The following is a 268,725-nucleotide window of genomic DNA, read 5'->3' on the forward strand; positions in this document are numbered from 1 at the left end:
ACAACACAAAAACTCAGGGAGGATATTGGCTTTATTTTATAAATCTTCCATTTTGAGTCTGCATAATTATTCATGGCTTAATTATAAATGGCCTGGTATAAATCGCAATGTCACAAAAGTCACAAAACCATGAAATTCTATGTCTGCCATGAAAATAGTGCATTTGATAACTTTTGTGGGCTGCTTTATTGAATGCAGGGCATCAATGGCTAGCCATTGGCTCTCCCGCACCACCAAAGAGATGCATAAAAGCACCATTTGCCTTTAGGAAAAAGAGTGTTAGGGGCTGGAATCATTGTTATTTTATCTGGCTGCTTCATTTTAATACAGATTTTAAATCCTGCTCCCAGACCAGCATTCAGCTGCAGGATAAATATTCATAGAAAAAAAATCTATAAATATTTGTAAACATATATGACAGTATTAGCGCTTTTGTAACATAGGAGAATTTTTCATTTTCACCCGTTGGCTCCCCTATGAAATTTGCCATCATTTGAACAGTTTCATAGCTTGATGCACAGATAGTTTTCCATGTAAATGTATGTGCTGTGAGATGAAACCCATTCCCCTTACCTTTACTGTTTGATTGTGGCTTTGACTGTATTTTTTTAAATGGGTAGCAAATAAAAAGGGAAGATTTTAAATGAAAAATCTAATGATTAATGTAAAATTCTGGCTTGTTTATCTCAAACTAACTACTGCGGGATGACGCTAATTCCTCTTTGCTTAACAAAAAACATGACTCACTGAATAACATGATGCACTGAAGATCTGAATTACAGGTGCTGAACCCCCACAAATTCCAGGCAGTAGGGTTTGTGAATGCTCCACGGCACCTCTGAAAATCAGGCCTCACTTGCCTCAAATCAGCACCCAAAGCTCAGGCTTCCAAAGAAAGTGTTAGGCAAAGTGACTTGTCCAAATGCTTAAAATGAATCAATAGCAGAGGTGGGAAAAGAACCCAAAAGTCCTGATTCTCAAGTGCCTGCTCTGTCGAATAGATCACACGCATTCATTTTATACAACTAGGCCAGGACTTTCACCAACTGGAGACTAATAGGCTCCTAAATCGTTATTGAGGCACCCAAATAAAGATCCATTCTAGCTCCCAGAGATGTCAATGTAAGTCTTTCCATTGACCTATCTCGGAGCTGGATTCCCCATTAATTAACCTGATTTTCAGAAGTGTTTCATGTCAGAGACTGGGATGTGGATGGTCATACCTAGTGGTTGGACCAGGAGTCAGGCCTTGCAGCTGGAGCCGGAGTCAGTAGCAAGAATTAGGACCCCAGGGTAAGTGCCAGAGTCAGAGGCCAAAGCCAGAAATCAGGAATCAGAGCTGAGGATCAGAACCAGCAGTCAGGAATTGGAGCCAAGGGTCAGAGCTGGGTAACCTGGAGTGAGTTAAGGCGGGATCCAAGGCAAGGGCAAGGCTGGGAACAACCATGGACATGGTCTGCTGACTCTTCCAATCAATCAGACAATGTAGCCAATCAGGCAGCTTCCCGCAGGCCAGCTGTGCTCGTTAGGTAGCCTGGAGACTGACTCTGTTGCAGGCCCTGATTCCTGACACTAAGGGCAGGGCAGCTCTACACTAGAGAGTTACGTCAGCCTAAGTTACGCAACTCCAGCTACATGAAGACGGGCTTACGGCTGGATTGTTAATACTAGAAATGGAAAATCTGGGTCAAGCAAAAGAAACCCTGACCTGGAGTATATGGTAGTTTTGCTCTAGAACTTGAGGCCAATATTACCGAGCAAGTGCAGGCAGTGCCCTATTTGATTGTCATTCCTTGGACATAGCTCCTTAAAAGCGTCTCTTGAAAGAATTGCTTTGCAGTGCCAGAACTACTGATGGTTTGGAAACGTGATGTCATTCCCAAAAGGGTAATTGATGTCTGTGAAGTGATTCACTGTATGGCGCCTACGTACACATGCTTTAGACAGAGATACTATGCTCAGATATGACAGTGAAGGGGGCCATATAAGTAGATGAATGGACAGACTGATCAAGCAGTGAAGTAGGATTACTTCTTAACCTGTGACTCTCCAGCAGCAAGTATTTCATTAGAGGTAATTCAGCACCTGTATATTATTATTATTGTGTTATTTTATTTGTGTTACTGTAGCACCTACAGGCACCAGCCAAGATCACAACTCCATTGTGCTAGGGGCCGAACGAACACAGAGTGAGAGACAGACACTGGCACAAAGTTCCTAACAGCTAATTAGCAGAGTTGGTTAGAAAAATAAACTAGTTTCGAGAAAGATTTCAAATTTGTAAAGTTTTTTTTTTCTTTCAAAGGGTTTGAAACACCCATTTTTCTTTCTTTTTTAAAAAAATGTTCCTGGAATTTTTCAATAAATTTTTTCCAATGTTTTTATTGAAACTTAGTCAATATGGCTATCAACATTTTTGTGTCAATCAAAAATCTGTCTTTCAGTATATAAAAAACGATGACACCCATTTTGATAATGGTTTGGATTAAAATGTTGATTAAAAACATCAAGAAATCTTTCACAACAAATAAAAAATTCTACAATGGTATCTTGGTTTTTAAATTATTTTTTTTAAAAGCCATTTTCCAGCAAATAAAAAAACTTCATGCAAAAAATTTTGACCAGCCCCGCCAAATAGATAAGACAATCAAAGGAGGAGAGAGGAAACAAAGGCATAGACAGGTAAAGCGGCTTGCCCACTGTCTTGCAAACACATTCGTGGCAGAGCTGGGAACAGAACTCGGGGGAAATCCTGGCCCCACTCAAATCAATGGAAGTTTTGCTATTGACTTCAGCGGGGTCAGGATTTTACCCCGGGTTCCTGAGTCCCAGTCTTGTGCCCTATCCAGTAGACCATGCTGCATCTCTATTGGCTATCAATTTCTTGGATTTGCTTTATTAGCTATGGACGCTGAGCAAAACATTCGCTTGGGAGTGGCTCCAAATCCCCACTCGTGCATCCATCCCTGGTTAGCCATGGCATGATATCGTTCCTCCTGGGAATGTGCAGTCTTACAGACCAGTTGCTGGAAAAATCCCAAACTCATGTTGATTTTTTTTATACTGCACAACACCTTACCAGGATCTATTCTTTATATGCAATAATACAAGTTAAGTTTGAAATATCGCATTCACATGTCTGGAGTGCAGATCCGTAGCCAGCCAAGCAAAAGTGGGGGAGTGCAGATCCGTAGCCAGCCAAGCAAAAGCGGGGAAGCAAAAGAAAAGAAAGAAAATGGATCAGGGCACTTCCCCAAGAAAATTTTTTTATTACAAACATTATTATTGTTAATGCTATGACAGCCATATGCTCAGCACCCATCAACATGGTATCTGGGCACTTTCCAAGACTTAAGCTGATGAGACATGCTTGATTTTAATATGAGCTTAATCACCATGCTCCCCTGCTATCCTGCCACTGCTCCTCACCTTCACCAAGCAACTAGGAAACCAGCAGAACCTGGAGCACTGAACTGCTTGCCGCAAAACACACCTTCCTAAGTGGCTTAGTTCTTGCTTATCTGTATTTCTGCAGGAAGCAGATTCCCAGGGAGGAGGGGTATTTTTTAAATACCAAATAAAATATCCTGCATGTTAGAAGATTTTAAATACTTTTTTTTGGTGCAAAATAGTTCCACCTTGGGTCCTCAGTTGGTGTCCTCGTCGCCAGGGCCCTCTTCCACTTCACCTCTCTGTCTCTCCTCAGATGTCACCACACTCCCAGCTGTGGCTCAGGGGTGGCCGCTGTTCAGGGGAGCAGGGTATATTTTTAGCCCTTACAGCCCATCAGCATCAATTTTATTAACATCCTTTATTTTTCCAGCATAGGTTACCTGCTGAGGGAAGGCTGTGGAGATTATAGCTCCCTTCAGGGACAGGGATAGGTGCCAGCTTCTCTCTCCTACAACAAGGATAACCTTCATGGGGATGAGGTAGGATCTTCAGGAATGGGACAGGTTCAGGGTCCTCTCTACTTAGCCAGGATACACAGCGAAGATGTCACGTCTCTCCCCTCTTCTCCATGACGTTTCTTTCAAATAACCTGTACCCTAAAAATTGTGTAGTTAAAAACTCCCAATCACATGGGCCCCAATTCAGCAAGTTACCTAAGCCCAGACCTAACCTTAAGCACCTGAGTCGGCCCCTGGATTTCAGGCTTGTGCTCAAGGTACTTTGCTGGACAGAGGCCTTAATTCACAGTAAACAGTGTTCTAAACCAATGGTTCTCAACCGGGGGTCTGGGGCCTTCTAGGGAGCCACAAGCAGGTTTCAGGGGGTCCACGAAGCAGGGCTGGCGTTAGACTCGCTGGGTCCCAAGGCAGAAAGCTGCCGTCACGCGGTGCGGTGCTGAAGCCTGGGGCCCCCAGCCCTGCCACCTGGGGCTGAAGCCAAAGCCTGAGCAACTTAGCTTTGCGGGGCCCCCTGTGGCCTTACCTGCTATCCCCTAATGCCGGCCCTGGCTTTTATATACAGAAAAGCAGTTGTTGTGGCACAGGTGGGCCGTGGAATTTTTATAGCATGTTGGGAGGGGCCTCAGGAAAAAAACGTTGAGAACCCCTGATCTAAACCACTTTATTGGATAAAGTTACCTTTTAAATATTCGTCTATCCCATCCTATTCATGAAATCTATTTAGATTGAAAGCATTTTAGGGCAGGGAACCTAACTTCTTACCTGTCTGTAAAGTGACTGGCTGTACAAAAATTAAATTATGATACATACATACATAGAGTTTGTTTTTCTTCTTGTAACACGTGATATATACATGTATAAAATTAAATTAATGTTAGAGGATAATAGCATTTTATTACTATTATAGGAAATGCATCCTGAGTATAAGACGACTACAGTAAAAATAAACTCACTAGGAAACAGATAGCTAATAAAAATATTTATATTTAGATTAGAGAATATGGGGCCCTGAAAATATTTTCTCTTAACCAGATGTTTTCAGTCTTTTCTTACTGAAGCATTCATAGATTATTCAATGAATTATTTCATGTTTGAAAATGGTGTCCTGTTAAAAGAGAGGAGAGAGAGAGTAGCACAAACTGCCATTATTATGCAAATAGGCCCAGAGGAAAAAGGACAGTGAAAATGATAGCACTGATCTAATTATCTGCAGGCCAATATAGCCAAGTCACTGAAAGGGGCCCACAGAAAAGGCTGCCACAGAAACACAAAAAACAGCCAGAAAACAATACGGAACTTAGCAACAGTATAAAAACCGACTTCTTCCTGTGCACAAAGAGCAGTTTTATGAGCATTTTTCTTGCTTTCAGTTTGCAGAAAAGGTTAGACCACACTTTAAATACTATTCCATGTGCTCCTCCCCCCCAAGCGCAAATGATTCTCTGGCAAGCTATCATATCTTTGACCATACATCAGTGGGAATGCTGAAAGATGCAGCCTCTGGCTTAACATGTTCAAATTGCCATCCATGTGGTTTCCTTTGGGCCGACACTACAAATTGCAGAAAGTGCTCAAACAGCTTGTGGTCCATTAAAAGACACCGCTGGTCAGTTTAGACTGTGGAAGTGCCCTTGGTGCTGAGTGAGAACTGCTGGCTTTCAAGGAAAGAAATAGTCGAAGGCATCACTTTTTCCACTTTAGCGCTGCCTTTTTTCCTTTAAAGATTGTCTGGGGAATGTTAGTGCTCATGAAAGGCTCCAGCCCAGAACACTGAAGTCTTGTGTTTATCTACAGAACAGCGATGCAATCTTCCCTGTGCTGCCGCGGAGGAAGGTCCCACCGCCGAAGGCACCGGCAGCCGATTGAGCTGCCGCCGAAGTCCCAGCACTGTCGGCGGCAGCAGTTCAACAGTTGGTTTATTAGTACATGGATCCGAGTGATTGGATCCATTCACAATGGACTGGTGACCATACAGTGGGGTATTGGGCCGAGATATAACACTCAGTTGCCAAGTGCTCCATTGTAAAAAGGTGTCGGTGCAGGGGGCAGTATACAAGCAAGGGCTTGAGGCTGTGTTACTGTGAGAAGAGAAGCCATCAGCTTATGCATCTCACTTGTAAATGTTTGTTCCTCTGCTTTAGTCACTGACTCATGTCACAAGTGCAGCTGCTGCAAAACATTATGTGGTGAACCTTGTGGGGCTACGGGCTTCCATCAGATTTTTCACCTTTCTGCAAGACTGTGTGGCTTTGAATTTTAAGAAGTGTTTGCCCCTCATTGTGACATCAGCAATCTCCACAATAACGGAGTGGCTAGGCACAAAGCTATAAAATAGACTTTTCCTTCTATTGTACTTCCTGTGGCCTAAATCCTGCAAACGTTTATAAGCAAAGTTACACTAGATGTGTGAGGAATCTTGATAATATTCCTTTTATATTCATTCCAATCATGATTTTATGTTGCAAATATGCCAAGACTTTCAAAACTGGGTGCCTAAAGTTAGTTCTGTAGGACTATATTCAGGCACCCAAGTCAGCAGCCCAAGTTTCAAAAGTACTGAGCACCCACTAGCTCCATTGAATGGGATTTGAGGGTGCTGAGCACTTTTAAAAATCAGGCCCTTGAGCTGGGACCTACGAGACTAAATTTTGGGCCCCTTTTTTAAAAATCTTGGCCATTGTTTTAATTGTGAACAGCCTGGAGTCATGAAAAAGCAGTGCTTCAGAAGGTCCTTATGAACCTATATAGAATAAAATAGAATCGAAAATATGCTAAATTATAATAATTACATCACAGAGCCACTATTTATTAACCTACACTTTTTATGTAGTGTTAATAAACCTAATTTAGGGCCTGATCCTGCAGTAGTACATAGTCACATTATGATAGCGCCCATCCTCATGGGAGCACGGGCTGCTGGGTTGGGCGTTTGGCTGTTTTTCCAGGTGCAATGAACAAACAAGACATTTCAGTCAGTGGCAAAGTTTGCGGCTGATACAAAATTACTCCCGATCGTTAAGTCCAAAACAGACTGCGGAGAATTACAAAGGGATCTCACAAAACTGGGTGACTTGCAACAAAATGGCAGATGAAGTTCAATGTTGATAAATGCACATTGGAAAACAAGTTCCCAGGTATACATACAAAATATGGGTCTAAATTAGCTTTTACCATTCAAGAAAGAGATCTTGGTGTCACTGTGGATAGTTCTCTGAAAACATCTACTCAATGTGCAGTGGCAGGCAAAAAAACCTAACAGAAATTTAGGAACCACTAGGACAGGGATAGATAATAAAACAGTAAATATCATAATACCACTATATAAATCCATGATATGCCCATGTCTTGAATACTCGGTGCAGTTCTGGTCATCCCATCTCCAAAAGGTTATATTAGAAATGGAAAAAGTACAGAAAAGGGCAACAAAAATTATTAGGGGGTATGGAACAGCTTCCATATGAGGAGAGATTAAAAGGACTGGATCTGTTCAGCTTGGAAACGAGACAACTAAGGGGGGGATCTGGGTGACCAGACATCCCGATATTATCATCCAATCACTGGGATTGTTACCATCCCAATATTAGAGGGTTTGTCTTATGTAGGCAACTAATACCTCCCCCTTCCCCAAAAAAGTGTCCCAATTTTTCACACTTACTATCTGGTCACCCTAGATACGATAGAGGTCTAAAAATCATGACTGGTGTGGAGAAAGTGAATAAGGAAGTGTTATTTGCCCCTTCGCATGACACAAGAAGTAGGGGTCACCCAATGAAATGATATAGACAGCAGGTTTAAAAAAAACAAAAGGAAGTATTTCTTCACACAATGCACAATCAACCTGTGGAACAACAGGAAAGTTGCCAGGAGATGCGGTGAAGGCCAAAACGATAACTGGGTTCAAAAAAGAATTAGAGTTCATGGAGGATAGGTCCATCTATGGCTATTAGCCAAGATGGTCAGGAATGCAATCCTATGCTCTGGGTATCCCTAAGCAACAGACTCTGTGACTAGACAATAGGGGATGGATCACTTGATAATTGCCCTGTTTTGTTCATTCCCTTTGAAGCACCTGGCTCTGGCCACTGTTGGAAGACACGATACTCGGCTAGATGGACCACTGGTCTGATCCAACATGGCTGTTCTTATGTTCAGAATGACATTTATTTTAATCTAAGAAAACAAGAAAGAACGAAAGTAAAGTCACCATGAGGGAGCACAATGTGTGCCTCTTCTCTGACTATCTGTGCTGAATTGAATACAAAGTGGTTGTCTGTCTCTTTACAAAGCAGAGTCCTTAGATATTTACCATGCAATAAACAGTGAACAAAGGAGATCAGTTCCATAACTAAATACCACATATACAGTGATTGGAAAGAAAATTAAGAGAATTATATAAATACATTGACTGTATCACAGAAATAAGAGGAATATAGTTCAGCTCTGCACTGCTGTCTGGAGTGGCTGAATTTTTAGTTTTTACGTTATAAAGTGTCTCCAGAAATCATATTTTCTCTGTTTGTAATAAGGGTTGGGAGATGTTGTAGCATATGATACTCTTTTCATGGTTTTCATTAATAATTTCTGAACACAAATGGTTAAGGTCAGAGAACAGATTTTGGTGGAAAAATTGGCTGTGTCAGATAAACATTAGTCATGGTGATTATCTGCCAGCAAATGTAAACAGGCTACAAAGCGATAAGAGAAGCTGCTGGCATGAACAAGCCTGTTTACATTTTTGGCATGTACAGAGAATTTAATTTATTCAGGCTTTGAAAACAACATCTGATCACCATGTCGGATGGTCCATCAACAAATCAGCAACTTCCAACCTTCCACCCATTTACTGCAGTGGGTCGAAATGGAAGGGACTTGACCCTCACTCCCTAAAGATTATAATTTGGCTTTTCTGTGCACTTCTTAGATATGCGGAGCAGCACATATCATCTTATCTGCTTCTCTTTGGTAACAGTATCTACCACATGCAACTCATCGATCTTCCCTTCCAGTTTCTATTTGCTGCTTCCCATCAGCAAGGCCACTTGGTTGGGAAAATGACATCAGCAGAGAAATATCCAACATTTTAGCTGATCTAAATTCAAAGTACACTCAGCATTGAATAGCACGGCGAGGCACACAAAGACAACTGACAGTCATGGGACACAGAGGTATGCTTCAGAGAGGAACTAGATTGATTGCTACTTCGCTTAACAAGGACCCATGAAAAGTAGACTTAATTGTACATATCTAAACCAAACCTGGATCATTTTCTTTACCCATCACCTACATTGTTCAACGTCCTTCTGGACTGCCCAGCTTCAAAATACATCCCAGTAAAACTAAAAGGCTGTGTCTGACCCTGCACGGTTTCAAGAGTCTGGGAGGAAAGGGCAGTTTCCTTCCCTCCTCCATGCGTACAGAGGACAGGCACAATCTTGGTCCTTAAACTCTCATCAGACCAGGGCTAACAGCAGTGGGACAGGGAAGTTAGGAGTTCCTTCATCAGGACTCAGTTAGGTCATAGGGAAAAGTGAATTCCAGCACCAGGGCTTTCCACTGAGAATGCATTCACCCCAGCTTCTGGATCACTAACCGGTTAAAAGATAGAAAACAAATGGTAGCAATAAATGGTCAGTTTTCAGAATGGAGAGAGATAAAGAGTTGTGTTCCTCAGGAATCTGTCTAAGACTGGGACTAGGGCTGTTCAATATATTCATAAATTATCTGGAAAAAGGAGTAAACAATGAGGTGCAAAATTTGCAGATGATATAAAATTACTCAAGATAGTTAAGTCCCAGGCAGACTGCAAAGAGTTACAAAGAGACCTCACAAACCTGGGTGACTGGGCAACAAAATGGCAGATGAAATTCAATCTTGATAAATGCAAAGTAATGCACATTGGAAAACATAATCCCAACTATACATATAAAATGATTAGGTCTAAATTAGCTGTTACCACTCAAGAACGAGATCTTGGAGTCATTGTGACTAGTTCTCTGAAAACATCCATTCAATGTGCAGCACCAGTCAAAAAAGCAAACAGAATGTTGGGAATAATTAAGAAAGGGATAGATAATAAAAAAGAAAATATCATATTGCTTCTATATAAATCCATGGTATGCCGACATCTTGAATACCGTGTGCAGATGTGGTTGCCCCATCTCAAAAAAGATATATTGGAATTGGAAAAGGTACAGAAAAGGGCAACAAAAATGATTGGGGTATGGAACAGCTTCCATATGAGGAGAGATTAATATGACTGGGACTTTTCAGCTTGGAAAAGAGATGCCTATTGGGGGATATGACAGAGGTCTATAAAATCATGACTGGTGTGGAAAAAGTAAATAAAGAAGCGTTATTTACTCCTTTTCAGGACTCAAGAACTAGGGGTCATCAAATGAAGTTAATAGGCAGCAGGTTTAAAACAAACAAACAAAAGAAAGTATTTCTTCACACTATTCACAGTCAACCTGTGGAACTCCTTGCCAGAGGATGTTGTAAATGCCAACACTATAACAGGGTTCAAAAAAGAACTAGATAAATTAATGGAGCATAGGTCCATCAATGGCTATTAAGCCAGATGGGCAGGGATGGTGTCCCTAGCCTCTGTTTGCCAGAATCTGGGAATGGGCGACGGGATGGATCACTTGATGATTACCTGTTCTGCTCATTCCCTTTGGGGCACCTGCCATTGGCCACTGTCAGAAGACAGGATATTGGGTTAGATGAACCTTTGGTCTGACCCAGTATTGCCATTCTTGTTTCTATGTTGGATGTCCAAATCTGAGGATCGTCTGTTTGAGTGTTTGCAGTTCATTTCACTTGCTAGTTTGAAGCATGAAGACAGATGTACCTTTTAAGATGCACCAGACCCAAAGACGCACATAAACAACAGGGACCACTCACTGGGGAAAACAGTGCAACTGGCTTCCCACAAAAATGCTGATCCAACACCTAATGAAGTCAGTGGGAGTCTTTCCACTACCTTCAGTGGACTTTGGATCAGGCCCAAAGTGCTGCCAAAGTAAAGACATTGTCAGAGTAGGATGGTTTCTATTGTTCTGGTCAGTCAAGTTTTAAATGGCCCAGGTATTATGGCTGAAGGTCCAGACATTTGGAGGTTTTAGGCAAATGACTTAATGCATTAATTTGGATACATTAATCCTCGTCAAAGACCAGTAATGTCCTGATTACCAGAATGCGGCCGCATGGAATGACCTTTAGGAATGTGAGCATCCCCCTACCCCTACCTGGCTCTAGCATTTCCCTGGGTTGGTCTCCAGGTAGCTCTGCTGGCTCCTGTTTCATTAGCAAAGTGTGAAGCTGAATGCAGGTTAAGTTGAAGGCATGACACTTTATTCAAACTCAGTGGGCTACTCTATTCCTGTGGCTGGATTGCGTCCAACGTAACTCCCCATGTTCGCTGTCCCGTAACAATAACATTCCCTCCAGCGAACATGGGCCCTATGACTCCGATTCCACTAGTCAGGGGACAGCTCCTTAAGGCTCTGCCCCAGCTGCTCTTTGTCCTGGGTTGGGCGGATACTGGAGTTGAGTTACTAGCCCCACGGGCCCGCTGCTTCCTGCCATCAGCGGGGGATGCTTTGGCTGGGCTGCTGACCCCCTAGCTCCGGCTGCTTGGCTAATCAGCCTGCCCCTCCCCCATTCATGGGCCAGCGAGAGATGGCAGGAGCACTGCCTGGCATCACTCTAGCGGTAGCTCTGAGTCTAAGACCATGGCTGAGTTGGGAGACTACACTGTAGGCTCTGTTTCTGCACCTGGAGTGCTCCCATCTAGTGTCTATGGTTAGAGACTCTAACTATAAGAGACAGCACCTAAAGCAACTGCAACCATGGAGACATTCTTGAGTGTCTCCCCAAATCAGGAAATCAAAGACCCCAAGATGGGGGGTGAGGAAGAACCAGCTGAAAGTGGGGTCCCGTTGGGCAGATCTGGGGACTGAATAGCCAGGAATGGGGCTGCTACATCCACTGCCCCATTTCACCGTCACTCTCTCATTTCCCCTTCCATTAGCTCTGGTTATATTTCCTTCAGCGCCACAAATAGTATGCCATGCTTCACCCTGCATGCACTTCCTGCATCTGCAGGTCTCTGACTCTGATTCCCCAGCCACTTCACCTCAGTCATTGTTAATATGAGGAGATATTAATAAGACTGGGATTTTTCAGCTTGGAAAAGAGACAACTCAGGGGGGGATATAATGGAGGTCTATAAAATCATGACTGGTGTGGAGAAAGAAAATAAGGAAGTGTTATTTACTCCTTCTCATAACGCAAGAACTAGGGGTCACCCAATGAAATTAATAGGCAGCAGGTTTAAAACAAACAAAAGGAAGTACCATATATATTCTATCATAAGCCAGTTCGTTTATAAGCCGACCCCCCCAAGATGGATAAGTAAAAATGGAAAATTTTTATAACCCGTTCATAAGCCGACCCTATACTTCAGGGGTCAGCAAACTTTGGCTCCCGGGCCATCAGGATAAGCTGCTGGTGGGCCGAGATGGTTTGTTTACCTCGAGCATCCACAGGCACGGAGGTAAACCTAAGTAAACAAAGTGTCCCGGTGCACCAGCTGCTTACCCTGACGGGCCGGGACAGCAACTGGTGGGGAAAGTTTTTTGGGGGGAGAAGCAGGGAGTCACCCCCCACATGACCCCCACACTCTCCCCATCCCATCCCTTCCTACCTTATCTGGGGAGGGCCAGGGGAGGATGTCTCTGACCTGGCTGGAGCTGCTCCGGCAGGCTGAGTGGCGCTGCTGCAGCATGTTCCAGCGGGCTGGGCCGGACGGTGCGGCCGCAGCCTGCCCTGGGGGGCAGGGCCGAGCAGCAGGGCTGCAGCCTGCCAGCCCCGGAGCTGCAGCTGCTTCAGAGGCTGGGGGAGAGCAGTGTGGCCAGAAGTGGAGAGACTCTGGCCCCTTCTCTTCCCTTCTGGCTCTGCGGCCTCTCATTGCTCCCTCTGCTGGGGGGAGGGGCTCTGTCCCACCTCTCCCTCTCTATACCTGTTCATAAGCCGACCCCCTTCTCCAGTGCTTCCCTTCTTTACTAAAAAAATTCGGCTTATGAACGAGTATATACGGTATTTCTTCACACAACGCACAGTCAGCCGGTGGAACTCTTTTCCAGAGGATGTTGTGAAGGCCAAGATTATAACAAGGTTCAAAAAAGAACTGGGTAAGTTCCTGGAGGATAGGTCCATCTATGGCTATTAGCCAGGATGGACCGGGATGGTATCCTAGCCTCTGTTTGCCAGAAGCTGGGAATGGGCAACAGGGGATGGATTGTTTAGGTGCATGGCAGGGACTGTGTCTCCCTGTCTAAAAACACAAGGAGGAAGGGTGGCCTAGTGGTTAGGATGCGAGCCTGGGACTCGGAAGACCTTGCAGGGTCTAATTCCCTCCCTTTCTCCCCCAGACTTCCTGTGTGACCTTGAACAAGTCACTCGGTCTGTCGGTGCCCCAGTTCCTCATCTGTACAACTGGGATGATGGCACTGCCCTGCTACAAAGCATTGTTGTGAAGGTAAATACACTAAACATGCTGAGATGTTAGGCAGGACCTGCTGGAATAAAAACCTTTAATAATTAGAGCTGGTCTGAAAGGAAAACTAAATTGACAAGTTTCAAAGTTTTCAGAAAGAACTGATTTCAGAAAGTTGCACTATGCTTTTACCAACTTTTTCTGGGTTTTTTTCCTTTTCCTCTCCTGCTTTTTTTCCATTTGGCATCTGAAAAATGGTGGAAAAAGAAAAAATGAATGAAAAGGAAAATAGGGGGAGCAGGAAAAACAAAACCTTTTCATTTTTAGTTGGAAAAACCCCCTTCAACATTTCAAAAAAAAAACAACAAAGTTTTCATTTGTAACAAGTCATTTTTGACACCAAATAAAAAATGTTGATCAACTCTAATAAATAATACATACAATATAATATAATAAAATAATAAATAATAAAAATACTTGTTCTTTTAACCCTGCCATAGAGGTCACTCTTCCCATGCCCTCTGATCAAGTTATAGTTTAATGTAGGCAGCATATGGAATTATACCCCCAGTCATTTCCACTAATTTGGTCCAGGAGTCCATGCTATTTTTCCAGCTGATCTGTGCTCACCCCAAGCCACAAACTCAGCCACATACTATGTGTTCATTGTCTTGTTTCTAGCATCACTTAAACCAGACACACACACACACACATATATGTACACAATCTTTCACACTTGATTGGTTCATCTTTAAAATGCACTTCTGCATAACATGTTTCAAATTGTACTTGGGAGCATCTTGTGATCTTTCACTGCTGTATCCCTCCGGCTGCCATAACAAACTCCTTTCCCTGCCTTTTGTTTCGTGCCAAACCTTGCTGTGTGGTATCTTATTTATAGTGTAAGCTCCTGGGGCGAGGAGGGCTCTGTTGACGTTTAACTGTCGGTTAAGCACAATGCACACTTACAGCACTGTCATTATCATTATTCCCTTACATGCTTTACAAGTAAATACCCTTTTAATAAGGCAGATTTGGAAATATTTTATCACTTATGGCTGTAATAATTGAAGAAGTGAAAAACTAAGCAGATTACTATGTCTGTGGTACTTATAACCCATCCCAATGACCCAAAAACTAGGCCCATTTTGGGGGTCTACCAGCATTAATCAATTTTCTGACAAGGAAGTTAACTAGTGGTTAGAGCACAGGACTAAGTGCCAGCATGCCTGAGTTCTCCTCCCACCTTTGCCGCTGACTTCCTGTACAGGCTTGGACTCTTCATGCCTCTCTTTACCCATGTTCAAGCTGCCCGAAAGCCAGCATCTCTGGCCCTGTGAAGATCACCCAAGTCCAAGGAGACTCTTCTTGTGGCACTGTGCCGGCACGTTTTTATTCATAGATTCCAAGGCCAGAAGGGACCATTGTGCTCCTCTAGTCTAATCTCAACGGTGTTCAGTTCCTGGTGCTCAGGACTTCACTGACTCAATCGCTTACATTTCCCATTGCTGCGACTAGAGCAGTTTATATATCTGTAAATCACTAGAAATGTTCTCTAAGCAGCCTCTGTGATGGCTTCTGTACTGGCCTGCTTATTAAAATGCCCCAACCCAAAATAACAACTTGAGTTATCGTCCCCGAGCAAGGAAAACTGTAGAATAATCCTCCCGTTTGGTGTGTGGTCTAATCGTCTGTTTCGTCATGCAGACAGTACAGAGACTGAGGGTCATACAGGTCATCAGAATGCTAATAAGAAATCTGATTGATGAGCCGGTGCCAGAGGAATGAATGGGATACTTAATTAATGACTTCTGCTCTGTTTAAGAGAAAGTTTCCCTTAACTCCCATTCCTCTTTTTCTTTAAAAAAAAAAAAACAAAAAAAAACCCTCCAAAAAAATCCTATAATCCTAAGTTTTCCAAGCAACATAAAGGGACCTTCAAAGACAGACATGGTCACTTTTTTATGTGTTGGGTTGGTTCAGTGATTCTTTCCTTTCTTTGTTTACATGGGCAGCCAGGCTTGATTCCAAGGCTGAAAAATAAAAGGGTGCATTGTTTAATGAGATTCTGGATTTTTACAAGAAATCTCCTCCTCCCCAGTAGGGCAATTAACTGCTTCATTTCTGGGTTTGTTAATACAATTTCATTGTAATGATCTATTATACGTGTTACATCACCTGCATGTTTGTTCTACTGGAGATTTCAAATACAACTAAACATCCTTTATACAAAAAACCAAACACAAACAATGGGAAACTGGCCGTCTAGAGAGTTTGTTTGTAATTTGGGGTGAGTAGGAAAACTTGAAAATTCCAAAAGAAAAAATGTCAAACCTGGCTGCTTAAGTTAGGCACCAACATCTACATGTGGATACTTAAAATAATACAGGTACAGCTGCCACAGTGCCTAGGCACCTACATAAACACTGGCCTAATTTACAATAAAGTGTTGCGCATGCACCCCTATAACTCCCCCTGATCTCAGGGAGAGCTACTGGGGGCTCGGCCCTTTTGAGAAATCAAGCCACATATTTAATTCCCTGAACAGGGATTTAGAAGCCTAATTTTAAGCACCCGAGTCTGATAATTTTGTCCCTGATTCTGCTCTTCTCCTTGTTTTTAACTGGAAAAGCTTTCACATATTTGAAGCAGTAAGTGAGGTCAGCAACAACCTCGTTTCTCAGAACTTGATTCTTTGCGTGGTGACAAGAGCTGTCTTTTTGGCCATGAAGCCTTGTTTGATTCAGCGAAGGAGGAGAGCACGGTAAAGAAGATAGGCAATGAGCCAGTAATATCAAACGCAAATGGGTCTTGTTTGGAATTCTGTTAGTCTTTTAAAGAATTCCAAGCTAGCTCAAAATACCCTGCACAGGGGGAAAACCTTGTAAAGGGTTAATAAACAAACAACCTTAAGCAAATGCATTGACCAATGGGAGAAAAAAAAGTTTGGAAAGGGAGAACATTTCAGAACCTTGGAGGGAGCTCACTTGAAACACATTGGTTAAAGGAAATGGAGAGAAAAAAGAGAAGTGAGAAAAGATCAGCCAGTTAACGCTGGGCAGCCAATAAAAAACCAAAACAACATTTACCGCCCAGAGCTGATTTGCATTTGTATTGGACACTTGGGGAATACTGATAAAACACTCTTTATTTTTCAGTGGAATTCAGGAAATATCATCTGCAACATCTGTGCATAAACACAAAAGGGAGAATAAAAGTATTTCAGCAATCCTGGGCTTCGGCAGTTACAGTGATAATGTCAGGATTATGCAGCTCTCTCCCTTTCTCTCCAGATCCCACAGGGAAGAAAAACAACAGACAAAATTACAGTTGCTTTCAGTTGTTTGGCGGGGGGAGGAATAGGGAATGGATGTCACCAGAGATTAAGTTCTAAGCTGTGAATCGGGGGAAGGACCCACTGCCTGTGCACCTCCAAGTCACTGGTGTCTGAGGAAGTAGCTGTACTATATGTGGTCTGACTGTCTGCCTGCTGAGCCTGTTAAAAATGTACTGTCCATTGGCAGCATTCAAAAAAAAACAAAAAACCACCATCCCTGCGATTGTGCCATCAGCAGCTCAGTGAGTCACCACAGCCCAGGCCAAGTATTAATGAGGCGAAGGAGCCTTTCAATGTCCCCAAGCTCCTGGTGAAGGTCTGGAAAATAAAAGCAGGAGGATAGGTGGTGTGAGGAGAGCTGTCATTGAAATCCTCTCTCTCTTCCTCCCTATTTACACAGGCACCAGGCTCCACCATAGCCTCCATGTCTATGATCAGGCCAAGATGGAGGTGGGGGATGGCGGAATTGCAGAACAAAGGGCTGGTTTCTGCGGAAACTTGGCACTTAAGAAACTGTTGGCCAAAAATTTAAGAGGCCAGCACAAGAAGGTGGAGAATTTTCATCCACCGCAACACTTTGTGGAGTCAAGCTGCTCTGTTTACTCCCTTCCACCTGATGTAATCATATCCTACAGTCACTTAGGAGATGCCCTCAGATCCCTGTCACTGAGCATCATTTCTGCCCTGCTTCAGTCTCCTCTGAGAGGCAGCAATCTTTCTGGTATTCTCCAGCTCACATCTCCCAAACGTTAGTTCCCCAGGTACCAGCCCTGTGCTTCAGCCACAAGAGCATCCTTCTATAAGCCCCTACCACAATCCTAGACCCCCTATCAGGGGGCATAAGATGGTGCCCTGTCACATCCCAGTGTCATTCACGTGCACCAAAAGGGTTTCCTGGCATGGCCCAAATGAAAAGTAGTGCATGGACCCCGTGTGGTAGCCAAGAACACTGGAAAACTAGAGCAGCCCTGTGTAATTTGTTTCCTGAGCAGCAAGAATGTATAGCTTTTTCGGCAGGACTGGAGACTTTCAGACCGTGCTTAGTCGGGCCCTATCCAGCAAAGCACTTAAGTGTATGCTTAACATTGAAGCCAACAGGACTATTCACATACTTAAGTGATGTGCTGGATTGGGGGCATAGCTAGTTGTGTAGAAATGCTTCTGCACTAAAAGGATCCGCTTTCTGATTTCTACTTGAAGTGACCCAGAGCTTTATCTCCTAGTTCCCATCACCATTACAATGGCACATTCTTCCTGGTGTGTGAGAATCCAGCCAAAGAGAGACAAGGTGGGTGCAGAAATACCTTTTATTGGACCAACTTCTGTGGGTGAGAGAGACAAGCTTTCGAGTTTACACAGAGCTCTGGCTCTCTGACCAACAGAAGTGGGTCCAATAAAGGATATTGCCTCATCCACCTTGTCTCTCTAATATCCTGGACCAACATGGCTACAACAACATGGCATAGAATCCAGCAAAGGCAGTACTCATTATGTTGGTGGCTATTTTGTTTCAACTATTTTCTCCAGATCAGGGACATCTGGCATCAGTCCATTTGTTCTTGATCCCATCTCTTATTACAATGGCTTGCCACGATAAGCTAGTTGGCAAATATTGTGAGGACATCATGGCATACAAATAACAGGTTTTAGCAAGCCTAGGTACCCTCACTGTGTACCATGCACGTACCAAATGCCCTTAGAAGGGAAACAAAATATAAATGTGTTGGTCACTAGCACTGCACGCCACATCACCACCCAGTGGCTCAACCTGGTCAACTCCCACCTGCTGCACAATTTTACAGAAAAGATTTCCAGTTTCATAGACTTTAAGGCCATAAGGGACCAATTACATCATCTAGTCTGACCTTCTGTGTTTCACAGGCCATAGAATTTCACACAGTTACCCCTCTCTTGAGCCCAATAACTTGTGTTTGGCTAAAGCCTGTCTTCCAGTAAGACATCCAGTCTTGACTTGAAGTCAGCAAGAGATGGAGAATCCACCACTTCCCTTGGTAGTATGTTCCAGTGGTTAATCACCCTCTCTGTTAAAAAAACATGTGTGCCTTGTTTCTCATTTTAATTTGTCTGGCTTCAGCTTCCAGCCATCGGTTCTTGTTTTGCCTTTCTCCACAGGACTAAGCCTTCTAGTAGCTTGGATTTTCTCCCCATGAAGGTATTTGTACATTGTAAATCAAGTCACCTCTCAAATGTCAAAATCTAATTGGAGAGAAAAATTACCCAATAAAATATAAATACAGGGATAAACACACTTAGTTGGATCCTATGGGAAGCATTGCTAGTGAAAGCCCCAGGCTAGCTGGATCCTCTGGAAAGCACCACTAGACTGGCATTAAACTTAAATTACATAATAGAGATTAAGTAACCAAAAGTCAAATATGGTAGAAAGTTCTTTGTCTGATCCCCAACTCCTAAACATCTTGTTTTTCTGAAGGCAGAAAGCTGCATCTATGTTACCAGCTGCTTTTCTTATTGCTTGGTTCAGCGTGGTAGCACAGCCTCAAATAGCATTTGAGGCTACATCCCCCTTGAGTCAATATCACTTATCTGTTCTCTATTCACTTGGTGGCAATCTGAGTTATAATACTTCAGAAGTTGGTAACTAGGTAGGAGCCCTCCAAGAACATCTCATAGTTTGATATCCTCCATCTCTCTCCCCCCCAATACTCAGTGCATGATGGTTAGGCATATGTTGGTCAATCCTCAAACAATGTCCTCTCAAGACATGTCAATTAAAAAAGCCGGGCAGCTGATCTCCCAAGACCAGCAGTCTAACGTTTTCAGATGGGAATTACTTAGGTAAGAAAAAAAGAAATAGGCCTGTTGAATGAATGCAAAATGCTAAACCGTATGTTCCCACTGCAAATAGTGTATTGAAAAGTGGGGGGAGGAGTAGTGCATTTATATAATTTTAGTTCTGAATGTATAAAATAAAAAAATCAGAACAAATTTCAAAAAGTAGGAAAGCAGCACTCATCCCTCATCTCCTAACTCAGAGACAACTTTGGCCAATTAACCCCAGACTTTGTCTAAAACACCCCGGGGCAGAGGGCACATAACAAATTTCAGGCCGAGAGTTTTGCTAGGAGAGACAGGTCGAAATCAGTCTTATAATGGAACAAGGTTTAAAATGTTAACTATAGGGTCACTACTATGACATTTATACACACACATGTATATATGAATATACATATATAAGCATACATATATATGTGTGTGTATATATATATATATATATATATATATATATACATAGTACAGTTGATATAGGCAAGGGTCATTCGCTGTGCACACACACACTGGTTACATACATTAGTCATCCAACAAGTGTCAGTTTATAAAGAAAGATTTCCATCACCATTTTCTAAATTTTTTTTTGATGGGGTGGGCAGGAGAGAGCATGAAGAGAGAAGAGAAATTTAACAAGTGATTGAGATAGCAGAAGTCGGGACCTTGGCATACTCTGGTCAAATCCCAAGGTTTTGGCATTACCTTCCATTTCAGCTGACCCAGTTATAGTGTTGTGACTGCCTATTCCCACGCCACGTCAAAGAAAAGGTTTACATTGTTCATTGGATATTAATTTAAATTATTCTGGGGGTGCCTAGAAACCATTCTTCCTCCCCCCTCCCCAGCATCTCCATGGAGACTATCGCAGAGCGCGTTTGATATAAATGCACAGATACTGACATGCCAGTTTCTTGCCCCCTGACCCCCCCTTCCCCTGCAAAGGGTGGTGAGTGATTTTCGCTGTTGACAGAAGGGAGAGTTGGCGATACTTGCTGAATGACTTGTCAGGAAAGGGTTTGGTGTTCTCTTTACTCCTTTGGTGCTGGTACAAACAACCCGTTAATATCGGTCTCCATTTGTTCCTTAGCTCAGATGCTTGTGTCGTGTTTCTGTTCTTCACACCAACATCCTGCTGTTTGTTGATGGTATTAATAATATAATCAGCAGGAGACTAGGCACCCTGGGGCCTGGGCTGTCTGAATAATTATTGAATGACATTAGGGCTGCTCTGTAAATTACTTTGTGACCTAGGAATTCAGCAGGTTACCACTATAACTCAGGCTCTCTCACTTTATTGCACTCACCTCCTGCTGCCCCAACATTATTAGTCTAGTTTACACAGAGAATGCTGACTTTATCTCTGAGGAGAAAAGGTAAGAGCACCCCTCTCATCAAAGTTGGTTCACAAGAGCCTAGGCTTTTTAAAGGCCCCGACCGTGGAAATCAAAAACCTCAGACTTTCGTCGGTAGGGAAAGGTCGTCATTGGATTTGTACCGTCCAAGCCACGTTTCCCCTAAGATGTGTGTTTCAATCTTGGAGGGCAAGTTTGAGCAGACCAGTTTTCAAAGCTGCACACCCAAAGAGACATACAGATCTATGAGCGGAAGGATGGCTACAGCACTGAACTAGGCCTCGGGAGATCTGAGTTCAGTTCACAGCTCTGCTACAGTGCTCCTGTGGGACTGTGGGCAAATCATTTGTTCTCTCTACGCTTCAGTCGTCTGCCTATAAAATGGGGCTAATTCTTTCTTCCACCCTGCGTCTGGGCGTGTAGAGAGGAAACCTCACAGCAACAACTAGGTACTGAAGGAAGTGATGTCTATCATTCAACAGGTAGAGAGCGCCTCACTTTCAATCACTGTTGAACTAATGCCCCAATCCCACTTTTGCATTGGTGGCACTGTGTTAAGGTATTAATATTATTTCACACTGACTCCCTCTGGCCTAGATTGTGCCCAGAGGCACAATTTTAGCAGGGAGTGGTGCCCTTGGTCGGGGGGAGGGGAGGAGGTGCAGTAATTTGCTGTTGGCTTGGCAACCAATCATGATATTCCCTACATCTGCTCAGCTGTGCTTGTCAGCTCTTGGAGGGACAGACCAGGGGCTCAGCCCACCTGCTCCAGGGGGAAGGATAGCTCAGTGGTTTGAGCATTAGCCTGCTAAATGCAGAGTTGTGAGTTCAATCCTTGAGGTGGCCATTTAGGGATCTAGGGCAAAAGTCTGTCTGGGGATTAGTCCTGCTTTGAGCAGGGGGTTGGACTAGATGACCTCCTGAGGTCCCTTCCAACCCTGATATTCTATGAAATGGGGGGGGGGGAAATCCAAGAGGCAGAAATGCAGCATCCTGTTACTCCTCCACCTCTAGCTCCAATGTCTGGGCAGCCCCCCCAGGACATAAGGAAGCTTCTTGCTCCTTCCTACTCAGCTAGAAGGGGCACATAATCCAGGTCTTCAGCTGTTTCAGTTGCTCCATAAATAAAATGGCAGCAATAGTACATACTCACCTATCTCAAAGGGTCATTGGGACCCTTAACTGTTCAGGTGAGTGAAGCTCTATATGCTAACATTTGTCAGAACATACACACTGCTGGGTGGGAGAATGTGACCCAGCCCCCTGCCCTCCCAGGGTTGGTTCTTACAGAACTTTTCTAAATGTTGGAAGCTGTGCCTGGACTCCAGCACATGCACATAGGCAACCCTTCTCCTGCAGCAGGAGATTAGTGGTTACCTAACACTAACACACACTTACAATCAGTGCACCCCAAAGAATATTACCCACTAACCCCTCCCCCGCCACACACACACCTAGTTGTCCCCAAAATCTATCCTATATACAATGTCACCTGAAAGCAAATTGGCATAAAACATTAATCAGCAGCTCTGGCTGTTGGTGAGATGTCCGCTGCAGAAAATGTGTAAGAACTGAAGTTTGGAGTAAGATAGCAAGAAGGTCCTCAGAATGATGACACTTTTAATGCCCAATATCTAGCATCCTGACAAGGCCAGGAACATGTTATAAGGGAGGACTAGAAAAGTGCTTGCAGGACCAGTAATCTTTTCCCAGCAGAGCTTCTAGAACAGTGTTCAAAAAGAAAACATTTCATTCCCAGATTATGAGTTCTTTTTGGCTTTTTTCAGCTTTGTTACTGACTGTGCAAGTATCCTATGGGGGAGAGTCTGAATATTTCTGGTGCTCCTGAGGCTGTCTAATACTTTTATTTTGCACCCCTCAAAGAAAGTCATACTTTGATGCCATTCAGGCTTTGTCATAGGTCTTTGAATATTGTCCTATTTACACAAATTAATCCATGCGCACTCCCTGCATGTAACCTCAGCAGCTCATAGAGCTCACTGACTCTCTAGGAGGACCTAAGGGCTGGGAGTAACTCCCCTCTCTCTCTGTTTCTGCTGTGGGGGTGGGAGAGAGAAGACAACTCACTGACCCTCCAATGCAGCAGCCAAACTGGAGGAGCAAGAAACCCATTGTCAGGCAAACTAGGGCCCAAGGGACCCAGCTAGGGTGACCAGATGTCCCGATTTTATAGGGACAGTCCTGATTTTGGGGTCTTTTTCTTTTATAGGCTCCGTTACCCCCGTCCCGATTTTTCAGATTTGCTGTCTGGTCATCCTAGACCCAGCCTAGGTTCCATCAAGGAACACAACAGAATCAAGACCAGCAGATTTAAGAGTATCCACTTCGGGTGCCCAGCTTGAGTCCTCTGGAGCCTTAGTTCCAAAGGTTCTCTAACAATATAGCAACTTGCACTGTATTATTCAGCTCTAGGTGTCTCCATGTGTTGCCCAGAGTTCTAGACAGGATGTGGTCACTCAAATAAGGGAGGCAAAGCTGAAACGCAAAACTATTTGTTTACATCTGTTATTAAAGCAAACAACTGCAAATTAATGCATCCTGGTTAAGACAGACTACAGTTCCATATCTTGTGACAACCACTGAGCACCCATAGCTCCCAAAAACATCAGCTGGATTTGTGGCTGCTCAGCACCTCTCAAGATGGGCACCCAAAACTCAAAGCACTGAAAAATCAGTGGTCATTTTGGAAAATGTGGGCCGTGGAGAATTCCATTTCCCAGCATTCCTGTTCCCAGACCGTGCAATGCTGCGATTATTCTGGACAGGAGATGCTGCTGTACTGAGGACCCAGACAAAGTCAAACTCCCATGCATGGAGGCAATTTTGTAATACAAAAAATCATCTGTCCATTCAGTTAATCCCGGTCAGATTTCATACACCCGTAAAGATCGTATTCATAGCTTTCTTTTTTGAAAGTGTTAATATATTTACTGCTGCCTGATGTGGGGGAAAAGAACACACCCAGGGTTTCTTAACCCACAGTGGGCCATATCCTGTGAGATGCTGAGCTCCCTCGCTTCTTGATGTAGACAAGGGGAGCTGAGGGTGCTCAACAGCTTGCCGGAATTAGCCCAAGGCAACCTCAGCAACACTTGGCCTCTGAAAACTCTCCCCCTCTCCACGGTGCCTTTGTATTCTCTAGAAGGTGAAGCGTAAGGGTATAAAAAGCTGCAAACAGTTCCTACCTCTGGAGACCAGGCATTTACTCTAAGAAAGAAAGCTCAATTGCTTCCCAGAGCATTGTCCATCCACATTAGAGAAAGGATTAAGCAGATACATTCAGCTATTCTAACAGATTTTCTTTAAGCCTTGAATACCCCTCTCACACTCACTAAGATAATCACATTAGTTTTGTCATTAAAAGATCCCTTTTATAGAAAGTACCTAAACCGCTTAAACCACCCAGAGAGGTCACATACATTAGAAAACAACAAGCCAAACGGAAGGGATTTGCTATTCCCTGTCTCAGCGTTTCACTGCACCTACTTTCTAAACTCAGGAGATTGAACTAAAAGATTTTGCAAATTATCAGCAAAGGGTAAAGCAGCCGAGTCCTGGGCAGCTTTGCCCTCAGCCCCGCCTCTACCCCAGCTCAATGCTGAAGAACCACATCAGAAAGGAGGCTCTGGGAGGTTGCAGAGGACTAAACAGTGGGGTAGAATCTTGTCTGAGGAGCACTTGCTCCCCACTGAGGTGACACTCGGTATAACACAAAGAGGCTTAAAGCCAAGTAAATGGAAACCTAGAGCACTGTCCACACTACACTCCGGACTATGCTGATTTACCCCACATGTTGAGCCAGCATGTTCAAACAAGCTTGTGAAACCTGACTTCAGTTTAACCAACTTATGCATCTGACGAAGTGGGTATTCACCCACGAAAGCTCACGCTCCAATACGTCTGTTAGTCTATAAGGTGCCACAGGACTCTTTGCTGCTTTTACAGATCCAGACTAACACGGCTACCCCTCTGATACTTATGACCTATGTTACTCTTGCCCGTGTGAGCAGAAATACATTACAACCATACTAGGGAACCATGGTTTAGCCCAGGGGTGGCCAATCTGAGCCTGAGAAGGAGCGAGCTGGAATGTACATTGCCAAAGAGCCACAGTAATACGGCAGCAGCCCCCCGCTCCACCCCGTCAGCTCCCCCACCCCGCTCCCAGGACCTCCTGGCCACCGGCAGCCCACTGATCAGCACTTCCCTCTCCTTCGCTCCCAATCAGCTGTTTTGTGATGTGCAGTGTTCAGAGGGGGGAAGACTGAGGGTACAGCAGGCTCAGGGGAGGGGGCGGGAAAGGGTAGAGTGGGGGCAGGGTCTGTGGCAGAGCCAGGGGTTGAGCAGTGAGCACCCCCCCAGTACATTGGAAAGTTGATACCTGTAGCTCCAGCGCAGGAGTTGGTGCCTATAGAAGGAGCTGCATATTAACTTCTGAAGAGCCTCATGTGGCTCCGGAGCCACAGGTTGGCCACCCCTGGCTTCCCTTTTCCTTAATTTTTGTCTTGCAGTAGTGTAGCGCCGAAAGCCCAATCCATTGTAGGAGCCCCATTGCACCCAGCAGGGTACATGCATATCATGAGAAGTCAATCCTTGCCCCCAAAGTGTCTGATGAGCAGCAACAACAACAATAATGTGTGGAGATATACCTCTCTCATAGAACTGGAAGGGATGCTGAAAGATCAAGTCCAGCCCCCTGCCTTCACTAGCAGGACCAAGAACTGATTTTGCCCCAGATGGCCCCCTCAAGGATTGAACTCAGCAACCCTGGGTTTAACAAGCCAATGTTCAAACCACTGAGATATCCCTCCCCCATATATGGAGGTATACCTATACCTATTATAGAACTGGAAGGGACCCTAAGAGATCATAGGTCCTGCTTTCACTAGCAGGACCAACTACTGATTTTTGCCCCAGATTGCTGGGTGGCCCCCCTCAAGAATTAAACTCACAACCCTGGGTTTAGCAGGCCAATGCGCAAACCACTGAGCTACTCCTCCCCCCAGGACAGACTGTAACACAGACACAATACAACACTATTACGATTAGTAGAGCTGGTTGTTGGGAATTTTCCATCTACATTATTTTCATCAAGAAAAATTCACTTTTTGTGGGCGGGGAGGAGGGAAATGGCAGGGGGCGGGGGGGCCAGGTGGGAGGGGAGGCAGAAAATTATTGCCAGCTCTGCAGTTTTCCTGCTCAGTGTCAGCACGGACACCCAGATTTCCAGGCATCTGGGGCAGCCTGCCAAGCAGATTGCTGCAAGACCAGGACTTCCAGGGCCTGGGATTCCCAGCTCTCAAAGTCTCAGGCTCCTCGAGCTGCCTGGCGAGCAGCTGGTTCCTGCCCTCTCTCCTCCCCACCCTTCTCCCGGCAGTGAGCTGCTGGGGTATCTCTGAAATCTTTCAAAAACGTCTAAATGGAGCAGAAAAAGCTAAAGCACTATGACATTTCAGCCGTCCCAGCCCACAGGAAATCTGGATTTTTCTGAACTAATTTTTTTTTTTGATTATTATTTTGGAACAGGAATTCCAATTGCCAGCCGATTAGCGCAACATGCAGCCGTCACAGCACACCCACTACCTTGCTGCCCTTGTCCTCGCTAGACGGATTTTCTCTAAAATCCTCACTCGAGGAGTTGGACCGCGAGGGTACAAAGGGTGAGCACTCTTCTGCAGCCGGAGCATGGACATTTCTACCACTGCATCACGCAGGTCTAGACAACAGGGTGAAAACATCGGGCACCACGTGAGACCTAACTACACTTCACTGTTACTAACATTGCTGGAGGCTGACACTGCACAAACGCACATTGGTCAAAAAGTTTGAAAGTTGCCTCCTAACAAATACCTAGGCCAAAATCTCAAAAGGAATAAAAGCCTAAAGTTAGGCTCCTCAGATTATATTTTGGAATTTACAGGGCTGGATTTTCACAAAGCATCCAAGTATAGAAAACTACTTTAGGTCAATGATGGCTCCTGAGACCTGCACAGTTGGATTACAAAATACATGATTTTACAAAAGGTAGATCGTGCCAAACCAACCTGATCTCCTTCTTTGAGAAAGTAACAGATTTTTTAGATAAAGGAAATGCAGTGGATCTAATTTACCTCAGTTTCAGTAAGGCATTTGATACGGTTCCACATAGAGAATTATTAGCTAAATTGGAAAAGATGGGGATCAATATGAAAATTGAAAGGTGGATAAGGAACTGGTTAAAGGGGAGACTACAATGGGTCATACTGAAAGGTGAACTGTCAGGCTGGAGGGAGGTTACCAGTGGAGTTCCTCAGGGATTGGTTTTGGGACCAATCTTATTTAATCTTTTTATTACTGACCTTGGCACAAAAAGTGGAAATGTGCTAATAAAGTTTGCAGATGACACAAAACTGGGAGATATTGCCAATACAGAGAAGGACTGGGATATCATACAGGAAGATCTGGATGACCTTGTAAACTGGAGTAACAGTAATAGGATGAAATTTAATAGTGAAAAGTGCAAGGTCATGCATTTAGGGTTTAATAACAAGAATTTTGGTTATAAATTGGGGACACATCAGTTGGAAGTAACAGAGGAGGAGAAGGACCCCGGAGTATTGGTTGATCACAGGATGACTATGAGCCACTAACGTGATATGGCCGTGAAAAAAGCTAATGTGGTCTTGGGATACATCAGGCGAGGTATTTCCAGTAGAGATAAGGAGATGTTAGTACTGTTAGACAAGGTACTGGTGAGACCTCATCTGGAATCCTGTGTGCAGTTCTGGTCTCCCATGTTTAAGAAGAATGAATTCAAACTGGAACAGGTACAGAGAAGGGCTACTAGGATGATCCGAGGAATGGAAAACCTGTCTTATGAAAGGGGACTCAAAGAGCTTGGCTTGTTTAGCCTAAGCAAAAGAAGGCTGAGGGGAGAGATGATTGCTCTCTATAAATATATCAGAGGGATAAATACCAGGGAGGGAGAGGAATTATTTAAGCTCAGTACCAATGTGGACACAAGAAAAAATGGATATAAACTGGCTATCAGGAAATTTAGATTTGAAATTAGAGGAAGGTTTCTAACCATCAGAGGAGTGAAGTTCTGGAACAGCCTTCCAAGGGGAATAGTGGGGGCAAAAGACATATCTGGCTTCAAGACTAAGCTTGATAAGTTTATGGAGGGGATGGTATAATGGGATAGACTAATTTTGGCAATTAATTGGTCTTTGCCTATTAGCAGTAAATATGCCCAATGGTCTGTGATGGGATGTTAGATGGGATGGGATCTGAGTTACTACAGAGAATTCTTTCCTGGGTGCTGGCTGGTGAGTCTTGCCCACATGCTCAGGGTTTAGCTGATCGCCATATTTGGGGTTGGGAAGGAATTTTCCTCCAGAGCAAATTGGCAGAAGTCCTGGGGGTTTTTCACCTTCCTCTGCAGCATGGGGCCTGGGTCACTTGCTGGAAGATTCTCTGCACCTTGAAGTCTTTAAACCACGATTTGAGGACTTCAATGGCTCAGACACAGGTTTGATACAGGAGTGGGTGGGTCAGATTCTGTGGCCTGCGTTGTGCAGGAGGTCAGACTAGATGAGCATAATGGTCCCTTCTGACCTTACAGTCTATGATTCTATGTGTAGCACCCCTCTCCACTTGGTTACCTCCTTTAATGCCAATCCGCTTACGGGTTTTGATGGACAGGTCTGGGTTCTTTTGGATCCCGCCACCCACTCAGCCGGCTGTATCTTCTTTCTTTTTTTTCTATGAAATTATTTGGCGGTACCTCCACCCCCCTCGCTCCTTCCTGGCAGGGTCACCAGGGCAGCTTGGGCGGAAAATTCTAACTACAGAGGAATCCCCACTTACTTGCCAGATAGTTGGAGACTTCCAAGAAATAACACAACACATAATTATATTAAACAGGAGACAAATACAACATAACAGGGTGAAACACTATTTTTGGGTCACCGGTGCCCACACTGAAAACACCCGTGACTTGATGTAGCAAATGTAAAATTGGTGTCCTGTTGGTACGTACTTTGCTGGGGCCCTTGATGACCTATAACCACAAAATTCTTCTCTGCGGTGGCTTAGCCATGTGGCTGACTGGGCTCAGTACAGCCCAGAGGACTCACAGGTGGGAGGAGGCGGTAAATCCCTCCATAGGTGTAATATGCAGCAGGTTATAAAATCCCCAAACCCTCACTCCCTGGCTTGAGAACACAGTTCAGGGAGTAGGGGGTCCCCAAAACAAATTCCCTGACTAAAAGCTGGTGCACTCACAAACTCCATGAATGATCCTCAGGTTCAAAGATGATGCTGGACTCTTCAATCACTGCAGAGGGGCTGCTGTCTCCTGGCAGGAGTCAGGCTGCTTCGGTCCCAGGATTTCCCCTCATCAAAGGGGTGCAGGGCTCAAGCTGCAGGCTATACAACTACACTAACATCCAAACTGTAGCCTCCTAGCCCAGCCTCCAGTCACACACTCAGCAGGCAGCTTCCCTGGACTAGCAGCCAGAGCAGAGCTGACCATGTGGTGACTGGTCTCACCTAGGGAGCTGGAGGGCGAACCCAGCCTGGCTGGGGAAATTTCCCAGCAAACGCTACAAACTGGGAATCACCAATGGAGAAGGAAAACCCCAGCTGAGGGATCTGTTGTCAGGTCCTTAGAGGCCAGTTCTCAGGGGGAACCCTGCCTGCAGGCCTGGGACTCACCAGCTCCCCACACAGCCCTTGCCCTGGATAGCTCCAGACTGACTCCAAAATGGCTTCTCCCCTTTCCTGAACTCCCTGGGAAGGGCATCTCACTCCCTATTGGTTGCCAGACAGACTCTGAGTTTGCCTTGGTTCCCCCTATCTGAGCTGCCAGCAGACAGAGCTCCAGGAATCTAGGTAATCTCCTTGGGGGTTATATATGATTAATAGCAACTAAACTACCTTGCATTGGAGGCAGAAGGGTTAAAAAGTCCCTTTTTTTTTTTAAACCCTCTATGACATTTGTAAAATAGTCCATCTGGAACATGCCTGGTGTGTGCCTAACACTGCACATGATTGGCTAGTGTAACACGAAGGGTTTATCAAAAGGCACAGAGAGTGCAAGTAGTAAGAACATGGATGACAAACCCATCAGTAGCCACAGGGAGATGGTCTGTCATTGCAGTGCTGTAAGCTACTCTGAAGCCTAAATGGAAAGGCTCTTGGATCTTAGCAGAGAGCAGTGCACTCATTCCAGCAGCATCTATCATCTTCTCACTTATCTTGCCCAGGAAGGAGAAGCTGGAGACAAGGCAGTAGCTGCCAAGATGCTTAGAGGTAGGAGATCTTACGCCCTTCTTGAGCCTGGACACTGGGGTGGTAACATGCCCCTTCTGACTGCCAGATTCTGATACCCTGACTCGTATTGAAAGCGCCTAACTCCACAAGCGACCAGAGAGACTGCTCGTCACATTGGGCACTAGTCAAGATAAATAGGGGCATTACACTCTGGCCCTTAATGAAGAAATTTACTATGTCAGCCAGCAGTGGGACACGCTATTCCCTACCAACTTTGCCTGGGCAAAGCAGGAGTCCATTTGACGGGGTGTGACAAATTTCACCTAGAGCTTTCAGGGGAGAATGTTGTATTTACAGTACAAGTTGTAATGTTTCACCTTCAGCTCTCCGAGCAAAGCCTCAGGAAGGCACGCCGGCCATTTTTTCCTTGCATTCTTACTTGTTGGAGGACTTGATGTCTGTTATGTTCTAATTAGGGCCTCATTTAGGGTTCCCCCAACCTCCTTCCATGCTTGTGAACTCAATCTTTCTTCATATTGACCTTATTCCCTGCAGGGGTGATATTCAAAGGCATGCATGGGAGTTGGGCACCTCTCACTGGGATTTGGGCCCAAACCATCCTCTGCGTCTTTGGAAATCTCCTCCACTTGAATCTTAAATCCTTAAAACTCTTTCCATAAACCTTGTCTGCTGCATTCTGGTACCCAGTTCTTTACTAAGACAAATTCAGGCCATCAGTTCCAAACTTTCTCTTTATTCTCATTTAGTTTATCTCTGTTGTTAAGTAGGTGAGCCTGTGTGACAGGGTCCCTGGGGTGCAACCTGGACTGTGGGACCACTAAGCCCTCCAAATGCACCAATCTGGGCTGCCTCTCACTGTGATGCTGGTGTGAACCTGCAAGCCCTCTGAGAGGCTCTGCACTTACGGAGCCATCCACAGGCAGGGACACAGCTGAGTTACTTGGTTCATGAGTGGCTGAGAGATCATTCATCAATAGAGAGGCTCCAGCCAATGCCCCCTAACTCCCCAGTCTTACACCCCAGGCTATAGCATCTTGCCCTGGACAGAAGCCTGACCAGTGTAAGTTCATTACTTAGTTCGCCAATTCTTCATAGGAAAGTGGACAGGCGCCAGCCTTTGTAACCTGAGCTGAGAGTCCCCCAGCCACTTCAACTATTGCACACTGTTCTGGGTAAGGTATAAAACAGATTTATTAACTATAGAAAGATCAATTTTAAGCAGGCATAGAGATCACTTAGAAACAAAAATAAATCTGCAGCCTAAATTCTAACTTTAACCAACTAAGCAAGATTTGGATCAAGCAATGTCTCACCATAACAGATGGTAAAAGCAGATTACCGTTCCTCTGTCTACAGACTGCACCACTGTCCACACTGGGACCAAACTTCCCCAGTTCAAAGTCTTTTCCTTGCAGACGTTCTTCCAGGTTTTGAGATGGGGAGGAGAGAGGCCAAATGATGATGTCACTGTCCCTCTTTTATACTTTCTTCCAGCTGCTAGAAAGATCCTTTCTGTGACGTGGGGGTCGGGCTGCCCCCATTGGCCAAGCAGTTTCAACTGCACACATACCTTCTCTAAGGAGTCTCTGGGATAGAGGATTCTTTTCTTGGTGGGCCATCAACGCTGCCTGGCCCTTCTTTGTTGCAACTGAAAGGCTGGCTGTGGGTGTTTCCAACCTCACAACATATTTCAGTAACATACACAGCAATACTTCATAACTTCACATACAATGATAGCACATACAATCCAACAGGATAGTAATGTTCAACAGATCGAGGCTTTTAATATGATACCTCACAAGGCATACTTTGTAGAAATTGCATCATTATATGGCAGTGGTGAATATGGGGGTTCCGGGGTGCTACTTTGAGGTACAGAGTGTCACAGCCAGGATAGCTTCTCCTCGAGATGGAGTTTAGATTTTTTTGGTAGCCTCTTTGACAATGCAGGTTTGACTGTATTAGAGATCTAGGTCAGTGGTTTTCAAACCTTTTTTCATTTGTGGACCCCTAAAAATACTCAAATGGAAATGTAGACGCCTTTGGAAATCTTAGACATAATCTACAGGACACCAAAGGGTGTGCGGACCACAGGTTGAAAACCACTGGTCTAAGTAGTTAATGTGTCCTATGAGCACAGTACACTATAGATAGCAGCTGTTCAAACTTCCACCCAGCAGCCTGCAACCCCAGCCTGTATGGAATGACCCTATGGGTGACATGGTATTTCAGTCTGCTTAGTCCTATCTAATCTTCACCTTTTGGGACTGTCAATTAGTGCCAAGAATACTAGTGGTTTCCATGATGCTTGTCTATCTAGATACTTACATGACCCTCATATCAGTGTAGTATGTGAGCAGACATTTGTCTATTAGGGACTGGATTGAGACTAACAAAAACCAGCAATCAGATTGCAACTTGCAAATAATACTCACCTGGCTAGATTCAAACCAGCATACTAAAGGGGAAAAGGTTATTTACCCATTACCAAGCTCCTGAGCCATCTAATCCCCCAAGCAGTTAAGAATTAAAACAGCTTTCTTATTTGAACCAGTTTGGGGCATCTGAATACCTGACCCCTTGGATATTACAAAGCAGTGATAACCTAATAGCGGCATATTTAGCTTACTTTCCCCATCTGTGGCTCAAGCATAAACTAGAAAACTAACTTACAGAAATGCTGACAGACCCCAATGTCTGTCTAATATCAGCAATCTGCTTACTTTAATAATGAAACAAGCACCTTCCAGAAATTCACATTTATTCATCTTTAATACTTGTTACAGCATATTTTTGTCATACAGATTTCAATTTCAAAACCTTCTAGCTTTAAGATCCATTGTTACTGGTTTTTGATTCACATATCATCAGTGCTACACCTACAAATTTAAATTATTTGCTTTAATTTATGCATTTTTCCCCCAAAAGGCAACATATATTTAAAACAAAAGAATTCACAATACACACTGAGAACAAAAGTGTATCTAGTGTATCTGGGAATATCTTCTTGAAGGGCATGAAATATGGTCCTATCATGATACAGCTGGGCAAAGAAAGTAACAATCCTATCCCATCTCTTGATAGTCTAATGTGCATGACATAAAAGCAGGGAAAGCTACATTTCAAAATGAGGTAGTCAATCTTTGTTGATGGTCATTCCGTAATACACAAACTCTTGGACCAGGTCTGAAAGATCCTTTAAGGGAAATAAGTACATAGATGGACCTACAGTTTCAATGATTAGGATGAAGGCCTGAAGAAAGCCCTGTTAAGCAAAACAGAGAACTGGTCACCTTGTTAAAAATCTAGGAAAAGTGGTAATGGCCTGATCCAAAGCCCACTGAAGTGTATGGAAAGACTTTGATGGGCTTTGAATCAAGCCCTTAGATACTAGAAGAATGGTACAGCATGAGTTCGGCCTACAATAGATGGTTATTGCTTCCATCTTCTAGAAGTCTGAGCAAGGGACTGGAGAGAGCTAATGGAAATATTTTTTTAATGTAAAAATTTGGGGGGCTGAGTCAAAAAAGGGCCTTTTTACAACACTGAAAAAAATATTTGAAATGTTCTTTTAAAAAAAGAAAATAAAAATGCTACAGAAAATAGCAAAAAGGCAGAGATGGAGGGAGAGAAAGAAAAAAAAAGAAGATTTTTTAAAAAGACAGTTGTTTTTGAAAACCAAAGCGTTTTCAAGACATTTTAGTTCTAGATCTGCCAATGTTCCCGCTGCAGTCAATGGAAGTAATTGGATTAGGCCCTTATAACCAAGGAGAGAAAGGATGAGTGGTTTGTGCATTCCCAATGTTTAGATTTACTTGGTCAGTTCCCTTTCTTGCCCTCCAATAAAGCGTGTTAAAAATAAACCTAGATGCTATCTTGATTGTGTCTTCAGGTTTTAACTTTTGTTTGGCAGTGAACATAGGAAATGTGGTTAGTTTTTATTTGATTTAAGTTTTAACACAAAAAAAGTTAAGGCCACTATTTTATTGTGAAGTGCGCGCACGCGCACACACACACACACACGGACACATTTACATCACAATGCTAGAAAATTGACCCATTTGAATGAAGATTACTAATAACTGACAGATTTTAGTCCACTTCTGAAGAGCTCTTCCCCTTGCACGAGGATGCTTCTCTGGTCTCACTCGTTATAGGCTCCAAAGTGATTACCTGCTAAAGACAGAGCGTGAAAGGTCCAGACTGCTGAACCTGAACATAAAGGCCTCCTTGTTCAAATCAACCTTTCCTAGTAGACTGGAGCAGGGCGGGCTCTGGGGCTAGCGGCTGTGCTGCGCCAAGTGTGCGCGTGCGCCTCCCCCTCCCTCTCCTCGGTCCCTCCTCCCCCTCTCCCGAGCTGCTCGCGCAGGCGCAGGCGGCGTCAGGCAACCGGCCCGACCTGCAGGCGTGGCCGGAGGCAGGGCCCGAGAGGGAGGCCGAGCCGCGTCAGCCGAGCCGCGCGGCCTCCGCGGCCGGCGGCGGCAGTCCGCTTGTCTCCGCTCCGTCAACCAGCCGCCCAGCCATGCATGCGGGCCCCCGCCCCCCAGCCTCCGCCCCTCCCGCGGCAGGGGCGCCCTTTTTTTGCCGCCCTAGGCACCAGCTTGTTTTGCTGGTGCCTAGAGCCGCCCCTGACTGGAGCAAAAGCAAGGATTTGCTAAGAGCTCTGTCAGTAAGAGAACCAGACGTACGGAGTGTATCAAAAAAATTAAAGGTTCAGAATAAGATCTATTTTGTTCCTAGAAAATGCTGGATTTTGTGGGAATGTAACAAGCAGCCTGGCATAAGAAGAAATGTTGTATTTTAGGCTGAGAAATACAAACAAACCTGGAATTCTAAGAGACCCTTGGGTCTGTTTGTTGCGTTGAGACTGTCTGAAATGAAATTATCTAGTCCTGTTAGCCTAGAAAGGGGGCCTTTTGGAAGAAGGCTTTCAGTGTGAACAAAGCCAAAGCTGCAAAGTGAGAGGACTCCCTCAGCCATTTATTAATGCCAAATATGCTGTCTGCATGAATTGGGCAGTTTGTCTCTTTTGGAAGCCCTACAGAAAGCCAACTACTGTACCTGCCCTGCTGAGCACTGCCTCACGCTTTGGGTTAATGGTGTCCCAACAGTTTAGCTGCGCTGTGAATAGTTTGCCCTGCAAACAATTTTTAAAAGGCCTTTATTGAACCACCATCAGCAACCAGACCATGCAGAATCTCATCAATACACAGAAAAGAAAACAAGGTCCAGCCCCAATTATTTGTCACTTAATATGATCTAGCTAGCACAAGTACTGTGTCAGGTTTCCTCTCCAGAAGAAGAATTTAAAGAAAGTTTCTCAGTGATGCTCTGGAAAAAAAAAATGTTTATGGGAAAGCAAAAAGAAGGAAGAAAATACCCACCTTTCTTTTTGGCAGCAGCAGATATCCTAGCCCTGGACCTAAGGGAAGCAGTGGGGGAGGGAGAAAAGTGATAAATTGTGCATGGCCAATCAATTAGAGAATTAATCAACAAAAGTGTGTTTAGGGGCCAGTCCTGTTTGTTCTGTGCAGAGGAGAATAGAAACAAACATACAGTATATGACAACTTGGTTAAAACGCTGCTGAAAACAAGAAAAATATTTAGCCGATTCCTACTATTCTGCTTTAAAAAAAAAAGTCTTTCCGCCCATGAAATCACATTCCAATGTGGTGGTTTTGTTCCTACTCTAAAATAACTGCTCCCCTCTCCATCCCTCACCATATCAAAGTGGTTTGTATTCCTATGTAACTCTCCAATACAGAGGCAACAACTGTCTGAAGCCAAGGGATCACGAAAACTCAGCTCCCTATCATGGTTCATTTTTAAACTGGAGTTTGGAAACAATAAAAGTTCTGCTGGAAAGACTGGAGAGACTTGCAGTCACTAAAGACAAGGGTTTGCCTGTAGCAGGCAATACTCAACAACTGAACAGATGTGGTGTCTCACTCTCCGGGTTAGAGTATTAACTAATTAGTCTGTGTCTCATAGAAGACAGCATACGTGCAGTTTGTGTTGATAGGGGCAAGTTCTAGGGCAGATCTCAGCTGGGGCGCTCCTGTCGGAGCTCTGGCAATTTACACCAGCTGAGACGCAGCCCCTGCTTTGAGATCCAGTTGAAATCGGTGAGAGCTTTGCCATGGAGTTTAGTGGTCCCTGCGTCTGGTCAAGCACACACTTCGTTAGTAACTTTGGAAACTGACTTTGTGAGGATATACAGGGCCTTGCAGGAATCAGGCCCCACGCAAGCATGTTGCAAAGAGGCTGTAATGCAGCATTTGACAGTAGCAGAACAGGAAGGCATGCCACCATGGGTGACTCAATCCATGTACTTTATTGATTGAGGTTTGCTATTGGAGCAGACTTCCAACTGACAGCCACCTCCTCTACCCCTCCCGCCCCCCCAGTGAAAGGCACAGTGCTGACAAGCAGCTAGTAAAGGAAGAGAGGAAGCAGGGGTGAACAACGTTTTGAATAGAACTCTGTAATAACGTCCTGATCCTGCTCCCATTGAAGCCAATGGAGATAATGACCACCATTATTACAGTACCACTTTAGTGCTTATGCCTGGACTTTTCAATCCATTGCTTCATGTACTGAACTTCCAAGGCCCGGGCTTGCAGCACAGATTTGGGGTCACCGGGATTGCTGGCACGCAGGTCCAAGTGATGAGCTCCTTCTGGGATCACAATTGCAATGAGAGAGTCTGTGATGTTCCGAGTCACTCCACCTCCAGACCACGGGTCCAATCCGCCATTGCTATAAGGGAAGTCCATATAGCCCATTAGATTACATTTAATATCCTGAGTGACAGTACCTGTGTCTCTCAACAGCCACTGTTACGATCAGAGGCTCAGTATTCAGGCTAGACCCAAATTCTACAACAAAGTCCCCCTGCTCTGTGGTGTTCTGCTTCAGCATTCTGCCACCAGCTAGGGCCCAGACTGTCCCCTCCCACATGAAAAAGCCATGGAAAGGAACATCTCATGAGGACAACTCAGAAAAATTCAGTGCAAAGGTTACCGCAGATTGCCACACAAGGAGTGCAGCCTTACTTGTTGATCCCAGGAGATGACAAGAAGCCCCAGGGAAGGAGAGGATGGCCCTATCTGCCCACTCTCCTAGCAGAAGGGCTCCCTTGGGCCTACCCAAGTGAATGGGGCTACTTGTGGAATAACATACCACTCAGTGGGGAGTATCACATTCTGGCTCAGTATGATTTGTATGAACTCCTTGGGGAGACTTTTCTGCCCCCACTGAAACCCAGCTCCTCATGAGATAGAATGTGGCCGTTTTTTCATAGAGTTCAGCAACAACATGCAACAGCTTAAACATGAACTGAAGTAGCCTACATTCACTTAAACTTACTGAGGGAATTGAGCCATCTTCACTTGCAAATTCACATTCAAATGGGTATACTTTTCAACACAGATTGCCTTTTCCAGACAGAAAAAGAGTGACTGTCACAGAGCGATAGGTCAATATACTTCTATCTTCTCTTTTCCCTTCTGCACTTTCGGTACCAAGATATTCATTTATTTATGCCTTTATTTTAATGCCTTTTCTGCAAAAATAATGGAGCAACTTCCCTGTTTTTACAGATGGGTCAACTGGGAAAGGCCCAAGTTTTTCAAAGTGCCCATGACTTTTAGGTGCCCAGCTGGAGACACCATCTGGTGGACACTTCTGAAAATTACAGGCAACAATCTAAACCCCACTGAAATCAATGGGAGGCTTTCCACTGGCTTTGGATCAGGTCCAATGTGATTTACCCAAGTCTATACAGCAAATCAGTGGCAGAATCAGGATTGGCATTTAAGAGTGTCTAATTCCCAATCCTGGGCTCAGTCCACTAACGTATGCTACTTTTCCTCCCATCCCTTCCATTCAACAACGCTATCTCTAGTGCCATCTCTCCAGATGAAAGGAGGAGACCTTGGACAGCACACCAAATAAACGCATAGTCTCTGGGGGTAATCCTTATTTGTTCACTCCCATTTAAATCAGGGGAACTGTTGCAAGAAGGAGGATTATAGCTCTGGGCCCTTCTTTTTTATTTTATTTAGAATGCAAGTTTTAAGTTAAATCTTTCAGATACTCTTTCTGGAATACAAAAGATGTTTCTATTACATCTGTAGTCACGCAGCTAGAAATAGGTTAGATCTCATGCTGTTGCTTAGACAGCACAGAGGCCACTGAACACTTTGTGCACCTTCATGATGTTCCATCCTGAGCCAAATCTGGTGCATTACGGGATCAGATTTTGACGGGTTGGACCACAGAAACCCCCTTGGGAGCTGCCATCTGATGTGCCTAGACTACTTCTACTCCTGCTTTCCCTGCAAGCTCAGGACCCCAGCACCCTGTCTTGCTGAGCCAGACACTCCTGTCTGCTCCAACACAGACTCGGGGTCTGAATTACTTGCCCCAAAGCTGCAGGTTTACCTGAAAGCGGCTAACAGAAGTGTTCCTGTCTTTAACACTCAGATGCCCAGTTCCCAATGAGGTCTAAACCCAAATAAATCTGTTTTACTCTGTATAAAGCTTATGCAGGGTAAACTCATAAATTGTTCACCCTCTATAACACTAATAGAGAGATATGCATGGCTGTTTGCTTCCCCAGGTATTAATACATACTCTGGGGCAATTAATAAGTGATTTTATTAAATATAGAAAGTAGGATTTAAGTGGTTCCAAGTAGTAACAGACAGAATAAAGTAAGTCACCAAGCAAACTAAAATAAAATGTGCAAATCTATGTCTAATCAAAGTGAATACAGATAAGATCCTCGCCAGTTCCAGAATGCTCCCTTTTACAGACTAATCTCCTTTTAGCCTGGGTCCAGCAATCACTCACACCCCTTGCCCACTGTCCTTTGTTCCAGTTTCTTTCAAGTATCTTGGGGGATAGAGAGGCTCTATCTTTAGTCAGCTGAAGACAAAATGGAGGGGTATCCCAGGGGTTTAAATAGACTCTCTCTTGTGGGTGAAGACCCCCTCCTCACTCCTATGCAAAGTCCAGCTCCAAGATAGAGTTTAGGAGTCACCTGGGTAAGTCACATGCTGCAAAACATCTGTTAGTCTATAAGGTGCCACAGGATTCTTTGCTGCATGTCCATGCATGACTCACAGTTTTTAATGGTAGCGTCCATTGTTTACATGCTACCTTGAACATCCTCAAGTAGACTTATGTGGATTGGAGCATTCCAAGATCCATTGTCCTTTAAGTGTTTCTTGATTAGGTACTTAATTTCAACAGTCCTTTCTCCAGGAACTGACCAAATGTTCTACTAAAGTTATTTAGAAATCAAGCCAGTACACAACCAACATTTATAACATTCATAACTTCAAATACAAAAATGATACATGCATACAAATATGATTAACACATTCAGTAGATCATAATCTTTACGGAGATATGTTATATGGCATATGTAGCATAAAACACATTCTAAGCATATTTCCATAAAGCCTTATGGGAGGTACCGTCACACAGATGCCTAGAGGGACAGGGGTCTGTTAATGTCACACAGCCATAGCGTTTCATAAAAATATCAGTCGATTACACTCAAAACATTTGTCACTATCTCCAACTTTTGACCTTGAAGAACTACAAATAAAAACCGACTGCATTTGAACTATAGCATTTGTTTTTCCTCAGTGGAAAAATACAGGAAATCTTGCATCTCTCTCAGTACCTCTAATTTCAATAAATCTTAACATGGCTCAGGAGGAAAAAAAACATTCTGTATTTGGAAAACAAAAACGCATAGAGCTGCACAATAAGCAAAATGCATTTGATTTAAAAGGTCGCCTGAATCAGCCCAGTGCCTTAGCAACAGTAGCCTGAGTTGCTGGGAGACCCAAAATGTACATGGACTTGGATTTCTTGGTCCCACTCGTGTGGAAATTAAAGCATGCAGCAGGAAAACAACACCATCCCTGGCTTTCATGGGAGAGTCTGGCTGCTCCATCCAAGGTTCTGGCCAACGTGCCAAGTGATGGCATTGGCAGCATTGATGTAGACTGAGAAACAATGCTCAGTAGGGGCTTTATCCTGGAAGGCACTGAGTGCTTGGATCCTGATCCACTAAGGCTGTTAAGCATGAGCTTAACTTTAAGCATATGAATAATCCTATTTACTTCAATGCAGACTTAAAGTTAAGTGCTTTGCTGAGCATCTTGCAAGTAAAGAGTCTGAGAATACAAGAGAATAAATTCAAACAAACACTCATTTTTATCCAAGTAAAATAATATTCAGGAGTCAGCTATTCCTCTCCATTCACTACATGGTTACGAATGCTTCTTGAGGGACAAGTTCCAAAGCAAATCATCATCTACAAGGATCCTGGTGAGGCTTTGAAAAAAATCAAGTTTCCAGTGTACAGTTCCTATTTCCCACCCCCATCATTAGTTCTTTATCCCTGCCATCACTGCCCAGTGCGGACAGTACAAACAGAACTTCCTAAAGGGCCTGGACCCTAAAGAAACATCTCTATGAGAAAGCGCTCAACCCATTTTCTCAGACCAGGCTCATCTGTCTCCCTCACCCCCTGCCCCTCCTAGAGACCAGGAGAAGCAGCTGGGAGGAGCCTTCACAGTCTGATATCATCACTCTGAAACTTGCCACTCGCAACAAAAACTCTACAATCCCATGTGTTAATGGGATTAAAGTATGATGCAAGGTTTCCATGCCATGCCAACTGAAAAACTGAATAGCTTCCAATAAGACTCTCTGGTATGAAAATTGCTGAGAGTGAAAGTCGCTGCAAACACCAAGCTCACAAAACTAAAGTTGTACTAAAGGTGCGCTCTCTCGGACAGCCATACCACATCGGCTGTGGTCTCAGTAGCATTCACAAGCTGAGAGAGTTTGATGGAAGATCTCCAAGGAGATACAGAAGTGGTGCTGGGGATTTCTGAGAGTCAATACTGACTAATGCCTCAGCACAGTGCTCTAGGACACTGCTGCTAAGGGTGTCATCTTTTGGATAACAGGGCAGAAGTCATGACCATTTTTGTTTCTTATGCATCTCAGGGCATTTTTTGTAGGAGTAGAGACATCAGTTCCAGAATCCTGGCCAAATTCCAATCTGGGTAATTACATTTGGCCTGGAGAAAATCCACCCAACAGTTCCATTCCAATATAGTATGCTTCACACACTGTCCTAAAACTGTTGTGTGAGTTGCTTTGCAGTTAAACAGATGTTGCAATTTACTCCACGTGGGGCTGCATCTCCCTGGTGGGTGTAGGGATCCTTTGTGGCCCTTCAGGATAAAAGGTGCTATATATACGTATGGTATTGATAATATGCCTGTCCAAAGGGAAACAGCTCAGCTTGTGGTCCAAAGCATTGTGTGTAAACCACTTCTTTTTCATTCAAAAGCTTTTCTGGTTTCAAATGCTCTGAGCTGGCATAAATGCTTAAACATGCTTTAAATAGGTTTGTTTGCTCATCTGTCAATTTCTAAAGCAGAATCATACTGTACAATTTTGTGGAATCTTATTAAGAACAAGCAGCAATTTGCAGGAACTAAACTAGATGATTTGGGGTTGTTTTTTTCTTTTATCATTTAAAGAAAGTTTTCCATCAAAGCACAGTTTCACACTTTGGAGCAGATACCTGCTGGGGGAAAGGAACAGCAAGAGACCAATAAGAGAGAAAAGCAATAGGCCTTTGGAGCTAAGAGACCAAAGTCACAGGCTGAAATCCTGAGAATAATCCCTGATTCAAGCCAGGATGCCTTACTTTTAAAATACACAGCTATTTACTAGGTCCCAAAGACTAATTCTGACTTTTGTTTAAAGAAGTTTCTTTTCTAAAGGAACTTGAACAATTTGAACGAAAGCACAAGAGGTCTCTCGGGGAGCTGCCAGTGGTAGGCAATCACTGGGTGCTGCATCTCCCTATCAGTGTTCCTAGCTTTCTCTCTTTAAAAATAAAATGGGGGAAGAAATCTAGACAGCTGCTTAAGAAACAATGATTAATAGTCGTTTGCTGAAAGAGTTGTCTCGTGTTAGAAGGGCCGGTTTGTGAGTTTGGGGTCTATACTACAAATTATATTTATACTCCCCTCATTTTCTTATTAAAAGAAGGATCATTCCCCACGTTACAGAGACTAGGAGATGGGCGGTAAAAGATTAGGTTACTGGTTTCTATACTGAGAGGTAGGCTGGCAGGAGGCCCCCAGAATCTCTGCTAAAAGGGCCTGAGAATGAAACTGGTCAAAGGGGGCAAGAAGGAGACCTAGTAGACAGACAGAAGGGCAAGGAACCCTGGGAAGGGGCAAGTTGCTGTGGACTTGGTGACAGAGCTGACAGGCAGAGCCGGGGCTGGCAACAACCAGTATTCCTGGAGTACCCCAACAAGGGGGTGAGAGAGGCTGGGCAGCCAACATCCCAGAAGGAAATTAAGAGACTCAGGCCTTGGCCAAGAGAACAGAGGGCTTGAGACATGACCCAAATTCTGGCTTCCATTTTCAGGGCCCAAAGATACGGCTTTCAAAAGAGGGTGGGTGGCAGCTCCCCTGTATCCAGCTGAGGGAGAGAAGGTTGCTCCAGCCCACAGCAGAGCTGTGACTCAGGATGACAGATGGGGCAAAAGACTCCTGGCGTTTCAGTTTGTGTTTTTTAGACCTCCATTTACCGGGGAAGGGCTGACGCTCTAATTGAGCTAGAGAACTAGATGGCCTTACCGTCCTGGGATGCTATGGCAATGACCACATTTACAGGTGGAGAGACAAGAGCGTTTCCTCACAGAAACAAAGCCACACTCCACAAAGCCATAAGCCAAATTCACCCTTCAGAGGTGCACATGCAACTCCCATCAATTTCAGCTGGGGACTCCTGGCTACAGCTACACATTAGATGACACAAAAAGTGGTAGAGGCTTGTGGTTTTGGTGCTCAAAGCCCCAGATTCTATCCCCACCAGCAACCCATGTTGGTAGAGGGGGATCGTTACAGAAGCTGAAGTAAGCTCACCTGAAGATGATGTTACTGTGTGAACTGATGTTTTTCCCTCCATACACAGAAGGAATCCAGGAAGGGCGGGGTCTCACTTTCCACAGTTTGAAGCATTCTTCAGAGAAGACATGGAAGTTCCATTTCCTAGGCTCAAACATGTCATTGACACCATCTGTGCACATGGGCATCACCATTTCTGTGCAAGCCTGGAAGGCAAAGCAGGAAAATGTAACAGTGGCCTCTGTGGGACACTTTAAATATGTTAGTTGTGGCTATAGCTGTACTGGAAAGGAGGACTTCTTTCAATGCCTTACATAACAATAGATATTTGCTACATATTAAAATGCAGACACTGAGCCACAAACTGCTTGCCTTTCCCACTGACCTCAATACCACTAGCCAGAGGACACATCAGAAGTGGTTCTATTTGAATAAACCAGAATCAATTTACCCTTTTAAATGTACATGGACTCAAATTCAGGTTTTTTTGCTGGAACTTAATGGTTTGCTTCTAATACAAATGTTGGTGTGAATTTTAAACCAATCGTCAAACACCCAGGAGCCCCAGGTTCTGTTCCCCACTCTGCCACTATCTTGCAGTGTGACCTTGTGCAAGTCACTTCCCCTCTATATATCTCACTCTCTCCACCTATAAAATGGGGATAATGGTACTGACCTTCCATTGTCAAGTGCTTTGTGCCCTAAAGATGAAAAGTGCCGTAAACATTCATTATTTTAATTCTTGACGATTTTCCCTACTGCATATCTGCAGGTGACCAAGACATATTACTCATGTCATTAAAAAGGTTCCACCCTATTCACCACCATACATACCAGCTCAAGATAACGTTCAGGTTCTGTTAACTGATTTCACAGATAAAGACTGAAATAATGTTTTAAGATCACAGTCTAATTCAGAGAGATCATCTAACACAAACTCTTTTGTTGGGAAGGCCAGGACTGTTCACAAAAGCTAATGATAATCCCTTGACACATTCCTATTGAGTTCTAGACGAGCTTGATTTTGGAAAAAATGAAGTCTGACACTCAGTTAGTGCAAACGGCACAGCTTGTGTCGATTTCTCAGTGAAGGTATGCCAGTTTACAGCAACCAAGGATCTGCACCCATATATTAATGCAAGTTAAAAGATTCTGACAGAATGAATTGAGAATTCACAGTAGCTTTGGCACTTTGGACATTTTGGAAAAGGTTTGTGTATGTACCTGATAGTACCAGCCCGTCAGCCCAAGATTTCTTGTGGCACTCTGAGACGTGTTAAGGCACGATGCAGCTCCTGAGTAGTTGTAGTAAACATTTACTGCCTGGAAAACATTCTGTAGCAATAATTTGTCTGGCAATTTGGGATTCTTCAAGAACTTGCAAACTACCTATAGCAAGAGAAAGGGGGAAATGTCTCTAATGATGCCCTTGACACACACTGACCAAACCTGAGAACAAGTCGGGTATGGTGCACTGCTTTCTTTTGAAAGTTTTGTCAATCTGAACTACAGCATTTCTTGGACACCATATTTAATTTTATGGTATATATTACAAAGACAATTATATTAAATCAGAAAAACAAATATAAAATATTACGTGTAATGCAGCGGAGTTATTTTGCTGCTAGTACCCAACATTTTGAACTTCCCGATTTTATTTCAACTGTACAATCTTAATATTGCATTAGAGGTTTCTGCATCTGTGATAAATGAAGGGGAGGGGTAGTTCTCTTTTATGGACACCCAGCCAGCCCGTTAGCTATAAAATCCATCTTGGTAGCTGCTCTCTACTTGCTTTACCTGTAAAGGGTTAAAAAAAGTCTCCAGATGAAGGAAAGGGAGTGGGCACCTGACCAAGAGAGCCAATGGGAAGGCCAGAACTTTTTAAAGTGGGGGGGAAAAAACTTCCCTTTGTCGGTCTGTTGTTGTTCTCCAGGGAAGAGGGGAACAGGGGAGCACTTGTGCTGTGAGAGCTGAAGGCCAGATGTGAAAATCATCAGATCATATCTAGAACTACTTATTTGAAAACCCCCAAATATGTAAGTAGATCAGGAATGTTTAGAAAGACGTGAGTAGGGTTATTTCCTTTATTTCTGTAAGGCTTGTGGACTCCTCTGTGCTAACCCTAAATGCTTTTGTGTTGCTTGTAACCTTTAGGCTGGTCCTCAAGAAGGTTATTCTTGATGTTTAATTTTTGTATGTGGGTTTTTTAAATCTAGCAAAAGCCTAAGTTTCAGATGTATTTTCTTTTTGTTTTTAATAAAATTTACCGTTTTTACTAACAGGATTTGGATTTTTGTGTCTGAAGTGGTTTGTGCACATGTTTTTTAGTTAGCTGGTGACAACAGATGATTTCTTTGTTTTCCTTTCTCAACTCTTCCCCAGAGCGGGGTGAAAGGGCTTGAGGGTACCCCAAAGGAAGGAATTCCCAAGTGTGCCTTCCTGAGTTCCAAGGGGTTTTGCATTTGGGTGGTGGCAGCCTCCACCATCCAAGGTCAGAGAAAAGTTGTAACCTTGGGAGTTTAAAATAAGCCTGGAGTGGCCAGTATTAATTAATCGAGTGCACATTCTGCACTCAAAGTGCCAGAGTGGAGACTCAGCCTTGACAGCATCCAATCCCTTGCTTTATAAAAATAGCTTATGCTTTATAATTAGTTAGAAAAGTTAATAAAGTTCCTTTGGGATGAAAAATGTCTCCTAAAAATGTAAGTTCATTGCATTAGCACAATGGGACTCCAATCCATGGCTGGGGTTCTAGATGCTACTGTAATATAAATAATAAATCAGCATAAATTGGGAAGTTTCTCATTTTTAAAGTGATACTGTTTTTAATCTCTCTAGCAGTTTTTTTATTTCTTCAGCTCTGGAAAACATATTGGAAGGAGGCACTATCCTGCTGGAAAATTAGATCAACACTGGGTTTGGTTTGTAGCTCAGGGTTAAATCCTGGCCTACATCACACCATGATCTGCCTCCACACAGATTTTCTCCCTTCCCAAACAGAAGAGGTACATGGCAGCTGACTCCTGAGCTGTGCCAACAGTTCTGGCCACCTGCAAACCTTCTGGGATCTACACGGTTTGGGGGCAGGCTCCCTAGCTCATTGTGGGAATGTGTGTGTGTTGGAGGGAGGGGGCAGTGTGCAAATCCTGTCCCTGTCCCCATGAAAAGATAATCAGGAAGAAACTCTGGGAGGGGATATTTGCATAACTTTCCTCTCCCCTTAGCCTCTTCCCACAGACTTATGGGGGGCAGAGGTGTGCAATCCAGCCCCCTGCAGGGTGCGGAGAGTACCTGTAACTCTCCCTGAAGCTGAAGGGAGTTGCTGGTGCTCAGCAGAATATAGCTCCCTTTGGGCTGGGAATAACGTTCAGTAAGATGTGTTCTTTCCTCCTGTTAGCTAACAGAGTGCCTAATACAACGTAAAATCCTACTGAGGAAGAGGTAGTTACCAGTTTTAGCACAAGTTAGCAGGTTGAAGTAGGGGCCATGGGGGAGCCTAGAGTTGTCTGTGACCTGCGAACTCAGGCAGTTCATAGTTTTAACATGCATGAGTAGGTCACAGGCAACTCCAGGCTGCCCCATAGCAGTGTTAACACAAGTTAACCTCTACCTTGACCTGCTAACTCCCGCTTCGTCACTAGGATTTTACCTTGTGTTAGCTAACAGGAGGCAAGAACTTACACTTAGGCCTTGTCTTTACTAGTAAGTCACCAACTCTTCTGCCTTGGCTAGTTTCAGTGCTTAGTTTGTGCCAGGGCTTGCCAGGGCTGAGCCCTGGCACCGCTAGGCTTGGCAGTTCATAGCCCTGGCACCTCTGGGCTTGTTGCATCAGTTATGAATGTAAAACAATTGCTTGAGACCCAGGCGCCAGCACCTCTTTCATTATAAATGAAGCACTGACTAGTTCACTAACCAGCTCTGCCCCTGAGCAGTGAAAGGGGCTGAAAGCTCTCTCACTAGTGCCCTGCAGAAGGTAAAGATGAGAGTCTAAAGAGCTGCAGACAGCCCTACTTCTGTAGATCAAGCACCGGGATGGAAGCTGAGAGACCAATCACTTCTCAGAGGGCACCATCCGCCCACACTAGAGAAAGGATTATGCAGACGCATTCAGCTATTCTAACAGTTTTCTTCCCCTAAGCTCTCAATACCCTTCTCACTCAGCTAATCACATTAGTTTTGTCATTAGAGCTCACATTTCATAGAAGGTACCTAAACAGCTTAAGCCACCCAGAGAGGCCGCATACATTAGAAGCGCCAAGACAAACAGAAGGAAGGATTTTCTATTTCATATCTTACTGAGCCACTGTGGCTCACTCAAACCTTTGAGCTCCATCTATCAGTAACAGAACAGCAAATTCAGGGATGGGAGTGAGGCAGTAAAGTGCATCCTTCAAGCTGTATTTAGACAGACAAGAGACTGAAATTGAACTGAGGGTATTTATGCTGATGAGAGAGCAGCAAAGGACAGGTGAATTTCCATTCTCCCCCGCTTTCCTTTCTTTTCCCTTCCACCAGTCAAGTCTATGGCTATTTTTGTATGCATGTTTCAGCTTTTGTTAACAAGCCAGAGCAAGTCAAGCCCGCCTATGCACACAACATGACAATACACAGTGCGAGGACATGACAAGAAAACCACACTGAAGCCCAATTCAGCAAATCTCTTACTCATCTCCAGATTCTGCTTTCGTTGCCCACCCAAAGTAGTACCTCATGCTCAAATCCAAGGGACCATTCCTAAGGGACTACTCAGTATGAGCAGAAGTGCTTGGGTCCCATTCAAACAAACCACACTACCCACATTAGCAAGATTTTCCCAGCAGGATCAATCCCTTATGTAGCATATAAACCCAAGTCTGCTGACTAAAGGAGATCAACAGTTCGTCTGTTCAGAATTTAGGTTTCATGGAGGATAACAATGGTATTGACTTTCTTTCTTTTAATTTTACCTCTGTACTTCATTGGTAATTCACAGTAGCTCAAAATGACTCAGAGGAATTCACTGAGGGGTTAACAGAGTAGAGGCAGGCAAGACCAAGAAGTGGCTCAGAGACAAGGAGAACTCCAAATAAAGTAGGTTGGCAAATAAGGGAGAGGATGTGGAGAGCTGCAGCCAGGAGGTCAGAACACAGCTGCAGAAACAGTCTAGTTCCAGCACTTTGGGCTTCTGAAGACCAGAGGGATTTGGAAAGATCATAAGAGGGAAAGGCAACAGCTGAGATCATAGCAGATGAAGGTATGAATAAGGAGGGGAGCTGAGGGGAAGTAAAGACCGACAGCGACTTTCCAACAAAGAGAAAAAAAAATGTTTTGGGGCGGAGGATTGGCTCTACAAAGCCAACATGGAGTAAAAAAAGAATCGAACATATTTTTGACACTAAAAATCAAGCAGATGCGACTCCAATACACACAGGCAGCAGATCTGACAAGCCAGAAAGAGCCATTTTTACATGATCACTTGGCAAAGCAGAGCACGCTGAGGTTTGTGATAAGGTCTAAGGAGAGCAAAGTGGAACAAGGAGCTGATTTTAAAATTCCCTTTCCTGATGTCAAAAGAAAAGGACAGCACTGCCAACCAAAAGCCTGTTATAAATCTATTGTGGGACAGGAGGAGAAAATACAGCAGAAACCTGTTACATGTGTAACCTCGTTGCACCCAAAATTGCATTCCTTTAGACAGGGCTCTCGAGACCTTTCATAAACAACGTATATTCATTGAGCCAACCCATTATTTCACCAGGCCAATGAAGCCATCTTCTGTGTTGCTTTCCTGGAATGAAAAAGTTGTAATCCAAACGAAATTCAATGTATTGGACCCAATCTTGAAAGGTGTGGAGCACCCTCCACTCTCACTCAGTCAGAACTGAGGGTGTTCCAGCTGCAAGATTTGCTCCTAGATCAGGGATAGGCAAACTTTTGGGGAATAGAAATGCTCACAAAATTGGGGTTGGGCTGTGGGGTGGGGGGAGGGCTCAGGTTGGGGGTGCGGGCTCCAAGATAGGGTCAGAAATGAGGAGTTCAGAGTGCGGGTGGGGGCTCCACGCTGGGGAGTGCAGGCTCCAGCTGTGGGTGCGGGCTCTGGAGTGGGGCTGGGGATGAGTTTGGGGTGCAGGAGGGTGCTCTGGACTGGAATTGAGGGATAGGGAGGGGGATCAAGGCTGGGGCAGGGGCATGGGGAGAGGCTCTGGGGTGCAAGCTCATGGTGGTGCTTATCTCAAGCAGCTCTGCACGCTGCCCCATCCACAGGCACCGTTACTGCAGCTCCCACTGGCTGTGGTTCCCGGCCAATTGGAGCTGCAGGGGTGGCGCTTGGGGCGGGTAACAGCATGCAGAGCGGAGGCCACTGGTTGCCCCTACACCTAGGAGCCAGGGTGGGGGCCAGGCTGCTGCTTCCAGGAGCTGCGTGGCACGACCCCTGACCCTGCTCCCCAACTGGAGCACCAGAGGGGGCCATGCGGCTGTTTCCGGGAGCCACGTGGAGCGGCCCCTGCCCCTGCTCGCCAGCTGGAGTTCGAGGGCTGGAATAAAACAGCTTGCAGGCCGGATTCGGCCCGCGGGCCGTAGTTTGCCCACCCCTGTCCTAGATCACGTGGGTTTTCTTTACTTTTTAAAAGCAGCAATTTGCAGTAAATCAGCGTGTCCCAGCCTAAAGCTGAATCAGTTATAGAAGATGTAGACACTCATTTACCTGAATGGGCCAAGCTGGCAGGGGCTGTAAGAAATCAGCTTTATATGGATAGTTCACCATTGCCAAATTTACCCATGTTTCACTTAGCCAAGCTTTCAACACAGCAGCATCTTGCTTGCTTTTTAATGGGCTGCATAAGTGAAATGCGCTGGAAAGCCACTTCAAACCTTCATCTAAGCAAGAAGACACACAAATTAGTGGTTAATGTCCCTGGAGTCAGTCATACATCATAAAGGCTATGGATAGTGAGGACCCGAAACATGCCCGTTAGTGCAGCTTCTCGCTTAACCTTTTCCCTTCCCTCAATGTAATTAATTCACTGAAGTTTCTTCATATGTACACAAGCATTCCTGAGAGCAGAATCTGGTCCAGTGAGTATTTCAGTGAATGGATTACTTGGAGATATGTGGATAGTGCATATCAAGCACATTAGGTTAATGTAAATCTGTCTGGTGTCTGACATATTAATATAGTGAACATGCTGGCTGAACATACAAGAGCTATCACTAGATAACTCACAGGACTCTGCTTGCCCTTCTCTCCTTTGTTTTGACTGGTTAAGAATCCCTCGGACTCAGTTTCCCATTTTTACAGACTAATTTATAATACTGGTTTCTCTAGTGGGGTCCTGAAGCAGAACAGGAAAATAAATTTTAAAATCCCTGTGCTCTAGGTAGGCTGCAATCCCATCTGATCTCTCCACCCTACTGCTAAATGATAAATAGTGCAATGGCCAATTAAGATTTTCCCTTCCTCCTTTCCTGTTTATTTTTGAGCTAGATTAAAAACAAAAACAAAAACAGACTACCTTTAAGGTCTGCTCTCCCATCCTCTTCCCTTCACCTTTTCTTATGAAATGAAGGATGTTGCCTTCCTTCCCAGTTTGTACCGGGCTGGAACGTGATAGAGATTCCTTAAGTTATGATCTGGAGCCTACTCCAGATCTAAAGTTTTCCCAGTGGTCAGGGAGGCTTGAGACCTGGATTTTAAACCACTCTATAAAACTTGTACAAACCATATGCTATGCCATCAGCAAGGTCTATTTTTAAGTTACCTTCCCCTTTTGAAAGGTTGATACCAGCAGACTTCAGAAATAGCATTTCAGTGGTAGCTAACCTCTTTTCTTTTCCCCATTCCAGATAGAGGAAAGGGCTTAACTCTCTAGATCTAGACTAAGATCAGCTATTTTTTTAATCATTTTAAACAACCTAGTTATTTACTAGCTACAGTACTGAGCATGCAGATGTGTCATGGACTGTGTTAGGCCATTGCAAGGTGTGTCCCTGGAAAACAAGGTAGACAAAGCTAGAACTCAAGCAGCGTGGAAATCAGGGTTGTTGGTTTTTTTGTCTGTAGTTGTTTACTTTAACAAATGTCTCCTGTTTCTATGTGGTATGATAGCATCGTCCACCTTCAAAGTCAACTCCAAATGGTCTCATTAAAAAAAAATTATTTTTTTAAATGTAAAAGCTAATCCATAACAGCAGATGAAGGCTTTGTTTAAAAAAAATTAATGATATACATGAGACAATCATTCACACTTTGTGCAATTTCAAATTTACAATGATTCTCTTTAGGCAAATTGCTTGAACTTTGTGATCCTTCAAAAAACATGATTCCTGAAAGGTTTTGCCAACTTCCTACCTGTGGAGGAGATGCGGTTAATGGCCCCCCAGGAATTCAGGATGCTCTCTGAGCAGCACTGCCCGCTCTTTTTGAAATCATTTGTCACTATACTGTAGAAAGTGCCACAGGGTACCAAATCCTCAAACTGCCAGATTGGGGCAGAGGCTGCAAGAGCTCTGTAGATGGAGACAGAAAGACAAGATTGTTTGGTGAAACATGTGCATCTAGCACCTCTAAAAAAATGAATCTCTGTCCTCATGGCAACACTTTCCTCACAGCTGCTGTCTTCTAATTAAAAGCTTCTAAAAATAGGTGCTTATAATTCATCTGTGACATTCTTGACTGAGAATTACATGAACAATACCTACATTTGCAAAAATATTCCACAAGATGGAGTGCAAAGCAAGTGGAAGTTTCAGCCATGTCAGATTATCTTTGGAAAAATCATGGGAGACAGGAGAGATTCCAGAAGACTGAAAAAGGGCAAATATAGTGCCCATCTATAAAAAGGGAAATAAAAACAACCCAGGAAACTACAGACCAGTTAGTTTAACTTCCATGCCAGGGAAGATAATGGAGCAAGTAATTAAGGAAATCATCTGCAAACACTTGGAAGGGGATAAGGTGATAGGGAATAACCAGCATGGATTTGTAAAGAACAAATCATGTCAAACCAATCTGATAGCTTTCTTTGATAGGATAACGAGTCTTGTGGATAAGGGAGAAGCGGCGGATGTGGTATACCTAGACTTTAGTAAGGCATTTGATACGGTCTCACATGATATTCTTATCAATAAACTAGACAAATACAACTTAGATGGGGCTACTATAAGGTGGATGCATAACTGGCTGGATAATCGCACTCAGAGAGTAGTTATTAATGGTTCCCAATCCTGCTGGAAAGGTATAACGAGTGGGGTTCCGCAGGAGTCTGTTTTGGGACCGGCTCAGTTCAATATCTTCATCAACGACTTAGCTATTGGCATAGAAAGTACGCTTATTAAGTTTGCAGATGATACCAAACTGGGAGGGATTGCAACTGCTTTGGAAGATAGGGTCATAATTCCAAATTATCTGGACACATTGGAGAAATGGTCTGAGGTAAACAGGATGAAGTTTAATAAAGACAAATGCACAGTGCTCCACTTCGGAAGGAACAATCAGTTTCACACATACAGAATTGGAGGAGACTGTCTAGGAGGGAGTATGGCAGAAAGGGATCTAGGGGTGGACCACAAGCTAAATATGAGTCAACAGTGTGATGCTGTTGCAAAAAAAGCAAACATGATTCTGGGATGCAGGAACAGGTGTGTTGTGAGCAAGACACGAGAAGTCATTCTTCCGCTCTACTCTGCACTGGTTAGGCCTCAACTGGAGTATTGTGTCCAGTTCTGGGCACCGCATTTCAAGAAAGATGTGGAGAAATTGGAGAGGGTCCAGAGAAGAGCAACACGAATGATTAAAGGTCTAGAGAACACGACCTATGAAGGAAGGCTGAAAGAATTGGGTTTGTTTAGTCTGGAAAAGAGAAGACAGAGGGGACATGATAGCAGTTTTCAGGTATCTAAAAGGGTGTCATAAGGAGGAGGGAGAAAACTTGTTCATCTTAGCCTCTAAGGATAGAACAAGAAGCAATGGGCTTAAACTGCAGCAAGGGAGGTTTAGGTTGGCCATTAGGAAAAAGTTCCTAACTGTCAGGGTGGTTAAACACTGGAATAAATTGCCTAGGGAGGTTGTGGAATCTCCATCTCTGGCGATATTTAAGAGTAGGTTAGATAAATGTCTATCCGGGATGGTCTAGACAGTATTTGGTCCTGCCATGAGGGCAGACGACTGGACTCAGTGACCTCTCGAGGTCCCTTCCAGTCCTTGAATCTATGAATAAAATGCTAGTTCAAACATTTTTACAAATTTTGCAGGCTCTTAGTCCATGTTTATATTTATTTGTACAGTAGTGTCTAGAGACCCCAACTGAGATCAGGCCCAGTGTATTAGGCACTGTGGATGGATGGATGGATAGAGAGATAGACAGACAGACAGACAGACACTAAAGAGACAGTCTGTGCCCCAAGACTTTACCATCTAAATAAACAAGGCAGACAAAGGGTGGCAGAATTATTATCCCTATTTTACAGATGGGACTCTGGGGCAAAGAGAGGCTAAGTGACTTGCGCAAGGTCACATGGAAAGTCTACTGTGGAACTGGGAACTGAACCCAGAGCTCCAAAGTCACAGGCCAGTGCCATAACCACAAGACAATCGTTTCCCAACAGCTATACAGTAATCCTACATAGGATCTGATACAATACAAAATAGCAGTGGCTGCCTAGGTCATAACAGCCCCAGAAGGCTATGGATGCTGGCTCTGTGGCAGGAGAGCCTTAGATGCTGCAAAGCAAAGTCACCAAAAGAACCTTCCCATGATGAACTGTGAAGCTGTCCAAGGAAAGAGAGCATCCAGTAGTCAACTCTTGGGACAGCTGGGCAGTCTGCTTGCTGAGGCAAAGACCATGTAAGTTACAAACAACTCTACTAACTCCCTTGCATGTTTCCTGGAGGGTGGTAAGGTTGGCTCAGGCATTTGGAGGGCATATAGAGGAGCTTCTCTTACTTCTAGACACCAAGAAAAGAGCTTATGTTCACAATGGCATTGTGGGAAACGCTTACCCTCCAACACCATAGTTTATCCTGGAGCCTCTCCCTTTCCTCATGATGAGGAGAGGAGGAATATAAACAGAGGTGCTGAGTTTTCAGTCCAATGCGACTCTTTGCTCTTCTTCCTACCTGACCTTCAGAAAAGAGAGGGCAGCCAAGTGAAGTGTCCTGAAATTGGCCTATCCCATATGAAGTTCTTCCCTAGCCAGACGAGGGAAAGCTTGCCTGCACTTTAAGCCTTCAGGGGTGAGGAGAGTCCCACACTCAACTACATTAGCTGCATCAAGGAACAAAAATAGCCATTGTAAAACATATTGGCACGGGTCAAATATTCACTGAGTAAAAGTTTTGGGTTATGCCAAAAATCCCAATCACTTTTTTCTTTTTGTTAATAAATTTTAAAAGTTACCTCCCCCAGAGAGAGACAAAATCTTATCTGCCATCTGCAACTTTTAAGGACAATGGAGCCTGAAAAAAATCAGGAGACTCAAAATTTTCTTAAAAGGGATCATTTTAAAGTAAAGTAATTAGAACTTAATTAACAGGTTTACTTGAAAATCCTCAGAAAAAAGTCAACACTAGCTGCCAGCTTTCGTATGTATTGCCCTTCCTCAAATCTTTGGAATCTCCTAGAGGGACAGAGTCACCAGCACTGAGGTGCTCAAATGGACCAGCATACCCAGCATGCAAATACTCCTCAAACAGAGACACCTCCACTGGCTTGGGCACGTGCGCCAAATGAATGACGGGTGCATCCCAAAGGACATCCTCTACGGTGAATTGACATCTGGAAAGAGACCCAAAGGGTGCCCAAAATTGCATTTCAAGGATGCGCGCAAGCGAGACTCAAAGAAATGGACCTGGATGTGGATCACTGGGAAGATCACACTCAAGACCACGGTCTTTGGAAATAAGAGCTTAAAGGTCTCCGGGGTTACGAGAGGAAGCAGTCCAGCCTAGTACAGGAGAAAAGAGTGCACAGAAGGCAGAGCCCAAAGGGTCAAAACATCGCCTTTATATATGATAGATGCAGCAGAGATGGGCTCTCTCGAGTGGGTCTCTTCAGCCACAGCCGCAGCTGCCACAAAACCAACTGAGTAAATTCTTTACCACTCAGGGGCGCATTCCCATGGCCTCTTGAGACTGAAGGGTGCCTATTACTACCAACTGCTAGATTCTGTTCTGTAAATTTTGGAAGAGATTGTTATTGGCTGAAGAATAAAATAAGAGGTTGAATCCCCGTTTTAGATGAAAAATTTAACACAATCTTAACTCTGAGCTTTCAAGAGTGCCTCCACAATATTCATAGCTATAAATGCAAACTATAAATGCAAAGAAGGATTAGGTCTTCCTAACAAATCCCTCTATTTCCAGGTCATTTTTTATGTGCCATTTCTGATCTGTGTTTAAGCACAGCAACTGCACTTACCCAACCACCACATGAGGGTATTTCATTCTAAACCAGGCTGAAAGCATCCCTCCATAGGAACCCCCTATGGCAATCACAGGGGCATTTAGGGCTCCTGGAATTGTCTCCTTTACGTGCTGAATTAGTATCGCAAAGTCTGCCAGAGCTTGTTCTGACGTCAGGTAATTCAGGTGTTTGGAATCCTGAAACAAGAACATATTATACAGCATGGGACAGATTTTCAAACACCAATCTTTGTTTTTCCATTTGCAATTTGTGAGCTGCTGAGGATCACGGTGGCTACATTTGAGCAACAGGTGAATTGATCTCTGCAAGTGTAGCTTATAATTCTAGAAATCCCTAGAGGCTTTTGAAAGCTACTGTATAGAATCAATAGTTATAGAAAATGTAACTCTCCTGCCACACATATTAGTAAACGTAGCCAAATCCTGCTCACCTTACTCATGCAAGTAGTTACTATGTAGTCAATAGGGTTACTCACATGAGTCAAGCCAGCAGGATTTACACTAGCATAGAAGAATTTTAAGGAGAAAGGAAGCAGCCAATTCTCAATAGTCTTGAAACCAGTGGGTGATCAGAGTGGGAAAAGGCACTTACGCTGTAAGACTTATTTCCGAAGGGCAAGGATTCTCCATAGTATCTGTGTTCAGCAAATATTAACATGGCATTAAGCTCTTCTGCCACATCCCACATAAAACCCTGGGAGGAAAAGGGATGTTTAAAACAATGAGCAGACACTGAATTAATACATACTTTCATTTAAATATACCCATTAAACTCATATTCTTCAGTAGGGAAGATGCCCCTGACACAGTTACTAGTCACTCAACTATTGTCTAAGGATAGTAAAAGTAAAGAGAACTAGACGGGTACAGAATGTCATGGAGGCTTAGTAAATAACCAAAAATATTCACAGGTCCAAAATTCTGCATGGGGCAAGTGGGTACACAAAAAGAGAAACATATCAGGTGAGGGAAAGTGCTATACACCAATACTGTGCCAGAGCCAGTTCAGGCAATGCTGCCATAACTGCTGTAGCAAAAGGGACGTGGCTCATGGGAAATCTATGAATAAAGATATACACATCTCAGAATTCTGATTAAGTTACAGGTGACATGAATGTCATTTTGTGGCAAACACTATATAAAGAGGGCTTCTGATTTCAGTTTTAACAGATAAAAACCAATAAGACATCCCTGACATAAATAACCCCCTGAAATCAGTGTTCATCCAGGAAACACTAGAACAACACTGGAACTTGTTACTTGTATCTAGGGGCTTGTCTACATGGAGCAGTAATGCATACTATGGGGGTGTGATTTCTAAAGCACAGTCACATGTTGTGCATTAATTGGTCTGTGTAGTCCCTGCTGCTGCATGCTAAAGCATATACTACTGTAATGAGTAATGCATATATTGCAGTATATACAAAGAGAAGGTCCCCAACCTCCCACCCCACCCAATTTTTGGATATCTACGTAAAACTCAAAAATTGCTAAAAATAAATCCTGAAAAACAGAAGCCCTGTCTATAATCTATATAATAAGATTCCAAGAATGTTACTCTGAGGTGTGACAGTCTGATATCTAGATTATCTGTTGAGTCAGTGTGAAGTGATGGAAATAGCTACAAGCATGGTTGAAAGCTCTTTTTGTTCAGAAGATCTCCAAGTTCTATCACCACTGGGACTTGAAATCTGTTACCATCCCATTTTTTAAGTTCTCAGCCATTTTGACTTGAGGAATTATACCCATGCAGCAGCAAGGCATGTATCTATGCCATGGTGACAGTCCTAGATATTGGTTGAGTTACCTCCAATATCACAATCACCAGCCTAATTCTAAAGCTAATTTATAGGCAACAATTTCATTGCTTGTATGGAGTGCACTGATGGAGGATTACTTGGCCCAACTACCACATCTGTGTGACGGCACAGATGTTCAGTTACTAATATTATGTATAATAGAGACTTTCCTATGCTGATCATCAACTTACTATCAGACCACCTCAAAAAGAACAATGAATCTAGACTCAACTCCCCTGCAGGGCAGTGGTGTATTATAAACTCCATTTTACAGATGGGGAATCTAAAGCAACATGATGTGAGGTGACTTACCAAAATCTCCTGATAACCAGTCCAGTGTCTCAACCACAATATCACCCTTCCTCTCAGGACCTGATTGACAAGCCTTTGAAATCAATGGAAGTATTTGCATTTCACTCAATGGGCTTTGAATTAGGCCCTAAACTCCTTTATTTTGTTTATTCTTTTAGCTCACTGTTCCTCAAGGAACACTATTATTTTAATCAAAATTACTGCAGACTTGGATTTTAAAATATGTATTCCGATGCGGTCTCCCACTAATACGCCACACTGTAAAAGGAAGAGGAATATTAGAGAACAAAAATCTATTTTATACACACTGTATTATTGCAAAACCAGGTGATATCGCCTTCATTGCCAGTGTAGAAGAGAATCGATCCATTGTCTTTTCTCCAATGCTGATCTGCTACTAGGTACCGCTGTTGGAATGTAAGATCTTGATCAAATCCAAAATGATCAATCTGTGGGAATGAACAGAAAAAAACAAACAATCAAATAGCTTCAGAAAGGTCTAATAGGGTCAAGGAGTAAAAGTGTTGACATTCAAGATGAGATTCACCAAGACTGAAAAACATAATTACACCCAAGAATCTTTGACTCTAATACACTGAAACTGATTTAAAGTTTTTCCTCTCCAAGAGACAGTTAACCAGGGTTGGATGAAGACTGTATACTCAAGACGGAAGTGAAATTTAATCTCAGTTACAAAAGATATATGCAGTTTTAATAGCATCATATTTAAAGGCGATGCTCTCCAGGAGTTCAGGCCTCCCATACTATTGATATTGCAGTAGCATCTAGAAGACCTGCATCAGAGATCAGAACCCCATTTGCTAGATGCTCTCCAAACGTAGTAAAAATACAGTCTTTGTCTCATATTGATTACAGTCTTGTGTCAAGTTCTGGGGTGCAATCCAAACCAATGAATGGTTGTGTCACAGCCTGCCGTCAACCTAGGTGCCTTAAATGCTCTGCTGCTGTAGCTCACAGCCTGGACAGCAACACCCAGCAGACACGCACGCACTGAGCATCTGTGTATTAAGCAACTCTGGCTCACCACTCTGATTCCAGCCATCTGCTTGTTACACCCCAGCCACACTCTGGTATCTATTAACCAAGTGGCTAATTAGATGGTTACTATTAGCCTAGTGACTCCAACATTCCCAGTCCCAAGATTTCCCAAAACCACATGTTTTCTGTAATGTCTAGCCCTCTCCTGGATAATAAGGTTTGTTCGTTCCTCTAAAGAGACAAAATTCACAGTGTACCACTTTAATTCAAAAACTGGGTTGGTTTAGATTAAAAGTAAAACAAGCTTATTAACAAAAGGAGGTAGGATTTTAAGTGAGTTCAAGTATAAAGAACACAGAAATAGTTACAAGCAAATAAAGGTGAAAAATGCTTTCTAGAGACTAAGGGTACGTCCAGATTACCCGCCGTATCGGTGGGTAGCGATTGATTTATCGGGGATCGATATATCACGTCTTGTCGAGACACGATATATCGATTCCCGAACATGCTCCCCGTTGACTCCGGAACTCCACCGGAGCGAGCGGCGGTAGTGGAGTTGACAGGGGAGCTGCAGCCATCGACCCCACGCTGTGAGGACGGGAGGTAAGTCAGAATAAGATACGTCGACATCAGCTACGGTATTCCCGTAGCTGAAGTTGCGTATCTTACATTGACACCCCACCTAGTGTAGACCAGGCCTAAGACTTAACAAAACTACAGTCTTGATTCAAAGTAAGATTCTTACCACACGCCCAAAGAGCAAGATGGCTGACTCCCCACCCAGTCAAGCTCTGTCCCCGAAGACAGTGAAACTTTGAAATGGATTCTTCTGAAGGTTACTCTCCAAAATAAAGTTAATTCAAGCCGTGAGGAAGGAAACAAGGGATCTGGTGATAAAGGAAGTTCCATGCTAGTTTCTTTCCCCATTATATTTGCTAAAATATATATTGATCTGTTCCTGCCCTCTCCGATGCAAATGAGTGGCCTCCTGATGTGATACTAATTGACTGATGACACCTAGCTGGAGATGCTGGCTTGTCCTTTCTCTGGGAGAAACCAGTTTACCCAGTCCTCAGATTTGTCTGGTAAACATATTTTAGTTCTGTAAAAGCAGCAATGCATCTGACATGCATCCGACAACGTGGGGATTCACCCACGAAAGCTCATGCTCCAATACGTCTGTTAGTCTATAAGGTGCCACAGGATTCTTTGCTGCTTTTACAGATCCAGACTAACACGGCTACCCCTCTGATATTTTAGTTCTGCATTTCCTTCATTATTTGTATGGTCCCTTGGGCATTTACTGTACCTACCACAGGAAAAACTATTAATGATCAGCACCTTATTCATTTTTCAATGATACCTTATGTGACACCTATCAGATACAATTTATGACATTAATGAATTGGGGTACACTGGTCAGGCCAGCAGAAACTCACTACCAGATACCAGTAAACCCCTTGCCCTCTTGCATCAGGATGCTGTTAGGGTTGCATCTCGGTAATGAGGGGAGCTGTATGAAATAAACAAATGGGGCACGGTGGAAGGCAGAAGAGTGAGGGGGTAAATGGCAGCGCTGGTCAAAAGTTTTCTGACAGGTGTTTTTGGAGATGTGTGGCAGGGAAAATACAAAGTTTTTTCAACTAAATGGAAAATTTTCAAGGAATTATGTTTCCTAGAACATATTTGATGGAATACTAAAAACCCAAAACTGAAGTTTTCCTAGCTAAAATATTTTTGGTTTTCAACAGTTTACAGCTGAAAAATGGTGAAGTTTTCATTTCTGATTAAGAGTTGAAGTTTTCCCCTGAATGTTTTCACTAAAACAATTTTCCTCCCATTTTCATCAAAATTTTCCGGGGGGGGTGAGCAGATGTTTTTCTACATAAGACAGCTGTAGTATCAGCTTTATAACTGGGGCCCTACCAAATTCACATCCATGAAAAACGCATCTCAGACCGTGAAATCTGGTCTTGTGTGTGCTTTTACCCTACACAGATTTCACAGGGGAGACCAGCATTTCTGAAATTGGGGGTCCTGACCCAAAACAGAGTTGCAAGGTTATTTTGAGGGGGGGCGGATCACAGTATTGCCACCCTTATTTCTGTGCTGCCTTCAAAGCTGGGCGGCCAAAGAGTCGCGACTGTTGGCTGGGTGCCCAGCTCTGCAGGCAGCAGCGCAAAAGTATGGATGGCAATACCATACCAGGCCATCCTTACTTCTGCGCTGCTGTTGGCAGCAGCTCTGCCTTCAGAGCTGGGCGCCTGCCAGTAGCCACTGCTCTCCAGCTGCCCAGCTCTGAAAGCAGCGCCATCAGCAGCAGTGCAGAAGTAAGGGTAACAGTACCACAACCCCCGCCCCCCCCACACACACACTAACCTTGTGACACCCCTCCCCCCCACACACACACACAACTCCTTTTTGGGTCAGGATCTCTACAATTACAACACCATGAAATTTCAGATTTAAATAGCTGAAATCATGAAATTTACAATTTTTAAAAACCTATGACCATGAAATTGGCCAAAATGGACCCTGAATTTGGTAGAGCCCTATTTATAATGTTGAAAATTTACCCTGGATTACAGAGGTGAAATGTTCAGCCTTCATTTATGCTACTTTACACACACACACACACACACACATCCTTCCCCCACCCTTTGGAGAGCCCATCTACACTGGGAAGCAGGGGCGATGCTCTGAAGGCAGCACCACTGCCAGCAGCAGCAGCGGAGAAGTAAGGGAAACATACTGAGCACAAGGAATGGGTGGGGGCTTGGAAATAACAAATGGGAGGGGAGGGAGCATGCAGGGAGAAAGACGGGGAGGAACATGCATAAGGGAGGAAGGATCACAGAAGGAAGAAGCGGGGCTTGGTTAGGAGAGGGGGTCACAGAACAAGGAAGGGGAACATGCATAGGGGAGGGGGATCACAGAGGGGGAAGGAGGGAGCATACACACAGGAGGGGCTCAGAGGAGGGGAGGATCCATAGGAGAGTGGGACTTGCAGTGAGGGGAGGATGCATAGGGGAGCAGGGATCACCAACAGGGGAGGGAGGCATGGTTAAGGGAATGGGGGGCACAGACAAGGGGCGGAGAGCCCCAAACAGAGAGAGTGTGGGTGAAGAGATGAGTCCCAGATGGGCAGGCACCCTGCAAGGAGGAGACTGGCACATGATGAAGCAGCACATGGTTGGGAGCACAGGGGATGGTGCTGCTGCGAGCAGGGCAGGCAGGGGCCATCAGACATTGTGAGGGGTCTCGTCCCACCTCCATGTTTGTCTGAGGGCTGCCAGGAACTGAGCCGAGCTGTACCTCAGGGCGGCGGGCAACGTGAAGTGTGCGGGGCTGACCTCGAGCCCCAGGTCCAGAGCCCAGGGTGGCTCTGGGGTGAAGGCAGCAAGGGGCCAGAGCCCTTATGCTCTCCCCAGGCCTAGTGGGGGGACAGAGGAGCTTCAGTGCTCCCATGTATGCCCACAAGGTGTATAGTGCAGCCCCTCCTCCAATTTTCGGTCCACCCCATCTCAGCCCCCCACCAAGAAGAGGCTGGCACCACCCCTGCTGGGAAGTTTACCAAAATAGCTATCCTGGAATATCTTCTTATGTGGACATTCTTATTTTGGTATAAGAGTGTCCACATGGGGGCTTATCTCAAGATAACTATTCTGGAGTAGCTGTTTCAGTGAATTTCCAACCATAGCCAAGTCCTAAAGCATCCTCACTTTTGCTTTAGAAACCAGTGCTTGGTGCTTCCGCCCTGGGAGTGAGGGTAGCCTGTAACTGGATCACTCTGAATTATTCTAGGAGAGAGCAGCATCTTTGCTTCATCTCTCTGTGTCAGTCTCCCTGCTGGACCAGTAGAACAAGGACATTGGCAGTAGCTTACGGCGTGCTGCTGGTAGAAGCCTGACATCTGCTGGACTGAACATCTGTGCCTGCTGCCTTCTGTCGTTAACATACAGCCTCTACAGTCCCTCATGTGCCCTATAAAGCCTGGGCTCTTAACATGGCGCTTGTTCTGAAAACATTTGCAAGTGGATTTAGTGCTCACGGAAGCGAGGCATTTGAGTACTAGATCAAGCCATGCGGCGCATGAGCAGCTGCTGTGCAAACTTCCCCATGCAGCTCAAACAATGAGCCTAATTCCGGCCTACCAGAACCCAGATATTCCAGTCAAGATAGCAAACTGCATGGCCTTGTGCGCACGCTGTTTAAAAGGTTGGTACATACGAACAGGGAATGGGATAAGACCCCAGGCTTTGCTTAGGCCCAAGATTAGGAATTGAACTAAAAAAAAAAAAAAAAAAAAAGGACATTTTAAAATGGTTTATTTTCAAAACCTAACAAGTTTGCAAAACGTCTTTTGCTGCACTCACTTTTGGGGGTGCTGTTATTAGAGATGGGCCTTAGCAGCATTGAACGTAGAGGAAGTTTAGATCCAATGTGCCTCAGGCCCTTTCTACTATTTATATATAATGCCATATGTGCGCATTTTACCTTATAGACATGAAAAACAGAGACAAGGTCCTTGCCTGAGAGTTTATGAACTAGATTTAGGGTTTTGACTGGTCCAAAAATAACTGGCCAATTGACTGGTTAACCATTGGTCAAATAAAATCAGAAGCGGTCAAGTATTCAATCCTTTTGCTTTCCTTGATGTATATATTTTTCCCTGAACCCTTTGTGAATAGTTTTAGTTCTGGTACTTAATCTCAATTTGTTTGTTTAGAAGACAAGCAGCTGCCAAAGCCATAGTTTCAGTTTGGGGTCATTATCTCATATGATTAGTCTTGGTGTCTAACAAAGAAGATCAGACAAATTTAGGATAAGTCTGAGCCATTTAGCGTTCATGAATGTAAATAACAGAAAGCTACACCAAGGAAGCTTATCTTTAAGATTCTTGAGAAGATAAGTGTGAATGTCAGATGGTTTAGCAAACTGGCAATGGGAGTCAAATATGACCAGATGAAATATATCCCAGGTTGTGAGGGACCTCTCTGCTCCAGAACCAGTGCTATGAAAATTTGTAACAGTCCGAAAAGAACTTGCATTGATTGACCAAAGTTTTCTAGCTTTGGCAAGTCATGAAGCATGAAACATTTTAACTATGGTATCACTCATTTAACTGCAAGAGGGATATCAGTTTTTCTTGGTATTGTTGCTGCTGTTCATTATCAGTTGTGTAACACTTACATAGTTACACAAAACTTTAACATAAAAAAACAAAGTAAGAATGAAGGACAAGACTCTCTGTTGTTCCAAGTTCTCACTCTGTGAAGATGGAGATGGAAGAACACCGTGGAGCTAGTTACGCTTTTCTTGGCCCATTTGGCAAAAGTCCCCAAGGGACCAGCCACCAGACCTGAGCATAGTCAGAGCAGACCTATTTGTGAGTTATTGCCAACTGATGCTGTTTGGCCCTGGCAAAATGAGTTGTCTATTAACTTAATCAATCCAGTTCCTATTGGCCACCTGTCTACATCACACAAATCTCCATTCAATTATGCTTTAATTGTTGAGGCTTAGTGGAAGGGCCAAGGACTAAACAGATGTAGCAGCTGAACCAGCCTCCCACCTCCTCTGCTGTCACACCTATCAAAAACTTAACAGCAGTTGAGCAGTGCTGTCCTTGTCTGTTGGAACTACCTGTGGTCTCTTGTCGTATACTTAGATTGTGAACTCTGAGGCAGGGATCATCTTTTTTGTTCAACACCTTGCACTACAGGGTCCTGATCCACGGGTAGGAGCCCCGACATAAGTTAGACAACTAATTTGGTCCCTAATCTGGTTAACTATTTATGCATGTGCTTAACTTTAAGTACAAGTTGTCCCATTGCAGTCAATGAGACTACACGAATGCTTGAAGTTAAGCATGCATGTAATGGCTTTGCTGGGTTGCAGCCCTAACAAATGATGACAATAGATTATGTCATGGTATACTGATATTTGACTTGCTACTTTTTGCAGTGCCATTATTTTACATGTAATAAAATGTAGTGCTGTAGTTGGAAAGTGATTCCTATGAATCAAGAACAGACTCAACAGCAGAAGATACTCAGTTTAGAAGTATACAGGTTTTGGGGAGGGAATTTAAGCAGGTTTAGAGGGAACATATTTGATAAGTAGTTTCCAAGAAATATTAGAAAATAGTCTACTAAAGTGAATACTCTGCTGGCAGTAACAGAAAATCCATTTTGAGATCCAGTGAGAAATCAGTTTCCACAAAACTTCTTTCTCTCCTTCCTGACAGAGTGAGATTCTATGGGTGGATGATTAGGACACTGGCCTGGGATGTAGGAAACCAAGGTTCAAGTTCCTGCTCTGCCTGATTTGGAGTGATGTGGAATTGACAATTCTGCTCTCTACCAGGTAGGACAAGGCCTTAAACCTGGCCAGTACCCTAACTACTGCCCTATGGAGTGTGACGTTGACAAATGCATACACATCCCTCCCCTACAACTCCATCTTTTGCAAAAGATGCCTGAAAAGTTTTGTTTTTGTTCCTCATTGGACCAACAAAAAAATTCAAAACCCTGAAAGTTGCTGTGAAACAGAATTGTCAACCTCCAGCCAATTTTAGTATAAATGTTCATTTGTTTTTTATTTATACACATGCACCATAGTTTTTAAAATAGTTCTCTACTAGGAGTTCTATTTTTCCTTGCTAAATAGTGAATTCTCTGCTTCTATTGGTGAACAGCCAAAAAAGAACCTAAATAAAAGAAAGACACCCTCCAAGTGCTCATCCTGTCTGAATAATTTCCTCACTGTGGACAGACACAGGAAGGGCAGAGGATATCCTCCTGCTCTGGGAAGCAGTGTGGTCATTGGCCTGCCTCCGACTCGTGGGACCTGGGTTCTATTCCTAGCTCTGCCATTGACCTGCGGTGTGACCTCAGGCAAGTTACTTTGCTTTTCTGTGCCTGTTTTCCCTACCCGGTTTTTGCTTGTCCTGTCTCTGTAGATCAGAAACCAGTAGTCCCTAAATTTTTCCTCTTGCCCCACCACCTTACCAGTAATAGCATGTGTCCGTGCCCTCCCCTGCCCAGGCCAGGATTGGAGTGGGGGGCGGCAGCAGGAGTGGGGCTGCGGGTGCTCCCTCCCTGTCCCCTTGAGGGAGCTGGCCCAGGCCCAGTGTGGCCTTCCCCCCGATGTTCCTCTGCACCCCTCCAGGGGGTAGGTCCCACAGTTTGGGGACCACTGCCATAAACTCTTCAGGGAAGAGATGTGCATGTAGAGCATCAAGCCCAACTCAGCCCCACTCTTGTTTAGGGCTTCTGGGTACTACCACAATACAAATAATAAATACCATCCCCAAGTCTACGCCAAGACACACCAGTAGTTTAGAAAATAAAATGCAATTTACCTTTTATGAGGGGAGGAAGAGGGAAAGGGAATAAAAGCTAGGTAGAAATCAAGCTTTGATATTACAATAGCTAGGATTTCAGACTGTACTTCCATTTTGAGATTGCTTATACTTTCATTCTTGTTCACCTAAAGGATCAAGCGCCACCTTGTGTCACCCATTGTTTGGTGAAACTCTCTCCCTTCTCAGTGCCAATTTGGTTTTGTTTAAATCTACCCCTAAAACTTCAGTACTGCCAACCTCAAGATCAAAAACCACCATTTAAAAAAATAATCAAATGGTTTTAATCTTTTTTTTTCTTTACTTTTTAATTCCCTTCTATTCCCTTGCCAATGAGTGTGCACATGAGAGAATTTCAGGCTGAAATATCAACCTTTAATGCACACAAACACACCGCGCCCTGGCTGCTCAGTTGGAGCCCCTGTACCCTCTCCTCACCCCGAAGATGGGAACTGCCTCCATTTCCTCAAGCACAGTCTTGATGCAGCAGCAACACTTCTCTACCTCCGGCTGCCCTGGGACGTCTCTATGCAGCAGCACTACTGTCCCGGCTCCCCACCTCCCTTCCTCCTGCTACCCCAGGACCCTCTCTCTGCTACAGGGCCACACATGAAGGCAGGTCAGGTCTGTGTCCTCAGCCCCAAGGCTCTTGCACAGAGTTCTGCCCACGTGCCGAGCCCTGAAAATCATGGGATTGAATCACGGGAGCGTCTTGTGTCATCATGACAGTTCCCACGGTGGGCTCCAAAATCCCGGGACTGGAGATCAATTAATGAGAGTTGGCAACACTGCCCACCCCTAGCTTCTCAGAGGGGTCCCCCACTTACTCACCCACCTACCCCCAGGCAGAGGGAGTTGCCATTCTATCCCCACCATCTCCCACTCTTACATTGTCCCCTGCATACTCCTCAACCTCCCTACTGCCTCCACATTCCCCTGAACCCCTAAATAGACCTCCTGCTCCACTCATTCTTCCCCCATCTACCTTGCACAGAGTCTCTGCTGGCTACTCCTCACAGTCCCTGTGTCCCGCTCAGCCCCCTGAACCAGACGGAAGCCATGCCCGTGGGCAAAGTGGCTGCCAAACTGTGGGACTTTATTGGGGCAGCCTCACTTCCAGATGCAGATAGACGTGGGGTTCTCAAAATTCATTGCACCGCAACCCCCTTCTGACAACAAAAATTACTTCATGACCCCCGGAGGGGGGACCGAAGCCAGAGCCCACCCCCAGGGCCAAGAGTGGGGGGGGGAAGCCAATACAAATTACCGGGGTCCAGTGGTCCGGAAGGGGGCCCAGCTTCCCCGGCCCTGTTTAGCCGGTCCGCCATTGCTGGGAGGCCCGAAATTTTTTTTTCACCAGGGCCTGAACCCGCTCTCGGTGACCCTGCCCACCTGAGACCCTCTGCCCCAGGTTGGGGGGGCCACAGCAGGTGGGGCCAAAGCTGAAGCTCAAGGGGCTTCTGCAGGCAGGGGGCCTGCAACCCGAGCCCTGCCACCCAGGGCCGAAACAACCCAGCCCTGGGCAGTGGAGCTCGGGCTTCAGCCCCAGGCCCCAGCAAGTCTAAGCCAGCCCTGGTGACCCCATTCAAAGGGGGTTGTGACCCACTTTGGGGTCCTGACTCACAGTTTGAGAACTGCTGAGATAGACTTTAGGGAAGAGGTGACATGATCCATTGGTAATAATACGAGGTAGCGGCCACGCTGAATAAGGGAAAATTCATGAGTTGGCCACATGTGAACACATCTTCATGAGACAGGTAATGAAACACCCCAAAATTGCTAGAGTCACGACAGGAAAAAAAACAATCACAAGAGCTGGCAATACTGAAATGCTGCGTTTTTAGTTAATTTTCCATTTTAAGTTAGTGGGCTTCAACTTGTGCACCAATATTTTTTTTCCAATGGGCGTTTGTTGTATTCTTTTCAGAATGCTGATACTTGTAGAAGATGCTATTGATTAAATAATATAGTTAAATCCCAAGTGTGATCTCTTTGAATGAGAAAAGTTGGGTGCCATTTATCAGAAGGGGTGAACTGGGATATATTTCCATCTCTTACTGCACTGGATCATGAACTTTTCTAATAACCTTGAAATACTCAAGGACAATTAGATAATGTTAAAGTGCTAATAAGTGCAAAGTAGTTATGATAAATAACTGCATTTGCCTTTCATTTTTTGGTTTAAAAAAAGTTCGTAAAATCTCAATGGTTTTAGTGTTCAATTTCCTCCTCTCAGCTTCAATTTTTTAAAAACAGTCTAGAAGGCTGGACTCCTATTGTGTTTGTGCCTAGTTCTATCTGCCCTTATGGCAATAAGGATAAGCTAAAGTCTTACTTAAGACCTTAAATTAATTTTCAAAGGTTAGATTCGGAAATTAAATCATTTTATGAAGTGCCAAAAGGAAATCAGTCTATAATAGCATGACATACAGGAGAGCTGTTAAGATATGACTGTACTTCCTGGCCCAGCTCCTTGACCCAAGACAGGGTTAATACCTTGTCATATGGCAGGGACCAGTATTCATTTACCCCAGTGGTTACTCTAACACAGGAGAGGCATGGGAATTTACAACCAAACTTTTTCAGAAAACCCTGAGAACAGGGACTCAGCGAAGAAGCACCTCTTCAACTGTGACTGTACCATTGTAAGCAGACTGCTAGTGTGTCTTCTTTGCGGATAAGAGAAAGTTATTATACTTTCACTTCTTTCACTAGGGCTTGTTTTATTTTGTCGTAGCCTTGATACTTGTTCTGAATAGGCGGTTGTTTAAATGAATCACCCGCTTCTAGCGCCCATTTGTCTCATTTGTGATTAGAAACATTCAAAAGGGAAATCTTGGAGAGGAACTCTGCTATTGTCCTGTGTCACAGCTTAGACAAACTGCCTGGAAAACAACAGGCTGAAAAATACTCAGTACCCAGAGGAAACTGTAGGAAAGCAGCAAACGCTATTCACGTTAGCCTCTGTTAAAAACAAGTCACCCAGTGAGCAGAACATAATGCAGGGCTATTTTTATAGAAAATCAAAATAAACGGTTAAAATGTAAATGGCAACACAGTGAAGGTCTTAGGGAAGTGAAAGACAATCTGGGTTACACGCTTTGACAAACTCCCCGCTCCTTTGAAACAGCCTTGGCTGTCTGATTAAAAGCATAGATATCCATGCCACCTAAGGCAGTGTCAGAATAAAATTGGGTTTTAATTATTTAAGGGAAAAACCCTGTGGAAATCACAGTAAGATCACACTCTGGGTGTGTCTACACTGCAATGAAATACCCTCATGGGGTTTGAGAGTGCAGGTGCCAGTCGGAGCCCAAACACCTCCACTGCAATTTTACAGCCCAGCAGCCCGATCCCCATGAGCCCAAGTCAGCTGACACAAGCTGCAACACAGACATACCCTCTCACTCCCTTCACAGCACTCCCCACCACATCGATCTTCGAGCAATGGACAGGTTTGTGCTGCAGAGAACCAAATGAAAGTGTAAAATTGCTGTAAAGCACTGTCCCAATACATGAGCAGTTTTCATGAGCTAGTGAACAGGAGCAGCTAACAGAGGAGTCTTGCGAGGGAGCTCTTCAGGTGAAGGAGGAGCGATTACGTGACCCTTGGGGTAAGTTTGTTGCCTGTAGTGTGCGTTTGCGTTGTGCTTGCTGCTTGACTGAAATATATGGTGGTATATATAACAGGAGCGGACTACAGGGGAGTTTTGCGAGGGAGTTTACAGAAGGAGTGTGAGGGTGGCTAGATACACTTAACGTTCTTTACACTTAAAGACAAAAACACCCCCTGATAAAAAACAAAACAAAACAAAGGAACAAGCTTTAGAAGTCAAAAGGGAACGCAGGCAGAAGTCCAGCAACAGAGTGGGGGCTATCCAGTTTACTGCACCCAATGCAGCTTGTCTGATTACCTGCCCTATGGGCAGGTGGCATATGTGTGCATTCAGTGCAAAGAGCTCCTGGCCCTCTGAGACTGTGTACAGGCTTTGGGACCAGAGTGGCTGAACTAGAGAAGCTAAGGGAGACAGGTACACAAATGAGACTTTCTGGGACACAGTAGAACGGTCCCACCCCAGGTCTGACAGCCTCTGTGCTGCTGAGGAGGATGAGAGTCTCAGGGAAAGAGAATATCCAACTGGAGCAGATGGAAACGATCCCATAGTTGGAACCCTCCTTTCAGATGATGTTGTGGTATCCTCTCGCACTGAGGATCTCTCTCCAGGGGAGGAAACTACAGTTATCAGGAAGAGACAGGTATTAGTAACGGGCGATTCAATCATTAGAAACAGAAGATAGCTGGATTTGCAGTGACCGGGAGAACCACATGGTGACTTGCCTGCCTAGTGCAAAGGTTGCGGATCTCTCGAGATATCTAGATAGATTTATGTGTAGTGCTGGGGAGGAGCCGGCGGTCATGGTACATGTAGGTACCAACGACATAGGGAAGGATAGGAGAGAGGTTCTGGAGGCCAAATTTAGGCTGTTTAGGTAAGAGATTGAAGTCCAAGACCTCTATGGTAGGAGTCTCTGAAATGCTTCCAGTTCCACACACAGGGCCAGTTAGACAGGCAGAACTGCAGGGTCTCAATGCGTGGATGAGATGATGGTGTAGGGAGAAGGGGTTTAGTATTAGGAACTGGGGAAACTTTGGGGAAAGAGGGAGCCTATACAGGAAGGATGGGCTCCACCTAAGCCAAAATGGAACCAGATGGCTGGCACTTAAAAAGGCCGTTGAGCAGTTTTTAAACTAAGGGCTTGGGGAAGGCCAACAAGTGCGGAGGAGCACATGGTTTGGACAGAGACATCCCTTAGAGAATCTCCTTTAATAGATCCCTATGTCCTTGTAAAAGGAAGAGAGGATGGAAGATGATAAAAGGTAGGATCTGATGAGAAACAGTCAAATGAAAAAAACACCCATTCAATTACATCATATAATCGCAGACAGCTAAAAAGTAACAAGTTTTTAAAGTGCTTATATACCAATGTTAGAAGTCTAAATAATAAAATGGATGAACTAGAGTGCCTCGTATTAAATGAGGATATTGCTATAATAACCATCACAGAACCTTGGTGGAATGAGGATAATCAATGGGACACAGTAATACCAGGGCACAAAATATATTGGAAGGACAGATCAGGTATTGCTGGTGGGGGAGTGGCACTATATGTGAAAGAAAGCGTAGAATCAAATAAAGTAAAAATCTTAAATGAACCAAACTGTATCATAGAATCTCTATGGCTAGTAATTCCATGCTCTAATAAAAAGAATATAGCAGTAGGGATATATTACTGACCACCTGACCAGGATGGTGATAGTGACTGTGAAATGCTGTGAATTAGAGAGGCTATTAAAATAAAAAAAATAAAAACTCAATAATGGGGTATTTCAACTATCCCCATGTTGGCTGGGTAAATGTCACCTCAGGACAGGATGCAGAGATAAAGTTTCTTGACACCTTAAATGACAGCTTCTTGGAGCAGCTAGTCCTGGAACCCACAAGAAGAGAGGCAATTCCTGGTTTAGTCCTAAGAGGAGCATAGGATCTGGTCCAAGAGGTGACTATAGCTGGACTGCTTGGTAATAGTGACCATAATATAATTAAATTTAACATCCCTGTGGTGGGGAAAACACCACAGCAGCCCAACACTGTAGCATTTAATTTCAGAAAGGGGAACTACACAAAAAATGAGGAAGTTAGTTAAACAGAAATTAAAAGGTACAGTGCAAAAAGTGAAATCCCTGGAAGCTGCATGGAAACTTTTTTAAGACACCATAATAGAAGCTCAACTTAAATGTATACCCCAAATTAAAAAACACAGTAAGAGAACCAAAACGGTGCCACTGGGGCTAAACAACAAAGTAAAAGAAGCAGTGAGAGGAAAAAAGGTATCCTTTAAAAAGCGGAAGTTAAATCCTAGTGAGGATAATAGAAAGGAGCATAAACTCTGGCAAGTGAAATGTAAAAATATAATTAGGAAGGCCAAAAAAGAATTTGAAGAACAGCTAGCCAAAGACTCAAAAAGTAATAGCAAAAAAAATGTTAAGTACATCAGAAGCAGGAAGCCTGCTAAACAACCTATGGGATCAACGGACTCAAGCACAAGAAGGCCATTGCGAAGAAACAATGAATTCTTTGCATCAGTCTTCACAGCTGAGGATGTGAGGGAGATTCCCAAACCTGAGCCATTCTTTTTAGGTGACAAATCTGAGGAACTGTCCCAGATTAAGTTGTCAGTAGAGGAAGTTTTGGAACAAATTGATAAAATAAGCCGTAATAAGTTACTAGGACCAGATGGTATTCACCCAAGAGTTCTGAAGGAATTCAAATGTGAAGTTTCAGTACTACTAACTGTGGCCTGTAACCTATCATTTAAATCAGCTTCTGTACCAGATGACTGGAGGTCAGCTAATGTGACACCAATTTTTACAAAGGGCTCCAGAGGTGATCCCAGCAATTACAGGCCGGTAAGCCTGACTTCAGTGCCGGGCAAACTGGTTGAAAGTATAGTAAAGAACAAAACTGTCAGACACACGATTTGTTGGGGAAGAGTCAACATAGTTTTTGTAAAGGGAAATCATGCCTCACTAATCTACTAGAATTCTCCGAGGGGGTAAACAAGCATGAGGACAAGGGGGATCCAGTGGATATAGTGTACTTAGATTTTCAGAAAGCCTTTGACAAGGTCCCTCATCAAAGGCTCTTAAGCAAAGTAAGCTGTCATGGGATAAGAGGGAAGGTCCTCTCATGTATTGGTAACTGGTTAAAAGATAGGAAACAAAGGGTAGGAATAAATGTTAAGTTTTCAGAATGGAGACAGGCAAATAGTGGTGTCCTCCAGGGGTCTGCACTTGGTTCAGTCCTATTCAACATATTCCTAAATCAGGGTTCCTCAAACAGGGGTCACCGCTTGTGTAGGGAAAGCCCCTGGCAGGCCAGGTGGGTGTATTTACCTGCCCCGTCCGCAGGTCTGGCCGATCGCGGCTCCCACTGGCTGCAGATCGCTGCTCTGGACCAATCGGAGCTGCTGGAAGCGGCGCGAGCCGAGGGACTTATTGGCCGCCACTTCAGCAGCCCCTATTGACCCAGAGCAGCGATCCGCAGCCAGTGCGAGCCGCGATCAGCCAGACTTGCAGACGGGGCAGGTAAATACACCCACCTGGCCTGCCAGGGGATTTCCCTACACAAGCAGTGACCCCTGTTTGAGAAACCCTGTCCTAAATGATCTAGAAAAAGTGAGGTGGCCAAATTTGCAGATGATACAAAACTACTCAAGATAGTTAAGTCCCAGGCAGACTGTGAAGACCTACAAAAGGATCTCTCTAAACTGGATGACTGGGCAACAAAATGGCAGATGAAATCCAATGTTGATAAATGCAAAGTAACACACATTGGAAAACATAATCCCAACTATACATATAAAATGATGGGGTCTAAATTAGCTGTTATGATTCTATGCAGGGCCATGAATGTAGGGCTGGGTCAGGGCTTGGGGTGCAGGAGGGGGGATGGGTGCATCAGGGGGCTCAGGGAATTGGGGTTGGGGTGCAGGAGGGGTACAGGGTGAGGCCTCCAGCCCAGTGCCGCTTACCTTGAGTCGCTCTGGAGTGGCAGCAGCATGCAGTAGAGCTAAGGCAGGCTCCCTGCCTGCTCTAGCCCCGCACTGCTCCTGGAAGTGGCCAGCATGTCCGGCAATGGCTCTTGGGGCTGGGGTGGGGAAGGCAGCTCTGCCACGCACTGCCCTTGCCTGTGGGTACCACCCCCAAATCTCCCATTGGCCATGGTTCCCCGTTCCCAGCCAATGGGAGCAGAGGGGGGCAGTGCCTGCAGGTGAGGGCAGTGCATGGAGCCCTCTGCTCCTCCACCACTCCACCCCCCTGCAGGAGCCACAGGAATGTGGTGCCGGCCGCTTTCAGGAGCAGCACGGGCCAGGGCAAGCAGGGAGAATTTCATGTATTTAGTTATGAGGCTGAAAATGTGTCCTCGTGGCTTAAAACAGGCCCAAGCAAAAACTCTCCAAGAGCAGAGGGGCAGTTCACACTTCATCAGGGCATGTATGGGACAAACCCAGCCCAGCCTCACAGGAACAAAGGACGCTGGCCTAGGCAGCAACAAAGGATCTGTTGGACTCAAGTCACCCCCACTTCCTCCCCTTGCTCAGTTTGGGACTGCGATGAGGTAATGCTCACCTGACTCTGAAGGAAAAGGGGCAAAGCCAAGAGGGAAGAAAGAACATGATAAAAGGGAGAGACGTTTGCCATGTTCTTCCTCTCTCTTCCACCTCCATCTACAGACATCACCAACAAGTGACTGAAGCACTGATCAAAAGGGAGAGCCTGCATGAAGGGAAACCAGCCAGCCTGTGGTGAGAAGCATCTAAGTTTGTAAGGGCACTGAAAGTGTTAAGATCATCTTGGAATATGTTTTGCTTTTATTTCATTTGACCAAATCTGACTTGTACTTTGACTTATAATCACTTAAAATCTATCTTTGTAGTTAATAAATTGGTTTGTTAATTCTACCTTAAGCAGTGCATTTGGTTTGAAGTGTGTCAGACTCCCCTTGGGATAACAAGCCTGGTACATATTAATTTCTTTGTTAAATTGATGAACTCTTATAAGCTTGCAGCGTCCAGCAGGCGTAACTGGACACTGCAAGAAGGAGGGTCCTAGGGTTGCGTCTGGGACTGGAGATATTGGCTAGTGTCATTCAGTTGCACAATCCAAGCAGCTTGCATGCCAGAGGCTGTGCATGAACAGCCCAGGGGTGGGGGTTCTCACAACAGAGCAGGGTAAGGCTGGCTCCCAGAGTCGAGGATTGGAGTGACCTAGAAGATCACCGGTCCAGATAACATCAGGGGAATGTCACACCAAGACTATAACAGGGTTCAGAAAAGAACTAGATAAACTCAGGGAGGACAGGTCCATCAATGGCTATTTGCAGGATGGGCAAGGATGGTGTCCCTAGCCTCTGTTCGTCAGAAGCTGGGAATGGGCGACAAGGGATGGATCACTTGATTACCTGCTCTGTTCACTCCCTCTGGGGCATCTGGCATTGGCTACTGTCAGAAGACAGGGTACTGAGCTAGATGGACCTTTGGTCTGACCCAGTATGGCCTTTATGTTCCTTTCTATTCACATCAGTGACACTTTAAATTAGGACACTGTCTGAAATAAAATAAACAACATGGCCCCAGAGAGAAGTGTTTCTACGAGGAGAAAAAAAAAACTATCTGCATCCAAGCTGGATTAATCAAGGTGCATTATTTTGCATTTCTTAGAGCTGCAATAGGCACTGGGCAACAGGTGGGGGAAAAAACCCAATCCCTACCCCAAATAGCTTACAATCTGATATTAGACAGAACAGCCGGGATAACTGATGTGACGATTTAACAATCAAGATGGAGACACGACCAATCACCAGTATTTTTCTAAGTAGCTAATATTAGGGATGATAAGCTCATGTTGTGGGAGTCACAGATGAGAGTCTTAAGGATGGATTTGAATAAGGAAAGTGAACTGGTACCCCTCCCCTCACCCTTGATGTGACGTTTAATAAAAGCTGTAATCTTGGTACAGGGATGTGTTGTTTGTTTTGGGAAGCAGTTGGAGGCATTGTTAAATAACATCATTAGATAGTAATACACACTACATAGTCTCTTTCAAAACAAACCAGGAAAGAGAAATAGTCTCCCCAAATGCATCTTTTTGAATCGGACATGGTGAAAATATGTTATACGATACATTATTACACCCAGGCTTTGCTAGAATTTTACAAGCTAGGATTAACAAACATAGGTCCAAAAACATCAGCATAGGTTTAGGGTAGCAAAACCCTTCCTTTCAGCTGGATTGTTTCGTAAGTGACTGGGCCATACATTATGAACACACAATGCAATGCTGTCACTCCTACAAAACCTGAATCGCCAGAGTTTTAAATGGCAGATTCCCGTATATCCATTAAGTTAATTGCTTTGCATCATGAGGAAGTGTTTATTGTATAATCCCAGAACAGGTACTGTACAATCATAAAAATATAGACCTGGAAGGGAACTCTAAAGGTCATCAGGCCCACCCCTTTGTGCTGAGGCAAGAGTAAGTATACCTAGACCATCTCTGATAGGTATTTGACTAATATGTTCTTAAAGCTCCAGCACTGGGTTTTCCACAACACAACTTTTAGACCCAGAATCCCAGTTTCTTTAGGGAGGATTCTACAAGTAACAGGTACATCAGTTATAAAACAGTTGCTGGTTCTGTCTAGCAACCTAAACTTTCAGAATCATAGAAGAGTAGGAGTAGGAGGGACCTCAAGAGGTCATCTAGTCCAGTCTCCTCCACTCAAGACAAGACTATGTAATAGGTAGACCATACCTGACAGGTGTTTGTCTAATCTGTTCTTAAACTCCAATTATGGAGATTCCACAACCTCCATAGGCAATTTGTTCCTAACTGTCAGGGTAGGTAAACACTGGAAGTGTTTCCTAATGTACCAACCTAAAATTCCCTTGCTGCAATTTAAGCCTATTACTTCTTAACCTCTGAGGACAGGACAACGAGAACACTATTTTCCCCTCCTCCTTGTAACAACCTTGTATGTACTTAAAAACTTACGTCCCAATTCAGTTTTCTCTTCTCCAAACTAAAGAAACCCATTTTTTTCCAATCTTTCCTCATAGGTCATGTTTTCTAGATCTTTAATCATTTTTGTTTCTCTCTCTGGACTTTCTCCAATTTGTCCACATCTTTCCTGAAAGGTGATGCCCAAAACTGGACACAATACTCCAGATGAGGCTTTACTGGCATGGATCAGAGCAGAAAAATTGCTTAAAGTATCTTGCTTACAACACTCCTGCTAATACATCCCAGAATTATGATTCTGTCCGCCCCCTCCAAGAGTTTTCCACTGATGACTCATACTTAGCTTGCAATCCACTATACCCCCCAGATCCCTTTCTGCAGTGCTCTGTCCTAGGCAATCATTTCCGATGTGGTATGTGCACAAATGACTGTTCCTTCCTAAGTGGAGTATTTAGCCTTTGTCCTTATTGAATTTCAACCTATTTACTTCAGACCATTTCTCCAGTTTGTCCAGATCATTTTGAATTCTAATCCTATCCTCCAAAGCACTTGCAACCCCTCCCATCTTGGTATCATCCACAAACTTTATAAGTGTACTCTCTATGGCATAATCTAAATCATTGATGAAGACATTGAACAGAACTGGACCCATGACCAATGCCTGCAGGACCCCTCTCGATATGCCCTTCCAGCTTGACTATGAACCACTGGGCAAGTCAGCTAAAACAGGGGTTTCATAAAATTCAACAAGCAAGCAGCAATTAGTCATACAGGCATACAATATTAAAGATCACCAGCTGCCACTCTGGCAGTGCTGCAGCAGGGCTCTACATTGCTCTGTTAAAGCCATAAAGGAGACAAAGCTCATGCTCCAATACGTCTGTTAGTCTATAAGGTGCCACAGGACTCTTTGCTGCTTTTATTGAAAAGGTTATGATTCACTGAATATGATTATCCTTTCTGTATGTATGTATCATTTTGGTATCTGAAGTTAGGAATATTGTCTATGCATCTATTACAAATGTGTTAACACCTGAGAAATGCCCACTAGACAGGATGCAATCAGTCTAGATGTCTGGTTGGGAAGGGCCATTAGGGAGAACAATAGGTCTTAGAAGAAGCTAATCTCCCATGGGGGAGCCTTCCTGAGGATGCAACAAACAGCCTCTGAGTTATGGCTGCTGTGACCCTACAGGGGTATGTGACCAAGTCACCTGATCCTGGACTCCATCTTGGAATAACAACGTTTTTCCACTGACCGGCCATAGGAACCAAGTTTGGAGATAATGGGTTCCTGCCATGTGCAAAATCTATTTAAGGCAGGGGGTTGACATCATTGTGGTTCTTCACTGACTGCCCACCCAAAGAGACTCCTGGAAACACCTGAGGAACAAGGACTGGACTGGAGAAGAAGGGCTGAACCTAGGCTAGAGGGATTTCTAGCCTATGAAAGGAATACCTGGGGTTTTAAGCTGCAAGCAAGTGCAGTTTGTCCTTTAAGAATCTCTGCAACCTGCTCGATCATCATTTAGGGTGAGAATTTGTTACTCATATCCAATCTCTTTAGTATATTAAGCTTAGATCGCATTTGTTTATTTGCAAGGTAATCTGCTTTGATCTGTTTGGTATCCCTTATAATCATTTAAAATCTATCTTTTGTAGTTAATAAACTTGTTTTTGTTTTGTCTAAAACCAGTGTGTGGAAATCATAACTTGGGGACAGAAAGCTGTGTATATTCCTCTCCACACTGAGGGAAGGAGGCAAATTTTATGAGCTTATGCTGTACAGGTCCCTGTGCAGCTCAAGATGGTATAATTTTGGGTTTAGCCTCCAGAGAGGGTGTGCACCTGAGAAGCTGGTAAGTGCCTAGCTGTATAGCCTTCCCATGCAGGGGCTGGTCAGAAAGCCTGTCTCCATGTTACTACAGCTCGGTGTCTCCCTGCCTGCCAGTGAAAGTAGGAGACTGGGAGCATATCTGCAGCTTGTCAAAGCATTACAAGGTGAGTGGGAGCCAAGGCTGGTGGGTCGAGGGGCTCAGTGGTACCCCTTTCCAGCCAGCACCCCGGAAGGAACCCATCACAATGTCCTAAAAAGCTAACCTACTCTTTTATTTGAAAATCAGCATTAAATTCCAAAGTGGTCCATTTTAATCTTGGGATTAAATTCATGTTGTGATGAGACAAAGATTATTGCACAGCTGAAGTCTGGGAGTGGCGTTAATCAACAGGTGGAGTAGTGTTTGCAGAAAACCAGGTACTAAATTACTGTAAAGGGCAGGTGAGTATGTAAAATGTACAGGTCAAGGTTTCAGAAGCAAGAGTTAGTTTCTGTAAAACTGCAGAAAAGAGCAGACTAAGATAGGTATTTCAAGTGACTGAATTCCTGTATAGCTAAAATAACTTTTGTCCTGACTACTAACAGACTTAGAGTCAAATTTTTATTATTTATATCATGGTATAACCTAAGGGCCACTGGGATCAGGGGCCCAACTCCACTAGGCATTACACAAACAGAATGAGAATCTTTGCCCTGGAGAGTTTACAATTTAAACAGATAAAATAGACAAAAGATTAAGGAGAAAGGGATATAACAAAGAAGGTTTTGCAAACATCCTGTTAGTGCCACCATGTTTTCACCCTTTGTTTGGTTTAATTTTTTGGTTGGGGTTTTCTTGAGAGGGGATCAGCTAAAAAGGGAGACCAAGGGAATGTAGGGGGGGAGAAAAGTTATCAACCAGAACAAACACTGTTTCAATTATATTCCATCTCTCTCTTTTCATTCTGTATTCCTTCAGGTTTTGAAACAGATTCAAAGACAGTCATGTGGTCCCTAACCTCTTCCCAATTTGGGATGTGCTACAAATCATCTACATTTAAGTCAATGATGTCTCATCACAAACATGCTCTCAAGCAGTTATATGGTCTTGATCCTTCTCAGCTGGAGAATGAATTCAACGCAGAACATGTTGACATTAAATACCACTTTGAACTGCTAGCAGACTCTGAACCCCTACCAACAAAGGAATTCACAGTTTTGGTTTGACCATTAAACAGAGGGCCAGATCCTCAAGTGGCATAAATCAGAATAACTTCAATAGAACTATTCTGATTTACATCATCTGAGAATCTAATTTGTGTGTGGAGTTCATGAAAGGCCTCCTTCTACTTCGAAGTTTCATTTGTTTAGCCTTTTAAACTTTCTTTAATCAAGACACTGTCATCCACAATTCTCACCCTCTGCTTATTATAGTTTTAATGATTAAAACGGCTGGTGCATGAAAGAGGAAGTGTTTATTTTCAAAGAGGTAGTGGTGATTATTGCTGCCTTTTGTAGTTACTGTATTAACTGCTCCCTTGAAGGAAGAGGCTGCAAGTTGTGAGGAAATTAAGTGTTTCCTGCTTACTTTGAAAAGTTGATGTCTGCATTGTGACCCACAGATAAACAGTGTATAAAAATAAAAATTCACTGATAAGCTGTAACAAGTACTTCCGCACTTGCCTATCTGCTGAACAAAATCTATTGTTTTTGCTTATAGCTTGTATTCACTTATAGCTCCTGGTTTAAATCCCATTATGAAATCACAGCAGAGCTGTTGCCAAGTACTCCGATACTACTTGATGAATAAAACATATAATCAACATAGTGTTTGTCACAGACATGAATTATCACTTCTTTTTAACCAGTGACACTACTTTTAATTAGCACTAAGTGGGTTTCAAAAACCACTGATTTTTTTCCTTTCATCAAAAAAATTAAAAGGCTATTGTATTATGTTGTCAGTGATGAAGAGATCCAACTTATTTGTTCTCAACATGTTACTATTCTGAGATGCCATCACTAGTACCAATTAAATATTGCACCATAATTACTGGAATTAAAAGGATTAATCTCAAGAGCATGTGATTTAAGGACACCTTACATCAATTCATTGTTTGCCTCTGTGCTTCAGTTTTATCAGTTCAAAAAGGAGGTATTGCCCACACATCTTTCCTTGTAATTGGTTTGAAACCCAAGGATAAAAAGTGCTACATTCATGCCAAGTTATATTATACAGCTCTGTTTAAAAAAAAGCCAGACACTAATCCACACAAAAATATCATGCTGCATTGAGAATTCCAGAGTTGGGGCTAAAGGCATTTTTGTTTTCATAATTATGAACTCCCTTCTTGTGAACACAGTACACAGGCAGGTCAAGAAACTGTTAGACTTAGCGCTCCATAGGAAAGGGGACCGTTTCTCAAGTAGACATGACTCATGCCATATTGGGTTTGATAGATGGAGTCCATACCTTGTACCCAGAAATTATTAGGAAGCCAATGCGGCTCTCAAGGAATTGTGTATTACAGTCTTTGTGGCCAATACAGTATAACATAGCAGGTAGCTATCACATTCTGAACCAGCTGTAACTTCCAATGAGCTTCAAATGCAGCCACACTGACAGCACTGCAATAATCCAATCTGGACAACAGAAAGGCAGGAGTGACTGTGGCAAGGTCCAGATCTGACAGAAGCGTTCAAATTCTCACAGTCAGAAATAGATGACAAAAATGAAGTGAAAGATATGTTTAGCTACCTTCCAAACAAACAGTCTGAAGGATTACTACATACACTACTCTCCATGCCATATACAATTCAACTGTGGAATGTATAGGCAACAGCTATTAAGCATCACACCCTTTTAATGGCTGTTTTCCTGCTTCCCTCCCCACAATGATTTATTTTACAAGGCATTTTAGGGTTAAGCATGTTATAACTTAAAATATATATATACAGAAAATCCATCTTGAGCTGTGCCTAAACTAGAAAAATGTTTAGTTTCCCTCCGCTTCAGCTCCACCAGTGGGAAATTTTAGTAGAAATTTCCTAATGCAGGCACATGCAAAGATAGAAATTTCTAATTTAATAACAAAACCAACTCATATTGTATTCTTTGCGTCAGGGACAGTTTCTTACTAAGTGTACAACGCTTAGCTCAACAGGACCCTGATCTAACACCGGACCTCTAAGCACCATTGTAATGAAAACAAACATGCTTAACCCGGCTCCCCCTCTCTTCCCCAATAAAACCCTAGCAAAACCAAAATTTCTTAGAGCAGACCAGGCTTCAGAGACTTAAACAGCCAGTGACACTTCGACACTGCGTTCTTTATCTAATCATGTGACCATGCTCAGCACCATCATATCCCAGCACCCATGGTGGTGGTCCCAGAATGTATGGGCTTCCCCAGGTGAATGTGAAGGCTTGATAATGAATAATAATCCAAATTGTAGCTAGGTCTTGTGCGTTGCTGGGAAAGCCACACATTCACGCTTAATGTGTGGGAGTTTCTGATACATCTCTTGGAGGCAGGGCAACTTCTGTAACTGACAGGAAGAACTACTTCCAAAGGAATAGTTTGTCTTCTCCTTTCCTCTTTAATTTCTTTCCTCCCTACTTTTGCAATTCTGACCTCAAGGTCTCTCTTTCCCCAGCTCTTCTAGGTTTAGCAGCATTTCTGACTGTAATGTAAGCGATGGTACTGAAGGCATCTGATACAGCTGGGAACTGAGTTAGTTGTATTGCTCCCATTGAAAAAAAGCCAAATTTTCATGTCTCAATGCACTCTCCCCTTTTATGCACATGTAATTTTATGGACACAAACATTTGTGTTTTAGAGCATTACCAATTACACACATACTGGGTGGCTTTGTGTGTCTATTTTATAACGTGTATGAATTAGCACTTGAAGCTGCTTGCATGCAGAAAGAACACATTTTGAAAACTGTCCCACAATTTACATGCATTAGTTTGAAAATATAAACCCCTTGCTAAAGGTAGTAGTCTCACGATCTTGATAGAATTTATAGGACCTGATCTTTCAAACCAATGCTGCAAAAGAGTTTAAGTTTTAAATAACGCATCCAAGGCTTTGGAGCGGAGCCCGGAGCAGCTCCGGAGCAGTGAAGCTGCAGATTTTTGCCTGGAGCTGGAGCGGAGCCGGAGCATAGCTCCAAAGCTCTGATTATATCAGTACAAGCCATTGCACAGAAGCTTAATTCTGTGAAAGATGGAATCAGAAAGAGTGATGAGGGGAAACAGGGCCTATCAGACATATGCATCAGATCCCCCAGAAGCACTATGTATCAAAGAAAACTCTGACATAAATCTTATTAGCTCTTTTGCTGAAAAAACTTTAAAAGTTATTAAATACTATGCAATGAGGCTCATCAGGAAATACCGAAGTTAAAGTTCTCAGAGTAACATCACCTCAGCCAGACTGGCCATAAGTGGCATTCTGGATCATCAGTTCAGCTGTTAAATTTGTACTAAAACTAGATGTTTTATAGGCTCTGATGTTCTTCATGCATATGTATAAGTAGCTCCTCCCATGCCATATCTTAAATTCCTCACCCTCATAATGTTGGAGTGTCCTTATAGGTTAGCATATTAATTAGTTTAAATGTATTAGCATATACATTGATTGGGTTACTAGGATTACATGCAGTGAGACATCTGCAGATGCTCTCTAAAAACACCCTAAACTGATACAAACTGGCTTCTTGCTGTTACCTGTCAGCAGTTTTCCTTAATTTCAGCACTTGTGATTACTACAAAACAAGCAAAACAAAGTCTTTATGCCATCCTGTGGTTTAAGGTCACTAATAGTTTACTTATGCTATCCTGTGATACTGACAGATCAGCCAACTTGGGTATGACCCATAACAACTTAACAGGAGGCACTGAAATGTGATCAAGACAATCTACTTGTATGAGAATTTCAAAAAAATATATTAGACCAGCAATCACTAACCCATTTATTTACACTAATAGAAATCAGCTTGGAGATGCTAATTCCCTTTCATGTCTTAAGTGCTTTGTATTATACATGCGGATGGTTCAGTTAACCTTAAGATCAAAGATGTAAGATACTGCAGGAAACTAAGAACAACATATTTAAAAATTTTATTAAGATGATATTAAGAAAAAGTGGACGATACAGAGTTTAAGCATAGAAGTTTCTGGTTATCAGGGAATGACATACAGATTATCGAGGGTGCAAAATTTGGTTTAAGAGCGGGTGGCATAAGGAATACATAATCTGCAATATCCCCGATTGGAGGTAAAAGGTTGATGGGTCGAAGTACAGACATTGAGATATGAGGGTATGAAGTTCATAAAGTGGCTATGTTCAGGTGTGGAGTATAATGAGTGGATATGAGGAGGATGGATTGACCCTCATTTGGGTGAGATGTAATGTTCAGGGAGTTTACGGTTCCAGTTCATATGATCCAACGGAGAAAGTCTCTTGGTCCCTTTCTTGTAGTCGAAAAACGATGTCACTCTGGCTCACGCCTCCTGATACTGTCAGTGGCTGGTGATGTGCTCGATATTATCTTCAACTTAATTATCTATGCCATAATGAAGTAGTGGCTAATTGCCTTATGTGAATGAATGCAACTAGTTTATCTGTGTATGCTTAGGAAATAGATGATTAACTTCAAAGCAACTATCTGCACTGCCTATTTTTCCTCCCCGGAGGTCCTGCTGTGACAAGAGGCTTGCCAGCTTGCTAGGGAGCTATAAAACAAAGCTCCGGGCCTGATCTTGACATCTCAGGTCTGCTTAAATTTTAACAGGGAAGGTTTAACCATAAGACTGAAGTTACCTTGGATTACCCTGGAATTCTCATGGAAGATTTTGAACAAATTCTACACCTGGACTGCCTATTGGACTATGACCTTCTAAACTGATTCCAGAAAGTCTTTTACAAACCAGCAGCCTCACCATCTCTGCTATGAAATTGACCTAACTACTTTACACACATTTGTATCTATATTGATCCCTAAACCATATATAACTCTCTTTTTTCTTTTATTAATAAATCTTAGATTTAGTTAGTAAGGATTGGCTGTAGCATATATTTGGGTGAAATCTGAAATATTCACTGGCCTGGTGGGCAATGTGTCCGGTCCTTTGGGATAAGTAAAACTTTTATCGTGAATAAGGTTTTTAGTAACCCCTCATTATATCAGGGCTGTCTACACTACCGCGCGGGGTCGATCTAAGATACGCAACTTCAGCTACGTGAATAGCGTAGCTGAAGTCGACGTACTTAGATCTACTTACCGTGGCGTCTTCACTGCGGTAAGTCAACAGCTGATGCTCTCCCATCGACTCTGCTTGTGCTTCACTTTCTGGTGGAGTACCAGAGTCGACAGGAGAGCGCTCAGTGGTCAATTTATCGCGTCTATAGACAAGATAAATTGACCCCGGCTGGATCGATCGCTGCCCGCCAATCCGGTGGGTAGCATAGACAAGCGCTTAGAGTTGGCTGTCTAGATGGAGCCAAAGGCTGGACTGCCTAAAAGGGGACTGCATTTGGTTTCTGGTTAACCAGTGTGGTATTACGGAAGCTGTTTTGTTACTGGATTGGTGAATCTAATTATAGAATAAATCACCAATCTTGGGCATTGTCTGCCCTCTCTCTTGCAGTCTGCCCTGAGTTGGCATTCTCAGCATGACCCATCCAGGCACCATCGGCACAAACCCTTTTAAGCAACTACTCCTACACAGGCTGTTTGGCCTTACACTCATGCTAACTGCTTGAGTTCTTCTCATAGGTCTAGGCCTATGGGCCCCTTGCATTTCTGCGTTATGTTCCTAGTCCTTCACCTTATAACCATTGTGCGGGCTACAAGCGCCTGCAAGGGCTACCGTACTTTAATACACATTCCAGTGTTTCCAGTCTAGGATGTGGGATTCCTGGAGGGGGAAAGGTGCCAGATTAGTTTTAGGAGGCAGTAGAGGATCACTGTGGGTCTGGAAAGCTGCATGATTCCAGATTCTTCACCCTTCAGGCCCCCAACACATGGCAAAGCTGCTGCCAATCTGCAAATAAAAGTGGTAAGTGGCTCCTTGAGAGCTACCCACACCTGCCTCTCGTTGTGACCTCTGACATAGCTGGCTGTATAAAAGTAGATCACACAAATGTGGGTGCAAACTGCAGATTGTCATCTCCAGCTTCCCTTCTCCATTACACTCAGCTCGGCTTCAGACAGCATCAGTGAACACTCCCAATACGTAGCCTTCTCGTGAGTAGGAGAATGGGCTCAAAACTACCAAAGAAAAGAGGATAAGTTCTTGTCTACACACAAAAATTGTACCGTATTAACTATACCATATAGTTAAAGCAGTACATCTCCCCTTGTGGATGCAAGTATACCAGTATAAGAGTGCTTATGCTGATATAGCTTATTATTGTCATGGAAGGGAATTAAGCTATCAAGCACCCTCATATTGGTATAAATGTGTGCACACAGAGGTGTGGGGGTGGTGTACCACTTTAACTATTTCACTAGAAAAGACACATACCTAACCCAAATAGTTAAACTGATACAAAATTCTGTGTGGATCAGACCCAGAAGTCAGAAAGAAATATGTATGAGAGCAAAAGTGAATAAGAAAATAAATAAAAGACAAGATGGGAAAAAGGACAGAAAGGAGAAATAATAAGTAGCAAAAAAAAAAAGAGAGAGAGACCTGTGTCAGGACATGGCCATCATTGCTCCAGTCCATTCCAAGCTTGGTTTTCAACAAATAAGATTGACAGCCACTGATATGCACAGTACTGTACAAGCAAGGTATGCAAGTTAAAGGTCTCATAGCAACATTAACTTCTGCATTACTTGATTTGTTTCTCAACATTCTGGACTTCAGCCTCCATCAACATAAGCTTTTTGCATTTGATCTCACTTTAAGTAAGAAAAAATGGGAAAAGAGGAAGTTAATGTTAAACTTTATAATTCCACTGCGTACTTCCCCAGCTGCACAAAGAGCATATTCAGCTTTAGTTGCATCTCAGCAGTGAAGCTTCTGATACAAGTCCTGCTTCAAACAGTGCAATAAAGTATTTATATGCTTCACAGTCAAACTCAAATTAAACACAGAAATACTGTACTGTACAAAAGTGATTTTCCTCTACAGTCATTTGCAACTATTTAATAGTCTTTCCCACCCCTCCGCAAAAAAAATTTACCCAAGGGATTAGTTAGAACTTACTATATGAAAAGTTGAGACTTTTCAAGGTGGTTCTTCTGAAGTTATCCATTTGCAACATGCCATTAAATATTCTTTAAAGCTTAAAGTATCAAGTTTGTTCTCTGACAATGGAACTTACTCCTTGTGGAACAGATTCTGCTCAAACTTTTTAATGTACCTCTTTGGACAGAGATCTAGTATAGAAAGTTTCAGCCACAAAGGAGAATTTTTGGAAGTGGTGAATATACAAAAATGGGTTAAAAATGAAAGTCTGCTTTGTGATTTACACTATGACGTTTGTTGCCATATTCACAAATTCAGTTTTCTCTTTTTATACAACATTCTAGAAGTCATTATGCTAAACTTGTTTTTCTCCTCTCAATCCTGTGTTAGAGACCATTTGGATCAAAACAGGATCTTTGTTGCTAAGAAGCTAAAATAAGAAAGAGGGAACAGAAACATCATATTTTGATGTCCTTTAGAGTTGTGAAACATTGTTATCCCCATGTCAGGGCTCCTTCCCCACTCCGAACTCTGGGGTACAGATGTGGGGACCCACATGAAAGATCCCCTAAGCTTATTTTTACCAGCTTAGGTTAAAAACTTTCCCAAGGCACAAATTCCACCTTGAACAGTATGCCGCCACCACCAAGTGATTTAAACAAACATTTAGGGAGGGCCACTTGGAGCCCTATCTTCCCCAAATATCCCCCCAAGTCCCTACACCCCCTTTCCTGGGGGAGGCTAGAGAATAATATCGTAACCAATTAGTACAGGTGAACACAGACCCAAACCCTTGGATCTTAAGAACAATGAAAAATCAATCAGGTTCTTAAAAGAAGAATGTTAATTAAAGTAAAAGAATCACCTCTGTAAAATCGGGAAGGTAAGTACTTTACAGAATAACGAAAGACTCAAGAACATAGAGGATCTCCCCTCTAGGCAAAACCTTAAAGTTACAAAACCAGGGATAAATCTCCCTCTTCCTACAAAGGAAATCACAAGCCAAAATAAAAGTAAGCTAACGCATTCCTTCGCTGCTGCTACTACTACTACTAATAATGGAGTTGGATTGCTTGCTTCCTTGATCTGTTTCCAGGATGCATCCGACAAAGTGGGTATTAACCCACAAAAGCTCATGCTCCAATATGTTTGTTAGTCTATAAGATGCCACAGAACTCTTTGCTGCTTCTCCAGGAAAAGGCACATGGAACGGACTGACAAAGCCCCCCACCCCCCAACCAAGATTTGAAAGTATCTTGTCCCCTTATTGGTCCTTTTGGTCAGGTGTCAGCTAGGTTACCTGAGCTTCTTAACCCTCTACAGGTAAAAGAGGAATTAACCCTTTACAGGGTAAAGAGGGATTTTATGCTACCCTTAGCTGTATGTTTATGACACCCCATTTGTATGCAGTATTGTTATAGTCAGGTTGGTCCCAGGATATTAGAGACAAGGTGGGTGAGGTAATACCTTTTACTGGACCAACTTCTATTGGTGATAGAGACAAGCTTTTGAGCTTACACAGAGCTCTTCTTCAGGTCTGGGAAACTCACGCAGGCTATGTCTACACTAGAAGTGCTACAGCTGCACTGCTGTTGCGCTTCAGGTGAGGATGCTGTAAGCCGATGGGAGAGAGCTCTCCTGTCGGCTTAATTACTCCACCTCTCACAAGAGGCGGTAGATATGTCAGCAAGAGAAGCTCTCCCACCAATATAGCGCTATCTACACTGGCGCTTAGGTCGGAGTAACTTATGTTGTTCAGGGATGTGGATTATTTACACCCCTGAGTGACGCAAGGTATATTGAAGTAAGTTCTAGTATAGACAAGGTCTCAGAGTGTCACTGATAAATACAAGATGAAACAGATTGTTTAGATGTGTACTTAACACATATTTAAAGGACCATTCAAGGTGAAGTGGCCCATTAACTCCCCTCCAGTCATAGGGAGGAAAGGAGGGGGGGAGAAACAGCTGAGGGGGGGCTTGTGTGTGGGGAAAGGAGACTAAGGTTATGTTCATGGGCGGCATGTCTAATAGGTAGAGGAAGGCTGTGCCTCCTCAAACAGCCCCGGTGGCCCCACCCACACTCAGTCCAGAGCTCCCCCCTGCAGCTAGTTGGCCCCAGCCCAGGCAGGCTGCAACTCTTCCAGGAAGGGACGCCTGCTGGGGCTGGAACTTGGGGTAGCTGGGACTGCCCAGGGCTGACGGGGCCCTGGCACTGGGGCTGCACTGCCCAATGCTCCAGGGCTTGGGGAGGGAGGGGGGAAGAGAAGGCAGGCCACACGCACATCTGGGGGGGGGGGGGTCACACACACGGTGCTCTGGGGTTGGGAGGAGCACATGCCACCCGGTGCTCTGAGGCTGCAGGGGGGGGGGGCTGGTGGCTGCAGGGGATGGAATTTGGGCTTGGGGGCTGGGCCCTCAAGCGGAAGGGGTGGGCCGAGGCAGGGGCTAGCCTCCCCAAGCCAGTGGTTCACCCACCGAACCATGGTTATGTCTACACTTCAGACCTTACAGCAGCAAAGCTGTACCACTGCATCTGTCTTGCTGTAAGGTCTCCCATATAGCCGCTCTCCTGCCTGCATAATTAACCCACCCCAATGAGTGGCGGTAGTTGTGGCGGCAGGAAAGTGTTTCTCTTTTTTTCACACCCCTGACCAACATGCCAATGTAGACATGAACTTAGGCTATATCTATACTACAGCTTATGTTGCTCAGGAGTGCAAGTAAACCAGCCTCGCTCCCAGAGCAACATAAGTTACTCCAACATAAGCACTGGTGTAGACACAGCCAGAGTCAGTAGCAGAACAGAGAACAGAATCCAGGATTCCTGGCTCCTAGTACTTCCTATTCCAACCATCAGAGCGTATAACACCTAAAGCTTTAATTGCCTGAAGTTTCTAATGAGAAGGTGGGTGAGGTAATATCTTTTATCAGACCTACTTTTGTTGGTGACAAAACAAAAGCTTCCGAGGTTACGGAGTTGCTCTTTAGCATTGGCTAGGAAAGGCATGCTGCCTGGACGTCCTCCCCAATTTATCTTCCTATGGGATCAGGACACTGTTGTAGTACGAGAGGCTTTAAAAAAAGAGGTCTGTGTAAGCATGAAAGCTTTCCTCTCTCACCAGTAGAAGTTGGTCTAGTAAAAGATATTACCTCACTTGTCTCTAATATCCTGGGACCAACACAGCCGCAACAACACTGCGTACAATGAAGTTTCTAATGTTTTTCATTTTAATTAAGTATCAAGACTGGCAACACGATGCTCATGCTCAACACCAGTATCATGAGATTGCTGTGAATTCATCTCAGTTAGTTGGGCACCAGCACTCAACACTAGTATCATGGTAATGAACGATGCACCACATCCCTGTTTGCCCTCATTGCTACACTAGCAAAATAATCGGTCTGACTGTTCCTCCACATGATTAAGCCAATTGGAGGGTTAGCAAAGCTTCCCTGTTGCTAAGGATCAGAGCTGTGGGCCTTTTAATTAGCAGGTAGAAAACTGAAACTCCACTTTCAGATTTAAAAAAAAACATCTGCACATATGTGATTGGAAGAGGCTGTAAGAAGAGTCTTTCTGAAGGGTGGGAAGTGCTCCCTTATGTGGACAGATAGTTGGTTGAGCAGAGTCCCTAGGGACTGTCAGATTATGATCCATAGGAAAACAGTAGTACTACATGGAGTCCTTACTAAACCCATTTCCCTCCTACCTCCTATGTCTCTAATATGAGAGAGAGGACTTCAGTCCAGTGCTAGCATCCCAGTAAGGCCATGTGTTCATACATGAGGTGCAGAGGGCATGCTGTCTGACCATCCTGTTGACTTCCTCCCCAGTTTAACTTCCTACCTCCTAGGGGATTAGGACACTGGTATTGAAAGGGAGGGAGAGAGAGATTCTTTCCCTTCCAGCAGTCTATTTGAGTCAAGTGATTTTAAATGTATCAGATACCTACTACCCAGAGATCAATATGATTGGGTATAGTTCAAGCACAAGAGTTTGGCAAGAATCTCAAGAGCGGAGAAAGGAAGTGGCCTAGACATCTCCACAAAGCATTGACCCTGGACTTCATTGGTGGCCTTATTTTGCATGTTGACCTCCTGTTGCTAATAGGTGTGTAAAGTTTTACAATCCCTAAGCACTGTACTAACATCACTGTACTGGTTCACTTTTGTACAGCAGTCTTGTAGTCATGTAGAGGGGTGACAAAATTATGCAGGACCCCAGGAGACTTTACAAGGAACATGACTAATTCATTGCCAATCGCCATCATCTGAGTGATCAAGAGGAAAAAACAGAGCAATTTATAGCAACCTTGTCTTACCCAGCAAAAGTCCACTGGCTGGGCAACATTACCCTTAACAGAAACATAATATTAAACTATTTATCAGAAAGGAAATAGGTTTTTCCAAATTTTCATTAGTTTTTTATATTAAGCATTCAGAGATAATGCCTTATACATGGAAAGGGAGAGAGCCTGTACTCAAATAGGATTACCATTCAGATGCTTTATGTCCAATTGCACAATGCTAGTAAATTAGAACAAGTTCCACTGAGAATAGCATTATCCAGCATTTTATAAGAGATTATTTCCATTTGCAACAAGACTGCAGGATCCCACAGGCCAGTAGTTTGTGATTGATGACTTCCTGTTTTGAAGTTTAAAGGAAAAAAAAATCCCCTACTACAGCCAGATACAGACCTGCCCCTAAACGCTAAACAGACACCTCCATGTGGGATTTATTTTAAAGCTCTGGTAAAATCTCACACTAGATTATGCACCACTATTATTATTTTATTGTGTGTAATACCTCAGCATTTAGCAGCACTAGTCAGAGACCAGTATCCCACCATGCGAGGAACTTCAGAAACACAGAACAAAAAGATGGTCCCTGCCTCAAGGAGCTTCCACTTTAAGTATAGCTATTTGAGCTGTATTTCAACAGGTCTACACTGCAATTAAAAATCTGTGGCAGGTCCATGCCAGCTGACTGGAGCTCACAGAGCTTGGGCTAAAGGGCTGTTTAATTGCAGTGCAGATGTTCAGGCACAACTACATGGCAATCAAACAGCCCCTGAGCCCGACCCCCGTGAGCCTGAATCAACTGTCATGGTCCAGGTGCGGGTGTCCAATTGTAGTGTAGAGATACTCTCAAAAGGCTCTTTCACAACTGCCTGAGGTCTCCCTTGGTCCAAGTTAGACACAGCCTCTGAAGCATAAGAGAGAAAAAGGCCCTTAACAAACACATCATGAGAAGGAGACAGACGATATCAGACCCTCATGCCAGGGAGTGGGTGCTGATCAACAGAAAGAAGGGCCCTACCCAGACAGCTGTTGGCAGCCCTGCAGACACAGCAGAGAAGCACATATAGGATGCGGGTATCCCAAAGATGTTGGGAAAGGGGGTCTGAGCTGGCCCCACAGACACCCCTCCTGCTCACAGACACTCATGCTGGGGAGGGGCCTGGAGGAGATGGCCGAAGGGGCTGAGCCCAGCGGAGGGAACCCCCCCCCAGACACTCACGCTGGGGTGACCCTGGCCCAGCGGAGGGGACCCCCCCCCAGACACTCACGCTGGGGTGACCCTGGCCCAGCGGAGGGGACCCCCCCCAGACACTCACGCTGGGGTGACCCTGGCCCAGCGGAGGGGACCCCAGACACTCACGCTGAGGTGATCCTGGCCCAGCGGAGGACCCCAGACACTCACGCTGAGGTGACCCTGGCCCAGCGGAGGACCCCAGACACTCACGCTGGAGACACTCACGCTGGGGAGACCCTGGCCCAGCGGAGGACCCCCAGACACTCACGCTGGAGACACTCACGCTGGGAGACCAGACACTCACGCTGGGAGACCCAGGCCCCGCGGAGGGGACGCCCCACTGACCCTCCCGCGGGGGTGACCCGGGCCCAGCGGAGGGGACCCCCCCCAGACACTCACGCTGGGGTGACCCTGGCCCAGCGGAGGGGACCCCCCCCAGACACTCACGCTGGGGTGACCCTGGCCCAGCGGAGGGGACGCCCCCCAGACACTCCCGCTGGGGAGAGCCTGGGCCGGCGGAGGGGACCCCCCCCTGACACTCACGCTGAGGGGACCCTGGCCCAGCGGAGGACCCCAGACACTCACGCTGGGGAGACCCTGGCCCAGCGGAGGGGACCCCCCCCAGACACTCACGCTGGGGTGACCCTGGCCCAGCGGAGGACCCCAGACACTCACGCTGGGGTGACCCTGGCCCAGCGGAGGGGACCCCCGCCCAGACACTCACGCTGGGGTGACCCTGGCCCAGCGGAGGGGACCCCCGCCCAGACACTCACGCTGGGGTGACCCTGGCCCAGCGGCGGGGACCCCCCCCCGACACTCACGCTGGGGTGACCCTGGCCCAGCGGAGGACCCCCGACCCACACGCTGGGGTGACCCGGGCCCAGCGGAGGGGACCCCCCCCCGACACTCACGCTGGGGTGACCCTGGCCCAGCGGAGGACCCCGACACTCACGCTGGGGTGACCCTGGCCCAGCGGAGGACCCCGACACTCACGCTGGGGTGACCCTGGCCCAGCGGAGGGGACTCCCCCCCCAGACACTCACGCTGGGGTGACCCTGGCCCAGCGGAGGGGACTCCCCCCCCCAGACACTCACGCTGGGGTGACCCTGGCCCAGCGGAGGGGACTCCCCGGCAGAGGCCGGGGCTGTCTCCGGCGGGGCGAGCGGAGGCGCTTACCTTCTGGGGGAAGTAGCGGGTCTGGTAGGGGGCGGCGGGGCGGGGCTGAGCTCTCCCCGGGGGGCCCCGCCGGGAGGCCAGGGGCAGGGCGGAGAGCGCCCCCAGAGGGCAGCAGACGCTGCCCAGGCTGAGCAGCAGGAGCAGCCCCGGCAGCCCCAGCATAGCGACTATGAGCAGCGCCGCCTGCGCTCCGCCCGCTTTATACCGGCCGCAGCTCCCCGGGGCGCTGCCCGGCCCGCATGGGAAGCGGGAGAGGCCGCGAGGGGAATCCCGGGGCGGGGGACGTGAGCGGAGGAAGGAGCGAGCGGGGGGAGGAGAGAGGGGGGCCTCAGCGCCCCGCCCCCCTGCCTAGCGGGGGGAAGGGGTTCGCAGCTAGCTGCCTAGGGCCCCGGCCCCCTACCCCAGCATGCTGCTCTGCGGCTCTGATTGGTCCGCGGGCCGGGCATGCCAGGATGCGGTTGGATTTCCGGGGATGGGCAATGAGCGTCTCTCTGGCTTGACTGCAGTGATTGGCTGCAAAGCTGGGGATGGCGGCCCCTGATTGGCTGTTGCGATTGGAAGTGGTGATTGGCTGCCTGATTGGGCTCAGATGATTCTGTGACTGTTACGGATTGGAGCATGAGCACGCGTCTGACGCAGTGGGTATTCACCCAGGAAAGCTCATGCTCCAGAACGTCTGTTAGTCGATAAGGTGCCACAGGCCGCTTTGCTGCTCTTTGACGGGTCTCTGTGCCGAGCCGCGGTTGGCTACCCGGTCTGATATTGGGAGGCGGCGATTGGCTCCTTGAGGCGGCTTCACTCACGTGATCAGTTTCCGTGCTGTTATCCCAGGGGGTGGGGGAGGGGTCTGCCGCTGTGCACGATAATTGGTGTGTGAGAACGAGACTGTGCGTGTCACGTCACTTCCCCTTCGGGCGAAGCGAGCCAGGTGTGTGCGGAGGGGGCTTCCCTGAGCCAGGCCGCGAGTGGGTGAGTCCAGCAACCCCCAACTGTCTGCCTGGTCCTAGGAACCCCCCCGCCCTCAGCGCCCATCCCTGGCGTCCCGCCTCGTGCCCGCCGTTACCCCCCCAACTGCTCCGCCCACCCTGCGAGCTCCCGGGAGCGGCCGCCCCGCCTCAGCCGGGCTCTGCCCACTCTGGCCCCAGCAATGGCCTTGCCGCCGCCGCCGACCCCGTCTTCGGGACATGCGGCCTGTGGCTAGCTCCAGCCTGGGGCTCCCAGCCTCCCCCCCCCCCCTGTTAGTTCACTCACCGTCCCCCCAGGCACGGATTAAGTGCCCCCCCTCCCCCGCAGCTCCTGCGGCCCGGATCCCCTGCAGAGAAGGAGACTGTCCGTGTGGCCACAGCACTCGGGAGGGGGGGGGGGGGTCAGAGCGACGCAGTGCCCGTTGCTACAGAGGTGCCAGATCCTAGCCGTGCGGCTTGCTCACCTGTGTGTTAATTGGGAAGACCACCGTGGAGAAGGGCGTGCGCTGCACGTGCCTTCCTCGCCAGCATTCACTCTAACAACCGGAGAACAGATTGGGCTAAAATGCCCGAAATGTTAACTGCACCGCCAGTGAGCTCCATTGAGGAGTCTCAGGATTAGAATGGCAGGAGTAATGCAGGTTCTGATTCACGTGTATTGCTTTTTTCCTGAGCACTTTAAACTCGTGGCTGAAGCGGGGGGGGGGGGAATAACTGGTCCACTAGAGGGCACCAAACACTGATTGTAGGGGGCGGGGACACCATACCTGGAGAACGGGGATGCTTGCTGAAGCCTGTCTGTGGTAACCAATCAAATTGTTGTGTGACACAGCCGTCTCCAGGGCTGTGCCTTTCGATACACAGCACTCTGAGGGTACGTCTACACTACGGGATTATTCCGAATTTGCATAAACCGGTTTTGTAAAACAGAATTTATAAAATCGGGTGGAGCGCGGCCATACTAAGCACATTAAATCGGTGGTGTGCGTCCATGGTCCGTGGCTAGCGTCGATTTCTGGAGCGTTGCACTGTGGGTAGCTATTCCCTAGCTATCCCATAGTTCTTGGAACTTCGGGTTGAGATCCCAGTGCCTGATGGGGCAAAAATCATTGTCGCGGGTGGTTCTGGGTAAATGTCGTCAGTCACTCCTTCGTCTGGGAAAGCAACGGCAGACAAGCATTTTGTGCCTTTTTCCCCTGGATTGCCCTGGCAGATGCCATAGCATGGCAGTCATGGAGCTTGTTTTGCCGTTTGTGACTCTCACCGTATGTGTACTAGATGCCGCTCACAGAGGCGATTCAGCAGCGCTACACAGAAGCATGCTTTTGCTTTTGCATGACAGCAGAGATGGTTACTAGCCATATTGCACCATCCAAACCCTTCCATAAATTGGAACTGAGGATGATCATGGCTACCAGTCCTTTTGTACCATTTGCTGCTAGTGCCCCTGGCCGATCAGCCAGAAGATTGGTTACTAGCCATATTGCACCTTCCATCGTTTTGTACCATTAGCTGCTGTCATAAGTGCCCTGGCCGATCAGCCAGGTGGGAATGACTCCTGAGTCAATCCCTCCTTTGGTATCTAAAAATAGAATCAGTGCTGCCTAATATAGGCAAGTGTACTAGAGAACCACCGTATCATAGAGCACAGCTGCTCTGTGTCAGAGCCTGCAGAAATTATGATCTGTATGCTATTCACAGGGGTGCTCCTGTAACAACCCCACCTGTTGATTCCGTTCTTCCCCAGCCTTTCTTGGCTACCGTAGCATTGTCCCCACTTGTGTGATGAATTAATAAAGAATGCAGGAATAAGACACACTGACTTGTTAGTGAGAAATGAGTGGAAGGCAGCCTCCAGCTGCTATGATAGTCCAGACAGGACATTAAGCAGTGTGTAGGAGAGAAGCCCAGCATCCCACTGCTAGTCCAGGGCAACTGAATCTTTTCTTTACACATGAAGGGTGGGGCTGATGGAGCTCAGCCCCTGTTGCTATGATGAGGATGGTTACCAGCCATATTGCACCATCCATCCACCAGAAAAATTAGGGCCAATAGGCTGATGATGAGGATGGATTTCCAGCTTTTGTACGATCAGCTTATGCTGATGATGAGGATGGATTTCCATCATATTGTACAAGGATGTTGGTGTTGAGTGCTGCACTATCGCGTCTATCTGCAGCATTCAGTAAAGATAGGGTGACATGTAAAAGAGTCAGAGGATTGTTTTACCTTTCGCTTCTGGGGGTGGGTGGGGGGTGGGTGAGTAGATTGCCAAGCTATGCCCTGACGACACTGTGTTTGACCCTAGAAGCATTTGGAGCTCAGCCAAGAATGCAAATAATTTTCGGAGGCTGCAGGAACTGTGGGATAGCTTCAGTCCTCCAGTCCATGCGCATCCATTTGATTCTTTGGCTGTCACGCTGCAGTGCGCTGAGTCCCTGCTATGGCGTCTGTCTGGAGATTTTTAAAAAGGATTCTGAATTTCATCTTCTGGCGCTGATAGAACGGATTTGCCTGCCCTTACAGCGATCACATCCGCATGGTCCATGCGGGAGCTCTTTTTATTTTGATTTGGACTGCATCGCCACCCGTGCTGATCGGAGCTCCACGCTGGGCAAACAGGAAATATTCAAAAGTTCGCGGGCTTTTCCTGTTTACCTGACCACTGCATCCAAGTTCAGATTGCGGTCCAGAGCGGTCACTGGTGCACTGTGTAATCCGATATGTTAATACTTTAAAGAGCCATTAAAATCGATATAAGGTGCCTCCTAGTGCCAGGCCTGAGACAAAAATGATATTCAGGTAATAGCAACTAAAGCTAACTCTGTCTCTCATGCGTCTGACGAAGTGGGTATTCACCCACAAAAGGTTACGCTCCAGTACGTCTGTTAGTCTGTAAGATGCCACAGGATTCTATGTTGCTTTTTACAGATCCAGACTAACACGGCTGCCCCTCTGATATTGATTGGATGTTTTTTCTATATAAACTGCACTTGAGGAGTTAACAAAACCTGTAAAATACAAATGTTACACCCCACCTCTGATCCTGTCCTGGTTTCAGAATGTGCATTTGTGTTTATTTCCTAGCTGACTGAAAATGCATAGATAACAGGGTGTTTTGACTGCATGGTGCCAATTCTTCCAACTTCTCTGCATGAAACTCCTATTGATTTATATCTGAATTTCATATTTGGAGTAGTTACAAGATCAGACTCATTCTTTGTCAACTTTTGAATTTATTCCATGTCCAAACTTATTTACTTGGTACTGTTGTGTGGTTCTGTAGCTCTCGTGTGTTTGTTCTTGAAATCAAGACTGTTATGCAGTTTTGGTAGCACTTACGGAACATAATGTGTGTACAGTCAAATCTTTCTCCGGTGCATTAATGCTATGGCTAATATCTGTCCTCTCATTTGATATCCCAATGTATTTTGTCTTTCTGTGTCTATTTTCTAAACTTTAAACTCTCTGGGGCTGGGACCATCTTGCTATCTGCACAGCACTGGACATGTTGTCTATGCATACAAAAACTAAGTTAACAAGTCCTGTAACTTGAATATTACAACTGTGCTTGTTCCAAATCTTGATTTACTTTTCCAAAATGGTAAATACGCTCTGCATGATCTGGCCAAGGCCAGAGGAGGTGTCATCAATTAGTTAGATACTTTGCCTTAAATATTTACAAAATAGATATTCTTTTGAAATATTTTAATATAGCTATAACTACAAATGCTGTCCTTGAAGTCATACACACATGCATACCAGAAGGAGCTATAGGCTGATGCTGTGGATAATGTAGGACCTGGGAATTCAGTTCCCATTGAAATTTATTAAAAACAGTATCAGAGGGGTAGCCGTGTTAGTCTGGTTCTGGAGAAGCAGCAAAACGTCTGTTAGTCTATAAGGTGCCACAGGATTCTTTGCTGCTTTTATTAAAAACATTTTCTCAAAGTTGTAAGTTTTTGGGGGGAGGGGTGTGGCTAGTGTATCTTGAAAAGGGCTGTATAGATTTGGATAGTACAATGACAGTGAATCTTGCATAGAGAAGTTTTATGGCCTCTCCTGATGCAGTTGTAAAGCTCTGTGTAGTCCTTTTAAAGAAGCTTAATTTCTACATCCCGCACTGCTCAAAAGTAGCTTGTCTGTGACTTGATTTGAAGGCATAAGATGAGATGGTTCTACCCTTCTGTGGAGCAGAATACCCTTGGATATTCCTTTTGATTTTAATTAGACTATTTAAGGTGTGAAGGATATTGCTCATTGTGAGCAATCGTGCCTAAACATTGCCATTATCAATAGTTTGCTTAAAAATTGCACCTTTGGAGCTCATTGGGGATACCTAAATGGTTGAATGCACAAATGATTGTCAGTTATATGAACACTTCAGTTTCAGAAATTCACGCTCTATTCTTCATTCTAAGAACTTTAACAATCTGAAGAACTATACATCATCTTAAATAAGGCCCTTAAACAAAGCCCTCCACTTCTATTTGACAGCTTTGGAACCACCTCTTTCATATTGATTAGTAGAAGATATTTCTACTCTGTAGTAACCCACAGCTGAGACAAATTGATAATTCAGTGAAGAAAACTAGAAGAACTTGGGTTTTTAATTAAAACTGTAAAGAGTATAAGGTGCTAGCTCTTTTTTTTTATCAAATATATTTTAGAGTAGATAAAAGTTTGTGCCCCCAACTATATTGAAATTTTAATTTGGAATTTTACCGTTGTCTGGGTCAAAAGCAGGTGTTCATGGTGCCATATGATTAAAAGGCTCTTTTTTTCTCTATGCCAGTATACTGAGAAGGTTGCTTTACAAAAGCAACATTAAATTCCAAGTGTTGCCCTGTTGGATTAAAAATGTTTATCATGATGAAACATTTTAAAGAGATGCTTCAAGCTTGTTTTTTGAACTTAATTTGATTTCATGATAAAAGTAGTTTGAGGGACTTCATCTATATGAGTCCTTCTGATAACTCTTTAGTTTTACAATCACATTTTCCTATTCTTAAACAAGCTGTTGCTGTCAAATACATAAGAAATATTTCTGTAAATAGACTGTCTCACAAAAATAATTGAGTGCTCTGCAGTTTCAGAATTGAAGTCTTGTGGTATAGATTCTTATATTTTTAAAAAAACCCGCATAGCAAGAAGCATATATGAATGGCTAAATGACCCTTTGAGAAAACAGCAGCTTTGAGAGTAAAGTGCGCCTGAGCAAAAATGTATATATTCAAACCAGATGACCTGCATTTTTTAATTTTGGTGAAACACAAGACTGAAACTGCACGTGCCAAATGTCTGCTCAAAAGAAGGATATTTGAGTTACAGTCCCTTAAAGATAGATTTATCACAGAGGTGCCTTCTGTGATTTAACTATAGCAGGGGTGGGCAAACTACGGCGCGCAAGCGCGCCGCGCGGCTTGGCCCTGCTCCGGCCAGGGCGCTGTGTTGGTTGCTGGACCACCTGGCTCCCGGAAGCCGTGGCATGGCCCGAACTCCTCAACCCCAGCCCCACCCCAGAGCCTACACCCCCTTCTGCACCCCAACCCCAATTTTGTGCGCATTCATGTCCCGCCATACCATTTCTATTCCCCGATTTGGCCCTCAGGCCAAAAAGTTTGCCCACTCCTGAACTATAGAGTACAGTGGTAATTCTGCAGAGAAAATTAAGACTAGTTAGGAAACTATTTAGCTCCTCATACTACTATCAAATCCACATGGGCAGACCTGTGCCTCATTGAAGTTAGTGGTGCACTTTGCTGGTCTGCACTGTTGGATCAAAATGCAGAATTATGGTCTTCATTCTCAATTGAAAGGACAACCTAGTGATATGCTGAGTGCCTCTTGAGTGCCCAGCATCCACCTGTCCCCTGATCGTTGAAGTTCAACACAATAATGCAACACCATCATGCAGGTGTCTCAGGTTTTTAACCCCATATTGTGACTCCAGCTTAAATACAAAGAGTTGAGAACAATTATGCTTTAAAGCTAGGGTGAAGCATAGTTACAATACCACTTCAAACAGTACAGTATTTTGTAGTACTCATTTGAAAAACTATTAAACGTTTCTCTTTAAAACATCTTCAAATAGCCTTTTGTCTTCTTTTTGACAAGGAGCAGTAAATAATATACTGAGGTTAACCGGGATACAGACTACTCTAGCTTTTTTTAAAAATATATATTTTTTTTAAGAAAAAGAAGTTAAAATTTCATAAATGAGAATCTCATCAGATCATTCTGTGTTTCTCTTTTCAGGTGACGCTGTGAACACATGAATGGCAGGAGAAGACTGTTAGCTGCCTCTGTAATTTCTGTCCAAAACTCCAGCTTTGTGTATCCTTCTTGTCAAAACTGCTTTTCTAAGCTGATACTAAATTCTAATAGGTAGGTCCAGGTTGGGGCATTGCTAATTGTTAATTTGGAAAGCACCTGGCACACTTCAGGTGCTATATACATAAGTGGTTTGTAAAAAGTTGTTTTAAAACTATTATGTTAGTGCCTGGGAACTCTGGTCATGGACCAGGATCTGATTGTTCTTAGCCCCATACAAAAACAGTCCTTGCCCCAAAGAGTTTACAAATGTAATTATAAGATGACACAGCAGGGGAGACAAAAGACAGAAGGGGAGCACAATGAGAAAATTCTCATGATCATCAATGACAGTGGTCTCCGCACACTAGCAGCTTAACTGTTGTCAAGTTTTTTGTATGCATTATGGCAATGGAGAGTTTTGGGGGGGGATTTGAAAGAGGCAGAATATGGTGCACTGAGCACATAATACGTTTACTTTTCCATAGGTTCCTTGGAGTCTAGATTCACTAGTTTCTGCTTTCTTATGCCAGTAGGAACTATGGGTTCAATCATGCATCTATAGACACTTTCTACTGGATGTCTTAACTTCAGTTTAACATGACTAAAACTGAGCTGGTTTCTTGAACTTCATGAACCCTTTTGACTTTCCTCATTCTGTGACTGTAGACAACCCCATCCTTCCTCTCATAACATGAGGTCCTCCTGTGTGATTTCTCCTCCTCACCATATATCCAGACAGTGCCCAAATTTTGCCCTTTCCTACTCCACAGCATTTGGCAATCACACAGTACCATTGTTCTGTAAAATCAAGAAACTCCCACAAATGTGTGGAACATCCAGACTCCTGTGCTGCCAGACTGGGCACTGAGACTCTGAAACACATGAAAACAATGAATTCCGTAAATACTAAATCGACACATCCAGCTTTATGAAGCTCGTTATCTCCATAGTGTCAGATATTGAAGAGAAGATAGATATTGGAGGTTTCTAACGTCTGAGGGGGTTTTGTTATCTTTTTGATTTATCCAAAGCTCTAGATACTAGAGTAAATAAAAAAAAAATCCAAAATACAAAAACTGCTGTGCTAGGAATTTCAGAGTGAAGTCAGTCATCCCGCAACCCCCCCCCCCCCCCAAAAAAAACCACATTAAAGTAACCCCAACACACACACACACCAGTAGCGTATATTAAGCTTATGTTTACTAAATGTGTAAAAGAGCTTCACTGAAGTTCATGGGACTTTGCATGATCACAGGAATCTGCCTTTGTTGAGCTTATTGCAGGATTGGGGCCATAAAGAGCAAAGAATAAGGAAAAAAAAACTCTCAATTTTTGATTTGGTACAAGGTGTATGATGCTGGTAGTATTTATTGATGGATAGAAATTCTTACTACACCATCAATTAACAACATGTGCTCATTTTTCCTATTGTCTTACCAGGTTTAACTGTCTAAAATGTGGCTGCACGGGTGAAGCTAAGGATGCAAACTACAGGTATAAGCTGTCCCTAAAAGTTGCTGGCACTAGTGATTTATTTGACATTACCGTGTTTGGAAGCACCTTAGAGCCATTCTTTGGGGTCACGGCAGGAAGTCTGCAGAGGTAAAGGATGCGGTTTTTTTTTTGTTTTTTTTTTTAAATTATATAGCTGCCTCCCCAACCTCAGCCTAACAGAATCTGGAGAGGGGTGCGTGGGGATAGAGGGAGTATGGCTATATTTGTGGCTTTTAATATTTGTGGCTACGTTTCGTGGTTCTAAATATTTTCTTAGACCTGTTTGCCAACTTGATATCTGAGCAGTATTCCTCAGTAAGCTGATAAAAATTGGATCTGGGTAGATGGTGATTTATTTGTAAGGGAGAACTCAGGAAAATATCCACTTGTTACAAGCATGTATTTGGCACCTATCGCCATATTATCTGGACACTTTAAAACACTTGAGTTGAGATATTAAAGATCTTCCTAAGAGACCAAATCCCATGAATCCTACTGCCTGCAACTTAATCCATCTACTAGGAAACTAGGTATTAACATTTGAGAAGATCTTGTCAAAGAGGTGCATCTCACAGTTTCATTTCACGAACAGTTTATTGGTATGACAGCTGTACAAGTGTTGCCAAAGTGTAGGAGAGAGACCTGAAGGATCTCTATCAAAGGTAGGTATTATCTGCCCTTTGTGAGGTTCACATTGCATTTAGAGTTTTGGTCCCTTATGTCCCTTTGTCATTAGTGATCATTCCTGGTCTGATGGCAAGTTGCTAAATAACAGCTTTCTTCAGGTTTTTAGACACTTCTGCATCATTTAGATGCCTCACTAGGGGCATATCTCTCTTGCACTACCTTGTGTTTTGGACATGGAGGTAAACAATGTCTTGTAGCTCTTCACTGAAGTGGCCAGGTTTGCATTTAGCAAGGAGTGAATTCCCAGGCTTGCTACTGAGAACTCAACCACCAGCCCTACAAGGTTCACCCTTTGGCCATAAAAAATCCTGCCCACAAAAATCTTATAGTGGGATTTGACTTGAATGAGAATTTTATGCATGTGATCAGTAGGAGCAGAGTTGGACCTAAGCCAAGCATTTCTGAAAACACCACCTTAATAGCTCCCTTAGGTAGGGAATACGTTCCCACCCATCTGATTTGTATTATCTTTTGCTAACTTCCTAATAACATACTTACAATTTGTTCGTCAGCTTCAAGACTCATGTGACCTCTTCCTCTCTCAAATTTCACACACAAGTTGTGGTGGCAACCTGCTTTGTCTTACGTTCTGAATGGTTAGGAAAATAGTCTTGCTTTTTATCCCAATCTGGCACCTGTTACTCCTGGGGGAATTGTGGACTACTGTGTGTGCGCATAATTAACAAGCCCCACAGATTTCTAATTTTTTGTGCAGAAAAAAGGTTCTGCTGAAATGTTGCTGCCATTCTGCCTTTTGCCCATGAGAGGGCACTGTGGCGCAAGAACAGCAGCAGCTCCCTGCAGAAAATAAGTTCAGCAATTCCAACTTTTGCCCGCCAGAGTGTGCTGTGGCAATAGAACAAAGCTACAGCTCCTGGCCAGCAAGGGAAGAGAGAGAGCTGCCTTCTTTGCAGAGCTTGTCAGGCCAGGTCAGGAGACAGGGGCTATGGGAAGACAGACAGCATGGGGTATTGGTGGGGAGTCAGACAGGGGCTCATAAGGGCTAGTGGAGTACAGACTGAGGTAGGGGCTGAATGGGAGTGGAGGCACAGAGCCATAGCGGGGAGGGAGGTGTAGACACACATGGGGACAGGGGAGTGGCTGGGTGGGGACAGAGACACACATGGGGACAAGGGAGACTGGGACAGGGGAGTGGCTGGGTGAGGGCACAGAGACACATGGGGGCAGGGGAAGATGTGCCTGACTGAATGGGAGAGGCTAGGGGTCAGCCAGGGTCTGCATGGGGAAGCTCCCTAACAATCCCTTCCCACCCCCAAAAAATCTGTTCCATACTTTTCCCACCCATACCCAACAACCCTCCAAGTTCACACCCAGGCTCCTTCCCAGCAATTTACTTCCCTCTCCCTCAGCTCCTCTGTTACCTCTGACTCCCCCCAAACCTTTGCACTGCTTCTGAGGGGTATAGGGAAAATGGTTCTGTACTGTAGTTTAAATGAATTATTACTCAGAGTTCTGTATTAATATGCCTAGTAAGGAATCTATTTGTCAAAAACAATTTCCTGAATCTTTTTTTGTTGTCTGTATTGTTACAGACATACTTGCTGACGGGTATTTTGAAATAAATGGCCAAAAATAATTGAAATTGGTGTGATTATATTGTGGTGTTTTGAAAAATAAGTCTGTAAAAATTCAGCATCTTTTAAAATATATTGTGTGCAGAATTTTTAAATTTTTGGCACATAATTCCACCAGGAATAACCTGTCCATCAGGCAGGCACCATCATTAGAGTAATATGTGGTACCATCTTTTTACTAACTGACATTCTCATGCTTCAATTCCATGTTTTCTAGTTCCTTTATCAGCAGTAGATTATATGAATAGGGAGTGTATAGTGTCTCAAGGCTTGTCTACACTCTCAGTGCCGCAATGACACTTATTACGCCAACGGGAGACCTTCTCCCATTGGCGTAGGTCAGGGGTTCTCAAACTGGGGGTTGGGACCTCCAGGGGCTCACAGTGTTATTACATGGGGGGGGTCGTGAGCTGTCAGCCTCCACCCAAACCCTGCTTTGCATCCAGTATTTATAATGGCGTTAAATATATAAAAGTGTTCTTAATGTGTAGAGGGGGTCACTCTCAGAGGCTTGCTATGTGAAAGGGGTCACCAGTACAAAAGTTTGAGAACTACTGGCGTAGGTACTCCACCTCCCCAAGAGGCGATGATTATGTTGACAGGAGAAGCGCTCCCGTCAACATAGCACTGTCTATACTAGGGGTTAAGTTGGTATAACTATATCACTTAGGGGTGTGGATTTTACACTGACAAGTTTGTAGCATAGACCAGGGCTCAGTCTGTGTGCACACGTGCTTCTGTACATTTTTATTACTTTGTAGCAGAAGAATGTATCATTAATACTTTGTTTTAAAAAAATCCACCCAGTGTGGTGTGAATTTATTGCTATATTTCAAGCTTGGTGCTAGCTTTAATTTTTGGCCTTGTCTACAATAGAACATTGTACTGCTTTTACTATGTTGTTATACCTGAAATGGCAGAAACCCCCCCCCCTTTAGTGTGGACAAAGTTATATTGGTATAAGTGTGCTTAATACCGGTATAGCTATTCCCATACCAGAAGGGGAACAAGTTACTCTGGTATGTCACCTTTATACCAGTATAACTGCATCCACACTGTGGGTGGTACCAGTCTAACTATCAATAAAAGCACACCCTTAACAGAAATACTTATACTACTATAAAAATTGTGTACAGGCCAGTCCTAAAGCAAATTATGTAGTTGTCTGATTCTGCTTTCTCCATTATTTCCCTACTTGATATTTTTTTTCCGGTTGTATGTTTCCTTCTCTTCTAAATAATCTGGAAATGACAGATAGTTAAGTTGATTCTCTGCAGATCACTGCTAACTTCCTACTCAGATTTCATCTTTTCATTCTGTATGTAGCTCAAAAACCTAACCCAATACCCCATCTTTAGTGTGGGTGCCCTAATCATTACAATTTAAATACTACGTAAAGCTTTCTCTGCCCCATGCCAATACTTAACATTTAGCTTTCTTCATTCAAGGTATATTCAAGATTTTAACCAAGTATCAGGAGAGCTGGACAGAGATGCATCTCCCCGTGTGTTAATTCAAGCAGTCAAAACTTGTTTCATTGGGAGAAGATTTATATTTGGAGTGAAGGTAACTTTCCACATTTGATCCATTAGCTTCCAGTTGAATCATGCAAATTTTACTAAGCAGTCTTGAGAGTCTAATGTATCGTGGTCCCACACTGACAGTAGCAGAGCAGCATGTATGATGTCTTCTGGGGACTGAAATATCCAGCAAAGGTGGCAGTGGGGCTAGGCCATAAGATGAGGAATCAGACCTGTGTGCCACTCTCAGTTCTGCTACTAACTTCCCATGTAATTGAGTAAGGCCCAGATTCGCAAAGGTACTTAGCAGCCTAAACCCTAGATTTAGGCATCTATGTTAGGCACTACTGCCATCCACAAATCCTGCACTCAGCTGCTGTCTGTAGGACCTTAGGCCACTTGGCACCTACATTTTCAGGGTGAAGGTTCCTTTGACACCTACATTTCTGCCTCTGGCCACATGCATTGTTGCCTCCCTCTAGACATTCAGATGTCTATCTCTCGCCTAAGCCCCGGTACAATCCACGAACTGGGAGAACGATCTTGCCTGTGGGGTCTGATGCAATTGGCATGCTCAGAGCAAGCCTACCAAATCAGGCCCCATTCAAAACTTGCTGGGAGGTACCCACCATTGTAACTCTTAGTCTCTTGGCTAGAGCACTCACCCAGGATGTAGGAGACCCAGGTTCAATTCAATTCCTGCCTAATGGGGAGAAAGGATTTGAACAGAGGTCTCCCACACCTCTCAGGAGAGTGCGGTAACCACTTGGCCATGGGATATGTGTCTCTGTCTCTCCTGATGAAGCCAGTCCACTTTGAATAAATATCTTAGTCATGGGAGATGGGAGACCTCAAGTCCAGTCTCCTGGCTCCAAAGTGGGTGCCCTAACCCCTGGATTATAGTGTAACTTTCTCTCTCTCTCCCCAAATGTCTCGTTTGTTTGGGGTTTTTTTTTTGTTTTTTGTTTAACATTCAGATACTGCAAGATAAAAAGTGGTAAACAGATTATTATAATTGCTACAGTTTAGCACCTGCACTCACAGATCTTTATGCATTTGAGTGTTAGAGATCTCCACAGGTCCGAAGACACTACTAGAAATCGATAGCTCAATGGAAACCTCCGAGGTGTTGGTTATATTTTTATTTTGAACTTTCATTTTAAATCTTTGTAATCTCAGGTTTTGTTAATCTAGACTGAAATGTCTGGACTAAATCCTGAGAGATACTGGTTAGCTCCCACTCCCACAGATGTGCTGGGAATTCTATGTGACCTGTGTGTTTCTAGTGCACCTATCTCCCTGGTATCTGAATACTGGAAGTTGGGAGAGCAGCTTTATGTGACAGCAGCTATTCACTAAGGTTCCAGTTATTCTGCCCTTATATATGTGAGTACTCTTTGTGCACCTGAACAGTCCTTTTGATGGGAGTGAGGATTGCAAGGATTACTCAGATGATTAATGAGTGTCTGACTGGGTATAGTTGTGTACACAACTATACACGCTCCCAGCTCAAAACACCAGTATTAAACTCTGCAGCAGGTGTAGGCAACCTATGGCATGCATGCCAAATGCAGCACACAAGCTGATTTTCAGTGGCGCTCACTGCTTTAAATAAAGCTTCTTAAACATTTAAAAAACCTTATTTATTTTACATACAATAGTTTAGTTATATATTAGACTTCTAGAAAAAGACCTTCTAAAAATGTTAAAATGTATTACTGTCACGCGAAACCTTAAATTAGAGTGAATACATGAAGACTCGGCACACCACTTCTGAAAGGTTGCCGACCCCTGCTCTGCAGTGTTAAAACTAAGACTCAAATACAAAGGGATTACCCTAGCCTATAATTATCTACATGGGGAACAAACATTTAATAATGGACTCTTCAGTCTACGAAGCAGCACAAATTCGGCCTGGAAATAGGCATGTATTTTTAACAGTGAGAGTAATGAACCATTGGAACAACTTACCAAGAGTCATGGTGGATTCTCCATCACTGACAATCCAAGATTAGATGTTTTTCTAAAATACCTGCTCTAGGAATTATTTTGAGGAAGTTCTCAGGCCTGTGCTATTGAGGCGGTCAGACTAAATGATCATAATGGTCCCTTCTGGCCTTGGAATCTGTGAATCATTCTGCAGTCTTTACTTTCCACCAATACATACATACATACACATACTACTCTCTTCTAAACCATATCTCCTCCCTCTCAATTGTGGTATTAAACACCACAAGCAGAACTGCAGAGTCTGTGGGTTTTCTGACACAAAGTACTTTCAGGTAGCTATAATTTGGGCAGTTGCTCAGCTGTGGCATTGCATTTCCTCTAGACACTACAGGTGTTTTAATCACTCCATGAGCTACATGCTTTATGCCTTTCTTTTTCCAAGGATGCCTCTAAATTTGAACCTGCAGTTTACATCCAGTGCGTGATAAACGGGGGTGCAAATAGAGCTCCAGGTGAGGTGCCTCTGATAATCTGGCCATTAAGCTCCAGCACTATCTAGACCTAACTGAAGGGGTCAAGGTAATATTCTTCTCCCATCCATGCCCCTGGGTATCAGGGTGCCCAGCTTTGAACATTGCTCAGTATGTCATAGTTCAAAGGAAGGTATCTGCTGTCTGGTGGCCATCTAGTCAGTTATGCAGTACGTCCCTCCTCACAAGATGGCCTTCTCTAGTGAAGTATTTTTTCTTCTACCCGAGTGTTGTCTCTTCCCCTCAGAATTCCTACTGAGTTTTCGCCAAGCACTCTGAAAATTCATTCTATCATTGCCACGAAGGCCTTCTGGGTGGGATGTCCTTTATAGCCTTCAGTAGCGCTCCTTTGCCAGGGTGCGCTGCTGTGAGACAGCAGGGTTTTCTCTCTTTCCCAAAGACCCTGATGAAAAGAGAGAGTCTTTAAAATGAACTGTGGACTGAACTTGTTTGGACCTTTCTTGCTCTCAGACCCCATAAAATTTTCCTCTGTATCCAGACAAATCGTTACACTAATAAACGTAATGAATTCTTTTGCAGAGTTCTGAAAATCATGATGGAGGGCACTCTGTTTCTGACAGCATTTTGCCAAACGGCTCCAGAATTAATAGACTTACAAGAGATCTTACAGCCTGCCAGATCTTCCTGCCAAACACTGCTGCTGCCGGCTTTACTGTTATCAGCTACTTCCATCGGCTCCTGCAATCTGCTAATTTCAGGAGCAGTCACAGTAGCTCACAGCGACCCGATTGTCCTTTCATTGCAGTAGATCAGCCTAGCAGTGAGCTCAGCAGCTTGTGTAGCTCTGGCAGCAACTCATGTTTTGTTCAGTCAAGTGGCCGAGAGAGTTTTTCAGTACCCTGGCAGCAGTCCTTTGGCCTGACTTCTTCATCCGTTGAGTGGGTAACAACAGAAGATTTTTCATCTTTAGAACTGGGCAAGGCTGCCGGTGAACAGTGTGAACTACAGGAGAGGGGTTTCTCTGCAGAACTATGCAGCTTAAGTCCCAGCAACCAAACCATTCAAGATTTGCAGCTCTGTAACTCTATGAATGAGAGAAATGAACAGGAAGATCGTGAATTGAGTTCACTATCCAGTAGGTCAGACACAATCACTGCGACTGAAAAACTAGAGAGCTGCGCTCATTTAAAGAGAGAATGGTCACCTGACAGGAACAGCTCTAGGTTGTTACAAAGCCCGTTGGATTTGGGGGTAAAATACTCTCGCCTAGAGATTATCAGCAGACATGATTACTGTCAAGAGAAATCTTGGAACTCATTGCTTTGCCAGAGAAAAGATGATTCATTTTGCTTCTCAGCAGTATCTCCTAATCATGGAAGTGCAACTGGAACTTCTCAGGATGACCCTATGATTTGGGACGAGCTGCCGTTCTCTGAAAGTCTAAATGATTTCATAGCCAGAATTGAAAACAGGAGCACCATATCCCCAGTAGGTCTCAATGCTCATAAATGTTCCCTTCGTGAAAGAAACGAGTTGGATGAAAATCATAGCAAAACATCTTGTAGGCAAGGCATTGTACATACTGCCTGCAAATCAACCACCACAACAGGGAAGTTCCCACAACGAACAGAGCATGTGAATACTTGCAAAGAGCATATTCTCTCCTGCCATCAATCACACCTCACTCCTGTAAATGGCCAATGTGAGCCTACAAGTACTAAGGGAGGCAGAGAGTCTGACTTTATACCTGACCCATCTCTGCTAGTGCTGTCGCAGTCCTCAGCAGTTAGAGCAACTTGTGTTCTTTCAGCGGGCAGTTTTCTACAATCTGAGAAAGCAAATGTTAATATTTCAAACAATGCCCATTCTTTCACCAACCTTCAGTGTACTATGAAAGATGCAGAAATCTCATATTTACAAAGGAGAGAGAGACCCGCCCGTTTACGTTCTCTGTATGATGGCTGTGTAGCTGATTGGGAAAATAAAGACAATTGTAGTTATCCACCAAACCTAAGAACAGATCTTACAAGCTCTCGGGAACTGGGCTGTGATTCAGCAGCTCCCTACAAAGCTAAAAATACATGTAAGAGAGAATTAGAACCATTAACTAAATTGCAAGAAAATACTGTTAGAGCTATAAACCAGAATGACGTGCTACAGAACAACCCCAATCACTCCAAAAGCAGCTACAATGCTTCTGCTGACCTCTTTGAGGCTAGTGCCAGAGAGATAGAAACCATGGTAGAATTTTCAAACAAGTCTCACAACTCTTCAGCACAGGAAGATGTTTCGACTGAAAAGTACACAGCATCTGAATTAGTGTGTAGTCCATTAGATGTTGGCTGCAGCTATTTGGAGTGCAGATCCTCACTTAGTTTACCACCTCCTTTTGGTAAACACAGTACACCCATAAGTTATTCACTTTATGATTCAGAACTTGATCTGGTAGATACCCAGAACTTTGTTCCTTACTCACAGTCAACTCCTGTTGTAAGATCTCTTCAAAAATTCAGATCCCAGAGGGGGAGAGAATCAGTTCTCCCTAAATTGACATCTAAAAGTCCTACTAAAATCCGCTGCAAATCTAAACAGTCTAGGCCATCTTTTAAAAATACTTTATTAAGACAACTTACCAGCAAGTTCCCGAAACACAAAAGATCAAGTAACACAGCCATCAATAAATCTGTTCCACAGCAGTCGTTTATCAACAGCGAGGTGCCAGAGAATGATTCTAAAGAATGGATCCCTCCATCAGCAACAAAATTGTTACAGCCAGCTGCATTTTCTAATTTAAAAACAGTTGGATTGCAAGCCAGGAGCCCAGCTATCTGCAAACCCATTGACAAAAAGACTATTTCTGAAAACAAAGCCAGCAGTGGAAAGTCAAGAACTGATACATGTTTAAGAAGCAGAAAATTAAAGCCTATGAATAGAGCTGGAATTCCAACAACTCCTATACCTGCAAACGCTGCTAAGGCCTTGCTTCTAAAAGATGCAGTCTCTGGAACTTGTGCCTGCTCAGAAACCCAGAAGAGCCATTCATGTGCAACTTACTTAGTGGGTGGACTGGATGAGGCAGTTAGCTGGTCTCCTGAACTGTTTACAGAAAAATACTATTTCTAAGTATGTGGCTTTTGGAAAACCTCATTTTGTTTAATTTTTGGAAGTGTGCCAGCATTGCCGGAGAAGGAAAAGGGACATTTTAAAAAAGTTTAATTATTCATATGTCTCTCAGCATCTGGCTCGTTTAAGATGAATTATACCTAGCTCCAAAGCCTTTTGTCCTGCACAGAGGTTGGGGAACACAGAACCCTGCTGTCACATTGTTTTATTGTGGATGAAATGACTAAGCTAAAAAAAGTGAAATAAAAGTTTAACATTAATAGGCTATGCAACCTTACTTTTCAAGCCTATTCAAGCAAAGGCTTGTCTAGCCAATAATTGTATCTTCCCCCGAGAGAGAGCCCTAGGAATGCACCGTTCTCCTGCTTTGTTCAAAACACAGGCCCTGGATTCTGCTTTCAGTGAAATCCTTTTGTGGAAGGCTGACTTTGCTGTTTTAGGACCTGTTAGGAAATAAGTCACAGGAGGGAATAAATTCCATTCTAAAACATTAGGTACTGTGACTGGAACTAGGCATCAGATGACCTGTATTCAGTTCCATCTCTGCTACCCATTTAGCTTTGTCTTTTTGAGGGAGGTCATTATGATATTTCTAATGCACCTGTCTTGGCACCAGGAACTGTATCCAGCCCACTCAGAGGAGTCAGTAGGAGACTTCTCATTATTTCAGGGGCTAGTGGAATGGGCTCCAAGCCATCCACTCTCTCTGGGCCTTAGATTTTTCAATCTGCAAAAGAAAACTCAGCCACTGAGAGCTACTTGAAAGCAGTGTGTAAATGCAGATCTTTTCCTGTTCCAAATCTGCCTGAACAGCAGCTTTCCTTTATTTTCAGCATGGAAATTCCACCTGCCCTATGGAGCTCTGAAAATCTCTCCCTCATTTTCTCTACCCCACCTCATGGCTCCCACAGTGTAACCACTCATCTCCTACCCAAAGACTTGGAAGCCTCTCACTGTTTCTCTGTATTTGGCGAGAAGGGTCACTCAGTTAGCAGGAGGTGCTTCCTCCCTCTTAGGAGCTGACCGTATTGGCACTGCAGTGTTTCCAAAAGCCAAAACAGAAAAGTCATTAGTGGACACATACCAAGGCTCCCTAATATCCCCCAAACAAATGCACTTTAAAAAAAACTTTTCAGTTGTGCTCCGTGATGTACAACGTGAGGACCTCACACTCATTCACTGTCTGATCTTCAGCAGCCTATGAGGCAGAGCAGAGTCATTCTCCATCTGTATGTGCAGGTAGTGAGAGACATAGGTTCAGTGACTTGCCAGAAGTCTGTAACAGACAGACATAGAACCCAGACTACCTCAGTCCCAGAGCAGAATCTTAACCACAGACAGACCATCTTTCCTCTCGACCTTCTACTACTCACTGTGGCACTCTGACACTGAACAAGAGTTCTTCCCACTTCTGGGGATCCTACACCACTAGGTGGTGAAGGGAAAGGGCTGGGCCACCTTAAGGGGCCTGCAGGGATGTTCTGCCAGCCCTATCCCATCTGTGGATCCTAGACGGAGGTATGAGAGGAAGAAAACACATAGGCTCAGCTACACCATAAAGCACAAAATAGAATTAAAAAAAATACTTAATTGTTTTTTTCTGTTCACTTAAGTTCTTTACCTACTTGAACAGTGCCACCTAAAAACTGGGGATCTTCATCATCACAGGCTCTGGGCAGCTGTCCCAAGAGTCCAAACAGCTGCCTCATGAGTAAGCATCTAGTGATCCTCCACACTGCATAAGTGTAATCTCTGCCTCTCATGCTGTATGCACGAGACAGAATTATGCAAAACAGCCAGTGAGTGGAACACACCAATAACGTGAGCAGGTACATAGATGAAAAAGCCATAGATGGTGTACCCCTGCAGCAGAGAACAGTGCCTTTCCCTGTGGGACAGATGCAGCAGCCTAGAGGGCTTGCAGCACTTGGGGCAGGGATGGAAGGGGAAGGGACATGCTGCAGTTGAGGTGCCAGAAGGTGGCAGGGTAGTGTGGATGCTTTGTGCTGGTTCAGTCATGCTAGTGCAATTCTCATCTGCAGATGAGGGTGCGATACTGAGTTTTGGCTGTCTGCACTTGTGCCCATGTCTATTCACACTGAGCTGCCTCACAAGTTGTTTGGCATATTTGATTGTCCTATTTGCTAGCTGGCATCTACCCATCATCAGCCACTCAGTGCAGTTGGGTGTGACCATCAGGCTTGGGTGCCTAGAAATACATATTAGCATGGCTATTGTATGTAGAAGATAGACCCACACTTACTGTAAGACAAGTATCCAGCTGGCACAGAAATAAACAGTTCAGCTTCAGAGACCTCTCCATTCCAGTTGTAGTGTTCTTACATGATGTTCATTATGGGAAAACATCTACATAAGGATACAATGTCCATGCTAGTTCAGAACAGTAGCCAAAGACCAGGATCTGCACGAATGGGGAGCTGTGATGCAAATATACATTACAGACCAGACCATCCCATTTCACAGCTACAATGCAATTGATGACAGCAGGTTTTTGCCTTTCTTAATAGATGAAAATTTAGCCCTTATGTCCTGTAAGGTCTTGCTTTGCAGCAGCTGAGCTGTGGAATCCAAAGCCACGGAAGTGTGAGATTTTGCCACCTATTGGCACCAAGTCTTAGGAATGGCTACTTGCAACACATCTGCTGGATGGCAGAACTTGCAAGGTAGGGCCTAATCTTCCATGGTGTTTAGCTAAATGCTAAACAGGTGAGGGTAACAATGCAGAGCCCAACAGCAAAAAGCTTAAATTAATATATTGCACACAAGTGCAAAGCACAGTTAAAGCAAGTACTTGCCCTAAACCCTCCACCCTTTGCACTTGCATGCAAACCATTCATTTATAAAGAAACTCCCTAGCACCTCTTCTGTAGAGATCTCAGAGTGCCTCATGTTAATGAATTAACCTGAGAGCCCTTCAGGGAGCAGAGGGGAGGGGAAAGATTGATTGGTTTTATTCTTATGACCCAATCATGGTGGTTTCTAGTGCCTGCCTCACTTGGTCCCTTTTTCCCCCCCTGTTTGGTGATCCCCAGCACATTAGACCCTGGTCATGCTGGGCTATTTGCGCTTGGCTAAAAGGGATCATCCTGGAGAATAGCTGGGGTGGGGGTGGGCAGTTGTGCTGCACATCCACCCCAAACCCGCAGCCCCTCCTTTTAAACGCCAAACCCAACCAGCATTGGTTGCTATGGGAAAGAAGGGCTCTGCAGTTTGAAACCATTCCCACATGTTATGAACAGGGAAGAAGCCAACCCTGCGTACCCTTTGGCTTACCATGACTGGCTGGAAACCGAATTCTATTGCCAAGGCGTGTGTGATGTGTCACCATACCGACAGGGGCTCAATATAAAAGGCAAAATGTGACCTTGTACCTAAAACACATCTGCTGTGAATTGCTTGATTCACTGTGAAAGAAAGTGTCTCCCTTTTGTTCTCAGAAATGTATCTTAAATTCTACTCTCCCTTTTTCCCCCCCTGCAGCTGCAAATGTTTCTGTGCTCCCTGTATCAATGCCATCCTTGAGGTTATTGCAGATTAGAAGGTGAAAAAAAGGAGCTCATGCAGTCCTCCCACGCTGATAGGGCACAGCTGAATGCATGGAGGCATTCAGTGGCAGAGGGCAGGAAAGCATACAGTGCGCATGATCGGAACATGGAGGAGGAGATGCTGAGGCTAATGGGGGAGCAAATGGACATGATGAGGTGTCTGGTGGAGCTGCAGGAAGGGAAACTAGAGTACAGAACCCCACTGCATCCATCGTGTAACCGCCTGCCCTCCTCACCAAGTTCCATATCCTCCTTACCCAGAAGCCCAAGAATGCATGGGAGGGACCCTCAAGGCACCCAGCTACTCAACTCCAGGGGATAGCCCAAGCACCAGAAAGCTGTCATTCAAACAGCATTGATTTGTAGTATGGCTACAATAAGCAATGTGGCCTTGTCCTTCCCTCCTCCCCCACCCCACCCGGACTACCTTTTACTAGTCAGGATTGTCCCCAGGGGGGAGATTAGCTTACAGGGAAGTACATTTGCCAAAGTGGGAGCTTTGCATCAAGGACAAACACACACAACTGTCACACCATAGCCTGGTAAGTCATGAAACTTTTTCAAAGCCTCTCTGATGTGCAGTGCACCGCACTGTGCTCTTTTAATTGCCCTGGTGTCTGGCTGTTCAAAATTGGCCACCAGGCAATTTGCCTCAACCTCCCACCCCGCCATAAACATCTCTCCCTTACTCTCACAGATATATGGAGCACACAACAAACAGCAATAACAATGGGAATATTGCTTTCACTGAAGTCTAACCTACTCAGCAAACAGCACCAGCGCCCTTTTAAATGTCCAAAGGCACATTCTACCACCATTCTGCATTTGCTCAGCCTATAGCTGAACTGCCCCTTACCGCTGCTAAGGCTGCCTGTGTACGGCTTCTGAGCCATGGGAGCAAGGGGTAGGCTGGGTCCCCAAGGATAACTTGGCATTTCAACTTTCCCAGCGGTAATTTTCTGGTCTGGAAAGAAAGTCCCTTCTTGCAGCTTTTCACACCGCCTGGAGTTCTGAAAGATATGGGCATCATGCACCTTTCCCAACCATCCCACATTGATGGTGAAACAGCCAGTGCTTGCAACACCATTGGGAAGTACCCCTTGCAGTTTATGTGCTGGTCTGGTGCCAAGATAGACGGCATGCATATCCCTATCGCCCCACCACAGTTAGGGAACCCCATTGCAACAAAGCCATCCACTATGATGTGCACATTTCCAAGAGTCACTACCCTTGTTAGCAGAAGGTTATCAATTGCCTTTGGCTACTTGGATCACGGCAGCCCACACGGTAAATTTGCCCACTCTGAATTGATTCCTGAGTGACTGGTAGCAGTCAGGCATTGCAAGCTTCCACAGGCTCTCGCTAATTGCTTCGCAACTGTCAGAGCAGGTCTCATCTTGGTATTCCTGCACGTCAGGGCGGGGGAAAGCAAGTCACAAAATTCCATGAAAGTGACCTTACACATGTGAAAGTTTCGCAGTCACTGGGAATCATCCCATACCTGCCACCCTGTGGTCCCACCAATCTGTGCTTGTTGGCCAGGCCCAGAATCAGCAGTCCCCTGTATCAACATGCCCCAGTGCTGCCAGGATATCCCAATTGCCACATTCCATGCTTTCAGAAACGTGTGTGTTTGTAGGTTTGGTCACAAAACAGGTTGTACAGTAGTTGGCAGAGCAAGGGGATATTAGTCCTCTTGCAAAATGGAAGCTCTTTTGTGCAGCCAGTGCATTCTGTACTAGTGTAGCCAAGTCAGCATGTGAGAAGCTATCTTTGAATGATGAAATGTTAAAGATAGCAGCATTTATGAACATTGATATTAAGGAAGACTGCACTTTTGAACAGGTTGAGCACCTTGTTGGTAGAGACCAGCACAGATTCAATCTCTCTCCACCTGAGATAGAGAAGCTGCAAGAGAAGGTTGTTGATTACCAGTTGGTGCAGAAATCAGATCCCCCTCAAGGTGTACGGGATGAGGCAGCAGTACAAACTGACACAGATAACACTACTGTGCAATACAGGATGGACACTGCGTGGGCATATTTTAGCAATGTCAAAAGCCCTAGTGGTCTTCTGAAGTTTCCTTTACTGACCAGGAGTGCTAGGTTTGTCTTAGTTTTACCCCGCTCAAATGCAGAAGAGGACCTGGGGATTACAGTAAACGAGAAGCTGGATATGAATCAACAGTGTGCCCTTGTTGCCAAGAAGGCTAACCATATATTGGGCTGCATTAATAAGAGCATTGTCAGCAAATTGAGGGAAGTGATTATTCCCCTCTATTCAGAACTGGTGAGGCCACATCTGGAGTATTGTATCCAGTTTTGGGCCCCCACTACAAAGGATGTGGACAAATTGGAGACAGTCCAGTGGAGGACAATGAAAATGATTAGGGGGTTGGGGCACATGACTTATGAGGAAAGGCTGAGGGAACCGGGCTTATCTAGTCTGCAAAAGATAAAAGAGGGGGGATTTGATAGCAGCCTTCAACTACCTGAAGGGGGTTTCCAAAGAGGATGGAGCTCAGCTGTTCTCAGTGGTGGCAGATGCCGGAACAAGGAGCAATGGTCTCAAGTTGCAGTGGGGGAGGTCTAGGTTGGATATTAGGAAAAACTATTTCACTAGGAGGGTGGTGAAGCACTGGAATGGGTTACCTAGGGAGGTGGTGGAATCTCCATCCTTAGAGGTTTTTAAGGCCTAGCTTGATAAAGCCCTGGCTGGGATGATTTAGTTCGGGTTGGTCCTGTTTTGAGCAGGGGATTGGACTAGATGACCTCCTGAGGTCTCTTCCAATCCTAATCTTCTATGATTCTAAGAGAGAATGTTTAGTCTTGTTCAAAAAAATAAAACCATTTAAACCAAACCTTGGTCTAGACGGGACACAGTTCTCTGTTATCCAAGTGACCTTGCAAATCCTTAGCCATGTTTCAAGTTATAAAAATAGGAAAGGGGGCCAACATGGCAATACAGCAAAGCATATGAATAAAATGTGAAACCAAATTAGATATTAAAAAACAATGTGGAATCTGAATCCTTTATATATGGTTTGTTAGATTCAAATTAATTTAATTATTTTACATTCATTTAATGTATTGTTTGGTTGTGTTTTATTTTAATTGTTTAATTTTAATTACTTTATTTTTTTATTTTGGAATCTGATTCTTTTGGTTTGCTGTAATTGTAATATGAGCAATAATATAGAAACCAAATAATATTTGTATTGTAAAGTGTTTTTCAAATGGATGATCACTACGACAAGGTGATATGCAAAATAAACACTGTAGTGATAAAAAGGGTTTTGTTAGGTTTATGTAAAAACAGTTAATTTTTGACTATTTCTCTTGTTCTGTCCACTAAACCAAGGGTTATTAACCCTGGTCTTCAAGGACTCTCCAACCATCCAGGTGGTTGTTCCAACCCACAATTAATTTTTTTAATTAAAATCTACTGGTTTGAATTAGGACATAGGAAATGCTATGTAATATTAAGCAGTGTACATTTTAAAACAAACTATTAATGCTGGTTGGATTAAAAACCTGGACTAGGACCAAAGATGAGTGTCTGTGAATTAAGCAATAACCTAACACACCACATGGAAAGTCTCACTCTTAGGGACTGTAAATCTCACTCTTAAGGACAGCCAACCTTTGGCATCTCTGCAACTTCATTTTATCAATTTTGATTAATCAAACTAAGCAACCATTTAAAACCATTTATTTACATACAGATACATGTGTAAGCAATTTTTCACCAAGTACAAAAATTAAGTTACAAATAAACCGTGGAGCTTTACACGGTCATTCGTCCTGTCACACAAAAGACATTCATTCCGTCCACTGTTCTTACTCAACACATTTTAGCGGTCTTGGCAACAGAAACTTGAATACCATAGAAAAGCCAAATACTTGTGGTAGTTTATGATTCGCGTTTGGCAATTTGATAATAGTATCTTTCCTTTTCAGAATAGGACATTCTCTTCCTTTGAGTTTTAGGGGGAAGTCTTAGAAAACGATGCATTTTCTATGATGAAATGGCTAAATAAGTATTTCACTATTTGTGCCTGATCAACAACCAATGCATCATCCTCTCGTCATTGTGGCTGTGAGATTCAGACATTGAAACAAGAGGGTCTCACCTAAAATTCTGTATATTGTGCTAAGTCTATGATCAGTGGAAAAACCCAGATGCCACACAGCAGTTATTTACAGAGCCATTTAGATTAGAAAAAAAATATTTCCGCCTGGGAAATTCCTTCAATATTATTGGCATGGACACCTTCAGCAAAATGTTGCTATTTGCTTTTAAAAGGCTTTTTAAGCACAAGTTGAACTGTAGCAGATGGTACTTGGTTCATGCTTAAAAATTATCTACTTTAATTTTGATTTAATACTGATCAGAACGGATGATAGTTTGGTTCTTTTAAAAAAAAAACAACCCTATGATCTTACTTAAAAAAAACACTTTTTATAGTAGACTATAGACACTTTAGAAGAAACAAGCTTATGCAAAAACTATAGACCCCTAAAATCTGAACTTGAAACATGTAAAGTACAAACAACAACATGCTGGTTAGGCAATATTACAAAGGGAAACAATCAGACTCAAAATATTAATGAATTCAAATATTAGCAGCAAAAGCTTTTCCTCACAGATTAAATGAAGTAGGAAAGCCTCAGTCTACAATTTCAGAGGTGATCTGTGATGCAAAATAAGACTGAAGCATAAATGAAAGAGGAGCAAAAAGGGTGTTTCTGCAGATTGACAGGAATGACTGGAGCTGCTCCAGTTGAAGTTTTTCTTTGTCAATAGCTGTGAAAAATGAAATAGTAACATCTGTAATGCAACTTACTGTGCTAAAAATCCATGGCATGCATTTAAATATTTCTGGTTTCATGATCAGAGATATGTGTGTGGTTCAAAATGAATATTAAGATTCATGCCTTCTGGCTGACCTTATCAGATGACATCTTTCTGCCCCAAAATGTTGAAGAAAAATGAAATCTTAGTAAACTCTGACTGTTTGCTAAGAAGGCCAATTATAAGGAAAAGAGAAGACAGAGGGGACATGATAGCAGTTTTCAGGTATCTAAAAGGATGTCATAAGGAGGAGAGAGAAAACTTGTTAATCTTAGCCTCTAAGGATAGAACAAGAAGCAATGGGCTTAAACTGCAGCAAGAGAGGTTTAGGTTGGACATTAGGAAAAAGTTCCTAACTGTCAGGGTGATTAAACACTGGAATAAATTGCCTAGGGAGGTTGTGGAATCCCCATCTCTGGAAATATTTAAGAGTAGGTTAGATAAATGTCTATCCGGGATGGTCTAGACAGTATTTGGCCCTGCCATGAGGGCAGGGGACTGCACTCGATGACCTCTCGAGGTCCCTTCCAGTCCTAGAATCTATGAAAAAGGAATCTCTGTGAAATATTCTGCAAGTGTAGAGCAATGGGTGATGCATGAGTTCACTAAGTCCACACACACACACATACCCCTTTAAACAACAATAAGTTTAGCTGTCACTCTATTGAAATGCACACAAAAAAAAACCAACACATTTCCCCCTCAAAAGCTCTCCTGTTGTGGAAACCAAATTTTATTTATTTATTAAATCTATTGCCAACAGTATCTCATTGGACTTTAAACATATTCTTAACATTGCAGAAATAATGGCACAAATGCCAACTCCACAGGTGTTTGCCAATCTCTCATTGAGAAGTTTATGGAAACTATTACATCTACATATTAATGATTCATCCCACTGTGCAAAATAAACCCTCGAAAGCTTGAGTAGATTATGAAGGCTCACAGACACACACACACAGCCATTTCTACATTACGAATCACTGATTTCTATCTTTGCAAACGACTGTCTGCAGCCAGGACATCAGCCTGCAGCCATTTTTACCAATGCTAAATAAATTCAATAGCCATTAGCCACTAAACCCAGAATTGCAGGAGCCAATTGCAAAGGGTACAGCAAGAGCTGTTTTCCCAGCAGTGAATAGCATAGGCAGCCCAAGGGATTTAAAGAGTCACTTCAGGTATTCTACAGCATAGACTCGATGGTGTCTTCAGAGACCGTGGAGTCGCAGTTTAGTAGGCTCCAAAGTGCTCCTTCCAGCATTGTTTAATGGCCACATTGTTCTTGAGGGTTGGGCCTTTGGAGCGTGGCCCATATATAGTTTTTGTTGCTTGCAGGGGCAGCTCTAGTAATTTCGCCACCCCAAGCAGGGCGGCACACTGCGGGGGGCGCTCTGCCGGTCGCCGGTCCTGCGGCTCCGGTGGACCTCCCGCAGACGTGCCTGCAGAGGGTCCGCTGGTCCGGCGGCTCCAGTGTACCTCCCGCAGGCATGCCTGCGGATGCTCCACCAAAGCTGTGGGACACATTTAAACATAATTAATCCAATTACTGCAAACACAGCTTCTCTGAGTAAGGTTAAGATATTGCATTTGTAGTATTTCCATTGTGCTTTCCTTCAGCGGCCCTGGTTGCTTGAAAGAAGCTTCTCGTGTCATCCTGATCTACGAAACCCTGGGTCTCAGAGGCCTGCTCTTGCCACCATTTTTGATGTCATGTTGCCTCCTTTGGACTGTAAAAGCAGCAAAGAGTCCTGCGGCACCTTATAGACTAACAGACGTACTGGAGCGTGAGCTTTCATGGGTGAATACCCATGTCGTCAGATGGACTGTAGGCTTTAAGACCAGTCTTATTTGGGTGTAGCTCACATAATTGTTTAGGCTGTACTTACAAGCGCCCCATTGGAAGATTCAAGGGGAGCCACTTACATGGCCTTCCAGCACCAGTGTATCCAGGACCAACATCAATGCAAGGGTCACAACTGAGAAAGCACAGAGGTTTGACCTTTAATCCATAAATTGACAAATGTGGCTCAGACATTGGAGGATAAGAGCAAGGGGTTCTAGACACTGAATAGAGGCCTAATGTCTCTAAAATGACCTCAGATTACAGCTGGGCAGCATTTCTCAATATTGGAAAAAAAGTAACTGGTTTTCTAACCAGCTCCTACTTTGGACTGTTACACTGTGGTTGGCATAGAGGAGGAAAAGCGAGTTCCTCCTTTTCCCCAAGGAGATCCACAATGCCAAAGACATACAATCATTTCCAGAACTGATGGGCCAAGAAAAAACAAAATTCTTTGAATATTACATGCTGAAGGTATGGAGTCTATAACCACAAGCAACTTACCTTCAGAGAATGGAGCAGCCTAGACAAAGGAGTGAGCGTGTCATCTACCACCTCTGTTTTGGTGACCTGTTTCCATTAATCACAGCATTTCCGATTATGCAACACTATTTTGTAGCCAGGAAAATGAACATTTTCCCCTCTAAGGAGTTTGCCTGTTGGATCTATAAGCCAGGACTGTATCATAAGATGGTTATTCTCTAGAGCCTGAAGCAAAACAAATGGCTTAGAGAACAGAAGTTCTTAACTCACTTTTAAAATATGCGTTTCCTAAATAGTAGAAACTTCTTATAAGAACATAAGAATGGCCATACTGGGTCAGACCAAAGGTCCATCTAGCCCAGTATCCTGTCTTCTGACAATAGCCAATGCCAGGTGCCCCAGAGGGAATGAACAGAACAGGTAATCATCAAGTGATCCATCCCCTGTTGCCTATTCCCAGCTTCTGGCAAACAAAGGCTAGGGACACCATCCCTGCCTATCCTGGCTAATAGCCATGGATGGACCATGAACTTATCTAGATCTTTTTTGAACCCTGTTATAGTCTTGGCCTTCACAACATCTGCTGGCAAGGAGATCCACAGGTTGACTGTGCGTTCTGTGAAAAAATACTTCCTTCTGTTTCTTTTAAACCTGCTGCCTCAATTTCATTTGGTGACCCCTAGTTCTTGTGTTATGATAAGGAGTAAATAACACTTCCTTATTTACTTTCAATTATCCTTGACACTGGCCACTTAAAAAGATGAGCATGCTGTTAAGGGCATCCACAGAAAGGCCTAGCTAATTTGTTCCCAGTTCCTTACTCAACTGGCTCTGATGTTGCTCAATGTGATGGTGAAACCTTTTGTTAAAATTTAAAACAAAAAGACACTTTACAGGCACCGTAAATACTTTTCTTTCCAGTAGTAACTGTGGGGTTTGCATGGTCAGAATGTGTTTAGTGTATGAAAATAAAAATCTCCCCTCCCCTTAATATCATACAATACAAAGTGGTCTAGTAATGCACTGCTTATGACTTGCAATGTAAAAGAGAGGTTTGAGGAAAATACTCGAGCATTTCATCCTTGGACGACAGGACATGAAAAACAAGCATAATGTGGCACCTGTAGCCCTTCATCACTCCACTCCTTCTGGCACCCTTATCGAGTACCTCTACCTTAGCAATTGATATACTATGTAGAAAAATCCAGGACGTGAAGACTAAGAATGTTTTTAAAAAATAGTATGGTATTTTAGTGAGATGGCAGCATTATCCCACAGGGCATTTCCCTCAACACTTAAGTAACCTGCAAAATCAGCTATGTAGGAACTGGATGGTCTTTAAGAGGTCAAACAAAACTGTATTGGAAATTTAAGTGGTATTTTTAAAGGAAGTCAGTTTTGAAAGGAATCCTCCCTCCTGGAGGTGCTCCTTAGTGCTGGCTTCACTGTATTACCTAGCACAAGAGAAACCACCAAGTCAAACACATTTTCCTGTTGATTACACTGTAAGGGAAAAAAACTGACATGCGACGGCAGGAAAATATGCATTACAAAGCGGCTATCTTGATCCACAACACATGCACTTCCCATCGAAAATCAAAGGCACAGTATGATAGAGCCCAAAATTTTTTTAGGAAAATGTGACAAAGCATTTTAAAAGGCCATTTTTATTTTTAAGATTTACTTATTGGCAGCTTTTTCATGTTAATACAAAAGGCCAGTCAACATCTTCAGCAAATAATACATGATATCGAGCTGATTAATGCTAAGTTACAATGTATCACAGCCACAAAGTTACCGAGAGTTTTAGCCTCATTCAGGTCAATAAAACTGATACCAAACATTTAAGAATTATTTGCTATGTATGCGTCCAACCTCTTTTCCAATTTTGCTTTAACATCAATGTGTAAAGTCCAATGTATTATTAGAACATGGCACTAGAGGTGTAATATAACAAATACCATAGTGCTTCCACATTAGAGGTTTTATATAAAGAACTTGCTGAGGCAAATAATTATACATACATTGGAGTCGGAGACTTAGAGTACAAAGTAACAAGAAAATTAAATGAATCTATGGTCATGGATCCAAAAGCTACTATAATACAGAGTCGATGCCAAACTGGTACCTTGAATTGCTTCTCCAAGGTACAGTTTCATAAGATGATCACTGGATGAGTAAGACACAAAATGATTAACACCACCACTTGCTGCCATTTTCACTTAAGCTTAAAAAAAACATACAAAATTGTATGCTTGCTTCTCAAGCAAGACCTGTAACTACAAGCTTTCATTACTCAAACACACTGGGCTGCCATCTAAACTGTGCTCTGCCTTTGAACCCTTATACATGATCAGTGCAAGCACAATATTTTGGTCAGATCTGATCTGTTTAGAACTCCATCAGTCAGTATTCTCAAAACTAGTTCATTACATTAGGAAATTACTGTTTACAGAGCTTTTTTGACTCAAGAAAAAAAGTCTTTTCACCCCCACAATTGACATCAAGGAAGCACAGTTCTTATCCGCTATGTTCAGGCTGAGAAAAAGAGGTAAAGATATTTTATGGACAGTGCTTATTAGCATACTTTCACTACTTACTCTAAGTTACACATTCAGAGGACAGTAATGTAAGAAAACTAGGTTTGGTCTATGAAATATTCAGCCGAAGTACTAGCACCAAACGGAGTGACTAAGCCGGTATCCATATCTTTTTCCAAACTGTTGTTTGTTTGGAAATGTTGATATATATGTTTTTAATTCCAAGTTCATGAAAGTGCCTGCGGATGAGAGATATAACACTAATTCAAAACATACAATTGAGTCCTGCATCAGGATGCTGTGGGCATATACACATCCTAAGCATTCATTTGGCTGGCAGCCTGGAAGAATGCCAGTACTGTATAGTCCAAGGCTTTGAGTTCATCTTTCTTTAAAAAGACCAAACGCGTGCTGCAAAAGAGATCCTGCATTCTTCCGTATCATCCAGGGAGGCTGTTCTGATCTCCAACAGAAAGTGATGTAGCAGCCCATGCTCTGGATTTGAATGAGCGCCTTGTGCAAACTATTTTTCCTAACCAACTCCAGAGACTGCAAAAAAGATTAAACCATATTATATTCTGCTATGTTGACCTGCAGGTGGAGCGGCCAGCCTGCCATGCTTTAAGATCGGAACCTGACTTAGGTGTGAGTCAGATGGGTCAAAGTGGCAGGAATTGCCTTCACTGAGATAAATCTCAGCAAAAAACCTCTTGGCCCATTTGGGGTGGATCTTGGGCCAGCCCTTAATTGAAATTGCAGCAAGTCAAATAGCTGATACTTTTCCCCTCTCCTGGTAACGGGGAAGCCACATTGTTCACAAGCGTATTCTGTCTTGCCTCACTGATCAGCCGGCAAGCTAAGTCCAGAAAGAGTTTTTCCACGTTATCGGATTCTTTAGCAGAAGTTTCCAGATAGTACATGTTTTGGGCCTCTGAAAATTCTTCAGCTCTTTGTTTGGAGACTTCTCTTTTCTCGGCTAAATCAATCTTATTACCTGCATTAATACAATATTTTAAGAAAGGGAATTAATTTGACTTGTAAGACAAAACCAACAGAAATTGATCTGGAAGAAAGGAACCATTTGTCACCATGTGTCTCGCGTTAGGTTCTTTATTTTAAACAAACTATTCATCTTATAAAGCGACAAAATTAAATGCTCCCTCTCCTGTCCCCAAAAGAGTGGAGTCTCTGATAGACAACCAAGCCTTTTTAATATTAGCTCGTTTCATGGAATTTTCCCCAAGAACACGCAAGCCATTTAGCATTAATTTAGTGCTAATGCACCTGTTTAATATCAATTGGCATTAAAGGATTTCCCTTTTAATGTCTATTGAACAATCACTGGTTCTTGCTCCAAGGAGCACTTAAAATGTCAATTATTGCATGTGGGGGCGCCAAATGCAATATTTTTTTCATATAATTATGAGCTTCAAAAAGAGACCTGCTCTCCAGTTTTAATTACAGATTTTTGTTCATTATATGGTTACTGAACATGGGGAATGAATGGGTGCTGGAAAGCTGTTAGAACTAGGTGAGGTGAGGAACCCTCCCCCTCAGGGAGATTTTATTTTTAGCTTATGGCAGAACAGATCAACATTCGTGTAGGGAATAAACCAACTAATGATTAATCTGATATTAACTGCACTTGGTTTGGGAAGAGGTGGGAGTTGAGGAAAGGATCCCTTTCCACTGCCATCATTTCCATCCAACAACCTCTCCTCTACAATGTAATGGTTCATGGACATACTTTATATTAAGTTACATTTATAGAGAGTTAATAAGTGATTACTAGAGTATATAAGCATCTTACCAAGTTACAGATGGTTATAAGCACCTCAGTAGAAGGTGCTACAGATGGTTATAAGCAACCTACTGGATTCTAGCAATTTATTAGCACATTATTGTTTATTAACCTTTTATAAACTATTTATAAAATATACTGTACCTTTAATCTACAGTGTGAATGGTTTCTTGTCACGGAACCTCCATGCATTTTAGATTGCATTGTTAGTGTGCATTAGGGCACTTAGAGTCTGGGATAAGGGTCTTTTTAATTATTTTTAAATCCAAATAAAGACTAAATACACCAGATTATTCTGTAGAATTGTCCTATCTACTCTTTAAATGTTAAGCTATTTAAAAGAGAGAGAGAGAGAGAGAGAGAGAGACAGACAGAGAGCGCTTGCTGTTAAATAACCATTCAACCCAACAGCTGACTAACCCTTTCCATCATTCTTCAGCTATGCTGAGACCTAGTCCCTGGACCAAGTCCCTGAAAAGTGATGTTTTGACTACCGGATTTGGAAAACAAAGTGCAGCATTGCAAAATGGTAATAGGCCTCATCACTGGGTATACCTTGGTGCACATTTCTGGTAGCAAACTCTTGTCTGATGGCTGGATTTGCTTCATCTCAAGCAAAGGCACATTACTCAACATGGCATTTTCTTCATTTATATATTTTTTTAATTCTCTAAAAATCCATGTGAAATTCTGGTTTAGTACCAGTGAAAGGTGTAGCCTCATGGCCCTGGAGACAGAAGCACATGCTCTTCTTCACTGCCCTGCACTGTGCCTCAGTAATGAGGGAGAGGAGGAAGACACTCCAGGCTCCATATGCCCACTGAGTCTTTGGCCTCTCTGCTGAGAATGCCAATTGGAATGGTAGTTTTTGTGATGCCGACACCTGCCACTGCAACAGGACTAAGGCCATCAAAGCATAACGGCTTTCAGCCACTACCAATCTTATTTAGATATGATCTGCGAACCTAGAGGTGTAAAGCTCCATTTACTCTTTCTAAACTGCGGCGGCACAGTCAAAGCCATGGGGCTAAATTGGCTTAAGACGGCCAACACTTTGAGAAGCAGCAGTTGCTATTCTGAGTTGTATTATTGGTGCATTGGCTTTACGTATTGGAGGAGTCATTCAGATACAGAAGTTGTCTTGGCAATGTCACTCAGGTGAATGGCTTTACAATAAGATTCTACAGAGATATAGGTACAGAACCTACTGGCATCAAGAGGTGTCCAGTCCAGCATATTTGGAGGAGATCCTGGCACTATGAGATAAAACAAATGCAGTATTTTCCATTGCTAATACCTCTATCTGCCAATGACCCTAGTCAAACTCCAGATGGACATGGCTTTTTATTCTCTCCTGGCGAAATGAGCTCTTATAAAAGCACAGTCCTCACTTACCCACTAGCACAGTTATGACCTTATTGCTGGCGTACTGTTCAATTTCTCTCAGCCATTCGGGAAGGCATCGGAAGGATTCTTCACAGGTTATGTCATAGGTCAATATTAATGCATTAGCGCTGCGATAATAACTCTGCGTAATGGACCGGAATCTCTCCTGCCCTGCCGTGTCCCAGATCTGCAGCTTTTGGCACAACAGGAAGGGGAGAAAGGGTAGGAGAAAATATATATATTTTTTAAAAAGCATTAAACCATCCTTTACTTAGCAACACGGCAGCACCTAGATGCTTTCAGGGGAAACCCAATGATGGGAAATCAGGTAACTTTTAATTCTTTTGGCTCCCTCTTCCACCCCACCCCCCATTTTTGTTTCTGTTCCTGCATCTAAAGATTTAAATTCAAGGCACTCTGTCAGCTGGCATTCCAGCTGATTTCCCTTGGACACAGCAGGTCTGGAAGCTTTCATGTGACTGTAGGGTGACCAGGTGTCCTGATTTTATAAGGACAGTCCCGATTTTGGGGTCTTTTTCTTATATAGGCTCCTATTACCCCCTACCCCAGTCCTGATTTTTCACACTTGCAGTCTGGTCACCCTGTGTGACTGTGAGCATTTCAACAAGCAGTGGAAGCAGTAAACCATGCTGGCTTGGGATTCTAATGCTGGCATTACAGGGGGAAAACAAATGCCCCCTGAATTGAGGACAATGACAACAGCTGAAAAACAAAGACAAAACATCTCCCCCAGCTGCAAACGAAGTTCTCCTGTTTCAAATGAAGAGTGAGGGAGGAGGGTGAGGAGAGAAACCATAAGAAAGAACAAACAGCGTGGGCTTGTGTATGAACTTTCAGCCAAGCATCTCAAGGTTTGTACTCTGCATAGGCTTGCACAGATCACCTCCCTGCTGTCTGTCCCCAGTCTGGAACTGCAAGGAAGGGCATATAACCACTTACCTACATCAAAGGGGTTGTTGATGCTCTTTGAGCTCTTGAAAGGTAACAGAGTAGAAGTGTAAAGTACTATCATTTACACCGTCCTCTCGGGGTGGGGGAGGCGATGGGGCTTTTAAAATAACATTGGCCCTGATCCTGTAGGGAGCTCTGTGTCCGACCACGGGTCTGCCTACACAGCGATCACTGCAGGACTGGGTCCCTAAAATCATGTCCGCTGGTCAATGGCATTTTAGATTAGTCGCAAGATAACAAGTGACCTCAATCCACATTAAAACAGAAAAGTGCTTAATTGGACCATGACCCAAAAGGACCCACACTGCAGCCCATGTTTACACTGGGAAAATTAACCAACAATTTCAAAATGGTTCTAACGTGGTTCAGCTAATCTGGTATTAAACTGGGGAAAAGGTATGTAAACATGGCTCAGATGAGAGAACCATTTTCACCGAGGTTTAATAAATCTGCTGAAATGCCAGTCTAAGCAAAATGGTACCAGTCACTATAGCCTACACCTGAACCAGTGTTCAACCCAGTCTGAAGTTTGGGGTAAGTTACCTCTCCACTCTATGCAAAGCTTTTAAGATTCTGAATTCTTAACTGAAGCTCTGTAGCAAGATGCCATTGGCAAGGAGCTCAAAAAAACCAAATAAGTACATGCGGAAAGGTAGATGCAGCCAGAGCTACCAGGAATTTCCTAGGGCTTAGCAGAAATGTAGGAAGGTTTTGTTAGCAAAGTTACATTATTACTGAAAGACGAGATGTTGTAGAGGCCCTGTAGAAATCATGATCATAGTATATTCTACTGAGAAAAGGCCTAGAAACCTGGAAGTCCTGTCTGCACTACACAAACAAGGATGATCTCCTGCCACTCTTCATAATAGTAATGCTAGAATGCTAGTGGCCGTATTTCCTTTCCGCCACTGGTGTACAGGGTACCGTGCATTGGTTGCTTGCCACCACAAGCACACAGTGGGCTACTTTCTGCTGCATATATTGAGATTACAAAATATCTTTTGGAGGAATCTGGCCATCAACATCTGCCTTTGCAGCACATTTGCCTACGCCTGCAATACATTTCTTGACTATATTCTAGTAAGTAAATCTAGAGGTATCAGTTGACCTTAAAATTTCTCCAAATCATTGGTCTCATGCCTAAACACAACTGCCTCATGAAACAAAAATGTATAATTTTTATCAGTTGTTAAACTGATGAACTTTTGGGGATCTAGAATAAAAGCCAATTTTGTTTAGATGTGGTCAATGATTCATAATGTCTCAAATTTCAATATTTTAACTCAATGGGGCACTTCTCTATTCCAGGCTTTGGTTTTTAAAGTGCCTATCACCATATCTGAACATCTGAATGGTTGAAATCTGATCAGAAAGATCAACGTTTTGGTGATCTTTGGTGGAAAAGTTAAAGTCAATGGGAATTTTTCCTGTACTTAGCAGACCACGACAGAGTGAACAAAACTTAAAAGATTCTAGCTCAAGGGGAACATGGAAGTTAAATTGTGTCAATCACAGCATTACAGGTAATCTATATTATATTAGCTTCTGAAAGATGAGAGCCCCACTTAGCCCATTATCTCATTCCAGGCCTTAGGGTCTGACTTTGAAAAGCTGCCTTTGATTTTGTGGAGAGAAAATTAATTGTGTTACCAATTCCCAGCACTCAGGCATCACACTGCCTGGTCTGTTGGCAAATGCTGTTTAGATAGCTAAGTATTCAGAACTGCAGTAAAGTGGGATGCAGAATTGTAAGCACAGTTCCTTGCAGGTGCAAGTCAGGTGTCAGGGTGGATCTGCTTTAAAAATCAGAGTCTTTGTAATTTGTTTTTGTTTCTGTGGGTTTGATGTTTCGGTTACTTTAATAATAGTTTACTGATGTGTAAACACTTTGTATTTCTGCAGGATATTCTAGGGATGACCTCTCTGAACTGAAAATGGCTTTTTGATGAGGATGTTCTATCACACCAACATGATGAACTTTGAAATTGGAAGAAACTGCTTTGGGGAACAACAGGACAGAAGCGCCTGTGATTGGATTTAGCTGTCATTCAACCCACTTGCTGGATATTTAAGTTAGAAGAAAAGCCCTAGAATTTGTGTTCATTGATAAAAATCTGCTTTCAGCCAAAATGTGTGTGTCTGTTTTTATCACTGTTCAGCTTATCTCTGCCAAAGTAAGTGAATTTACCATCTATATTTTCCCATTTTATGGTCTTCCTAGGGAAATCAAAGGATGTTGCCTGACTTACACATGAGAACACAAAGTTATCTGGATGTTATTTCTTGGGGAAGCATCCTACAGGCTGTAGGCACTCTGTGGGTGCTCAGCACCCACCGGTAGCCCCGTGAATCAGCTCCTCCCTCCCAGCACCTCCTGCCTGCTGTGATCAGCTGTTCAGCAGCAAGCAGGAGGTGCTTGGAGGGGGGAGCAGGGTTAGGAAAAGGTGGGGGAGGGGCAGAAGAGGCAAAGGCAGGAAAGAGGCTGGGCGGGGATGACAGTTTGGGGGAAGGAATGGAGTGGGGTGGAGGCGGGATCTGGGGTGGAGCAGGAGTCGAGCACCCCCTGGAATTGGGGAAGTCAGTGCCTCTGCTTCAGGCCTCAATCTCTAAGTTCATAGATAGGAATAATTCTGTTGAGTTCAATGAGACCACCCCTGTGCGTAAAGTTAAGCACATCCTTAAATGATTGCAGGACTGGGGTTATGCCTGATTACCCCTTTAGCTGCTATCCACTTATCTTGAATGTATTCAAGATTACTTGTTATTTTTGTAACCTTTTAGGCATTAATCAGATCTATATAGAGTAGGTGTGGCTTGAGTGTTTTTTAATTTTGATTTTGTCGGAAAAGATCAGGAAGTCCAAAAAACCAGCCTTGGATCACAGAGAGTTTCATACGCTGTATCACATAAAAGGATATGAAGAGATTCAGAATGTCCTTGTCTTGATTTTTACACTGAGGTCTCTCCCTGAGCTTTCTTCGCTATTCTTCAAAACTGAGATGATTTCTAAAGAAGTCTCACATTAGCAAGTCTGTCTGTACAGATTTTGGAATGCAATCCTAAAAGCTCTAAAGACATTTTCCCAAGCAATCTTGAATACCAAGAACTGCCCTATAAATAATTCTGTTCTCTCAACTTAGCTCTTAACAGTGGTGCAAGGAGGTGGGTGGAGTCACAACATGGGAGCTTTGCAATGAGCTTATAGGCAGAGAAGTCCCTAGTTTGAGTGACATGTCATTTTTATATCTCTACTTTGCATGCCTGAGTCACACCTGCTTTTCTTGCTAATATACAAGTATTTACTCCCGTTAGCACTGTTTAGCAAATACAGCTGTGGGAGAGTAAGGTGGATTCTGTTCTGCCTCACACATCAAGAAAAATCAATTAAGTTCCGCTTGCAGAATCTCTTACTACCAATGCTGGTGCAAGAGGCAGAAAGAACCCAGCTTGACTTTCAGACCCCAAGTAGTGACTGGCAGTTAAATCTGCAGGGCCAGTTTTCCCTTTCACTTACAGAAGTTTCACACTGGTTTAACTCCACTGACTGACTTAAACGTAGTTGTTCTTGATTTACACCAGTGTGAGAGAAAAATCTGGCTCAGCATCTTTGGATCAGGACCATATAGAGAATGAACATGAGAATTCTTCACTCCTAAATGTCACCTGTCAATAGCACTGCTAAACATAATACAACCCTATCTAATTGTAGGCTGCTTGAAATAAGGGTGTTGTGTGTGTGTGTGTGTGTGTGTGTGTGTGTGTGTGTGTGTGTGTGTGTGAGAGAGAGACAGATCTAGCTAGCTATCTAATCTCTCTCTCTCTCTCTCACACACACACACACACACACACACACACACAAATTCAAATGTTTCAGGTGACCCTATCTGGATAGGCTGGGCTGTGTCTGTTTTGTACAGATTCTTGGCCTGTAAGTCTTCTACACTGTACAATGGTGGCATACTACTACTTAGGGCTGGTCTACATTAAGGATATTTGCACCAGTGTGCCAAACTGGTATAAAGCAAGGATTGTGTCAGTGTCACCTAACCCAGGGTGCAAAAATCCCTAATGGAGGCAAGACCTTAGTACCTAATGCTTTCTCTCCTGCTGCTCCCTCCCCGGCTTCAAAGCACTGTGCACAACATCGAGTTAACCCTGGTGGTAACACACTTGTTATGGTAAGTAAGGATCATCCCCATTTACAGATGGAAAAAGGGAGACAGAAAGGGATAGGCACTTGATCAAGGCCGCAAAATGGGGGCGTCACCAGGGCCAGAATTAGCACCCTGGTGATTGCTGGTTCTCACGCCTGTGCTCAGATCATATTTTGCTACCATCAGCTGCTTAGTATTTACTAAAGAACCTCCACAAGACACAGGTTTGCACCAGCACCTCGCTGACAACCTTCAGGGTGACTTTCCAGTATAAAAAGAAGTTGGAAGAGAGAAACAGGAAACTCCCAAGTTAGAGAAGAATGGGCCCAAGATTTTCAAAAACTGTTGCCTAAAACTAGGCTCCTACATCAGGGGTGGGCGAACTACGGCCTGCGGGCCAGATCCGGCCACTTAGGGCTTTGGATCCGGTCCACAGGATTGCCCCCTGGGGCGCCGTGGCCCCCGCGCCGCTCTCAGAAGTGGCCAGCACCATGTCCCTGTGGCCCCTGGGGGGGGGGGGGCAGAGGGCTCTGTGCATTGCCCTTGCCTCCAGGCACCGCCCCCTGCAGCTCCCATTGCCCGGGAACGGGGAACCGCGGCCAATGAGAGCTTCAGGGGAGGTACCTGGAGGCACGGCAAGGGCAGAGCATGAGGAGCCCCCCGCCCCCCTCATCCCCCAGGGGCCACAGTGCTTCCCTGGGCTCAGGGCGCGGGGCAGGGGCAGGCATGCAGGGAGCCTGCCCTGGCCCTGGTGCACGCCGCTGCCACCCGGAGCTGCTTTAGGAGCCCAAACGCCTGCACCTTGCACCCCTCCTGCACCCCAACCCCCTGCCCTGAGCCCCCTCATACACCCCACACCCCTCCTGCACCGCAGCCCCCTGCCCTAAGCTCCCTGCTGCACCCTGCCCCCGTGTACCCCACCCCCCTGCCCCGAGCCCCCTCATACACCCCACACTCCTCCTGCACTGCAGCCCCCTTCCCTGAACTCCCTGCTGCACCCTGCACCCCTGTGCACCCCAACCCCCTGCCCTGAGACCTCTCATACACCCTGTACCCATCCTGCACCCCAGCCCCCAGCCTGAACTCCCTGCTGCACCCTGCACCCCTGAACCCCAACCCCTGCCCTGAGCCCTCTCATACACCCTGTACCCATCCTGCACCCCGTCCCCCTGCCCTGAACTCCCTGCTGCACCCTGCCCCCGTGTACCCCAACCCCTGCCCTGAGCCCCTCATCCACCCAGCACCCACCCCGCACCACAGCCCCCTGCCCTGAACTCCCTGCTGCACCCTGCCCCCGTGTACCCCAACCCCCTGCCCTGAGCCCCCTGCCTCCACCTTGCACCCCTCCTGCACCCCAACCCCCTGCCCTGAGCCCCCTCATACACCCCGCACCCCTCCTGCACCGCAGCCCCCTGCCCTAAGCTCCCTGCTGCACCCTACCCCTGTGTACCCCAACCCCCTGCCCTGAGCCCCCTCATACACCCCGCACTCCTCCTGCACTGCAGCCCCCTTCCCTGAACTCCCTGCTGCACCCTGCCCCCCTGTGCACCCCAACCCCCTGCCCTGAGACCTCTCATACACCCTGTACCCATCCTGCACCCCAGCCCCCTGCCTTGAACTCCCTGCTGCACCCTGCACCCCTGTGCACCCCAACCCCCTGCCCTGAGCCCACCTGTCAACGTCGGGAGCTCTGCAGGGGCAGCACTGCAATGACTACAGCTGGCGGGGGAACGCATACCACATCTGAATTAACAGGAGTTCAGTAAATGGAGGTTGAACTGAAATAATTCTTTGCATTTCCATAATCCCTAATACGCAAGCGCTGTGCAAATATGGATTGAGTTTTGCAACACCCTTCTTCAAAGCTGCACTATTATTATCCTCACAGATGAGCAGAGGCCCAGCACCGAAATGATTTGCCCAAGGTCTCAACAAGTCAGAGGCAGGAATAGGACTCAAGGATCCAGACTTTTCCAGGCAATAAGGCCACATGCACGCGCTCTCTCCTCTGTGTCATCACAGAGCTTCAAACACCTGACAAGTGCTTCCACCACAGATTACGAAGAGAGACATGAATACTGCATGGTTCACCTCCACCCAGACAGTAACACAACCAGGGGCGGATTTAGAGTTAGCTGGGCCCTGTGCGCAGCTTCATTTTGGGGGGGACCCCCCCGGGGACCCAGCCAAGAAAAAGAACATTCTCTCTTATCTCTCCAACCCCCCATTTTTTATTCCTTTTTCCTTCATCCTCCTCCTATAAGTAATAGGAAGTAAATGAAAATAAAGTGAGGTACTTTGATTGGGGCAGGGGGTTAGGGTGCAGGAAGGGGTGCGGTGGTCAGGCTCTGGGAGGAGGTGAGGAGTGCAGGCTCTGAGCTGAGGCAGGGAGTTGGAGTGTGGGAGGGGGTGAGGGCTCTGGGCTGGGGCAGAGGGTTAGCGTGTGTGGGGGGACAGAGGGGCAGTTCTTACTTCGGGCAGCACAGTTCCCAAAGCGACTGGCATACACACCCCTCTGACACCGGCTCCTAGGCGGGGAGGGCCAGGGGTCTCTGCCCACCACTGCCCGCAGGTGCTGCCCCCATAGCTCCCATTGGCTGCAGTCCCCGGCCAATGGGAGCTGTGGTGTCGGTGCTCGGGGCAGGGGCAGCGTGCTGAGACACCCCCCACATGGGCCGTGGGGACATGCCGGCCGCTTCCTCTGTGCCGTGCTGCTCCCGGGAGGGAGGCAGAGAGGGCAGGAACTTGGAAGCCACCTTAGTCCTGCTGCTGGCACGCCTCTGTGCGCCCCTTGGTGGGGGGGGGACGGGACAGCAGGTCTCCGTATGCTGCTCGGGGTGGGAGCAGCACGCGGAGCTGCCTCCCCACCACCAGGGGCGCACAGAGATGTGCCAGCAGCCGGACGCTTCCGGGAGCAGTGTGGGGCCACTGTCCATGGCATTCAGGCAGCCTGCCTGCCTGAGCCCTGCTGTGCCGCCGGGTTGTCAGATGATATTTGTCCTGCATTTTGGGGGCCCTCCTATCTGTTGCTGGGGGCCCTGTGCCACCACACGGGGAGTTTCATGGTAAATGCGCTCCTGAACACAACGAAGCAAGATGGTAGTTTCCTACCTTCACTTTTTCACCTTTTATCTCCACAGTCTTAATCATAAAGTCAACTCCGATAGTGGCTCCTTGACCTGGTGGGAAAAGCCCCTACAAAGAAAGCAGTTTGGTTAAAGCAGATTCTGCAGTAAGATAAGAGAGAAGATTTCACCTGCTGATGAATCCCCACCAGGTTTTTGTCCCATCCTTCTTCCTCTTTAATTCTATTCCCCTCTCCCCAAACAGTTCTTTTCCATCAGAGAGAAGTATCAATAGATGGGGAAACAACTCAGAGTGATTTGATCACAGTCCGTAAGTACCTACATAGGGGATAAATATTTAATAATGGGCTCTTCAGCCTAGCAGAGAAAGAACTAACACAATCCAATGGCTGGAAGTTGAAGCTAGACAAATTCAAACTGAAAATATTGTGCAACTTTTTAAACAATGAGGGTAATTAGCACTGGAACAATATCAAGGGTTGTGGTGGATTCTCCATCATTGGCAGTTTTTAAATCACGGCTGGATGGGGGTTTTTTAAAGATATGCTGAAGGAATGATTTTGGGGGAGCTCTATGGCCCATGCTATAAAGGAGGTCAGACTGGCCTGAGAATCTATGATCTAGGTATTCCGAGAGACCTCAGTGCCACAGGAGATGCAATCAGTTGTTCTGCCGCCCTAGCTAACGGTGGCCTGGACTCTCCCCTACTCCATACACAAATCTCCAACTGAGTGCACTGGGAATCCAATGGATGGAGTGGCAGCAAAATCAACTCTTATGTTACCTGGGACAAAAGAACAACTGATCATGTTTCTTGCTGTACAAAGGTCTCTCCAGTTCAACTCCAGTTATTTTGCATAGAGTAAGGAACGTGACAACTTGACTTGTGAGGCAGAGAGGGGGAGGGCAAAATAGAGGAAAAGGGGATTGAGAAAGAGGAGGAAGAAAAGAAAAAAGAACTATAGATGTTTACACCCTCCTCTGAGGCATCTGGTATTGACTGATGTCAGAGACAGGGGACCGGATTAGATTGGCCATTTAGCTGATTCACCATGTCAATTTCTTGGTTCCTAGGAATGAGTTGGTGGCAAAAGCTTCAGGAGCATCATTAGAAGAGAACATTTTGTCATCACCGCTTTCCATTTCCTCAGCACTGTCCTGCAACTCTGTGAAAGCCACTTTCCAAGCAATACTCTCACATTCTTGTACAAAGGTTTGTGTGAGTGAACGAACAGTCAGTGGTTATCCTGACAGCAGCAACGTTAAGAGGTTTCAACGTATGTTTCGTGGTACTATTATATAAATAATAAATAAAACAATAATAGCTTTTCAATTATTGGTTTCTAGGCCTGTAGACTTACACAAAGCCACATTGATTTCTAGCCTCTGCTACCACCAGCAGCAAGCCAAAGCTTGGAAAGCAGCAGAATTGGCTGCAGATTTTACAGTTTAGCCCTAGTGCTGCCAGCTATTTGCTTGCAGCTGGAGAGGGAGGAAAAGAGCGAGTTTAAGATTTCCAGAGACTTATTTTTAAAACCAATCCCAGGGAAAAAGTGCTGAGACTTTAAAGTGAAACTTGCCCAGAAACCATAACTTGTGTTACATACAGTATCATGCAAACTTCCCCTTTACCTCGGTTACAGAAATCCTGCCCCTCCTTTTCCCCAGTATCATTGCACAGAAAAGGAAATCAGCCCCAACACTTGTGATGTTTTAAATTTCTGCAAGGCAAGCAGGGACTTACCCAACCCCCATTTCTATTTTAAGGATTTAGCTGTATGGGTCACAGAAGACAACAAAAGCAAGGGGTTGAGAGGTTTGCTGAGCAACATATGGTCTCATCTCCCCACCCCCCTTTTTAAAGTCATCATTCAATAGCCTTTACAACGCTTGCAAAGCTTAATTTTTAAAGGGAGTGTGGTGGAAGGTGCTGCACTGACAATCCCAGACACTGAATTTCTCTATCCAGACAGCAGTTTGGAAGCTTCCCAGCCCTCTGCAGGGTTCAGGGTCGAAGAGCGATGGGATGCAGCAAGAGGGTACTTCAGTCTTGGTGACCCAAATCATGCTCATCTATAGGCTCCTCGTTTTTCTCTCAGCTAGATCTGCCAACAAGGGGGCTAGTTTTGTAGGACATAACCCCTCGCAGGACCTACAGCACCAGGACTTGTGCTGGGGATGTTGGTATCACAACAAAGTGCTTTAGCTGATCTGCGTTGTGGGCGTGCACCTCAGTTCCAAGTTATTTTAGAAACAGCTACTCGTTCAAATGGATTTACGCACACAAACCAAAAACCGCCCCAATACGCATCGAAGCATTTTCCCCATTAAGAGAAGAAACATCCTACCTGAGTGAAGCGTCGGACTAAGCAGGTTTTCCCCACGCCAGCGTTGCCAATTAAAACAATTTTGAACAGAAAATCATAATCTTCCATACTCATTTACACAGCTGCAAGGGAAAGAGAAATATAAATAAGCCAAAGGGGAAGCATCAGCTGAGGTTCAACCAGCTGGTAAGAGTGCTAGCTCTGCATTGTCGCTTTACTCTCAGGAGCCGGCATGTGATATTCCTGCAGGGCACCACTAACAAATCAATGCGGTTTTCAGATTCCCTTGCAACAACAGTTTAGTTACTGCTGAACTTTACTCCTCCAAATACTCAGGACAAAGGTCATTACAGAGTTTGCACTGCTGATAAGATAAGGGAATTGCACTTATAACGGTGAGAGGGCTCCTACCTTCCTGACACAGAGGCATTCCGCATGCCCACAAACCTGCAGAGCCAATTCAACCTTTGCCATGCTGCCTGGCAAAAAAAAAATCGGTTGTAAAAAGATGACTGAGTGTGGACTTTAACTCCATTCAGCGGGGTCCTCAGTGTTCAGGCTGCCAACTGTACTGAATTACAGATGTTGGTTTATGGGCCTGCCTTGTTCAGTTTCCGTAAGGAGCCTTACACACACTACTACGTAAGCCTCGGATAGACAGGTCCTAGGTTTCATTAAACGTTTTGCTCCCAATGCATCTAGTTTGGACTAAGCCACTAGTTTTCTCTTTCGAAAGAGAACACGTTAATGTTCATATTCTGATAATTGGGCCCCATTGTGCTAGGTACTGTGCAGACCGATGGCACAGGAGACATCCCTGCCCCAGGGAGCGCACAATCTGCATCTGGCAGGATGTAACAAGTGGATGAAATGGAAAAAAAATTGGGGAATGCGGTGGGGGGGTTAGTAAACAGGAAAATGAGCTAACAATAAAATGAACAGAGTTTGGCATAAAGCCAAAATCTTAGCTCACCTCCTGCTTAAGTAATGCCAGGAGGTAGCAACTTGGTGGCACTATGGCTGAGGAAAGATTTTAAAAGAGGGTTTTAAAAACAGGTGTAAGGCTTATTATTTTTGTCAGGAAGTTTCCTCGTGCACAGGGGACAGTGTGGGAATCAACAGAGAAGCTGACAATCAAGCCTGCCCTTATTGGCAAGGCTGACGGCCTAATAAGCTAGTAGAGCAGAGAGAGCATTGGCTGAATGGGGAAAGGCTTTCTAAGCATCCTTAAACTGTATTTGGTGGGGTAGGAGGAGGAACCAGTGGAGGGATGCAAAGAGGAGGGTGATGTGGTCAGAGTAATGAGACAGGAAGATGACCCTTGTGCCTAGTTTTTCAGCAGACAATAAGGTTGGCATCAAGGCCAGCAGAGGAGGAGATTACAGCAGTCAGGGCATGAGATGAAAGGCTGAACAAGAATCTTGGGAATCTGAACAGGTGGAAGAGCTTGACTATTAGAAACATTATGCAGGTAGAAATAGCAATGCTTGGATATGGCCTGGATGGGTGGACCCAGGGGAGGGGCTGAGTCAAAAAACAAATGCAGTATGAGCAACACAAGCCCCTCCCCATCAGCCTGCCACTATGCCTCCACCCCACCGGGAAGGAACAGTCCTGAGATTATCATTTGTGTTGCAGCAACACCTGGGAACCCCCCAACCACTGCTCGGGGCCCCATTGTGCAAGGTGTTGAACAAACAGAACAAAAAAGATGGTCCCAGCCTCAAAGAGTTTACAACCCAAATATAAGACAAGAGACAACAGGCAGATACAACAGACAAGGGCAGAACAAATTAACAATGAGACAACACTGGTCTGCGTGATGGGCACTGGTCACAGCACAAGGGCTGCCCAACCACTGTGGAGTTTTTGGTAGGCATGACAGCAAAGGAGCTGAGAAGCCGGCTCAGCTGCTGCATCTAGTTAATCCTTGGCCTTTCCACCAAGCCTACAAAACAGCAGGCTTCAACAGTTAGTGACTAATGGGATGGTGATTTGTGTGACATACACAAGTGGTCAAGATGAACTGGATTGATTCATTAAATATACAACTCATTTTGCCAGGGCCAAACAGCATCAGTTGCCAATAACTCACTATAGATCTGCTGTGACTATGCTCAGGTCTGGTGGATGGTCCCTTGAGTCTACCCTGCACAAGGGCCAAGAAGAGTATAACAAGCTCCATGATGTCCTTCCATCCCCATCTTCACAGCATGAGAACTTGGAACAGCAGAGAATCTTGTCCCTTTAAACCGTTATTTTTAATGTTAAAGTTTTGTGGAACTATGCAAGTGTTACACACCTGGTAACAAACAACAGTATATCGGTCTACACCGCCTCCTCGTCACACAAACCCTGAGGTTTCCCAGGTGGAAGGTACCACTCCGTCACCCTCCCTGGGTCACTTCCTACCAGTGTCTGCATTGAGGTCTCCCACAAGGCTTCGCATGCTCTGTGGTCTGTGGTGCTGGTCACCTCCTGTGGCTCCCCCGGTCGCAGGGGTCGAAGCGGGCCCAGGGAGACACTGGTTCCCAGAGCAGTCAGGGGCTGTGGCTGGTCCTCTGCAGGAGCTTCCCAGACAGGTCCTTCCCTTGCAGCCTCCATTCCAGAATGAGCTGGGCTCCCTCCCTTTATGCTGCTAGAGCATTTGGAGCATGCCCAGTCCCGCCTGGAAGGCGGGACTTCTGCTGTCAATAATATGGGCTTAACCCTGTCTGGGCTAAGCTGACCTCGTGACACACCCTCCCACTTAAGAAGGACCTCCGAGGGTGGTCTGTCTCCTCTTTCTCCCCTCCCTATCTAGAAAAAAAAAATCTGCATTAACGTGGGTCTTACCCGGACAATGAAACACACAGAAGTCGTAGGGGTTGGAGTGAGGTACCAGTGCATAATCCAGGGGTTCATGTCCTTCATGCTGTGTATCCACCTGAGAGGAGCATGGTCCCTGATTAATCTGAAGGTGTTCCCCAGCAGGTAATTGTGTAAGGCATCAATAGCCCATTTCACGGCCAGGGCCTTTTTCTCTATTGTTGAGTAGTGTTGTTCCCAAGGAAATAATTTGCGACTCAGGTACAGTACTGGAGGTTCTTCCCCCTCCAGCTCCTGGGAGAGTACAGCCCCGAAGCCCACCTCTGAGGTGTCTGTTTGGAGTATGAACTCCTTTGAAAAGTCGGGGTTTCGTAGGACACATTCCTGTGTCACTCGCTGTTTCAGAGTCTTGAAGGCCTCATCGCACTGGTCAGACCATCATACCTGTCGTGACTGAGAGTTCTTTGTCAGGTCCAAAATGGGGGCGGCTATGGTCACGAAATCTGGTACGAAACGGTGATAGTACCCAGCCAGTCCCAAAAATTGGCTTACGTTTCTTCAACTTGGGCATGGGTGTATCCATAAGGGCTTGTATCTTATTAATTAGGGGGCACAATTTCCCTCCCCCTACTATGTACCCAAGGTATGTCCCCACTTCCTGCCCGAGATGGCACTTCGCCGGGTTGGCTGGCTTCCCTAAGAGCCTGGAACACCCCAGCAAGGTGTTGTAGGGTGTCCTCCCAGTTACTACTGTAGATTACAATGTCGTCTATATAGGCTGCCGCACACTGATCATGAGGCAGCAAGATCTTATTCATCAGCTGCTGAAAAGTAGCTGCAGCCCCATGTAGTCTGAATGTGGAAGAGTGGAAGAGGCCGAATGGCATCAGAAAGGCCATTTCTGCCCCCCTTCCCCCCCCGAGAGTTTGGTGTTAGGGGGATGTGCCAGTACCCTTTGTTTAAATCTAGGGTTGACAAACACCTCACTCCCCCGAGTTGTTCTATGAGTTCTTCTATATGGGGCATTGTGTGCGCATCAAACCAGGAGATAGCGTTGACCTTCCGGAAATCAATACAGAATTAAGTTGGGACCAGAACGATTGGGCTTCGCCATTCACTCTTCAATTCCTTGACCACCCCCATCTCAAGCATTGTATCCAGTTCCTGTCATACTGCAGCCCACATCTTCCAGGGCAGCGGTCTGTTGTCGTCCTTCACTCTCTGACTGGGTGTTGTCACAATGTGATGGCTCATAAGGTTGGTTCATCCCAGGCGGGTTGATAGAACATCATGGAAGTCCCTTATGAGACGCTGTATTTGCTCCTGCTGTGCAGGGGCGAGGCCTTCCCCAAGCATAGCTGGCCTTGGATCCGGGGGTTCCCCCATTAGGAGTTCAAGTTCTAGGTCCGGGGTTGATGGGGCAATGAACAAGGCCTCCCGGGTCTTCAAAAGATTCATGTGGTACGTACGGGTCTCCCTCCGTCATCCTGGCAGCCAGACTTCATAATCTACTAGTCCAACCCACTGGGTCACCTCATAAGGCCCCTGCCATTTGGCCAGGAGCTTTGACTCTGTGGAGGGCAACAAGAGCAACACACAATCACCCCGCGTCAAGACTTTGCACATTGGTTCCTCTGTTATAGAGCCGTTCTTGCGTCTTTTGGGCCCACATCAGGTTCTCTTGGGCGAAAGCACCTAGGGCCCAGAGCTGCTCTCGGAGGCGTAGCACATACTGGGTGGTCCCAAGTACCCATGTCTCTTGTGCCTCCCAGTCTTCTCTCAGGAGGTCAAGGATCCCTCTGGGTTGCCTGCCATACAAGAGTTCAAAGAGGGAGAACCCGGTTGACGTTTGGGGTACCTCCCTTATAGCGAACAGCAGGGCTGGCAATAGTGCATCCCAATGGCTGGGGTTCTCCTCCACGAATTTCCGCAACATGCACTTCAGGATACCATTAAAGCGCTCCACTAGACCGTCCGTTTGTAGGTGGTAGACTGACATCTGGAGTGTCCACATATTCAGGAGGCGGCACAGCTCTGCTATCAGTTTAGAAGATATGTTCGTGCCCTGGTCAGTCAGGATCTCCGGGGGTATCCCGACCCTAGCGAAGACTTTCACGAGTTCAGCAGCAATCACAGGCACTGTGGCTGCTCGAAGGGGGACAGCTTCAGGATAACGTGTCGTGTAGTCCATGATCACCAGAATAAATTGATTCCCTGTCTTACTTCTTTCTGGGGGGCCAATCAGGTCCATCCCGATGCGTTCACGGGTATGCTGACCACTGGCAGGAGTATCAGGGGTGCCCGGGGTACACCTTTCAGCCTGGTCCGCTGACATTCCGGGCAAGATGCACAATAGTCTCCGACCTCTTGGTGAATGCCAGGCCAAAAAAAAAAAAAATGGCACGCCACCCTCTGGAGAGTCTTTTCCCGCCTCAGGTGTCCTGCCCAGGGGTTTGCATGGGCTAACTGTAGGAGGCTTTGTTGCAACCTACAGGGGACCAACAGATGATGGAGCGGCTCAGCTGTTTGTGGTTCCTGTATCATCCAATATAGGTGATCCCACCAGATCTCAAATCGGGGCCCCGTGGAAGTCTCAAAGGTGTGTCCACCCCAAACTTGGGGTGGTGGCCTGCTCCCAGGCACTACTGAGGGTCGGGTCCTCTCTCTGCTACTGTACAAAATCTACATCTTGTTCCTGCTCTTCCATGGACGGGTACATTGTGGCGCGGGGGTTGGCAGGTGCCTTCTTAGCCATAGATGTTCCATCCCCAGGGCCTGCCTCCATTGTGTGTCCGAGTAGTCCCTTCTGCTCATGGGTTGATACTTCCAGAGGATCTCCCTGAATTCCGGCCAGTCTCGCCCCAGCACAATGGGGTAGGCCAATCTGGGGACCATGCCCACATGGAGGACTTCCTCCTGGTGGCAAAACCGAGGCTGTGGGATAAGGACGGATATCCCCATGGACACATTGTAAGTGCATCTGTTCACCAGAGGGTTTAAGGTCAGGGACCAGCCCCTCCTGTATGAGGGTCTGGCTATATCCCGAGTCCACAAGGGCTTTTGTGGGGGTCTCTTCGACCTGTACAAGGACCAAGAACTTTCCCAGGCTTCTTATCCAAGCTCTTTGGCCGGTGACCCAGACTTGCCCATAGCTGAAGTCCATGAATGGACATTCCTGCCAAAAATGCCTCTCTTGGCCACACTCCCAGCAGCGATTTCGGGGGCCTGGGGCCTTCTTTTGGCGGGCTTGGTCCCTCTTGTGGGTGCCGATCACTTTGAATCAGAGTTCGAGCAACCTGGTGTCTGGGTTTGGGGCTGGGGGGCTTAGTGAGTTTGGGGCGGGCGATGGACGGGGGTTCCCGGCCGCCGCTCCCCGTGGGTTTCCCTTGCCTGGCCCATCCCCTCTGCTCATGTTTCCAGATCCCCGGGTTGGTGCCTCGGCCCCCTCGGACGCCAGATAGTTCTAGCGCCACCATCTCTGCCACCTGGGGCCCAGTCAAACCTTCCGGGTCCAACCATCTCCAACAGTGGTCCTGCACCCATTGGGCCACGGCCCGTGGTCAAGCAGGATCCTGTCCCTGTGGATGTGGGGGCTGGGGCGCCCAGCGGGCATAATAGAGTTGCCACCTGCTGGACCAGGCGTTCTTGTTGTACTTGTTGCTGGGCAGCCAACTCATGAAGGAGTTGCTGCTGTTGTTCCTGATGCTGGGTCATCTGCTGCTGCTGGCCATCTGCTACATCATCTGAGCCTGTTGCTGCCGCTGCTGGGCCGTCTGCTCTTGCTGACTCTCCAGCATCCACTTTAGAAGCTTCTCAGTATCCATCTTGGATGGCAGTGGGGCTCCCGTCACCTAGATTTCTTCCCCCGGACCTCTCACCAGGTCCTGGTCAATGCCCACATTCTCCACCATGTGTGGTGGTCTACGCTCCCTCCCCCCCCGAAATCACACTGCCTACGGAAGCACACTGCCTACGAGTCCACTCCCAGGCTTTCCAGATGACCAGCTCTGGGTCTAAAGTCCAAAACACAGGTGATGGCCCCTAGGATCGGGGCAGCACGGCCTAGCAGCCAGAGGTCAATAGAGCCACCCTTGGGGTGCAAGGCAGCATGGCCTAGCAGCCAGAGTTCAATGGGGGGGCACCCATCAAGGGGTGTGGCAGCCCCAGTAGGGGACCCGGGCCCACCTGACTCCACCAGGCCCCGACCCAGGGCCCTAACAGTGGCGGAGCAATTTTCCACTGACTAAGCTGGGGGGAAAACATGCTGAGGTTTCCCGGATGGGAGGTACCACTCTGTCACACTCCCATGTTGAGGTGTCCCACGAGGCTTCGCATGCTCCGTGGTCTGTGGTGCCAGTCGCCTCCTGTGGCTCCTCCAGTTGCAGGGGTCCAAGCGGGCCCAGGGAGGCTCTGGTTCCCAGAGCCGTCAGGGGCTGTGGCTAGTTCTCTGCAGGAGCTTCCCAGACAGGTCCTTCCCCTGCAGCCTCCAGCCCAGAATAAGCTGGACTCCCTCCCTTTATACTGCTAGAGCATTTGGAGCATGCCCAGTCCTGCCTGGGAAGTGGGACTTCCACTACCAATAATATGGGCTTAACCCTGTCTGGGCTAGTGCGGGATAAGCAGACCCCGTCACAAACAGCAACAATACCAAGAAAAACTGACATCCCTCTTAAAATTAAATGTGTGACACCACTGTTAAAATGTTTCATGCTTCATGACTTGCCCAAGCTAGAAAACTTTGGTAAACCAATGCAAGTTCTTTCCAGACCAGTAAAAACTTCCTTAGCACTGGTTCTGGACCAGAGATCCCTGCGGTCCTTCAAAACCTGGGATATATTTCACCCGGTCACATCTGACTCCCATTGCCAATTCCCTGAAGCCATCCAACATTCAAACTTATCTTCTCAGGAAACTTAAAAATAAACTTGTTTGAAGCTTTCTCATATTTATATTTATGAATGCTAAACAGCTCAAACATACCCTAGAGTTATGTCTGATCCTCTTTGTTAGACTCCAAGCCTAATCGTGTGAGATAATGACCCAAAACTGAAACCAGACAAGCCAGTTGCCAAAGCCATAAGCGAACAAAACAAAGAGATTAAATACCAGAACTAAAATTAAACAAAGGGTGTGAATAAGCAAGGATGGAACGAGCAAGAAATACAGAAAAAATAACATGGATGAGCAAGACATGAGGAGTTAAAAATCTCGGCCTTCTCCCAGTTATCGAACTATTTCTCTCTTCATTCATTTCCCACTTATAAAAATCAGAAGGGCACCTCTAGGCTTCCCAGTGTGTCCTGAATTCAACTTAGCCAACTTTTAGGCCCTACGTGGAATTTTCTGAAGTGCCTCAATGAGTTAGAAGCACAAGTTTTGTTAAGAAAACAAGTCAACGGGATTTGTACTCCTAACTCACTTAGGTCAGGTCTATACACAGTTTTGTACCATATACATATGTTGGTATGGGAATGATTTACCAGAATAGTTATACTCATACAATCCCTAGTGTGTACATAGTTATACTGAGGTAAAATACTGGTATAGCTTAATCCCGTTCCCTTACAGGTGTAAGCAATACCAGTCTAAGCACCTTTATAGCAGTATAGCTGCAGCCACACTAGGGAAGTTGTACCATTTTAACGATACTGGTCTAGTTAAAGTAGTACAGCAGCTTTTGTGCCTAGGCAAAGCCTTAAGTAATCCCAACCCCCACAACCTGCAAGGAGCTCTGAATGCAGACCTCTGCACCAAATCTCACTGAAGTCAGTGGGCAGGGCCGGTGTAAGGATGTTTCGCACCCTAGGCGAAACTTCCACCTTGCGCCTCTCCCCCGCGCCCCTGCCCTGAGGCAACCCCCATGGCAGCTCCCCCTCCGCCCTGAGGTGTCCCCCTTGCGGCAGCACCCCACCCCCAACCCTGAGGCACCCTCCCACCCCAGCTCCACACATGAGCACCCCGAGCACACTGTCGCTGCTTCACTTCTCCCGCCTCCCAGGCTTGCAGCGCCTAAACTGATTGGCGCCGCAAGCCTGGGAGACGGGAGAACTGAAGCAGCCACGGTGTGCTTGGGGAAGAGGGGGGGCAGGGGTGAACTGGGGCAAGGAGTTCCCCTGCATGCCACCCACCCCCCTTACTTGCTGCAGGCGGCCCTCCCCGCGCCCCCCTGTCCCAGCTCCCTCTGTCTAAATGCTGGTGGCGACCGGGGCAGCCGAAGATCCGGCCACCGCGGTTGCTGCCAAAGAAAATGGTGCTCCCCAAATCCCAGCGCCCTAGGCGACTGCCTAGGTCGCCTAAATGGTTGCACCGGCCCTGTCAATGGGGTCCCCATGGTGTGGGGTTTCACCTGCACAGAGCTCCTTGCAGGACTGGGGTCTTCGATTATGAACTCTTGGCATTATATAGAAAAACAGTGCACAGATCCTAAAACTGTCAGCACAGGACTAATCAAAAAGTTACATTACTCTTATAAAGTTTTCTTGCTTCTGCAACTTTTAGCTAAGGGACTTTTTCTGATGACTCAGTTGCATATTAATAAATTTTTCTTTCCTCTTTCTCTCTTAACCAAGCAAGTGTATTTTAACCACCATAATTGTTGTTCTCACTGGCCAGGGAGTAGTGGATCTCAAAGGAACTTTGACGCGGCATTTAGTATTTTTTAGTTACTGATTCAGAGTAAAACAACGCCTCGTTATTCACTTGTGATCGGCTAAGCATTATTACTTAAAATTAACAAGTAGGAGTTGCATCACACTCACCCTTAGTGAAATCCAGAAGAGGCACAAAGGGAAGAAAAACGTTCCACAAATCACTGTCAGAGGGCGAGACTTTATTTCTTCCCAGAAGCACATTATGGACCATTGGGTTATCTACAGAGCCATGAAGCTGGGAGCGGCGGTACCACTTGGGCCAAGATCCAACCACTTTTGGACCTAGCCAGACATGAGTGGCACTGTGACTCCATGCACCAAATCGCAACGCCACTCACTGAAATTTGGAGAGGGTGTGCGTCGGGGCTCATGGACCAAGGGGGTCAGGCTGCTGGTTGGGGGTAGGGGAACGCCTGAGAGGGGGAAAAAAGAGGGCGGAGGAAATCTATGGACCTCCTCACTTTAAGTCCCAGTGCATGCATCTCTTTCCAACACCCTCCATGCACCCTCTCCAAACCAGATCCTCCACTTCCCAAAGAAATATCTTAAAGGGGGCACCCCAGCACAGTGGGCCCACAGGCAGCTCTATAGTCTCTGAAACGTATTAGTGGGATAGCGTGGTGTGCTTGCCCCTGAGACTGCTCCCTTCTGACAGAGACCTACTGCCCACCCCACCCAGCTCCTGTGGGAAGTTCTGTGCTCGGTCTTGTTGCCAGGAACCTCAATGGGACCTACTCATGGGAGTAAAGTCAGCAGAATCCCCTCCCCCCCTTTTTTTTTTGAGCCTGACATTTTCCCCCACAATCATCTGCATAAGGCACAGCAGAGTTTGTGGACGATTAAGATATTTTTCTGGGTTAATATTTTGTTCAGCATGTGCCATGCACAAGGAATTTATCTGCAGTATATAAGTGCCCTGGGATTTATTCCCCGGGGAATTTAATTTCCAGTTTTATTTAGTTTCTTTCCAAGTGAGTTTTATTCTCCCTGCATTTGGCTCACTTCACATATTAGTTCTCCCAAGCTGAGCTCGCTAATATTTTTCCACTGTGCTTCCTACAGCCTGGATAGTTTCTTTTATCTGGTCTTTGCACTGCTCTTCAGTGTGTCTGTTTGGATGGGGACAGAAGATTCCTCCTTATCTTTGACATCCTGACGACTGAACATACAATGCACAGTCACTCAGGGTAACAGAGCAAGCAGGCTAAGTTCAGGGTAATGATTCAAAAGCCAGCTGGGAAATGTTAATTGCTTTGAAGCAATAAGTTCTCGTTTTAAAAGGAGTGACGTTGCAAGCTTGACATGCCCTCAGACTCACGTATTTGCCCCAGGGGCTTTTCACATGATCCTCCTATCCTAGAGTTTTAGGCTAACACCAATCTTCAATCTTGGTAGTGCCTGAGCACCTCCCACACATAATAGATGGCCAAGTGTAGTGTCCTTAATAGACTTCATGGAGCCTCTGGCTCTTCTCCCTCTCTGAGGTATAGCAACTCTGCTTGGGGCAGGGTTTACAGACCTGGTATAAGCATGTACAATGGCAACGATTTTCACCCACTACTCTTCCCAAGGAAACCTCAAGTGACTACCAAGGTTCAAAGGCCAGGCATTTCTCAGATCAGCCAGAAGATGAGTTACCCTAAGCTACTCTTTTACACACTCTGGAGATCAGGAAATAAGCTTTTCCCCGGGAATCAAGACAAAAAGTGTCCTCAGTAACCATGAACTGTGTTCTCAGAGCTTTAAAATAAACCCAATAAAATAGGTCTCTGTCCTAAAGAACTTCAATAGCAAAATTTCCATGGACCTCAATCGAAAAAGTGTAGTATTTCAATTGCTAGAGATTCAGGTCCCAAAAACTAAGCCCTGATCCTGCAGAGGGATCTGCCCACATAGAGAACAATTAAAATCCATAGGATTCAACCTAGGCTTAAGAATTAACCTGTATGGATTACTCTGCTGGATCAGGGTGCCATAGACAATAACATAACAACAAGGACAACAGATCCATCTCCAGGATGGGTAAAGGGATTGCAGAGGAAAGCGGGCAAATGCACTGGAAAATAAAGGAAGGGAATACTGAGCTTTTGTGATGTTATTGATATGAACCGTGACCACATAGATCATTGTTGCAACCAAGGCCCTATAGTTGCACCAAATCTTGTACTAAGGAGGTCAAGTGAGGTGTCTATGAAAAGGTTGTAATTTGCTGGTTATGATTATGCTGTCTGTATGTGTGTATCATTTTTGTATTTGAAGTTATAAATATCGGCTATGTACTTGTATTTCAATGTGTTTGATTCTAAGTAGCATTAATGAAGCATTTTGAGAAAGGATCTTTCAGCTTCTTGAGAAAGGATTTTTCAGATTAAGTGCCCAATCAAGAAACACTTAACTGACAGTGGACCTTGGAAGACTCCAATCCACATCCGAGGAGCCTTCCTGGGAACCTTCAAGGTAGCTGCTCTACCTGCAAACTGAGTCATGCATGGACATGTGATTTGCCCATGTGACTCCAAACTCCATCTTGCTCCTGTGATTTTCCACAGAAAGAACAATGGGGATCTTTCACCTGGGAGAAACTATATAAGGCTGTGGCTACACTTAGCACTTCAAAGCGCTGCCGCGGCAGCGCTTTGAAGCGCTAAGTGTAGTCAAAGCGCCAGCGCTGGGAGAGAGCTCTCCCAGCGCTGTCCGTACTCCACCTCCCTGTGGGGAATAACGGACAGCGCTGGGAGCCGCGCTCCCAGTGCTGTGGCTTTGACCACACTGGCGCTTTGCAGCGCCGCAATTTGCAGCGCTGGAGAGGGTGTGTTTTCACACCCTGCTGCAGCGCTGCAAATTTGTAAGTGTAGCCAAGCCCTAAGGCCCCTGGGAGACATCTCCATTTTGTCTTCAATCCTGCTTCTGACCTCTGGAGGAATTGTGCTTGAAACTGAAGCTCTGAACAAAGGACTGAACGACCCAGCCATGCTGAGATGTTTATACTCCATAGACTTGATTGGTTTAAAATCAGCAGTAATCCCATCAAGCCTGAAACAAGCCTGAATTAAGAATTTTGCAAACGTTGTATGTAATTGATTCCATTTAACCAGTTTTAACTCTCATCTATATTTCTTTCTTTTTATGAATAAACCTTTAGATTTTAGATTCTAAAGGATTGGCAACAGCGTAATTTGTGGGTAAGATCTGACTTGTATATTGACCTGGATCTGGGGCTTGGTCCTTTGGGATCGGGAGAACCTTTTTTCTTTTACTGGGGTATTGGTTTTCATAACCATTCATCTCCATAAGGAGTGGTGCTGGTGGTGATACTGGGAAACTGGAGTGTCTGAGGAAATTGCTTGTGTGACTTCTGGTTAGCCAGTGGGGTAAAACCGAAGTCCTCTCTGTCTGGCTGGTTTGGGGTGCCTTAGTAGTGAAAGACCCCCAGCCGTAGGCTGTGACTGCCCTGCTCTAAGCAATTTGTCCTGAATTGATACTCTCAGTAGTATCCCGCCAAAGGCCGCTCTGTTACAGCTCTGAGGAGGGTTGTTCCTTATGGGCTCAGCCAATCATACTAGTGGTTTTATTTTATTTAGTACCTTTTTGTAACATTAGCTTTTAGATGATTAGGTGCTGGAGTAGAGTAGATGGCACAGCTGTAGCACAGAGATAGTGAATTATGACGGGAGACCTGAAAGAGGGTGGTGATGGTGCACAGTCCACAAGAGGAAGGAGACACTGCCAGGCAAAGGGCAGGAAAAAGATAAATATCACTCTTCAGAGTCCCTTAAATAGTATTAAGATGTCCTATTGACAGAAGTGTCATGGGTAAGTCATTTTGTTTATTAAACATCCCCCACCACTGACAAAGGGCTGAACAATACAGCACAGCTAAATAGATAAACGATATAAATTAAAAGGTTATTGACGCACATTTACATTATATCTGTCCAATATCAGAATAATAGAATCATAGAACCATAGGGTCAGAAGGGACTGCAAGGTTATAATAGTACACTATAGACCAGGGGTGGGCAAACTTTTTGGCCTGAGGGCCACATCGGGGTTCTGAAACTGTATGAAGGGCTAGGTACGAAAGGCAGTGCCTCCCCAAACAGCCTGGCCCCCGCCCTCTATCCGCCCCCTCCCACTTCCCGCTCCCTCACTGCCCCTCTCAGAACCCCCGACCCATCCATCCCCGCTGCTCCTTGTCCCTTGACCGCCCCCTCCTGGGACCCCCCCACCCCTAACCGCCCCCTCCCGGGACTCCACCCCCTATCCAACCACCCCCACTCCCTGTCCCCTGAATGCCCTGACCCCTATCCACACCCCACCCCGACAGGCCCCCTGGGACTCTCACAGCTATCCAACTGCCTCCTGTTCCCTGTCCCCTGACTCCCCCTGGGACCGCCTGCCCCTTATCCAACCCCCCCGCTCCCGCCCCCTTACCATGCCGCTCAGAGCACCAGGGCAGGCCGGCAGCTCACGCAGCCGCGCTGCCCGGCAGGAGCTCGCAGCCCCGCCGCCCAGAGCGCTGGCCGCACAGCAAGCTCAGGCTGCGGGGGAGAAGGGACAGCAGGGGAGGGGCCAGGGGCTAGCCTCCCCAGCCGGGAACTCAAGGGCCGGGCAGGATGGTCCCGCGGGCCAGATGTGGCCCACGGGCCGCAGTTTGCCCACCTCTGCTGTAGACTATATGTATTGACTACAGAAAACTCACTAGTTGGGAGGACAAAATTTGGCCTTGTAGTTGGAACACAATTAAAATCTAGTTACAGAATGTTGAAGTATCTATATCAAAAAACAACAGTGATCACTCGTACATGGAACCCAGCTTCAACAGGACTATACGTGAGCAAAGTTAAGTGCGTGCTGAAGTGTTTGCCGTCTCAGCACCCATTTCTCTGCATGTCAATGATATACACACGCGCACACACACACACACACACACACACACACACACACACACACACACACACACACACACACACACACACACACACACTTTTCTTCTATTATAGCAGCCAAATGCTGTGTTGGCAGTTCCATTAGAACTCCCACGACATTTAAGAAGATGTAATTCAAACAACACTAGTTCCAGGCTGCAACTTGGTGTCTCAAATCTCAGCTCTGGAGTACAGATGTTTTGCTTTACAACATATTAAACCAAACATGTTTAGACATTTTTAAGGAGAACTGCCAACGTTTTCAAAACCCCATATATAAAAAATAATAAAAGCAATACAGTCAGGAGTGGAGGGAAAGAATCTCACTTCTACCTGAACATTTTTTTCCATTATTATAACAAATAAAACCTAACATCATTATTAAAAAGATTAGAACAAGCAACATTGTCTTGTTTCCCTGCCCCAGTTTCTTTAATGTATGTATCTGACAGCACTTGTATATAGTAAGTTTCACTGTCTTCCCAGTAGAGCCGATCAGGTTTCCCTGCTTGATGACAGACTTTAATGGGATCAAAAAATTATTAACAGGACTTAAGGGGCAGGGAGGGTACCTAAAACAAAAAAAACCCCACTTAACTCATTTATTAATTAAATAAATTTTAAATTGAAAAGTATCCCTTTAATTTAAGGGAAACAACAGTTTGGGTTATTTTGATTAGATCAATATCACCCTGCAGCGCTCTGAACCCAAGACATCAGGCAAGAGGCAAATAGTGACTCTTCACAACAGTAAAGAGTCAAAACTCGGATGAGGGCATCTAATCTTCTTGCTACTGCAAGACTGTTCCTTGGGTCTTTTTGTCTAGTCTAGCATTTGATAACTCAAGTGACAGAGCTTCTATCATTTTCCAAGGGATATTATAATCTATAATAGAACCAGAGCATGAAACTGACAAAGAGAAAAAGTAATATTTGACCAGCCTAAGAGTGAAATTTAAAAAAAAAGTAAATGAAGAATAAATTAGACTTTTTAAATTATCTATTAGATCAGCTATGGTGCATCTGTTAACTTTATATATAAAGGAGAAAATACTATTATATAGTACAGAGGGAATAAAGTTCAGCAAAACAAGGCATGTGAGGTTTTTAGCGCCTAGGGCTGTCTCAGGTGACTTGATATTGTCCTTTACTGTAGGAGTGGGGGAAAACAAAAAAAGAAAAAAAGTTAGATGTTATTTGCATTCTTCTAAATCCAGAATGGGTGTGTTTGTGAAAAAGGTGAATTTTCCAGAATTCTAGTCTGTAACATGGAGCACTTCAATAGAGTGCAACATTTGTATTGTAAAGGGAGCACTTCAATAGAGTGCAACATTTGTATTGTAAAGGGGTTTTACAAAGAAGAATGTAGAACAGAGGTGGGCAAACTACTGCCTGCGGGACCGTCCTGCCCGGCCCTTGAGCTCCCGGCTGGGGAGGCTAGCCCCTGGCCCCTCCCCCACTGTCCCCCCTCCCCTGCAGCCTCAGCTCGCCACGCCGCCAGCGTGGGAAGGGGCTGCACTGCAGGGGCAGGGGAGAGCAGGGATGGATGGAGGCTCACCTGCAGCCTCAGGGGAGCAGGCGGGCGGTGCGGGTGGCAGGAGCGCGGGGAACGTGGCTGGAGGACTCAGGAGGGGCACCGGGCGGCTGCGCAGCCAGATGGAGAGAAGTGGCGCTTTGAAGGGGAAACCACCGCTTCTCTCCAGCTGCACGGCTGTCCCTGCGCCTCCTGAGTCCTCCACCCATGTTTGCAGACCGCATCCTGAAAGGGGCTTTATAGAAGGGGGGGGTTAGATAGGGGTTGGGGTCCCAGGGGACTTGTCAGGGGGCGGCGGTGTGAATAGGGGTCAGGGCAGTCAGGGAGCAGGGGGGGGGAGGTTGGATAGGGGAGGGGTCCCGGGGGGGTCAGGGGACAGGAAGCGGGGGGGCGTTGGATGGGTCAGGGGTTCTGGGGGGGCAGTCAGGGGGCGGGAAGTGGGAGGGGGGCGGATAGGGTTAGGGTTTGGGAAGGCACAGCCTTCCCTACCCAGCCCTCCATACAGTTTTGGAACCCCGATGTGGCCCTCAAGCCAAAAAGTTTGCCCACTCCTGATGTAGAACATGCCCCATAACTTCATCCTTACTTCGCCCCGCCCCGCCCCACCCCCCTCCATCCCAAAAAAAAGAACATCTAAGGATCTTGAGCACAGAATCACCACAGCCTAGCTAAGAGCGCTTCACCACAACAGGTCAGCATTTCTCCTGCAGACATCAACATCTATTCAGATCAAAAATTTATTAACCAAGGTTAGACTGTAAACTCTCTGAGGCAGAGACAGTCTTTTCATTATGTGCCTACATTTATATTGTGATTTATTTTTATATTTCACAAATATAAATAAAAACATTTTATTTTATATACTTTATATTTATGGGAGACAGGGTGGTGTCTGTAGGGGACAGAGTACTGGAGAAGGACTCAGGAGACCTAGCTCTGCCACTGACCTGCTGAGTGACCATGGGTAAGTCACTTCCTCTCTCTATGCCTCAGTTAACCCCATTTTACAGGTGGGGGTGATATTAACCTCCCAGGTAAAGCATTTTGAGATCTACTGAGGAAAATCACTATGTCAGAGCTAGGAGGTATTATTACTATTATTGTTATGCACAGTGCCTTGTGAAATGGTCCCCTGATCCATGACAGGAGCCTCTAGGTTCTAGCATCTATATAACAAGATTCCAGGACTGTCACCTTCTGTGTGTCACTCTGAAGCCTAAAATACCTGTTGAGTCAGTGTGAAGCAATCCAAACAGTTACCAGCACAGTTCAGAGCTCTTTTTGTTTAGAATATCACCAGGTTCAATCATCATTGGGACTTGCGGTCTGTTACCATCCAATTTTTATGTTCTCAGCCATTTTGACTTTACAAATTACACCTGTGCAACATTACTGGCTTTCAGCTAGAGTATGGCATGTATTTATGCCATGCCAAGTGTCCTAGCCCATTGTGATATCAGAGGTAACTCGACCAATCACCACCCTTAGGCAACAGCTAATTCACATGCAACTATTTCATTGGTTATATGAGGGAGACTGCACAGATGGTGGGTTACTTGGCCCAACTGCTACACCTGTCTCACAACATGAGCTTTCAGCTACTAGTAATACAAATAAATTACTATTGTTCAGTGTGGCAGAATGCAATGGTTACAGAAGTGGTCAGGAGCCGGCACTTTCACAAGTCTTGAACCAGCAATAACTGTCATTTATGTAACCCAAACCTACACAGTGTAACTCTGTCCCCCTCTAGTGGCTAGACCATATTCAAGGTCATGAGTCTGTAAGGCCTTTGAGTTATCAGAGCTGGCTTTTAGCTCAGGGAGAATAGGCTCATGCTTTTGGATCCAGGTTCAGTCCCCACTACTGATAGGATGCCCCTGGGGAGGTGGTCACAAAATGTGGGAATTCTAGTGAGATTTTTCAGAATACCCACCACAGATGAGAAGTCCTGTTTCTATTTTACAGACATGAAACAGGTACAGAGTTAAACTGACTTGCCTACGGTCACAGTGTATCCATAGTAAAGCTACAAACCCAGATATTCAGTGCACAGTGCTGTCCACCTGATCCACCTCTGCGCCTCTAGAATTCAAAAGGCCTGTTGTGTCAATCTATGCACTAGAACGAGAGGCTGCTTCTACCAGCTAGATCTTTAACTAATAGGCCACAGGGGGACTCAAAAGATTCCCTAAGAAAATGAATTTACATAATTTCTATTGCTCTAGGGAGATTTTCCATTACAACTTTGTTTTAAATCTGCCATAAACAAAGGAAATTAACCCAAAGTTCAAACAGCAGTAATTACATATATAGATAATATTACAGTTAATACAAATTCAAAGCTAAGGCTAAATACTTCAGCCATACAATTATCCCCTGCAGGCCTATGTATCGCAAAGAGCTCAGGTCCAGACATACTGTCGCATTACACAATATATAAATAGAATATCTTTCATTTGCAAAGGGCTGTGGGATGAGGGTGAAGAGTTTCCACAGCACACAGGAGCTCCATGCTGAAATCTGTAAAATACTTTAGCTTCCACAAATAGAAGCTGCTTTAAGAGCAAAATATTATGTTTAGGGGGAAAAAAAAAATTAGAGCATCATTTTCCATCAAATACAGCTGAAGCTTGCGCTTGTTCATCTGGGACACCATTTCCTCATATCTGGGGGGGGGGGTGTTACAACAGCTTTTATGTTACCGAGAGAATATTAAAAGAGAGACTTTAGAGAGACCATTTGCAAGTTGATATGGAGAAGATTAATTTTTCATGTGGGATCAAAAGTAGAGCTGAAGTGAATGTATGTAATGGTGACTGAGCAAATAATTCATATGCAAATATGTCCTGGGCATTCTTTGGTATGTGCTTCTTCTTGTATGATTTTTAAAAAATAAAGCATTTTTTTGTAGAAAGTGGAAAAATAAGACAGACATGTTTATGCTTAAAAACAATCACCCACTTTTGTTTACCTCTATCTAATAGCGCCTGGGTTCTGACTGCTGAACTTCAAACTAATTGGAATAGTCGAAAAGGAGTTTTGTAGACTTCAAAGGCATGTCTAGACATGGAAACCAACTCATGTACAGTACACAATCAAAAATACAGTCACAAGGCTGTACACTGTACAGCAATTCTACAGGAATAGTATGCAAAACCAACCCATATGTCAGACGGACAGACCTTAAAATTGTGGAAAAACTGTGTTGCCAAATGCCAGCCCAAAATGGTTTTTAATCTACTCAAAAGCTGCTCCCTCCTCCCCGAAGGAAAAAAATATGAGACGGTTTCAAAAACTACAGCCAAAAACACTAACTGGAATGTGTCTTAGGGGGAAAGCCAACAGAATTTCATGTGGGCAGCTCTTCAAGAAGAAGTAAAACTTCCCTTAAAAAGCTGTAGGTTTCTGAATACGGGCCATCATGCTGCCACAGGTAAATGAGCCAGAGAAACTGCCATTGTTTACTACTGTTTTCTCCTCAGTCTCTCAATTCCTTTCCCCTATTGGTGTTTGGGAACTATGTCAAAGGAGCTACTCAAAGTCCACTGCCTCCAAGATATGCTGGACTGAGACACCCTTTTGTGCTATAGTTCTACGAGGCATGGTGCAAAGGGGATGGGAAAAAGATAGGGGCATGCCCAGAAACCAACACAAATCTCCCTCTGCATGAGGTTCTCACGTCTGGTCTCTTCCAAGATGTACGTTCCTTTTCTGACTACAATTCTCCTTTCAACTCCAGTAGCTGCTGGGGTCTTGCTCGCTATTTGAGGCAGCATTCACACATTTAAAAAGCACTCCAGACACTCTTTCGAGCGAAGGCGGTTTGTTCCTGCATTGATGAGGACCATCGTGGCTGACCATAGCAGCCTCTCTTTGGGAGGTGTCAATTAGATAATGCACCCAGCTCAGTACAACAGTGAAGATCTTGTAGGTGTTGGTCTCTGTCTGAGGGGTTGAAGCAAATGCGGTGGTACCTCAGCACTTGGCTGCAGACAATGGACCGTGTGGTGTGTCCGGGGTGGAAGCTGGAGGCATGAAGGTAGGCATAGCGGTCAGTGGGTTTTCGGTATAGGGTGGTGTTAACGTGACCGCCACTTATTTGTACCGTGGTGTCTAGGAAGTGGACCTCCCGTGTAGATTGGTCCAGGATGAGGTTGATGGTTGAAGCATTCTCAAAACTACGATACCCGCATGAGGAAATAAGGAAACAAATCAACAGAGCCAGACGTGTACCCAGAAGCCTCCTGCTGCAAGACAAGCCCAAGAAAGAAACCAACAGAACTCCACTGGCCATCACATACAGTCCCCAGCTAAAACCCCTCCAACGCATCATCAGTGATCTACAACCCATCCTGGACAATGATCCCTCGCTTTCACAGGCCTTGGGAGGCAGGCCAGTCCTCACCCACAGACAACCCACCAACCTTAAATATATTCTCACCAGCAACCACACACCGCACCATAGTAACTCTAACTCAGGAACCAATCCATGCAACAAACCTCGATGCCAACTCTGCCCACATATCTACACCAGCGACACCATCACAGGACCTAACCAGATCAGCCACAACATCACCGGTTCATTCACCTGCACGTCCACCAATGTAATATATGCCATCATGTGCCAGCAATGCCCCTCTGCTATGTACATCAGCAGAGCCGGCTCTAGGTTTTTTGCCACCCCAAGCAAAAAAAATTTGGCTGCCCCCACCCCAGCCCTGGGCTCTCCCCGACCCACACCCCCCTGCCGCCCCAGCCCTTGGTTCCCACACACACACACACACCCTGCCACCCCAGCCCTGGGTCACTGGTAACTTGCTTCCAGGGCAGGTCATTCAGCAGGAATTTTGGATGTGCACAGAACAGAGACAGGATTGGTTCCCATATGGTTACAGAGCTGCAGTAAAGTGGAACAATTTTCAGCTTGTGTGATTGGAGGATATCTGGATGCATATTGTAAGACTGTCCTACATAAATGAGGAAAAGTTGAGGTGCCTTTATTATTCTTTTGTTCCACTCTATGTTTCTATGGGGAATTTGCCAATGCAATATCACTGTCTTCCTTTTAAACAAATAAAACTAAAGAAAAAAAAGGCAATGGCTGTTGAAAATAGCAATTCCAGTCCTAAAAACCACTGGGAAGCATTTCTTGCTCAATTTTATCCTACTTTTTCTACAGCAAATTACAGTGGCTCAGTATATTTGATTTGGGAGAAATGAAGTAACAGCTGCCCAAATTGAGCTTGAGCACTCCTGAATTTTGAGGTGTTCAAATCTGGAAGGCAGGTACTAGATTCCCTTTCTGAATATTAGCTAAATCTAGAAAGGAAACGTCAATTTCTGCTTCCATGGCTCAGAAGTGGAAATCCTCATAAGTGCCTGGTACTGTATCTAAAGCTGCCCAGGTCCAGAGCCTCCCCTCCCTTACTTTTCATTTTAAATTCTAGTGGGATCCACATACCTCCCTTGCTAGGCTTCAGATAGAGAGGGGCACTGTCCATTTAGTCCACCCAATTTCTTCTTTGGGGGCTGCAAGGTGAGGTCACACCAGTATCCCTAATCCAATCTGAGGATGTCTTCTGAAGGGGATATCTGGGCCAAAGCCTTCTACTCCTTGGGCACACTTGTTCCCCATTCACAGTGCCACTCTACTCTAGCAGTGAGCTCTCCATTCACAGCAAGCTGCAGCATGAGGTTTCAGCTACCATACTCCCTCCCTCTCCCTTTCCTGTTGATAGCAGCCACAGGAATGCTGAGAAATGTAGTTCTTTCCCTGCTCCAGGGCTGGCTCTACAGGTAGGGAGCTAACCAAGGAACTACAGCTCCCAGGGCCCCCTGTTGGTTCTCAGCTCCAAGGCTGGATGCCTGCCAGCTGCCACCCCTGCAAATGGGCTGCCCCAAGTAGCTACTTGCTTTGCTGGTGCCTAGAGCCGCCCCTGTACATTGGCCAAACTGGACAGTCCCTATGTAAAAGTCAGTTATTCGGAATGGCAATATACAAAAACCTGTAGGAGGACAATTCAACATCTCTGGACACACAATAGCAGATTTAAAGGTAGCCATCCTGCAGCAAAAAAACTTCAGGACCAGACTTCAAAGAGAAACTGCTGAGCTTCAGTTCATTTGCAAATTGGACATCAGCAGCTCAGGATTAAACAGACTGTGAATGGCTTGCCAACTACAAAAGCATTTTCTCCTCCCTTGGTGTTCACACCTCAACTGCTAGAACAGGGCCTCATCCTCCCTGATTGAACTAACCTTGTTATCTCTAGACTGATTCTTGCCTGCATATTTATAACTGCCTCTGGAAATTTCCACTACATTCATCTGACGAAGTGGGTATTCACCCACAAAAGCTCATGCTCCAAAACACCTGTTAGTCTATAGGGTGCCACAGGACTCTGTCGCTTTTCTCAGGGATGAGAGCTCTCCTACATCACCCTGGGTTCGGAGAAGAATACAACTGACAATGTTTGTAAAGTGCTTCCAAGATGAGAAAACTACTGAAGTTCTAATTCAGCCTCATAACGCCCCTGTAAGGGAAGGAGGCATTCAAATTCCTGCATTTAGAAATTGAAGTAGAGGCAAATGGAGTAACCAAATGATACTTGGTTGAATGATAATTTGCTCACTTTATTGTTAACTTATCCTCTCCTTTCTGCGGCCCTACGTGTGTCTGTATCATTCACCTCTTGCGTTTTCTTATAACCTAGTCTACAAGCTCCTTTGGAGCAAGGACTGTCCTTTTACTGAGTATCTGCACAGTATCTAGCTCAACGGGTCTCTGATCTTTCATTAGTGCCAACCCCCCACTCAGTGAAATACAAATAATAAAATAAATGATAGGTACTAGCACCCCAAACCCATATCATCATCAGAGACAAGGAGATTAACTGAACTGCCCAAGGTCACAAAGCATCATTGTGACAGATGGGGTTTGAACTCAAGTTCCAAAGAACACAGTGTTGTGTTCAGACTCACATTCTGTTGACCAGATGCAAGGCTGCATCATGGGCATCCATCAAGCACTGAACTCCTTTTACATAACATAGCAAGGCTGCTCAATAATGGCAAAGAAGGGTTAATATGAAGAGATGGGTGCCAATCACCACATTCCTCTGGAAGTGGAGCAGCATATTCATCCCCTGTCCATTTTTGCAGCATCTGGGCCATGTCTACACTGGGGGAAAGTGACATGCTAGCAAACATGTTAACTAAACACATTTAACTAGTGCGATGTTAAACACAATTTTGCCCTTTGGGTAATTAGAGACAGTTGTGTTTAAAAACATTAGAAGGCCTTAATGATTTTAAAGACAAATCATTGTGTTTAAATGTCCCTGCCTACACGAAGGGTAAAGTTGTGTTTAACATCACACTGGTTAAAATAAGTTTAGTTAAGTCTGCTAGCACAATGTTTTTCAAGAGATGAGAGGAATTTACAGCTGGGACTTGCAGAAAACACTGCGTACTGGAATCTGTTGTCAGTGATGAAAAGGAGAGCAGCTTCACGCTGTGCCATAGAACGGCCTATTGGCCTCTCTTCGACTATTCTTGACAAACACACTAAATGGTCAGATTAGTTCTCGGAATTTAGAGGGGAGGGAGAAAATACTACATTTAATGAACTGGTTGGTGCATGTGCACCATTATCCTCTACTGGTTGCAATATGAACTTTTGGGTGTTGTCAGCCTTTTATGGCTAATAGCAATGGGCATTCTCCATTAACTCAAGTGGGAAGGGCCAGTGTTTTTAGAGCAGGAGGATCTGAGTTCTGTCTGTGCTGTCACCATGGCAAGCTATTTTGTGGAGCACAGAAAGAACCATGAAGTCTTCATTAACCATTAAAATGTATTTTTCCCCCTTTTCTCTCTCTCTCCCCCCATACATATACACACACATGCACACACACTATAGTTATGGCACTGTTACAGTTTCCAAGATCTTTTTCTTAGTGTTTTAGCACCATTCAGTCTTTGAAAAAAAGTATGCATAGTTTTGTGATGCACTTTTTTGAGGGGTAGAGCTGTTGCAAGCAGCAAGAGTTTGGTCACTGCCTTATTCTCTCTAACTAGTTACTCCTTGGGAACCAGGCACTGGTATTTGGCTGAAATCCTTGAAAGAAGGGATTACCTGGGTGCTGTTTGTGATCACCTCAGTCCAAGGACTGATATAACTCTTATTTATACACCAAGATAATATCCAGACTCCTCACTACTGATTTCTCCTTCAACAAGAAGCAGATTTTCAAGGCCCTAAAATCTGCTACTATCAGAGAGGAGACTGTATTTTATATCTAAAGGTTTTATTTGAAAGGAAATCTTTTATTGGCTATAAGCCAGCATTTCTCATAGAAATTGAGTTGCTAGTGAATCTCTGAGTAGCCACTTTTTTTAAGATGTATCTAAGCACATATTTAGCCAGAGAATTGCAACTGTCAGTATCTCTCAAATAAGCACATGCTGTATAGTCTTCCAAAAAAACAAATTAAAATGAGAAAGAAATGAACCAATAGACTGGATGCAATGCAAACTGAAGAACTAGGAAATTAAACGCTCAAGCAGAGTCTTGATCCATAAATCATATTGTATCCATATTTGTTAATTTTACAAACAATGTAAATTATGGAGGTTGAGAGAAGATTCTGCTCTCAATTATACCAGTGTAAATCCAGAGTGACTTCACTGTCTTCAATGGAAGTAAATCCAGAGCAGCATTTGAGCCAGAGTCATCCCTGACTTTGCGTTTTCTGGTCTACACTACTGTGTCCCAGAATTTTATAGTTAATACTTCTGTTATAGTTATTACATATCACAATTACTGTTGGATGAGATATCTAACTGTGCTCATTATAAAGATGCTAGGGGTCTTTTCACAACAGCAAAAGGATGTTAACCCAACCTCCTCAAGTTCTAGTCAAATTTCAGCTCAGGTAATTATATTTGTGTTATTTTAAATCCCACTTACAATTTCACTTTGCTATGGTACTTCTTCACTTTGTCCTAATCCACTGTAGAAGTGCAGTTACTCATGTAGTGCTGCTGTATGCAGTGAAACAGCTATCACATTTCAGCTCAGAGATGGCTGCATTTCAGTGTATAACTATGGGTCAAGGTCTGGTTGCCTTTGTGCACATCAGAAAATCTGAGGGCAAAGAGGGAGCACAGGGTGGAAGCTCTCCACTCTGGATCCAACCCGCTGCAGAAATCTTACTCTGTAGACTCTCCATAACAGGAGTAGAGGAAAGATGTTCCAGAGCAGGGCCTGTGGGACAGCGATAATTTTCATTATTTAGGACTTTTGCTGCAGTAGCACTCACAGGCCTCAATCAGGGATCTAGGCCCCACTGCATGAGGCACTGTATGTGCACACACGCGCACACACACACACACACACACACAACGTAAGGATAATCTCTATCCCAGAGACTCTACAATCTAAGTAAGTTGCATCTTCACATTTGTGCATGTATGCTCTTAGCTCAGCTATTATGCATTTCCATACACAGAGATTATTTACATTCCTGGTAGGATTAATTTATACATAGAAGTCTACAGATGGGTGTTGCTGGCAGGAACACAGGGGCACAATAACTCTGCTTTCATGGCACTGAAATTCACCCATGTTGGTGTAGTCCTCACAATGTGCCAATATTTGGCCTTATGAACTACGGCTGAGACTTTCTAAGCCAGGGGATTTGGAAGCCCAATTCTCATTAGATAGGAGAGGGAACTGGGTGTCTAAATACCCATTATGAATATTGAGGTTTTAGGGATTTTCCTGGATGAAGAGCATTACATAAATATAACATCACAGCCTCATTTATATAGACTTTTCCCTTTACTAATTCTGCATTCTTTAGAGTAGCCTACACGAGACTGGGAAACATTTGTAAGCATTTATAGAGCTGCCTGGCTAAAATTAAATGGTTCCATCTTGTTTACTTAAAGCAAACATTACCCAATTAATTTCTCTCCCTGAGCACTGATGTCAGCATGAGTGTGCACAACTCTGGGAACTGTTACAGTTCAGCTATGGGGCTACAGAGGGCGCTCACACACAGCTTTACAGGTGGAAGACGGGGTGTTAGTTAGCACCATACTGGTGGCTATATATTTTTATGCCTTAACAACAGAGCAGTGCTTGATTTTGTTTTTTGTTTTAAGATTACAGCAATTTTAAAGAGGCAGGATTAATACTGGTGCTATATACAGGCTGATGGTATCAGTGCTTCTTCTTGCCTTTCAGCTAAGATTGAAGGCCTGAACCGTCTCTCGCTGAAGTCAATGGGAGCTTTAGCACTGATTTCAATGGGAGCAGGCCCTGCCAAGAGTATTATCTGTTAATTGTCAGACACACCTTCTGTCTTTGCTAGATCCTGCCATGGCATGGGAATAGGTTTTACGATCCTTCCATCTCTTGGCCACTATGATTCTATATAAACACCAGCCTCTATAACAGTGATACTCAGACCTCAGTAGTCCAGGAGCCAAATCAACGATTAATATTACCCAAAAGAGTCACAGTAGTGTGAATTCATTATTCCATTTACTATTTATATATTCTCACAGCAAAATGACTGTGCAAGTAGTCTACAATTGGTTAATAATATAGTAAAAGCATCCTGATTGGTTAATAATTAAATGACATGGTGTTTTAATATCATGTGCTGCAAAAAGCTGCAGGAGACTCATTAAAGAGCCACTTGCAGCTCCCGAGCCTGAGTCTGAGTATCACTGCTGTACAGAGGGGGGGAAAAAAACGAACTAAAAGACTATTACCTCCATGCTAGAGTCACAATCACTCTGATTGTTAAACAATATTAATGTGATTCATTGTTATTGTGATCTATTATTTGTATTGGGTCAGAACCCCATTGTGCTAGGCTCTGTATTAAGATTATTTCAGTGTGATACTTTTTTTTTTGTTCTTTGGTTATTAGCTAAAATCACTTTCTTAGAAGGGATCATGAAAATATTAGCATTACCAAGTTTTCTACGGCTCCCTACAAAATACTATGTAGGTAAGACAGGGATATAATTCATGAGAGAGGGGTGGAAAAAACCACTGAAGTTTCCTAACTCAATTAGCAATATGAATTTTTAAAATAAAAGAATAAATCATATGAAGGACAAAGCAACCACATGATTCTGCAGTTTCTTTGGTTGTCATGGTAAATGAAAATCCCTTGCTCTCAAATGTGTATGTTCTGGAGAGAGAGAGAGAACAAAATACCTCTTTTCATGGACTAGAGAGGAACATTTCCTAATAACGGCTGGTGAAACCACCCGATAGTCTACAAACAAACAAACAAAAACAAACCCAAAACTGCCCCTTCCATATGAAAATGTTTGTATTCTCTCTGATTGACTTAATAAATGACTATTTAAAAGTCAGGGAATACAGGCTATTCAGCATGAGCAGATATTCAGGCAGTGGTAATGGGAATCATGTGCAACCTCTTGCCTGACAAAGAAAGATTGTGCTGAATTAATCAGAAGGATCTATGCTACATTATGCTATATCACTGGATGACCAAAGCAGCTGATGAGAAGATACCACCAAGAGACATGGTGATGTGTAAGTGCTATTTCCCATTTCAATACGTTGCACGAATCACTAATACACCCACATGAATTAGAGCAGTGTTCTCCATCTGTTCTTTGCACCTCTCTAGGGCTTCTGTTTTTTTTGGGGGGGCGGTTATTAATTTAGTTTTTCAGGGTTTATTTTTAATAATTTGAGTTTTATGTAGATTTCCAGAAATTGGGGATTTTCGGGGCTCTTTCCTTGTATATACTGTAATGAGTAATTTAGAATACATGCAATACACATTACTGTAATGACAGGCTTTTTGTAATGTTCCCTGGTGCACTTTAACATAGTACTGTTTCAAACAGAACTATGTTAAAGAGCACTAGGAATCTTTAGTGCGCACAACAGGGTCTACATGGACCAGTTAATGTGCAACATATTAGCGGGCTTTAGAAATCACATTCCCGTAGTCCACATTACTGCTCCGTGTAGACTAGGTCTTAGACACAAGGAATCAGTTCCGATGTTTGTTGGAAAAACAGAGATTTCTCTTTCTTATTACAACACCCCCAAATCAGTATTTATTGCTTAAAAACAAAAGTCAGAAGCCCTACGCATGCCCTGCAATGGAAGCTACTCAGTGTCCTACCTCCAGGCACAGTTACTACCTTCTATTTCAGTGGTGGGCAACCTGCGGCCCCATGAGCCGCACGCAGACCGTCAGGGTAATCCACTGGTGGGCCACGAGACAGCTTGGTTACATTGACCATCTGCAGGCACGGCCGCCTGCAGCTCCCATTGGCCGCGGTTCGATGTTCCCGGCCAATGGGAGCTGCAGGAAGCAGCAGACAGCATGTCCCTGCGGCCTGCGCTGCTTCCTGCAGCTCCCATTGGCCAGGAACGGCGAACTGCAGCCACTGGGAGCTGAGGGCAGTCAATGTAAACAAACGGTCTTGCAGCCTGCCAGCGGATTACCCTGATGGGCCGTGTGTGGCCCGCGGGCTACAGGTTGCCCACCGCTGCTCTATTTTCTCCTCTCCCTCCCTGTCGTTCTTTCTGGTTTCGTCTTATTTATGAATTTCTACTTTTAACTGCTTTGCTCCCCAGTCCCCTGGTGGCCTCCTCTACTCCCCATACAGGGGAGACTGGTCCATTGGTGGTGCCGTGGAGCCAGGCCCACATGATGCTTTTGCAATAAAACGTAAAGCCATGAAAGCGGAGACGAGACAAGAGGCTTTGTTCGTCATTATGCTGCTGCTGCCTGAGCCCGCAGCCCTGTCCGCGTGAGCCATTCCCACTGTTGGCTGCCTTTCCCTTTACTTGCAGCTGCAGAAAGACTGTTCCAGTAGAGGGGTGGGGCAGATCTGGGCACATGCAGCTTTCCCCACTGCCATTGCTCCTTTACTCTGCCCTGCAACCCTGCTTGCACTACAATGGCAATAGAAAATAGTGTAAGAACGGTAAATATCTGTACATTTTCACAAGCACAGACCTTCAGGTTACAGATGTTTGAGGTAACTGGGCTATAACTTCATCTGCAGGCCTCTAGAGACCTGATTATTTCCAATGAAACTGTCTTGCCTTTTGTTCCTTGGCTGCAGACTGAATGCCTGGGAAGTTCAGGATATTCAGGAAAGAGATTTATGTCAGCGATTGCACCACAAGGACTTACTCAGTTGTTTTCATTCTCCGCCCTGCCCCCTCTGCGAACCTTCTCTCCACTACTGGGCTTAAATTCAAGGCCTTTTGTCTTGGTGGAACAACAAAGCCCTAAGGAACAATGTTTATTATATGATGTAGTCTCCAGTGCTCCTCCTTCTCTGGATGGTTATTTTCTCCTTCAGGCAAAATTTCCCCACCCCCTCTTTATTGCACGTTGAGATCAGCAGAAGTTTCACAACCACACACACGCAATTAGCTGGAAGGAATCAGTGCTTTAATGAGAAACACAAGCTCCTCCACTTAAAGTGCAGTGACAAGCAACTATGAACAAAACAGCACTGTCTTACTTAGCAGATCTGCTCTGTGCATGCATTTAGGTTCCTCTCTGTGGACTTAAATATCCAAGGGTAAGCATTTACTGCTACATATCCCTGCTAGCCCTGCAGAGGCCACGTAACTAGAGAAAGCCAGCTGTATTCTATTCCTTCTTGAGCATTGTCCACAACATTGTTTACTACGTTCCAATCAGGGAGACTTGGTGCTGAAGACAACAGGGTTCCACAGCTAGAACTAACAGTGTAACTGGGCCTGGTGACCCATTATTACTTGTGATGATATACAAAAAAAGGAAAGAGCACTGCTGGGCTCTCAGGGCCCAAGCGGTGTTAGCAGGACTGCTTCTTAGAACCATTGTTTCACTTGTAAAGTGAGCACATTAGCTCTCAAGTGACTTAGTGATAAATATGAAGCTCCATGACAAAAAAATTTTGTACAATCTTTTTTCAGTGTAAAACCTCACTGAATCCTATTCCAGTCCTTGTACATGACTAGGGCTCTACCAAATTTTGGATCTATCTTGGTCAATTTCACAGTCATAGGATTTAAAATATATTAAATTTCATGATTTCAGCTATTTAAATATGAAATTTCAGTGCGTTGTAAATGTAGGGGTTCTGACCCAAAAAGGAACTTGGGGGGGAGGGTTGCAAGTTTATTGTAGGGAGGTTGTGGTACTGCTACCCTTACTTCTGCGCTGCTGCTGGCAGTGGCACTACCTTCAGAGCTGGACAGCTGGAAAGCGGCGGCTGCTGGCCAGGAGCCCAGCTCTGAAGGCAGAGCTGCCACCAGCAGCAGCGCAGAAGGAAGGATGGCATTGTATGGTATTGCCACCCTTACTTCTGTGCTGCTGCCTGCAGAGCTGGGCCCTCAGTCAGCAGCATCCATGCTCCGGCCACCGAGCTCTGAAGGCAGCGCAGAAGTAAGGATGGCAATACCGCAACCCCCCTAAAATAACCTTGTGACACACACACACACACACACACACCGCACTTTTGAGTAAGACCCCCAAGTTGAGAAATGCTGGTCTCCTCCATGAAATCTGTTTAGTCTAGGGTAAAAGCACACAGAACCCCAGATTTCACAAGGCGAGAACAGATTTCATGGTCCGTGAAGCGTTTTTCATGGTCATGAATTTGGTAGGGCCCTATACATGACCCCCTTCACATCCGCAACGATTACTGACTTGAGAACGATCTCAGAAGAATTTGGAACCCCTAGACTTCCTGGGACTACAGTTACAAACCTTGGCTAAGTCAAAACTCGGCCCTTCATCTTAACAGAGATAAAATGGGTAGCATGCAGCTTACCATGAGATCGTTTAAAAAAAAACCCACCACACACACACACACACACACACACACACACACACACGGTCCTACCTGCTCTACATGGACATTCAAAATCCTTTGGGAATTTTGGAGGGAGCAAGTAGGCTTTGAACCTTGTTTCCTTGGCCAAAATTTTACCTATTGTTGGGCATCCCATTAACTACATTTCACTACTATTCTCTGTATACAGTTCACAAATAAATTCTGGGATCCCTTGGAACAAAAGGCTTTATGTACTTGCATGAAATATCCTGAATCTCCACATCAAACTTTATATGCCCATTTTATTATGCTTTTTTTCCTACATAAGATTTTTTTCTTCCTTATAAATGCGGCCTTATAGCATCAGTGTTTTTATATCTACTATAAAGAGGGTGTGGGGGAGGAGAGATACAAATGCAGAGTCCTGCCAGATTACTGCAGGGTTCAGAAAACCAGAGGAGCTACTGCATAAATTCAATTCCAAGCCCATTCTGAAAATTTAAAAGCAAAACGAAAAGAGCCCCACCAGCCAAAGCTATTACAAAATGACTTGCATAAGTCTCACAAGTCCGAGCATTCTCACAGCAAACAGATTAAGTATTAAATCACATTTTCTAACACATTCCACACTTTGAAAACATTAATGAATTAATTTTCACAACACCAGTGAGATCGAGTATTAATATTATCCCCATTGTACAGATAATGAAAGAAAGGCCCAGAGAGCTTTACTGACTCCTCAGATCACATAGTAACTGAGAAATAAATTAGTAATCTTCAAAAGATGAGAATCCAAATGAAACAAACAAAAAAGGTTTAAGGAGCTCAATTATTATAGATTCTTGAAGAGAAGGTTATAAGAGGAGACTTGATCATGATCTAAAAATCCCTAAGCAAGGGAGAAGATTTCTGATAGTTGAAGAATCTCATACAGCAGACAAATGCATAACAATATAAAATGGCTGGAACATGAAGCTAGAAAAATTCAAACTAAAAGAATTTTTTCCCCTTTTTTAGCAAGGGTAATTAACCACTGGAAGAGTGGATTCTCCATCATTTGAAGTCTTTCGAGTCAAGACTGGATGTCTTTTCTAGAAAACAACCTCTATTTCATCCATAAATTATTTGGCTTATAATTTATTGGATCAAAGTTCTATGGACAGTGTTATAGCAGAAGTCATACTGTTTGCCCACAATGGTCCCTTTCTGGTCTTAAAATCTGTGGAAGCAAATGTAAACTAATGCACTGCTCTCTGCAGAGTCTATAGCCAGGACATTTCCAGGGACTCTGCTGCTGTTCAGAATTTTTAACAGATCCTTGCCAGTTTTCACTGCTGCTACTCAAAATCCGCCAGTTTCACACAGCTGTCTCTTGGGAAAGCAACAGAGGCAGGCTGTGAAGATTCATTAGGGGGAAGGATCTAAACACAGAGGGAAAGGAAGGCAGCAAAGAGAAAGAGACAGACACTGAGGTGGGGGGTCAGAGAACAGAGGGGAGAAGCAGAGACTCAGAGAATGGATGCTGGAAGGATAGAAGGGGTTAGACTCAGAAGAGGTTCAGGTCAGAGGTTTCAGATACCTGCTAGTCAAAGGCTACAGAAGACTGAGTCCCCAAGGAGGCTCTAGGAACAGAAGCTGATAGGAATCCCCAAACCTTCCCTTATCAACAGGGGAGTGTGGGCTTGACTTCTTCCCTAGGTGTGGCCCCAGGAGAGTACACCATCCTCTTCCACACAGGTCTTTGGCTAGTACATTTAGTCCTCTGGCGGTGTGGTGTCTGGTGCATTTTACAATTCCTACATGAGTAGATGCATGGTTGGGGGTGAGGAACTGTTAGAGATTCTGGGGATGGACAGGGTAGAATGGAGATGGAGAAAGAGAAATGGCAAGGGAGGCGGAAAATACATTGTGATCTCTGATACAGAGAGAAAGAAAAAAAATGAAGCCAGGCTAGGAAGGGGACAAAACCAAAAGAGATGAATGTTGTTACCTCACTAGAACACTCCATTGACAATGCTGCTGTACAGAGTAAACATCACACAACTATTCTATTCCTTTAAATTACTGTTCAGGGGATGTGGCAGAGCAACTATTTTTCACCCTGGCTAGTAGACTTAATCCTCAGGCTAATATGGTCAATTATACTCAGGCAAATGCTGGAATAGCTTTTAACTGCATCAATCAAAAAACAACATATTAACACAAATTGTAAGTACTGCACCAAGCACAGTAGAGTCATGGTCCATGACCAAGGGTCCTAGACACTCTGACAATACAAATATAATCATCATCAGCAGCTTCTTAAAACATTCACACACACACACTTACTTCTGAAAGACTTTTCCTCAACTAGTGGTTTTCCCAGAGAAAAACTTCAGAATGCAACATCCTTATGCATTGTCTATTTTAGTACCATTATTTTATGTAAATGAATTCAAAGTAGCAGTATTTATCCAGGAAGTGTAGAATGCAGTTTTAAACTGCATTCTAAAATACTATGCACAATAACTACAGCAACATTTTATATCAAAATTTATCACAAGACATCTTCATGTGATAAAACAAAATATTCCTCAATGGTTCTGTTTTATCATTTATACATTGTAAATTCAACCACAATTCCCATTATACTAAACTCACACAGAGCAACTCCTGGTATTGCGAGGGAGAATGGAAGTTTTACGTTGTTGTGTTGCAATGTACAGATTGGAGTCCACTTGTAATTGGAATGGCTATTATAATGAAGACTCCTATGGAAAAAAATTGACTTCATTATCAGATGGTTTCCCCAAATATAGCTTAAAGTTGCAATGGAACATCCACTATTATAATATAAATGGAAGAACTAGGAGGCATCTATTTTGCACACATTTACCATCACACCAGGAAGGATGACTTCATGGTTCAAGAACAGGACAGGGACTCAGAAGACCTGGATTCTATTCCTGGCTCTGCCACAGACTTCTTGCATGACCTTGCGTAAGTCACTTAACTGGCACAGGCACTAAATCCACTGATGCTTGTAAAGCACTTTGAGTATTATTTTAGGACTAAAATTTGAGGACAAATCTACAAACCTAGTGACTCACCACTACCCCTTTTCTTGAGGGTGGAAAGCTTGGAAGACTTGTGCAAATTACAATATTAGGTCACCTCTGAGGGAACATAAATTAATCCAGCCCTAAACAACCCCTTCAAATGATTCTGTTTTTCCACCAATGTATAGATCATTTTAACATGTGTTGGTTGGTTGTTCTCCTGGGTTGCAGGTTTTTTAAGTTTAAAAACCAAAACATCTCTTTATTAGACACAGTTAGAGCAACTTCAAAATTTAGCCAAGATCGTGTATCGGATTGTGGTGCGAAGGAAATGGATATGTGTAGAGTGGCAAGAAGAAAGAGAATTTGCTGCTGAGATGATGAGTCCAGGAGTGCATGATGGCATGACGAGATGTAGGTTGTGAATTGGTGAAGTGAGGGGTTTTTTGGGTGTTAACGTAGTCTTAACTGGTGATTCCTTTATTTTTATTGGATTGTGTTGAAAGGATAAGCACTTTTAGAGCCTTAACTCAAACGTAAAAATTTTCATATAGGAATTTCCTAGTTTAAAAAAAAAAAACACGTCAGGCAGTGGGGAGCAATAAAGGGTATAGGATGGGAAGACATAGGGGAGACAGGAAGGACAGCAGGGGAAGGTTTGGGGTAGTGGTGACCATGGAGTGGATGTTGGGAGCAGCAAGTGATGAGCCACGGGTAGTGAGTTGGGAGGGTATAAACTTTGTGGAGTAGCAAGGGACAGAAGGTAATAATGGGAGAGTAAGCAGAGATGAAGAACAGAATGCAGGGTAGACTAGTGCAAACTATCTTCTATGGCTATACCTGACTTGACCTATGTCCGAGATATTGGAAAGCAAGCAAAGAGTATAAAACTTCAAGGGAGCATTTTAAAAAAGTGTTGTTTCCGCACAAAGTTAGCACATATTTTAAAATTCAGTCATCTCCTGAAGAATTACGGTGCTAAAGCCAGGAGACAATTCAAATCACTAAACCATGAATCAGAAGGATTTTAATACAAATCTCAATGCAACCTTGACAAGGGAGTCGCTACCAACGCCTCCATAATATATAAAAATATTTGATCTCACATGCACACTGTGAAACAAAACATCCTTTTATCGGCTACACATAGCCTTTGGATTCACCATGGAGTTTAGGAAACATCATAGGATAGCCATGGTGACGAGAGCATGAGTCATGGAAATATACGGTTTAAAATGTCAAGTGTCACAGGTATTTTGCATCCCAGTTGACCTTTATATTCCTCATATTAGAACATTGCTTACGTAGTGATAACAGAGGACAGGTTTAAATGCAATATTTGCCATAAGCCTACCAAATGAAGCCCAAATGAACTCTCCACATAAAAGGCATTTTTGTAATCCTAGGGATGGAAAACCTGGTCTCTACTGAAGAAAAAGTTCTTGCTATCTGTTCATTAATCTGCTCCTTTGGTTGACTAGTGCTTCTCTGTGGTAGCCTCACATACCGCCTACGGGTGAAGCTTGCAGCTCCCAGATTCTCATTGAAATTGGTTTGCATATATTTTGTTGGCAAGTAATAACTTCCCTGCAGATTCCTGACAGAAACTGGAGCAACCACGGAAAGAGACTACCGAGGTGGAACACCTGATTTGCAGATTTGGAGGAATATACCAAGGGCTGCCTAAGTACTTACACAGTGCAGGCATAATCAGTGAAGTTAAAGTAATCTCGTAGAGGCACTTTCTGTGTCATCTTATATGTCTTATAGCAAGAGTCAGTACCTGCCACATATAGCGGTTATAATCCAAATAGGCAAAACAGAGAAAGGATAGAGGAAACAGAGGCACAGAGAAGCAAAGGGACTTGCTGAGGTCACAAAGTTGGTTTCTGGCAGAGGTGGAAATAGCAACCCATGTCTCCTGTCCCCTATGTCAGTGCTCTTTCCACTAGACCACTTCCTTTTCTTCCTGGCTCTATTTCACTTTTTTCCTGTCTCATAATGTGCACTTTCACGGGTCCGTCTCTGTTTCGGCCCTCTCATATCTATATCCCTCTGTCCTTGTACTGCGTCCTCTACCTCCTCCTCTGTATTTGGCCTCTTTTAATTCTCCCACCTCTTCCCCACTGCCAGGAAAGGCAAAGGGGATGGGATTCCTTCTCGAGGGCTGTCCCTGGATCCTGTTCAGGGGATCCAGCTTTTGTATTCTGCCTTGGAAGTGCCAGATAAAATTATAGCTGCTGGAATGGAGAAGGAAAATTTTCTTCCCCACGCTCCCTTCTGATCCTGTTGCCTCCTACCTCCTAGCATGGGAAGTGAAGTATTCACCATTCTCTAGCACTCCTTCCATTTTCTCGCTGTCTCAAGAGGTAGGCAGTGCGTGTTACAACGCAGACAAACCCAGACAGGCATATTACCCCTGTGTCAGTCCATCTTCTCAGTATTTCACCAAAGGGGGTTGCATGTGGTTTCTGAGGAAAGGTAAAGTGTAGTTGATTGTCATGGTTATTGTGAGATGTTTGTATAGAAAGTCAGCTCTAGAGTTATGCAACACGAGGATATTATGTTCCAAAGCTGTCCGGAGTCAAACCTATCACCTGAGAGGGGGCAGTCTGAGCGCTGACTCAGCCAACGTAAGAATAATGAACATCTGTGGAGGCAGACCCCGCTGACTGGCTGAGTGAGATGCAGGCTTCAGCATTTGCAAAGACAAATGAACCTCAATAAAAGTCTCTGAACAGGGTATCCCTGGGTCGGGGGATGTGATAGGCCGAGCCTTTCTCTAGGGTCACACTCAGGCAGTTTCAGAATCTCATTCCCCGCTTGGGAACTTCACTCCAGCCTTTCTAGCTTCTCAGGCATGGGGGTCTCCCACTTAAGGGGACGTTCGGTCTGAGTCTCCTTATAAAGGTCTGGTTTGTCTACAGTGGTCTGGCATGACTGACCCTGTGAGAGTTGATTTTGACCCCTGCCCCGCAGTGATCAGCTTGTCCATGGTATGTTAAGCCTTGTGGGTGGTGGAGGCTTGTCAGTGGTTTCTCTCTCAGTGGTTCTGTAGCAAGAGTCAGCTACTTCTGAGGCACAGCACCTTTCCTGTTGGTCGCCCCTTCCTGTGACAAGCTCTCATTTTTAAGTTTGCTTCCTCCAGCTGAAGCAGGCTCTACAGGTGTGTGTATTTAGTACCGGTTGAGCCCAGAGGAGCTGGTTAGTCTTCTGATCAAGATGGGGCATGCACCATCACAGGGAACAATGGGCAGGAATTGTATAAGAGAATTCCTCCCCATTACAGGAGCAGGGACTCCAACAGCGTGGGGCTCTCATGAAAATTGAATCCCAGTTTTTGGACCCATTTTGCAAGGAATGACCTTTGGGTGAGAGATCCAGTTAGATAGGAAAGTGATTTGTGAATAAGTTTAGGCTATCGATTGCATGTTATATCTTTCTTTTCTCTGTAACCTTCTGTTTCCAAATCCTTATATGTGCTTTTCATTGAATCTTCATCTCAAGCTCTGGTAAATAAACTTAAACAGGTTTAATAGTAAAACCAGATTGAAGTGCCTTGTGCTAAGGAGAGTGCGGAACAGAGGTGAAACCAGTCAACTTGGGTGCACTGCTTTCTCGGAGGCAGCGGATCTATGTGCATTGTGAGCGTCCAGACGATTAAGGGACTGGGCACTCAAGTTGAACAAAATGGGGTGTGTAAATTCCTAGCCTGCAGAGAGAAAGAGCAGGGCTTGCGGAGCCTGGAGTGGAGCGCCTGTGTTACCAGTAGCCAGTATGGGGTGACCAGACAGCAAGTGTGAAAAATCGGGATAGAGGGTGGGGGGCTAATAGGATCCTATATAAGAAAAAGACCCAAAAATCGTGACTGTCCCTATAAAATCGGGACATCTGGTCACCCTAAGCCACTAACTGGAGAGTGTTTCCCCTGGTAAGCACAGACAGGGCTCCCTCCTGCTGTGAGCAGGTGATAGAAATTAACCCTAGACACCTAGGGTCACCCCAAAAAAGTGTCACACGTTTCCAGGGTTCTACTCCTACCTCAGCTGCAGTTTGAATCCTTGTTTGCAGTGAATAGCTATCGTGCCATTTCCTTCTCCACGCAGCACCAAAGTAAGACTGTTCGGATTCTTAGCCCCACTGCTGCCCACAGGATTCTGAACAGCAGCGGATGAAGGGAAAGACGCTAGTCAGTTTTTTCTCTACTATCACTTGGGAAAGTTCTGAACAGCAGAGGCAGCACTGGAGCTGTCTGCAGGCTTTGGAAGGCAGTACTGCATTGGTTTTCAATCTATTTGGAAGGCTTTCACAGCCATAGCCACTAGATGATTTTTTTTAAAACAAGCTTGGTTTCTCAAGAAGCTGATGGCAGCTGCCCAGGAAATTTTCCAACTCACCCCACAGGCCACTATGCTCTTCCCTCTGGCAGTTTTGTCCTTCATCAACTTTCATAACTCTATCCTCTCCTAGCTCTCCTCCAACTTCCAATCATTCCCTCAACATTTCATTTACAGGCTCTTCTTCAGGGGGGTCCTACACTTAGCCATCTCCTCTACACACACTCTGTGGGTGATCTCATTCACAAATACGCTGAGGACTCACAGGATTTATCTTTCTACTCCTAACCAATCTCCTGGGCAAACCAAAATCTCAGTCTGTCATTCTGTAAGAACTGAAGAACGTAAAAATGGCCATGCTAGGTCAGACCAAAGGTCCACCAAGCTCAGTATCTGTTCTTCCAACAGTGGCCAATGCCTGATGCTTCAAAGGGAATGAACAGAACAGGGCAATCATCAACCTTCCAGCAACCAAAATCCTTTGCATATTGGCACATTATTTTCCCCAACCTCTTCATATTACTGAACAAGTCCAGTAACACCTTATTAGGCAAAGCTTCATTAACATGTAAATGGAAAGTTCACACCAATATTTCATTCACTGCACAAATAACAGTTCCTACTTGAAAGGATACACAATTAAAGGCTACACAATTAAAGTCTTAAGCACAAATCATAGAAGGATTAGAATGGGACTGGTTGGTTGTATATGTCACAGTAATGTCTGAAAAGCAACTTTTTAAGAAATAAATCATAATCTTTCTGGTAGGAATAGATTACAACAATAAATGAGTAAGAGTCAAATGCTGAAAAATATGCGCTGAAAATTCAGCATTAGTTTAGCCATTGGTTGGCAAAGTATTTTTAAATAAGGCCTGGTCTACACTGGGGGAGGGGGGGGGGTCGAACTAAGGTATGCGACTTCGGCTACGCGAATAGTGTAGCTGAAGTCGAACTACCTTAGTTCGAACTTCTTACCTGTCCAGACGCCGCAGGATCGAAGTCCGCGGCTCCCCCGTCGACTCCGCCACCGTCGTTCGCGGTGGTGGAGTTCCGGAGTCGACGGCAGCGCGTTCGGAGTTCGAACTATCGCGTCTAGATTAGACGCGATAGTTCAAACTCCGAGAAGTCGAACGCTACCTGTCGACCCGGCCGGTAAGTATAGACATACCCTAAGAAAAAGCATTAGTTGTTTTTTTTAAAATACCTGAATTCTCTGTACCTAGAATACTAAAAATTAGAACAGAGTGAATCTTTTATTCACTCTATTTTAGCAAGCCAAAAACATGCACTTACCCAATAAGCTACAACTTGGCCGAAAGCACAGTTGTACAAAATACATATTTTGCAAATAGACAGTAATTGTATAACTCACAAAGGAGTCACCTCTGACTGCGGAGTTCTCAATCAGCCCAGTGGTAACTGAACTCCAGACAGGCACATCTGTTTGCAGAACCAAGCCTACAGAACATCAGTCATGAGGCTAAATGAAAAGCATTATCAAAAGGAATATTAAACAGGACAAAAAGAAGAAATCGTTTACATTTTACATTTTAATTTAATTTTTTAACTTTTCAGAACAGAGTCTGACATTTAACATGCTGACCTGATTACTTAATAGCTACTTTCGGAACTGATGTAATAGACTTACTGATATGATGAGCGACAGTCAAAGTAAACAACAATTAATGCCAGTTTTGTTATTTTGCTTCAGAGACCAATTCAGCAGAAGTGCAGGCCTTAAAGGAGAGACTGTGTTTAATATTTATTTAGACATCATCCTCATTTATCTTAGCCAAAGTGATTATGGATTTTTGGCTGGATTTGTTTGTTTTCTATTGGTTGGCTGGTTGTGGGAGTCTGTGTTCAATTTATTTTGGATTTAACATTCCAATTTTGAAATTTGCAACAAGGAGAATAACTAAAACGACTCAATTTTTGAATAAGGTTTATTTTCTTCAATGCTTAAGGTGACGTTCTGTCTTTTTATGATTGCCAGTGCATTACTTCCACTGTCTCTCTTCATAACCGCATATTAGTTCAGGAAGCAGGAAGAAGTAGTTTTTAGTTTAAATACCCATCAGAACCACTCACATACTTAAAGCTCAGCATGTGCTTAAGTGCTTTGCAGAAGTGGGTCCTCAGTCACAATCTGTTTCCCTGACCTGTACCTGGGGCAGTGTCAGAGATGGATTTCCAATTAAACACAGTAGGCATGTGCCATGGGGCTCTGGCATTCTAAGGGTGCCTAAAAGTTAAAAATGGGTTAAAAGTTTCATTTTTTATGGAAAACAAGGTCAGCGGTAGGCAGCTGAAGATGCTGTGCCTAGAGGCGCATAAGATGTAAATCCATCCCTGGGCAGTGTGGTTAAGTGTTGCCCCAAACTCTGGCTGGATTGCAAGGAGAAAATCCAGCCCTTTGTAATGAAGTGAGGATCTTTAATGGTCCAGTATGCACATGGCTTGAAAACCATCTTCACAAGGTCAAGCAGAAAGTTTGTCCAGCCCTGGGGAGCAGGCTGAGAAGAGGAACACTGCAAAAAGAGGACAAGGAGATAAAACCAATTCACATGGGAGGCGTGAGAAAGGGGCAGAAGTTTAAGTGTAAACTGTAAGTTATTTCTGATGGCAGCACAGTATTTTTTAGTGCAGTTGCTGCTGCTAATGCTATTCATGGAATAAGTCCGTAAATGGCGCATTAGAGTAGCTGATTCTAGGCTAGAACAGAGGGAATTGTGGGCATTTGATCCAGAGTTCCCTGAGAGGACAGTGGGGTGTATCCAACATTATACAGCAGCTGCCCCACAATCCACAGCAGTGATTTCCCACAAGGTAGTGGTCCTGGAAGCAGGGCGGAGCACACTAGATGCCTACCCGCAGTGCAACAGTTTTGCTGATACATTTTGAGACCATGCGGGCACAATCCACCCATGCAAGTGGCCAACTGCGTAGGTGCTCTGCTGAAAGAGTTTTGTGGTGGCACAATGACGACATAATTTTTTTATTGGTAAACTTGCTAGCGCAGACAAGGCCGATGCTAAGAAGTTTCGTCTTTGGGTTTGAAGGTATGGGGGGAGTTTTTCAACATCTGAATATGGATCTATTTGTTTAAGTCTGTACTTAAGCTATTATACTGAAGCAGGGGTCAGGTGGGGACAAATGGAGCCCTAGGAGTTTCTCCCCCTATTCTATTTTTAAAAAACAATAATTTGGGGGTGACTGATTATTACCCAGACCCACAATGCACTTCACGTTGAGAGAGTCACGAATTAACACGGGAACAATTATCCTTTAAGAGCTGAGCATGGGGTGTAAATGTTTTAAACACAAGTCACATATCACAACAAATCACATGTCACAAGCAGCAGCTTTGGTCTCACAGTTCAGATAAAGCAATTTCCATTTGGTTAGGTGTTCACACTTTTCTTTGCAAGACAGTTAACAGAAATTTCTACTCATTCCGTTCATTAGTCTGAAAGTTCAATAGTTAATGCAAATTTGTGTATGTACACACACACACACATACACATACACACACCCTCTATTCATGCTGAAAGATATTACCATGGTTTGGAAATGTGAAAAAATGCCGTGATGAAGAAAATGAGCACAGTTTCCCTTTAAATAACATCCATTACTAATTTTTTTTAACAAAATGTATATGCCAACTCTTGAAATCTCAGGCTTCTTGGATGTGCAGCACAGACAGTCTCAATGCGCCAAAGTAATTTTTTGTGTAAAGATCCAAAATCCTCCAGGAAATGCCCTAAACCTACATAATATTCTCAAGCACCTATATTTTAATTGGGGAATTTTACATACCAGATATATAGATGTAAAAGTTATAGGCACCCAGTTGTCTCCCTACTAGCTACCATGTGAGGAGGCTATAGCGGCCAGAAGGAGGGGATAGCTCAGTGGTTTCAACATTGGCCTACTAAACCCATGGTTGTGAGCTCAATCCTTGATGGGGCCCATTTAGGAAACTGGGGTAAAAATCTGTCTGGAGACTGGTCCTGCTTTGAGCAGGAGGTTGGACTAGATGCCCTCCTAAGGTCCCTTCCAACCCTGATATTCTCTGATTCCACCTAAGGGGAGAAATAACTGATGCTGCTGAAATTTGCTTCACTTAAGCTGTTTTCAGTTAGCAGATAAAAATGACCCCTTTTTTAGTGAAAGCACTTCCTCTTCTAAAGTTCCACTATCAGAAACATGGGAGGCATGACTGAAAATCTGGAGTCAAGAATTAGCCCATTGTTGCACTATTGAGAAATACAACTTACAAGGCCTTGTGGGGGGTTGGGTGGGGGGGGGGGAGGTGTTCTTACCAACAAGTGGTAATTAACATAAGGTAAAATACTAGTGACACTACAAACTGCCTTGTCTTCACTAGGATTTTACCTCATTTTAGTTACTCATGTTAGCCAGCACCTTTTTTTCCTTTGAAGACACACATAAGCATGCACTTAAAGGGGAGCTGCAAAAAGAAAAGAGAAATGTTATTTCTCCTACCTTTTCTCATGAGGTACCAAAAGTCTGAAATATATTCCTTCCTTCACATATTAAAAACAAAAACCATGCTTGATTTTCACCTTGAAGTATCAGCAATGTCAAAGCAGGAATCAACAGCTTCTGCTGGAAGATCTACTGAAGAGCTAAAATGTGTAAAGAAAGCTTTTTCAGCCCAACCATTTATTATTAAATGGCTGTTAGCAAAAAAGAAAAACAAAAAACCCACACAAGATACAATTTTAAACCATCTGAAGAAAAACGTCATTTCACCTGTTGATTATTCAGATTAAGGAGATTTTAGGATACATCAGATGTCACAACCCTATCAATTCTCCTGTCATCTTCAGTGTTTCAGGATAGACAAAGCCTGAATTTCTAATGTGAAAAAATGAACTGAATTTAAATCTCTCTTCACTCACTAGAAAGCAGCAAAAGAGGGTAAACCCAATGTTTTATTATTTGCAGGAGACCTACAAAGGGATTCCATTAGGTCACTATCCCAGAACTCAGGTTTTATAAGAAAACTTTTATAATAAGACCCACAGAATTTTTGCCTTACTTCTCCACACACACCCTTTCAATTTAAGTAGCTTTTTAAAGTAAATATCTTCGCAACATAGTTATAGCACTGCGTACCAGAACCCCACTAGAGAGAGCCCTGAGTCTGACCCTGTCCCTGAAACTGGTTTTGTACCATAAAATTGATTTTGCTACACATATACACTTTACCATAAAATAAAATATTAAACTAATTGATTTGTTTCATTATTCAAGCTCAGAAATTGATAAATTATATAATGTAATGAAGTGTACATTTTCTTCATTAAATTTTAGAATTTTATAATCCTTAGCTCTTGTCCCCTAATGCCCCTACTCTACTTGGCTACATTGATGACATCTTTATCATCTGGACCCATGGAAAAGAAGCCCTTGAGGAATTCCACCATGATTTCAACAATTTCTATCCCACCATCAACCTCAGCCTACACCAATTCACACAAGCAGTCCATTTCCTGGACACTACTGTGCTAATATGCGATGGTCACATAAATACCACCCTATACCAGAAACCTACAAACCGCTATACTTACCTACATGTCTCCAGCTTCCATCCAGGACACACCACATGATCCATTGTCTAGAGCCAAGCTCTAAGATACAACTGCATTTGCTCCAATCCCTCAGACAGAGAAAAGCACCTACAAGATCTCTATCAAGCATTCTTAAAACTATAGTACCCACCTGCTGAAGTGAAAAAAACAGATTGACAGAGCCAGAAGAGTACCCAGAAGTCACCTACTACAGGACAGGCCCAACAAAGAAAATAACAGAACACCACTAGCCGTCACCTTCAGCCCCCAACTAAAACCTCTCCAGCGCATCATCAAAGATCTACAACCTAGCCTGAAAGATGATCCCTCACTCTCTCAGATCGTGGGAGACAGACCTGTCCTCGCTTACAGACAGCCCCCCAACCTGAAGCGAATACTCACCAGCAACCACACGCCACAGAACAAAAACACTAACCCAGGAACCTACCTTGCAACAAAGCCCAATGCCAACTTTGTCCACATATCTATTCACGTGACATCATCATAGGACCTAATCACATCAGCCACGCCATCATGGGCTCGTTCACCTGCACATCTACCAACGTGATATATGCCATCATGTGCCAGCAATGCCCTTCTGCCATGTACATTGGCCAAACCGGACAGTCTCTACGCAAAAGAATAAAATGGACACAGATCTGACATCAGGAATCATAACATTCAAAAACCAGCAGGAGAACACTTCAACCTCTCTGGCCACTCAGTAACAGACTTTAAGGTGGCAATCTTGCAACAGAAAAGCTTCAAAAACAGACTCTAGCGAGAAACTGCTGAACTTGAATTAATATGCAAACTAGATACTATCAACTTAGGCTTGAATAGAGACTGGGAATGGCTGAGCCATTACACACATTGAATCTGTTTCTCCCATGTTAAGTATCCTCACACCTTCTTGGCCCATTTCAGACAGTTTGAAATCTTGATTATCCCTACAAAAGTTTTTTTTCCCTCCTGCTGATAATTGCTCATCTTCATTAATTAGCCTCTTAGAATTGGTAGGGCAACTGCCACCTTTTCATGTTCTCTGTATGTGTATATATATCCTTACAATATGTTCCATTCTATGCATCCAATGAAGTGCGCTGTAGCCCACGTAAGTTTATGCTCAAATAAATGTGTTAGTCTCTAAGGTGCCACAAGTACTCCTATTCTTTTTTCATAATCCAAGGGGTTATTTAGAACCTCGGTTTTAAGAGAATCTGCTTTTAAATAAAATCATGATGTTTAACCTGACAGGGTCTCTATCATTAACTCTTTGAACATGTGTCGATTTGAAGACAGGAATTCACCTTTAAATTGCAGTTGCTAGTCTAACACCTGAATAAGGATCTCTGCCATATTTCTGTAGAGTCCAACAGAGTTTGACAGCAGGAGCAGAGTGCCTGCCAAGACATTATGCCTTAATTTTATTACCAACAGGGCAGGGCAAAGGTGCACTGGCTCTTTGGTCAGACATTATTGCCTTCTTTCCAGCAACCCACCCTATTCCCTATTGGTGTTACTTCTACCTCCAAACTGATGTCTCCATTTATGCTCATCCATTTCTTAACATAACACAGAATCATTTGCACTCGAGTATCTGAGGCTCCAAAGGAGCTTGCTGCACATCACTATATATAAACAAGGGCACTATAGATAATAATAATAGGAGATATACCAATCTCCTAGAACTGGAAGGGACCTTGAAAGGTCATTGAGTCCAGCCCCCTGCCTTCACTAGCAGGACCAATTTTTGCCCCAGATCCCTAAGTGGCCTCCTCAAGGATTGAACTCACAACCCTGGGTTTAAGCAGACCAATGCTCAAACCACTGAGCTATCCCTCCCCTATAGTAGAATGGTAACAAGAAAGACTCACGAAGGTAAAATTCCACTACAGGAAGGGAGCAGTTTGATACTGGCCTCTCAGCTATTATGGACGATGCTGTTCCACCAGTGACGCCTCAGATGTGGCACCCTACATGACAGTCTGAGTACCCCAGGCAGCTGCCTCACTGCACCCCAGATTAGTGCAGCAATATGGTTCAATAGCAATATTCCAGGGGGGTGAGGGATTAAAATGGTATATTTTTGTCACAATCCTCATTCCTAACTCAAACATATTCAACCAGAAGTCCCTCTCCTTGACCTCTCTCGGGATTCTGTAACACTGCCCTCAGTACATTCTAAATTTACTGGCTACTTGAATTTAAATATTTAAGGGGAAAATAGGAAAGTGCTTCTTTGCTGCAAAGCAAGGTAGAGAAACAGAATGGAAGTCAAGGTGTAACACACTGGCAGAGCATGTGTCACATCCCCACCCTGTGGCTGGTCAAACACCTTACTATTGCTACCGGTTAATGGAGGTAACTCCTTTAGCTCAAGTGATAAATGTCTGTTCTACGGCTCTGAAGGTCTGAGTTTCAAGCTTCACTGAATGTTCATACAGGAGGCTGTTACACAGTCATCCCTCTCCAATATCAGGTGAGAGTGGTAAATACATAAGACAAGATTTTCTTCAGTGTTCACAAATAAAGTTAAGTCAAGGCCTATTACTATTCTGTAGGGTCTTGGATTTCTTTGGTGCTTCCACGCAGGAGAGATGAATTCACACTGAGAAATTCTGCTCCCTTTTTATATATGCACATTGCCCTTTGGATTAGTGACATTTTTCCATAGTACATATTCTGCACTAACAAGGACTTTAAAAAGCACAATTTAGTTTTCGTGAAGGAGACTGTGACTTTATCATCAAAACATGTTCATCGGTGGGTCCAACTACTAGGGGCTTGCATCAATACTCCATTCTGCTATTGTGTCTTTAATTAGGACAGTTACTGGAGGACTATTTGAGTCTTGTACATGTTTGTGTCTGAGATGCTGTTTTTTTTACCTGCAGTGCTCATTCTGTGGGAGACAGCCTCTTGAAAAGCCACACAAAAGATCATTTCTTTCTAAGCCAACACAGCTTTCCCCAATCCCCTCGACTTCCAAGGAAAAAAGGGGTCTCAGTACAGGAAACTTATTGTTGAATTTAATATGACTAAATACAATAAGTTAGAGGAAAATATTTCTGCTCCAGGCAAAGTACACAAACTGGATGTATGCTACCCCCATCTTTAACAGGGCCGAAGCATGACTGAGTAGCATGGTTCACTGTTAATCCCACCATGTGGTCCCACCTACACAGGCAAGGCCAAGTCACATTACAACACAGTCCCCACACACTTAATTTGCACGGGCCCCTCACATGAGTATGTCTACACTGGAGCTGGGGTGTTGTTATGGACGGTCAGACAATAGAAGGGGTCAGATCATTATTTAATGACAGTAGACACTGAGATTCAAGACATTAAAATTTCATAACCATTAAAAAACACAAATTGTCAACATCACGTCACAATATACAAAGAAAACAGCCTTAAATCAAACTTTAAGTTTGCAAGCACCATTTTTCTTATTTTGCCTATTTGTAAATTTCACTTATCAATGGAAATGTTTTTTCCTGTGTGTGGTGAAATCTACATCAACCAACATTTACCAATAAAAATCAAATCCTTCCAAGCCTAATTATGTTTAAATAGTAACATTGATTTTAATGGGCCAAACTGATCGCTTGTGTAATTGTAATGAATTAAACGGAGTTATATCAGGGATGTATTTGCCTCGATTTGTTCGATTTCACTTAAACTTAAAGCATGGTCCAATTGAAAGGCATCATAGTCCAGGAAACGTTTAGATCACAAACATGACAGAACAATTTTTGATACTATAAAACATGCATTAAAAACCAGCACAATTTCTCTCACCAGTTATGTCAATAATTGACTAACTTACTTACTGCAGGATGATATAATAGCAATTGGACACGAAAAAGGCTCTTTTAGGTCATCTAGTCCATGCCCCCCAACCAATGCAGAATGGTTCCTATAATCTACTTTTCACGCTCTCTCCAACTGAGTTAGTAATTTAGTAATGGAGCTGTCACCACTTACGAAAATGGAATAATCTCAAAAAGTAAGTATCACTCTCAGAGGTTTTGCCTGATATCCAGCCCCAATTTTCCCAGATTTAGATGTTATCCCATTACTCCCAGTTTTAACCTATCTTGTACCAGCCTATGCAATTCCTGTCCTACTATAATCCAGACACTTATATTATGATGCATACTTTCTCTAGCTTTCACATTGCCACATACATCCATGTAATCTGGACATACACAAAAAACAAACCACACCTGTTGGAGCCAGCTAGGTTCAGACATATTTTCTGACTGCCATTTCTGCAACTATTAATAGCAACATTTGCTTTCATATTTTAGGACCCATTTACTAAAGAAGCAATTCTTCCACTAAAAACAAAAATGATTGTACCCAAATCAACTGTGGAATCAGGCCTGTTGTAACTGTTCATTTAATTTTATTTTATGAGGAAAAAAAAATAAGTGGTTACCTGGACACAAACAATAGAGCTGCAGATAAATCTGCGTAAGATAGACCATTACGTACCGTTACACCAGATGACTGAAGTTCCCAGTGACAGATGCCATCTTGACTAAACACACTTCAGACTGAACTGGGAACTTCCAGAACAAAAAGCAAGAGTTGCTACAGCTTCAATTAAAGAGGCAAGACTCCCTCACTCAAGCTGTACATGATTCATTTCATGTGCACTAGGGGGAGGGGGGGAGAATGGGACATGTAATACACACTCACAAGTGAGCTACATTGGTCAAAAAAAATGGAGGAAAAAAACCCTGTTTCATGGGAGGAACAATAGAAAAAGGCACACCAGCACCCTCTTCATTTTTCTCATCTTCTTCCAAGTGGCCCCTATATGAATAACCACTTAAGTCCCAGTGCACCAAGTTCTCTTCATTCAAATCTTTCCTAAAGGCTCTTTTCTCCCACAAGTCCCCCCATCACACTAGCCTAAGTGAGTCAAATGACTTCTCTCACCCAGCATTGTAGCAGAGGAGAAGACAGAAAGAGCCAAACTTGAAAAAAAATCTATATCAACACTTTCCTTGGGTCTCCAAGTCCGCTTTCTCTTATTTGTGTCTGTATTTTAGACCCCAATTCCACATCGGGGTAGGATTCAGAATGTGTGCATGCTAGTAGATCCCAGTGTGGGACTGGGACCTCCCCTGTCCCAAAGCACTTGCAGTTAAGAACCATCTTACTTTGCCTCCAATACAGTGTATACCTCATTGCTGATGCTTAGCAAATAAGGCCTTCATCTTGCAATCATGTGCACTTGTGCATAACTTTGTTCACAGAAGTAGTCCCATTAAATCTAGTGGGATTATTTGCATGAGTAAATGCACATGCCTAAGTCTTTGTGGGATCAGGACGTAAGTTAAATAAACGTGAAGTTCCTACAAACCAGCTATTTAGGAGGAATGACCTGACAGTTCTTGACTTTGCTCATTCATGGTAGTATGCAGTGTACAGGTCTGTCGCATCTTACGTGCATTTAACATGCGCGATTTCAGCTTTACGTGGTAGGCAAAAACAAAAAAAGAGAAAAATAACAATTTTAATACTGTACCAGTAGTGCAGGTGATTCCGCCCATTACACTCAATGTAATTTTGACAATACGCGATTTTCGCTTTACGCGCTGACTGCAGAACGTAACCCCAGCGTAAGATGCGACAGACCTGTAGTTGTAATAGTGTCAGTTCCAGGATATTAGAGACACAAGGTGGGTGAGGTAATGTCTTTTACTGGATCAAGCTCAAAGCTTGTCTCTCTCACCAACAGAAGATGGTCCAATAAAAGATATTACCTCACCCACCTTGTTTCTCATTTATGGTGACAGATGACCTCCTGAATGCCCACTTTCAAGTCTTTTTACATTTCTGTTACTGCAAGGCAAAAACTGCAGCACATCCTGGTGAATACTGCATTTGCCTGCATGCTACTTGGTGTCTGAATTTCTTAAGTGCATTTTAACTCTAATTATTGCTATATTATTGTATAGCACCAGAGTGCTAACACTTTAGACAAACTCATTACTATTTAGAGAAATTCATTAATACAGCAACATGATTAAACAAGCATACATGAAAACAATAAATAAGAATGAAAGATGGGCATAAATATATAGGCACAGTATTTAGACAAGGGACTGTAGTACCCCACCCCCCATACACACACACACAAATCCCCTGCTATATAGGTTTCTCATAAATTACATATCATTAATTTACAGAATACACTTTCAAACTATCACTGCAGTTCCAGCGCGTGCTCTTCATAGCCTACAAAATCACTGCTGTAAAGGTTCCTCTCTTATAGCCAACAGGAGAAGTCGTATATTAAATTACACACTGACTCCCTTGACCAAAAAAAGAGGGGGAGAGGGATGCCATTCCAGGAAATAAAAGTCTAAAAAACAAAAGAAAACTGGACTGCATGCACTGCTGTTCCTCTCCTTTAACTTGGCAACAACAAGTAAGTAAGGAAGGAAAAAGAACAGATAAAAAAAAAAATACGAGGAGATTTAGCTGAGGAATGTTTACCCCTCAGGAATTTAGTTGCAAGATAAGATCACATAAAATGCTCTCTGCATTACACATTGACTCCATAACTATTGTGTTAGTGTTTACAAACACTTTAATCAAAAGAAACAGGGAGTTTCATTGTCCACATTGCACTCATGTCACACATCCCTTAGCATTGCAATTCCAAGGAAAGTCTGCCAGAGGACAAAACAGTCTCAGTTACACAAGAGTAACGCAGAAGCAAATATGCAGCAGTGGGGGAAAAAAATCAGCTCAGTTGCACACACACTTCCTGTGCCCCAAAGAGATTCAATCCTTGGAGTAGATGAACTTTGAAGGGACCAGATGGGAGACGCTGCAAATTCTGCAGTGAAGCAAAGCTGTGTGTGTGTTGCTAATATCGTATTATATAACAGAAAGTAGATTTCTCTGGAGTATACTTGTAATTGCAGTGATGATATAGTTTTAGAAAACAATAAATACTGTAATATTTTGCAACTTGTTATGGTAGCACTATTCAGCAAACATCTCAAAGTATTTAACAAAAGCAGGCATTATCCCCATTTTACAGATCAGGAAACTGAAGCAAGCAAGCGACTTTCCCCACAGAGCTAAGGAGAGAACTGGGAAAAGGACCCACATCCCTCTGCACTGTCTCCAAAGAAAATGAGGACTGCATTGTGAAGTGGTGTTGGATTCCAGAGTTAATTTTAAAAACACTTACATTTCTTCTATTTATGACATCAGAAAAACCAAGTGGATCACAAAAAGATAGCTCAATAGTTAAGATTGGGTACATCTGTCTATAGCATTTAGTCCAGCTGTTCGGTTAAAAGTATATATTCACTCACACTACTCAAAAATAAATCTGAAATAGTTGAAATTGCTAAGAGCCAGTTACACAACTCAAGTCACCTTTTCCCCTGAAAGAGGCAAGGAATGGATCTAACAAAAACCCACCATAGCCCCGGCCCAAAACCACATTTCCCCCCCCCCTTTTCCATCACCAGTCCCAGATATCTCATAGCACCTTGGCATCATTAAGCAATAGCAAATTAAGGTCAATCACATTTGCTGCTATTTTCATCATTGAGATGGTAAATTGTACCAGGATTCCCTCCAGTTATTTGTTACTGTATCCCAGGGAAGTTCAATAAAATTACTACTTATTATTTGTTACTGTATGCTGAAAGTTGCAATGGAGTTTTTAAAAAAAGATCTACAGATGTTCACTTTTTCAGACAACTCAGTGACACTCAGAATTAACCATATTTAAAAAAGAGAATATTCTTAATAAAAATAAATCAGACTTAAACATCCTGTGACTGGATAAAAAGAATACTGACAGAGAAATGTGAAGTGGGTGTTGTGCATTTATTTTTATTTTTACACACATAACGATTGAGCCTACTACTGTGGCTATTTCTAATATGTTATCCTGAAGGTGTATGGAAAGGGAAAGAGAGCATTTCATAACGTAGTACGTCTGCTATTTAATATTATATATATATATATCATCTGTTCTCTTAAACACAAGAAAAAAAGGCAATAAAGTATTCCAAAATTAAATTAAGTCACTATCTTATTCCCCTATAAATCAGCTCTTTTGAAATGTATCAAACATTTTTTTTAAAAGGCACCAAACTAAAATAAATCCACATCTTAATTGCTTCTTCCCCTCCACACCAGACACACACCCCCTCCAACATCTGTATATGAAGGGCAATCAACACCGTCTGATAATCGTTCTGCAGGCAAGTCTAGCTCTGTAAGGATTTTTCACACGCAACCGCCCCTCCAACAAATAATAATCAAGCTTATAGACAACTCAGCGCACAGAAAAAAAAACCCGGAGGGGTGTTGTTGGGTTTTGTTTTTTGGCAGTGGTACCCATGCCCCCACAAATAGCCCTGCACAGAACCTCCCCTCATCAACTGCACTTTTCTGACTTAAAAATACGTATTACAGACAAGTTGATTGCAAGAAATCACAGAACTCACCTGGATTTGGGATTTTTCCCCTTCCCCTGCGAGACCATAAAACAAGACACAACGTGGGATTCAATCACCTAGACATGGGGTAGGGCTTGCAGCTCCCTTGGGATGTCTATATGGTCCCCCCTCCCCTTTGCTTGGGATTTAGTCACTGCCCTAGCGCTTCAGCAGCAGGGGGAGGAGGCTATAGCGTAGCACAATGAATTGCAGGGCAGAGACCTCCCTTGCTTGTTTTGCAATGACATCATCCTTATGTCCAGGGTGGGAGGTAGGAGGGGGGAAGCCGCCCATTGGCTCCTTAAGATCGACGGTGCGGCATTCTGGAACATGTAGTTCGCTCCCGTGTCTAGCAGCAAGCCCCGGGTGCATGGAGAACTACAACTCCTATAAGGTTCTGCGCCGCGCAGCCGCAGAGAAAACTGGGTGTGTGGTGAGGGGGAGGGAACGGAGAGAGCGAGCTCGGCGGCCATGTTGGTGGTGTGGGTTCGCCGTTAGCTCGGAGGAGCGGCCGGGAAATCGGATTAAAATGTCGGCAAGGGGCGGGCGGGAGCTGAATGCTCAGGGGCGAGTAAGGAAAGGCAGGAAGCAGCGGGGGGAGGGGGTCGCGCCTCTTCTCCCGCCAGACGGACGGGTGGGCGCGGCGGCCAGCAGACCCCGCAATGCGTTCGGTTATCATCCCCTCCCCCAGCGTGGACGGTGCGGCGTGCTGCTTAAGTCCCCCCTGCGGAGGGGTCGACCTCGGGGGAGCGGGTGGCTGCTGAGTAGGCGCGTGCGCAGAACGGCTCGGAGGGAGCCCCGGCAGCGACCGGCTCCGTGTGCCCCGCGGACGGCAGCGGCCCGGGGGCTGCGGCGCACGAGAGCGACGCCCGCGGGTGAGCGAGCGGGGGAGGCGGCCCGGCTCCATGGCTGCCCCGGCGGGGGGGGGGGGCATCCGGGAGCCCGCCGCGCGGCGATGGAGGGCGCGGGGGCTGCGGTGCCCGCGTGGCGCAGTGCCGGGGGGCCGCGCCTCAGCCCGGCCTCGGCGCCTGCAGGCCCAGCGGGAGGCGCCGCCCCGGCCGGTTGCTGCGGCGGGAGGGGAGCGCGCGAGGCGGGCTCCGCGCCCGCCGGTACAGCGAGGCGAAGGCGCGAGCTTGGCGGGGGTCAGGCCCAGGATTCAGTCTAGCTCGGGCTCCGGGCCGCGGCCGCGGGGGCAGAAACCTCGAGCTGACGGGGTGTGGTGGGGAGCGGGGGAGGGCGCGGGGCGAGCGGTGACTCAACGCTGCTGTGTTCGGTGCTGCGCCGCGCTTCTTCCCGGAGCGGGGATTCATTGCCAGCTAATGAGTCGCACTAATCGAGCTTGGGTTTCACAGATGCGTGGCTAGGCCTCCGTCCTGGGGGAGATGGTGCAATGGTCCTGCCCTTCAGCGATGGAAGTAGGTGTTTTCCCCACCGGACCTGCTCGGGCATTTAGTAGCACTGAGGAGTCCTTAAAGACACCAAGGCAACGGACAACGTTATCTGAGGGCACAGGTTCCCAATGCTGTGCATGGGATCAGTTCGCTGAAGACATTTTCCCTCTTCCTTCCAGCAGTCTCAGGCTTGACTGGATTCAGCTTTAATCAGCTGTTCTTCATCCAGGTGGTGATTGCAGTTGAGCATTTTAGGGAGGCTTCTTTATTAGCTTGCTTAGGAAAGGGAAGTTAGAGGTAGGGTATTTGTGAGACTTCCTGCTTCAAGCACAGGTTCCTTCTAATATTTGGCCCACTGTTGCATGCTTTAGGGTGGACAGTGCTAGTTCCCCTCAAAGGCAGTGTTCATAGTATCTGTTAATTAGGGGTCCAGAGTGTTCTTTGTTTTTTACCATGCAGGAAGGAGGCCCTGCCTGCACTCGGACTCCTGTGATTGTACAGTTCCTAGAAGGGACAATAGTTGCTTTGGGTCCTGTTCTCAGCCTCTTGGTGGCTAAAGAGGCCATCAGGGATGCAGGTGATCTCTCTGCTTTCTCACAGCAAGTGAGGGTGGCAGTTCCAGAGGTCCCCTTTAAATCATTAAGAATCCCTTATTGGGTTGGCATGCCACACCATGTAAAGTGGTGTCAGAGAGGTGTGGGGTTTTTTTGTTTTTTTTTAAATGGGGGAAAGAAAAAAAACTTGCCTGATGGGCTGCTCTTGGAAGCAGATACAGCACATCTGTTCAAGATGGGCCTTCCTGATAGCAACTGGTAGTTTTATCCTGTCTGCCTGCCTGCCATAGTGTGAGCACTACAGCGGGAGGGACTGGGTATGGTCAGAAGTCTTTGTACAAAAAACATGGATTTCTTGGGTAACTTTATCAGGCACTTATTAAATTTGTTCTCTTTCAGGATATACTGATACTGAGGAAATGGAATGCAATTGTCCCTCCTCTGCTGCTTCTTTTTTTTGTTTTTTAAAGCTGCAGGTACCTATGCTCAGAATTTTGAGCCAACACTCTGCCTTCTTCCTTCCTCCTACAAAACTGCCAGTTGGGATTGATGGAGGGGATGCACTTTAGGCCTTAATTTTAGCTGGAGTCAAATAAAAATATTGCTGTATTGGTAACTGAAGAAAAGGTAAATGATGTGGTGTATGTTAGATCAAAATGGCAAAGATGTGTCTTACGCCTCATGGTTCCTCTTTCAGATGTATGTGGATGTTACAAAAAGCAGTTTTACCAAGTGCTGCATTCTTTTCCTAGTTTCTTCACTGCCTGAGTCAATATCTGCTGAAATAATTTGTGCTAAGGAGGAGAAATTAGTTTGTTTTTGTTTTTTTTAAAGAAGGTGGGGGGGGATATATAATTGCAGAAGAACAGCTGTCTAAGCTTTTCAAATTAAATCTGTCCTAGATCTGTGCAGCTGGAACCTCTTCATATTAAGCAAAAGTGGTAAGTATTTTGATGGAGTACTTAGATAATGTTTGATTTGCCTTCTGTGAAAGACTATTCTGTATGTTATCTGCTAACATTGTCAGAGATGAATCAGCCAGCTTTTTCATCTTTACGACAGACTTCCTGACCAGCAAACAGCGAAGTGTGGCGGGCAGATTCTAGAAACCTTTCTTCAGTGGATGATGTGTGGGAAGCCTGCTTGTACACCTTCACTGCTGTCCCCTATTTTTATGAATATACAATTTACTTTGATTCCAATGTTTTCTTTGCCTAAAGAAAATAGGTTTCCTCTTCCCACGCAGACATAGAAGGTTGATGCTCTTGTCACAGTAATTGCCAGGGAAGGCCAACTTAAAGCACGGGGCATTTGCAATATCAAGTTGGCTTGTAAGTCTGGTGCATGAAAAGTGGTATAGAACAGATTTTATTATATTACATAATACACTTTTTTCCCCCCACCAGTGCGGAGCTTTCCAGTCTTTGTTACTGTCAGTCTGCAGCCATCTGTGATGTTCATTAATCACAATTTGCCATGGCCTTCAGAAGTTTCACTTATACATGTCACACTGTGCATCTGTGAAGTGATTTCTAGAATTTCTATGTTTTCAGTCACTAAGAGTATAGTTCCAAGTTACACAACAGGCTCACATGCTGACACTGTAGTGCTGACTCTGTAGTGTTGCAGGAGATGGTGCTGCAATAGTGGAAGTGCTGTTATTTTAGATAACATGGTAAGTTTTCAAGTGGTTCTGTAGTTGAAGATGGAGCTTGACACTTCTCAAAATAAGTAGGTGAATCCTTTGTCTATTCTAATACTGCTTTTGTCAGTAAACTCATTCCGGTGTCTGTACAACACCTCAGCCCCAATTATGTTTGCCTGTACTTGCACTGTTAGTGTAATCTAACCTTTTATGATTTGAAGACACTTCAGACTGTCACAATTGTGAAAGTGACTGTAGTCTAGTGGTTTTCAAACTTTTTTTTCTGATGATCCAGTTGAATAAAATTGATGCCCACAACCCAACGGAGCTGGGGATGAGGGGCTTGGGGTGTGAGAGGGAGCTGGGGACAGGTGGTGCAGGCTCAGGTGGGACTGGGGATGATGGGTGCAGAAGGGGGTCAGGGCTCTGGCCTGGGGATGAGAGGGTTTGGGATGCGGGCTTACCGCCAGCAGCTCCTGCTCAGTGGCACAGCTGGGGTGCAGAGGCAGGCTTCCCGCCTGTCCTGGCACCACAGACCATGCTGTGCCCTGGAAGTAGCCAGCAGGTCCAGCTCCCAAGCAGAGGCACACAAGCAGTTCTGCCCAGCTCTCACCTGCAGGCACTCCATGCCTCTTTCCCCTGCCTTCCCCCCCCCCCAGCTCCAGGAACCAACCAGTGGGAGTGTGGAGCTGGTGCTCTGGGTGGGGGTAGCACATGCAGCTCCATGGCTCACCTGCCTATGAGCTGGGCCTGTTGGCTGCTTTCAGGGCACAGCATGGTGTCAGAACAGGTAAGGACTACTAGTTTATACTGCCCGGCCACCAGGGTCCCTGGGCGCTGAACAAGGTGACCCAGTGCCTTGCATTCTGTGACCTAGTACTGGGTTGTGACCCAAACTTTGAAAACCACTGCAGTAGTCCATATCTTTCATCTGACTGAGCAGCTGAAGAAAGTGTCCTTGAAAACAAAACTTCAAGTTTCTGGTGAGTATACTCTGTTCTGAATAGAACAAAAATGGAACAAAATAGTCTGTGGAGGTAGAGCCTTTCTGGGAAGGAAACAAAGGCATTTGGACAGGTATAATCTCTTCCTTCCTGGCTTTGCAGGAAGGAGGTTAAGATGAAAACGTAAGCAGAAATCTACATAACCAGGTTCATCTGTAGAAATGCAAGTATGAGACTGCAGCTCTTCAGAACGAAAATCTTACATTGCCTTTCAGGAAATCCTTGTTTTGTGAATTGTAACAATTCACTGCAGGCTCATGTAATAAAGCAGATCCACACCCAATGTAACTTAGTAGCTCCCAGATGAGACTTATGTGCACAAAAATAGAAAATTCAGGGAGTGTGGTTCCTACTTGAATTGTAACTTGGCCATGGTAGATGCAGCTGTTGGGTATATAAAAGCTTAAAAAAAAAAATACAGGAACAGCTATTTAAAAAAAAAAAACCCACACACAGTCACCTCATTTGTGGGCCAAGTCTAAAGTGCAGAGTCCTTTATCCCAGATACCAAAGGAGCATAGAATTTGGAGTTAGAGCTGCTCAGTTTTTTCTGTAACATTTTTGTTGGAAAGTGTCCAAGGGACAATATGTCAGTTTTCTCACCAGGATATTTTGAAACAAAGTTTTAAATCAACCTGAGCTGACAGTTTCCTTTTTGGAAACTGAAAAAGGCAGGGAAGAGAACAAATTTAAAAAAAAAATTTTTTTACCAGTTGTAAAACTGAGAAGAGGTATTTTAACAAACTTCTTTAGCTGCTGCCTCTTCCCTATCATTTCTCCTCTGCCCCCCCCTTTTTTTTAGTGGGGGGAAAAGGGAATACTGAAAACACACATGCCAAAAAAAATGGAACTGACATTAAATCAAAATGAAAAATGGCATATTTTGGAAGTAAAACTTCAGAAAAAGCTTTGATTTCTGATATGCATCTGATGAAGTGGGTATTTGCCCACAAAAACTTATACTCCAATATGTCTAAGTCTATAAAGTGCCACAGGACTGTTGCTTTTTACAGATCCAGACTAACACAGCTACCACTCTGATACTTGACTAGCTATAATTTATCTTGCATGGGAAAAACCTTTGTTTAAAGTTTTTAAATGTAGTTGTCAGATGCTAGAATTGAACTAATTATCTTGTGTCTTTCAGCTTATGGATACCACGGTGGTTTAACTACAGAAGAATCTCTTCATGTATCATGGACGTGTCTTTCTCCTCAGTTCACTACCAGTTGTGACAGAACAGGAAGTAAAATATACTGCAAATCTTAAGATTTCTAGGAACTTAATAGCTGTTACTGCTTCAGCAGACCCTTACTAGGAACTTCCTGGTAGCAATGGGGATACAACTGAGATCTTCCTGATCTAGAACTCAAACCCCTCTCACTTTAGCTAGATGAGAATGTTTGTAGCAGAGGGATTATCCTGTATAGTGAAGTTCTTTTCCTTCTAGGAGACAACACATGCAAGTCAGCTCGTTACAATGTTATCCAATAGAAACCTTCAGGGAGAGTGATACAGGTGATATGTGACTTCTAAACATGAAGCTTGCCCTCGCTATCAATTAACACTTGCCCCCGCTATCAATTAACACTTGCCCCTAGGAAAAAATAGCACATGCCGCATGCCTTATCTTTATCTGTACCTCCTTTAAGTCCAAGCCAGATGATTTGAAGCAGCAGGAAGAGTGCCAAATGCTGACTTGTCAACATTATTACTTCGAATTGACTGGTTTAGAAAGGTCCCCTAGCCAAGTAGTGATCTAGTGTTACTCTCTAGCTCTCAATGTAATAGGCTGACCACACAAGCTGGTATGGATACATCCTGAGCTAGCACACTGCAACTATTCCATGGTTTTGATATGCTGAGAACTATTTTCAAGCCCCAAACAATTCCTAAGCAGAAAGCTATTTTGAAGAAGGTTGAAAATAACCCATGGAATTCCAGTTAACAACCCCCCCCCTCCATTTTTTTCCCTATGCAACTTCAAGAAAACTCACTTGTTATAGTCTGAAAATGAACTTGCGATCTAGTCATTTCACTGCTATTGTGCAAGTCTTCCTCTACTGCCCACTGAACTTAACTTAGCTCCTTAATTGCCAAAGATATCCTTGTAAAGGGGAAACTAGCTGTATACAGAAGGAAAAACCTATTTCCTATTCAAGAGATTATTTTTCAATATATTCTAACAGTCCCTTATCTACATTAGGAGAGCACAGGCTCTGCCAAAGTTCCATTAGCTTCCATATTGTTCTGTCTTGTCAGATCCAATTGCAGGATTAAGGCCACAGGTCTCAACATCATTTGTTTAGGAAAAAAATCCACTAAACTGCACATGCTTCTGGCTATACACTATAGCTTTACATTTGCATGTTCTCCATATACTTATATAAAACTACAATACCATAAATCAAAACATTACATAACACCTATCTGCTGTTGCTCAACTCCACCAGCACGTTACACTGAGAAAAAACAACTCTGATAAGATTATGTACCTTTACTACACATTTATGGCCTGATTTACAGAGGTCCTGACTGCCCTTAGATCCCACTAATGATCATGGGAGCTGCAGAATCCTAGCACCTGTGAAAATCAGGCCATTAATTAAAAATATCAAGATGTTTTTTAATTGCCCCCAAAAAAACCCTCCCTAAATGTTACATTGTATAAATTAGGTGGGTTTCTGGCAGGCTTCAGTAAATCTGGGATGTGTGTAAGGGAGCTAGCTAGTGAAAGGAAATTGGGGGCAGGGGGTTGCAGAAGAGGCAGATATGCACATAATAGCTGGTCCTGTGCATCCCTTCTGTTTACCTTCTAGTGTTTGCATTGTAGGGGACTAGGAAGACACCACTTCTGTGACTCATATCTGTCTCTCTACTTTCATGCACCTCTTTATTTCCCACCATTCCACTTCTGCTTCCATTCCCTTGCTTGATTCTTTGCATGCCCCTGTTTGTGCTTTCTTTATAAAAACCTTGCTTCCAGGAAAGCTTGGAAGCACTGATGACACTAACTTGGGTTCTCTGCCAGCTTCCCTTCCATGCTGAGTAGTTCAGGTGGTTTCATTTGGCAGTATTATACCATGTAATAGCATGTAACCTAGAGGAGTGTGACTAAGAGGCTAATTCCTGGCACCAGTTCACTTCGGTCAGTTTTACATGCTGTTGTGCTGCTATCACATAACAGGGATCATTACAGTAGTTGATTTCAGTTTGCACTGCCTCCTTATGTAGAGGGCTACTGTTCTGCTCTTGCAAAGATTTGAAAAAACAGTGGGGGAGAAGTAACTGGCTCACTTATTTACCCCCACCTTCTGATGTTGGAATTATTATTTATGCAGGGTATTACCATGACACTAGTTTACCATTTAGCCTTTGGATTTAATAAAGGAGTTTATGGTTATTTATATAATTGCTCTAAATATCCCTAAAAGGTAATACATTAATTTATTACCTCTAAACAGCATTTGATAGGATACTTAAACTGACTAAAGTCATGGCCTTTAGACCTGTTTTGGTGAGCTCCAACTTGATCAGGTCAGTGCTAGCAATGAATTATTTGAGAGTTTACTTTTTTATAGCCTTTAAACAAGTAATTTCATTGCCAATTATCAGGTGTTAGCTAAGATCAGATGGAGTTTTATATAGGCATTTATTGCATCTAGTATCCAATTAACTTATTTGTTACTTCAGGCCAAGCCTCAAGTAAGATAACACTGGTATTCTGGAGGGACACTAAGTTTAACACTCTCCTGGTCTCTTTCTGGTCACATGCTTTGGGCCTGCTCATGCCAATGTCCCAAATCCGTTTTAAAGCCATAGTTCACCCGGATCTAAGGTGAGTCTATATTCCCACACTTGAGGAGCAGGACCCAGAATTTTCTGAGTCATGCTAGTCCTCCAACTCTTTACGCGTTGGATCCAAAGTGCACTAAAATGAATGGGAGTCTTTCCAATGAGGTTTAAGTCAGGCCCTGATGGCAGCCAGGAGCTATATATACACCTCATTGCGAGGATTTAGAAATCCTCAATTCATTCCTCCCCTAAGATGTCCTTGGGAGGGAAGGAGTTGGCTGTGTACACTAGGGAGGCCAATGATGTGGGTTGATTCTCAACTGGTTTGACTAGGCTTTCATACTGTGGGGTGTCTATTCTAAGTGTTTTGAGGCACAATAATTTATTTCTGGTCTGCCCTTTAGCAAACATTCCATGTTTTAAAAAGAGCAAAGCCTTGAGACACTCTTTTAAACGGCAATTTAAAAAAAAACTTTCAGACGTGGGGGGGGAACTTTGTATGGCTTAGGGCACTAGCATTTTGATCAACAGTGGGGGATTTTTTCACTCTTAAGAAATAATGCTAACAGTTTGAGCAGAGAGCTAAATGGCTATTTTTCCATGTGCCTATTCGAGGAATGCAGGCTATATGTAATTCTCAAAACCCTATTTTTATGTGGTAAATGGATTTTTGGTTACAGCAAAACCAATGCTGTTTTGTACCCATGACAGCCTCCTTTACAGGAACAAACACGAACAGCTACTGAAGTCTGCTGATTTGTAGGGTTATGCTGATGGATATTTACTTAGGGTTTGTCTACACTTAAAATGTGCTGCTGTAGCACTTCAGTGTAGAAACTACCTCTGCCTCCATGCGTGTAGATAATCTACCTCCTCAAGAGGTGGGAGCTAGTTTGACAGAAGAGTTTTTCCGTCAACACAACGCTGTCTACACAGGGATTTGGTTCAGCTTAATTATGGATTTTTCACAGTCCGACGGACAGTTAAACCAACCTAATTTTCTAGTGTAGACCAGGCCTTAGAAACCTCTCTCTGTGGAGGAAGGATGAAGAAGAGCTTGCCTTACCCTAGGTAACATTCTACCCATCCTTGGCTCTTATTAATGCTCATCTTGTAACTCTGACTCATGAGCCAGTGAACTGTTCAACAGCATTTTTCCAGCTGGTGGTCTTCAAGCCTGCAATTACACCTTTTAAAATCAAGTCTGCAAACAGTGTTGGAGACTGCTGGCTACAGCTCTATTCAAGGCAGATCACTAGGTGAAAACTTGTGGGCACTTCATTACCAAATAAATTAAGGTGTCTGAGGCCTGGTCTACACTACACAAGTTGACCTAAGGCAGCTTACTTAATTAGGTTAGTATACAATACACCTTTGTCCCGCTGATGTAAGTGCCTTACTACACAGACATCTCTACCACCTCCACGAGAGTTGTAGGGCTTATGTCAATGTAATGAGGGCAATGCAGTGTGTAGACACTCCATTATTTAAGGCTTCGTCTGCACCAGTGGTTCTCAAACTTTGTACTGGCAGCCCCTTTCACCCAGCAAGCCTCTGTTTATAAATTATACTTCTTTATATTTAACAAGTATATTTGTTAATATCACTTTTCATAGTGACTTGCTAACTAGCTGAGTGGCATGAACTCATGACCCATAATAACCTTGCAACCCCCTGAGATCCCCAGTTTTAGAACCCTTTGTCTACACTAGCACTTTTTTCAATGAAACTTGTCAGGGGATGAGGGTCCCCCACCTCCCTGATCAACATAAGTTTCACCAACAAAAACACTGATCGGGACAGTGCTGTTGGCAGGAGAGGCAAAAGCCAGGGGACAGATGGGCTCCCAGCCCTCAGCGCTGCCCCTCTTCAGTCAGTGGAAGCACTCCTGGTGAGGATGCACACTACTGACAGAGAGGGTAGTGTGGACATCACTTACTGTGATGGCTGTAAGTCAACCTACCATTGGTCAGCTTAGGGCTGTCGTGTAGATATGCCCAGAGAGCTACCGAATGAGTGAGGTAGAGTGTAGGTGTTGGTCTCAGAGTAGAATTTTATGTATTTTTGTCCCTGTAGGTTCTGTCCAACTGTAACTTTTCCACCTGATGAAAAAGTGAATGTGCTCAAGTGTGGGGGTGGGAAAAGAAATGTCACATGTAAAGAAAGATGGATAAAGGGCTGCATCTTTGTGTGAAGGATTCTACCTGTGAACTCACAATGCAAATATTTTGCCTCCCCCAGGTTTTAATATTGGTGAGTTTTGAAGACTGCTCTAGTGAGGCTCTCTGGCAAAACAGGTGTGCTGAGGAAATAGATCTTTGGCTATAGCAGCTTCAGAATGAAACACAAAATTCATTGGAATTGCTTTTACTATTTTAGTGAGCATCAGTTAGAGTAACTGAGCACCAAAGGTTATGTAGTCATAGCCCTTACTAGGCCTCTCAGGGGAGCAAAATGGTATAGGGTCGTTCTCAATCTCCTGCTTAAGCCTGCTCAAATTATGACTCTCTGGGGAGCACCCTGGCTACTGGTGTGACACAACCTGCTGCAAATAGGTAGCTGAAGAGGAAGCATGGAGTTGGCTCCACTCCCACACCCCAACCCTTTGCTACTCAAGCAGCTAGGGAGGAACCAAGGGCTCCATGAAAAACTGAATTAGCTTACTCCTTCCCCAGAGCAAGGGGGGAGGGGAGAAATCATGAGTCATGGTTTGTTCTCAGGTCCGCTCCTGCGGCAGAGCAGCTACACCCTGCCCTTTATTCAGGTCAGAACAGATTGTAAAGTTACAGTCTAGCTCCAAATGCAATTTAGGTCTGAACTACTTAGGTTCTGTCTACACTACTAAGCAGGGCCGGCTTTAGGAAGTGTGGGGCCCGATTTGAACAGTTTCGACGGAGCCCCGGCAGGGATGACTAAAAAAAAAACAACACATAAAAAACACGGGGCGCTTTTACTCACCGGGCAGCGCGCCAAGTCTTCGACGGCAGGTCCTTCACTCGCTCCAGGTCTTCGGCGGCTCTGAAGGACCTGCCGCCGAAGTGCTGCTGAAGACCCGGAGCGAGTGAAAGACCTGCCGCCAAAGACCCAGAGCGCTGCTGGGTGAGTAAAAATTTAAAAGGAGCCTCTAGCCAGGGAAGGGATTCTTGGCCACTTGGCCCACCCCCTGGCGGCTCTGCCACTGGGCACGGGGCCCGATTCGGGGGAATTGGTGGAATTGGCCTAAAGCCGGCCCTGCTACTAAGCTTGTAATACCTTTGGATTCACATGCAACATGGTGAATACTCTGTCACGGACCGTGGTAGCTACGTGGCATCCCTTTCTCTAAGAGTCCTGGGCTAGAATAGGATTATCTTCCTGAAACTAGTTCATAATACTGTTAATTTGCTGTACAGATTGGACCCCATCATTATTCTTGTGTAACCGGTTTGCCTAGTCCTCTTTCCTCCCAGCTCTGTGTGCAGCAAGCCTTCCCGGAATCCACTGAACCATATGCTATTGATGCTGCTTGGAGGGCACATCTTCCAGGCAGTCTGTACCTTTCTGAGGCATTATGTCACAACTGCCCAGATTTTTCCTCAATGCACTGATAGAAACATAGTTCGCCAGCAATGTAATTGTGGCCATGTGATGGATGCCCTCTTGGCTGACACACCAGGCATGGAACCAGAAGCTTCAGCACTAAGAGCATGAGCTGCTCCAGATAGAGCTAAAGTTCTGTAATTAGGAGCTTTTAATTACTCATATCCTCTGTGAACTGGGCACAAAGGGGATGTATAACATTCACCCATGGGCTACAAACTCACAAAATTGGTTTGTGCACATGTAATCCACAGTATCAATGTAGCTTTTTGTCCTCTTGTAACTAGGCTGCATAGAGAAGTTTGAGTTTGCTACTGGCTCTGTGCTAATGGACTGGATCCTTGAGCTCAGGCAGAGGTGCATGCCTTGAAATCCTGGGGCAGTCCCTGCGCACTACCTGATTAGGTGTGTTACATGACTGTGCTGTGGGAAAACCTGCCATGTGAACAAAATTGTGCCTGTTGTAATTTGGGTCAGATGAGTATGCCATAAACTGGTTGCAAAGACATTAGGGTGGACAGGCCCTAAGAAATATCTTCGTGCGTTCTTATGCCCCATCTATGCTAAATGGTACTGTGTTTAACTATGGCAGTGCTGCTGCCATCTTATAACATGGATTGCGTTTGTAGATGGTGGGACCAAACTGGGCTATAAATGCATACCACTACAGCATAGTTCCTTAATGCATTTATAACATCGTTTGGTCCAAGTTTAGGCCTAACTAAGTTAGGAATTCATTTGAAGCACACTATTAAAACTAAAGTTTGCAGCATATTGTCATTGTGTTAAGTGATGACATGTTATTAACACAGTCGCTTTCCTAAGGAATTTATAATGTAAAAGAAAGGCACATAAAGGCCAAAAAATGGAAAAGGTTAGTTGACCTGAGTTTGAGAAGTATTATTTCTCTTCACCTGCTTCTCCCCATTGTCTAGTGAAGTTGTGGACAAAGGGCCACTGTCCACTTTTTACTTCTTTTTGTAAAGGGAAAGCTGTGAAAGTCTACTCCAAAAATGCTTGCCACCAAGTCTCGGATAAAAAAGTATTGGCCCCTCAGTATCAGATTGCCAGCTGGAGCTTGTGACTGGTTCAGAATAATGTGTCTTTTTTAAGAGACTGAAGTGTTGGCAGGTAGTGGAATTAAGGTTAGTCTCTTTATGTATTTTGACTATATGTCATTTACCATATTGTTCTGAAGGTAACAGGATAATCCAATTTTACTGTGCATTTTACTTCTCTGCTAAATGACTGGGTTGTGAAAAGGCTTCCATTTAGGAAGAAATAACTCTTAAGTTAACAAATGGGTCTGGACAAAGCTGTAGTTCAAACAGGCTTGTGTTGTGTAAGCTTCCCCACACTTCAATGTATTAAAGTCCCAATTCAAAACAGGAAGAGACTGACAATTATGCCAAATTGCGGGGTAGCTCTGTGACAGAAAAATGTTGACCGAGGATAAGATCTAGACCAACCAGAAGAGCTTCACTCTTGTCTGAAGTGGGATATGAGCGCTAGTGGCTAATCTACACTACAAAGGTTTGCTGGTACAGCTATTCCAGTATAGCCAGACAGCCAAAGCCTCTAGCGAAAACACAACATGTACTGGCAAAACAAGTTATTTTGCAGATGTGGTTAAACCACCTCCCCTGTATGACAAACTATGCTGGCACAAGGCTGTGTTTAGGGGGAATAAGAACCTGTATAAGAAAAATCCCTAAATATCAGGACTGTCCCTATAAAATCAGGACATCTGGTCACCCTAGCTGTGTTGCTAGTATAGCTGAATCTACACAGGGTTTGTTATGTTTGTTTTTTGCACCAGCATAGACATGTTGGTTAGGGGTATGGTTATTTGTAGGGTAGATCTGCCCTAGTCTCCAGAGGAGAGGGGCATAGATGCCAATTGTAATTTAAAAAAATGTAGCCTGATTCATCTGTTTTGTTCAGGTGAGTTATCCCTATTTTACGTTGATGTAAGGGGTGTAACAATCAGGCCTTTTGCCTTTATGTGTAATTAAATATGAACACAGCACACATTGATTAACTATATGAACTTTAAGAAGTACAGTGCTAGATAAAATGGGTGCAGTTTTCCTTGTAAGTAGACTTTGTGTTGAGGGAAGGGCATTGTGTAAGACAAATCCAATAAACATTGAGTAGTTCCTTTTACTAACCAATGCCTGATGGCGGAAGAAAGTCTTAAATTGCTGAACTCTTGAATAATAGCAACGAGTGACAAGAAAATTCCCCAAGTAGTTCCAACCATAGCAAACCTGGGGTGTTTAATTCCTGTGTCATAACAAGACTCTGATTAGATAGCACTTTGTGAAACTAGACAACAAATAAGCCAGAAATGAGCTTGAATCTTAGTTGGGATTCAAGTGTCCCCAAAGGGGTGTTGGTTTTGACTCATGTCCAGACTTTTTTTTGTTTTAAATGAACATAAATTTCCCAAAGTTTCAGCTAACTAATTTCGTCCAAGGGAATCCTATAGTCCATAATAGTTATAAGGAATATAAATTCTTCTACATTCTCTACAAATATAACCTGTCATAGGGTCACACTCACCTCTCACAAGCACTGCCTGACAGAGTGTGGGCACCTGCATGCACTGTCTGTTTGTGGTGGGTCTTCAGTGCCTCAGACCTCCAGTTGAGCCACACTCTGTATGTGAAATAAAAATTCCTTCCAAGGAAACCGTGTGACCGGGGCCAATCCCAGTACCCCTCAGTTGGCCTTTCTTTCCCTGTAGCCCTCCCTGGGCTCAGGCCCTTAATTAGTCTGGCAGGTTTTAAAATAGCCTCAGCCCTGGTACTGAGCAATACTCCAGGACTCCCTCCCTGGAGCTAATGTCCTCACCAGCTGTCCTGCTGGGCCACTAAAAGTTCAGCTCTGTTTCTGGGGTGCATCCAAATTCAGGTCACTTTCGCAGAGGCTGGAGGGACAGGACCTGGACCCACCTTCTACTCCAGGTCCAAGCCCAGGGACCCTAAAGATAGCAGCCATCTGTCATGTTCATTTAACCAAGCTGTATTGCTGCTATGATTTCCTGGGCCACTTCCGCACAGCCCTAGCATGTTCTTCACCCTCACCTCAGGGGCCTTGTCCTGGCTGAGTCCCAGCAGGGCTGCCCAGAGGGGAGGTCAAGTGGGGCAATTTGCCCCAGACCCTGCAGGGGCACTGGGAGCCCTGGTCCTGCAGCAGTCTGGGTCTTCAACAGCATTTCAGCAGCAGGGGGCCCTTCAGTGCTGCTGAAGACACAGACCGCTGCCAAGTAAGTACAAGCACCGCAGCTCCCCCTCTTTGTCCCAGGCCCCCTAAATCCTCTGGGCAGCCCTGAGTCCCAGCCACCAGCCCAGAGCTCCTTCTTGCTCCCTCCAATCTCTACCAGCACTGCTCTGTCTGAGGACCTGTGGCTCCCTCAGCCAGTCAGACACACCATCCATACTCTTTCAGCTCTAGTATGGAACTGATCTCAAACTCCCCCTGCAGCTTCTTTTATAGAGGCCAGCTAGGCCCTTACTGGTTGCTCCTTGCAGCCCCTTTCTGATTGGCTGTGTCCCACAAAGCCACTCTAGGCAGCTTGGAAGACTCTCTCCACTGCCCTTTTCTGGAGTAGGGTCTGGCAGGGCTTCAAGGCCACCAGCAGGGGCCTTCATGGCCTTGTCCACCCTGCCACATGACTATTTTCATGCAAATGGCTTTATGTTTTCAATTTTTTGAGTAGTTGAGCATTTTCCTTTCATATTCTATATCACAGCTAAGTGTATCCACATTAGATAGGTGAAGAGTAAGGGCTTGCAGTGCCTCTGTAGCACTTAGTGAAGATGGTACCTATGTCAATGGAAGAGCTCCCATTGGTGTAGGTACTCCACCTCCCCAAGATGATAGCTGTCCGTGGGAGAAGCTCTCCCATCAACATAGCGCAGTCTATACTTGAGAGTTCAGTTGGTATAACTGCGTTGCTCAGGGTTGTGGATTTTCCATGTGCTTGAGCGATGTTATACTAACATAAATTTGTAGCATTGACCAGGGTGATTGGATACTGAATGTTGCCATTACAGGAGCAATGAAGTGCAAAGCTGAGAGTAATCAGAGCTGGATTCAATTCCCAACTGTCATGGACTAACTATGGGCAAGTCCTTTAAACCTTGCTGGGCCAAATTTTGCTCTTGGTGACACCAATGTAAAGCCAGAGTTACTCTGTTGAACTCAATTATTTTATTCCAAGTTTGCACCCATCTCTTTAATGGAAGAATTTGGCCTCTGGGTTTCATTAACCCTCTCTGTAAACTGAATCTAATAATGCTTAAACAGCTTTGAAAAAACACTTGGAGATGAAAAAGTGGTATGTATGTGCTAAGGGCTTGTCTACACTTACAGTACAGCTCTGCTCTTGTAGTGCTTAGTGAAGCCACTACCTACATGGATGGGAAACCTCTCATTCGTGTAGGTACGCCAGCTCTCCAAGAGATGGTAGCTACGTCGATGGGAAAAGCCCTCCCGTTGACATTTTACTGTCTACACTGGGAGTTTGGACAGTTGCTCAGGAGTGTGGAAAATCCACTCCTCCTAAGTGACGTAGTTATACTGACATAGGTTTGTAGTGTAGACCAGGACTTGCGTATCTTAAGTCCTTGCATCTTTGGAATCGGGCTATCAAAAACATTCCATAGTGGCATCTCCAGCTCTTTAACTGGAGATACCTGTGTGAGGAGAAGAAGCTTGTTTTCTTGACGTTAAATAGAACTCTGGTGCTGTTTGTTTCAAATGCTTCATGTAAGGAAAGACAAACACAAAGTAGAACAATCACTCCAGTGTCCAGAGGCATAACACATCCACTATAAATACTTCAGATATTTATTCAGTAGTGCCCAGTCATTTGGAATCATTCTCCCACTTTTCTAGAAGACAATGTTTCTTGCCTAATGTTCACTTGGCTTCTTTTCTCTGCATAGACCATGAGAATTTTAATTGGCCTTATATTTCAGAGCTAGTTTCACGCTTGATCATCAGTGGCAGTTTATAGAGATTTAGATGTTCTTTTTATAAAGCTATGCTTAGGCAACCTTTGATGAATAGGGTCTGGGTGGGGTTTCTTTGACGCAGTGGGAGTAATTATTTCCGCTTTAGTTTTTGGATGTCTGGTTTTCTACCAAAGATGGAGCATGAATACGCCACTAAAACACATGGCAAGATCAAAATTCTATTCTACGCACTCCTGCTCCACCAGCCCAAAAAGGAAAGATGACATATTACATATATTTGATTTTAAAAGGTTTGCAAACCTTTGTTTATAATGCCAAGATCCAGTATAACTACCTTTGCTGGGAACTCACCAACCATAGATGCTGCAATGCAGTGCATCAGTTTTCACTAGACTGTACAAACTGCCTTGTTTTCAATAGTTGCTTCTCTTTAATGTGGGCTCAGGCATACAGCATGGTGCATAACAACTGCAGTCCTTACAAATGTTTTCAAATAATTTGCCAAGAGAAGGGAATTAAAATAATAAAATGACTGGGTATTATCATAATGCACTAGTGAGAGTACATGACTACAGCTCCTCCTTTTATTCAAAGTTTATCATGGAAGCAATCCCATTCCCCCAAATAAGAATTGTACTGCATGGACTTTCCTATAATGTCACAGTTTCAACTAGCCAGAGATCTATTTTCAGAGGGGGCTTGTGGCACCACTACAGACATAGTGTTTGCTTTTTCAAGCTCTTCAGATTGTTGTATCATCCTCTCAATTGTCAACATCTTCATTAGTCAGCTCATGTCCTCCCAGAGCCAAATTCACCTCTTGGGTGACTACAGGGAGGTCAATGAACAAACTGCCCTGGGGAGAATTTGACAGTGGTGTTTTTCCTCACCAAAATAAAAAGTTGACCAACAACTGAGACACGAGATTCAGCCCATAAAATTTATCTTCTATGGACAATGACTATGGGTGTCACTTTGAATATGAGAACAGGCATAGCATAGCTTCACACCATTGTTAAATCTCGGGCCTTAAAAAGATGCAGTAAGATTCATAAAATGTGCCCTGACATTTTAAAGCTAGGGACGCTGGTGATGCATTTTCAAATAAGATGAAGGTTTGACCTTGTGACCGCTAGTTTACATGGCCAGTGCTCTAAGGCCAGGGCTGTTGTTTACTATTCAATTTGCTTTGCTTAACAGAGTGGCAAGGAACCAGCTCCAGCCTCACAGAGCAAAGAGAACATGGATCATTTTAAGAGTCATAAATCTTCTTTTTAATATCTTCCCATAGAGCTTTACAACTCCCCAGGCTAAAGCACTTCCCAGAGATGTGTCATTAGGTTTTAAAACTGATGGTGCTAGTTTCTTTCCTACATCTGAGTTCTGATTAGGGCAGGGGTGTATGGAAGGGGGTATCAGGCAGCCAGCATAAGCCAGCCTTGACATTAGAATAGTCTAGTGGTTGCTGTAACTTACACCACTAGTGTAGGGTCCCTTTGGGACTTTACACCAGCGGATGATTGTCAGAGTGGTTCTGTAAGGATGTATGAAGTTTATGTACATTACCTTAATTTTTTTCCTTTAAAAGATTAAGTATTTCTAAGTGTAACATTCCTAGTGTGTATTTTTTCTAATTTTTGTTACTTTTGACTTTACGGTTACAGTGACATTTTAAGCTAAGAATAGAAACTTTCTCAAGTTAAACATTTTAGACTTGAAAATTTAGGAGGAGACTGTTGAGAGATCAGTGATATAGTTCATCGGTTACTTTATTGCAGGGTTACCATAACTGCATGATATATGTCCATGCAACAAGGTAATCAATCTTCAGTATTCCAGCTCATAAGGAAATGAAACTTAGATACTAGTACTTTATTATTAAATCATTTATACACACAGCCCATCTATAATATCAATAATATTGATAAACATAACCATAAATAACCATAAACACTTTTTCATTGTTACTGTAGTCCAAGAGGAAGTACTGTAAAAATCATCTTCTGAGGCCAGATTTATTATGCAGGGGCCCAGTCCTGCATACAGTTACTCATGCACATATTGCTATTATTCACCTTTGAAATCAGTGGGATTCCACAAGTAAGTAACTGCACATGCATGAGTAACTGTTTGCAGGATTCGGCGCCTCGTAGCTAGTGAGCTGTTAGAAAGTTGGCTTTTCTGTTTTAAAGCATTTTGTATTAGGAAACATTGCTGGAGAATTTATCACATACTATCATATTATGGTCCACTGAGGATTTTTCTCCATAAAATTTAAGTCTTTTAATAAAGCTCAAGCAAAGATTCAAAGATACCTATGTCACATTTCACTTTAGTTACCAGTCACCAGCATGGAAGGGGCAATACATTTGCTAAATTTTCCATACTAGATGCCAACTGTGGTAATTAAAATCCATTATAATTGGGGGCACAAGAAGCTGTAAGATTGGCCATGCTTACCCAAAAAGCTGAGGCCAAGGTGTTCAAAACTTCATACCAGAAGTTAGGCACCTAAATATGGATTTAGGTATCTAAATAATCAGCCTAATTTTCAAAAGGGCTGAGCATCCAGTGGTTCCCATTGTGGGCAACTAGTACGGACTCAGTTGTAATAATAGCAAAAATTGGCTAACATTAAACTTGCTGTAGCAGATCACATTCGTACCATATTCATGTCAGGAATAATTCTGTCAACACAGAGCATTCAGGCACCATACTGGAGACTACAATGCCCCCTCCACGTTGGTTGCATACAACAGATGTGCTCTGGCTCTGCATTCCACAAAGCATGAGGAGCATCAACTGCTTATACAAGGATGGGATTTCAAAGGTAGCAAGCTATGGAGTCACTGCTTTCCCTCTTCTGTGGATTTCTACCCCTTTGCACCTAGTTTCCCATTGCTTCTGTGCACTGGCAGCATCTCATTCACAGTAACTGGAAATAATCTCCCACTAGCTCTCCATTTCATTCCACTACCTGCCATCCTGCACTGTATCTTTTCAGCAGCCCATTTGAAGATCTGTACGCACACAGCATACTAGGTAGAAATAGTGCAGGTAAGACCTGCATTCTTCTCAGGGATGTCTTTGCACTAAAGAGAGTGGACACCTGTAAAAGCAGCTGAAACAAGGAGAAGCCAGCCCCATGTGACTACCTAGTTCTCTGCCAACCACCAGTGAATGCTCCACAAGCTGCCAATGGTTAGTGGACCACAATTTGGGATTGTGGGGTGTGACAGTCCCCAGGGTACAATCTGGACTGTTGAACAGCTGTATCCCCTCAATTCTCCCATCTGGGGTGCCTTTTACACTGCTTCACTGTGAGAGCAACCACTCCTGGTCAGCTCACACACACCCAGCATTCAGCATGTAAATCACTCCCAGCTTTATTCTGTAGTGCGATAGCCAGCCATGAATTACATTGGGAGTTTGCTGCTGTTGTCTGGCAGTCCTATATTGTCACCCAGAAATGTGCATCTTATAGTGCCTCGCACCCTCCTGGACAATACAAGCTCATATAAAGTCTGTCATTTCATTAATAGAAAATGATATGCACAAATCTTGTTATCCCAAATGAAGTTTCCCAAACACTTCAATCCAAACACATACTGGTTTAGAGAAAATAATAAAATAAGTTTATTAACTACAGAAAGATAGATTTTAAGTGATTACAAGTAATAAGGCATAGAAGTCAGAATTGGTTACTACCAAATAAAAGATAAAATGCAATTTATATCTAACTTAACAAGTTAAAGGAATTCAAAGAAAAGCATGCTCACCGCATGCTCTAGCAGTATTACTGGCTGTACTCCTTTCAGCCAGGATCCCTCCCCCAATTCGGTGTTAATTTCCTTGTCCTTCTGATGTTTTTGATGGTGTGAGCACTGAGCAGAGAGAAAGGGAGGAGTGATTTGGGGCATCTGTTCTACATTCATATATCCTTTCCTCTTCTTTGAGAATCATCTCCAGCTGGGGTTCAGGAGACAGCAAGTCTGTGAGGATGGAAACTGCCAGCTTTTTCTGTGCCAAAATGTAGATTTCTTACGCAGACTGTTTTTCCTGCCAACAAATGGCTGCTTAACAAGGTGATGATCCATTTGATTTTGTTGACTTGCTGAGGTGTCAGTTTGCCTTTTGTCTCTAAGGAAATGGTTTATGGATACTTTTCTAAACTTGGAGCATGTCTCAATAATGTTAAACAACAGTATTTTATAACTTTACATACAGTGTTGCCACACATATTTTACAGGACAATAATGATCAGCAAATGATGAGTTTTCACATGATACCTCACAAGGCACACTTTGTACAAAACGTATCATAGTCTTGTAAAAAGGGTGAACATAAGGATACAGACGGTCATATGGGGAATAGAGGTAAGCTAGGAAAATAACTGGCTGATCACTCATTTCTATTGTAGTGGTGACCCCAATCAGTGGTTAGGGTCTCATTGTATGAAACAAATTACACAAAGACAGACCCACGCCACGAAGCTCACAATCAAAGATTTAGACAACAAAATACAAAATGTGAATAAACAGACAAATGGGAGGAGCAGGGGGCAGGAGATCAAGGTTATAGTAAAGAGTGCGTGTGACGGGATTACAGTGGGTATAATTTGCATTCAAATTTGCAATGACACCTCCAGAACTGGTTTCCAAAGAGACCTATGGAAAATAAGCAGCAGTATTTACAGTATTCGTTTAATATTTTAACTGGTTCTGCACTTCGTTTTTGTTCCCTGTTCATAAACTGGAGGCTATTCTCTGTGTGCCCTTGCCCTGATGATTTGTTAATATACATCAACTTTCAGGTTATTGACCTGGTCTGTGATTTATAAAATTCCTGCTTTTCATTGGCAATTATGAAGTATATGGTCAGTTATGAACCCTTTAGTCCTCCCTGTTCAGGTTGTTCCTTATATACATTAAGACCTACAACATTTGTTTCAATGATGTTGGGCCACAAATTTTTCAATGAATACGCCACAACGTTATGAATTTGGAATGAATTATTGCCTTTTCCCAGGGAAAAATTGTTTGGGTTACACTACTGTTGATTTTAACTATAATAAATTGCTTAGAAACAAGCTGTGTGCAGTTTGGTCTGAATTACTAAATTCTTGTGACTAATTACTGGCATTCATTATGAGCTCTGGTCTTTAGTTTTCCAAGCAAGGTTAAATGATGCCACTGTTTGACCTTTTCCTCTTTCTTTCAGGAGGCAGACTCTTGTTTACAGATGATGTTTTAGTTTTGTCATGGAATCATAGATCCCTCTACAAAGCCAGATTGAGTGTGTCAAGGAATTGTGTTCTAGCACCTCAATCATATTAGCACAGATTGTCTTGGCTAGGTAGACAGGGCCTATAAAGACTAGGACTAAACTCGTTCAAATCAATGGAGTTATATCAAGGATGAACTTGCTTTTAGGATTGAAACCCAACCCTAAAACATTCTTATAACATGACTTTGTACCATCTGCATAGACAAACTGAATTGTTTTATAATGCAGTGTAAATCTTGATCCTTCTATTCAACATAGACAATTCACCTGTGGAGACCTGCACTCCAGCGAGTAGCACCTGGAAAGATCACTTCAGTCATTTACTTAGATCTCCTGGCAGTATGCAGGACGTCACACTATCTCATTTCCAGTGACAGTTTATTATGCCCATACCTGAATCCTGTGGAACCCATTACTAATGATTAATTTGGATAAACAGAAAATGGGATGCAAGTTCTAAATGACTTCAGATCCTTGTATATGGCTTTCATTCCACAAAGGCCTTGTTTGCATCAGGGAAACATCTGAAAAAATTCCTATAGTTGATAACACTGATAGTTAATATCAGCTGCACCACTATTAGCAACACTGGAAGTACAGTTATCAGCCACTGACAGTTGTCAGCATCATGTCATCTAATATAAACCAAGTTGGAGCAAGCCTAAGGACTTGTCTACATGAGGAAGTTGCAACAGTTTAATTAAAAAGCTTTAAAAAAGTTTAGTTAAACTTGTGCAAAACTCTATGTAGATTCATTTATTTCAGTTTATTATTTTAGTTTAGTTCAAATTGGTAAGGATTTGACTTAAGCTAACTCAATATAAGCCACTGTAAAAACAAAATAATAGCATGTACATGGGGTTTTGCATTTGTTTAATTACACATTAACTGGGTGCAAGTTTGCATGTAAACGCTTTTAGGTCATTTTAGCTAAATCATTTTTTTAGCAGATTAAGGCCTTGGGTAATATTATCAAAAGCACCAAAGTCCCATTTTCAAGAACCACTTAGGCGCTTATCACTGATTTTGAATGAAAGTTTGGCTCCTAAGTGACTTCTGAAATGGGATTTATGCTCCTAAATCACTTTTATGCTTTTTTTGAAAATTGTATCCTTTATCTTCAAACACATTTACACTGGTTTAACAAAACAGGTGCAAACCCTGTGTGGATACTCATCTCTGTTCAAGAATGGCCTATTTCAGCTTACCTTAAACACTGCAAAAATCATGCTTTCCATAGTGCCCTGGCTCTAGGGCTGCATTTACAGTGTGAACACAGGCAGCAAGGTTGATTTGCAAACTGATGCAATCATAGGAGACCCAATGCCAGACATGCGGTTGTTAATTTCTTGCTGCCATGGAACGACCTTCTGATTCATCTCTTGAATGATACCATGATTAAACCAGTTGTCTTGCTGATCATTGGAGTATATGTAGCTGATACTATACAAATTCAAGAATAATCCAGATGCCAGTTTGAGATGTGGCCTCCATAAAGGCTCCAAGAGCCGCTCCCACAGGAAAAATGAAAGACGATGGAATGGGGAAAGTGTGACATCACTGGAAGGGAAGAGCCAGCAATTTTCCACGCAGCTCGAGATTTTCACTATGCTGAATGGGTTGAATTAGAGATGCTGACAATTCACAATTGCTTTATTGAAATATGGAAGTTTTCAGTGTCGTTGACAAGGGGAAACAGGCATATGATATGCTGCTTTTTTCTTTTAAAAGCCACGTTCAACTTTCACAGCAGGATCTTACTTGACTGGAGGAACTTTCTGCCAAAGTCAGTGAGGAAGAATTCATAAGAGTGAGCTTTAGCAATAGGGGACTTATGACATAGTAGAATAGAATTTTGGAGGGGCTAGTTCTGCTTAGAAAATGAATTTGTTATCCACATTAACCCCAAAACAAGTTTTATCCTTCTATCACGTTCTCTGCTGATGCCTTTTTCTCAAAATGAAGATGTTTCTCTTTTTCTTGGCCTTTCACATGAGGATTTACCAAACCAGAAATGTCTTATGGGTGTATATTTTATAATCCAATAATTTTATATTGCAGACCTAAAACACTCAATGGAACAAACCAGGATTCTAATGTTTGCAGTGTTGTTTTAGCCATGCTGGTTCCATAGTATTAGAGAGACAAGGTGGGTGAGATGATAGCTTTTACTGGGCCAACTGTTTTCGGTGTAAGAGACAAGCTTTCAGGTTAGACACAGGTCACCTGGCAAAGAGCTCTGTGTAGCTCAAAAGCTTGTCTCTTTCAACAACAGAAGTTGGTCCAATAAAAGATATTACTTCATCCACCTTGTTGCTCAGTATTCTAATGATCACTTGTTATTAACTGATTTTAATTTACTCTTCTACAATAGATCTTTTCAGCTGTTATAGACTTTGGGCGAAACAACCAATACACGTATGAAAGTTGCTAAAATAAAGGAGAGAAAAAACACATAGTGACATGACAAACACATCTAAAATATAGTTTCCTATATAATGAACATTAGCAGATGTGAGGGGCCTTGCAGACTGGCTTCCAAGTGGAGGAGAAATGAGTCACATGGAGTTTGGATATGCTCTAAGTGTAATTTGTTTTATTTACATACATATACAAGTCCTGGAACAGTGGTGATCTTATACAGCACGCAAAACGATCTCATCTTTCAGGATTCTCAGCCCAATGCCAGTGCCCGGTTCCTGTGGAGCAACTCTTCCCCAACAACTGACTCCAATCAGAGGCCAAGGAAGAGAGCAAACTCTCTTGCGGCGCACACAGCTCCCTCTGCCCAAAACTTTGCATGAACAAAATTAATAACAACTCCATATGTCATCTCAAGATTGAACATTTGCTCACACTAAGAAAAGAACTTGGAAGACCAGCCTACCATAACAATATATACAAACCCATCACTGATCACAAAGGATACAAAGATAGTATATCCGTCTTGCAATACTAAAGATGTATCTGTCTATCAATTATATATTTGTATTATATCCTTGTACTATGTGATACATTCAGAGCTGCATGCTTATACTTACCTGTCTAAAGTGTTATATGTATACACATCAAATATACCAAACATCCTCCTAAATCCATAAAGTACCTATATGCTAATACCTGCAGAATTACATGTCCTGTCCTTAATTGCCTCATAAGGATGTTGTGAGGAGTAGTTAGTTAATATTTGAAAATGTAGGACCTGGTTTGCCACTGCCTTACACCTTGTGTAGTCGCAGACCGATGCTGCAGAGTAGTTGTAAAACAAAACATTATCATTTGGATTGATATGCACTTTGCACAGGTGTAAAAGACTATAAAAGGTGCAAGACAGAGGAGAAACATGTTTATAAAGCTATATAGGTGCTACACACTGTAAATGCACTATATCCGGTAGTCTCTACTCAAAGTCCCTGTGGAAGTTAACAAAATGTTTGTCTTTGTAAAGAGTGCGGTACTAGGCCCATTATTACAAGTCATGATTCCAAAGATGCCAAATATGGTACTTGTGCATGTATTTACCAGGGGTGGCCCATCCATACAGGCGAACTAGGCGGTCATCTAGGTTGCCAAGTTAAATGGGGCGCCAAATTGGAGGAAAAAAATCAAATGAAAAAAAAAAGAAAAAAAAAGATGAAAAAAATACAAATAAAATAACAAAGATGTCATTATTTCAATTCCCATGTGTATACGGAGGGAATATGAATGATAATTCATTTCTCTACATTTCTGAGAATTTATTAATATATAAAATCTTTTACTGCAAAAATAAATAATATTTTAGCGAATTTTTTTTTCAATTTGTGACCTAGGGTAAAAATGACCCACTCAGCAGTTTTGATAAGCAATAACTCAGCCACAATGAAACACACCCACCAGCAGCAAGAGCGGCAATGCTAGTGACACCTAACTCAAATATACATCAAGGTTGCATAGCCGGAAATTCATGTAGACTGGAGATATCGTGAGTTGGTACATGTCAAACGGTCATTTTAACACATGTTGCAGGTAGATGGTTAAGAATCGAGCGAATACTGTGGAAAATTGTGTTTCTTGGTGCCAAAGAATAAAGAATAACGTCTTTCAGCATTATAAATAAAAAATGTGAGCATCTTTAAGCATTATTAAACCTTAGCGTTATTATCGGGCTGTATAATTATGAACTTTTCTTTGCTATAACTGGTTCACAGGTAATAAATAAGGTCCATAAAAGAAAAGTAACAGTGATAATGCTTAATAGACTACAAAAGTGATGACGTCACACTCCAAGTGAGTAACCATGAGGAAGAGGATTACTTTCCAAACAACCAGTGTTGGGTTATGACGTCAAAAAAGGACATTTTGTTTCCGCTGTAACTAACTGTTTTAATAGGCAAGTGAGTGTATGTTACTAATAATTGAACCTTTAAGCGGTGAAAAGATGTGTTGGGATGGCTGCAATGTGGTTTAAATCGCCAACCATGAGGTGTGTCAGCCACCCTTAACGCTATAATGCTTGCAGTCTGGAGTACAGTTAGTACATAACAATATTCAAATGCCCCAGGGCAGAAAGAGGAAAGAGAAAACCCTCAGGAGCTGAGTATCGTAAACAAAAGGCTGAGAAGGAAAAGGACCAAGCAAAACAGCAGGGGGCCTTCCTGAAATATCTTCTCTTTAATCCAAATAAAGATGGAAGCAGTTCACAGCATCCAGATGAAGGAATTTTACTTGGAAGGAGGTTAGCTCACATCCACATGGAAGCAGTTTGGAACATCAAGATGAAGGTATATTACTTCGAGTTGAGGGTAGCTCACATCCACAAAAAAGCAGTTTAGAAACTCAAGATGATGGAAACTTACTTCTAGATCAAGGCAGCTCACAGCATCAGACTGATATGGAAGTGGAGAAAATCAATTCACTTTCAGAGACACATGCAGAAATTGAAGAAAATGAAGTAGAGGGAAGAAAGGATGAGGAAGTTAAAAACAAGTTACAGTATGGGGACTCAGCTTCATGGCCCAGATGTGATAACAGTGTGTGGAAAATTCTCATGGAACATGGACCCAAACAAGTTCATGAATTTCCCTTCCCTAAGGATGGAAATAAAAGAAAATTCTCTGCTCAGCATTACAAGAGGAAACTCATTAATGGGGAAGAAATTAATCAATACTGGTTACAATATTCAGTGTCGAAGGACTCTTTGTGTTTTGCTTTTGCTGCAAGTTGTTTAGAAGTCAAGCAGTTGGTACATCACTCATTGAAAATGGTTCAAAAGACTGGAAAAACATATCTTCAATTCTCTCTTCACATGAAAGAAGGACAGAACATTTGGAATGTTTTCAAAATTGGAAAGTACTTGAATTATGATGGAAAAAAGGAAAAGCTATTGATTCAGAAAATGTATGTGTGATCAAGGAAAAAGAAGAATATTGGCAACAAATATTAGAGCATCTTATTTCTTTAGTGAGAGTTCTTGGTGGGCAAAATTTAGTATTCTGCGGCCGCGGTAGAAATGAAAAATTATATACTCCAGGTAATGGAAACTTTTTTAAATTTGTTGAATATGTTGCTTTGTTTGATCCAGTCATGAAAGAGCATCTATGTAAAATAACTGATGATGAAACACGGGTTCATTACCTAGGAAAAAATATGCAGAATGAACTGATTCAAATCCTAGCAAATGCCATTAAAATGAAAATTGTAGAAGCTGCCCAGTCTGCAAAATACTTTTCAATAATACTGGACTGTACACCAGATGTGAGTTATGTTGAACAAATGACGATCATTCATTTTGTGGATATGGAAAAGTCTGCAGATGAGGATAATGTTGAAGTACTCATAAAGGAACATTTTTTGGGTTTTGTACCACTGAAGGAGCATTTATGACTGAAACTATTCTACAAGAGCTTGAAACAATGTCATTATATTTTGAAAAGGTATATGGCCAAGGCTATGATAACAGGAGTAATATGAAGGGTAAAGACAATGGTGTGCAAGGGCCTTTTTCGTTCCTTGCAGTGTGCATTCTCTGAATTTGGTTGTCAATGATGCTGCTAGATGCTTTGGAGGCAAGCAGTTTCTTTGACCTGGTGCAACGTGTTTATGTGTTCTTCTCAGGCTCAACACGCTTTTGGGAGATTCTGACTCACCATGTGAATTCTCTAACTGTGAAACCACTTAGTCAGACAAGATGGGAGTGTTGCACTGATGCTTTGAAGCCTCTTCACTATGAACTTGGAAACATTTATGATGCCCTAATTGAAATTTCTGATGATACTACCGTTTACTGGATCATCTGGTAATATGGCACGTTCAGATGCAGAAGCTCTTGCAAATGGCCTTTCCAAGTTCAAATTTGTGACTTCACTCATTTTGTGGTATAATATCCTTTTTGAGATTAACCTCACTAGTAAGCAGCTTCAGGAAAAGAACTTGAACATACATTCTGCTATTCAAAAACTGCAGCAAACTAAAAATATTCTGGAGGAATTCAGAAGTGATGAAGGGTTCAAAAGAACACTGGTACATTCTCTTGGGCTTGCTGAAGAAATAGACTTTCCGACAGAATTTGAACCACAGCCAGTTCGCATTCGGCAAAAGAAACATTAGTTTTCATATGAAAGACGAGAGACACCTATTCAGAACCCAAAACAAAGGTTCAGGGTGAATTTCTACTTCACGGTCCTTGATACTGCTATTCACTCGGTTGACAAAAGATTTCAACATAGGTAGAAGCTAGAGTCAGTATTTGGCTTTCTATATGATATCCATAGCTTGCAAAAGAAAACAGCAAAACAGATAAGATAATTTTGTATAAAACTGGAGTCGGCATTGACTCAGGAAAATTCAAAAGACACTGATGCTACAGATTTGTGAAGTGAGCTTCAGGCTTTTTCAAGACGACTTAGGAAACATTCCACTCCTGAAGAAGTGCTGAAGTTTGTTTGTGTGGACAGGAAAGAAAGTGTGTTATAACCATGTGAGGTAAATGAGAGTTAAAATACAGTCCTCTACCATGCTTACAACAGATTCTGTTCTAACAGGGTTAAAAGTTCTTAGAATATAGCACACTCACAAACGTGTTTCACCATCTCATATAGATATGGTTATTTCAGTAGTGTAGACAGGACCCTAAAATTAGCTCCCCCAGGAGTACATGCACTAAGGGGAAGAATGTCTAATCAAGAGTCATAGTGTACCTTCTCACAGAAATGTCCATGTGGGAATATCAGGTTCTCCTCATAGTTTCATTCAAAACTAACTGTTCAGCATATTCATAAATGATCTGGAAAAGAGGGTTAACAGTGAGGTGGCAAAATTTGAAGACAATACAAAAATACCCAAAATAGTGAAGTCCAAAGCTGACTGCAAAGAGTTACAAAGGGATCTTACAAAACTGGGTGACTGGGCCACAAAATGGCAGATGAATATCAATGCTGATAAGTACAAAGTAATGCACATTGGAAAAAAATAATCTCAACTACACATACATAATAATGGGGTCTAAATTAGTTGTTACCATTCAAGAAGGAGATCTGGGAGACATCATAGATAGGTTTCTGAAAACATCCACTCAATGTGCAGGGACAATCAAAAAAGCTAACAGACTTTTAGGAACCATTCAGAAAGGGACAGATAAAACAGAAAATATCATAATGCCACTATATAAATCCATAGTATGCTCATGCCTGGAATACTAGATGCAGTTCTGGTTGCCACATCTCAAAAAAGATATATTAGAATTGGAAACGGTATGGAGAAGGGCAACAGAAATGATATGGGTAAGGAACAGCTTCCATATGAGGAGAAATTAAAAGAACGGGACTGTTCAGCTTAGAAAAGAGATGACTAAGGGCAGGGGCAGCTCTAGGAATTGCGCCGCCCCAAGCAGGGCGGCAGTCGCCGGTCCTGCAGCTCCGGTGGACCTCCTGCAGACATGCCTGCGGAGGGTCCGCCGGTCTCGCGGCTCCGGTGGACCTCCTGCAGGCATGCCTGCGGATGCTCTACCGGAGCCGCGGGACCAGCGGACCCTCCGCAGGCATGCCTGCGGGAGGTCCACCGGAGCCGCCTGCCGCCCTCCCCCGGCATGCTGCCCCAAGCACGCGCTTGGCGCGCTGGGGTCTGGAGCCGGCCCTGACTAAGGGGGTATATGATAGAGGTCTATACAATCATGAATATTATGGAGAAAATAAAGTGAATAGGGAAGTGTTATTTACCCTTTCACATAACCAGAGATCACCTGATTAAATTAATAGGCATGCCTTAAAGGGCTAGCCAGCCTATGATAGATAGAAATAAAAAAAAGGTAATGACTAGAGATGATCAGAAAATGGAATTTCTGTTCCACGGGAAAGTTGAAATGTCAAAATTTCTAATTAAAGATTTTGTTTCAGTGTCAAATCTTTTCATTTCAATAATGTAAAAATGTTATGGTTCATTAATGCTGAAATGTTGCAATGTAAAATATGACATATAATGTATTATATAAAATAAGCATAATGTATTAATATATTTTAATATGGTGTAAAAGTAGAAATGAAAATGATCTAAAGAATTAAGCAGAAACAACATTTTTTTACCTTATCCACACTAAATGTTTCAACATTATAAAAATGAGTGGGAAAATGAAACCTTTTGACTATTTCCCTGCAACATTTTTTACAAACTTGATGCCTTTCAATTTTGACTCAGTAGCATACTCAACATTCAAACGTCCCCCAAAGCACAAATTCAAAATGGGGTTCCATCCATGTAACTTTGAGATGTTTCCAATGTGGCCCTTTTTTCAATCCACTCAAAATATCTATTCATTCCTAACCCACGCCACCCTCTCCACTCCTGATGGCCCTTCCTCACATCTTGGAGGACAACTCTTCCCCTTGCAACAGCAATAGCTCATTCAAGGCCCCCTGGATTCTTGTGCCCCAAAGCACTGTTCTGAAGTTTGCAGTCTCACAGTTAGAAACTGAACTAAAAGCATCATCAGTAAATACAGGATAGACTACTGTGGTGCCTATCTGTTCTGTCCTGTGCTCATCTAACCACCGGTGTTTTCCTCTAAGCCTTTAACCTCAATGTGAAGAGAAGAGCTGTCCAGGGAAAATGTGAATTACTTATGCCTTCTTGCTGAAACCATGAGTGGTGTTAGTAGAGCCTCGTTTGATCGAATGGATTTGTACAGACAGTTTCTGTAGCTACACAGATTCTTGCCCAGGAAAATGTCATTTGACTGGTCATAGGTAATGCAGAAAAGCCAAAAATATTTACATGCACAGCTGGGAGTTCCATAGAAGTCCCAAGGGGAAAAGTATGTTGGCTTGACCCCCTCCCCATCCTCCCAAGAGTCAAAAAAAAGTTATCAAAGATGAATGACGGGCTGCTTTTGATTCAAGAAGGAAGGTGTACAGTGAGATATCACAGAGATCACTCTCAGACCATATTTTTATAAATATTTATTAAATATTTCTATTAACAATCTGGATGACAATGCAAATAGCACAGCAATTAAACAAACAGATGGTGCTAAATTGAAAGATATAACTCATAGCAGTGAAGACAGAAATAATAAGATGGGATGTTAAGTGTTCTGAGATTGGAGAAGAGAATATACTGACAATTCTGGACTGACAAGAGCATGGACAAGTGAATCCAACAGGTCTTTTCCCATCTGGGATTTTGTTAGCCTTCAGCCTTGGGTCATGGTTGTTGGCAATCTGTCTTGTAAAGATGAATCATTCATAATCAGAAATCAGCAATTTCTTTTCAGTCTGAAGATTTAGTTTTTGGTATCTCTGACATTTCCTACAGAATGTTAGTTTTCTTTTTAAAAATAAATGTCTAATACATCTGCTTGCAAAGCTGAACTTCAAACTGGGAAAGAACCAATGCAGCACTCTCACAGAACTGGTCAGCACACCGATTTTGGATCAGTTTGCTACTTCCTAGTGCTGACACACTTGCTTGTCTACACTACATAGGACAGTCAGGAAAATTAATACAAACTAATTTTTAAATTGGATTAGTTAAACTACATTAAGCTTCTATGTGGATGTTGTTATTCAGGCCCCTTAATGCCTTAATTTGATTTAACAGTGAATTAAGATAAATCAAATTAAGGTCACTTTAATTCTGAATAATAGCATCCACACAGGGGTTTAATGAGGTTTAATTACTCCACTTTAAATTCATACACACACACACGTGCAGATCCTGCTGTTGAGTACTAAAGGTTTCTAGGTTATGACTACACTGGAGTGTTTACAACACCACAGCTGCACTGATGCAAACTCTCAAGTGTAGCCGCTCTAAGCTGATGGGAGAAAGCTCTTCTGTTGACTTAATTAATCCACCCCCAATGAGCGGCGGTAGCTATGTTGGCGGGAGAAGCTGACATAGCGCTGTACACACCAGCACTTAGGTCAGTGTAACTTATTTCACTCAGAGGATGGCTTATTTACACCTCAGAGCAACTTAAGTTATACCGACATAAGTGGTAGAATAGATATAGCCTCAGTGAACTTTAATGTAATACTGGCCTGGTCAACACTAGAAAATTAGGTTGGTTTAACTATTGCCCAGGTGAAAAATCCATAGAAAAATCTACACCCCTGAGCACTGTAGTTAAGATAACCTATTCATGTAGAATTCTTCCAATGACCTAGCTACCACCTCTTGGAGAGGGGGATTACCTACGCCAATGAGAGAAACCCTCCCCTCAGCGTAGGTAGTGTCTACACTACACTTAAGCACTACAGCCAAGGGCGGCAAGCCTGCCTAAAAGTGGGGGAGCTGCTCTTGATCCCTGCACCCCAGGCAAGTGGAGGGTCCACGGCAGGTGCCCCACAGCTGCCCGGACTCCCCGGTCAGGCTCCAGCTGCCAGCCTGACTGGGGGAAGTAGGATCTTGGGGGAAAGAGGAAGGGGGGGGGGCGTGGCCCCTGCTGAAAATTGGATGGGCCAGGCCCGTTCACTTTCAAAAAGTGGGAGGGCCATGGCTCTGGCTCCCTGGCCCCTCTATTCCGGTGCCACTGACTGGCACTGCTGTAGTGATTTAAGTGTAGACAAGCCCGTTGTTTCAAATAGCACAGCTGCATGGTCTACTACAAGGACAAATTAATGTACAACACATTAGTGTACTTTCGAAAACACTCCCCCTTAGAGCCATAGGCGGCAGGTTATATATGTTTGCGGTGCTCGAGCACCAGGAATATTCAGGGCTGGGGGCCCTGCTCCAGCAATATTTGGACCTGGGTCTCTCCCCCGGCCCAGCCTGGATCGGGCCCGGCCCCCGCGGGTCTCCTCCTCCGCCCCGCCGCGTCCCTGCCTGACAGAAAGCAGCGCAGCACCTCTCCCCTGCCTGCTTCTGCTGCTGAAGTAGAACGGCTCCCAGCAGAACTGCTGTCTGCTGCCCCAGGGTCCTAGCGCCCACCATCCGGTACTGGCAAGGCAGGCTGCGCTTACCCTGCCCTTCGACCCTACCCCGAGCCTCTCCAACACCCCAAACCCCTCATCCCCCCACACCCTAATCCTCTGCCTCAGCCATGAGCCCCCTCCCATCATGAATCCCTCATCCTCAGCCCCAACCCTCATCCCCCTGCACCCTGATCCTCTGCCCCAGCCCTGAGCCCCCCCACATCATGAATCCCTCATCCTCAGCCCCGCAGCCCTCGCCCCACACTCCAACCCTCTGCCCTAGCCCTGAGTCCCGTCTTGCATCATGAATCCCTCATCCTCAGCCCCACAGCCCTCACCCCTGCACTCCCTCCTATCCCCAAACTCCCTCCCAGAGCATGCAGCCCCTCCCCTTTCCCACACACCCCTTCCCACCCCCAAACTCCCTCCCAGAGCCTGCACCTCTCACCCCTTCCTACACCCCCAGCCCAGAGCCTGCACCCAAACTCCGTACCAAAGCCTGCACCCCTCACCTCCTCCTGCACACCCATCCCCTGCCCCAGCCCGGAGCCTGCACCCAGCACCCAAACTCCATCCCAAAGCCTGCACCCTGCACCCCTCCTGCACCCTAATCCCCAGCCCAGGACCTGCACCCCAGACCTCCCCCCCAAACCCCTCCCAGAGCCTTAGGCAGGTGGGGGCGGAGTTGGGGGGGGGGGTCTGGGCACCACCAAAATTTCTACAAACTTGCCACCCATGTTTAGAGCGCATTACCCCACCGTGTAGATAAGCCCTTTCATTAATTCAGGTTAATTTTCCAGAGTGTCCCCAGGTACTTGTTTACAATTATATATTGGTTTAGCTTCCACTGATTTATCAAAATTAGTAGGGGTTTGTACTGATGTAATTAAATTGATTTAAAACAGTTTTGGAGACAAGTCCTCACTAACTTTGCAGACAATCGGAGGGTGTGAACTACCTTATTCATCTCAATGAACATCCTATTCATTATGTCAATTTAAATGTCTTTTATATAAAAGCAGACACATTCAGCTAATGGATGGTCTATTCACAGTGGATGTTCCATTCCCTTGAAAGGCCATTGCACTAAAATAAGACTGCAAATTACAAAAGGTTGTAGACCTGTCGCGGAGCTGGGGTCAGTGTTTATATGGGATCTTCCAGCTACTAAAACCTTCAGTCAGGTCTCAGGAGAAGCCCACAAATCAAACTCCACTCAAAATGCTGAAACACTACTATTCACCCACAAATTCACAAGCACTTCTACCAAAAAGCTCCTATATTCCCCAGAACATGCCTCCCACCCACACTAATCTTGCCTCCATAGTTACATTTCCTCAGCAGTCCTGGAAAACTGGATGGGATTCCCCTCATCTCTGCCTTTCGCTTGGCTATAAGTTACTTCAAAGGACCATGAGATACTTTTCCCCCAAAACCGATTAGACTGCCTCACAGCGCTCCTAGGTCCTGCTGACCCGATGGAGTCACAGACCAGGTCAAGAAGCAAAACCCATGTTTCTTGCATAGCAGTGCAGGGCACTAACTATAGCGTAGTGCACCGTACCATTAGTCAGGCTTTTGAGTATTGAAATAACTGACATTGTCAACTCCAAATACAAACAGCTGTGATTATGAAAACAAATTGCATACTCACTGTATGAATTTCATTCAGATTAAATCAGGTGCTTAGATCTAGAAGTAAGATACGTTAGTTATACGAGTTTGTTGTTGCTTGAATTTAATGTAATCAGTTTCAAACATTTAGGGCCAGGTAAAGGGTCATCAGAGGCAAAAAAGCTAAGAGAGAATAAATGTGAAGGAAGCTGCAAAGTGGCCTGGCTGACAGGGGATATAGTCAGGCCACTAAGGAATGTGAGGCTTCAATGGAGTCTTGATATGAGTTTAAAGCTTCCCCCCCTCTTGGTAGGAACTCCAAGGGAAAGCAGTGGGGGAAACACTATCTGCCTCCCTTAGGGAAAATTCCACTCCAGAGCCGGGGGCTTAACTGGCATAGAGAGGTAATGAGCACCCCTCTGAACCATTTTTTAAAAAATCTAGTCCATGCAGTAAAGTTTGTTACTTCTACATCACACTTCTTCAAATATGTCAAACACATTATTTATCTTCAATAATGTTTTAACACTTAACCAGTTAAGAGTTACCTGACTGAAAAACAAGAACAGGATTATTTCTGAATGCATACGGATCACCATTTATTCACTTGCCTATGTCCAAAACAGACCAAAATAATTTTACTAAACTTTCCAAGAAAATTAAACTCAGGCATAAAAGGTGAGAAATTTCAACTACAGTATGTAAACATTTCAGAAGCATCTAAGGGCAGGTCTACATGACAGCCAGGATCAACACTCTGAGATTGATCCACCGGCGGTTGATTTAGCGGTCTAGTGAACACCCGCCAAATCGACAGCAGATCGCTCTCCAATCGACCCCTGTACTCTATCCTTGACAAGAAGAGTAAGGTAAGTCGAAGGGAGGGTTTCTCCCATCGACCCCCCACAGTGTAGACCCCATGGTAACTCGACCTAAGGTACATCGACTATGTGAATAATGTAGCTGGAGTTGCGTAGCATAGGTCGACTTATCGCGGCAGTGTAGGCATAGCCTAAGATCAGGGACTTCTCATCCATAAGCATAGTAGTATTGCATGTGTGGTGCTGTAACATCTGTACCACCCATCAACACTTCTTTAGCTAGTCAAGTTTTGCTGTATTCTCTGACCTGGTATACACTGCAAAGCTAGGTTGACATAAACGGTCTTCCATTGTCCTAGGTATACATGTGTTTATACTTAAATTTGTTTCCCACCAATGCACACACCCTGTTGTATGAGAATTGATTCGCTTATGGGCTGTTCTCGCAGTTTCTTTACAATCATTTACGGCGCCGTTATTACGGTAAAAGGCGATCTGGAAAAGAGAGATTGTTCAACTAAAACAGGGACAATTGCAGGGCGTGTGCAGCACCTCTGGCCAGCCTGAAGGGCAGTTGGGATTAGTGCCACATGGAAGCAGTGTAGGCGCTACCCCAACCTGCCTGGGCTATGAAAGAACAATAGGACAGAGCAGGCTGTATTGTCTGTGTCTCCCTCATCACACAGGATGTTGTTGGGATAACAGCATGTCTAGCACATACTTGGCTGTCTTTATTGGTGTTGTTTGCACGCCACCAGGCTCGAGGGTGGTTAAATAGGCCTCAGACCAGCCCGAGTTGCTATGCCAACAGCTGAGCGAATGGACAAGCCAATAGGAAACTAGGTCTCGGATCGTACACAGCGCTTAACGAGGCAGTTGAAGGAAACTAGGGGTGTAGGCGGTGGAGTTACGTGGAAGGAGCAATCATAATTTAGAACGTCGGAGAAAGGCGGGCTTACAAAGGAGAGCCAATCAAAATGAAAACCAATAAAGAGAGGCGGGGTTAAAAACCACAACGAATCAGGAGGGAGGGAAGAAATAAATCAACCAATTGTAACTCAGAGCGACGAAGGGGATCCGGGTTTTACAGCGAGGACCAATCAGGAGAAGAAAGAGCCAATCACAAACAGCTACGGCGATAGGGAACCAATCAGAAAAAGCGAGGACTAAGAGTGAGCCAACCAGAGCACAGTAAGGGAACAAAAGGGGCTTCCCAAGCGCCCGCCCCCCTCCCCTTAGAACAATTTCACATGACGCAACGGTTGGAGGAAGAAGAAGTTCGCGAGTCAGAGCCGCCGCCATTTTGTGTGTGTGAGACTGAGACGGAGGCGGCTGGGGAGGCGGCAGTAGCACGAGCGGCGGCGGCGGCACCACCAGCAGCGGGAGCCCCGGCCCGGAGGATGCGGTAGAAGATCTCGAAAGCATCGGGGAGGGGCGGCGGCAGCAGCGGCGGGGGATCGCGGGGAGGGGGCTCTCGGTCGGTGGGTCGGGTCCTGGCGCGGGCCCCGGTGCGAGGAGAATGTCGGGCCCGGAGAGCAGCGCTGGCGGCGCCGAGACCCGGGAGGACGCGTGCCGCGATTACCAGTCGTCGCTGGAGGACCTGACGTTCAACAGCAAGCCGCACATCAACATGCTGACCATCCTGGCCGAGGAGAACGTGCCCTTCGCCAAGGACATCGTCTCCCTGATCGAGGCGCAAATCGCCAAGGTTTTTATATTCCACCGACTACTACTCCTACCTATACTGCTGGGGGGCCAGGCCGGGGGGCAGCGTGTGTGTGCGAGGGGAGACAGGGAGACCCGGGGCGGGGGGGCTGGGGGAGGCGGGGATAGCAGGAATGGAGGCGGGGTGGGGGCGACAGACAGGTGACTGCCCCTGGGGTGGGGGGGCAGGACAGGACAGGAGCGGGACTGGGGGTTTGAGGAAGGGACGGATCGGAGCAGACAGGAGTCCAGGAGGGGCGTGGGGCGGGCGGCTTCGGGGAGTCTGGGCAGGGGTTCCGGGGCCAGCAGCAGGGGAGTTCGGGGCCGAAGGGCCCGGGGGAGGCAGACGGGGAGCCACAGTGCCAAACGCGGACAGGGAGCGAGGCTCATTCTCCACACGAAGTAGAGGCCCCTTCCGGGCAGCGGGGAGCAGCCCCCGACACTAGCGTGCTGCCGAGCAGGGGGGGTGATTGTGACAGGGAGTCCGGGGAGGGTTCGGGAATCGCCCCCCGCAGCCGCTCGGAGCGGAGCATGGATATTGGGAACGAAGGCCCGTGTAAATCCGAGACACAACATGGCGGCCTGGCAGCGACCGGGCGGTAGGACCACCTCGCCCTGCAGCCGGGATCCCCTGGCCGTGGGGGTGATATTCAGTGTCTCTGTTTTGACGCTTAAACCCACCCATCAGTTCAGTCATTTGTAGTGTAATTATAACGTCCTGGGGCGGGTGGAGCGGGGGACAAAAAATGTAGCTTTTTTTCTGGGTAGTTTAAATAAAAATAGATCAGACCTAAGATTTCCCGTTTCTTAGATACTAAAGGCAGCTCCCTCGTAGCTTTAAACACAGGGCGATTATTCCCCCTTTTTCTTTTTGAGACATCCGGGGTGGGGGAGGGAATCTGCCCTGAGGAAGAAAAGTTTATTTAGGCAGGGCAAGGGCGAACATCTGTTCTGGTTAGAGAAGTGTGTGTGGGGGTGATGGGGTTGTTTCCTTAGAGAAGTTTATTTTGGCGTGGGGAGGCTGTTCAGGCTATAGGCGATCTGCTCTGACTAGAAGCTTAGTGTGGTGGTGGGGGGGGTGTAATCTAACTTGGTTAGAGAAGCTTATTGGTCAGGGCAGGGGAGAAGAAATGCAGCTCCTAGGATCCTAACATGGCGCCTGAGAGCACATGATACAAAGGAGTAAAAGGATGCTCCCTCAAAGCCCAACCCAGGCAGTTGCTGACATCCGTCAGCCATGGGCACATAGGGGTTTTACATTTTTTAGCTGAGGATTTTAACTAGCCCTGAAGTTAATTCCAGTAAAATAGCTCCTTTTCATCCCCCACCCCAATCAACACAACACCCTCTTTCTCCCCTGTTCCTTCCACTGTTAGGTGGACTAGCGCTTTTGTATTGTGGCTTTAAATTGAGGTTTATCGTAGGGAAAATTGTAAAATTTATATGGGGAAGAGAAAGGCCTCTAAAGTTATTTATGTTTAATCTGTCTTTCAGTCAGAGCAGGATGGCTTCCTTCAGTGGGTTCTCCAGACCCTTGTCCAGACTAGTTCTAAATGTCTTCAGGGGCTGGGCTTTGCCTTTTCTTTGGGGAGGTGATTTCACAATCTAATAGATTTCATCATTATATCTAATACGGGGCAATGGATGTGCATATTAAATGATTTGTCATAAATACCAATGCTGTGAATTTTTTCATTTTTGGGTGGTTTTAGAGACTCCCTGTTTTTTAAAGATGTTTTAAATCCTGTATCTTCGGTTAGTTTTGCCTAGTTACTGTTAGTGACTCTGGTTATATAAGGCAAGTTTTTAGTTCTTCCTGGGAAATTGACCTCCTTTACTAAGCCACTTAAAAAAAAAAAAAAAGTGTTGCCTGGAGACAGTTTCTGTTCAGTGTAAAACTGAGTGGTTTGCTTTACATTTTAATAAATGGTTTTGAACTGTGTGACTGGTATTATAAAATTTGTAAATAAAATGTATGAAATATGTATTTGTCTTTTTATTTACCATTGTTTAGTGCAGAATCTGTTTCCAAAATCATTATTATTTACATGGTTATTTGTTAAGTGTTTAAAAGTGACATGACTGGGGGTTCAGATATCAAAATGAGTTTAAGGTTCATATCCTTCAGAAAACTAATTCCCCCCCCCCCCACATCTTCAGCAACAAATTTCATACATTAATTGAAAGAGAACAGCAAGCATTCTGTGATGAAGGCCAAACCCCTCTATGCAAACAAGCTTATAGTTAGTATCCTTCAATGTTGTTCTTATTATGCTGAGCTACCTGGGCTTTTGGGTAGTGTCTTGTGGTATCTTTCAGCTAATAGAGTTCTGTGCTGTATTCTAACTGTATTGGCATCTGAAAACCAAAGTACATTCCAAACTAGGATTCACTTTTGTGGTTAATGGAGTACTTGATAACTATATTGACCTAATAAACACTTCCGGAAATGAAGACTTAAAAATTCCAGCCTTATCTAAGCCCTGGTTCTTAAAATGTAATACCTGAATGACTGAAGTATTCAGCGTTGGGTTTGCTATATAACTCCTCTAAATTACATGAGTCAGTGCTAAAACAGGCTGACTTCCTTACCAGATTGAAGTACTTCCACGTGCGATTACTTCACAACCTGGTGTGTAATGCAAGTGATCGTTATAACACTTTTTAAAATGACTTTGCTACTAGTTTAAATGGATCCAGAAGATCTCAGACTTTAAGCATAGCTGAGTATATTGAGCCTGTGTGCAAACACACTCAGTGGTGAAATGGAAAAATGTATAGCTCCTGCTGTATAAGTAGCTCTTGGGGAATAAGGGCTGGTCAGACAGCTGTGTGTGTTTCACTGAAATCTGACTTTGATTATAATCTTCCTGTTTTCTTTTTAAACAAGGCATTCAGAATTAAAAACAGTTTTTTAATAAGCTACCTTAAGAAGAAACCAAAACCATCCCAGCCATTTGAATATCAAGCAGCATTGGACACTTAGTCTTTGGCTTACTAAGGCCAGAGGTGTATCTGTTTCACACAATATTGTATTCGCTCATATTTAAAGTTCAGCTAGTGTTAAAATATGCACATTTTCAATACCCTGATTAGGGAGTGTACTGATGATGTAAGCCATATTGTGCATTTACCACAGTTTTTATGTTTTAACTGCACCTTCCTAATACATATTAAGACATGCCATCTACTAATTTAATTTTTCACTATGTATACAAATTAGCGTAGGCCACTACCATATTGAATATTTACCTATGTTTAATAAGAAATTACCCCTTATTTGCCTCTTCGAGCACACTTCAGGTGATGGTAGTGGAATGGTTTGAAAATGTAAATAAAAATACATTTAAGAGTGAAAACACAACATAGTTTGGCTCTGATTTACCCATATACAAGACTGTAGACTCAAAGTGACCTATATTAATTTTGTCTGCAGTTTTCTTAAGCCACTCTAATGGGAAAGGTACTAAATATAAAACTGTAAAGCAAGAGCACTTCCACATGCTTGTCTGGACAATGGGTTTTATGAAGTGAGGTATCATTAATGATTTATGGACCCATTGGACAACCCAGTCTAAACTTAGCTATGAGTAAATATACTGACTTTTATACCTGGACTTGTGGGATGGCAGATGGGAAAAGTTTTGTCAATGGATGTTCCTGTGGAAGAGGAGCACAGTTAACACAACATGTGGCTTTTATGTTGTCCTTTCAACAAGTCTGTGTACCTGCTGATGCTTTCTGGAAGTTTGCTGTGCCCTCTGCTTGTGAAAGCCAATGGTAGACATTAAAATTAATTTTGGGGGGTTAGGCCAACAAGGCTTCATTTGCTTTGGAAGCTGCTGTACCAATCTCAACACCACCACACTAGTCCTACTGCACAAAGTCGGTACCAATCTTGTGTATGAACTTAAAAATAAAATTCCTGCTCCTTTGACAATGGAGAGTCCAGAGTTTGAAGACTACCTTCCGTGAAAATCTTGGTTTCCAGACAAGCTCATCCGCACTCCCATGACCAACCTCATAGCTGAATTTTTTTTGGGTTTAGAACTTCTTGTTTTAGCTGCATGTTTTGCATACATCTCGAAAAGCCGACTGAACTACAACTGCTATAGGAGGCTGAGACTCCTCACGTTCGTTTGGATTGAAGTGAAGTAACTTTAGTCTATTCCAAATGTAGGTTACAAAAAGACTGTCGTATTCAACATATAATCTACATCTACGGAGTTAAATTTTTGGGGCCTTTCTGCTAGAAGTCTGAATTCTGTTAATGTGAAATCTAGATAAACAGCTTTAAGTTGATACAAGTCACAATTATTAGAAGTTCCAGCACTAGCTAATAGTGGTTTCATGTTAATTTATAATCTATCAAATGTACCTGAAACAGTTACATTCAAAACACTTAATAGTAACACTGGTGTGCTAATTTTTTTCCCCTCAAGTCATTTCATACACAAAGTTAAATAACTAAATGGTTTGGGTTTTTGTTTGGTAGACACACAGCATGGTACTTGTTGATGATAAACTTTCCAAGTTCAGTGTGTACAAAATAATCCTTTGATTTGTAGCGTCAGCCAAAAATAGAGACCTGTGTTTTTGGGATTGGTTATCCTTTAATCTTAGAAATGTTTATATGTGTTTGTTATACTAAACTTCTCAGTTTCTTCTTATTACTTCAGGCTCCTTCTACAGAGAAGCTCCCTGTTATGTATCTTATGGATTCCATTGTCAAGAATGTTGGAAGAGAGTATCTTACTGCATTTACTAAAAACCTAGTTGCAACATTTATTTGTGTATTTGAAAAGGTACATATGCTTTCAGAAAAGTTCTGTAGTCTAATCAAAGTTGTCTCCTGTATAAATAAATATTTGCCTTTCAGTGTTGAGTTTTCTTGCATGGTGAAGTATAACAATGAATGTTGTTTAATTTGTCTTTTACTACACTGTTATGTATCAAAAAAGAAAAGCTGTTAGAAGTACCTAAGATAGAGGTTATCAACTCATGGTAATTATCAAGTGAAGTTTTGCTAAATTAACATACTTCTAGGGTGAAAACATTATCTAAGTTATCTCACTAGAGAAGTTCATATTAGCATTTTTTTTCTGTCATGTAATATAACACTTATCTGGTAAGATCTATTTCTGTAGTACAAGTTAATTTATTTTAAATGGTTGTTTTGATTTTTTTTGGTTTGTTTTTGTTTTTTTCTAAAGCTAGTGAATGCCCTTTCTGCAAAGAAAGTACTTAGATGTTATTCTCACTTTTTTTTTTAACGAGGGCGATTATTTTTGCCTTTTGTAGCTAAAGTTGACTTTATTGTTCATTTTAACTTTTTTGCACCGGAGTCGCAAAAATGAGTGCTTAACTATGAAGAATGCAAGTCCGTGACACATTCACATTCTTTTAGTGGCCTGTGGTGAAAGGCTTTCTAAGAAAATAAAACTACTACGTTACAAATGAGTGTTTTGTTTCAGTCAATGTTGTACCCAAGTTATGGGTCCAATGCTGCAAACTCTTTGTTCATGTTTGTCATCCTTAATCACGAGAAATAATTGGGATTATGCTCCCAAGGAAGAAAGGCAAACCTGAGTAAAGTTTTTGAAGAACTAGGTCTTAATGGGTGTAAATCAAACTGGAAATTAGGTGGTTACCTTATGTAATTTTTGGCATATCAAGATAAAATAGCATCCCATAAGTTTAGCAGATAAAATTAATTAAACATTTTGGTGGATATTTAGCATTTTCTGTTCAGGTTTTACATCCCATTGAGGATCTCAGTGTTTCTTTTAACTCTTCAATTCATATGTATTTTTTTAAGTGTTAATTTTTACTTTGTGTGTGAATAGTTGAATAGATTGCATTGATGAATGTAGACTATTTAAAGGAACATTTCCAAGTTCTGTAAAGTCTTGTGAGTTAAACCATGATGATAGGTCACCAGTAACAGCTCTGTCTATGCTTTTCCAGTGCAGCAGAACCTAGAACTGTGGATTATAATTGACATTTCTGAGCTTCATAGGTTTACCATCCCTTACTTTGAACCACTCCCAATTATATTATGTTTTAATGCTTATTGAATACCTAAATACTAAATGGATATCTCATTTAATAGTTAAATTGGCATTAAAATGGATAGAAGCCAGTTGATACTATCTTGGATTCCAGTGTTAACATTGTTATAAATCTTGCTTATTAGTAAGATGGTCACTAGCAAGAGAAGTCAGATGTTCAGTTCTGTCCTTGCAGCTATTTTTGCTGTGAATTTCAAACTACTGTATTGAAGAAAAAATAGATCTGTCCTTTAAGGATCACAGAGTACACTATTGATGGGAATTCTTTGGAATGCTTCAATTTAGTTTGAAACTTAAAACAACCTTCCAAATTATAGTATGTCTTGTATCAATTTTTCTTGAAAAATTTAGCACCGCAGTAAAAATTGTCTAAAAAGCAAAAATATATTGGCTTAAATGACATGGACTATGGGACAGCTTTTGAGGTACATTGAGTTAAGGGTCTTCATATTATTAAAATGTATTAATTAAGCAAATAACACTTGTTGAATATTTTGAATACAAATTTCTAATTCACCTCGTAGGATATTTGAAACTATTGAAAGAGCTTATAAAAAATATAGATACACTAGAGATTTATCACTCTATAGTTTATGGATCCATGCCCTTATACAATTAAACAAAAACTTTAATTGACTTCTAGGTAAATTTATTTTTGCTACATTTATTCAAATAGTTTTCCAATGATATGTTGTTGCGCAAAAACAGCGTCAAAACATTGTGATGTAGAAGCCCAATGTCTAAATAATGACTTGAAAGCTCAGTAAATCAGAATATTTAGAAAGCTGTTCTCTGATTTGCTAGCAGTTTCCACTTTGTAAATATCTTTAGATTTATATATTGTATAGTTTTTTTGGCTGTCAGTATTTAAAATTTTTTTTTTTTTAACAGACATTGGGCAAAATTAAGAAATTTTAGCATCTTGATATACAAAATGAAAAGCCTGTTAAGGAGGATGGTAATATGCTATGAAACCCTCAAATGCCTTTCAAGCAGCAAATCCACATACACATTTGTGCTATTTTAAGGTTTTCATAGAATAACTGACATATGCTGTTCAGTTAAAACCTACATTGGACAGGTGCTGTACTTGGTGCTGTTGGTATATTTGTATATTTCTTAGAAAAATTGCCTAGTTCTGAATACTCAGCTGTGTTCATTAAAGATTTAACGAAAGGATAAAGTTTCCAGGTTAGTGCAGGTATAGAATAAAATATCTGAAATTATAAATTTTTTATACATGTGCTAAAGTTGTTTTATATTAACTTAACAAGCCATAGAATTGTTCTGTTGTTTTTAGGTGGATGAAAATACTAGGAAAAGTTTATTTAAATTACGCTCCACATGGGATGAAATTTTCCCTTTGAAGAAACTCTATGCCCTTGATGTCAGAGTCAACTCATTAGATCCTGCTTGGCCAATTAAACCTCTACCCCCAAATGTGAATACTTCTAGCATCCATGTGAATCCTAAGTTTTTAAATAAATCGGTAAGTTTTAATATGATTTCTGCATGAGCAGATGGTGATGCACAATTTTTGTTATTTACGTGTCCCATTTTGCTGACACTTTAAGCCATTATTAAAGAATTTTGAAGAAGTAGATGATCTGTATAGGTAGACAGGTAAGACAAAGTTCTCAATTATTTAAAGATTAATTGGGTTTATCTTTCACATGTCAAAATTGGAGTTTAAAACGCTGAATATTCATAGCCTATTTATAAATTGTATTAAATTATATTTTTTAAGCAATCACTGTTTGAAAATTTGAATTGCGCAACATTTTTAAATGTTCTAATTAATTTTTTCATGAAATTTAAAAACGAATTTATAGTTGGTAAATTGTAATACAAGTGAAATAAGGTATCCATTCAGCAGTTAAATGCGATTCGGTTACAATTTTGAACCTCTTCCACTTGTTTCTCCCTCCAAGAGTTGTAATGTCCTTAAAATTATTTTTTCTTTGTAGCCTGAGGAACCTCCTGCACCTACCTGTACAGTCAGTTCATCTGGTACCTCAACTCCTCCAGCTGTTCCTGAAATACAAAAGAATTTGACCCAAGAGCAACTAATAAGACAACAACTGCTGGCAAAACAAAAACAGTTGTTGGAACTTCAACAGAAAAAATTAGAGCTGGAGCTAGAGCAGACTAAAGCACAGTTGGTGAGTAGGGAGTTAGAGTTTTGTCATACATGGAGGATTTTATTTTGAACAAGACAAATGGATTTTTTTTGTTTTTTGAATTATTTATAAAACAGTATCTTGGCTGCACTGTTCGCTATATATGTAGTGGAACATGGCAGTTTTCTCCCTTTTGGGAAAGCCAAGTTGTCTTAGAATAAGGCCCTACTCCTGCAGTGGTATTTTCCAAAGAGGAGCTAATTGTAAAATTAGGGGCTTTAGGATTCAATATGTATTACTTCAAAATATCTTAGTGTTTTTTTTTATTCAAAACTAGAGTGATGGCAGGCTTTTTATTGAAACTTTGCTTTTTATTACAATTTTCAACTTTTGTTGTTTTTGCTTTCCCAAAGTGATGTATATCTGGCAACACAGCGCTAACCCTCTCATCTTTTGTAGTAGTCACTATGCTATATATATGCTAAAAGCACATAAACCATGCATTTTCAGCAATCTTTATTCCAGTCGTTCTTTGAAAACAAAACATTTGTTTCTAACATAGTGAGACTGGATCAGGAAGCCAATATAAATACTTTTAAGTCATGTCAGGTTTGTCTCCCAAAACCCAAATGTGTCAGTCTCACCATGCCTATCGTGTGTTCGTATCCTGAATTTCTGCTTTTTCATGATTTCTTGGGATCAGATGGAAAAACCCTGAAATACAATAATGAGAATCTTCATGTTTTGAAAAATTATAAAATATTTTTTTTAAGTAGTCTTTTATGTAGCATTGATATTGCATTGTTTTTCCACTTGATCTTCATTTCTGTTTTCTGTAATGCTACTGCATTTCAGAACAAGTTCTTAGAGGACTGGTCCGAGGCTTGATTATTTTGAATTAAACTGGTTTAATCATTAACTTTCAAAGCTTTTTCTTCTGTAGTTGATTTTCAAGATGCAGTGCAGCTGAGTAACACTGGTGTAGAGCTTATATTTTACATGCTAACTCTCTTTTCCCCTCTCATTTTAGGCAGTTTCTCTTAGTGTTCAACAAGGGGCAACCACCATGGGTTCAGTTCAAGCACCTTCTTCCAAACAACATGTTTCACAGACTCCTCATATGACAGTCAAAGCTCCTCACCAGGCTTCTGTGCAAACTGAAAAAAACAGACCATCTCCATCTTCTCAGTTTCATGATGTCAAAGTAGTAAACAGAGATCCTCGTCTTAATAGGATGGCTCAACATTCTTCTCATGCTAAAGATCAAAGTCATAGGAAAGAATTTCTATCTTCCATAAGTCAATCTGATATCAAGGCAAACAAAACAGTGCAGGCTGAAAAACAAAATTTGTCAAAGCAAGAAAAGTTAAAATCAAGTGAGAAAACACAGAAGAAAGAACTTGATCAGTTAGATGCAAAATCTAAGTCACTGTCCCCTTTGAAAAGCAAGTTATCCCATACTAAAGATGTTAAAAGCCAAGAATGTGAAAGTATGAAAGTATCTGAAATTAGTAAAAGAGATCCAAGGTTAAAAAAGCATCTTCAGGAGAAGCCAGATGGTAAAGATGATGATACAAAAGAAAAGAGAAAAAGTATGGAGAGAAAAGAAAAAGAGGAACATAAGACATCTGAACACAGACCTGTTGGCAGCAGAAATAAAGTAATTAATGGCATTGTTCAAAAACAGGACTCTATTACAGAAGAGTCAGAAAAACAGAGTGGAAAACTTGGGAGGTCAAGTAATAGGAAAAGGTCCCGATCACGCTCTCCTAAGTCTCGATCGCCATCTACCCATTCACCAAAGAGAAGAGAGAGGAGATCACCCAAAAGAAGACTGAGGAGTTTGTCTCCTACTTCCTCGACTCCTAAAATTGGAAAGCTCCGTCAATCAGGGCCTAAGCAATCTCATGTTGAAGAGTTTACACTAACTACAAGGGAAGAAAGAAATTCTAATAAGAGGAACCTTAAACAGGATGCACGAGATCCAAGGAGATTGAAAAAAACTCAAGAAGACAGACCACAGGAAACTGCCAATCAGCATTCTACAAAGTCCACTCCAGAACCAAAGGAGAATGTGGAAAATTGGCAAGGTTCCAAATCAAGCAAAAGATGGAAATCTGGTTGGGAGGAAAGTAAAAAGTAAGTTACTGATTTTGAGCTTGATCCTGCTGATGAAATCAGTGGGAGTTTTGCTATTGACTCTAGTAGGAGCAGAATTGGTGTGCAGTATTCAGATATCAAAGCAACAGGGGATTGTCCTTTAAACATTTTGACTGGCAAAATAGTGTAATCATTGATGCTCAGTTTCCGTTGTGGCCGCAGCACATCGGATCTAAATGGAATCAGTTCTAATGTGAATGTAGTAAATAATGTTTCTTGTATAAAGAAACAATGTATATTTTAACTAACCTGATTTTATTATTTTCAGTCCACAACAGAATGATGAACATCAAGGACCTAGTAAATCTCCTCATCAGAGGCACAGGGAGATCTGGGCGGCCAGTAAAGGAATTTTGTCACCTCGAGCCCCAAAGCAACAGCATCGATTAAGTGTGGATGCCAATTTGCAGATTCCCAAAGAACTGACTTCTGCAAGCAAACGAGAGCTACTTAAAAAGGTAATGTTATAATTAGTATCATATATAGGGCTGGAAGGACTGTAACAGGTTAAGTCCAGCCCTCCATGCTGAGACAGGACCAAGTAAACTTAGAACATTTGTCCAATCAGTTCTTAAAAACCTCCAATGATGGGGATTCCATAACCTCCCTTGGAAGCCTATTCTAGAGCTTAACTAACCTTAGTTAGAATTTTTTTCTAATACCTAATTTTCATTGCCGCAGATTAAGTCTATTACTTCTTGTCCTACCTTCAGTGAACATGGAGAACAATTGATCCTTGTACTCTTTGTAACAGTTATTTGAAGACTGTTTTCAGGTTCCTCCTTGGTCATCTTTTCTCAGGACTAAATTTTCTCTGTTTTTTAACATTTTCCTAATAGGTCAGGCTTTCTAAACCTTTTATCATTTTTGTTATTCTCCTATGGACTCTTTCCAGTTTGTTCATATCTTTCTTAAAATGCAGTGTCCAAAACTGGATTTAGTAATTCAGCTGAGGCCTCACCAGTGCCAAATAAGGGTGGAACAGTTACTTCCCTTGTCTTTCATATAACACTCCTATTAATACATTCCAGATATTAGCCTTTTTTTGGAACTGCATCACATTGTTACTCCTGTTCAATTAGTGATCCATTATAATCCCCAAATCCTTTTCTGCAGTACTATAAGCTACTCAGTTATTCCCCCTTCTGTAGTTTTGCATTTGATTTTTTTCCTATGCTAAGTGTTGTACTTTGCATTTGTCTTTATTGAATTTCAATTTGTTGATTTCAGAAAAATTCTCCAATTTGTCAAGGTTGTTTTGAATTCTAATCCTGTCCTCCGAAGTGCTTGCAACCCCCTCCCTGCTTGTTATCATCTGCACGTTTTATAAGAATCCTCTTCACTCCATAATCCAAGTTATTAATGAAAATATTAAATAGTACTGGATCCAGGACGTATCCCTGTGCAACCCCACTTGATATACTCTCCCAGGTTGCCAGTGAGCCATTGATAACTACTCTTGGAGTATTGTCATTCAAATAGTTGTGACAAATGAAATTACTATAAAGTGGGTGTACATGTCCCTAGTTGGTTTATGAGAATGTCATGTGGGACAGTTAAAAAGGGCCTTACTAAAATCAAGATATAGCACATCTGCTGCTTCTGCCCCCATCCACTAGCTAGGCCATTAGACCTGTCAGAGAAGGAAATTAGGCTGGTTTGGAATGATTTGTTCTTGACAAAGCAATGCTGGCTTTTCTTTATAACCCTATTATCCTCTAGGTCAGGCCTGCACAATGTATGGCCCGTGGGGGCGGGGTATGTGTGAGTAGGCAAGCGGTGGGTGAGGGAGGGGGGCTGAGGAGGCGAGCGGGCAGTGGCGGGGGCAGGTGAGCTGGCGGCTGACCCCAGCTCACCTCCGCTCCACCCCCTCCCCCCCCCGAATGCTCTGCCCAGCTTCTCCCCCTCCCCCCAACTTCCCGTGAATCAGCTGTTCGCGCGGGAAGCCTGGAAGGGCAGAGAAGTGGTGCGGCGGGGCTTTGCGCTCAGGCCCAGGGAGGCAGAGACGGAGTGGAAGTGAGCTGGGGCGGGGGGACGCAAGGAGGACCGCCCGCGCTGCAGCAGGTAACCTGGGTGGGGCGGGGGGCACAGGGGAACCGCTCCCTGCCCCAGCTGGCCTCCGCCTCCCTGGGCCTGAGCGCTTCTCAGCCCTCCCAGGTTTCCCACGTGAACAGCTGATTCGTGGGAAGCGGGGGGGGCTGCGAGCTCAGCCTGACGCAGTGCTCCAGGCGCTGCGCGGTGGTGGTGCGGCGCGGCTCCAGCCGAGCGACGTGGCTGTAGCACTGCCAGCCACCTCCAGGCAGCGTGGTAAGGGGGCGGGGAGGGTGGTTGTTTAGGGGGCAGGGAGCGGGGGGTGCTTGGATAGGGGACAGGGGAGTTCGGGGGGTGGATAGGGGTTGGGGCAGTCAGAGGGCGGGGAACGGGGGTTGAGTGGGGGCAAGGGTCCCGGGGGGGCCGTCAGGAAGGAGGGGGAGGTTGGATGGGGTGGTGGGCGGCAGTCGGGCAGGAGTTCCAGGGGCGCTCAGGGGACAGGGAGAAGGGGTGGTTGGATGGGGCAGGGGTCCTGTGGGGCCATCAGGAATGAGAGGAGGGATTGGATGGGGTGGTGGGAGGCAGTCAGGGAACAGGGAAGGGGGTTCGATGGGGCAGGAGTCCCGGGAGGCGGGGGCAGGTGACGACCCCCTTGTGGGGTGAGGAGGGAACCGGCTGTTAAGATTTTGGCAGCTCATCACTGGCCCAGGGGGGTGGGAGGCTGAGGAGGCGAGTGGGCGGGCAGTGGCGGGGGGGGGGGAATGTGAGCTGGGGGGACAAATGGGGGGGACAGGTGAGCGGGGGGAGTGGGGGGTCTGAGGAGGCGAGCGAGCGGGCACTGACGGGGGGGCAGGGGAGCTGGCAGCGGGGGAGGAGGACTGAGGAGGCAAGCAGGCGGGCAGTGGTGGTGGGGCAGGTGAGCCGCAGCGGGTGGGGGGCTAAGGAGGCGAGCGGCGGGGAGGGGGCCGAGGAGACAAGCTACGCGTCGGTGGCTGACCTGTTATACTGATCTGGTCTGGCTCCCATTCCTTCTCCAAGGGTTGCAGCTGTCTGGAGGTGCCTGCCTTCCACGCCTTCCTCAGTCACACCTCATTCATTCAACAGGGCAACTGGTTACAAAGCGGGGGGAAGATCTTATTCTACTTTTAGCAAAAAGACATTTTTCTTTTACCTTAATTATACTACCTTAGGGGCTCGCTATAACATACTACCAAGGTTCGATACCGCTGTTTTATTGGGGCGGCGCTGGGGAAGGAGGATTTGTTTCCGTGGGGTGGGCGGCGCTTGGGGGTGGGGTGGGCAGGGCAGTGCTTGGGGGGGTTGTTGTGTTTTGGGGCAGGATGGGCGGTGCTGGGGGGGGTGTTTCTGCGGCGCTGGGGGGGGTTTGGCCCTCAGCTGTTTTCTTTGGAGTAATATGGCCCTCGCTGCTTTACGAGTTGTGCAGGCCTGCTCTAGGTACTTACAAATTGATTGATTAATACTTTGTTCCAGTATTTTTCTAGGTATCTAAGTCAGGCTAACTGATCTATAATTCCCAGGGTCTTGTCTGTTCCCTTTTTTAAAGATAGATGCTATGTTTTCCTTTCTCTGGTGATTTGGGACCTCAACCATCTTCCATGAATTCTTGAAGATAATAGCTAACACTTCTGAGATTGTTTCAGCTAGTTCCTTAAGTACCCCAGGATGAATTCCATCAGGCTGTGCTGACTTGAACACATCTAACTTATCTAAAATTCTTTAACTTGGTCTTTCCCTGTTTTGGCTTGTGTTTCTTCTCTCTTGTTCATATTAATTGTGTTGAGTATCTGGTCACCATTAACCTTTTCAGTGATCACTGAAGCAAAATAGGCATTAAACATCTCAGCCTTTTTGATGTCACCAGTTATTAGCTTTCCTTCCCCGCTACGTAGAGGACCTGCACATTCCTTCGTCTTTCTCTTTCTTCTAATATATTTTAGGAACCTCTTAAAAACGGCCTTACTGGGTCAGACCAAAGCTCCATCTAGCCCAGTATCCAGTCTTCCAACAGTGGCCAATGCCAGTTGCCAGTTACAGAACAGGTAATCATCAAGTGATCCATCCCCAGTTGCCCATTCCCACTCTTCTGTCTTTTTTTTTTTTCCTGCTTCTTTGGGTTATTTTTCCAGCTCTTCTGCACAGCAGCAAACGCAAAGTCTACAGTAGCACAAACCTCTGAATAAATAGTATTGGTGGGTTTTTTCATTGTACTTTTCTCCGTGGTTTGACTTATTTGCATTATTCTTCATAATCATTATGCATATGTTATGTTTTATATGCAAACAAAGGTTTGGGACACCATCCCTGTCCATCCGGGCTAGTAGCCATTGCTGGACCTATCCTCCAGGAACTTACCCCACCCTTTTTTTTTTTTTGAACCCTGTTATAGTCTTGGCCTTCACAACAGCCTCTGGCAAGGAGTTCTACAGGTTGACTGTGTGTTGTGTGAAGAAATACTTCCTTTTGTTTGTTTTAAACCTGTTGCCTATTAATTTCATTGGGTGACCCCTGGTTCTTATATTATGAATAGGAGTAAATAACACTTCCGTATTTACTTTCTCCACACCAGTCATGATTTTATAGACCTCTATCGTATCCCCTCTTAGTTGTCATCTTTTCCAAACTGAACACTCCCAGTCTTACTAATTTCTCCCCATATGGAAACTGTTCCATACCCCAATAATTTTTGTTGCCCTTTCCTGTACCTTTTCAATTCCAGTATATCTTTTTTTGAGATGGGCAACCACATCTGCGTGCAGTATTCAAGATGTGGGCATACCATGACTTTATATAGAAGCAATTTGATATTTTCTGTCTTATTATCTAATGATTCCCAACTTTCCTAATGACTCCCAACTTTCTGTTAGCTTTTTTGACTGCTGCTGCGCATTGAGTGGATGTTTTCAGAGACCTATCCATAATGACTCCAAGATCTCTTTCTTGAGTGATAACAGCTAATTTAGACCCCATTGTTTTGTATGTATAGTTGGGTTTATATTTTCCAGTGTGTATTACTTTGTATTTATCAAAATTGAATTTCATCTGCCGTTTTGTTGCCGTCACCCAGTTTTGGAGGTCCCTTTGTAACTCTTCACAGTCTGCTTTGGACTTAACTATATTGAGTACTTTTGTATCATCTGCAGATTTTGCCACTTCCCTGTTAACCCCTTTTTTCAGATCATTTATGAATATGTTGATTAGTACTGGTTCCAGTACAGACCCCTGGGAGACACCACTATTTACATCTCTCCATTCTGAAAACACCATTTATTCCTATCCTTTGTTTCCTCTCTTTTAACCAGTTACTGATCCATAAGGGACTTTCCATCTTATCCCATGACTGCTTACTTTGCTTTAGAGCCTTTGGTGAGAGACCTTGTCAGAGGTCCTCTTCTTATTGTTTTTTATGTCCCTTGCTAGATGTGACTCATTTTGTGACTTAGGGCTGGTCTACACTATCGTGGTAAATCGATCTAAGTTACGCCATTTCAGTTACATGAATAATAAAACTGAAGTCACCATAGCTAGAGCCACTTACCGTGGTGTGTGTTGATGGGGGATGCTCTCTTGCCAACTTCCCTTATGCTTCTCGGGGAGGTGGAGTACACAAATTGATAGGAGAGCGCTCTCCCATCGATTTAGCATGTCTTCATCACACCCACTAAATCGACACCACTGCATTGATTGCAGCAGTGCTGATTTAGCCAGTAGTTGTAGACATGACCTTAGCCTTTCTGTTTTTGTCCTTACAAGCCTGTGCTATTCTTTTGTATTCCTCCTTAGCAATTTGTCCACATGTCCACGTTTTGTACGATTCCTTTTGATTTTTAGGTCATTAAAGAGCTCCAGATGGAGCCATATTGGCTCTTTAATATTCTTCCTATCTTTTCTTCTCATTGGGATAGTTTGCTGTTGTCCCTATATTGTCTCTTTAAGAAACTGCCAGCTCTCCTGAACAACTTTTTCCTTTAGATTTTCTTCCCTTGGGACCTTATCTACCAGTTCTCTGAGTTTGTTAAAGTTTGATTTTTTTAAACTCCATTGTCCATTTTCTGCTGCTCTCATGCCTTGTTTCCTCCGGATCTGTTATTTTATGATCACTTTCACACATATTGCCTACCACCTTCATATTCATATTCTGTTGGTCAGTATTAAGTCTAAAATGGCTGTCCGCTTGGGTTACTTGCCTTACTTTCTGAAATTAATTCCAAGAACTTACTGGAAATTTTGTAAAAGCAGCAAAGAATCCTGTGGCACCTTATAGACTAACAGACGTTTTGGAGCATGAGCTTTCGTGGGTGAATACCCACTTCGTCGGATGCAAGACCGACAATGTACTTGCATCCAGACTAATACGGCTACCCCTTTGATACTTGGAAATTTTGTGTTTTCTCATATTTCTTTTCCAGCAGATGTCTGGGTATTACCAGGTGTTGAGAGTTGGATATTTGTTTGTTCTAGAAATGCTTCATCCACCTCCTCTTCCTACAGTGGTGGTCTATAGTAGACTGCTTCCATGACATCATCGCTAATTTTTCTCCCTTTTATCTTTACACAGAGACCTTCAGCTGTCTACCGCTCACCTCCTTCTGTACTTCAGAACAAGTTTTTATATTCTTGATGTATAATGCAACACCATTTCCTTTGTTAGACCTGTCTTTTTGTGTAGTTACATTAAAAAAAGGTGTTTTAAATCTAAAATTTGTTTACTTTTTTTGTACATAGGCAAATGAACGTCTGACATCTGGGGAAATAACACAAGATGAGTTTCTTGTTGTGGCTCATCAGATTCGTCAACTGTTCCAATATCAGGAAGGAAAGCACAGATGCAATGTGTGGGATAGTCCTACAGAAGAAAAATGTGGTATGAAGAAGAAACCCCTTCTGTCTGATGCTGAATTAACGTATTATGAACATAAAGCTAAACTGAAAAGAACACAAGTTCAGCATTCATTTCCAAGACTTGATCTGTTAGATCCTGATGATATTTTAGGGTATGATTTGACTAATGCATTGCTTTCTGGAATAGAATGTGAGCAAACAAAAGGTAAACGTGGAGGACAATTTGACAGAAAAGAGCAATTTGGAGAAAGGTCAAGACGGCATTCTCCTATAAGTGGCAGTAGACCGTATGCTGATGATCTTTCACCACTCGAGAGCCGGCGAAGACATGATGAGCAAAATTCTTCCAAAGGAACACGAAGTTCTAAAAACTTCGATCCTTATGATAGCTGGGGAGAATCAGATGAATTTAGAGATGCACTCAGGCAACAAGGGAAAAGCATACCAGAGTTTCAAAAAATTGATGGAGATGGATTCTGCAAATTTGATAATCGTGAAGAAAGACAGCTGGTTGGACAGAGTGGTACGTATTTTATTTTTAAATTCTTGAGGTTAGGTATCTTGCAGAATTTCAGTAAGTTAACTATTTTTTTAAATTTTAGGTGTTCGAGAGGAACCGAGGTCCCCATTCAGTGAACGTTTCAAGAGACCTAGATATGAAGATCCAGAGAAAACATCATTTATAGAGAGTCCAGGATCAAGATTTGGAGGCATTGACGTAAAGCAGAGATTAGGTGCACTCATGGAAGACAGACCGCTATTTGATGGCTCACCTAGACAGCCTGCTGCAAGGGGAGGGGGAGATGGACAAGCTGGTCATTTTGTTGATGGGCCTTCTAATAATTCAAGCCCTAGAATTGAAGGGCCACCTGTACAGGCTCCTATGAGGTTTGAGGGGCCCCTTGGTCAGGTGGGAGGAGGAGCTGCCTCACAGTTTGATGGGCCACTGGGACAGGCAGGGGGAGGGGGTGCCCTAAGATTTGATGGGCCACCAGGGCAGATAGGCACCCTCAGGTTTGAGGGGCCCCTGGGGCAAGTGGGTGCAGGGGGCGCACTAAGGTTTGAAAGCCCTCTGGGGCAAGTAGGGGGTACTTTAAGGTTTGAGGGGCCTGTGGGTGGTCGCAGGTTAGAGGGGCCTGCAGGCCAGACTATGGGTGGTCTCAGATTTGAGGGGCCTCATGGTCAGCCATCGGGTGGTCTCAGGTTTGAGGGACCCCATGGTCAACCTATGGGGCCTCATGGCCAACCAGGGGGTGGACTCAGATTTGAGGGACCCCATGGTCAACCTATGGGGCCTCGTGGTCAACCAGGGAGTGGTCTCAGGTTTGAGGGGCCACATATCCAACCAATGGGGCCCCATGGTCAACCAGGGAGTGGTCTCCGTTTTGAGGGGCCACATGGTCAGCCTGTAGGGCCACATGGTCAACCAGGAGGAGGTCTGCGTTTTGAGGGGCCCCATGGTCAGTCTGTAGGGCCACATGTCCAGGGAGGGGGTGGTCTCAGATTTGAAGGTCCACATGTCCAGCCAGGGCTTGGTCCTAGGTTTGAGGGTCCATCGGTCCAGACGGGAGGTGGACTTAGATTTGAAGGGCCTTTGGGTCAGACTGGTCCAAGATTCGATGGCTGTCATTCGTCCAGATTTGATAGTCAGCCTGGTCAGCTATCACTTTTGCAAAGATTTGATGGATTACATGGACAACCTGGCCCAAGATTTGAAAGGGCACCTGGTCAACAGACACCTCCTCGGTTTGATGGACCACCTGGTCAGCAGCCACGATTTGATACACCAGTACCTCAAAGGTTTGAAGGTCCACAACACCAGCCAGGTTCAAGGTTTGCAATGCCCCTTGGTCTTCAAGGTCCAAGGTTTGAAAATGTAGCTAACGCTCCTGCCTCAAGACTGGAAACAGTATCTTATGGGCAAACTGGTCCATACAGTGAACATCCCAATCAGACTTACAATGGACCATCCCATGGGATGCAGTTCCAGAGACCTGAAATGTTTGATGCCTCTCAAGGACCAAATTTTAATGGGCCACCTGGCCCTGGAGCACAGAACTTTCCCAATCCACTTAACAGAGCATCTGGACATTATTTTGACGACAAGAATCTTCAGGGTCCTCAATATGGAAACTTCAATACCATGCCTAATTCTATGTCAGTAGGAAATACTCAGCAACCACAGCAGGTAAGATTGTTTAGTATTAAACTTGCCTACATCTATGTAGCAAAATTTTATGACTTTATGAGTGCTTAGGATACAGCACCACTACAGATGGTTTCAAATTTAAAAAGTCTTAATTTGAATATATCCGTAATTGTCTACAATCATCATTTTAAAGTGACATAGTCTGATAATTTTAGTTCCAAATTGAAGGGTTTTTTTTAGAGAAACATCCTAATCTATTAAGAAAATTTAAGTTTTTTTTTTTTTTAAATAGATTCAGGTATTTCCAAGCATGTTTTAGAAGTTCCCCTGCAGTGTGTACACCTGAAAGTGTAACCTGATCAAAACAATAATGAAACGGTTCTATTTCCACTACGCCCTTGAATGCAAAAATAGCTGGGATTGGAGTTATAAATCATGTGCAGTATTTTAACTACCCTTTGCACAAAATGAATTCCATGGAAAATGTTAAACTTAGGTGCATATAAACGCTCCTGATATTTCTGCAAAAGAAGTAAAGGCCAAATGCTACCTAACAAGTGTAGATAAGTAGGACAAAGCTGGTGTGGATATGTGTGGGGCATGTAGTGCACACAGGGTTTATTTCAGCTGGCCCTGTTAGAGCTGTAGAATTTAGTGCCCTCAGGAGGGAGGAAGGTTGTTAGGAAATAGGGGATTTTGGCACACTCAAACTATTTGTTGGACAAAAAGTGCCTGTTTAGCACACATCTTTCATCCATGGGTGAGGTCAGTTGGCTTCAGTATTGATGATTGTCTTGCAAAAATCCTCTTCAGTAGGAGGAGTTGGTGTTAAACATCTTTAACAAAGTTGATTAGAAAATTTGAATTCTACAAGCATTCTTCATTCTGAGGGTGTAAGTTGAATGTGATACGAAGAATTACTAATTAAATGAATACAAGTAGTTAGGTGTTCTCATACCACCTATACTGGTAAAATTTTAAAGAACACCAAAGCCAACAGGCATGAATCCAGAAATATATGCTGAAGGAACTTACTAATCAACTGCCTTCTACAAAACTGTAGCAGAAGTAATTATAAAAAATTACTTTTCCCCTCTGAAATTCACTAGCATTTATTTCTTTTTTGGAGACATCCTGGATTTCGTTATTTTTTGGTATAACTGGTACCATTTACATTTTCAGCTAAAAATCTGAGTATATTTACTTCATATTGGAGTTTACTTAAAAATGAGTCCAATTTGGGTGAAAAGGAACAATTTAAAAGAAGCAATGATGAGTCAGTATTGGAAAGTGAATTTAAAATGTGCAGGCCTGATGGCTAAAAGAAACAAATATCCCTTATTAAATAAGTAAGCATGGAAGGACTTGTGCATTTCATTAGGTCTGCCCCCCCACCCAATGCTTGGCAATAAAAATATAGTTTGAAATACTGTGGTGTCAATTTATAAGGAGCCTTCAGAAACGTACGGCGGCATTCCCCCTTCATGGATATAAATAGGTAAATGCATAATGCAGAGAATCCCAAACTGTGGAGCAGAATGTTCAGGGGGGCACAGCTGGGGCCTGGGCCAGCCCCCATGGGGTGCGGGGAGGGAGTGCCACTCAGCTCCGCTCCTGGCCCCGGCTACCGGCCCCAGCCCCCGTACCCCTGTCCATGTCCCCCCCTCCTGGAGCCATGGTCTCGCTCCTTCCCCCAGCTTAGGAGGAAGGGGGGGGTAAGAGTGGGGCGTGAGGTAAAAAGTTTGGGGACCACTGGCATAATGGGCTTAAATTGTAGCAAAGGAGATTTAAGTTGAACATTATGAAAAACTTCCAAATTATTAGGGTAGTTGAGCACTGGAACAAATTATGTGGGGAGGTTGTGGAATCTCTGTCATTGGATGTTTTAAAGAACAGGTTAGACAAACAACTGTCAGGGATGGTCTAGATAATACTTAGTCCTTCCTAGGGCAGGGAACTGGACTAGATGACCTCTTGAGGTCCTTTCCAGTCCTACGTTTCTATGGTTCTATACTGGGGACACTTTAGGAATTAATAGTAAAATGTAAGAACATTTTGTAATTCAAATAGCTATGAGAAAAGTACATAACTTTTTACTTTTACAGGTTCCTGGTCTATCTGTATCTTCTCAACCTGGACCTTACAGTCAAGGACAAACGTATTTACCAGTACTTGCACAAAATCCTGGAAACTTTCAGAATCAAGCAGGTATATACACAATTTTTGTGCTGGCTATTTTAAACTAGTGTTCAAACTTTATTAATCAGAAACCACAGAATTTAGCTCCTCAGGTAATCCACATCTCATCTAAAGGACAGCACAGTACTTTCGATGTTGCCACTTAGCACTATTCTGGGGTCCTGGTTCAGTACTAGCTCAAGAAAGATTGCCATTTAATTGTTAATAAATACAATTTCTTTAATACTTGAATTTCTTTTGTGGAGGTCTCCCATTCAAGTATCAGTCAGGCCCGTTCCTGATTAGTTTGTTACCACATGTTTTTTGGTATGCTATGATGCTGAAAATGGTCTGCTTTTGTGTGGGTATGAGAAGACAAATGGGGACACAGTAGGGCTGATTTGCATATGCCAAGTTATGCAATTCACCCCTGCACATCAGAGCCCAAAATTAAACACTTCCAGAATGTAATAAGTGAACAAAGTCAAATAATTAAGCGTAAATATTTACTAGATTCAGACTAAGAAAATAACACATTCCAAAAACCTGTAGAGCAAGTATGGCTGGTTGTACCTTGGGTGGCAGACAGATCAGCACTTTGAAATCTTAATACTATGAGGGGAGGGAGCGACTGCAAAGGGAAACTGACTAACAAAAAAGACCAAGAAGGCACAAAACAAAAGGAGAAGAGACAGGGAAACAAATTAGTAAATGAAAAGCTGAAAAATGGGGGGAGCAGTGAGGGGAGAGAAAAAGATGAGATAAATAGGATGGCAAAATAGAGGTGCTTCTGTCTGAGGGCTACTCTTTTCTCTCAGCATGTGGCTTGGGTGATAAATATTCTTGGTGGTGATGTATAGAATGGAATGTAGTTGAGTAAGAAATGAACAACAGAGAACTGTGTTTAGCAACTTCTATTTCTTTAAAGCATTAACTTTTCAAAAAAATTATTTTAAATGAGTATCATTAAAATAAACAAGATGATACATTCAAGAAAATCAAGCCTTAATATATATCATTGCTGTTTTTCTTCCCTTAGGGTCCCTTCCACTTTCATATCCTGATAATCACCTTGGCCAGCTTGATGTAAATGAGTTGTTCTCTAAACTGCTTTCAACGGGAATCCTCAAAGTGTCAAAAACTACTGATTCCACTTCAGCACGTATGTATAGCATTTATGCTCTTACTGTCCATTTTAACAGACGAGTGCAGTGAAAAACTCCCAGTAAAAATCTTGATATACAAGTAGTCTAATTTTCTATGTAATATGCATTTTAATGATTTTCTTATGGCAAATAAAACCAAGAAGTTGCTTTTGTTTTTATATGATGTCCCATAATTTGGAAGTGACCATTCTGGTACACATGATGAAGTGAACTGTGATTGGTAACTTCCTTTTAAAACTTCCACTATTGAACAGTTTACTTTGTAGATTTTAACTGACTAATATAGCCAGACTTGCAAATAAATCAATCTGTGTGTCTTTGGTACCATCCCCCAGTTGTTTGTTTTAATCAAAACAATTTTTTAAAAATGTGTCTGTGTTTGAAATTGCTTTAGCTTGTGTCTTTCATAGATTACTTTCCAAATCAAGGATTTGGATGAGTTAGAGAAGTCACTTGAAAACCACTTGCCCAAATTCAAATTGTTGACTAGTTATTAATTTGTGTACCGTTGTTTTAAGCTGTTACAGCACTGGATTGAATTGGTTAATGCTGTATTTGGCGTTATCATGTTCATTTTATTGTTTGAATAAGTGGAACTGTTTCAGAATGACATCTTGGGAAACTGACAGTTTTCCATCTGTGCTTTCTAGAAGTGAATGAAACTTCTACCCAACCAGCTCCTGAGGAGGAGGAGGATGACCAAGAGCAGAGTGAAGATCAAGACATCCCAGACCTCACTAACTTTACAGTTGAAGAACTAAAACAGTACGTGTTCTAATGTGGGCTCAGTGTGCAGTATGGGTAATCATGACACTAATATATAGGTGATTTAATTGTCTTTGTTTCAAGACAACTTGAGAACTTAATTGTAGAAGACTGTGAGACATCACAATAGAGTAAGGAGGGAGAAGGGATACAACTGTCAGTTTCATCATTGGATTCATTAATGTCATATCATTTGCATAAAGCCTTTCCGTGTGAAATATATTTATAAACATTTAATTCTTAGACAAGATGCTTATTTTTTTAATTTGATCTAATATTTTTAAATGCACGTCGAAGTAAATGGAACTGTTCATGTGCACAAAGGTTTGCAGAATTGGGCCCAATATGTTTAGGATTCACATCAATTTGCTTTTAGCTCATTGGAGCCAGTAGATCTAAATTGGCTAACATTATGTGCTAGTATGCTTGGAAGGGACCTCAGGAGGTCATCTAGTCCAACACCCTGCTCAAAGCAGGACCAATTCCCAACTTAAATCATCCCAGCCAGGGCTTTGTCAAGCCTGACCTTAAAAACCTCTAAGGAAGGAGATTCCACCACCTCCTTAGGTAACCCATTCCAGTGCTTCACCACCTTCCTAGTGAAAAAGTTTTTCCTAATATCCAACCTTTCAATCCATTTTAGGTCTGTCACAAACTTGAAAACTGTGGAAACCTACACTCTGCCGGACACCTGTTTTTAGTTATATAGTGGCTTCACTCCTTTCTGTGTTGGCAATGAGAATCCAGCATACTTTATTGGAATGTTTTCTCACCCTTTAAAAAAAAATTAATAACTTTTCTGGTAAATGTTAAGCCTTTACAATTTTTTTCTCTTGTAGCCGTTATGATAGTGTTATAAATCGACTGTACACTGGTATTCAGTGTTACTCCTGTGGAATGAGGTTTACAACTTCACAGACTGATGTATATGCAGATCACTTGGATTGGCATTACCGACAAAATCGCACTGAAAAGGACATTAGCAGAAAAGTTACTCACAGGAGGTGGTACTACAGTTTAACAGTAAGTAATGCAATAATATCTTTCTCTGTATGTGCCTGAATGAATAGAAGGCAAAATTATTCTCTGTGCAATTGCACTGAATTCAGTTGTGTTGCATGGAATGTAAATCAGCACAGAATTCGGCCTTTGGTAATTAATCCTCTCAGATTTCTCCCTCCTCTTTTTTCTGACAGTGGCTATAAAAACATAAAAGAAAGGTATGAGGGAACTAATATAGTCTAAGACCGTTGACGCCTCTTTTGATAATCTCAGTAGAGAGCAATGATAAGAATGGGGATGGATGTTAAACTACATTGTCACTCCAAAGAGCGGTCCCTTTAGAACAGGCTTGAAGCACAATGGAGCAGTGTTAGGAAACTTGCACTGCTACTTGTCATGCTGTATCTGTAATGAGAGAGCTTTAGTTTCCAGTCCAGTCAAACTGACATCTTTTATTAAAAATGCTCACACACCTTCTCAAATATAAAATTTGGGGAACTGTATTTTAAATGTGTAAAAGTTATGATTAATGAAAAGATGGCTTGAATGTTATTTTTGTTAACTTCCTTAGGACTGGATAGAATTTGAAGAAATAGCTGATCTAGAAGAACGTGCAAAGAGCCAGTTCTTTGAAAAAGTACATGAAGAAGTTGTATTGAAGACACAAGAAGCTGCTAAAGAAAAAGAGTTTCAAAGTGTTCCTGCTGGACCAGCTGGAGTGGATGAGGTAAATTTGCATATTTAATTAGTCTTTGATTAGCCCACCTAGGGGTAAAGGTCTAATTTCTGAGCAGTCTTACGGCTTTTAATCCCTAAGTATTTTGTGTAAACTGTAAAGTTTCATCCTTATATCTAACAAATACAGGTTAGAATGTACCTATGTGGAAGCTGAAGCTTGTATTTAGCAGACTTGCAGTAGGAGAGATGACAGAGGCAAACAAACTGAAAAAATTCTCTGTCAGCCAAATCACAAGCCTTATTCAGAGAAATTCCCATTGAGGCCAATAGAAATTGACCTTATTAAGGGCTGAGTAAGAACTAAGTACCTAAGCATTTAACCAAATAGCAACAAAATCATGACAGACATCTCTGAATTCTATTTAGGGAGGGAAGTTATGTAATCAAATATGAGCTGTTTTAATTGGCAAAATAGCAAGATGGACAAAAGTTTGTTACCTGGATTTGCTGATACTTTTGAATTTCGTAACAGTTGGCTACTGGCTACATACAGGATTTGCAGAAAACTGATGTGATGGCTGAATGAAAGCCTCTCTAAACTTGGAGATTTCGTTTTTTAATTTAGAAAACGTAGTAACTTCATGTGATGCTAACAGTTAATCGAGAATGTGGAATCTAGTTGTCAGTTACAATTAGTCCATAGTTTGCAAATTGCAATTAAATAAATAATTAGTGTCCATTTATGTTACCCTTTTCACTGTACAGTGCATACATAGGACTGCAGTGTATTCCAGTATATTTACCTTGATTGTCAAAAAGTCCCCCTTTCTTAGTAAACTGTAGTTAGCTGCTTCTCTAGAAACTGGTAAGCACAAAAGTGTTATATAAATGTTTATAAATTTACATAGCTGTGTCTTTTCCATCTTTCAGAGCTGTGAAATTTGCCAAGAGCAATTTGAACAATATTGGGACGAGGAAGAGGAAGAGTGGCATCTAAAGAATGCTATTAGAGTAGAGGAAAAGGTATTCTGAGCATATTACTTTTGTATGTGTGACATTTGGGGTTACTAATTGCCAGGGTAGATGAGGTAATAGCACGAATATGCAAAGGGGCATGTGGTGGAGGGCAGCCCAGTCTGTCTTCACTCTTGAAGAGATTACTCTGCTGCTTTTTAGGTTCCATGGTGCACCAAAACATCAACACTATAGGGGGTACCCTTAAAGGGCTGATCTGTTAGCTCAGCTATACTTGGCTTCAGCACACCATGCAGCAGCACCATAAATAAAATACATGTAGATATAAGTTCAGTAACTTGTACATAAATTTGTTTAACCAATTTACAATAATCACTAATGTAGTTCAGCCCTTTATATAATTTTTCCTTAACCTTATGAAAAAAATCCATAGTCAACATTTATATTTTGACACCATACCTCACTTACACCAGGATATAAATCCATGTCCAAAACTGTCCAACATATTAATAAATGATGTGGAAAAAGGGGGTAAACAGTGAGGTGGCAAAATTTGCAGAGGATACAAAACTATTCAAGATAGTTAAGTCCAAAGCAGACTGCAAAGAAGTTACAAAGGGACTTCACAAAACTGAGTGGACTGGGCAACAAAATGGCAGATGAAATTCAGTGTTGATAAATGCAAAATAATGCACATTGGAAAACATAATCCTAACTATACATATCAAATGATGGGGTCTAAATTAGCTGATACCACTCAAGAAAGATCTTGAGATCATTGTGGATAGTTCTCTGAAAACATCCACTCAGTATGGAGCGGCAGTCAAAAAAGCTAACAAAATGTTGGGAATCATTAGGAAAGAGATAAGACAGAAAATCATATTACCTCTGTATAAATCCATGGTATGCCCACATCTTTAATAGGAGGTGCAGATCTGCTCGTCCCATCTCAAAAATATATATATTGGAATAGGAACAGAAAAGGGCAATAAAAATGATTGGGGGTATGGAACAGCTTCCATATGAGGAGAGATTAATAAGATTGGGAGTTTTCAGCTTGGAATAGAGATGACTAAGAGAGTATATGATAGAGGTTTATAAAATCCTGACTGGTGTGGAGAAAGTAAATAAAGAAGTGTTATTGACTCATAACACAAGAAATATAGGGGTCTCCAAATGAAATTAATAGGCAGCAGGTTTAAAACAAACAAAAGGAAGTATTTCTTCACACAATGCACAGTCAGCCTGTGGAACTCTTTGTCAGAGGATGTTGTGAAGGCCAAGACTATAACGGTTCAAAAAAGAACTAGAAAAGTTCCTGGAGGATAGGTCCATCAATGGCTATTAGCCCGGATGGGCAGGGATGGTGTCCTGAGCCTCTGTTTGCCAGAAGCTGGGAATGGGTGACAGTGAATCACTTGATGATTAACCTGTTCGGATCATTTCCTCTGAAGCACCTGGCATTGGCCACTGTTGGAAGACAGGATTCTGGGATAGATGGACCTTTAGTGTGACCCAGTATAGCCGTTCTTAAGTTATATTTATATGTAGTTAGAACATATGAAAGTCACACCAACCCTATATCAATCATTCTAACTATCTGAGTCTCTGGATGGGGGAAGGGAGATAGTTGAGGCAGACAAGGGGTGCTAATAAGTGGAGTTGAGGTCTTGAGAATTAACTGCTTAAACTGCATTCCTTGCTCTTTATGCTTAGTGTTGGTGGAACATGCAGTCTAATAACTTTACCATTAAGTTTTGGTTGAGAAATTAGATTTATGGTCAGCATTAAGGACAAGATATATTTTGCTCAGATTGCCTTTGGGCGTTAGAAGCTAAGCATGGAAGATTTTAGTTCAAAAGTGAATGTTCAGGGAAGCTAGGGGATGAGACAATGAAGTGCATAATCAAAACTGTTCTGCAAACCTAATTTCATAACCTGTGCAACTGCTGTAAAATATGCATTTGTGTGTTCAAATATGTAGAGAAGTCACATGGTTTTTCTTTTTTTAGATTTACCATCCATCATGTTATGAAGATTACCAAAAGGCAAGTGCATCTCTATTTTTATTTCTGCTCAAACATTTTATTGTGAGGTTGATTTTTGTGTTGAGAGATTTATAATTTTGTGCGGAGAGAATGTATTCAGAGCATGCTGGATAAATTCATGGTGGCTAAGTCCATAAATGGCTATTAGCCAGGATGGGTAAGAATGGTGTCCCTAGCCTCTGTTCGTCAGAGGATGGAGATGGATGGCAGGAGAGAGATCACTTGATCATTGCCTGTTAGATTCACTCCCTCAGGGGCACCTGGCATTGGCCACTGTCGGTAGACAGATACTGGGCTAGATGGACCTTTGGTCTGACCCGGTACGGCCTTTCTTATGTTCTTATGTACCCATTTCTGTCACATGTGACTAGACAAGGAACTGCAAGAATGATGGTAATGGCAATTTTATAATTCAGAACTAGCTGGGAAGCTTATTGCTTATTTCTGATGTTGTGACATAACATGTCCTCTTACATGTGAAACAGCAGTAAATAGAAGCCATTAGTTGAATATATAGGTCAAGTATGGGGTTAAAGCTTTTAAATCTGAAGAATTTGCTGAATGGAGTAAATTAATACTGATGTGTTTTTAGTTTCTAACTTCCATTAGCTGTTTATTGTGAATTAATATAGGAATTCAAATTGATGTGTTGGGGTTAGTGAGGAGTGTACTGTGCTTTATGGCAATATACTATATCAGTGGCTTTCAACCTTTTTTCGTTTGCAGACCTGTAAAAAATTTCAAATGGATGTGCGAACCCGTTTGGAAATCTTAGACATAGTCTGTGAACCCCAGGGGTCTGCTTATTACAGGTTGAAAACCTGTAATGACAACCTTTTTTAGACCCCTTAGACACAGTCTGTGGATCCCTGGTTGAAAACCACTGTACTACATATTTGTCCCTTATTTATTTGACGTAATAATTTTAATTTAGGGAGCATTAGGTTTGTTTTTAAACTATATTTGCTAAGGTAAGAACGTTACAGAACAAACCAGCTCTCTTAAGAATCTTGGTGAGGGGGGAAACTTGCATTTTCAATAACCAAATTAACACATCCTGTGAAGCAACATTTATAACGTTTCTCCCTCTCCTTTAGTCACAAAGGAAATAACTGTCTTAGTGATATGTAAAACTGTATATTGTTAATTTTCATTTGGCAGACATCATCATTTGATTGTACACCATCTCCCAGCAAGACCCCTGTGGAAAACCCACTAAATATTATGTTGAACATTGTCAAACAAGAAATACAGGAGCCATGTAACAGTCCTAAAGTCAAAGAAGAACCTGTCGACACCCCTGCTACTTGTATGGAAGAGAGCACACCTGCGTCTACAGATATTAAAACAGAAACTGATAAGGTTGAACCAGTTTAACTAAACTGAGAGGTATGATTTTTTTACAGAACAGAAGAGCTGCTGTGTTGACTCTAGAAGGCAAATACTTTTTATATAAATAAAATGTTCTCATGGGGCAGGGCCCCAGCTATTATTTGGTTAATAAATACATTTTTGTATTTGAATTTCTTATTGCCTGCACAGTTTCAGGTGTCGATTGTGTGAAAGTTCTGTAGATGCGTGCAAATTTAATGGAATGGAATTGTATATGTAAAAAAAATGTACAATTTTCACTTGTGGAAATGTAAATTATAAATAAAAGATATTTTTGCTATATATGGAGTGTAATGTTTATGCACACCATCGAATGAAGAGTTTCTGTACCTTTTTCAGCTTAAGTGGAATTAAACAGAGACCTCAATTTAGACCTCTAGCTAAGTAGCATTCTGAAATATAAAATAACTGAAGGAAGTTATTTGGATTCATAGGAGGGTTATAAGGAAAACAATGCAGGAACTTGCTCAAACAGCGAACCCTAAATTTCTTTTCTTATTAAACTTAGATGAACAAACGTGCATACATATCCAGATATAAAAATAAAAGTAACCAAAAACACAATTTTGGATAGAAGGGAAAATTAGTAAAACAACCTGTGGGCTTGTTTGTGGTTACAACTGCCAACATACATTTGATTAACAAACCAGTATAATTGCTTGTTAAAGCAGATTTTTAATGCCTTTTTTCAAATAGTCAAACGTAAGAATTTAGTACAGCTGAACAATTTTTTCTTTAAGTTACAGGGAAGAAAATGAATGTAAGAGTGCTCCTTTTGAAACATGGTTAACATTTTTCTTTTGTTGGTTATGACTGGATTTAGATGATAAACCGGATACCATGAGATGTTAATATTTCTAACATGTAATAAATAGAAAGAATGAAGCATTTTTGAGTTTGAATCTCTTTATTTCATGAGGGGCTTTGGGGTAATCATAGGACTGGAAGGGACCTTGAGAGGTCATCTAGTCCAGTCGCCTGTGCTTGTGGCAGGACTAAGTATTATCTAGACCATTCCTGACTGTGTTTGTCTAACCTCCTCTTAAAAATCTCCAATGATGAAGATTCACAACCTCCCTGGGCAATTTATTTCAGTGCTTAACCACCCTGACAGGAAGTTTTTCCTAATGCCAAACCCTAAACCTCCCTTGCTGCAATTTAAACCCATTGCTTCTTGTCCTATCAGAGGTTATGAAAATGTTTTTTCTTCCTCTTCCTTGTAACACCTTTCACATATTTGAGAACTGTTATCATGTCCCCTCTGTCTTCTCTTTTCTAGACTAAATAAACCCAATTTCTTCTTCAAGTGCTTGCTCATGTCCATTCAACTTAGGTGTTCTCATCACATGCACCGGTGCTGGAAGTTTTTCTCTCAGCAGTATTTATAGGGGACCAGCTCCAGCACCCTTGGAGTGGCGCGCACATGCTATGGTATATAGGGTGCCGCCAGCTCCTCCCACCCTCAGTTCCTTTTTGCAGCCAGTGACAGTGCTGGAACCGTTGCTGCTTCATCTAGTGCTGTGTTGCTCGTTTGTACGAACTAGTTAATTCTTGTATTATAGTGTATATAGTATTCTGTTAGTATTTGTAAATCCCTTAGCTATAGTTAGTCTTTATAGGTCCCGAACGGGGCATGCCCCGATCCTCAGGCTTTAAGCCCTGTGATTGCTGCAAGAGGCCCATGTCCATTAGTGATCCACACAGCAGTTGTCTGTTGCTTAGGGGAAGGGTACATCAGTGAAAAGTGCAAAATTTGCAAGTCCTTCAAGCCAAGGACTAAGGAGCGCGATACTTGTTGGAGCGCTACTTACGGAGTCGGCTCTCACCCTAGCACTGGAGCAATGCTTCAACTTGGTGCCAAGCACCGTGACCTCGGTATGCAGTGCCCCACCGGGACCATCCACTGTCCGGCACCAGTGCCCATCCATGACTCTGACCAAGAAGCCCAAAAATATGGTGCTAGGTCGGTCTCCAACCTCCCACAAAGGAAATGATAAGACTGGGTGTGAGGGAGGTCTGGGCAACTCTTCACCCCCGTCGGGATCTTGCAACCACCTTACAGTAGCTCCATCTAAGTTGCATTTCCCCAGTTTGTTTATGAAAAAGTCATGCGAGACCAGAAGCTTTACTAAAGTCAAGATACACCACATCTACCTAATTTGACTGTGAGTGGAAATTGAAGTATTTTACATCTTAAGGAATTATTTATTAAGGAACTTATACTGCATGCTTTTAAAACTGTTAAGCTAGGCTTAAACACTAATGGCCAAATTCAGGTTCACTTTGCAAAATCCTAGTGAATTTGCCTTTCAAAAAGGATATTTCCGAGACTTGGGGGACATAATTTCCCCCCTATTCCCCCCCCCCCCCCCATTGAGTGTGGAGTACTAGTACATCCACTGTGGAGAAATGAAGCTTCTACTGTTCCAGAACCCAGTGTTGAAGCTGATGGTCACAATTTCAGCTTCATTTAAAATATTTATTTTGGGTGGGGGCGAAGAGGGGAATGTTTTGTTTTTAAGAGGGAGGTAACCTCTTTCACAACTTGAGGTCATGATCCTTGCCACAGTTGATTGGCACTTCCCCCTTAATCCCTTTGAGTTTGAGGAGATGTTTTTCATTATTTAAAAGGAACCCTGGACATGGGGCTTTCGTAGCTACATAAAGATGTAAATGACATCAAAATTGTAGAAGTGCTTGGAATTTTTAAATCTACAAATCACTGTTGGACTTGTGAACATAAAAAAAAAAAAAATCCCCCCCCCCCCCCCATGGCGACCAGTCTATTCATGGTCACTTGTATTAATCACTAGGACAAAAGACACTACCAGCACATTACTAAATCATAATATGAACTGATACAATTTCCCAAGGAAGTTGCAAATTACTAATGGAGGGCATCAATTCCAAATCTAGACAACCTTTCTGGACAAAAAAACTTCTCCAACATCTGATATGCCTCTGTTACACAGTGGGTAATTGACCACGGATGTATTTAGGGTGCTTGGGTAATTCGTTTTTGGGTAACTGTCCACCTGAATTCCAGCCCAGGTGTGCACAGTCCTCATCCACACAATTGGATTCTTTTGGACAGAAGTGCCAGTTGGGCCCATGCCAGTGCCCTTGCCCATCCCAACACCCCACCTGAAGGTATAAATGGAGTGGGCCCAACCATTGCTCAGTTCCTTTACCAATGCAGAATCCAGGTATTACAAGACAGCAGGAGTGGGGAAGGAGGTTGGATTGTGAAATACACGTGGCCAATACGTCTGAAAAAAACAGTTACTGTTGGGTAACTAGTGCCTGTCTACATGTATTCCACTTCTGGTGACTAGCAAACAGTGGCCTCATAATCAGGAGGTTGGGCCTGTTCAGCGATTGCTCTGCCAAAGCAGCTGTCAGATATGGAGGCTTTGTAGAGGAAATAGTGTTGGGTGAAAGTGTGGACTGATCCCTATTTAGTTGTTCTGCAGATCTCTGCAATGGGTATGCCTCTTGCTACAGAGGCTGCCTGAGCCCTGGTGGAGTTGGATCTAACCAGCTTGCGTGACTGCAATCTAGCATGATTTAATGCAACTAGAAACCCATTTAGATAGTCTTTGGGTAAATACTGCCTGGCCTTTTACTGTATCTGCAAATGCTACTAACAGCATAGGGCAGTTCCTAAAGGTCAATATCCTGTCAAGGTAACACAAAAGAGCTGTAACTACCTCAAGGATGTCCAGTTTTTTCCTCGAGTGCTTGCTCATTTGTATTCCACAGTAGGTGTGCGTGCTCGCCACGTGCACCGGTGCTGGAAGTTTTTCCCTTGGCAATACCCGTAGGGGAGCACAGCTGCGACCCCTGGAGTGGCGCCACTATAGCGCGCTATAAGGGGAGCTGCACGCTCCCCCCACCCTCAGTTCCTTCTTGCTGCCAGTGACAGTGCATTGGAATTACTTGCTCCAGCTTTGCTGCAGCTCATCTCAAATCTCATTGGTGGTTCAGTAGTACCCGTATCAGTTAGTAAAAGTTCTAGTTTAGTTATTCTTCGGGCCGGGGCATGCCCCGGGCCCCAGAGTTTAAATCGTGCAAGTCTTGCAGGTGTTCAATGCCCAGGAGTGACCCGCACACCGACTCTCTCCGCTGCCTGGGCGAATCCCACATCAGCAACCACTGTAAAATCTGCAGGTCCTTCAAACCCAGGACGAAAAAAGAGAGAGACATTAGACTTCAGGCCCTTCTCATGGAGTCAGCACTGGCTCCTACCCAGGTGTGCCAAGTGGAATCGGCACCAGGTACTTTTTCTTTGGTGCATGGCAATCCCCTGGCACCTTCCAGTGGCCGGCGCCGCTCTCCATCAAAAAAGCAGAGGAAGGCTTTGTCATCTCAGAAGCGTAGAGAGGAGGCACGGGGGGAGGCTAGATCCACGTCGGGCAGCCCCATTTCCCCCCCCCCCGGGCTCTAGAGCTCCGACTCAGGTCGAGCGGAGCAGCCCGGTTGTGTCAACTCAGACTTCTCCGGCTCAAGTCCACATGCCTTCGACACCGGAGGCCCTGCAGGCGGTCAAAGATATTATGACCCTGCAGATGCCCAGGGCACCGCCGGCACCCGGACCCCGCTCTAGAGGCAAGCCGCTGCTGGGGTCTCGTCAGCCAATGCCAACCCGGTGCAGATCCCGGTCAGGGGACCGCTCGTCACCTAGCGTCCTGGCGGGACACAGCCCCCAGCCTCCACTCTCGTCACCCTCCAGGTTGTCCGGTAGGGTGCCGTCGGAGCGCAGTTCTAGGCACTGCTCCACGCCGAGTACAAAATATCGGCGGGACAGGTGCCGATGCTGTAGATGCTCCTGCTTTTGGCACAGCTACTAGAGCCGCTCCCAGCACGGACGCTGTTGCTGGTCACGCTCCTGCTCTCGCGCGTTGAGGCACCGCGCCCACCACTCCCAGCGGGGATCACCAGCTCCACGTCATCGCGGATCCAGGCGTCGAAGCATCTCGAGGAGTAGCAGCTCGAGGCGGTACCGTTCCTTGATGTCAGAGTCCCGGTCCCGTGGCAGATGCCATGCTCGGTACTACTGCGCGTATGGCACCCACAGGTCGGTAACCCAGACCTATGCTCCAGCCGGGCCAACCTGTCCAGCTGGTTCCGCCGGTGCCACACCAGAGCCAATGGCAGGGACCCCTGTGGCAGAGCCAGTGGTGCCAGTGGACCCCCTGGTCTCCCGTGCATACCCTGCAAGGCCCTCGGTTGATAGTGGGAGCATCAGAGGCTCCGTCAGTTGCATTGTCCAGACCTCCAAGGGACACATTGGCGGGTCACAGCTCCTCGGCACCGCACGAGGAGTCCGATCAAGGGGTGGACCCTGTGGCACCGGCCGACGTGCAGAGCCTGGTACCGGCCCTCTCCCCCACACCAGATGACAAGATTGCAGCTCCGCCCCCCTCTGTACCTCAGGAGGACTTCAGGGCCCATCAGGAGCTGCTGAAGCGAATAGCATCCAGTCTCCATCTCCAAGCTGAGGAGATGGAGGGACCCTCGGACTCGCTGTTTAATGTGCTTTAGTGGCCCTCCCGCTCCATGAAGGGGTGGCCAACATCTCCAGTGCCCTCTAGCAAACACCGGCCTCCCTGGCCCCGATATCAAAAAAGGTGGAGCACAAATACTTCATGCCCACAAAGGGGCACAAATACCTCTATACTCACCCAGCCCCCAACTCCCTACTGGTAGAATCTGTGAACCACAGGGAAAGACAAGGCCAACAGGACTGCACCCAAGAATAAAGACCCCAAAAGACTGGACTCGTTTGGCAGAAAGCTTTATTTGTCTTCCAGCTCCAGGTAGCCAACCACCAGGCCCTCCTCAGTCAATATGAGTTTAACTTGTGGGGGTCACTGCCAAAATTCGAGCCCTCCCTTCCGAAACGCGAAAGGAAAGAATTCAAGTCGCTGGTGGAGGAGGGCACCGCTGCCGCAAAGGCTGCTTTGCAGGTGGCGTCGGATGCGGCTGACATGGCTGCTCAATCCATGGCTTCGGTGGTGTCCATGCGCAGGGCATCGTGGCTACTGCTATCCGGGCTCTCTGCGGAGATGCAGTCTGCGATGCAGGATCTTCCCTTTGAAGGCAACGACCTGTTCGCAGAACAAACAGATGTGAGGCTCCACAGCATGAAGGACTCATCTACCACCCTTCAAACCCTCAGGCTCTACGTCCCGCCCAAGGAAAAGCCTAAGGCATAAGCCTCCATCCCTGCGCCCCAGCCAAGATATGAGCCCGCCTACAAGAGGTCCAAAACTCAGAAGAGGCGACCTCAGAGACAGTCTCGCTCTGCCCCACAGCCTGGGCCCTCCAGGGGCAAACAGCAGGGCAAGAGGCAGTTTTGACGGGTTGCGGGAGGGTACCCTGGTGACCCCTGAAAGGACCCTCCCACCAATAAAGTTGTAAGGGCTCACTCAACAAGGGCTCAGGGGTTGTCAGCTGCCTTTGTGGCCCATGTCCCTATCCAGGACATCTGTAGGGCCGCTACCTGGTCCTCAGTACACACGTTCACGTTGCACTATGCAATTGTCTCCCACATCAGGGATGATGCTGTTTTCAGTAGGGCTGTGCTCCAACCAGGGAATCTGTGAACTCCCACCCACCTCCATCAGATACAGCTTGTAATCACCTACTGTGGAATACACATGAGCAAGCACTCAAAGAAGAAAGGACAGTTATCTGTTCTGTAACTGGCGTTCTGCGAGATGTGTTGCTCATGTGTATTCCACATCCCGCCCTCCTTCCCTGCTGTTGGAGTTGGTCCGGCAAGAAGGAACTGAGGGTGGGAGGAGCTTGTGGCTCCCCTTATAGCGCGCTATAGTGGCGCTCCCCTACAGGTATTGCTGAGGGAAAAACTTCTGGCACCGGTGCACATGGTGAGCACGCACACCTACTGTGGAATACACATGAGCAACACATCTCGAAGAACGCCAGTTACCTAACAGTAACTGTCCTTTCTCTCCTCTTCTCCCCCCCTCAGGTTGGAATGGGGCTAGGGAAAGAAAACAGGCAGGTGAATCATCTATTTAAATGAAAATTCAAAACAATCTTATGTAAAAACCTAGGGTGAGACCTATGAGATCAACTTGTCCTTATGGAACACGGTGTAAGGTGGATCAGCCAGAAGTGCCTGTATTTCTTGTACCTTTTGGGCTGAAGTTCTAGCTACTAAAAAGGCTGTCTTCATTGACAGATGTAGCAATGAGCACATTGGAAGGGGCTCAAGAAGAGGGCCCATTAACCTGGCTAAAAAACGATATTAATATTCCAAGGAAGAGGGGACTCTTGAACTGGGGGAAACACATGAGGAAACTAGAAACTGTAGGGAGGGATCAGATGGTGTAATCCTGATGATGTACTGGTATTGCCAATAAAGTTACCCTTATGGAGCTGACTGATCACCCTGAATTTTTGAGGGATAGCAGATAGTCCAAAATAACAGGAATTTGGAGTCTCTAAGGGAGACAAGTGGTGATGTTTTGTTCAAACAGAGGACTTCTTCCATTTAGTTATGTAGGACAGCCTAGTAGAGTCCTACTATTGTGCATTAATATATAGTGGACTTCAGCTGAGCAGCTCCTATAAATAGTAGATAACTAGCCACTATCCATGTTGTCTGCAGTGTTGTGGTAGCCATGTTGCTATCCATGTTGTCAAATGCAACAATGCTGAGTCCAGAGGAAGCATTTGAACTTCATTCTGGGAGATCACATTGGCTAAGGCAGGTAATGTGATATTGGGGGCTAAGGTGACAGGTAAATCAGGTCTGGGTACAAGAACTGCAGGACAAGCTGGTGCTAGCATGATTGTTATTGATGAGTCCTGAGTCTCCTCAAGACTCTCCGTATAAACAGGGTTGGTAGACAAGCATGTGTTATCCCTGGAATCTACAAGATGAGGAAAACATCTGCCAGAGAATTTTGGCTCAGATTCCACCCCTCTTCCCACATTGGACGGAACATTTGATGCTTCTTGTTCCAGTCTATAGTGAATTGGTTTACTGTGGGAAACCCATGTGGAGAATTGTAGCCTTGATGGTCTGTTCATGGTTACTTGTGAATTGCCTGCTGAGCTGGTACATGTGGATTTGTGTGATTTGGTGATAACTGCACCAGTTCCAGAGACTAACAGCTTCTTGGCAAAAGCGGGGGTGAACGCACGCCTGTCTGTTGACATAAAACGTTGCTGTAGTGTTGTCTGACATGACCTGGACTCTTAGTCTGTGTAACATAGAATGAATTGCTGTGCAGGAGAGGGTTCTTCCACCAATTTAATGATGAGAGGATTTCTCTGGGATTTGCAACCTCATGTTTATGTGATGACTGTTCGGTACATGTACAGATTTCAACCTCCCATGGCCGGTGCATAGGTGAAGTCTGTCAATCTGTGATGTAAGTGCATATGACGGAGAGCATTTTAGTGCCCAGGACAAGAAATCATATTTGTGCCCCCTAGAGGCAATGCATGGGGGGCATCTGGGGGCATGTACCCACCAGATTTCTGCTTTCCATTTAGCACAGTTTTCAGATTTCATGGAGGGGATATGCCCCACACTTTGAAAACCATCACCTCCTGCCAGGTGCCAGGGTGTAATATCAAAAATCACTACTGACATATTGTGGTACAAGGAGCAGTTACTGATACCCATGGTTGCTCTTTTTTGCCGCACCATCACAAATTGCTACCTCTCACCTTTCCCATTCTCTGGTCGACGTAGCAAAATGTGACACAATTTGCTACCGCTCACAATGTCTGTACTGTGACAGGGTCAGGCCAGATGGCTACAGGAGAGTGATAGAAAGTAGATATATTAGCCCCAGATTAAACAGGTCCCTTTTCCCTGAGTAAGATAATGGGCTGTTCCAGAACAATCAGGAAGTTGCTGGAACCAATTAAGCCAGGCAGGCTAATTAGGACACCTGGAGCCAATTAAGAAGCTACTGGAATCAATTAGGACAGGCAGACTAATCAGGGCACCTAGTTTTAAAAAGGACCTCACTTCAGTTAGTGAGGTGTGTACAAGGAGCTGGGAGCAAGAGGCGTGCAAGAAGCTGAGAGTGAGTAGGCATACTGCTGGAGGACTGAGAAGTACAAGTGTTATCAGACATCAGGAGGAGGATAAAGAAGGTGTTGGGAGGAGGCCATGGGGAAGTAGGCCAGGGAGTTGTAGCTGTCACGTAGCTGTTACGGAAGACGTAGGCAGCTGCGATCCACAGGGCCCTGGGCTGGAACCCGGAGTAGAGGGTGGGCCCAGGTTCTCTCCAACTCCTTATTTGATATAAGAGATGTTGACCTGGACTAAGTCCCACCAGAGGGGAAGGTCTCTGGCCTGTCCCCCGACCCATTAGGTGGGCATGCAGAGACTGCGGGGATTGTTCTCCTCCTTTTCCCAATGCTGGCTGTGATGAGGTTAGCCGAGTGAATGGCAGGTTTGTGCCACTAACAAATGGAGCCAAACTGAGGACTGCCGTGAACCTCTGAGGTGAGCAGATCCGCCAGAAAGCGCAGAACCCACCAAGGCAGAGGAGGAACTTTGTCACAGCACTATATAGTTCTATAACCACAGCTAAACTCAGGGAAGATTTAAAACTTGTGGCTTTGTTTGAAAAAAGAGAACTAATTCCCCGCTTGCACTTAGCAGTTGAAAAGTCAGCAGAAGAATTTCAGTGCTACATGCCTCTTTGAAAAGGGATCTTACCTGTGTACTTGGCAGGCTGAAAGTGAACCAAGAAGTTCCAAAGAAAATGAATGAAGAGTGGTTTTAGCTGAAAAATGATCATAATATCTCTAGGGAATGAATTGTTCCAAAATACAATTTCAGAGTAGGATGACCAATAGGCTAAAGCAACCAGGACTACAGCTTTTTAAAACTTGGGCTGTCCGACCTTTTAATTTAAACCACAAAAAAGGAGAAGAGGAAGAGTGCCCTTCAACTCCGGAAGGCAACATAAACTAACTATAGTGAATGCAATTCAGTAGGTTATTCTAAGTCCTTTGAAGTGACTACATTTCTGATTATTGTGCTTATAAATGATGCATCTAAATGCTAGCATTACAGCCAAAGCTAATCCATGATATGTTCGTTTCATTATCAGATCTTCTGATGACTTGACTTACTGGTGAGAACCTTCAGCTTCCAGCCTCTTGGAGTCTCAACACTGATTGGCTGAGGGCTAAGGCTGCTCTCCTTCTTCTGCAGCAGCAGAAAGCTCCTGTCCCCGCGAGTACTCCTTGCAACTGAGTCCTGATGGCCTTTGATCAGAGTCAGGTGCTTAATAGACAATCAACTGCCTACAGGGGCTCTTTCCTTTTAAATTAGCTTCCCACACGTAGCCTGGGCCCTGGCTCCCCTTAAAGGAACCAGCAACCTCATGACATCTCTGCACTGACATTCATTAGTCTACATGGAATACGGGAGCTATTTATCTAGGTTTTTAGTTGGTCCCCATCATCATAGTATCTAAGTGTCATTTTTCCTGTGGGGAGCCATCTCTCTTCTTAACAGGAGCCTGACTTTTTTTTGTTTTAATTCAACATAAAGGTGCATGAGTGTTGGTGAGCAGGGGCTTGTTTCCAATAGAA

At 43.9% G+C, this 268,725-nt stretch overlaps 4 protein-coding genes and 3 long non-coding RNA genes across 21 annotated transcripts in view; 4 read left to right on the forward strand and 3 right to left on the reverse strand.

The window, feature by feature from the left end:
* The window catches only part of LOC120395575, a 16,549-nt gene extending 3,032 nt beyond the window's left edge, over positions 1-13,517 (forward strand). Inside the window, exon 2 of the long non-coding RNA XR_005592706.1 lies at positions 13,346-13,517. This is a non-coding gene — a long non-coding RNA (uncharacterized LOC120395575). The remainder of the gene's footprint in view (positions 1-13,345) is intronic.
* Positions 13,518-36,519: 23,002 nt separating this feature from the next.
* On the reverse strand, positions 36,520-93,789 carry LOC120403903 (prolylcarboxypeptidase). 2 transcript variants are annotated; one of them, XM_039535856.1, is made up of 9 exons: positions 93,769-93,789; positions 57,992-58,132; positions 56,165-56,266; positions 55,568-55,749; positions 51,502-51,659; positions 49,858-50,030; positions 44,394-44,558; positions 43,188-43,375; positions 36,520-36,963 (listed from the first exon to the last, which is right to left on the reverse strand). In XM_039535856.1, exons 3-9 carry the CDS (start codon positions 56,258-56,260, stop codon positions 36,759-36,761), a joined length of 1,167 nt encoding a protein of 388 aa, XP_039391790.1. In that variant the 5' UTR covers positions 56,261-56,266; positions 57,992-58,132; positions 93,769-93,789; the 3' UTR covers positions 36,520-36,758. The 2 variants fall into 2 exon arrangements, with proteins under 2 accessions (XP_039391790.1, XP_039391784.1); XM_039535850.1 differs by lacking the exon at positions 93,769-93,789 and adding an exon at positions 93,369-93,651.
* Positions 93,790-93,976: 187 nt separating this feature from the next.
* DDIAS (DNA damage induced apoptosis suppressor) lies at positions 93,977-114,150 on the forward strand. Of its 6 annotated transcripts, XM_039535804.1 has the most exons (6): positions 95,078-95,206; positions 97,119-97,135; positions 100,592-100,720; positions 102,089-102,250; positions 105,873-105,990; positions 108,965-114,150. In XM_039535804.1, exons 3-6 carry the CDS (start codon positions 100,608-100,610, stop codon positions 111,506-111,508), a joined length of 2,937 nt encoding a protein of 978 aa, XP_039391738.1. In that variant the 5' UTR covers positions 95,078-95,206; positions 97,119-97,135; positions 100,592-100,607; the 3' UTR covers positions 111,509-114,150. The 6 variants fall into 6 exon arrangements, with proteins under 6 accessions (XP_039391766.1, XP_039391757.1, XP_039391728.1 ...); XM_039535832.1 differs by lacking the exons at positions 95,078-95,206; positions 97,119-97,135 and adding an exon at positions 93,977-94,059; XM_039535823.1 differs by lacking the exons at positions 95,078-95,206; positions 97,119-97,135 and adding an exon at positions 94,045-94,171.
* A 9,752-nt stretch (positions 114,151-123,902) lies between these two features.
* RAB30 (RAB30, member RAS oncogene family) lies at positions 123,903-191,177 on the reverse strand. Of its 2 annotated transcripts, none has more exons than XM_039535877.1 (5): positions 190,773-191,177; positions 138,542-138,642; positions 136,219-136,302; positions 127,991-128,174; positions 123,903-125,788 (listed from the first exon to the last, which is right to left on the reverse strand). In XM_039535877.1, the coding sequence occupies exons 2-5, from the start codon at positions 138,632-138,634 to the stop codon at positions 125,538-125,540; spliced, it is 612 nt and encodes a 203-aa protein (XP_039391811.1). In that variant the 5' UTR covers positions 138,635-138,642; positions 190,773-191,177; the 3' UTR covers positions 123,903-125,537. The 2 variants fall into 2 exon arrangements, with proteins under 2 accessions (XP_039391811.1, XP_039391802.1); XM_039535868.1 differs by lacking the exon at positions 190,773-191,177 and adding an exon at positions 155,666-155,843.
* A 30-nt stretch (positions 191,178-191,207) lies between these two features.
* On the forward strand, positions 191,208-216,620 carry LOC120403923. 6 transcript variants are annotated; one of them, XR_005597809.1, is made up of 7 exons: positions 191,341-191,638; positions 192,116-192,383; positions 193,108-193,335; positions 193,611-193,649; positions 196,505-196,875; positions 211,674-212,092; positions 215,620-216,620. It is a non-coding gene; the product is annotated as an uncharacterized LOC120403923 (long non-coding RNA). The 6 variants fall into 6 exon arrangements; XR_005597807.1 differs by having other exon boundaries at positions 211,674-211,801; positions 215,377-216,620; XR_005597811.1 differs by having other exon boundaries at positions 211,674-211,801.
* Positions 216,621-222,464: 5,844 nt separating this feature from the next.
* On the reverse strand, positions 222,465-227,766 carry LOC120405207. Of its 2 annotated transcripts, none has more exons than XR_005598439.1 (3): positions 227,234-227,766; positions 226,047-226,084; positions 222,465-222,694 (listed from the first exon to the last, which is right to left on the reverse strand). It is a non-coding gene; the product is annotated as an uncharacterized LOC120405207 (long non-coding RNA). The 2 variants fall into 2 exon arrangements; XR_005598438.1 differs by having other exon boundaries at positions 222,465-222,698.
* Positions 227,767-228,063: 297 nt separating this feature from the next.
* PCF11 (PCF11 cleavage and polyadenylation factor subunit) lies at positions 228,064-259,016 on the forward strand. Of its 2 annotated transcripts, none has more exons than XM_039538607.1 (16): positions 228,064-228,535; positions 233,211-233,336; positions 235,903-236,091; positions 236,570-236,764; positions 237,753-238,861; positions 239,151-239,340; positions 245,657-246,296; positions 246,376-247,961; positions 250,028-250,130; positions 251,140-251,262; positions 251,917-252,031; positions 252,871-253,054; positions 253,605-253,760; positions 254,642-254,734; positions 256,699-256,841; positions 257,080-257,877. In XM_039538607.1, the coding sequence occupies exons 1-15, from the start codon at positions 228,347-228,349 to the stop codon at positions 256,807-256,809; spliced, it is 5,109 nt and encodes a 1,702-aa protein (XP_039394541.1). In that variant the 5' UTR covers positions 228,064-228,346; the 3' UTR covers positions 256,810-256,841; positions 257,080-257,877. The 2 variants fall into 2 exon arrangements, with proteins under 2 accessions (XP_039394541.1, XP_039394532.1); XM_039538598.1 differs by lacking the exon at positions 257,080-257,877 and adding an exon at positions 257,896-259,016 and having other exon boundaries at positions 228,065-228,535; positions 256,699-256,734.
* The last annotated feature ends 9,709 nt before the right edge of the window (positions 259,017-268,725 follow it).

This window comes from Mauremys reevesii, linkage group 1, assembly GCF_016161935.1.
Source record: "Mauremys reevesii isolate NIE-2019 linkage group 1, ASM1616193v1, whole genome shotgun sequence".
NCBI classification, from domain to species: Eukaryota; Metazoa; Chordata; order Testudines; family Geoemydidae; genus Mauremys; species Mauremys reevesii.

What these genes read in the sequence shown, in the direction of transcription:
- LOC120403903 (XM_039535850.1), bottom strand. Translation starts at nt 93,530, where the DNA reads ATGCTGGGGCTGCCGGGGCTGCTCCTGCTGCTCAGCCTGGGCAGCGTC. An exon ending in CCCGCTACTTCCCCCAGAAG is followed by an intron (nt 58,133 to 93,368) that starts GTAAGCGCCTCC and finishes TCATTCCCACAG; the next exon opens with ATTGATCATTTTGGATTTGA. An exon ending in CACAGTAACATCATCTTCAG is followed by an intron (nt 36,964 to 43,187) that starts GTGAGCTTACTT and finishes CTTCCCTTATAG; the next exon opens with CAATGGCGGATTGGACCCGT.
- DDIAS (XM_039535832.1), top strand. Translation starts at nt 100,608, where the DNA reads ATGAATGGCAGGAGAAGACTGTTAGCTGCCTCTGTAATTTCTGTCCAA. An exon ending in ACGGCAGGAAGTCTGCAGAG is followed by an intron (nt 102,251 to 105,872) that starts GTAAAGGATGCG and finishes TCTTCATTCAAG; the next exon opens with GTATATTCAAGATTTTAACC. An exon ending in GATTTATATTTGGAGTGAAG is followed by an intron (nt 105,991 to 108,964) that starts GTAACTTTCCAC and finishes ATTCTTTTGCAG; the next exon opens with AGTTCTGAAAATCATGATGG.
- RAB30 (XM_039535877.1), bottom strand. Translation starts at nt 138,634, where the DNA reads ATGAGTATGGAAGATTATGATTTTCTGTTCAAAATTGTTTTAATTGGC. An exon ending in TAGTCCGACGCTTCACTCAG is followed by an intron (nt 136,303 to 138,541) that starts GTAGGATGTTTC and finishes CTTTCTTTGTAG; the next exon opens with GGGCTTTTCCCACCAGGTCA. An exon ending in GGTCATAACTGTGCTAGTGG is followed by an intron (nt 125,789 to 127,990) that starts GTAAGTGAGGAC and finishes GTATTAATGCAG; the next exon opens with GTAATAAGATTGATTTAGCC.
- PCF11 (XM_039538598.1), top strand. Translation starts at nt 228,347, where the DNA reads ATGTCGGGCCCGGAGAGCAGCGCTGGCGGCGCCGAGACCCGGGAGGAC. An exon ending in GGTTGGGAGGAAAGTAAAAA is followed by an intron (nt 238,862 to 239,150) that starts GTAAGTTACTGA and finishes TATTATTTTCAG; the next exon opens with TCCACAACAGAATGATGAAC. An exon ending in GGTGGTACTACAGTTTAACA is followed by an intron (nt 253,055 to 253,604) that starts GTAAGTAATGCA and finishes TAACTTCCTTAG; the next exon opens with GACTGGATAGAATTTGAAGA.